This window comes from Lepidochelys kempii, chromosome 2, assembly GCF_965140285.1.
Source record: "Lepidochelys kempii isolate rLepKem1 chromosome 2, rLepKem1.hap1, whole genome shotgun sequence".
Lineage (NCBI taxonomy): Eukaryota > Metazoa > Chordata > Testudines > Cheloniidae > Lepidochelys > Lepidochelys kempii.
The window spans coordinates 124,013,355-124,301,712 of NC_136381.1; the positions used below are offsets into that span (position 1 = coordinate 124,013,355).

At 42.5% G+C, this 288,358-nt stretch overlaps 1 protein-coding gene and 1 long non-coding RNA gene across 6 annotated transcripts; one reads left to right on the forward strand and one right to left on the reverse strand.

The window, feature by feature from the left end:
• Positions 1-19,191: 19,191 nt before the first annotated feature.
• Positions 19,192-140,538, reverse strand: CDH6 (cadherin 6). Of its 5 annotated transcripts, XM_073332270.2 has the most exons (13): positions 139,593-139,862; positions 136,121-136,176; positions 93,086-93,439; positions 57,565-57,859; positions 55,005-55,124; positions 51,719-51,886; positions 50,089-50,276; positions 47,657-47,910; positions 40,742-40,878; positions 37,161-37,282; positions 36,170-36,287; positions 35,824-36,075; positions 19,192-25,676 (listed from the first exon to the last, which is right to left on the reverse strand). In XM_073332270.2, exons 3-13 carry the CDS (start codon positions 93,314-93,316, stop codon positions 25,186-25,188), a joined length of 2,376 nt encoding a protein of 791 aa, XP_073188371.1. In that variant the 5' UTR covers positions 93,317-93,439; positions 136,121-136,176; positions 139,593-139,862; the 3' UTR covers positions 19,192-25,185. The 5 variants fall into 5 exon arrangements, with proteins under 5 accessions (XP_073188371.1, XP_073188369.1, XP_073188370.1 ...); XM_073332268.2 differs by lacking the exons at positions 136,121-136,176; positions 139,593-139,862 and adding an exon at positions 140,077-140,538; XM_073332269.2 differs by lacking the exon at positions 136,121-136,176.
• On the forward strand, positions 139,963-174,197 carry LOC140907088 (uncharacterized). The gene is made up of 6 exons (XR_012157364.2): positions 139,963-140,078; positions 142,044-142,089; positions 163,644-163,774; positions 169,363-169,571; positions 173,873-173,953; positions 174,044-174,197. It is a non-coding gene; the product is annotated as an uncharacterized LOC140907088 (long non-coding RNA).
• Positions 174,198-288,358: the final 114,161 nt, after the last annotated feature.

The following is a 288,358-nucleotide window of genomic DNA, read 5'->3' on the forward strand; positions in this document are numbered from 1 at the left end:
GATAGTGATCTTTGTGTTGAATAGGTTGGCCTGTTGCAAGCTAAGATATGTGGCCTTTTGTGTCTTTAGTTGCTGGGAAGGTTGAGGATTTTTTTTGCAACATCAGGTCCTGAGAGAGAAGCTTTTGATGACCCAACTGCCCTTATAACTCATTTGCCCTTTTTGATAGGCAAAAGGTAGACAAAATAGCTTTTAACTCAATCCTTAAGATTTAGTCTTTTGTTAGATATGGCTAAACTTAAAGAAAATGTTAGTAATAAATGGTTTCTTATTGCAAAGAATATTTTAAGATTTTTAAAAGCCCCACTTTTAAAAAATGTATTAATTACTGTGCAAGCTTTGCTAAATTCTTGAGACTATTTGAGTATTTGATTAGTATTAGATTTTAAAGTCTTTTTGCCTTTTGGAAACTAAACTATTCCTGTTTTCAATAAATAAACAGTTTTTGAAAAATATTTGGATTTACTGGATATTTTTGTCTCCCATAGCTGAATTATCTCCCATAGCAAAATATTAAGTGGAAAAAATGTACACACTTCTGCCTCTGTGAGAGAAATCAGTTTGCCTGTATGAACTTATGACTCATTTTGCTAACATATAAAGTGCCCAGAAATCTTGGTTTAAAAAATACCAAGCTGTTCTGTATGGAGAAGTCCTTGAATCCACTCAGGCTTCCACACTGGCCAAGAGGCCTCCACTCTGGGATAATTTTGCAGAGGATCTAGAAAGATCTTTGTTTGGCTTTCAGATCCCAGATGATGGGCCTGATCCTGCAAACACTCATGCATGTGCTTAACTAAGCATGTGAACAGTCCCATTGACTTCCATGAAAAGTTAGGCATGTACTTAAGCATCTGCAAGATCAGGGCCATTGTCTGGGATTTAAAAGTCAAGCTGGCTTCTTTCTGGCTCACACGTCATCTTCAGTATCAAGGATTTTGCAGGCAAATGCCACCCTCAATTACACCAGTGGGCTGTGCAGATGTAATTGAGGACATAATTGGAAGACACGGGGATTGTACAGGTGCCCCTGCAAATGGAACTTAGTTAACAGTTCTGTAAAGGTGCAAGCCAGAAAAGTGTCCAATTAACTCTCCCACAGCTGTGTTGACTCTGCAAGGCTGGAAGAGTAGTAAAAAGTAGTAAAATCTTACATTTTTCCCTAAATTAAGAAGCTTCTGACTTCACACAGGGAGGGGATCCGCTGAGTAGAAAGGTGCTAATTTTACGGTTGCTTTTCACAGCAGAGTTACACTTTAAGAGCCAAAGCTGACGAGAACAAATCATTCTGTGATTCTAAGAGCATAGCCAATATAATGGAAAATAGGTTACAATGATAAATTATGCAAGTAAGATAAAATTACTTTAGCTCAGACTTATGGGCCTGATCTTCAGATGGTGCCAATTGGCATAGCTCCATTGCCCTCAATGAAGCAGTGCTGATTTACACCAGCTGAGGGTCTGGCTCTTAAGCATTAAATATCACTGACAACATGTATACCCATGTGAAAAAAACAACCACCACCTGTGGCATACATTTCATGTCTGATATCCTGGGTGACAGTTTCTGGTGTTTTTTAACTGTAATATAGTAAGGTCTTTTGGGCTGTGTGGTGCTGTTTCAAAAGCAATTGAGGTGAGATTATATCTTAGTCTTTTCAAGGTCACTGATATGGGCTCTTTTGCAGGTAGGCACAAACCTACCATCTGTCATTGACACATGCAAAATGTTAGCTAACCCAGAGATCTGGATGCTAACCCGAGAGTGGGAGACCCAGGTTCAATTCCTGCTCCCCCACACTGCTTCCTTTGTGAGTTTGGGAAACCCGCTTAGTCTCTTTGGCCCAGATCGTCAACGGTTTTTAGGCATCTAACTCCCATTGATTTTCAATGGAAGTTAGGAGCATAAATACCTCTGAGGTAAAGTGGAGATACTAGCACTTTTCTACCTCAGTGTTGTTGTGAGGATAATAAATACTTGGCAGATTGCAAGGTGCTTGGGCACCACATAAGAACCTAAAACACAGTCTGTAATGCAGTCTGTATTAGCAATTCACTGCATTGACTATATGTTAAAAGATCCAAACTGCAGAATACATAATTCTATGGCCCAGATCCTCAGTGGTATTTAGGTGCCTAACTCCCATGAGGATCTGGGCCTAAATTACTAAAACATAAACAGAAATATAGGTCCTGATTCAAAGCCCATTAAAATCATTGGTGGTCTTTCTATTAACTATAATGGGCTTTTGTCATAAAAATAAAGGGAAGGGTTACCACCTGTCTGTATACAGTACTATAAAATCTCTCCTGGCCAGAGGCACAAAAACCTCTTACCTGTAAAGGGTTAAGAAGCTCAAGTAACCTGGCTGGCTCCTGACCAAAAAGACCAATAAGGGGACAAGATACTTTCAAATTCGGTGAGGCAGGGGGATAGGCTTTGTCTGTTCCATGTGGCTTTTGCTGGAGACAGAACAAGAAAGCAAACACTCCAACTCCTTAGTAAGTATTTAGCAAGGAAATGCGTTAGATTATCTTTTGTTTTGGCTTGTGATTTTCTCTGTGCTGAGAGGAAGGTGTATTCCTGGTTTTTCTTTTTGTAACTTTAAGGTTTTGCCTAGAGGGAAATTCTCTGTGTTTTGAATCTAATTGCCCTCTGAAATTATCTCCCATTCTAATTTCACAGAGGTGCTTCTGTTACCTTTTTTCATTCTAATAAAGTTCTGGTTTTTTTAAGAATCTGGTCTGTGCTCATCTTGTTTATTCTCAAGCCTCCCCAGGAAAGGGGCTGTAGAGCTTGGGGGAATATTTTGGGGAATAGGACTCCAAGTGGTCCTTTCCCTGATTCTTTGTTAAATCACTTGGTGGTGGCAGTGTTTACCTAATCCAAGGCACAAGGGAGAATTTGTGCCTTGGGGAAGTTTTAACCTAAGCTGGTAGAAATAAACTTAGGGAGTCTTTCATGCTTGTCCCCACATCTGTACCCTAAAGTTCAGAGTGGGGAGGGAACCCTGACAGCTTTGGATCAGGCCCACAGTCATTCTCTGGACTGAAACCCTTGGATTAGAATAAACAGCACTTTTATAAGTCGATTTACAGTTCAGCAAAACATAATAGAAAATCTCCTTGATTAAAAAAAAAATCTGATGACAAAATATATATTCTATCTATGAAACCATTCTAAATTTAGTAAAACAGGGCCTTTTAAATTTTTTAGAAAACAGCTTGTGGCAGATGATTAATCTATAACAGAAAATGGCCCTTATCGTGCAGACGAAGAAACATGTGAGTAACTTTATCCAGTTTGATAATGAGGAGTATTCACTTGCAGAAGTGTTTGCAGGATTGCGTCTGAAGTGTTTCAATAATACGAAATGCTTGGACCTTTTTTTAACCTCTTAAATAACCTTGTAGTTATTCCTGACTTTTTGTCTGGGTCTCCTCCCTGAAGCAGTACTCTAGCTGCACATAATAAATGGCCAGTCCTTCTTCCTACTATTTTTTTAAAAACAAATTAACATTGCAAATATGCAAAGCAAATATATCCCAAAGTGTTATTAGTTCATTTAATAATTGTGTAGCCCAATCTAATTCCAAAACAATTACTGCAATGTAATGAAACGCACAAACAAACCTTGTCAACACAAGACAGAGGCAGGACAAACCCCATGTGGATGGACAACCACCGCCATTATACAGCTGTGAAATGCCTAGCAATGAAGGAGAGCAAGCTTTGGTGGAAAAAAAAAAGAAAAACAGTTTGTGGAGGGGTAGAGAAGAGCATATAGAGGATGGCCTCAACCCTGCAGTTCAGAGCAACTGGGCACACTGCTGCACCTTTGTAGAGCCACTTTGAAGATAAGAGTCTCTATGCAGAAGCAGCTGTGTTAGTACATACATGGTGGTTCAGGATTGGGGCCTAACATTCACTAATTTTTCTGCAAAACTTTTAGATCTTCAGAACAATGCACACTTTCTGATGTTGACATTAGTTACTTTGTAAAAAATAGTTGAGGGGATATTCTAACAAATAGATGAAAAGCCTAAAACCATAAAGAACCGATCCTTCTGAGCGTTCAAATAAAAATTGTGTATAATGTGTGTGTGGGTTGCCTGATTTTGATATACCTGATTCCAGCTCTCAGCCTACTACGATACTGCCCTATGTGGGAATTTACGAAGCCCTGGTCTACACTACAGGGTTAGGTCAAATTTAGTCGCGTTAGGTCAATTTTAAAATGACTGCGTCTACGCAACCAACCCTGTTCCGTCGACCTAAAGGGCTCTGAAAATTGACTTCTGTACTCCTCCCTGGCGAGGGGAGTAGCGCCAAAATTGACCTTGCTGGGTCGATTTTGGGGTAGTGCAGATGCAATTCGAAGGTATTGGCCTCCAGGAGCTATCCCAGAGTGCTCCAATGTGACTGCTCTGGACAGCACTTTGAACTCTGATGCACTAGCCAGGTACACAGTAAAAGTTCTGGGAAATTTTGAATTTCATTTCCTGTTTGGTCAGCGTGGCGAGCTCAGCAGCACAGGTGACCATGCAAACGAATCACAAATGAGCTCCAGCATGGACCAAAAGGGAGACACTGAATCTGATTGCTGTATGGGGAGAAGAATCTGTGCAGGCCGAACGCCAATCAAAAAGAAGAAATGCTAATATACATGCTAAAATTGCACAGGGCATGATGGAGAGAGGCAACAACAGGGACACACAGCAGTGCCACGTGAAAGTTAAGGAGCTGAGGCAAGCCTACCAAAAGACAAAGGAGGCAAACGGTCACTCTGGGTCAGAGCCCCAGACATGCCGCTTCTATGATCAGCTGCATGGCATTCTAGGGGGGACCCTACCCCTACCCCACCACTCTCCGTGGACATCTGCAAGGGGGGAGTCTCACGCAACAGGGAGGAGGATTTTGTGGATGAGGAAGTGGAGGAGGAGGAAGAGAAGGAGATTGCGCAGCAGGCAAGCAGTGAATCCATTCTCCCCAGCAGCCAGGGCGGGATCCCCGACTCTGAAGCCAGAGAAGGCAGCTCTGGTGAGTGCACATTTGTAACTACAGTACAAGGTTTAAAAGCAATAGTGTTTGATATTTGATTTGCCCTGAAGACTTGGGATGCATTCGCGGCCAGTACAGCTACTGGAAAAGTCTATTAATGTTTCTGGGGGTGGAGCTGGAATACTCCAGGGACATCTCCATGAAGCTCTCCTGGAGGTACTCTGAAAGCCTTTGCCTTATTTCGTTCTGTATGGTAGGACACTTTCCCATGCCAAGCCAGTAGCAAGTAGTCTGGAATCATTGCAGCACAAAGCATGGCAGCGAATGGTCCTGGGTTTTGGTCACACTCAAGCACATTCGGTCTTTATCTTTCTGCGTTAGCCTCTGGAGAGTGATATCATTCATGGTCACCTGGTTGAAATAGGGGAATTTTTGTAAGGGAACAGTAAAAGGACCCCGTTCATGCTGGGTTGTTTGCGCTTGGCTAAAAGGGATCATCCCAGAGAATAGCCATGTGGTGGGGTGGGGGGAGGTGTGTGCTGCACATTCACCCCAAAACCGCAGCCCCTCCTTTTAAATGTGAAACCCAACCAGCATTGCTTGCTATGGGAAAGGAGGGCGCTGCAGTTTGAAACCATTCCCACATGTTATGAAGGCGGAAGAAGCCAACCCCACATACCAAAAGGCTTACCATGGCTGCCTGGAAACCAAATTCTGTTGCCCAGCCATGTGTGATGTGTCACCATACCAGCAGGCACTCAATATAAAAGGCAAAATGCGACCTTGTACCTAAAGCACATGTGCTGTCTGCTGTGAATTGCTTGATTCACTGTGAAAGAATCTCCCTTTTGTTCTCAGCAATGTATCATCTTAAATTTTACTCTCCCTTTTTATCTTCCCCCAGGTGCAAATGTTTTTATGCTCCCCATATCATCTCTGTCCCTGAGGTTATTGCAGATTAGCAGATTAGAAGGCGGAAAAAAAAAACGCACTCGTGATGACGTTTTCCAAGTTCATGCAGTCCTCCCGCACTGATAGGGCATAGCTTAATGCATGGAGGCATTCAATGGCAGGAGGCCAGGAAAGCATTAAGTGAGTGCAAAGAGCAGAGGCAGCAGGTGATGCTGAGGCTAATCGGGGCGCAAACAGACATGATGAAGTGTCTGTTGGAGCTGCAGGAAAGCCAACAAGAGCACAGACTCCTGCTGCATCCATTGTATAGCCGCCTGCCCTCCTCCCCAAGTTCCATATCCTCCTCACCCAGACGCCCAAGAACGTAGCAGGGGAGGCTCCGGGCACCCAGCCACTCAACTCCACAGGATAGCCCAAGCAACAGAAGGCTGTCATTCAAACTGTTTTGATTTGTAGTGTGGCTACAGTAAGCAATGTGGCCTTGTCCTTCCCTCCTCCCGCACCCCACCCCACCAGGGGTACCTTGTCAGTTATCTCACTTTTTTTTTTAAATTAATAAAGAAAGAATGCATGGTTTCAGAACAATAGTTACTTTATTTCTTTTGCCAGCTGTGATCAAAGGGGGAAGGGTGGTTGGCTTACAGGGAATTAAAATCAACAAAGGGGGCAGGTTTTTAGCAAGGAGAAACACACACAGCTGTCATACTGTAACCTGGCCAGTCATGAAACTGGTTTTCAAAGCCTCTCTGATGCACACCCTTGCTGTGCTCTTTTAATTGCTCTGGTGTCTGGCTGCTCAAAATTGGCCACCAGGCAATTTGCCTTAACCTTCCACCCCTCCATAAATGTCTCACCCTTCCTCATACAGATATTATGGAGCACACAGCAAGCAGCAATAACAATGGGAATGTTGGTTGCGCTGAGGTCTAACCTAGTCAGCAAACAGCACGAGCAAGCTTTTAAACGTCCAAAAGCACATTCTACCACCATTCTGCACTTGCTCAGCCTATAGTTGAACTGCTCCTTACTACTGTCCAGGCTGCCTGTGTATGGCTTCAGGAGCCATGGGAGCAAGGATAAGTGCAGAGTCCTGCACTTAGGACGGAAGAATCCCATGCACCGCTACAGACTAGGGACCGAATGGCTAGGCAGCAGTTCTGCGGAAAAGGACCTAGGGGTGACAGTGGACGAGAAGCTGGATATGAGTCAGCAGTGTGCCCTTGTTGCCAAGAAGGCCAATGGCATTTTGGGATGTATATGTAGGGGTATTGCCAGCAGAACGAAGGACGTGATCGTTCCCCTCTATTCAACATTGGTGAGGCCTCATCTGGAGTACTGTGTCCAGTTTTTGGCCCCACACTACAAGAAGGATGTGGATAAATTGGAGAGAGTCCAGCGAAGGGCAACAAAAATGATTAGGGGTCTAGAACACATGACTTATGAGGAGAGGCTGAGGGAGCTGGGATTGTTTAGCCTGCAGAAGAGAAGAATGAGGGGGGATTTGATAGCTGCTTTCAACTACCTGAAAGGGGGTTCCAAAGAGGATGGCTCTAGACTGTTCTCAATGGTAGCAGATGACAGAACGAGGAGTAATGGTCTCAAGTTGCAGTGGGGGAGGTTTAGATTGGATATTAGGAAAAACTTTTTCACTAAGAGGGTGGTGAAACACTGGAATGCGTTACCTAGGGAGGTGGTAGAATCTCCTTCCTTAGAGGTTTTTAAGGTCAGGCTTGACAAAGCCCTGGCTGGGATGATTTAACTGGGAATTGGTCCTGCTTCGAGCAGGGGGTTGGACTAGATGACCTTTTGTGGTCCTTTCCAACCCTGATATTCTATGATTCTAAGGGGTGGGCTGAGTCCCCTAAGGATAACAACATCCCCAATGGTAATTTTCTGGTCTGGGAAGTAAGTCCCTTCTTGCAACTGCTTGAACAGACCTGAGTTCCTAAGGATGTGAGCATCATGCACCTTTCCCAGCCATCCCACGTTAATGTCGGTGAAACGTCCCTTGTGATCCACCAGTGCTTGGAGTACCATTGAGAAGTACCCCTTGCGGTTTATATACTGGTTGGCAAGGTGGTCTGGTGCCAAGATAGGGATATGTGTTCCGTCTATCACCCCACCACAGTTGGGAACCCCATTGCAGCAAAGCCATCCAGTATGATCTGCACATTTCCCAGAGTCAGTACCCTTGATAGCAGAACGTCAGTGATTGAATTGGCTACTTGCAGCACAGCAGCCCCCACAGTAGGTTTGCCCACTCCAAATTGATTCCTGACTGACTGGTAGCAGTCAGGCATTGCAAGCTTCCACAGGGCTACTGCCACTCGCTTCTCAACTGTCAGGGCAGCTCTGATCTTGGTATTCCTGTGCTTCAGGGCAGGAGAAAGCAACTCACAAAGTTCAAGGAAAGTGGCCTTATGCATGCGAAAGTTTCACAACCACTGTGAATCATCCCATACCTGTAACACTATGTGGTCCCACCAGTCTGTGCTTGTTTGCCAGGCCCAGAATCGGCATTCCACTGTATTAACCAGCCCCACTGCTGCCATGATGTCCCAATTGCCACAGCCTGTGCTTTCAGGAACATCTCTGTCCATGTACTCATCACAATCGTCCTCGTGATGGCGTCTCTTAGCCTGGTTTTGCACATACTCCAGGATAATGCATGAGGTGTTTACAATGCTCAGAACAGCAGTGGTGAGCTGAGCAGGCTCCATGCTTGCCATGGTATGGCGCCTGCATGGGTAACCCAGGAAAAAAGGCAAGAAACGATTGTCTGCCATTGCTTTCATGGCGGAAAGGAGGGAGTGAGAGAGGGAGGGAGGGGTGACTGATCACATGTACCCAAAACCACCCTCAACAATGTTTTTGCCCCATCAGGCATTGGGAGCTTAACCCAGAATTTCAATGGGCAGCGGAAACTGCGGGAACTGTGGGATAGCTACCCACAGTGCACTGCTCCGTAAGTCGATGCTAGCCACAGTATTGAGGACATGCTCCACCAACTTAATGTGCTTAGTGGGGACATATACAATCGACTGTATAAAATCGATTTCTAAAAATCAACTTCTATAAAATCGACCTAATATTGTATTGTAGACATACCCGAAGAGTGGCTCAAATCAGAGCTTGGAGACGCAGAGATCAAAATCTTTATGCAGTTCCTGGATGTGGAAGTGGTTGCTTATTTATTTAGCAATATAAATATACAAAGTACTTTTCAAAATAAATAGCTTCAGAGTCCCTGCCCTGAAGACTTTACAAAATAAGGCACTGATCCTGCAAACATTTAGGCTTAATTGCGTGCATTAGAAGTAGTCCCATTGTCTTCAATGGGCCTACCATGTGAGTAAAGTTAAGCATGTGCAAGACTGCCACCCAACCCTTCAGAAATCAGGAGTTAGACCCCTCAAAATCCTGATATTAGCCCCCAAACTATAAGATTTTAAAAACAAATTAAATAATGTTTTGGATCAGTCTTCTGATTTTTTGAAACCCCCCTGTTATGTGTGATAATTAGTGTCATAACTGTATAGGTGAAATAGGATTTTGGCTACAATATGTCTACATCAATTCATTTTGTTACCCTGTCTCCATATCAACTCTGCCTTCCTTTCTCCCTCCCCACCTCCGCCCCGACTTCCCCACTCTTTGGTTGCCCAGAGCATCTCTGCTCCTCCTCCAGCTCTGGAAGTTCTTCACTCCCCTCCACAAAAAGCATCTTTAGGGGATTCTCTTCTCTCCCTTCCCAGGGCTGCTTTTCTAGGAATGGGCGGACAAGGAAATTGATCCACTCTTCACAAGAGGGGAGTGGGAAAGGGGCCAGAGCTGCCCTGAGCATACAGTTTGTTTAGCATAAGTAGTTAATCTGTTCCATCTTGCATTTAGCAGGGATACTGGAAGTTCCTTTCCCAGACCTGAAGAAGAGCTCTGTGTGGCTTGGAAACTTGTTTCTCTCATGAAGAGAAGTTGGTCCAATAAAAGATATTACTTCTCCCACCTTGACTCTTTAAAAAAGTGATTTACAATATTCAGAGAATCATAGAAACATAGGAATAGAAGGGATCTTGATAGGTCATTTAGTCCAGTCCCCTGAACTGAGGCAGGACTAAGTATTACCTAGACCAACCCTAAAAGTGTTTGTCTAACCTCCTCTTAAAAACCTCCAATGACAGATTCCACAATCTCTCTAGGTAATTTGTGCTTATCTTTACAGTTAGAAATCTTTTCCTCTAATTCTAATTTAAATCTCCCTTGTTGTAATTTAAGTCCATTACTTCTTGTCCTGTCCTCAGTGACTACGGAGAACAGTTTATCACTCTTCTCTTTATAACAACCTTTGATGTACTTGAAGGCTGTTATCATGTGCGCACTCAGTCCTCTCATCTCCAGACTAAACAAACCCAAGCTTTCCTCATAGGTCATGTTTTCTAGATCTTTAATCATGTTTCTTGCTCTCCTCAGGACTTCCTCCAGTTTGTCCACATCTGTCCCAAAGTGTGGTGCCCAGAACTGGGCACAGTGCTCCAGCTGAGCTCTCATCAGTGCTGAGAAGAGCAGCAGAATTATTTCTCCTCTCTTCTTTACAACACTCCTGATAATACATCCCAGAATGATGTTCACATTTTTTGCAACAGTATTACATTGTTGACTCATATTTAGTTTGTGATTGACAATAACCCCCCAGATCACATGCACAGTCAACCTGTGGGACTCTGCCAGAGGATGTTGTGAAGGCCAAGATTATAACAGGGTTCAAAAAAGAACTAGATAAATTCATGGAGGATAGGTCCATCATGGCTAGGGGGTGTCTTTAGGCTCTGTTTTCCAGAAGCTGGGAATGGGCGACAGCGGATTGAACACTTGATGATTACCTGTTCTGTTCCTTCCCTCTGGGGCACCTGGCATTGGCCACTGTTGGAAGACAGGACACTGGGCTCGATGGACCTTTTCTCTGACCCAGAATGGCCATTCTTATGTTCTTATCCTTTTCTCCAGTACTCCTTCCTAGGCAGCCTTTTTCCATTTTGTATTTGTGCAACTGATTATTTCTGTTCTAAGTGGAGTACTTTGTATTTGTCCTCATTGAATTTCATCCTATTTAGTTCAGACCATTTCTCCAGTTTGTCAAGATTATTTTGAATTCTCTGACTAAGCTTTTCAAATCAGTTGTGCACCCACTTTATAGCAGATTTGTCTTGGCTATATTTCTCTAGTTTTTTATGAGAAGGTCGTGAGACCGTTTCAAAAGCCTTACTAAGATATATTTACTTACGAGCTATTCCCCCCTGTCCACAAGGGTTGTAACCCTGACAAAGAAGGATATTAGGTTGGTTTGAGGTGATTTGTTCTTGACAAATGCATGTTGACTGTTGTTTATCACCTTATTTTCTTTAAGGTGCTTAAACTGATTATTTGATTATATGCTCCATTATCTTTCTGGGTACTCAAGTTAAGCTGACTGGTCTATAATTCCCTGGGTTGTCCTTATTCCCCTTTTTATTGATAGATATGATACTTGTCTTCTTTCCAGTCCTCTGGGATCATTCCCATCCTCCTCAAGTTCTCAAAGATCTTTGCTAATGACTCAGTAATCTCTTCAGCCAGTTCAATAAGGGGTCTAGGCCAGGGGTTCTCAACCTTTTTCTTGCTGAGGCTCCCCCTGAACACTCTATAAAAACTCCAGGCCCTGGGTGTGTGTGTGTGCGGGGGGGGAGTGCACAGCCCTTTGGGCATAGACATAGTTTTACTTCTATTTTGGGGGGGTGGGGGGAGGGCTGGTGGGGCTCGATCCAACTCCACACAGCAGGGTCCAGGAAGGGAGCACCGCCTCCATACCCTGATTCACTCAGGAGGCCACCCAGCCTGTCTGGGCTGTGGGGAGACGCAACCAAAAATATAACTCAAAGTGGGGGCTCAGTTCAAAAAGTTTGAAAACCACTCAGGGTGCAGGGAGAGGGGTAGCTAGGGGCTGTGTGCAGGCAGGCGGGTAGCTCAGGATGCAGGGAGAGAGGTACTAGGGGCTGTGTACAGGGAGGGGGTAGCTCAGGATGCAGGGAGGGGGTACTAGGGGACTGTTGGTCCTGCTTTGAGCAGGGGGTTGGACTAGATGACCTCCTGAGGTCCCTTCCAACCCTGATATTCTATGATTCTATGACTGTGTGCAGGCAGGGGGGCAGCTCAGGGTGCAGGGACGGGGTGGCTAGGGGCTGTATGCAGGTGGGGGTAGCTCAGGAGCTAGCTAGGGGTTGTGCATGGGCCAGGGTTGTGGGGTCTCCCAGTGCGGATCCCAGCTTTTGGTGGGTGGGGGCACTGGGGTTCTCTGCTTCCGCCATCCGCTGTTCCTGGCTTGGAGGAGCGGGGGACACTGGCTTCAGCCCCGAGCTGCTCCCAGCTGGGGCTGGGGGGTGTCGGCTTCAGCCCTGGTTGAGAACCGCTGTTCTAGTATGTATTTAGTCAGGCACTGCTGACTGAAAGACATCTAACTTGTCTAAGTAATTCTTAACTTCTTCTTTTCCTATTTTAGCCTCACATTCTATCCCACTGGCACTGATGTTCGCTATGTCAGTCATGCAATCTCTGTTAACTTTTTTTGTGAAAACAAGAACAAAAAGGGCATTTAACATTTCAGCCATTGCTGCATTTTCTATTGTTGTCTTTCCCTCCCCATTGAGTAATGGGCCTACCCTGTCTTTGGTCTTCCTCTTGCGTCTCATGTATTGTAAAATGTTTTGGTTTTGTTACTCTTTATGTCCCTAGCTACTTTACTCTCATTTTTTTGCTTTTGCCTTTCTAATTTTGTCCCTACATGCTTGTGTTGTTTTTTTTATATTCATCCTTCATAATTTAACCAAGTTTTCACTTTTTGTATGACTGTTTGAGTTTCAGGTCATTGAAGATCTTCAGGTGAAGTAAGGGCAGTCCCTTACCATACTTCCTATCTTTTCTATGTATTGGAATCATTTGATCTTGTGCCCTTAATAATGTCTCTTTAAAAAACTGCCAACTCTTTTTCCCCTTAGACTTGCTTCCCATGGGGTCTTACCTACCAGGTCTCTGAGATTGCTAAAGTCCGCCTTCTTGAAGTACGTTTTCTTTATTCTGCTATTTTTCATCCTACCATTCCTTAGAATCACGAATTCTTATCATTTCATGATCACTTTCACCCAAACTGCCTTCCACTTCCAATATTTCCCTAGTTTGCCTATGATAAAGTCATTGTTTCATAAGCTATAAGAAATCTCATTTGCACTTACATGTAGCAAATATTTTCTCCTTTAGACGTTTTGTGTCACTTTCCTTCTTTGAGCGATGTAACACTATATACAATACATAGGTATCTCAAAGTCCTAAAAAGACTAAGCTCTGGTCTGTACCCCATCAGAGAGGTAAGCTGAAGTACAGCAGCAGGGAAAGAAATATTATATCAGCACAGTGCTTTCCCCAAGCTTGTTATATACATTTTTACAGGCTTGGGTCTCAGGCCTTTACACCATTAGACCCTGGCTACAAAATGGTTAGGGCTATTCTCAGCAGTGAGCACATCACGGAATGTCAACAGGACGGGTCCTGTGATAAGACAAGAATAACAAAACGTGCGTTAAGTACTGTGAGGTTTAAAAATGGGCAGAGTTGAGCAAAACTGTAAGAATAGTTGGTCATTTAGATGATAACAGGGACATTATATGGGCAACGTGGGGGAATGCATGAAAGAAGACACAAGATGCTGGGGCTGAATGTGGACGATAATTTTCAAAACTGAATTCTGGTCACATTGGGGTGGAGGGTGAGAGAGTGAGAAAGTATAGAGGGAATGGAGCACCAGATGATTAACTCCTAGACAAGGGATTTTGGTGGAGAGGAATTGACGGGGAACTGGCAGGATTTAGTGAACAGGCTAATGTTTACTGGTAATTTTTCTTTATGTGAGATAATTATTAGTAAATATTGGTTTGAACTGAAATCCAGAAGCCTTAGAACAGCTTTCTTATGAGGTGTGTTCCTTTTCCGGAAGATTCTTGTTTGCACATGGTCCCCTTGGTTTATTTTCTCAGTGCCCATTGGCAGCCTTCCTCTGATGTATCCAGTAAGTTCCTTTGCTGTCCACCAAGCTTCACTTTACTCAACAGAAATTCAGTGATATCCATTGTGTTTTGGAAGTCCACTGCCACTCCCTTTTGAATCAATGGTAAAATTCTCATTGATTTCAATGTGAAGAGGACTGAGCTCATGTGCTGAATATCCACCTTGGTACCAAGACATTCAAACAGTTTCTTCTGAAATAAAAGGCGAAATGCAATGTTTAAATATTAACAAAAATAACAAGCTGTTGTCTCCAGGGCATTCAAAAGCAACTTCATATCACAGCCAGATAGATGGCTGGTTTATTAAATGCTGAATTATTGGAAACATGCAACTTATTTGGGCTTTTTTAAATTTCAAAACTAACCATAAGACTATTTTAAGAATTGTGAACAATATCTGAAAGCAATAGAGTAGCAAATACTATTGTAGTTATGACTTCTGATTCTGAACTTGGCAGGAGAGCCCACATAGGTTATAGGAATCCTGCATGGCAAGTGCTGTAATCAAGTAGGATATCATAACAATCTGGGCTAAATTCCCTGCCTGGTTAATCCATATCATATCAGTATAAATGCTGGAGGAAAGTTCAGGGGAGGAGCAGGTTGTGGACACAGCCTCTCCGGGCAGGGTAGGGTGCAAAAGTTGGTGGTATTCGTTGAAATGGGGGACATGGCCAAGCAGAATATAGCATCATGTCCCCTCCTGGCAGAATTTAAAGCTGTGCCCCATCCTAGAGGAAGCTGAAGGGAGGGCAGAAGTTGAGATATAGTTTGCCCTCCGCTCAAGTCTGTAATAATGGGCGTAGCTGGCACAGGAAAGATGTGACGGCTTTGATGTGTTTGGCTGTATAACTGGAAACAGATGAGCAAGAATGAACAGGACCAGATGAAGGTAGTGGTATGGCTAACCTATCAGCGGACGGTGCAGTAAGGCAAGTGTGGCCCTCTCACATCTGGATTCCTTGTACCTTCTCTTTACGCTTCTACCTTTCATTAGAGACAGACCTGAATGATAAAGTCTGATGGGATTTGGGGATGTGTGTATGTCCCATTCTGTCCATTAGAAAGATGAGCCTAGGGTTCTGATTGTTTCAGAACCTGGGTTCCAAAGGAAGGACCCATCCCTTCAATTAATGTTTTTTTTTTAAAATATTTCTATGTAAGAAGGTTTGAGGGGTTATTTGTTCTAACAAATTGGAGTCGTAATTGGGAAATGGCTTAAGCTTGTTACCAATTAAGATAATTGACATGAAAAAAACCTGATTGTGTCCTGAGAGAGAGAGAGAGATAGATGTTCCCTAGCTGAGCTGCAGACTAGAGCTGCTTTGTTGAAGGATGTAGGTAGAAACAGATGTTTAGAACAACATGTAAAGGCAATCGCGTGGGATGTATTCATTTGTTTATTAATTAAGATGCATGCATGAGCAGACAGCCAGGAAAATTCTGAGTTAAGAAAAGAAAAGCTTCAGCAGGGGATACAGACAAAATTGTGCACAGGCTACTGTTGGTGTTTTTCATGAGAGAGAAAGGAATAAGCCATCCCAAGCCCTTAGGAAGTTCCAGATGAACATACTCCCTTGTATACACCTTTCCTCATTCTGTGCCCATCTCAGTGGGTCTCTTTCCATTTGCTGATACGTTGCAAGATGCATGGTGGGAACTTAGTGGGTTGAGAGTACATGCTAAGCAAACGCGTATCTGCAAATATTTGTGTGTTCTGTGGTTCCCTTGAGTCAGAAGTGTATAATGCATGCTGGAGCAAATCTGACATGGAGAATGAGGGATTTGAAGACTGCAGTCAAGACTGGCAGACCTGCGTAAAGCCCACCTTTGGTTTGGTGGGATATCAGAAAAAAATGGGGAGCTGAAAGGTGGCCAGACAGCTGTTGAATATCTCATTACTTGGCTTGGATCAGGTTGGGGAATGTAAAGAAGAGTAAGGGGATGGATGTGTGCTGGGCAGCTGATTGCAGTAGAAAGGAGGGGAAGAGGGGCTGGCCTAGTTAGAGTGAGAGCAATGTGAAACAGAAAACTTCAGTTGATTAAGATAGGGATCTAGGATGATTGTTTTTAGGTCTGAACCAAATGTTTTGAAGTATATTGTACCTACTGTTAGCATTAATAGCATTAAACATTTGTAACTTTTCTTCACAGATTAGCAGCAGTGAGAACAAAGAAGTTTGTGACTAGACGTGGAGGCATCGGTGTTGAATGCAACGGTTGGTGAGTAGCTTGTAACTTGAAGTCTTTAAATCATGATTTGAAGACTTCAGGAACTCAGCCAGAGGTTATGGGTCTATTACAAGAGGGAGTTCGTGAGGTTCTGTGGCCTGCAACGTGCAGGAGATCAGGTTAGATGATCACAATGCTCCCTTTTGGCATTAAGGTTTATGGGTCTATCTAGTGTTTTGGAAAATCTGCCAAAGAAATGGAGATTATGGTGATTCTCATAGAGAACCCCAAGAAGGTTTGGCTCTTGCTGAAAGAGCTGTATTTAATGTGCAAATACTGCTGCTCTATATTTGAAAGAACATAAGCATGAGATGGAAAGAGAAGGTGTCTTCGTTAATACAAATGTATGGCCAATCTAGCTCCTGAAGAGTAAGGTCAAAAGTTGGCCACTTCCATTAGTGATCTGCACCATAGTTCTTAGATAGAGATTAAAATTGTGGGAAACCTATTGCTGTTTGAATTACTATATCTCTCCAGTAATCACAGATTATAAGAGTTAATGACTTGTCTAGTTAAAGTCTAACTTGTCCCTTTGATAACCTGGATGGAGCAAGGAGGCGTGAGTTTGATTTGTTTTGGTTTCTACACAGATAAAAATGGTGATTGAATGTCTGGGAACAGTGTATTTTACTGCTGGTATGCCTTTTGTTAGGGGTTTCCTTCATGATGGGGATGCCCCCTGGTTGTTGTCACCTGTAACGGAAAGAGTTCTAGCATCCCAATACTAGATCTGCTGTGTGGAGCTCCCAGTGAATGTTGAAGATGTTGAGGATTCTAGATTAACACCTAGGCGGGGGCCAGCAGAAACTACTGGTTTCACTTCTGAGGCACAGAAAAACTGGCCACTGGTCATGCCACAGTGGCCCCCCCATGACCCTGATCCTCCTCTTCCCTTCTCAGATGCACCAGCAGCCTTACCTCCCTGGTCCATGATTCCCTACACCCACCCCACTCCCACCAGGGGCCTCAGCTCTAGAGGGAGCCCCCCGCTGCTGGGAGAGGATGGTAGAGGGCTCCCTCAAGGGTTCTGGGAAATGGGACAGACCAGAGGCTTACCAGCAGGGAGGGATGAGGAGAAGGGTGGGGGAGGCAGGGCTCCCACTGCCTTTCCTTACCCCTTCCTGCTGGTAAGCCTCATCTATCCTGCTTCCTGGAGCCCTCAAGAGAGTCCGTCCTACCATCCCCTCCCAGGAGCCCCTGCCTCCCCACCCTCTTCCTTACCCATCCATGCTAATAAGCCTCACCCTCAGGTGATGGTTTGTCCCGCTTCCTGGCTGGTTCCCAGTGCAAGAGGAGCCAGCAGGTGAGGGCCTGGCACACAGAAAGGGACCTGGGTGCTGTCCAGGCTGCGGCACATTCCCAGCCATGATGTGTACAGCCTGTAGCTAAGATTTCTATGTGCGTGGCAGCATGTGCACACAAAAAAGAAACTGACATGGTACATCTTTTGACCGGCAACTGGCCAGGCTGGTCAAAAAATGGCCAAGTGGCAGTCCTACTGAAATCATTATGGTCTCTTTAAAAAACAAACCCTCAAGCTGGCAAATTGTGACCACAGCCATTATACATAACTCTGTTCTCCTGTCACTGTTACCATCCACTTCTCCCTGCTAGTTTGTTACGCCAACTTGTTACATCTTCTGTTAATTAGATTGGAAGCTCTTTGGGGCAGAGACTATCTCTTACTCTATTTGCATAGGGCCTAGCACAATGGGGCCTCGGTGTGACTGGACTCTCCCAGTGCGACAGAAATACAAAACAAATAATAGTTATGACACACAGGTGAACTAAGGTTTATATGTGTGTATGTAATAGATAAAATCCTGTATGTACAGGGCTTACCGCAATGGAGCTCCAGCTGGGGCCTTGGTGTACTGTAATACACGTAATAAACTAATCTCCTTTATTTTTAGTTTGTATATAGACACATGTATTAGTCTAAACCGCAATCTCAGTAATGAATACTAAAATACCACCCTGTTTTGCTAAGATCACCATATAAAATGTTCACCCGTATTCTTGAGTTGCATCTAAGACAGCATTCCATATGGCCCAACCAGTCACTGGCCTATGTGAGTCACTTGATTTATCGTAATTCATAAACGACTTAGGGGAGTCAGTCATTCAGGTCAATTACTTCACCTGAGTAGGTCTAATGTATCCTTACCCATGTTATTGACGAAGCACTGCTTTGCAATGATATTTCCCTCCCTTTCCTCACAAAAGTTGTTAAATAAGATGGGGTGTTTTCCTTTATGAAGTGCTAAAATGAAGAATTTCCTCAGAGAGTAGCTCTGCTTGCATAAGAAGATATCTCAGTTGAGGTTTGTGCTCATCTTCAATATATGGTCAACCTAGCCCTGTGCCTAAATTCTCTTTGAGACCCTCTTCTAACAAAAGAGAAATAACCAATGAGTAACATGTACAAGTGTATTACATCTGACTTCTCTGCTATGATCTTCATATACTTCAAGATGGAGGACATTCCACACCCAATACTGAGGCAAAACTCCCATTGACTTCAATGAGAGCTGTTTCTAATTGAAGTCACCTATAAACATAAGTAGCTGCTCTGAACCCTATGCTTTTGTCAATATAATGGTCATTCCTATCTCCTTCTCCAAGTGAGGGTCCCTAAGGGGAAGTGACTCCTTGTCCAATTACATCATTCTTCCTTGAGGCCCCACCAATCTCAAGACCAGCCCAATTGCTCACACAGTGTGTTAGAAGCCAAGCATTTACCAATGAAATTTGATGGGCTGAGCCAACTGGCGGCAGTGTCAGGATGGTGGATGCAGAATTGCTTTAGAAGATTTATATCATTATTTTATGTTAACTTTGTAAATATAGACTGTAAACTGAGAGAATAAAAAAAGCGAGTTAGAAAAAAAAATTTATTTAGTATCATATAAATAACTTGTTACAAAAATTGATTTGCAAAAAGGCAAATTCACTCTTTCTGTGAGAAATCGCTGTTCAGATTGGTTTCTCATTAAATCTTAACCCCAAAAAAAGAAAAGAAAAGCCATTACAGTGAATAAGAAATATAAGGGGGAAAGAATGCACATTTGCCAGCTGACTGTAACAAATGGCCCAGCCACACTGAGATAAAAGTAATTGTTCCAGCATGGGTCTCTTTGTAATACAGAGAACCTTCCAGATGTAAACTTTTTAAATGATGAAAATCTTATCACCCACAAACGTTCCTCTGTGCTGAACAGTGACTACTTCCATCTGACTCTGTGCTCTCTCTGCAGAACAAGGGAATGACAACTGAGAGTAACTGCATGACTGGTGCACTCCAGCTAGTAAATCTTCCTGGGCAGTGGCATCAATTTCAATTTATGCTTGGAAGTATTTTTAATTAAAAAAAATCAATACCGAAAAACATTTATTTTAGGGGTTGAAAAAAATCACAAATCACAATAGGGTTTGCCAGATTGACTTAGCTCGGCAGCACAGTTAGGATGCACATAGCCTTTTTTTATAAGGCCTATTTTTTTTAAGTTTAATTTGCAAAGCAATGAAAGTAATCACAGAAATAAAATAGTACAGTGGTTTTGAAGAGGTGTTTTGTTTTGTTTTTGTCAAAAACTAGAGCCATGTCATGTTTGCTGTGTTGTTTCTTGTGTTCACCTGAATGTCCAATAATTCTATACATTTTTGTTTCTTTAATGAACACTAAACTAATAGATCATAGAAAACTAAGAGCTTCTAGAAAGTGTCTCCAGATGTATCTACATCAATAGTGCAGTCTTGTAGGAAAGGCTAAAAGCCCACTGGTGTGGAAATGATTTCCCTAAATGCTGGGCTTATGCCTTATTTGTCAAATCAACCCTGTTGAAGGAGACATTTAAGTTTGCAGTCGTCTTTTAAAGTAAATACTTGCAAAGAAATTGCAGTTATTGTAAAAGCTCATATGGAATGCATCTGATGAAGTGAGCTGTAGTTCACGAAAGCTTATGCTCAAATAAATGTGTTACTCTCTAAGGTGTCACAAGTACTCCTTTTCTTTTAATAATACCGTGTGTAATATGGTAGCTCTGCTGCTTTAAGTGTCACAATGGTCCTGCTTAGCATACGACTGATTACTTAGTTTTTCTCCCCGATTTTCTACTACCCTCCCTGCAACTCCCCACCCTCCATCTCGTTAAAAAACAAAACAATCCCCAAATACGAACCATAACCACCTGCTGCTGAATTCCCTGAACAGCCAGCCAATTTCCCCTTGACTTCAACCCTGCCATCTTCCCCTTCAAGGAAAGTGTTGCATATGCACAGAATGCAGGACCAGGCCATAAGCATGATATTACAAAATGGTGGGCAGGTTAAAGATTGTCTCAGCTATGTCTAAATTAAACTGAAAAGGTCCTTTGCTGTATTAATTTTTAACAAGCGAGACAGCTACTGTATTTCCCTCCTAATAGAATAAACCATGAAGCCACAGACATTAAATATGGTTTTGTTCTACCTTTTTCATAGAAAAATCCTTTTAAAAATGTCTTTTTCTAACTACTGAAGGGAAATTTAAAATGCTGCAGCTTTAACATTCATTGGAGGGGGAGGAAGTGGCTGCGCCATAATTCTTGAAGGGCTGAAAGGAAAATTGCCTTTTCAAAATTTATGAAACAGTTTGCACCAGTCAAGATAAACATAGCAACTGTTAATCTGTCAGGTCTCATAATTTGATAAAGAAATCCAGATTGCAGTGTTAATTTAAACACAATGGGCCATTGGGACTTTGGACCACCTGCTAGCATGGCAACATCCAGAGAAGCGATCATGAGATAGAGATGATGTATAAAATTAAAACATAATAAAAAAAAAAAGTAAAATGTTGTCTTACAGCAGTTTAAACTTTCCAGCTCTGGGGTCTTTTTTTAATAGAGCTCTGCACCAAAATGGCACTGATTCTGAGCTATTTTGCCTGACCAAGACAGCTAGGAGTCTGTTTTGCTCCTCACACATGCAAAACTACTATTGGAATTCTGAAAGTGTAAGATCTGGCCCCAAGGAATTGACTAAGCATTCATTACTGTCCCCAATGAAGATGAAAATATCTAATTTACAAATGTGCCCTATTTTAAAATGTTCATTATTTCTTCCTTCTCATGCATAGAAACACACACACAGATTTCCATACCTAATTCTACCTACTTGCCTATTAATACATTGCTTATTATTTGCTACAACCATGGGAGCTATAAACACCCAATTTAATTTTTTCTGCATAATTCAGTATGACAGACAGATGCCAAACCTGTGCCTCGAGATGTAGCCTGTTACTTGACAAATTAGGAGAGCTGAAAACTGCTTTTTAATTTTTTCATGTTGAACAAATATGAAACGTGTTTGTATATAATCAGGACAGACCTGGCAGTGAACCAAAAAATAAATAAGAAAAGTCTGCCCACTTTTAGGGCTTATTCAGAAAATGGTGCTATGGGCACTGCCTGATGTAGTGCCTTTTAATCTGAGGATCTCAAAGCACTTTATAAAAGGGTGTGTGATTCCTCCTGGCTTATCGCAAAGGAAACGGAAATGACCAAGATCACGAGTTTCCCATGGTCATATAGCATATTAGGCAACATCAGGTCTGGGGACTGAACTCCCATCCTGTTATGACGCCAGTGAGGATCTATTTGGGCAGTGGGATCCTTCCTGCACAGAGCTCATTGCTGGATCCAGCCTCAGATCTCCTCCTAGGGCTTGTCCACATGGGAAATTTCCTATATAGCTGTAGTGGAATAATTATTTTGCTATAGCTATTCCTGTATAATTCCCCGTGTGGACACTATTCTGGAATAAAAACGACTTTATTCTGGAATAATTACTCCAATAATTGTTCTGCTATTGCTATGCCACGTCCCTCCTTCCCCTTCACACTCATCTCTCTAGACTATTTGGTACCCTTCAGTACCTCTCTTATTATTAGGTCATCTAGTTTGCCACTATTGAGACTACAAGCTGATTGTGTAGCTTGTCTCAGTGGAATCTCCTAGCATCGTGCCAGGGGTTCTTTCCACCTGAACAAACATCCTACTGATTAAGACAAGAGTCTACTTCCTTAACACAGCCCAGAAACCCACATTGCAGGCTGTAATCTGACACATCTTTGTCTATAATGGACAATTTAAACATCCCTGTCATTGAATAAAAATAGTGTGGCACAGTGATTTCCATCCTCTGCCACTGCCGTACACAAGGTGCAGTAAAAAATATTACTCAAATATTTTATTTACCGCAATATGACAATTTAAATGGCACATTTTTTTTTAATTGCACTTTGTGGAGCTATAGACGAAGAAGACAAGACTGAATTGGACCCTTTTTGTTATGTGTGAGTGACGGTAAATGAGTCCCGTTCGTGGAAAAATCAGCACTTATAGGCTGGATGGATAAAAGAATAATTCAGACGTGAGTAATGATGCACTTGCCTCATGAGAATTTCTTCCAGGAATTCACTTGCTATTCAGTTTGTCACAATAATTTTGGTGTCAGTAGATTACACACTTTTATATATATTTACACAACAGGCTTGTGTGGTGCATTCTCTGTACACTATGTGATGTTCCTGACACGATAAAACCATTGGTCGATAAAATGCAAAATTCTAGCCTGAACGGCTACTAAGTATAATTAATTAAGAAAAAACAAAACATCTGAAACGATAAGAACATAGGAAACACACTACACAGAACAGACCAGTAACCATCTAACTTGCTCTTCTGCCTCAGACAATGGCTACTGCCAGACTATTGAAACAAAGACATAAATGGACAGATTTGTAAAGGTGTTTGGTGCTTAAAGATGCAAGTAGGTACCTAGTGGGATTTTTCAAAAGGGTCTAGTTGCTTAATTCCCAATTGTGCAGTGCTGGACAATGGGGAGGAGATGCCTTCCTGATGCCAGTTTATGCCCTGAACACACAAAGATTGATAGCCCTTTACATTGAATCCTAGTTTTTTCTAAGCATATATTATGCTTGTAAATGTCTAATCCTTTCTGGAATCTTACTAAACTCTTTGTTTTATTATCCTGTAGCAATGAGTTCCACAGATGGCATAAACCTATAGTTCGCTGCCTTTTAATGTTTGTCTTATCTTTGTATTATTGGAAAGGGTAAATTGGAGCTACTGACTGGTGTTTAAACTAATTTCTTTATGGTTTCAAGGAAAGAACACAAATACCTAGCAACTGCAACAGATCACATAAAATTATTCTACTATGTAAATTATTCTATTTATATTGAATGAATGAGACTGGTTGTATATGATGTATAAAGAGAAACTTCACTTTTTCCTGATAAGGTGTCATAAGGCTATGACCTTAGGGTTGTAAAAGCTGTAATAATCTATTTCAAAATAATCTATTTCAGATGACTGGATCTGAAACATAATCAGTGACATATTCCTCTTGTCATTCTAATACATTGCTGATTACTTTTGCCTCATGCATGTGAGTTGCAAAGAAGAGACACTGGCCCGTACTGAGTCCTATGGTACCACTGTACTGGCTTAGGCAAAAATGGCAGGTTTGGCAAGGAAATTAAGGAAACCAACTGAAAGATTCATGTTTAAAACTCCACCTCTTGGTGTAATTGAAACCTATAACAATTCTGGTTGATGCATTTGTAAAGACAGTGTTCTAACACCCTCCTGGTTCTAGGAACCAGAATGATGAACGTTTCTCATTTACTTGTGCATTCAGGGCTCAAATCCACACCAAAAAAAAAAAAAAGCCATTAGAAATGACTTACTGAGATGAGAGTTTAGCACTTTCCTCTTTCAAAGCAATTTTCAAACTCTCTCTCTAACCGTTGCAACATCCCTATGAGATAGGCATTATTTTCCCATTTTACAGATGGCAAAACTGAGACAGAGTCAGACTGTGACCCATTTTATGCACACATGCAGGGAAGTAAAGGGTGCAAGGTACTCTCTTTCTTCTTTGCATTTGCTATCCATGTCACAAGGGAGAGGGTAGCCTTCTTAAAGCTGCTACTCCCCTTCCATGTGGGTGGGCAGGCAGAAGCAGAAGAATGGGTGGAGCCTTACTCTGCCTCCCTACACACTGAGCTGGTATGCCTGGAGGAAGTGAGCTATACCAGACATAGAATACAGCACAACTACATTGTGCTCCTTGATCAAGTCTTGTTTCAAAACCACAGTATAATCCAGAGTGATTAGGTGACTTGCCCAATGTTACAAAGTGAGTCAGTGTTAGAACTGGGATAGTACTTAGCAATTCTCTGCTCAGAGCTACAGACCACACACACCTCTCTGTGAATGTTGGGTAAGAAGGATACAGGTATAGTGGTCCACAGGGAATTATATACATGTAGTAGGTATGATTTTATGCTTTGGGGGCCAATGGCAGGTTCAAGAAAAATATTTATAGTTAAATGGCAATTAGACGTCTTTAAATTCAAGAATAAAATTTACTCTCATGTTGTCTTATAGCCTTGTCAGCTGATTCTAATTTTATAATAAATTCCTCCCCCACTACTTTTTACTATAATATTTAGGTTAAACCATAATACCTCAGTACATTAGGATGTGCAATACAAAATGGACAGAGCAATCATCTGAGCTGAATAATCTGAATACAGTAAGAAGATTAAGTGAGCTGGAACAGTAATATACTCCAATTTACAATATAAGCAGAACAAGTACAAATATTGCTTCCCTCCATTCCTGTTTCCCTCCTCTACCACGGTGCCTGTAAGACTGGCTTGGTAAAGTGGATGCATTAAAAAAAAATTGCCTCTTGGAAGCTCATAAAATTATACTAGAAAAAAGTTTTCTGACATTTGATCCACACAGACTGCAGTCATTAGACAACTGGAACCGATAGAATAGAGAGCCCTATCACAGAGCCATGGATAAATAGAAAGAAATAGCTACTTCATATATCTCAATGCTGTTTCTGGAAATCAACAAAGGCAACATATTAAGAGTCTTTATCACTGTCCACGCTGCCGTACATATCCGCCAGCTTTTTAAATCGAGGCCCCCAGTCACTGAGGTAATCGTAGTCCTGATCTCCATCCGTAGTCACCGACTCTAAAGAGCTGAGGGATTCTGCCACAGAGCCATTACCTTCATACGCGTAGGTCGCTAATGAGTCATATGGGGGCGCGGTTGGATCTGTATCATTTTCCTTTAACCTTTGGTTAATGAAATCTCTGACATCGGTGTTATCTCGTACCGCTGGAGTCCGGCGCGGCATAAAAAGTGCTTCTGGCACAATGTCTCTGCGTAATTTATTGTCTTCTATGGCTTCAGGATTTCTCAGTGTGCCAATATCAAAAGCCTGGGTGTCTTCCTCTCCACCGCCTTCATCGTTGTAACTGACAATGTTGTCTCTGATGTCCTCTTTAGAAATTATCAAAGGTTCTTTCTTCCGCTGCCGTTTCAGAGCTGCAAACAGCACCACTGTAACTGGAAACAAAAATAAAATGGAGAGACGGGGGGAGGGGAGGGGGAAGAGTTAATTTGCCACCAATTAAAGCCAGAAAGAAATACTGTGCTGCTTGAACTCTAACTTTCAGAAGTTGCGCTGCAAAATTGCAAAATTTCTGTTTGTGCCTTGTCTGCCTGTGATCACTTTGGGAGCTGAGAGTGGGATAAATATGAGAAGAAAGAGGATTTCAAGCTAGTGGGAAGAGTCATATTTTGTCAGCGGGTTGCATTTTCCCTTAGTCGTGTAGCAGCTTTGCTCCTTTGAAATTGCCAGCCTAGTCTCAAGGCAAACCCCTCCCTCAAAATATTGTAATAGAGAGTGCAAATTAGACCAAACACCTAAAATGCTGCAAAACTTGCTCGAAGGACAAGGCTTGTTCCTATTGGGGTGTGATGAAAGCTTAGCAAAGCTGCATATCTAAACTATTTTTTTCAGTAGTTTTTTTCTTTTCCTGGAAAGAAGTGCAGAACATGGGGAAGATCCTTAGCTAGTGTAATGGTTGTAGCTCTGTTGACGTCATGGAGCGTTGACAATTTACACGCGCTGCAGCTCTGTCCCCAGAGAACAAGTATTTTTTTTTTATTATTTAATCACCAACCCCCCCCCCAACATTTCTCAAACAGCTTTCCCACTTTTTAATGCTTAGGCGTATAATCTTTTTTGGTTTGTACCTAAGGCCCTGATACTGCAACAATCTTTAAGTGGGCAGAGTCTGGTACCTGCATACTGTCTCACTAGCATTGTTGCAGTTCTGCAGTGGCACAGAGGTCTATTCGCACAGAACTCATTGCAGCACTGGGGCCCAAGACAAACTTTCCTATTACCTTGTGAAGCCAAATTTTAGTTACTTATCTTGACTCTACTTTTCATTTTTTAAAATGACATATGAATGTTTATCACTGAAAACATATAAACAACCACAATCTGGCACTGGTATTCTTCTTATTTGTATTCTAGGATGCTGTCACGGACCAGGGCCCCATTGTGTTAGGTGCTGTACAAACACATTACAGAAAGATGGTTCTTGCTACAGTGCTCATAGTGATCTGTTCAAATAACAGATTTTTCAGGTTGTTGGTACTTCTGAAAAACTGGGAAGTAATTGTTTGGGCTTGAACATTTTTAATTTCAGCAAATTAAAAAATTAAAAAAATTGTTTTGGGTCACATGTTTAATTCAACACCAAATAAAACTTTTTGATTTCAAGCTTTTTTTTTTAAAATGTGTTTAAATTAAAAAAACCAAACAGAATAAAAGGAAATTTGTAAACGGTCATTTTGAATTGAAAAATCAAAATGTCAGAACAAAATATTACAGTTTTTTAATTTATCTTTTAATAAATGAACAGTTCAGTGAAATCAACATATATTTGTGAAATGTTTTGGTGTCACGGAAACAGCTGAAAAAAATTTCTGTTGAAAACTTTTGCCCAGCTCTATTAAATACCACTCCGTACATTTTTTTACTTTTATATAAATATACCCTTCTGGGCCTGGCCCTGAAAACATTTATTGACTCCCAATAGTGTATGCAAGCATTTCAGGGATTCAGCCCTTATTTTATAGATCATCTCTCAGGCCAGCTGTATTCCAAGATTCTTTACATAGTGTGACAAAGTTCCTCCTCTGCCTTGGTGGGTCATGTGCTTATTGGGGGATTTTCTTGCCTCAGAGGTTCACAGCAACCCTCAGTTTGGCCACTTTCATAGCTCAAATCTGCCATTCACTCAGTTAGACTCATCACTGGCCAGCATTGGGAAAGGAAGAAGAACAATCCCCGCAGTCTCTGCTGATCCACGTAGTGGATCAGGGAACAGGCCAGAGACCTTCCCCTCTGGTGGAACCCACAGTCCAGGTCAACTCCTCCGGTATCGAGTTGGGGGGATGGAGGGATGGGGGAACACGGACTCGCCCTCTACTCCGGATTCCAGCCCAGGGCCCTGTGGATTGCAGCTGTCTACAGTGGCTTCTGTAACAGCTGCGTGATAGCTACAACTCCCTGGGCTACTTCCCCATGGCCTCCTCCCAACACCTTCTTTATTCTCACCACAGGACCTTCCTCCTGATGTCTGATAATGCTTGTACTTCTCAGTCTTCCAGTAGTACGTCTTCTCACTCCCAGCCTCTTGCACCTGTTGCTCCCAGCTCCTCGCACGCAGACCACTAACTGAAGTGAGCTCCTTTTTAAAACCTAGGTGCCCTGATTAGCCTGCCTTAATTGATTCTAGCAGCTTCTTGATTGGCTGCGGGTGTTCTAATCAACCTGTCCGCCTTAATTGTTTCCAGAAAGTTCCTGATTGTTCTGGAACCTTTCCTGTTACCTTACACCCAGGGAAAAGGGACCTACTTAACCTGGGGCTAATATATCTGCCTTCTATTACTCTCCTGTAGCCATCTGGCCCGACCCTGTCACATATCCCTCCCCTCTGCTCAACACCACGGGGTTGGGCAACTTGGGACGTCAGGCAGTGTACCCGTGATAAGCCATCTGCATTGCCATGGTGGCTTCCAGACCGGTGAATTGTATGGTGAATTGGAAAGGTTGTAGGGACAGGAACCATCTGGTCACTCTTTCATTCTTCTCTTTATTTCACTGCATCCACTGGAGGGGTGCATGGTTGGTCACAAGGGTAAACTGTCATCCCAGAAGGTAATAATGTAGTGTTTCCTTGGCCCATTTCACAGCTAGGCACTCTCTTTCAACCATGGCATACTTCTGCTCTCTTGGGAGGAGTTTCCTGCTGAGGTAGAGGATTGGGTGTTCTTCATCTCTGACCACCTGCGATAGGACAGCTCCCAATCCTATTTCAGATGCATCTGTCTGTAAAATGAATTCTTTGTTGAAGTCTGGGGCTATAAGCATGAGGTTACTGCAAAAGGCCGTCCGTAGATCCATGAATGCTTTCTCTGCGGCACCTGTCCACTTCACCATGTCCGGACCCCGGGCTTTTATCAGGTCTGTCAGGGGACTCGCTCTGGTAGCAAAATGGGGAATAAATCATTGGTAGTACCCCACCACACCCAGGAATGCCCGGACTTTCTTTTTCTGATTCGGCCGGGGCCAATTTTGGATAGCCTCTAGTTTGTTTAGTTGGGGCTTGACCATGCCCCTTCCTACAATGTAGCCAAGGTATTTAGCCTCGGTTAGCCCTGTGAGGCCAGCCCATCTTAGCGTGTCCAGAACCGCTTCCACCTTTTTCAAGTGGGTTTCCCAATTGGGGGTGTGAATAATCACATCATCCAGGTATGCCGCTGCATAACTGGTATGGGACCATAGGAGCTTGTCCATAAGATGCTGGAAGGTGGCAGATGCCCCATGCAGTCCAAAAGGAAGAACAGTATATTGAAACAGACCTTCTGGGGTAGAGAATGCCGTCTTTTCTTTTGCATCTTTGGCAAGGGGAATCTGCCAGTATCCCTTTGTTAAATCAAGGGAGGTCAAAAATCGGGCATTGCCCAGGCGGTCAACTAACTCATTGATACGGGGTATGCATCGAATTTGGATATCTCATTCAGCCGGCGAAAGTCATTACAAAACCTAGTGGTGCCATCACGTTTGGGCACCAACACAATCGGGCTTGACCACTGACTGTGGGTTTCTTCGATGACTCCCAGCTCCAACACCCTTTTTACCTCTGCCTTGATTTCCTCCCTTTTTGCCGCTGGGACCCGATAGGGGCTTAAAGTTACCTTTGCCCCAAGGTCTGTGATAATGTGGTGATATGCTTCGGTGGTCTGACCTGGTTTGGTTGAAAACACGTCTTGGTATCGGTTGATCATCTCAGATACCTCCTTCTTCTGGTTTGGTGTCAGATCAATGGATATCCTGATCTGCTCCTGCATGTTATTTCCTGATCGGGGTCTCTTGGGCCACTACACACACCTCTCGTTGGTGCCAAGGCTTTAAGAGGTTAATGTGATAAATTTGTTCTTATTTCCGGCATCCTGGCTGCCGCACCTTGTAGTTTACTTCCCCCATGGGTTCAACCACCTCATAGGGCCCCTGCCATTGGGCCAAAAGCTTGCTTTCTGCCATGGGTACCAACACCATCACCCGATCCCCTGGTTGGAAGTGTCGGACTTTTGCCTGGTGATTGTAATGGGTTCGCTGGGCCTCCTGCCCCTTTCCCAAATGTTTCCATACAATAGGGGTGACCCGGGCTACCCGTTCTTGCATCTGCAACACATGCTCAATTATATTTCTCCCCTCATTGGGTTCCTCTTCCCAGATTTCTTTTGCGATATCTAGTATGCCACAGGGGTGGCGTCCGTATAATAACTCAAAGGGGGAAAACCCAGTTAAGGCTTGAGGTACCTCCCGGATTGCGAACATAAGGTAGGGTAGTAGGGTGTCGCAATCCTTCCAGTCCCGACTTACCACTTTCCTTATCATTGCCTTCGGGGTTCGCTTAAACCTTTCTACCAGCCCATCGGTCTGCAGATGATAGACTGAAGTTCTCAGGGTATGAATATGGAGCAGCGTACAGAGGTCCTTCATTAGCTTCGACATAAATGGGGTACCTTGGTCTGTTCATATCTCCTTTGGTCGCCCCCTCTCAGGCAAAGATCCCCACAACTCTTTAGCTATTGTTTTAGAGGCCGTGTTCTGCAGTGGGACGGCTTCTGGGTAGCGAATAGCATAATTCAGAACGACAAGTGTATATTGGTGGCCCCGGGCCGTCTTCTCCAGGGGTCCCACTAGGTCCATGGCTATTTGCTCGAAGGGGACCTCTATGATGGGAAGGGGTACTAAAGGTGCCCTCAAGTTGGGACGGGGACTGTGCAGCTGGCACTCTGGGCAGGACGCACAGTACCTCCACAATTCTTCATGTACTCTGGGCCAGAAGAATCGTCGCAGGACCTGTGCCAGGGTCTTCTCTACCCCCAAATGCTCCCCCCAAAAGATGACTATGGGCAAGACTTAATACAGCATTTTCATGTTTTTGAGGTACTAGGATCTGCTGTACCTTCTGCCCCTGTACTGGTGCAACTCGATATAAGAGATTCTTCTTCATTATGAAGTAGGGTCCTGGTCCTTGGGTTTTCCCTTCCATGGAGACCCCATCTATTTCGGTCACCTCCTTCCTAATGTTGTTGTACCTTGGGTCTTCAGCCTGGTCCCGTCCAAAATTTCCTCTTCTGGGGCTATTCTGCCCGAGATCTAGGGGCCCAGTCTCTGTTGCCTCTACTGGTTCAGAGGCATTAGGGTGTGGGTCAGACTCGGGTGCTTCTCCCTCCTGGGTGGCCTCCTTTTCAGCTGCTCGGGTCCGCCTACCTACGAGAGCGACCCTCTGGCTTTGGGTCACTATTCGGGTTCCCAAGGCCTTAGCTGCCCTCCTTTCCCTTTGTGACTTTCTACCCTGTCTGGGAGTGGAGAACAAATCTGGGGATATTTCAGAGAAGACTGGGGGTTGACAGTCTACTGTGGATGCCTCACTGACTTCAGGGTTTCCCCCTTTCTCCAATTCCCCTACTGGGAGTAAGTCTCCAAACCCTGGGAAGTCCCTCTCTATGAGCACCGGGTATGGGAGTTTAGGGACTACACCTGCTGCTACCTCAGTAGTGTTCCCCTGAATCTCTATTTTTACTGGGATGGTGGGGTAATAACCAACTGTCCCAGGGACGCATGTTATCCCCATACGCTTAGCCGACAGCAGCTGACTATGCTTCACGAGCTTCCCCGAGACAAGCATGATAGCACTCCCCGAATCAACCAGTTCCGTGGTCTCTACCCCATTTAACTTCACTGGTCTGGTGTACATATGTGGGGTTAGTGAGACCCCCACAAGGTGGATTAGGGAGCATGGGTCTGCCCAGTTCCCCAGGTTACACTGCATAGGCTCCTCAGCCTTGGGACACTGTGCAGCTATGTGTCCCCACTCCCCGCAGGCGTAACATGTGTATGGAGCCCTAGGCGTTCCCCGGTCTCTTGATTTGGGCAGTCTAACATCATGATCTTCTTCCCGCTCAGTGCTCCGACTCTTTGTGGCTTCCAGTGGGCCTTCAGCCTCTCTCTTTTTCCACCTGGGTTCTCCTGGTCGCCCAGTCACCCGAGCTCTACGGCTTGGTGCTGCTGGTTTAACCCAGGGTGCTTCTTCCTTAACTGGTCGGGTCAGCTCCCTCGCCGTCCTTCGCCTCTCTACCAGTGTGACAACCTCGTCATAGGTGGAGGGTTCGTTCTGGCTTACCCAGCCGTGAAAGTCTGGCGGTAGTCCTGTCATGTACTGGTCGATGACCAGAACCTCTAGTACCGACTCCGGGACTCAGTTCGCAACCACTTTCGTGTGAGATGGATGAGGTCAAACAATTGGGACCATGGGGTTTTGTTTTCCTTGTACCTCCACTTGTGATATCGCTGGGCCCGCACTGTGGTCGTTACCAGATCTGGCCAGGATCTCTGCTTTCAGCTGGGGGTAGTCTGCCACAGCCTCTTCAGGCAAATCATAGTAGGCCTTCTGGGCCTCCCCACACAGGAATGGAGCCAGGATGCCAGACCACTGTTCTCGGGGCCAAGCCTCCCGCAGGGCTGTCCTCTCAAAGGCCAGGAGGTATGCCTCTACTCATCCTCCCGCGTCATCTTCTGCAGCCAATTGCTGGCCCGCATGATCTGCGTCCCATCATGGCCGCAGTTCAGCTCTGTAAGGGCCTTTACCTGGTTTACTGGTTCCCGCAACATAGCCCGGTCTTGAGCAGCCTGGTCCATCAGCAGGCGATTAGTCTCTTGCTGCAGCTGCACTGCCTCCTGTTGGGTGGCTGCCTGGACACGGGTAGCTTCCTGCTGGGCAGCCGTGGCTTGTATCAGTGCCCGCACTACCTCCTCCATTTGGTGGGAAAAACAGTAAACCCTCTCCTTTTTTTTTTTTTAAAATAATAACAACACCTCCTTTCTTCCTCCGCGCTGTGCACACCAAATCCCACTGCTAACACCAGTGGTGACAAAGTCCCTCCTCTGCCTTGGTGGGTCCTGCGCTTATTGGCGGATTTCTTGCCTCAGAGATTCACGGCAGCCCTCAGTTTGGTCACTTTCATGGCTCAAATCTGCCATTCACTCAGTTAGCCTCATCACTGGCCAGCATTGGGAAAGGAAGAAGAACAATCCCTGCAGTCTCTGCTGATCCATGTAGTGGATCGAGAAACAGGCCAGAGACCTTACCCTCTGGTGGAGTCCACAGTCCAGTTCAACTCCTCCAGTATCGAGATGGGGGGAACCCGGGCCCGCCCTCTGCTCCGGGTTCCAGCCCAGGGCCCTGTGGATTGCAGCTGTCTACAGTGGCTCCTGTAACAGCTGCGTGACAGCTACAACTCCCTGGATTACTTCCCTAAGACCTCCTCCCAACACCTTCTTTATCCTCACCACAGGACCTTCTTCCTGATGTCTGATAATGCTTGTACTTCTCAGTCTTCCAATAGAACGCCTTCTCACTCTCAGCTTCTTGCACCTCTTGCTCCCAGCTCCTCGCACGCGGACCACAAACTGAAGTGAGCTCCTTTTTAAAACCCAGGTTAGCCTGCCTTAATTGATTCTAGCAGCTTCTTGATTGGCTGCAGGTGTTCTAATCAGCCTGTCTGCCTTAATTGTTTTCAGAAAGTTCCTGATTGTTCTGGAACCTTCCCTGTTACCTTACCCAGGGAAAAGGGACCTATTTAACCTGGGGCTAATATATCTGCCTTCTATCACTCTCCTGTAGCCATCTGGCCCGACCTGTCACATAAGTTAAAGGACATAGTGCCAGTGTCTGCTTCTGCAGCCCCTGTGCTAAACTCCCATCAAAGTCAGTGGCAACTCTATCCACAGAACAGGTGCAAATTCCCATTTTTTTAAAAAAATCGCTGTTATGTCTTTACTGCTTGGGTAACAAAGGATAGCGTCAGCTATGATTTGAAAAGGATAGGTTAGTTGATGAAGCTGGGAGAAGTGATGGTGATGGAGGCTGGTCTAGATGGCAGGAATTGTAGGTTCTCACACACGATGATGATGAAGACAACAACTTATTATTTATAGTACGGTAGCCCCTCGAAATCCTAATCCATTCGGGGGGTCCCTCTGTATGTGCCACAGAAACACAGCATGAAGGACAGTTCCTGTCCTAAAGAGTATACAGTCTAAGAGACTATGTGGAAGGCTGATGTTTGATGAAAGAGGCAATGCAGGTCTATGAGGTAGTCTAAAGAAAATCATGAAGGACTGAAAAACAAGAAGGTCAGTTTTTTAATGGGATTCAGAAAGTCCACTGGCTCTCATTTCAGAAGAGAGGGATAATGTGTTCTTGCTTCTTTGTATTTTATGTATGTAATTACTGTTGGGGCATGGTTACTCCACAAAGGGATAGTAGAATGATAAATTCATGAACAATAACTAATACTAGGTACTTGATACTCCAAGAATTTTCTTCTATGCTGAACTTGCAAATAAAAATCTCTGGACCAGTTAGATGCAAAAACCGAAGTACAGTCAAGCTATCCAAATCAATCATATCCAAATCAATTTTCAACATGAGCTGGCAGTTTCTAGGAAGTAATCTGAGCTTTCTCAAGATGCAAATAAAATCACCAATCTGGAGGCACCTTTAGTTACTATAAACATTGAAATTGTGGTTTGGATCTGCACAGGTCATTGCATCACGTGGAGTAATGTTTGCACCTACAAGCCCTGCAGCTAGACGTAAAACAGAAAATGATATAGTCTAGTTAATTGAAAATCTGCTTATGCTGCATGGTGACATGCGCAATAATTGACATAAAGTGCTGCTGAGAGCAGGAAATCAATTATTTTCAATTGACATTAAACTGGAAATCGTTTAATGTCAGATTGATATTACTGAGAACAGTTGTACTAAATGCATGCAGAATGATTTGCAGCATAGGGCAATTTTTCCTGTTCCATTAGTTGATATTAAGTGGGTTCCACCCTTAAAAGTAATGACGTAACCCCCCCCCCCGTAATTGCAAATTATGGGCAAGGCTGTCATTTAGCAATCTGCCCTGAGTAAGGGGCAGTGCATGTCTGGAGCCACCATGTGGTCCCTGGGTTCCCTCCCATCCTCTTGCTCCAGAAGGGAGTAATTTGCTACCAGTAAACATCATTAGCAGATTATGTCCTTGGCTAAGGTGATTCAGCTGTGCTGCCCAGCATGTTTGAGGGGTGGGTCCAGCATTTGTGCCACCTACTTCCCATCCACCCCTGCCCATTTTCAGCCCACATGCATAGGAGTGGGAGTAGCAGCATTACTGTCCCCTTTCCTGCCCCTACTTCATGCCCCCCTTTACTTCCCTGGGCAGGTAGGTAGAGCATCTGACAGTGTCTCCCTAAGAGACACCAAATTTCAAAATTCCTCGTATTCCCAAAGTGGGTACCGAGTGCAGCGAAAGGCTAAGGGCTAGACTGCTCCTGGGCTTGCATGGGGTGTACAAGGTAAGGAAGGGCTATGAGGGGAGGGTTTTTTTTCTCCCAGCTCTACTGTCTTGCTGGGGGCAGCCAGAATACCAGTCCTCATCTACCCAGAATGGAAGGGAGAGGGGCTGGAGCTTGGCCTGAGGGCTGCATACCCCAAAAGAGCCCCACCCCATTTGTATCTTCTGGTGCTGGAAGGAGAGCATGTGGTGTCCTTTCAAAGGGTGTTGTAGTTGTCCCAACTCAATATGCTTCTCCAGCACCCCAACAGGTGTCTACTTCAGCTAGGGTGACCAGATGTCCTGATTTTATAGGGCCAGTCCTGATATCTGGGGCTTTGGGTTATATAGGTGCCTATAAGCCCCCATCCCTGTCCCGATTTTTCACACTTGCTGTCTGGTCACGCTAACTTCAGCATGCCTCATAATCTGCAATGTAGCACTGTAAATGCAGCATGATACATCTAGTGGCTTTGATTTTGATATATTGCCTTGCACCTTGTTTAGTCATTTGCATCTGCCCAAAGTGGGCGTAAAATGCTGCTGCCTATGTGAGTGGAGAATTGTGATCTGGGAGTATCTTCCACCCACTAGGCACTGATTTTATAGACTTCTCCTTTGTTACAGAATAATGCAGAAAAGATCTCTCCAATGTGTCTTTAATGTGTAATGCTCCCTCTTCCTTCCAGCTGCCCCCTCACTTCCCCCAGGAACGAAACTCATCTGGGTCTATTACCTAGCAATATAATGATGCAGAGAAGAATGGCAATCAAAGCCCCTGTGCTAAGGCCAGTTGGATGGATCAGGGCTTCTGCATTACAAGACTGCATCTTCCCCCGACGGTCACAGGCGCACACTCGGATTGTCACTGTTTCAGTACTGCTCTGGACTGGATAGTCACTATCCGATATCACCACAGGCAGGAGATAAGTACTCATTTCATGTCGGTTATATCTGTTTCTTCTGGTGAAGATCCCTGCTGTGTTGTCTGAAAACACAAAGCAAATGGTACAGGAGTTCTCAACTGTGTGCTGAAAAACACAAAGAATAAAAAACAAAATAAAGTCTTCCTAGGAATTCACCTCTGTTGTCCTGGATTGTAAAGTTTGAGCCGCTGGTTGCTTCTGGAGCCAAGGAGAATGAAAACTGGTGTCCACTGAAAGAATCATCCTTATCAACTGCACTTAGGGTCTGTATCAGCTGAAATGATAACAGCAACATTACCCTTCGATGACTGTGGGCCTGATTCTCATTTACATTAAGGCTATCTGCTCTAGAACGGTTAAATGGTCTTAAAATGGGGATAGATATAATTTTCTTTCGCTTTAAGGCCCTTGATGCTGCCAGAGGGGCCTTACCATGAATGAAAATTGGGCCTGTCTGTGTGTGTCACCAAGCTGTTGTACTGCAGCCCTTCAGCCCAATAACTTAATGACTTGGGCAGTGACTTGAACTCTGTGGAGTTCTGGGGACTGCATGGATTGGTGCCATCCCAAGTGGGTGGGAAATCCGCAGTGGGAACAAGCTGCAGAAACGAAGGCTGAGATAGCAAAGCCGACTAGGCTATTTAACCACACAAATCCTATTCATTTTAAACGGGAGTTGTGTGGCTGAATCCTCTGGGATATCTGCTGTTTTGAACCATCAAGCAACAGGTCTTGCAGAGCAATGTGAACTAGGAACTAGAGCAATGTGGCAGCCTGGAGCTAATTTACAAGGCAGGACTTTTGTTGAGACCTGTAACCGTTCTTCAAGAGAGATGATGGAAGCACCCGGACATACAGATGCAGAATCCCATTTTCAAGGGAAGAGAGACGGAACTGAATTGTAGATAGCATGACACACTACAAGAAGCAACCACATTTAACTATGTAAAACACACTGTCACTTCAGATACAAGAATGCTAAATATAATCAGATATGACACAGTCACTGCTTAATTTAATTTTGCACGGTGACAGCTTGTGGCAACACAAAGTACACCTCCTGATGAGGTGATGCAAGAGTAATGCCTAAACAGAATTCATTTTTAATAGTTTTTTTTTTATTATGGAGTGCAAACAATCAACACACCTGTTCTGCCTTTGCATTTTCACAGACGAAGGTCTCGTAAAACATAGCAAATTCTGGGGCATTGTCATTTACATCCAGAATCTTAATGAACACAGGGACCCGGCTACTTTGTTTTGGGTTGTCTGCAATGATAAAAATAGAAAGAAAGGCGAAAGCTGCATAGTACGCATAGGACTCAGTGCTGGGGAAGAAAAGGAGAGAACAAGGACTGAATAATTCAAGTCTTCATTTATACATGGAGATTTTATTCATGTTCATGCAATCTACTGACGTCAATGGGACTAATTGTGGAGCCACGCCTCATATCTTTATGCATTTCTCATATCTTTATTCACCTTTACATATGTGTAAATATTTGCAGGATCAGGTCCTATATGTGGATAGATTACTTGGGTGAGAAATGGGTAGTGGGAATGGGCCCAATGTTTATGAGGTGCTTTCATATAAAGTGCTATATAAACACCAACTGTTATTATGACAGATGCTTTCTGACCTTTTGTGGATTGATCTCTGTTTGCTGCTATTCCAGAGTTGACACTAAAACACATCAGCTGAGGACATAAGCCCTATGTAGTGCATTGCTTACTTCTCTCACAGGAGCTGTATAAGGCAGCAAGAGTGATATACTCTTTTTTAAAAAAAATTCTTGAGTTAAAAATATTTATGGAAATACTATTTACTTCGTAAAAAAGAAGCAATTTGGAAAATTCCAATAAATCCAAATCAACTTCAATGATATAAAAATAAAAGCAAGCAATGAATTTGGCTCTTCAAGTTTAAAAAGAACAACAACAAAACCTTTGTTTTAGTGAGAGCATCATCACAACCAAAAAAAAAAAAAAATCTGCAAATAGAGGTTGCCATTTATTTTATTGGGATTTCTCCATTTCCTGGATTGGTTTAAATTGCTCCAAAGAACCATACCCTCCATAATACTGATTGTACAGATTATTAATGAATCTTAAACAAGGGTCAAAGGCAAAAATAATATAATATAATTTTATTATAATAATTATATTTTATTATAATAAAAAAGATGAATAAAATACAGCAATTCTTGAGCCTTTTATATATCTAAAAGAATTCACTGGAGTGTTTTTGGTAAAATTTGGTTTTAATACTCACCTATTATTTTATTACTTTATAGTCACAAAATTGGAATTGCCTGCTCTGTACTTTATTAAGAACTTAGTGGTTTGGGCCAAATATTGTGCTTTAAACCTCTACAGTTGCATTGAAGTTAATATGATTGAATTGGATATAAAGCATTTTTTAATTTGGGCCATTGGACTAAATTCATCCTGTGTGTAAAATAACACTAAGGGTCTAAGAATAATACAGACCAAGCTGAAATCTACACTAAAAGGTAGATACAAATTTTGAATCTTTATAATAGGCAAAATCCCAGCTCCTAATTTTAATTTTCATGGCTATGAAGGTTTCACACCCATATGTATTTTCTAGGAATTCACTCAAATATGTGTGAGGGTTTTCCTATCATTCTTAATTATACTTATTCTACATGCTGCTTTGTACAAATAACTACACAGTTTTATTTGTTTCTAGCTGGCTCTGAGTCAAAAAAAAATTCAAAATAACAATATAGTAACTAGGAGAACTTCCATGAAAAATATATAATTCAAAGTCTCTCTCTCACTTTTTTTTTCAGAGAGATATAACAGGTATGTAGATACAATATATTTATACAATCTTCAAGCCTCACTGCTCTTTTTTCTCCTTCCAAATCCTTTTACATGAAGGCATAAGAGATGCTTAACTTCTTCTTGTTCACAAATCACTTAATTGTTATTAGACTGTCCAGCAAAGAGGGCTACTGTATGGACCAGGCAGGTTCCTCATTTTGGTGCATAATGTTAACACATCTCCTTAGTTTTGGATGTAGCTTTTGTCAATCCACAGACTGAAATCCTAAAATTTATCTGATTTTGGTTGTCGAGTATCTTCTGCAGTGCAATATCTACTGTACCTTTCCCAATGTAAGTGTAAAGATTTAAACCACCTTCAGAATTTCAGTAATGAGGCAGTATGGTACAGTGGCAGTGAATTGGAAGCATCTGATGCTCCCATTGACTTCACTTAAGAGTTGGAGGTGCTGTGCATCTGTGAACAACAGGCCCAAAGGCCCAGATCCTCAAAAGTATTTAGGTACCTAACTTCCATTGATTTCAATGGGAATAATTTGCCTAAATATCTTTGAGGATCTGGGTCAAAGTGTTTCCAGGGGATCACCCAAAAATTGAGGCACCCAAACTTACTAGATATTTTAGAAAATGTTGGCCAAAACCATTCTGTATCTCCATGTTTTTCCCCTTCTGTAAAATGAGGATAACTATACTCACCATTGTAAAGCGTTTCTCTTTCTGAGTTTACAAATGTACTGGTAATTAATGTGAAGGGAGTACCCTTCAGTGGCAATGTACTTGCTTATTCTAATTTGTCTCAATATTTCTTTAGCTTCAATTAACTTTATTGAGTTCAATTAAATGCATCTGCAATTTGATGGAACAGTCCACGACTAACTCCAATTGCCGAATGGCTTTAGTGGAGACCCGCCTAAGAAACTATAAAGCTTGCCCATCTTTGAAAGGGCTAGTCTGGCCTTGGAGCCTGGCTTGGACATAGGTCATTTTCAGCTATATATCTACTTATGTATAATATATGAGAAAGTAGAGCCTGTAGTTGTTTTTATACCAATTAAATAAAATAAAGTTAAAAATAAATACCCTGAAGCTTCCCAACAGCATCCAAATTTTTGAACATTTATACAGCCAGTGATCCATCCATTCCACCCTGCTTCAATCAAATCCAGCCCTAGCACGAGAGGATGCAACTCCACAGAAATGAATCGACTTTGCACCCACTGATGCCAGCATTTGCAGCATGCCGCAGGACAGAAAGGAGACATGTAATTAAAATATTAGTATCCAGGGGATGTTTTTATTGAGACTGCCTGTCTCACACAGAACCGGTATACCTCTCTGGCTGTCTAGCTCGCAAAACAATTAACACACGTGGTGTCACCACAGAAAGAAACTGCCTACGTCTGGGCTAAAATAATGGAATGGGTTTGTATCTATAGATGGGAATTTCAAAGGCATGCACGGGAGTTAGATGCCAAATTTTCATTGCATGTTAATGGAATTTGGGGGCCTTTGGGCTCACTTGAAAATTCCCAGGCTATGCTACAGAATTGATTTTGGCCACACTGTATGGACTATTTTCCGATTATCTTGTTTGCTGTATACAACTTTTCAGAAGTCGGCAAATCCTACTGTATTAAAGAATGGCTATGAGCATTTTTCCAGGCAGGTTGATTCAGAAACATGTAAGCACTAACTTTCCGCCCGTTCAGGTACAAGAGTTGTCTCTTCATAAGCTGTCGCCCTAGGAAAAAGAAAAGGAAGCGCAGAGCATCTTTTTCAGCCATTCCCTTGCTTGATTAGTATTGAGCGGGCCCATCCATACAGCCTGACATCTTCCCAGCAGTAGTTTACACACACTCAGCTAGAAGGCTAAATTCATTACATCAGGGAGAGTGGTGGTATTTAGGTTTGACTTACTGATCTCTGCTGCTATTACTGTAATGTTGTGCCATAGCAATGTTTCCCGGTCAAGGGGTTTTGAAGTAAATATTGAACCGTTTCCGGAATTGATGTTGAATACTCTGTCCATATCAGTGTGCCGATCTACGGAATATCTGCAAATACAGAGACCATGGTTAGAAAAAATGCCTTTACTTTAATTTCTGTTTGAAACTGTTTCCTAAGACTAGACATCAAATACCTAGTAAATGAGCTGCCTTTTTGTTTTCAGTGCAGACTTCGGCATCTTGATATATTCATACAAAGAGTCTGTTCTGAGCTGTTGGATAATGACATATTGGAGGGTTTGATTTAGAAGGTGGGGCATTGTCACTGAATAAATGAATTACTATAGAATTTACATACTTCTGAGAAGCATCAAAGGTTTGCCTTTTAGTGAGAAATGTGGAGTCTGTATCTTGAAAGATATGACATTCACTTATTTTCAGGCTGAATTGGCTTTCCCATTATAAATCCCTCTTTCCATAGTTTGCTATCTCAACTCTTTCAAATCACTTTTGATACAAAATTTGTCAGCTGGGGTGCAATTTTTGCCTTCGCTCCCTCCCAAAATTGTATTGGTTAAAAAACAACAACAGAAAGGTAAAGAGATCAGTGTAGTCGATGATTCATTCCATGGTAAATGCTATGTAAATGTAAGTTCTAGCACATTAAAGGATAATCCAACTTGTTTCCTTGGTTATATGCACAGATGGATCTGAACACCACTGAACTTTGGGGGCATTCAGAATCTGAATATGGATTTGAATTTCTTATCTGGCCTCTCTCTCTTTTTATACTGAGCTGAATCTAAACCTTGGAGATGAATGTCCCTGATGCCTGTGAGGGAGTTCTGACATCCAGATCCAAATGTTGCTGCTCAGGTCCATCTCTTGTTAAAATGAAATTGCCACAGAACAAAGAAGTGGCAGAACTAAACTATTATTCTGCTCTTGCTCTGGGCTCAGTCGTGAGCCAACCTATATGCCTGTGCACGTAAGTGAAGAGGTCTAAAGTGCTCCCTTACTCTCCTGTGTGGGCTACTTGCATCACAGGTCACCGCAATCCAAGGAGAGCAGCCACTGTGGTATCTCCTATGCAGCTGGGCGGGTAGAGGTGGGGAGTGGGCAGAGCCTAGTTGAGGCAGCATGTTGAGGGAAGTAAGGTATGCCAGGAAAATGGCTGGTGAACTTTACTTCCCCCATAGATTCAGAATTTCCATCCTACAGAAAATTTTGACCCTTTCATGCTCATTTGGAATGAAAAGAAATTACAAAAGATTGGAATTTCACACAGAATGGAAACTCCCTTTTCTTACCAGCTCAAGGAACATGGTGCTGGTTCAGCAAGATTCTTAAGCACGTGCCTAGCTTTAAGCAGTGTGCAGTGCATTTATTTCCCATCCCACGCCCCATGATTACTCATGCTTAAAGTCGGGCATGTGCTTAAATACCTTGCTCAATTGGGGCTTTAGTGTTATGGGACACTGTGATAATGGTCCTTATTCTAGCAAAACTCCCAGGATTTAGCCCTATATGTGATACAGTGTCTGGGAACAATGGAGAAACCTTTTGTGTCCAATTCTTGAGCTTTTCTGAGTTTATCACAGCCATAACACGGAGACTTCCTTCGATATATTAATATTTATTATTTCAAAATATGAGCTGTCACAAGTCCCTATGCACATTAGGTCATTTGTACAGCAGGATGTTGAACTCAATAAAGCAATAATAGAGAACAGTGTCTTGATGAAATACTAATTTTATTTCTTCATATTCAAGTGAAAATACATACAAGATCAGTGCAGTTACAAATGTATTCTAATTATACCATTAACCCTGACCTAGAAGGATGCTTTTAATAAGCTAGACTGTCATTTATGTCTGAGTTTATATAACCCTGGGTCTCTTTTGATCAAGGACTACTAATTATGTGGAATTGGTGGTGATTCTAATTTATGGCTCATAGCCTACTATGAATTAAGCAGACAACATCAAACTTGTTTTTACATTTCTTTAATGAAATTACTGGTGCATATATGTCAGATTTCAGGACTTTATACCCTTCAAACCCTGGGAATTGACAAGCTAGCAAGTTAATGAATATATGCATATTCTACTGTACCCTTAAACATAACTATGGGGGGGGGGGGCGAGGGAGGGAGCAGAGAAAAGCCAATACATGCAAGTAAGTTGTCAGTAAAATACACAAACAAAATAAAGCCTTGCATTTATTTGCAGATTATTTTCATCTAGGATACTTTTGATAGATCAGGGAGGCAGTTCCAATAAATGATGAACTACATTATGCCTCTGAGCAGTTACAAGAGCAAAAAACTCACCTAGAGATTTAAAGAAAGGTCTGATAATGCTGGAAGCAGCACAATTAATTTTTTTACATGGGAAGAATTCAGAGGTTCAGTACATTACCTCTGTTTACTCTGAATGTAAGCGTTGTGCAAACAACACGTTTTCACTAACAACTGGATGGTGGAGTGTTATTTAACACTCTAGTGATATTGGCTGTATATCAGTATTTGTATATCCATGCATACACTAATTGTACATGTTTTGTCCTTTCTTAATGTTGTTCTGCAGCTAGGAGACCTATTGGTCAGGTCTATGCTGATGAAATGTGGCTCCACTGAAATTGTGTAGATGGTGATCCATTATTTCTGGTTATGGCAGATATTTCTGCAAAGTTCACTTCTTAGTCTTCTTTTGCTTCATTGTCTTCTGATACTCAGCAGCTTGCTGTCTAATGCAACCACAAGTCAAGCAGATTTGTGGGTCAGGAAGGGATGTGTGTGTGAATTTTTCATAATGCATGTTCATACTGATATTATGAAGGATTCTGTAATGGAAGATCAAAGGGTCTTTCAGCAAACTGAGTTAGGGGTCATTTTATTTAAAAAGGAAAAATCTGCACTTAAGTGGGGAAAAATGGAAGGTTTTTACTGTAACGTCAAGTGTCTAAAGATTTTATTTCTGACCGTCAAGGGCAATTGACAAGTAAGTGACAAGTCCTACACATACAGTCTAATTGCATCCTCCCTCAAGCTCAAAGTGGAAGTCAGATTTAGCATCTATACTTTTCATGGAAAAAAATCACCCTGTCAAGAATATGGAACTGCATACTGTCCTCCCACATCTTGGGAGATTCCACAGGATATCGGCACCATAAAAGCCCCATTAGGATTATAATTTATTGGTAGGCCCACATCTCATAGGCTAGTGGTTCCTTGGTTTCCTCTTCCCTCTTACTCTTCTTCCAGTTCCCCTGTCACTTCCTTCTGGTGTCTCAATCTTTTCCTCATTTCTCTCTTTTTCCTCCTTTGGTTTTCATTTCAGACAAATCAATAAGATGTTAACTGATTTTCATTACCCTATTCTCAAATAAAATGCTGTTGCAAATTAAATGCTGTTCCATCTAAATAATATCAACCACCTTGGACTGTAAATCTAAATATTTCCCTTTGATGTTTTCAATCCATTGTGATGTTTGCACATAGTATTAGTCGGTCAGATCCACTCTGCTGGTATGAGTCAATTCCCTTTGTATGGACTCTGTCCCATCTGCTCTTTTTGGGGCAAATCATGGCCTGGTTTGCATGGCTGTACAAGGAAGTAAGAAGGTGTCTGATACCATGGTGTGAGTAATCTGCAGAAGGGGGGTGTTACAAGAATATGTTATAGATAGATAGTTATAGATAAGGTACATAGGGCTCAAAACTATACAGCATAGTTCCTGGTTTTTGTAGGGTAAATAAAACTTCTTGGTGTGTGCTGCATATGGCTTCTTGTGTGCAGCTCTTAACATACAGGAAGCAGGATCCACAGACACACTACATTCCCAGCCCCTCCTGTGCCACTGGTTGGGAGATGGTTGGAGGAGATGCGGTCCGGGTGGGGCCTTCCACGAACCATCATGTCTGTGTGCTGACATGCTGGAGAACATACACTGTGCCAGGTATAGACCCAGTGCAGTTTATTTTCTCACAGGGTTCCTCCAGGACCAGCACAAGAGCGTGTTGCCCCTTACAACAGGCAGATTGTAGAGTTACATTCTAGTCTTCTGGAAGCTTGTATATTGGAAGTTTTTGTAAAAACAAAATAAAACCTTTCTTTAAAAAAATTGGATCTGCCAACATGGCACTAGAGGCCATGGCACAACATGGCGATAGAGGACAAACAGCCTATGTGGTACCATTCTTTCACCGTGAGGTTGTGCTGAGGAGAGATTTTTTTCCTCTAGTGAATTTTTATTTTTTTCTTCTTTTACTTTGTCATTTTATTCTCCTTGGACAAAATTCAGAAAAAAAAAAAGATATATTAGAATTGTAAAAGGTACAGAGAAGGGCAACAAATATGATATGGGGTATGGAACAGCTTCCATGTGAGGAGCGATTAAGAAACTGTGACTGTTCAGCTTGGAAAAGAGAGAATGAAGGTGGGATATGATAGCGATCTATAAAATCATGACTGGTGAGGAGCAAGTGAATAAGAGAATTGTTATTTACCCTCTTGTGTAATACAAGAACCAGGGGGGGTCACCCAATTAAATTAATAGTAAGAGGGTTTAAAACAAACATAAAGTACTTCTTCACACAATGCACAGTCAATCTGTGGAACTCCTTGCCAAGGGATGTTGTGAAGGCCAAAAGTATAGAATCATAGAATATCAGGGTTGGAAGGGACCTCAGGAGGTCATCTAGTCCAACCCCCTGCTCAAAGCAGGACCAATCCCCAACTAAATCATCCCAGCCAGGGCTTTGTCAAGCCTGACCTTAAAAATATCTAAGGAAGGAGATTCTACCACCTCCCTAGGTAACACATTCCAGTGTTTCACCACCCTCCTAGTGAAAAAGTTTTTCCTAATATCCAACCTAAACCTCCCCCACTGCAACTTGAGACCAATACTCCTTGTTCTGTCATCAGCTACCACTGAGAACAGTCTAGAGCCATCCTCTTTGGAACCCCCTTTCAGGTAGTTGAAAGCAGCTATCAAATGCCCCCTCATTCTTCTCTTCCGCAGACTAAGCAATCCCAGTTCCCTCAGCCTCTCCTCATAAGTCATGTGTTCCAGTCCCCTAATCATTTTTGTTGCTCTCCGCTGGACTCTTTCCAATTTTTCCACATCCTTCTTGTAGTGTGGGGCCCAAAACTGGACACAGTACTCCAGATGAGGCCTCACCAATGTTGAATAGAGGGGAACGATCACGTCCCTCGTTCTGCTGGCAATACCCCTACATATACATCCCAAAATGCCATTGGCCTTCTTGGCAACAAGGGCACATTGTTGACTCATATCCAGCTTCTCAGCCCCTGTAACCCCTAGGTCCTTTTCTACATAAGTGGGTTCAAAAAGAATTAGGTTGATGGAGAATAGGTCCATTGATGGCTATTAGCTAAGATAGTCAGGGATGGAATTCCATGTTCTGGATGTCCCTAAGTCTCTGACTGCCAGATGCTGGGACTTGATGACAGGGCCTTGATCACTCGATAATTGTCCTGCTATGTTCACTCTCTGAAGCATCTGGCATTGGCCACTGTCTTAGGACAGGATACAGGGCTAGATGGATCACTGGTCTGACCCAGTATGGACATTCTTATGTTCTTATGTAAAATTTGTCTTATGAGAGGAAAGATTGTCTGGGTGGCTAAAACAAAAGTGTGGGAATCAGCCTCAGACACAGGATTATTATTTTACTTATTATTATTTATTTGTATTGAAAAAGCAACTAGGGACTCCAACACAAAGCAGGACCCCCTTGTGCTAGGTGCTGTACAAACACAGAACAAAAAGATCTTACAATCTTTTTTTGTCTTAGTTTCCTCAAAAGTAAAATGGAGATAATATTTACCTATCTCACAAGGTGGGTTGAAACTTATTAATGTTTTAAAAGCACTTTGAGATATGTCGATGGATGGTACTTTGTAGAAGTGCAGTGTATTACCCATAAACCTTAATTTTATGACCTTTGATTTTATCAAACTCCCTTTTCTCCTTTGTATTCCCCCTCCCCCCCAAACCGTTTTAGGAAAGTTTTGAGTTTTCCCACCCATGATGCAAGATGCGCTCAAGATGCACCTGGATTTTAAATGTTGGTGGCAATGTACCTTGCTTTGCATGTAACTACATTGCATATTTTCCATGTCCCCATCCCAACTGGTGACCTGTTATAATGCCCTAACAAGAGGGTGTCACACTGTAAGATTCTTCTCCTGTTCAATGTAAAAGAAGAATCTCATATATTTAAAAAAAAAATCACTTTTTGATCATTTTTCTCAGAAAGACCTTTATAGTCTAAACTACACCGTAGTTATGTTCTTTCTCATATCACTTGCTAGTTCATGAAAAACAGGGGCTCAACTTTAACGATTCTGAACTTCAAATTTCCTCTAAAAATTAATTGCCTAATTTATGATGTCTGTGAGGCTGATTGTAAACTTGCTTACGCCAGTGAATCACTTCACTGAAGTGAGTGGAATTGCATTGATATAAATGAGCTCACAATGTATGACCGTGTGTGTGAATCTGAGTTTGTACGCATATTGTACTGGAACTATTCAGTTTTGCCTTTCTGCAACTAGAAAACGTAATTGTGGTATTCTTTAAGATTCTCTTCTTGTTAGTTAGTGTCGCTAATGCCTAAGGAGTAGTGAGTAGTTACAAAAGCAATTGAAATGCAAATCGAGTTGTATGTAATGAGCATGCACACACACTCATGTATGTAGAATGTGTACATGTGTATATGTTTATGCCATGTACAGTACATAACATACACTTCATTATTAAAGGGAATGGTTTTTTTTGCATGCGGATGTTCAAATAGAAACAAATATAAAGCATTGAAAAAGACAGTAGAGGTGAGCTGAAATAGTCTATGCTTACTTGACAAGATTTTTCGCAACATCAGGGTCCTGGGCTGTTACCGTTCCTATAATACTGTTTATGGCCACATCTTCTTTCACTTCTAGTATGTATGCTGGTCTGCTGAACACCGGGGGCTCATCCACATCCTCCACCAGGATTCTGACTGTAGTGAAGTCCTTGAATGGCCCCAAGTAGAGGAATCGGGGATCCACATGAGTGTTGGTAGCCTCCACTTTCAGAGTATACAGTTTTTTCTTTTCAAAATCCAAAGCCTTGGAAAATAAATAAGAGACATGAAACAAAAAAAAAACAATGAGAGGTTTCTGAGGACTCACCATTTAAAGCCACTTCAGGCAGCATCTAGATGTACTGAATGAACTGATGATGAATTGAAGGGGGCTTTGAGAGCTAATGGAGCCCTCTTCTTAATAATCCATTACTAGACAATGGTATGACGTGGGTGTTTTTTTGTTTTTTTTGAACTCCCTGCTACTTCTGGAGTGTACTACAAAAACCTCATGGGCCAGAGAGGCATGCTATGCCTGAGACCCATACAAACTTATGCTGAGCCAATACAAAACCCTGGCATTGTACCAGATTGTGCCTGCTGTCAGGTATTTTCAAATCAATTCCAGGAGAGTGCCCCTGAGTCTCATCTCTGATTAATGGTCTCTCTCTGTCTCTCCTGCGCACACCCCTTTTCAAATTAAGCTCTTTGGGGCAGTGACTGTGTCGTCTTGTATGTTTCTAAGGCCCAACAGAAGGGAGCCATGATCCTGATTGGGACCTTGGAGTGCTGCCACCAGAAAATAAGTTATAACATGATAATAATACTGTACTGCATATAGTTATACCTCAATATTTTTCTATTGTGGTAGCTCCCAAAAGCCCCAGTCAGGTTGTGGCACATTGTGTTAGAAGCTGGGAGTAGACACAGTCTTGCCCTGAAGCACTTACTATCTAAGGTTCAGATTCTCAGCTGGAGTGAATAGGTGTAGTTCCATTGAAATCAACAGAAGTAATCAGCGGAAGCAACAGAATAATGCTGATTTACACTAGCTGAGAATCTAGTCCTTAATATTTGTCAGGAAGAATGCACTTAACATGCACACTTTTCCCAAATGAATTTGCCTCCCTGGACTGTTCTCGTTATGAGACATAATCATTGGAAAACAAATTCCTCATTCTGGAGCAGGCTCAACACATTTACTGTCTTTCCCCTCCTGCTCCTGCTCCCTAAGTACCACACGCTCAGGGGGAAAATCTTTGTGAGAGCCCTGTGCTAAAATATTGGCTGCCCATTATTGAAATGTAACATTATGTCACGTGGTGTCAAAAGTGATTTAGGGTGACTCATCAAATAGAGTATCATGCTATGATAGGTTATGACTATATCATATGGTTCTAATACCCTTTTAAAAAATACAAAAGAAACAACATTTGGGGGGCTGCACGCACACACGTACTTATAGCAACTTAGGCAGATAGTAGTCACTCTGGTTTTTTTTCATTTGGTTGAACAAGACTAACAGGAACAAAGTTGCTGTCAGAAGCAGACAGGAACATGAACAGAATTAGACTGATGTCGATGATCATACCCAACAAGGCGTTTCTTAAGGAACAAGTAATGACGGGTGTCATACTGATATCAACAAGCAAAGTGCATATTTTGAAAATCCACACAATGTCTGTTTCATGTTGACTAAACTTGAACTGATGGAAGTTGATATCTGTAACCTTATCACACTTGCCTGATAACTCACTATTAACAAGATTATTCAAATCCTTTCCGACCGCCAAAGTGCAATCTATTAGATGATGCACATTGTGATCTAATAAGGCACTGTGTTTTTTTTTAAAGTGAATGTACACTAAATGGTTTATTAATTACATTATATGCAAAATGTACATCAATAAATCGTGTGCTTTGATTTACTAGAGCATCTATAATTCAATACCTTCTGAGAGGTCAACGGTAATTTAAATAGGCAAAAGAGTACAGGGACACTGATTATTTCTGTTGACTAACCTAGCACTTTCCTAATAAGTAGAACAAATCTTTTTTTAAATTTTTTTACTCACATTAGGGACAAAAAGCACAGCTGAAGGGCACTTCTCCAGCCTTGGAGATGAACTTTCTGACGCAGCAGAACTTTCTCTCAGACCTGTCCCTCTTTATAGATTAAATGCTGCTCCTCCCCATTCAAAGGCTGTGCAAGCAGGTTTTGTGAAGTGGTTCTAAGAGGAAACAGGATTGGGGAGGGTGGGAAGGGGAAGGAATCCTAACTGATTTGGTAAAAGATACTTTGTACAGAGGATTTGGAGGAGACTCTTAATAAATAATGTGTAAATCACTGAACAATGTCAACTGCATGACAAATTAAACGTACATCATGTAAGGCTCTTAAAGGGACTCTAAAAGTTGGAATTAAGTTTATTAAAATGTGTACCTTTTTGACTGTTATAATTCCTTCCTGTGTGTCCTTGTCAGTGATAACCCCAAACATGTCTGATCCATCTCCTTCAGTGATGCTGTATTCGATCTCGGCGTTTTCACCCATATCGGCATCATTCGCTTTTATCCTGCCAATTGGTGATTCAGGTGGAGCAGATTCAGGTGTTTTGAACTGGTATGTGCCTACAATAAATGAGAAAGCAGTTTTGGTTAGCCAGAACCATGGTATTTTGGAGTCTGGATATAAAAGCTGTATTTGCTTGCCAGACACAGATGCACCAATATTCTGATCAGCAGATTTAAGAAGTTGTTGATCTCCAGGTCTTTAGCAAGAAGTAAAACTCACCCCATGCCTTAGTTTCATAACAATAGAAGTAAGTGATTCCCTGATAAGACCCTAGTATGACAATGAATTTTTTTTCCCTTTCTACCTGCAAGTGATGTCAGACAATATCTTGGGTCCCTTTTGGCCAGTTGAAGATGGAATAGGAAAAGAAAAAACAACCTCTAGATGTTAAAAGATGCACAAAATATAGAGAACTGCCAGTAGCCTGTGTGATATAGTGACATTAAAACCAAATCCAGGCCAGTCTTTACCGCAAATGTGCTGCACTGCAAACTGCTCCCAACATCCCTAAGAAAAGTTACTGGGGAATGTTGGCATTGTGTTGATGCATCAATGATTCAGGCAATAAGAGATGCTCATGCGCAAAGGTGTATAATATACTTTATGGGGCAGAGACTTACATTTCAATTTAAGTCCACCAATTTAAATGGGAGCTGTTGGCCCACAGCCAAGGGCAGACTTTGGACCTAAATGACAAGTTGCTTTCAATAACATTTTTGGTGACTTAACAGTCAAAGCTTTCCTATTTGTCTGATAGTATCTAGAATCTCAGACAGCTGCTACTGCTCTTGGCTCAAATGGCAAAGGTTAGATAAAGCAAAAAAATTGTGTGGGAGATTTTTAATCAGTTTACGCCCAGAATCCTTCAATAATACAAAGGACTGTTGATTCTAAGGGCTTGTCTACACAGATGAGTAATGCGCTTTATGGTGGTGTAATTTCTAAAGTGCACTATCATGTTGCACATTAATTGGTCGTGTAGACCCTGCTGGTGCACGCTAAAGGTTTCCTAGTGCATTTTCACATAGTACTATTTGAAACAGCACTATGTTGAAGCACACCAGCAGGGAAATTCCAATGATTTCAATGGAATCACTCCAGGGACAGATTTGAGTCATTTAAATTAGTATATTTCAAAACACAGACATTAGAATAAAGCAGAAATCGCTCTAAAAATAATTGCAGACACATGCTAATACAAAGAATGTGATAGGAGGTCCCCAGCAGTACTGTTTAATGAGAAGAAAAAATAAGGATGTTTTCTGTTTAGTAATGTTCATCTCAGACTAGCTCTAGCAAAGCAGTGAAAACATTACAAGAAACATTTTCCATCCACTGGAGTTAAGCACTAGTATCAAGCCACTGCTCACTCGCTGTGTGGAAGCCCGATATGCAATAGGCTCACAGTTTATGACAGAAGAAATAACTGGGGAGAAAAAATATTAATTTCTGTCTAGACTTCCTTAAAGACTTTCAAAGAAACAAAAATGGTCCGCACTCTGTGGGAATCGTGGTGGATTGTCATTGACGTCAGTCAGTGTGATGTTCACCGTGGTGGTTCCTGAGAGTCCACCCATCTGTCCACCCATGTCCTTGGCCTGGATGACCACCTGGTACTGCTCCCTGTTTTCTCGGTCCATGTTGAGCAAAGCGGTTTTGATAATACCTGGGAAGGTGGGAATTAAGGAGGGGAACATAGTTGGTAGTGTACTGACTTTGACAGAAATGCTTATTTAAAAAAAAATAGATGACAGTCTCTGTGTAATCAGTAAACTTTGCCCAGTATAAATATTTACTGTTATGAGATGGCATATTAAATTACAGACTTGTCACATTGTATGTCAGGCTGCTGCCTGCGTGACAGACACAATATTAACGACATCCCCAGAAAAATGTTAAAGCAATTTGCATGCATTGTTGTTTTATATGACTATTTATCCCCCTTTAACTCGCATGAAAGTCTCTTGTTAAACTGGAAGAAGGGTTGTCTCTCATTATAAGGTACTTCAGTTATTTTCCCCATCCCATCAACTTTTATTTTGACAGACATGGCAAAAACAAGCAAACTTCAGCAAGGCATCATTAAGAGGCAGTACAGAAACATTAAATGGCAGGGAAATTAATTAAGAAAGCAGCAAGCACCCAAGCATACAATATCTAATTCTATTTATACAGTGATTGAAATTCTTCTCCTAAATACTTTCTTATTCAAAGGCATAAATGTCAGTTAGGCACCTAACTCCCACTGAAATTCAATACTTTATATTTATAATAAAACAAAATGTTTATATTTATCTGTATGCGGACACACCAACTCAAAGCAGCACCAGATCCTGACAGAACAACAGATGCAAAACCTGCAGGCAGATCTCCACTGCTACAATGATCAATGCCCCACACAACACACCTTTCAAGATCTATGGATCCTACACATGCCTATCACAACATGTGGTGTACCTCCTCCAATGCACTAAATGCCCCAATAACGACTATGTAGGTGAGACCAGACAATCACTATGCTCTTGAATCAACTCACATAGGATAACGATGAAAGACAAAAACATCCTACCACCTGTGGGTGAACAAAGTGATCACTCTATATCTGACCTATCAGTGCTCATCCTCAAAGGAAACTTGCACAATGATTTTCAAAAGACGAAGCTGGGAGCTCAAATTCATAACTCTGCTAGACACTGAAAATCATGGACTGAGCAGACTCACTGGATTTATGAGTTATTACAAGAATCTGTAACCCACTAACTCCCTCTTTTTGTCCTATGACTGCAGAGGTGTTAATGGGCCACTCTATCTTGACTGGCCCCTATAATATGTACTAACTACTTATGCTAAACAATCTGTTCCACCTTGCATTTAGCTGGGACTAGAGGTCAGCAATGTGTCCATGATAAAAATGTTGAGGTCTGTGGTAATTTTTCAAAAAATTGAATGACATAAACCCCCATGTCTGTCACTAAGTACAGTAATTTTGTCAAGTGTCCTTCGCGCAACATGGTGGTACCAGCCCCTGGCTGGGACACTGGGAGTTCCTTTCCCAGACCTGAAGGGGAGCTCTGTGTGGCTTGAAAGTTTGTGTCTCTCATCAACAGAAGTTGGTCCAATAAAAGATATTACCTCACCCATCTTGTGTCTCTATATTTATCTGGTCTCTTAAGACCAGATCATTTGCTCTTCGTAGTCAGTAGGAATGAAATTCTGGTCCCACTGAAATCCCTAGTTTTGCAGTTGAGTTCAGTGGGAGAAGGATCAAACCTTTGCTGTATCTATTTTTCCCCATACACTCTCTGCTAAGAAACCATTGCACTACCAGCTAAAGCATATGATCCCTCACTTTTATTATCCATTTGGATAGAAGAATGTAAGATATACTCTGCCAAACTAGAACCATTGGTCCATCAAGAGAAGAATCCTACCTCCTTCAGTAGCCAGTATCTTATGTTTCAGAGAAAGGTGAACCCACAGCCTCTTATAACCACAGAAGCTATTGGACATATGATTATTCAACCCCCAACAACAACAAAATCAGCCATGTTACAGGGGTATAGACAACTTTTTAAAATTTTGAGTGTGTGTGTCTACAGTTAAAAATAATAAACAAGCTGTTGAATATCACTTTAATGAGTAATTTTGTACCATGAGTAAACTCATCAACTTTTCATAAAGTGAGATAAACGAGTTTTTGTTCCAAACTTGGTGTTTCCTTTATTTATTAATGCGATCCCTAAATGGGGGGTGGGGGTGGTGGTAAATCCTCCCCCTTTCTCCCCTAGTCCTATGTTATTTATCCCCATGCCCTATCTGACTTGATGCCCTCCTGAGGACAGAATTAGGGCTAGCCAAAAAACAAGAATTCCATTTTATGAACAATTTTGAGGTTTCAAAATCTGTTTGTGTTACACATCGGAATGATACCAAAACCTTTCAGAAAATGAGAAAGACCTTTGCTAAAATATCCAATAGCCCAGTGGTTACAGCACTCACTTGGGTCTCCCACTAACCCCTGGGCTATTGTGGATCTATGGGTGTGTCTCTCGCTCTCTCCAGAAATTCCACCTTGGACCTGAGAAACCTTCCTAACAAAAGTTTCTTTGATACAGATATGTTGCCACAAAAAGTTTCAGTTTTGACAAACCAATATTTTCTGATGAAAATCTCCCAAAAAGCCCTAGACAGAACTCAAAAAGGCTGGATCCTGAGAGATGTTATATTGAGTGGGGCAAAGCCAAATGCACCTCTTCTATCATGATTCTAAATGAAGATTTCCCCCCAGAAGATTAACATAAAAATATCTCTCTACATTACAGATGTACAGAAAAATAACTTTAATCATTTTATTGGCACAAGTTTTAAATGAACACCAAGAAGAAGAAAAGAAAACTCAGCTTAATTCAGCTGTTATGATGATCCATGAATAATCTTTCCACCCGCTTTCCCTTCTTCTTTCCTCATTGGAGCCAAACTATTGAACTGAGCAACACTTGGTTTAATTTCAGGCTCTGCAAAGTGTCCGTGCCCGTTGCTTGTTGAAAATGATTGAAAACTAGTTCACATCCAGGTCTAATTATATTTATTAGACTTTGATGTTAAGATTAAAATAATGTAGGTGTCATGTTTACAGATGTATCGCTCTACTGGGTTTGTCAGATTCTGCACTGAGTAAAATGTAATCTCTTTGAAGTTTTTGTTTAATATGTCCTAGCTTGCCTTAACATGTCATTTTAAATTACAGACACTGTCAGAGAATGACAGATATAAGGTCTCCTGACCTGACTCAGACTCCACTGAGAAATACGGTTGTCCCTGGAGAATGCTGTACACAACTTTAGCACTGTTTCCATAGGTAGGATCATCGGCATCCGTCGCAGTGACTTGCACAACAAATGTACCTGCAATGATAAATAAAAACATGTACTCTCTTGTTGGTGGACAGAGTAATTTATAGCATAGTTGCCTGTACATTTATCCATCTGGACATGCTTTAATGTTCCTGCTCTTTTCATCGTTATATTGCTACTCTGACAGGGGCCGAAAATGCTTTTAAACTATTTCAACAAACAGCAATTTGTGTGGGTGAAAAATATTCTTTCCCTGTACCTGATGTTTGCTTACTTATTTATAGAAAACATTTGGTTTGAATATAGTACAGTTACTGCAATGTAAATTCACAAACAAGAACAGTACTGTGATATTGTTCTTTGAGAAATCCGTCTCCCTGCCCACGCGAGCGCTAACAGACAGTTTCATTAATTTGTCTCTTGCATTAAGGAGATGATTTGGAGATGGGGTACTGTGCATATAAATCTTGTCTTTCCAAGTTGGACTGGAATAATCAGTAGCTCCCCCTTGTGTGAAAAGGACTTGGGAGTGGGAAGACCTTTGTGGTTAATCTTCTAAAACTATAATTCAGCCTTATTCTGTATTATTATTATTTTTCTGTCCAAGGGAAATTCCCTTCATGGGGATCCCAGGAGCAGCATGAAGCTGACGAATCCCTAGTGCTATAGTGCCAGGGAGCCATGGAGGACCCTGATGTGGACGGGTTTGTGCAAATGGCCCTGTACCTCAGGGGAAACCTGTGAGATCTACAAAGTTTAGGGACTGGATGCTATGTCCTCAATGAAAGAATTTGGGGAAACTGAATAAGGCCTTTCAAATACTCGTTTGTGGGTATTTTAATTGGGAGCCAAAAGATCAAGCCGCACTGCATTTAATCTATTAATCACGAAGCACTGAACAGCTCCTTCTCTACTGACAACACATCTGCGATCCAGAATATACTGTTTAATTTAGTCCTGGAGGAATCTCATCAAGACCAGAGTTTGGGTGTTTATTATAACTAGCTGGGTATCTTAGGTTCGGAAAACTGCTCTGGGAACTCAAGAACCAGCCTCTATTTGTGACACTTTGGCAGTTCTCCTTCGAGTCCGGGTGGGAACCTGGGAATGTGGTAACATGGAAAAAAAGGAAAGAAAAAAAGTATATTTTTAAACACAGCTGAAGTTTTTTGGATTAAAAAATAATGCAATTCTGGTTAAATTCAAGTTTTGGGCAAAGCTTAAGCTATGTTTTTATTTCATCTAAACTGCTTTGCCCATTCCTCTATTTAAAGGGCACCAGCCCAATACTGTAGGGAAAGACAAACTCCAGCTGCTGTTGGAGCCAAAAAAAGTCAATTGTTTAGACTCTACAGGGAAGTTAAATTCTGTTTCATATTTTCTATAAAATGTACAGTTGTACCAAAACCCAAAGATCTGAACACCCCCATTCTGGTCGGTATTTAAAATCTGAACCCAAGTCAAGAACTGAATTTTGCAAAGTGCCTCATCTTTGTAATCGGTCAAACCAAAACCTCGGATCTGGTATTTGAGGGCTGTATCGGAATTCGGAATCTTGAATCCCGCTCTCAGAAAAATAACCACTGTTCAGTTCTAGATGAAGTGTTTATTGTACCAAAAACAGTGCTGGTTTTGGGACTGAGGAGAGATTTTTGAACAAAGTATCCACTCCACAGATTAAATAATGCCATGTCCTAATGTAAAATGTTAAGGGGATGCTCTGACTTTGATGGGGCTAAGGTTTCATTCACATGACAAACCCCATGAATGAGCTGAGAGAAGATGCCCATTAGTCCTTTTTTGCATATTGCTTGTGGTTTATTTGAATCCTTTACTTGATGCTGTTTGTTTAATGCTTCTCTCACTGGACATTGTTTCAGATTACAAATGTGCTGTGTTGCTATTCAATCTCCCAGCTCTCTCTAAAAAGAAACAAGGGACAAAGAAATGTGAACCTGTGAAATCCTCTAAAGAGGGGCCCCCTGAATCTCCAAAGGTGAATTTTTAATCCATTCATTTTAAATCTGATTTTTATGTTCTTTTATTGATTCTGAGGGCCTTATCAAAAGCCCAGTGAAGTCAGTGGAAAGATATGGATTCACTTCAATGGGCAATGGAGAACACCCTTTGTGTTCAAGGAGAAACAAAAGATTATGGAGGGACAAAGGGAATTGAGCAATGTATCCCAAAATTAGGGAAGAGCTGAGAGGTACACTGACTTTCTCTTTTGGGAGGTGCATGCTCACTCCCCCACCTTTTTCCAGTTTGTTTCTGTCCTAAACCATAAACAAGCAGAGCTGACCAGCATTAGGACTTCTGTTCCAGGTCCAGCCCAAATACTAAGGATCTGATTTTCAGAGATGCTGAATGCTCCACAACTCCAAATGAACTAAATAGCAGGTATCTGCCCTGCACCTCTGAATAATGGACACTGATGCAAATCCCCAAAAAGAACCCAGATCAGACAGTGAATTACTGAGCTGCCACCTACCGACATCCGACATTTCTGGAACACTGGCGTTGTAAACATCCTTTGTAAACATTGGCTCATTGTCATTGATGTCATGGATCTTAATGATGAACTCAGACTCTGGTTCCACTGGTCGTCCAGTCCTCCTGTTTATAGCCTGGGCACGAAGTATATAAACAGGCTTCTCTTCCCTGTCTAGTCTCTTTGTGGCCTGTATGTCTCCAGTGTTTTCATTGATAATGAAGAGATCTCCTGCTCCATCTCCAGAAAGGATGTACTTAAGTGAGCCATCTCCTCTGTCCTGGTCTGAATGCAGCTAGTAGTGAAATGAGAATAATAAAAAAAGGAAAAATAAATAATTGAGACACTATTCTAAGGTCTATATCTGTCATCATGAGGCATGATTTACTGGTATTCATTCCAAGTGATTTTTGTATTGTATTATTCATTTATATCCTCTCTAGTCCTTTCTCTATAAAGGAATAAGCAGTGTCTCAGTTCAGCCACATTTCAGTAGGGTGATCTTTATTTTGAAGAGAATTGTCCTAAAAAGAAGGTGGCTAATGCACCTTCCAAGGAAATGCATAACTGCTGAAAAGCAGGACAACCTCACGGAAACGTCACATGGAAACAAACTAGCATATTGCTGGGCTTCGCTTTAGCTGAAGGTGAGGGATACAGATTCAGGGAGTTTTCACTGTGCAGGCTACAGCATGACCAAGCAAGCTACAGTAATGCACCATCGGTTCTTTACACTGTGCAAGGAGACTCCAGCTTCAGATGGGAATTAGGGGGCCGGATGCACTGCTGCTTTGAATTCAGCTGCATTGAATAGAATTTATAACAGCAGTTAATTTGGCCCAATTTCTTAACTATTGTTCTCTGTATATAGTGAACACTAATAAGCACCTGGGACCAAACTGTACTTTTCCAAAAGAAATACCCATGACAGGATGACAATTGGCCAAGGAACTCTGCTGTAGTTTGAAAAGATTTCTTCCAGTCTTCCCATCAAAGAATGTTGGAGGGCTGCGGAAGAGGCAAGAAATCCTCTGGGAAGGAATTTCCCCAACTTCTGGCACTCAGCCCTGCTTGTCCCCCCTTTGGTATCATGGTAACTCTGCTGCTCCTGTGATCCTTCTCACAGGAGCCATGCTGCTATTGGCCCTCCAACCCATGCCATTGCAAGATCTTCTCTTTCTGAGGGATGTTCAGTTGCAGAATCTAATTTAACGGTGTTTTTACTGTCAACATTAACTGTGGATTTCTATCCAGTCCTAGTGGAAAGAAAGAATACTCTGTGGTATTGCAGGAGGATCAGGGGAGTAGGATGATGCAACAGTGGAAGAACGATCCTACATTGCTGTCTACTTATTTCTCAGCATCTTCAGATTTGTACTGCATACAGCACTATAGGAAACTTTCTGGGGAAGCCCCAGAACTTGAAGCCACAGCTCCATCACCAAAAGGCTCCAAAACAATGGCAAGCTAAGCACAGGTCAAACTGAATTGTGTCTTTGCTGATAAGTGGACCTAGAGTCCAAACAAACAAACAAAAAACATTCACTGCAGCATCTGTTTGAAGAGGAGTAACAACGCAAACTAAGAAACTTTGAGTTCATGCCCACAGTATCCACACAGGGGTGTTATCGCACAGCACCTTGGTGTGCACTGCTATTTGCATTCCCCTAGTCCAAAGTGCAGGGCATTGTAGACAAGCCCTAAGACCACACATAACACACAGCAAACCAGTGTGCTAAATTCAATGAGGAGAAGCAACAAATAACAAGAAATCAGCACACATGGCAGTCCGAGCACCAAGGCAGCTGGGGTCATTGGAGGATGCCAACATAAGAGGTCAGCAGTGGAGATTCCAACATCTTTTCTTGCAGATAAATAAGACCTCTAGACCCTTGGAGGATCATGGGGTGATGGCAGATGGTCAGTGAACATAGCATGAGCTACTATTGCCCAAACCATCCTCTTTTCCCCCTAGAGTCTCCTCCTGCCTTTCTAGTCAGATGATGAACACCACAAACCTCCTCCCCTCCCCAGTGCTACCACGAGTTCAGCTGAATCGTTGATAGTGCTAGGAGGAGCCCTAATGCAGACGAGGATCCCTGAACCAGTCTCATTTTTATCACCATGTTAATTAAGCCTGGTTTCAGCCAATATCATGGTAAAAATAAGTCCAGTCATGGAAAACTTGTCTACCCTTGGGCTCCCACCATTCCAGTGGGAATTTTTTCATAACATTTCCTAGTATGGATATAGCCTATAATGACTGGAGAACTAGTGGAAGTAGGATATTCCCAAGAACTAGGAGAGTGAAATTAAGGAAGTAAAAAAGTTAATGGATTTTTAATCACAGTTTAAATTTTTTATTTGTGTGGGTTTTTTGTTGTTGTTAATACTTATAATGAGATGCTCATCTTGAGTATGCTATTCACCTGTTAGATATCTTTGTTTACTGTAAAGAGATCCAGATCAGATGCGGTCCCTGCTGCACAAGAGGAGATAAAGCAATAGTATTTTTTGATCTTGTCACTAGTTGTTTAGTTTTCTTAAATAAATGCCTCCTGTTTAAGAGGGACTGTGATTCCATCCATTGGAACAACAGATATTTGACTTCAATAATTAATTAACATTTTGTATGTCTTAGTTAAAGATTCAGTACCTCCACCCCTTCAGCTAAAGGATTAAAGCTCAAAATGAACATGTTCTGAAACTGCCAACAGGTTGCCCAGCAAAGGTAGGGAAGACAAGACCAGCTGTGACATTCCTGTTACTTCCAAGGTAACAAAACAAGTGTGAAAAAGAAAAATCTTAGATCATGTAAATAACAGACACTCTATTCTATTCAGGTTCTGGTGTAGTAAGCAACCTGACCAACATATGTTAAGGATGAAATATTTCAGAAATCTTGTTCTAGTTTTTTTGAAAACACACATTTATAGTTAAGACAGATTTGTAACTGCATCCAGTCTTACAGCTTTCCCAAAGACCTGAGCGAATAAATTAGTGACACCAGTTTGTTGGCAAAGCAGTATGTAAATTATTTATTTATTACATGACAGAGAAGTGCAACAGATCACAGTCCACGCAACAACACATATTCCATAGACCTGAGACTAGCTATTATCCTTATCTTGTATGCAACGACTGAAGATAGAGCTTGCTATTATGAGTAGTCTCCTTGAATCTGATTCATACAAATTCTAAAAAAGGTTCTATAGGAATCTGTTTAATTCAGTACATTGGGATATTTCCCTAAAACCTTGATAATAGGTATTTGAGGGATGTGTCTATAAAATAAGCCTTGCATCAATCTTCTCACATCTGTCAGGATCCTGGGTAAAGGAAGACAGGACTAGTGGCAGGATTTTGGGACCCAGGAACTGAAGCCTGGGGTTAGAGCCAGTATCAGGGTCAGAGCCATGCTGAGGATCAAGCCGGAATCAGAAACTGGTATCAAGCTGAGTGTTAGAGCTGGAGACAGAGTCAGGAATCAGGCTGAGGGTCAATATCAGGTATCAGTTTCTGTATTGGGCTTCCAGGTGTTGATCGGGAGTCAGAATCCAAGTCAGAGCCAAAGTCAGTACTGGGGGTTCAGAAACGGAGAAGCAGGGCAGTCATTCCAGCTAGCTAAGGATCCACATTGTTGCCTGGGTACTTTGTACTATGCCCCATGAGCTTCTATATGATCAAGGAGCCAATCAGCGATTGCTAAGACAACTGCCAATCAGATTACTCAAGGAGGAATGTCCTGTGGCGTGCACCTACTGTGGATCGTGGGTTGCATAGAGCAGCCAGGTTATGGCAGTGTGGGGCTGTTAACTGTTTGGTAGCCATGCAAACCTAGGTTCAAGATCTGATGATCCTTACAGCATCAGAACAGAATTTTAAATATGTAGTTTTGAGTTTGGTCTTTTTCTTTAATAACATACACTTGTATATATTAGAAAAAAAATCAAAAATTAATTCTCCAAAAAGAAAACTATCTCTGCGGAGGATAAATTTGTAACATTCTCCTGTGAGGAGAATGTCTGAAAACCTGTTCTGTTATTCTAGATTCTGTTATCTACATTTGTCCTTGACTATGTGTTTTTGCCTGAATAAAAACTTCTCGACCAAACAATCTGTTTCTTTTTTTTTCTTATGTGTCAAGATGTCCTAGCAGCGATCTGCTGTTTATGTGACCGATATGAGGAGGAAAATTGCCATTCTAACCACGTAGAAGAGTTGTAAAAATAAAACTTAAAAGAAAACCAAAGGATTAGGCCTGAAGATACAGTTAAAAATAAATGGACAATGTTGTATTCTATGCCTGCACAGTTCCTAGCACAATGGCTGGTATGTAGAATAAAATCAGTAAATAGTAATAATAAAATATCCCTCTCAATGTAAAGTCATTTTCCCCATACAGAAGACTCATTACAGGAGGATGTGCCCATTCATCATCATCAAACGCACATAGTCTACTGAGGACCATTGTACCAGCATTGTACTAGGGATCAGAGAGTGAAGTTTCCAGTTCTGGCTCAATCCTGAGAATCCATGTATCTCTGGGGTGGTCCCACCGATGACTCCAGGTATGGTCCAAGCATGCACCACTTCGTGTGTTGATGGAGAGTTTGAGGCATGGCATGCTGGGATGTTTTTGTCCATCCTGGCAACATGGCTAAAGCAAATGCAAACCTGCTTTTGAATGTAGTGAGTGATTGGATGAAGGTCAGATCTCTGTGATGTTGTGTCATTTTGCACAAAACTGAAACACTTTATGTTCAGAATTTGGCACTTATTGAGCATATGGAATGCCTCTAGCTGTTCCAAATCTGCCTGGAAGTGGGACCAGGCTTCTGACCCTTATAGCCGTGCATGCAATACAAAAGTTTGACAGAACCTAAACTTTGTCTCAATGCAGAAACATTTTTTTAGTTGCGGACAAGACATTGACTTCATCAGGCAGTGGTTAGACATATTCATCAGAGGGCATCTGGTTTACTGTGACTGTTTGAACTCTGCTTGCACCTATGTAGATGCAAATTGTCAAAGCTCTGCATGGTGCTCAATCCCACCAGTACTGGAAGTTCTGGTGGCCCAGCTCTGAGGTTCTTGACCTTGGTCTTCTGCCAGGAGTTGTTCAACCTCATAGTGTAGATGGGATGATGTCTTGGAAAACTTGAAGGGCGGAGCTGAAATTCTCTGGATTCTCTACAAGCAAGGCTGTGTCATCAACACAGTCTTGATTGGTGAACACCCCTAGGCAGCATAGAATGGCTGCAGGGGAGCAGCCAATCAGAGGGGCTGCTGGAGTGACCAACTGGGGGCCAGAAGGGCCCCATAAAAGGAAGCAGCAGTGGCAGAGCAGTCAGTTTCTGCCTGGAGCTTGAAGCGAGAGAAATGGGTGTCTGGCTGGCTGGAAAAGCATCAGGACCATGGACAGGCCAGTGCAGGCAGGCTGAGTCCAGAGGACTGAGCCCAGAACCTAGCCAGACTGGGTGAGGGTTCCAGGATGGGCCCTGCTGGTCTGGTTGAAGGCTGAGCCTAGGGAGGGCTGCTGAAAGGACACAAATTGAGGGGACTGAGATGGACCCCTGTTGGGCTGTTAAAGAAGATTGTATCTCCAGGAAGAAAACCTTGATGCTACAGCCCCAACCAGGGCTGTGAGAAAGAACTAGAGACTGTACATCCTGGAAGAGGGGACAGTGTGTGTGACTCGGCCGGAGGGCTGAGTCACTGAACACCCGACTAGAAAGGGGGCGCCTGCAAAAAGTGGGTGCTACCCCCATTCAAAACTGAGTGATTGCAGGCATGCATTGGCCAAAAGAGGGGTGCTTGTGAGAGGTGGGTGCTGACCCTGTTACAAGTAGTTGATGCAGGCCAATGCTCATTGGTTCCTAGGCACCCTTGAGCAGCTAAGGTGAAATATCATCAGGACCAGTAGCATATCCATTCCATAACTTTTAGATGTCCTTTTGTACTTCCTCTAGTAATGAAGGATCAGTGTCCATCCCTGGGTCTGCCGAGTCAGGTAGCTCCAGACCGTCATCAGCAGGTGGATGGTTCATCACACTTTCATAATGTGTTTTCTATCTGTTCAGGACCTCATCCATGGATGAGCAGGGAGAGAATGTTAGAAGGCTATTTATGGCTGCCAGTCAGGCACATGATCGTTCTGGAGGCAGGACCCAGATTGTTGTGCTTTAGGCTGTTGCCTGCTTCATTGACCACAGAGTTGATGTAGATCACATGATCACATTTTGCCCTGGCCCCGGAAATGCCTTTCAACTGTTTATGTTCTTGGACATCTCCCTGTTTGCATACATCTGCCTTTTTTGCTAATATATCAAAGGGTCTTCAGAAAGCCAGTGTTTCTTGTGCGACAATCGGAAACTGATTGTTTCAGTGGCCGTGTGTGATATAGCAGTATGTATACCACGCCATTCAATCTCTGTCATCAGAGTGGGTACCAAAGTTACGTACGAGATCCTCGATAGCCTGTGTGTATTTCAACAGGCTCCACAGAAAGACTTGCACATTGTACTGTTGTTGACCACCTGGCTTGTGAGGAGTTGGAAGATGCAGTGAGAACTGAGCGGCAACTAGTCTATGGTCTGAGTTTGCTTGAGCTCCTGCGCCACCGAAGACCCAGTGAGAATTTCACTATAAAGCGATTTTTGATAAAGATGTGGTCAATTTTTTTTCATGGCACATCCATTATTTGAAATCCAGGTCCAGCAATGGTCCACCTGAACCAGTCAGTGGCTCAAACAGTCAGTGGCACATAATGTCAAAAGCTGAGTCATCTGGGGAACCCAAACCAAAACGGCCAATCATGGTTTCATACCCAGTTCAATCATAGCCAGTCACTGCATTGAAATTTCTAAGCACTAGCAATGTGTCATGTGGTAGAGTTTGCTGCTAGCTGGTGGTAGAAAGATCATTACAGTACACTATAGCATTCTTGTAATAAAACAGATTCTCGGCTGGTGTAAATTGCCATAGCTCCATTCAATATGATGACTTCAATGGAGCTGGGACAATTTAGACCCACTGAGGATCTGCCCCTAGAAGAGAATGTTCATCAGAGTTGTGCACATTACAGTATGCTGGAAGAATTTTGCTTCACTATGAATTGGACTGTGTGAAGTGCTAAGTGACCCCTGGGAACCACTGTTCAGCATGTTCAATGAAGTCAGTCGGAGTTGAGATTGCTCAGCTCCTCCCAAAGCTGGGCCTTTTAAATACAATTTTACCACATCCGGGTTCATTTTAAGGGTTATGCTGTATTAGCTTACTCTAAAGTTTCCTAGGTAAGTGGAAAAGAACTCAGTACTTGTCATCACCTCACTGCATGGTTTATCTCTCCTCACTGCATGGTTAATCCTTCTCATTTCCCTTAGTTTTCTATCATCTCTTATGTCCACTGGTCCAGTTTCTAAGAGGACATGTATATCTATGTAAGCACAAATAAAATGGAAAAACGTCTTTTGGTCCCATAAAAGACATTACCTCACCCAGCTTGTCTCTCTAATATCCTGGACCCAACATTACTTCAATAACACTGAACAATATTTCTGTTGTGTTAGACAGCCATGCACATAAGGCTGCTAGGGATGTTCTAGGGTCTGTATGGTTTATACTGCTCTGTGGGATTCTATGCCTCTATGCATGTTGTGGTGGACTCTCTGGCACACTGCAGAGGGGAGGGTGTGAAAGTTAGGGGTGGGATAGCAAAGGAGTTGTGGAGTCATGAAGTCATGAAGAGCTAAGTCACATGTTGGAAGAGCATGTTCATTATTTCCCCCATACCCTTCTCAGCTATGCTGTATCTCATTATTGTTCCTTTAGTGCACAGCCATTTCAGTCCAAGCCCTTTGTAACTCCTCTTCCTCTACAGGAAGAATATACCTTTTTTACAGGAACTCAATGTTATTCAACAGTATTCACTTCTCAGGTCAAATGAACTGAATGTGACAAAGAAAACCAAGGGGAAGAAGCTCTGATAATGCTGTTGCTGTGGAAAGTGAATGCAGAAGCAATTATATCATACTTATATTATAGTAAATTAATTTGCTTAATATTCAAAATTTTATTGGAATTGTTTCTGCTAAATCATCAGTAACTGGAAAAAATTGAGGATGAACAACAAATAAAAAGATTTTAGGATACTATCAGCACACTTTTCCTAATTTCACTTTAATACCATGGTTAAATTTAACAATCTGATTCACTTTTAATGATTCACTGTCAAATAAAAACTATTCAATTGTTCCCCTTTCATCTTCCCCAGAATTGTCCAGGGCCAAAAAGTTCAAATGTGGGTGCTTAAAGTTAGGCTCTTAGATCCAGATTAAGCCACCCCAATTAGAGAATTCTATAGTTGGTTAAATATGGATTTAGGAGCCTAAGTTTAAGCACCTACACTTGACTTTTTTTTCTTGTGAGATGAATAACTATTTAAAAAGTAGTACCGTTTCAAAATTGCCTGCAATCTGAGATAACTAATAGCTTCCTCCTTAGAAATGTCATTGGCAATATTGCCCTAAAGCAAAAGTAATGACAGTAACATATGCACAGAGATACAAAGAACACAAGAAAGAAAAAGACATAAAGGAAAATTTTGGCCAAAGTATCTATACTATTTTTTTAAGCTGCATTTATATATTTACAGCTTGTCTATTTATCTTGAATAAATAATTTCACTTAATACAAAAATGCCAGCAAACTTTTACTGAGATTTTAAAAACAAAAAATTAATCCACAGAGCACAAATGGAAAATATTCCAGCAAAGTATGCAGAAAGAATTTAAATGTGCCTTTCACATACTTTCGGGAATAAGATAACACTATTCTAATATGAAAATTTGCTCTTCATGTGGCTCTGTGGAAGTGCATTTCAGTAGTGCCAACCCTAAACATTAAAAACCCATATGACAAACCCCCCAAAATCATGAGACTGGCCTGAGCTGCCAGGATCTTTCTGCTCCCTCCCCCAACTTGTGAGAATGGTGTTGGCTGCTTCCTCTTCCCCCCATCTCCTGCTTAAAAACTCTTCTGGCTCCTGCAGCAGCTCTGATTGACTGCTCTTTCTGCGGAAGCAGGGTAGTGGGGAAGGCAGCCAATCAAAGGGTGGTTACCCCCTTCATGAGAGGCTGGAGCACTTAACATCATCATCATCACACTGGCTGCAGTCCTGTCTGAAATCACATGACTCACCAGGAAATTGTGATACTTTTACTTTACTAAATTGTGACACCGATACTTTCTTTAAAATGTCATTTTGATGGGCAATGGCAATAATTTCCAAGGGAAACCTTCCCTAATTTGGAAAAAATTGTTCAATGAAAATGAGAACCCATCTAGAACCCGAGTGAATTCAAGGGGAAGATTCTCATTTATTTCAATGGGAATTAGATCAGGCTCTACACGCTTGGCATATATTTTAAAAGACTATGTAATAAAGCGCAGACTTATTTGCAGTAGGGAGCTAGGGAGTGTGTGCTTTTCATAACTTTTTGTTAAGAATTATTAGTAGTATTTGTATTATTAGGGTACCCCCTAGGAGCCCCAGAAATGGACCAAGACACTATTGTGCTAGCTGCTGTATGAACACAAAACAAAAAGATGGCCCTTGCCCCAGAGTTTAAATCCCATGTTAATGGCATATTCAGACATGGAGCAGCAAACAACTTTTACCACACTCTGTTCTGAACAGTGTAACTAATCACATTTTTTAAATGGCTTTGGATTGCACGGCAGCTTCCTGTTTAGTTGTCACTATTGCCACAGACCTCTTTACATTGCCTGAAAACTTTATGGGTAATGTTGTTTTCCACCCTAAAGTCTAAATTCCATTTCATATTACAAATAGATTCATAGATATTAAGGTCAGAAGGGACCATTATGATGATCTAGTCTGACCTCCTGCACAAATAGAACAGTCTATTCATTAAATTTCAGAGCAGTTACTGTACTTCTTGAAAGGTCAAAGTCAGTCTCTCTTATAATAATCCAGAAATATATATTGCAGATTATGTCTTATTACTTACTTGTATTTATGAGGTATAATTACCTCACAAAGGAAAACAACAGAACACCACTGGCCATCACGTACAGCCCCCAGCTAAAACCTCTCCAGCACATTATCAACGATCTACAACCTATCCTGGAAAACGATCCCTCACTCTCCCAGACCTTGGGAGACAGGCCAGTCCTCGCTTACAGACAGCCCCCCAACCTGAAGCAAATACTCACCCGCAACTACACACCACACCACAGAAACACTAATCCAAGAACCAAACCCTGTAGCAAACCTCGTTGCCTACTCTGTCCCCATATCTACTCTAGTGACACCATCAGAGGACCCAACCACATCAGCCACACCATCAGAGGCTCATTCACCTGCATGTCTACTAATGTTATATATGCCATCATGTAACAGCAATGCCCCTCTGCCATGTACATTGGCCAAACCGGACAGTCCCTACGTAAAAGAAGAAATTGACACAAATCGGACATCAGGAACGGTAACACACAAAAGCCAGTAGGAGAACACTTCAATCTTTCTGGACATTCTATAACAGATTTGAAAGTAGCTCTACTTGAACAAAAAAACTTCAGAAACAGACCTCAAAGAGAAACAGCAGAACTAAAATTCATTTGCAGATTTAACACTATTAAATTGGGCTTGAATAGGGAATGGGAGTGGCTGGCTCATTACAGAAGCAGCTTTGGCTCTCCTGGAATTGACACCTCCTCATCTCCTGTTGGGAGTGGACTACATCCACTCTGATCGAATTGGCCCTGTCAACACTGGTTCTCCACTTGTGAGCTAATTCCCTTCTCTGCATGTGTCAGTAGATTTATGTCTGCATCTGTAACTTTCACTCCATGCATCTGAAGAAGTGAGATTTTTACCCATGAAAGCTTATGCTCAAATAAATCTGTTAGTCTTTAAGGTGCCACTGGACTCCTTGTTGTTTCTGTGGATACAGGTTAAGACAGCTACCCCTGATACTAGTTACTATTGTAGTTCTGCTGTGATCATAGAATATCAGGGTTGGAAGGGACCTCAGGAGATCATCTTGTCTAACCCCCTGCTCAAAGCAGGACCAATCCCCAATTTTTGTCCCAGATCCCTAAATGGCCTCCTCAAGGATTGAACTCACAGCCCTGGGTTTAGCAGGCCAATGCTTAGGCCACTGAGCTATCCCTCCCCCCATTAATTTTTTTGTCTCTCTACTAACTTGATAGTGAAAATGTGCCCAACTGATTGAAATATTAAATAGATGATAGGCAGATGGCAGATAGAATCATTGGTTCACTCTTGGCAGGACCTGGAGTCATTTGTGCACTTCCTTTTCCAGCTAATACCTTCATTTCAAACTGGATATTTACAGACTAACAGTCTGCTGTCTAGCTGTGAACTGATTAAATCCTGTGTGTAACTTGAGGTTACGTGGCACTCAGAAAATTCCAAACACTCGAAATGAGATCTGCCAGCACTATAGAATTATACCTGCTTCTATTTAAAAACCATAAACTCTTCCCAACGTTCCCTTGGTCCATTGAGGCTTGGCACTCCAGCCAGCATTAACTCATCCCTTCCATAAATTGCCCCAGCCAGCATCAATCCTTTCCCTCCAATTGGTAGTGCCACATTTAGGGGAGAAAAAGATTCTACTAAATCCATAAAGTTCCAAATATGCTTTTGAATTGCCTGCCAAACATATGCAAAAACTTATATAAAAATCCTGCATCACCACTGCAAAAACACATACAAATATTTGATTCAAAACAATATAAGATTTTTTCCACATACTAAGGCGGGCTTGTCCCCTTTTCAGAGCATAGGACCACTGCGCTCCTGTATTCGGGGTAATCTTGACCCAACTGTTACTGGAGCCAGGAAATAAGCTCATGGTCTTTTAATCACATAGTTATTACATAAAAAGAAAAGGAGTACTTGTGGCACCTTAGAGACTAACCAATTTATTAGAGCATAAGCTTTCGTGAGCTACAGCTCACTACATAGTATCTGGAAAAAACTATGGCCAATATTTAAAAAAAGGGAGCTTACAGATTTGGGGGCTAAGAAGCTGCTGAGTATTCAGCAGTTTTTAAAATCAGGCTACATATTTAGGTGACTATATATAAACTTATATATATAAAGTTTTGAAAATGCTGGCTTAAATCTTCAGCAAAAATAGAATGGATGGCATGGATCCTGGCAAAGAATGGGAAGAAGTGGCTGCTCTGCTTCCAAATTTTCCTGGAAGCAAATGGCATTGCAGACAAGCCACAGTAGGGGAGTCCCCCATACTGCAATATGTGGCAGGTGCAGAAGCATTAGACAGCTGCAGTGCATTCCCATGGGAGCTGCAGGAACAGGGGTTTGAAGTAAACAGGACTCAAGTACTACCCATTTCCACATTATTCTTTTTTTTTGACAAGCTCAAATGAGAAACACAAAATGACCCAACCTTATAAAAGCTTGAGAAAGTAATTCTAGAGGGATGGCCATCAGAAAAAGCTCAGGTACTTCCAAACATAGAGATGGGATTATAGAGATGGGATTTCTGCATGTGATGGGTGTGACAAGGTGGCTGGCCCCTTTTAAGAAGGTGTTGGGTCCCATGCACCTGTGACTAGTCAGCTGCTTCCTAATTGGGTTTTAAGAGAGGGCATCTGGGCCATATAGTTGGGAAAGTGTGATGACAGAGTGGATCAGTCAGGAGCTAGAGATCAGAGGACTGGAAGAGGTCTTGGGGGGGAAGCTGCAGAGACAAGGAAGCTCCACAGGCCCTCTCTGGGAATAGGGAGAAATTATCAGCAAGCTAGTGGGCTTTCCTGAGCTGGAGAGCCAGTGCTGGAGGCTGAAAAGGGCTGAGTTGTTGGACTGTGTTTGGGTAGAAGAATTATGAAACTGGTCACTCTCAGTGGCTTGGAGTGGTGTCCTGGAACAAGGGCAGAAAGGAACTGGGCACCATATGCTGATGAATTCCTGGGTGATTGATGTAGAAGTGAAGTCTCTGGTGAGAGGAACAGAAAACTTCTGTATTTTAAAATGTTTTTACTGTGGAATAGAAAATCCCCTTTTATCACAGTGAATTACTGCATCTGTACATTAATAAATCATGCCTGGGTCTTTGAATTGGACAGTGAGAGAATGCCCTTTTTATAGCTGGGCCAAAGGGAAACTGAGGCATGCACACCTGTTGTATGAGAGCCTGTGGCTGGAAGGCTTTTGAGGTGGGGCTGCTCTATGACAATGGGCTTCTGTACCATCTCTTCCCTCCCCTCCTCCTCATTTTGTCATAATACTACACAGCATGATGTCAGAAAGGCTAAAGGTATTTGACAGTGCTCATGTGGGTATTGAGAAGTATAAAAACTGAGCCTAACATGTAATATTCTGGCCAGGTCTGAATGTTACTATTGAGGATAAGGGCTGTATGTGTGAATTCTATAATAATCACAATAAATGGAATGCAAAGGAAACAATGAGACCGTATAATATTCCTGTTTGCTCTTGGTGCAAGTTTGACACAGATCTGTTTGAAGTTAACAGAAAAAAATGTCTTATTTGTGAACTAGCACTCAAGTTTGTTGTGTTTAAACTGACCTGCTGCCCAGCAAATCAAGTGTTAAGTAGTATTATCAACTCACTGTAAGTCTCAGATTGTTTGTTTACCGGTGGATCCCAAGTGAATTCCATTAACCGAGAATGGCCCACCATTCAGAAGTACCTTCCTAATTCTGGCAAGTCTGAAGCACACCACATCAAACTCTGACTTTGCAGAGTCAGGTGGGTGAGCAGAAAAATCAGTGCAAAAACTAAACAGCAGGAAAATTCAGTATATAATACTGTTGAAATATTACAATAAAACTCAAAATGCTTTATTAGGATCACCACTTCAGAGAGCAATAGGCTGAGGGGAAAAAACATTAGTACCAAGAACTGAGAAGCAAAACATGACAGAACAACCTCAGTGATTGAACAGTCCAGAGCAGAAAGATAGTTTTGAGACTCTGAAGTGGCTATGTTTCAGAGTAGCAGCCATGTTAGTCTGTATCCGCGAAAAGGAGTACTTGTGGCACCTTAGAGACTAACCAATTTATTTGAACATAAGCTTTTGTGAGCAACAGCTCACTTCATCCGTGAAGTGAGCTGTTGCTCACAAAAGCTTATGTTCAAATAAATTGGTTAGTCTCTAAGGTGCCACAAGTACTCCTTTTCTTGAAGTGGCTTTGTGATCAGAAGGCAAACTGAGGATCAAAGATGGTGGCATTTGATTGTCAAAAGAAAGTGGAAGTAAAACAGGGAGTTGTAAATAGTAGCCATTTGGTGTCAGAAGTGCTCATGACTTCTGCCCTATGATAGGGATAGTAGTTCTGTCATGTGATTGGGGCCAGGAAAAAAAAGATCAGTCTCTCATTGCCCAGGTTTGTTATATCTGCTGGGCACACTGCAAAGCATATCTTCTTTGCCTCTTTGTTAAGGCAGCTGAGGAGGTTGAGGGCTGAGATAGAAAAGGGTAAGGGCAATTCTTTTGTTTACGATGTGATTTGTAGGGTTATCAACTTTCTAACTACAGAAAACCAAACACCCTTGCTCTGGCCTCTGCCCCACTCCTTCCCCAAGGCACTGCTACTACCCCGCCCCTTCTCAGAGGCCCCACCCTCCACTCACTCCATCCCCCCCCCCCATCGATCATTTTCACCAGGATGGGGCAGGGGGTTTTGGAGTGCAAGGGGGGGCGGGCTCTGGCTGGGGGTGTAGCTCTGGCCTGGGGTTGGGGATGAGTAGTTTGGGGTGCTGGAGAAATGGGGTTCAGAGAGCAGGAGGGGGGCTCAGGGGTAGAGCAGGGGGTTGGGCATGGGGGGGGGGTGAGAGGAGCAGGCTCCAGGTGGTGCTTACCTCAGGCGACTCTTGGGAAGCAGGAACACGTCCCTCTGGCTTGTAGGCGGAGGTGCGGCCAGGGGCTCCGCTCGCTGCCCCTGCCCACAGATGTCACCCCCACAGTTCCCACTGGCTACGGTTCCCGGCCAATGGGAGCTGCGGAGCCAGCGCTCGGAGTGGGGGAAACACGCAGAGCCTAGAGACTGCAGGCACTTGCTGGCTGCTTCCAGGAGCCGCGTGGAGTCAGGGCAGACAAGGAACCTACCTTAGCCCCACTGCGCTGCCAACCGGACTTTTAATGGCCTGGTCAGCAGTGCTGATCAGAACCACCAGGATCCCTTTTTGACTGGTGTTCCATTCAAAAAGTGGAGACCTGGCAATCCTCTGTGATTGACAATTTATGGCAGGGTTGGCCAACCTGAGCCAGAGAAGGAGCCAGGATTTACAAATGTGCATTGCCAAAGAGCCACAGTAATACATCAGCAGCCGCCCAGCATCTCCCACCCACCAGCAGCCCTGCTAACGAGCACCTCACCCTCCTGATCAGCTGTTTCGTAGCGTGCAGGTGGCTCTGGCAGGGAGGAGTGAGGGCACAGCAGGCTCGGGGGTGGAGTGGGGGCAGGGCCTGGGGCAGAGCCACGGGCTGAGCAGTGAGCATCCCCCAGCACATTGGAAAGTTGGTACCTGCAGCTCCAGCCCCGGAGTTGGTGCCTATACAAGGAGCTGCATGTTAACGTCTGAAGAGCTGCATGTGGCTCCAGAGCCACAGGCTGGCCACCCCTGATTTATGGGATAGGTCGATGGGCACCTATATGTCTGCTTAAAAATGTGAATCAGTAAACAAATATCAGTACTGTTGTGTGTCACACCTTTATCAGACCCATCCTTCAAAATCACAGCAATACATAGGCATACACCCTCTTCCTATCAATGGATATGTTAAATCAAACACATACATGCATTTCATTGTGGATTTTGCTATTTATTTCTAAAAATTATAAAACAAACTTACTGTGTCAAAGTCACCCCTGGTGTTAATGAGTTTAATGGAGCTAGACCCAGGATGAATTTGACCAATTTGGTTTCTCTTGCGTTTGCGTTTCCTTTTCTTTCCCATTTTCCCTTGCTTCTGCTGTATATCTTGAGGTATTGCTCCTGGCTTTTTCACTGTGTTTTTCTTCAGTTAATAATCTTTTCAAGGTAAAATAACAATACTAAGCTCTTAAATAATGCTTTATACCTTCAGCCTCAAAGTTCAGTGCAAACATTAACTAATCCTCACATCACAAAGGAGGCAGGTATTATTCAGACAAGTTTGTTTTCTCCTTAAGACCATTCTTCCTTCATGTCGTCTTTCTCTCCAAATGCATTTCTTTTACGATTCTGCCCACCCCAGCACAACCCCAGGTTCCTTATTTCCCATTATCTATCTCTCAATATTTTGTTTTTTCCTATTAGATATCACTTCCATTTTCTTCTCTTTATCACACTTCTTCCTTTGGCATTACATCTCACTCCCCTTGCACCATCTCCCTTTCCTTTTTTTGCTTTCCCTTTCTGTGCCACCCAAAATCTTTCCCTTTGTCATGTCACATCCCTTTCCATTTGTGTCTCTACTTTCATCCCATCTTCCTTCTCTCTCTACTACTCATTCCATCCCTTTCTATCTCCCCTGCTATGTTTCCTCTCTTATCATCATGTAGCCTCCTTTGTTCACCCTATGACCCTGGAATGCTAGGTCCTGATAGGTATTAAATTGAGAAGCATGATGGTCGGCGGGGGGTGGGGGTGTCAATTCCCTGCTCTGCCACAGACTTCATGGGTCACCTTGGGCAAGTCACTTAATTCCTCTGTACCTCAGGTCCCTTACCTCACAGGGTATTGTTAGGATACATACATTAAATGTTCCAATACAATGATAATGGTGGGGTAAGTACTTTAGATAGACGATTTTTCTCTTGGGGATAATGTTCTTGATTTGATGGGCAACTGTTGTTCTTTCAACCCCTCCACCCAATTAATGGTGGTTGCAGGTGTTTTCATTCCTTCTCCCATGGAGTGCTGTGCGTAGGTGAGGAGGAGCTACCTGCCTCCCAATTTTTCCTGGTTGTTTCCCATGCAGAGAATAGTTTGTGATCCACATGGTCCTGCATGCAATTCTTGTAAACCTACACCTCTGCAATGAATATGTCATGATTCCTTAGGCTGTGGCAAGCCAACCTGTCTTTTCATCATTTACTGTGCTCTTGAGCGCCTATCCCTACCCAGAAAGTTCCACAGCTAATCCACTTTACTGGGATAGGACAAGAAAGCAATTGGAAGGTGTAAGCACTCTCACTTCCTAGAGTCTAGTACCTTTTCTCTCTCTCTTGGACTTCGCAGCTGGGGTGGTTTAAGCAATGACAGCGGCCCAGGAATTTTCTGTTCTGCACAGCACAGTGCTGGTCCTGTGCTCATACGTAACCCATGACTGATGTGACTATACAGGTCTCTTATTCTTATTGGCTGCCTCTGTTGGGCCAGATCCTCACCTGTACGCAAAGGATGTATGGCACAGCTGAAGTCTGTCAGACAAAGGTACCTTTGTGCTCTTCTGATCCTAGGGCTGCTTTGTGCTGGTCCACTCCCCTGTCGCAGGCTACTGTAATCTGCTCCAGCTGCCAACGGCACTGAGGAGCTATTGCAACGGCCAGGGCTAAGTGGGTTATCCCAGCCATGCTGCGCAGGCCCCGGCATTGAGTGGCCCTATCCCATCCAGGGTTTCAAATGTTGTAAGATCAGAAGGGATTGTTGGCACAGGCCATAGAATTTCACCGAGTAATACTTATATCACAGCGAAAAACTACTGACTGAGCTATCTCATCTTTTTTTAGAAAGACTTCCAATCTTCATTTAGAGACTGCAAGTGACACTGAGTCCACCACATCCTTAGGTAAGTCGTTCCAATGGCTAATTACCATCACTTGAAATGAGGCATCATTTTTTTTATAGTCTGAATTTGTTTAGCTTCAACTTTCCAGCCACTGGCTCTTGTTATACCTTTGTTTGCTAGATTAAACAGCCCTCTACTATTATATATCTTCTTCTCTTGAAGATACCTATAGGTCATGATGAAATCGTCTCTTAACCTTCTCTTGGATAAACTGAACAGACTGAGCTTCTTCTACAGTATTACAGTAGGTCCCAAAAGACCTAGACATGGACCAGGACCCCATTGTGCTAGGCACCGTACAAGTGAATGAGGGAGGCTGACATCATGGGCTAGTCAAAGGGTGCAGTTGACCTCTTGATACTGAATGAGGAATGATAAGTAGGGAAGGGATAGGTCATGAAGGGCCCTAAAAGTGAAGACAAGCAGCTTATGTTTTATGCAACAGAGGTGGTACAGTGATGGAAACAGAGAGCGACCTGGTTGGAGCAACAGGCTAGGGAAATGATCTTTGCAGCAAAGAGTGTTTTGTTTGGGAGTCCTGCCTTCTCTGCCACAGACTTCCTTTTGTGACTTTGGACAAGTTACTTAATCCCTCTGTACCGCAGGTCCCTTATTTCACAGGGGTATGTGTAGGGCAGGATTGCATTTGTCATAGCCAGAAAGAAGAAGATGACAGCCTTGAGGAGATGTTTTGAATGGATGGAAAAGGCTATATCATGGAGATGTTATGTAGAAAGAACTGACAGGATTTAGATATAGCCTAGATGTGAGGACCTTGAAAGGGATCTGAGATGATAGGCAGGTTACAGAGCTGTGTGACAGGCAGGATAATGATGTTGCCCACAGTGATCAAGGGGTGGGGGAGAGATGTAGAGTTCTCTTTTAGCCATGTTGAGCTTGAGCTGATGGCTAGACATCCACAAGGTGATGTCAAATTGACAGGCTGAGGTTGTAATTTGGACAGCAGGAAACAGATATGGATTAGAGAGGTAGATTTTGTGCTTGTGGATGATATTACTAAGAGATAAGTTGCAGAGGGAGAAGAAGAACAAACTAAGGAGAGAACCTTGTAGAACTGCCACAGAAAGTTAGAAGGCAGATGAGGAGTATGCCCCAAGGATACACTGAACCTGAGATTGAGCAGTAGGAGGAGAACCAGGAGAGGACAGAGCCATGGAAACCAAAGGAGGACAAGATTTCAAGAAAAGCTTTGTCCATGTTGAAGGTGGCTGACAGGTCAAGAAGGGATGGTTCTGAGCTTTGGCTAGAAAGAGATGCAATTCATGTTGTTCAAATGAGCTAAGTTTACCATGTGATCTTGATTGCTCTAATGTGTAAAACTTTTGTTGTTTTATCATTATTTACTGTTCCATCAATTTTTGTGTCATCTGTAAACCACAGCAGCAATGATTTTATATTTTCTTTTAGATCATTCATAAACATTATTGAATAGAACTGGGCATAACTGAATAGCATTGAGTGGGATTTGACTTGAAACAACCCCATAGGACGATGATTCCCCATTTACAGTCACTTTTGGAGATCTAACAATTAGTCAGTTTTTAATCCCTGGATTCAGGAGGGCTCCTCCAGGACTTGGATCCACCAGGTTTAGCAATGCTTTGCATTGCTAATCAGAGTGCAGGCCAGGACTACTATATTTAAATGTTTGACATATATTTCAACACTTTATGCTCAATGGCTGTTTATTTCATGTGACTTGGCATGTCACTGTAATTTTGACTGACATCCCTTTTTCATTTTTCATACTGTTTGTATAAATAATACATATTATAGATGACTTTTAGTAAAGGCATCAGTGTTTACTTGCTAAAAATGTATAAGAGCAGAGCTATGAGGTCATCCCTGAACTCATGAAACAAAACTTGTCTATTAAGTATTCTCTCAATTTTATTTATATCTAAATCTATATCTATATATGAGGGAGAAGAAAGGGAGAGATTAAAAATGATTTTTATTACAAGTGTATACACTTCAGTGGTCAGGAAATAAAATCCAAGCCTCTGAAGACTTGAAAGCCACAAAAAAGCACACAAGTCATTTGTTATAGGAGACAGAAAGATTTTTCCCATCATACAAATTTGGCACCACAATCCAACAGTCAGATAGTGCATTCAAGTATGATTCTTCAAGGCTAACTAGGAAAATTAGTTCGAAATATCAGTGATTATTTGTCTGTTAACAACAAAAACACACAAATGGAATGAAGCACATTCATGTATGTCTCCGTGACAGAATACAAAGTATATAAGGGGAAGGATAAGCTTATAGCTAAAATACAGGACTGGTGGTGTTTGTTACTGGCTGGGGTGCTGGAACTATTTTTTATAGTGGGGGTGCTGATGGTGGAAACCATATATTTCGTGTTTCTTATTACTACTTCAAGCCAGGGGGTGCGACAGGATAATACAGGGCCAGACATAAAACCCAGTGAGGTCAGTGAGAGACATTCCATTTAATTCAGTGAGCTTTGGATCAAACCCACAGAGTACTATGCTGTAAAATGGTGTACATTTAAACCTGGTCAGTTGGTTTCTCCTTCTGTGGGATTTTAAAAATGAAGGGATATGCTATCTGTGCCTTTTATCTAGTGGGGTATCTAATGGAGAGAACAATGGAGTGCAGTTAGTATATTTATTCATTAATGTTTATGCAGCAGAGGCATATTAAATATAAATATTACCATCCAGTTAGATATTTCTTCTTGTGCATGTCAACCTGCACACTTGCCTTTTAGTTATACAGAGATGTTAATACATATGGGCTATTTGTGCTCTGATTTGGAAAAACAGAATATAAAAGCTAGGCATTCTTGCGCTGTATGCACAGTACCCATTGAAGCAGTACTGTGGATTTAAGGGAGAGATTTTCTAAGGCAGAAATGGTAGTTTGGCACCCTTTGGATTACCATTAAAAGTCTTTGGGAGTTAGGCAATTAACCTTCACTTGTGCCTTGGAAAAAACACTTCCCATTAGTGTAAAACAGGCCCCAGATACACACATGTATTAATTTATTTCTTTATAACTTTAGGCACACATTTTGGCTCCTATGCCTTGAGCACTGACTTTAGGATAATCTCCTAGCCAGTCACCGTGATGTCAAAAAAATCTCCCTGAGGGCATTCATCTGATTTAATAATGATCCATATTATCAGAGCTCAAGTCATGCTGGAACACTCCAGAATGCCATTCTGGCACTTGGTTGGGGAACTGCAGTGGCATCCCACTACTTCTAGTACTGTCAGTTACCGGAAGTACATTCCTAGCATCTCTTCTGTCCGGATGGAAGTGTTTTCCAGCACATCTCTTTGTAGGATTGAAGTACTGCATATTGTGCATGTTTCTCAAAATCCAGTAAATACAAAAATGACCAAATTACAAACTCTGGGACTGAGCCATGGAAAATCTATTAGCTCATATCTTGTCCATCCTCCAGATTGTCAGTGTAGCAAATTTTCCTGCCGTAATTTGTTCAGGCTAGTTTTAAATTATGTAAGTATTGGAGCTTTCATTCCTAAATGGCATGCAGGAGGTTTATGTAATGCAGAACCAGAGTGATATTCATCTTGTGGCTCTGCCGCAAGGTGCTTCTTTCCTGCTTTGGGCTGGCTGGCTGTAGAACAGGGAAGAAGCAGCCTTCACAGATCTTCTAATATCCCTCCTGCACAGATGGGGAATAGGCGGAGACTTGACTGCACTACTCCAATGTGCTGGCTAGCATAGCTTTGCTGATATGCCAGGAGGAATAAAATAAAAATTAAATAAATAATACTTAGCTCTTATATAATGCTTTTCATCAGTAGATCTCAAGGCACTTTACACAGGAAGTAGGTATCATTATCCCCATTTTGCAGAAGGGAAAATGGAGGCGCTGGGAGCTGAAGTGACTTGCCCACGGTCACCCAGCAGGCCAGTAGCAGAGCCAGAAATAGAGCCTGGGTCTCTTGTATCACAGTCTGTTGTTCCCTCCACTAGACCACACTGTAGCCCCTGTACTCTGTGCACGGCATAGGACTGTTAGAGGGCGTGTTTCTCTCAGAGCAGGAAGAAAACTGAGGCAGATTGTGACTCACAGGGTCACAGTCTGTTTCCTGATCTGCTCTTGAGGCAGCAAAACTACACATTGCCCCATGCATGGGGCTGTGTCAAAGCCGTAGTTCAGCCCTTGGTAGTCTGTAGTCCAGTCCTACAACCTGGTCATGCAAGTATTCTTTCCACAAATTCAAAAAATGCCCCTTCCAGCTAAGGCTTTCATAACTTAACAAACATTAATCCAGCACCTGTGTGAGTTCGGCACTACTAATTATCCTCATTTTATAGATACAGAAGTAGAGGCACTTTGACAAGTGATTTGCCCAAGGTCACGCAGGCAGTGGTGCTGGAACCAGGGGTAGCTTACGTCGACCTAATTATGTCAAAAAGACCAAAAAGACTAACCAATTTATTTGAGCATGAGCTTTCGTGAGCTACAGCTCACTTCATCGGATGCATACTGCAGTTTCCACGGTATGCATCCGATGAAGTGAGCTGTAGCTCACGAAAGCTCATGCTCAAATAAATTGGTTAGTCTCGAAGGTGCCACAAGTACTCCTTTTCTTTTTGCGAATACAGACTAACACAGCTGTTACTCTGAAACCTAATTATGTCAGTGTCTATACTACGGTCTTGCTCCTGCCTATGTAAGTGCCCTAATACAGTGACATAGTAACTCCACCTCCATGAGAGATGTAGGGCTTGTGTCAGTGTAGGTAGGGTGATGCAGTCTCTATGTAGACACTGTGTTACTTATATCAGCTGTTGGCTCTCATTCTTTTCAATTTCACGGCTCCATGCTGGAGCCCTGAGACTGACAAGAAAGGTTGGCAGGCTCTTTGCTGTGAACGCCGCGCCCAGCTCACAGCTTGGGCTGTCACCCCAGGGTGGGTGGAAGGCTCCAGCAAGAGCCTGGCTGTCCCCAGGGCTCTCAGATTGCATCTGGGCTGCTGCCCTGCCTCACCATTCGAAGCTGGGCTGGAACTCGGGTTCCACGTTGGGAGCCCTGCTGCCCCTGGGCTTGGAGCTGGGCTGCTGCCCGGGCTCCCGCTTCCTCACTATGAGCTGGGTTGCTGCCCAAGCTTCCTCCTGGGAGCCCAGCTGCCCTCAGGGCTCCCGCCTCCCCTCCAGGAGCCTGGCAGCTGTCTTGCAGGGAACTCCACACCTTAAGTCAACCTAACTCTGTAGTGTAGACCAGGCCGTAGACTGTTCTGCTGTCTCGACACACTTGCCTGGGAAACTTTTCAGTGTTTATCAGGTGTCAAAATTGTTCTTCAAATCATTCACTTTAACTTTTGCTTGATTTTTTTAATTCCAAAATAATATTAGTTTTGCTTGTGAATTCCCCATCCTCTGAAAAAGCCCCAACAATCAGTCAAGCAATGGAGAAACATAGTGCTCTAGCTTTAAATACTATTGCATCAACTATGATTTTACTTCTCTGTGGAGTAGCGTGGCTTCAGGGGGTTAGATGAAATATAGATTAATGGAGAACTGCTGTCCTCATGGGGAGACCCACTCATAAAGATGAACTATAAATATAAAGCAATCCCTTGGTCTTAAAATCCAGAAATGTTTTTACTGGGAGATGGCTGAATAAAACATTATGCTGCTTCAGCAGGTAACAGCCTCTTACTACTCCCTGATGGATGCTCTTGAAAGCAAACTCTCAGCCTTTGCTTACTGTCAAAGGTTACCCCTTGATAGTCTGAATGCTTGATGCTGACAATCATGTCCGGCTATATGTGTGTGCGCTTTATATAATATATAAACACAGAGCTGGAGCCAAACAAGTGAGGATATATATTTAGATTCAAATCCAAACTTGCCCAGTGTTGGAAGAGGGAGGGAGTGTTTAGAGCCCCAATTCTGCTTCACTCCAATCTCTAATGTCTCTAGTTACATAAACACACCTTGCACCAGATCTAGGGAAGGGGAAATCTGGGGGAGGAAATCTCTGCAAGGGTTCCCTTGTGAAAATTCCCCCATACCATCATATTCCACAATATTGTCCCCTAATGGAAAAAGCTGTGAGGCCCATTCCCAAACTGGACAGATCCCTAGGGCTCTACAGGGACCTATGGCTGTCCTCAAAGGAGGCCCTTTACTTCCACTTAAGCTCTGGTCCCCGACGCTCCCCTGCCCAGGAAAGTGGCTCCATTGGAACACTGTTAACAGAGATTCCCTTGGCCAACACTGCCCTTTGTTACATTCTCCCACCTACCGAATATTCCCGAATTACATTAGTCAGAGTGCAGGATGAGTGATATTTGGTCCTAGGCTACTGACCACTTAGGATTCAATATTTCATGAACTAGGAATGAGGGTTTACTTCCACTGAAGACCCAGGAATCTTTCCCAATCTTCCCAGTGGGACGGCAGCATTTGTGTCTAACCCTGCTGGGCTGTGCAGTATCCAGTACTGGGCTTCATTGTATTATTCTGTATAATACATTTTTGGAGGTGCCTAATGTTTATGAGCTATACTTGTTCTCTCCCTCTGAAGTCTGTATGTTGGAACAATAGAAAACCAAGCACCCAGAAAGCACCCTAAGTATTTTTTTAAGCAACGAACTAGTCTTCTGTAAAATATTTTTCAGAAGGACAATAATACATGATGGCATGAAAAGGTCTTATCAGAACTCGTTTGGAATGACATGCATAACTCACTAGGGGTTTCATTACCCAGGAGTAATGCAGCCAGGCACAAACTCATGCTAACAAACTATAGTGCAGACAACACCATCTTGTATTTACCAGAGTTCCTCTAGACAGGGAGTTTGACCCCCATCATTATGCCTCTTGAGAGTTGCTGACTCCCACCTGCAAGAAGACAAATCTGGTATGAAATCAGAAGGGTACCATGCTGTGGAAAGTAGCTATGGCTGCTCCCCACTACAATCTCTCCTGTTTCAGGCCCCTTAGATCTGTGGAAGCCCAACTCTATAGGGCTCTGGTGCAGTGGCTTCCAAGGGGTCCCAGGTAGGAGGAAATATGGCTTGGGCCACAGGTTCTAGTTGTTTTGCCCTCCCCCATCTACTGCTAGAAGAGGACGGGAGAACTTAATCTTTTATTCAGTGGCAGATTTAGAGTTAGTGGGGTCCTATGCATAGCTTCCTTTTTGCATCCCCCCTCCCTGGGACCTAGCCAAGAAAAAGAACATTCTCTCATCTCCCTCTCCCGTTTTTCATTCTTTTTTTCTTCATCCTCCTCCTATATTATAAGTAATGGGAAGTAAATGAAAATAAAGTGAGGTATTTTGATTGGGAGCAGGGGTTGGGGTGCAGGAGGGAGTGCAGGGGTTGGGCTCTGGGAGGAAGTTTGGGTACTGGGTGTGGGCTCTGGGCTGGAGCAGGGGGTTGGGGTGTGAGAGGGGGTGCAGGCTCTGGGAGGAAGTTTGCGTACGGGGTGCAGACTCTGGGCTGGGGCAGGGGGTTGGGCGGCAGGAGGGTAGTGCTTACCTTGGGTAGCGTGGCTCCCAAAGCGACCAGCACACACACCCCTCTGGCAGCAGCTCCTAGGCGGGTAGGACCGGGGGTCTCTGCGTGCTGCTGCCCTCAGGCACTGACTGGTGCTCCCTCCACCACTATCCAGCCAATGGGAGCTGCAGAGTCGGCGCTCAGGGAGGGGGCAGCGTGCAGAGACACCCCCCCAGGAGCCACTTCTGGGAGTGGTGCAGCGTGGAGGGAGGGAGGCAGAGCGGGCAGGGAGCTGCCTTAGCGTTGCTGGCACATCTCTGCACGCCCCTTGGGGAAATGGGGGCAGTGGGTCTCCGTGCACTGCCTGGGGCTGGGGCAGCGCACAGAGTCGCCTCCCCCCGACCAGGGGCACAGAGCCCTGCCAGCAGCTGGCCGCTTCCAGGAGCGGAGTGGGGCCACCAGCCATGGCATGCAGACAGCTTGCCTGCCTGAGCCCTGCTGTGCCTCCAGCCAGGACTCGGGGGCAGGTTGTCAGATGAGATTTGTCGTGAATTTTTTTTCCATGGTAAATCCGCTCCTGCTTTTTATTACTAATACATCTGCTGAATTCTATTTAGCGACACACAAAGGATATTACAAGTTACTTTGCTTGACTTCCTTTTGCCTTCCAGCATAAAGAGATAAAATGGGCCAGGCTGAAAGGACCATCCCAACAGAGACTCTGGGCCGATTATGTGAACATGAGTGAGTGCATGACTAATGGCAGCAGTAAATAGCCTCTTCCTTCCAACAGACGTCTCCTGGTGAATGACAACACCTATGGTTCAGTGAAGGGAGAGGGTGGGGCTCACATCCTACAGGGCTGAGGGCGGGGCTCACATCCTACAGGGCTGAGGGCTCTAAAAGTATCATATCGGTAGAGATCATTCTCATGTGCAGTAACCAATCCAGCAAGGCTCCTGTAGAGTACTCCTCAGTAAGACACCATCAAAAACGTTGATCCCTGTGTTTCAGAAGTCTGGGTGTGGAAGGGTTGTGGTTAACTTTTTGGATGGTGTAACTCAAGAATGCACTTGTTCTATGAACAGTGAAACCATAGCAGAGTGAGTGTTGGTTCCCGCAACCGCTGTTCCCACTCCTCTGCAAATCTGACTTACATCTTGACCCCTTAGCCCCAACTAGCAATTTATTCCTCCACAACCTTTGTTGATCTTTTTCCATGAGATTAAAAAATCAGAGCAAGGGGACTGGGGCTCCCTCCACCACTATCCAGAGGGGATTCTTCACTTTCCTTCCTCTGCCATCTCAGATTCTCCCTAGAAATGCAAGCTCCGTTGACCACTGAAACACATGTAGTGCATGCTGAGGTTTCTGTTTCACCACACAAAAGCAAAAAGGAGTTGCCAGTCGGCAAGCTGCATTGAGGTTGACAGCAGCTAGTCACATTACAGCACATTTTTCAAATTTGTTTTGAAATGTTATGCTGACTAACCAGAGCTCTCAATCTACTATTGTCCCAGTGTGAACCAAGGTCCCCAAAGGAGGAAAACAGCAACAACAAAAGTAAAGTAAGTAGCTGGAAATGCTGGGACTTTATTTTTTAAAAGAAAGTTTTCCTAAACCTCATGGTTCAATATTCCCGGAGAATAAATTACAGCCACTAACAGTGGAATAACAGTTAAACTTTGCCAATGGAGGGAACTTTGAGCCTGAAATGAGGGACTTTTTACACGTTAAACCATGCTCTCTGCGTGTACTGCATTTATGACATTATGATCATTATTAAACTTATTATTTGTATTGTGGTAATGCCTAGGAGCCCTAATCATGGAGCAAGATGCCAGTGTGCTCTGTGCTATACAAACACAGAACAAAAAGATTGCTCCTTCCCCAAAGAGATTACAAACTAAATAAGCCATGACTGTAGATGAAATCAAAGTCTTCTAGTTTTTTCATGCACTGTATGATGCTGTGTACCAGGGAAAATATTCATGCATTTTTAGCTGTCTTTAAAGGCATTTTTGTGGCTGGAATTCTAGAGGAGAGGCAGCACCATATGTAGGGCCCTACCAAATTCACAGCCATGAAAAACACATCATGGACCATGAAATCTGATCTCCACCTGTGAAATCTGGTCCTTTGTGTGCTTTTACCCTATACTATACAGATTTCATGGGGGACACCAGTGTTTCTCAAATTGGGGGTTCTGACTCAAAAGGGAGTTGCAGGAGAGTCAGGGTTATTTTTGGGGGGGTCACTGTATTGCCACCCTTACTTCTGTGCTGCTTTCAGAGCTGGGTGGCTGGAGAAGGCAGCGCCCCACCAGCAGCCGTGCAGAAATAAGGGCGGCAATACCATACCATGCCACCCTTGCTTCTGTGCTGCTGCTTTCAGAGCTGGAAAGCTGGAGAGTGGCGGCTGCTGACTGAGGACCAAGCTCTGCAGGCAGCAGTGTAGAAATAAGGGTGGCCATACCATACCGTGCCATCCTTACTTCTGCGCTGCTGCTGGTGGCAGCTCTGCCTTCAGAGCTGGGCTCCTGGCCAGCAGCCGCTGCTTTCCAGCTGCCCAGCTCTGAAGGCAGCGCTGCCGCCATCAGCAGCGCAGAAGTAAGGGTAGCAGCACCGCAACCCCCCTACAATAACCTTGTGACCCCTCCTGTAGGGTCAGGACCTCTACAATTACGACACTGTGAAATTTCAGATTTAAATAGCTGAAATTGTGCAATTTATAATTTTTAAAATCCTCTGATCATGAAATTGATCAAATGGACTGTGAATTTGATACGGCCCTAACCATATGGCAAGCCAGATCAATGCAAAACACCAGCAAGAGGGAGGCAGAACTGTACAGTGCTTAGGGGATTTAGGCACCTCCAATTCCCTGTTCTGCCACAGACCTCCTATGTGACCCTGGGCAAGTCACCCTAGGGTAAGCAGTGCTTAATGTGTGCCAGAGCTAAGCCCCAGCTCCTCTAGGCTTGGCAATTCATAGCCCTGGTACCTCTGATGCAGCAAGCACAGTTTATGAATGTAAAAAATGGCTTGAGCCCTGGCAACTTTTTATTACAAATTAAGCACTGAGGGTAAGATTCATAAAGGTATGTAAGCATCTAACTCCTATTCAAAAGAATGGGAGTTAGATGCCTAAATACCTTTGTGAATCCCAACTTAGTCTCCCTCTGCTTCCATTCCCCATCAACGTCCCTATCTAACAAGTGTGTTGAGAGTAAGAACATCAAAGAGTGTGGGATGCTACAGTAATGGGGCCACCTAACTACCTAAAAAAGCTAGATAGAAATACTCTGCAAACTACCAGTAGCCTGTGAACAACAGTTTGAAAGTCTTTGCTATATATGATTCATGGCAACACTACAGCACTTTACCAGGAAGCAGGGCCCAGAAGGAGATCTTTAGGAACCTCTTCTGATGACTAAGGTGTGGCCCTAAATGTGAGTAATGGAATGGGTGGCTCATTAGCAAGGTACAGGTAGAAATAATTTAGTTCAAAGATAAAAAGCAAGGAACTAAGTCAGTAGGCCAGAGTTAACAGAGAGAAAATATTAAATCACTCTAAATGTTTGCCTAGGCTTTTCTAGGTTGGGAAGGTGGTTGAGGAGAAAAGGGAGGTGGTGTTGGAAAATGCTGTTTGGAGTTGGAGGAGATATGGTTTGGTGAGCCCTCAATGTATTGAATTTGCTTTCATGCAATGCTGTAATGCACCTAGAATCTAGGATGGCTGCAGTACACAAATTGAAACAGATCAATAACAAGGAGGATCAGATATAGTGAAGGATCTTCATTTCCTGCCCTGTCATTTTCTGAACCATATTTCCACCTGCCCCACCCTTTGTCTCATTCACTTTCTTAGCACAACTGGGACAGTCTGAACTTTGCAAGCTGTTTCTAGATTCTCTGCCTAGGTCTCTGACCTCTCAATTGTCCCTTATTTCAAAAGTTCTTTCCACAGGAGCCGACAATGCAGAGAGCTTCCATCGACACGAGTAAATCTTTCGAAGAGGAATATACATCAAAGGCGTGTATTTGTGCAATTCAGTGTGGGATTGAAGGGTGGTTGGGAAAGTCAAATAGAACATAAAATATGAATGATGGAGAGGAAGAATAAAGGAAGTGCAGAAGTATCCATGACAGTTGTTCTACCTTTGCTAAGCCTGTTGAAGCAAAACACAGGCATGCTAGCCTGAATAAAAGCGTCAGCAGCTAGGAACTCCTAATTTCTAATCCTGGTTCTGCTGCTCATTTGCACCATGGTTGTAGGCAAGTCAGTTAACCTCTCTGTGAATCAGTTTCCCCTTCGGAAAAAGGCTGATGGTAATACTTACTTCATAAGGGCATCATACATACCACTGTAATTAACTAACGTTTCTGCTTTGAAAAGCACATGAAACCCTATGGGTGAGATCCTCACCAGGTAAAAGGTTAGAGAGGCATAAAGAGGCCTGAAAACCCCTGTGTCCAGACATGGGAGGATTCCCCCAGTGGAGGCACAGGGGTAGACAGTCATGAGGCTGCATTCCAAGGATCCACCCTCCCTTGCAAGGCCTGCCATAGGTGGTGTACAGGGGCTGATGGTGGGAGGGATGTGTCATAGGTGGAGCCACAGCACTATGGAGATTCCAGGCAGCTCTGTAGCCCATCAGGTAGTCTCAGGGGTGTTACCATAACATAGACCGGCTCCCAGTGCTGCCCAAGTTACACTGGGGGCCTTTCCACCTTCTGGAACAGCTCCCTCTTCCTGGGCTGTGAGTTCTGTGCCCTTTGTGTGTGCTCACAGTAATCATTTTTTTTCTTTTTAAATATGGCTTAAATGCCACCTGTAATGTGGCTTGGATACATCAGCTGTTGTAAACTTTGCCTCTCCTTCCAGTTAAGAAAATAAAACTTGAGCTTTTTGGAAGTGGATTCTGATCCTTCTCCAATCAGGAGTTTATGCTGGCTGCTACAAAGTCCTAGAAAATCTTACACTTCCACCATTTTTGGAAACACACAGTTCAGGCAGCCCATTTCTTTAGTGTGCATAAGGATGAAATTCCCTGCTTTTGAAATTCTAACTAGCTTTCTGTGGATTACTGCAAAACATGGTCAGCTACAAGTCTTGAGGGGACCATGCTATTCCAATTGCCTCTGAAAGAGACACAACCAAAGATAAACTCAGTATCTCTTTCTTTCCTTGCAATCCTGTCTATTTCAGCCAAAGAGGTAGAAATTGACCTAAAGAAAAAGATTCTTGTTTTGGCCAAAATAATGCAATAGATTCTTTCTGCATTGTAAAACCACATAGCAGAGGAGAGACTTTGACTTTATTTTTCTAGAAAAATAGTTGTCAGTAGAAGATGGTTTATGATGGGGTGTACAGGTAGTAACATCCGATAGCTTACAGGCAAACATGCTGCTTGAAATAGATGAACATCAATAAGACACAGCGATGATGAAAAGCAAGGCTAGAAGTTCCTTTGGGTGCCAGACTGTCAGAATGTGACAACACAGTTCTACAATTGTCCTCCATGTTATCAAAAACCCAACCAATACTGAAAGCTATTCCTTGGTGGATAAATAAGAAATAAGATTTGTTCAGATATTTCTTCAGTCAAAAAGAAGAGGCATCCTATTCCCTTATTGGATAGCAACTTTCAAGTGTGGGCTTGCTTATGCAAACCTACTTATCCTGCCAATGAATGGAAATATGCTGCAGATGTTGTTTTTTGGTGGACATCATGTAGCGTATAACACTGTCTTGTTAAAGGCATAAACCATATACAAATTGTACACAGTATCCACATGTTCTCTCCATGCTCATCCTCTACTTTAATCTTAACAAAATGTATATTTCCATGACTGCACCCACACCCCAACTTCCCCCTGGGATTTAAAGGAGCGTTTCCCCAACCCAGTTAATTCTCACTAAGGAGGTACCTGTATGGCCAGTTTCCTTTTTAAACCCAACTCAGATTTATGCTGACTTATGCGTTAGATTGTAAAGTGGCACTGGGCACATCTGTATTTTATGCTCACATACTCCTTGTATTTTATTTTGGGACTGAGTCCCTGCCAAGTGTCATAATTCTTGAACCAGAAGAAAAGACATCTTCAGGTTAAAGTGTCTCACTACTCGTCAATCACACTCCAGTAAATAGCCACAGCTTGCAGATTAGTCAGCAGCACAATGTATAATTACAGCCCAGAACTTTTCTAAAAGTTCCTTCTGTGATTATGTCTGGGACTAACTTATAGTGGAGACTGTTTTTTTTTTTTTTAAAGTCTTCATTTCTTGAATATACAGGAATGAAACACAGATGTGCAGTAACTGGATAATAACTGTGGATCTAAGCATGCAGCCACACCACATACAAGCAACACCCACTGATGTCAATGGGAATAGGGTGTACTCAGCATTTGCAAAATCATGGCCTGTATGATATGACAGCTTCTGAGGGCTCATTGTCAAGTGCTGAGCACACAGAACTGGGGCCCAACTTCGAAAAGAGCTCTGTGCTCTTTCAGGCACCTAAATACGGAACACATTTTCAAAAGTATGTAGATTGTAAGCTCTTTGGGGCAGTGACAGTATGTTTGTACAATGCCTAGCACAAGGAGGTCCTGGTACATGCCTAGGGCTCTAAAATATGAACCATAATAATACTAACCAGCACCAGGCTGCTGAAATTGTGACACTAACAGCCAGATTTTCACAAGAGCTCAGCATCCACCATCAGGGGCAGATTTTTAAAAGTGCTTTATTCCAACCTTATCACCAAAATCTGTCCCTGATGGTGGATGCTGAGCTCTTGTGAAAATCAGGACTCAAACTAGCCTATAATGTCCTTCCTGCTCCCCGAGCCCTATCATCCCCCTCTCTCACACTTGTACCTTTATCTTAAAAGTGAATTTACTGCTGCTCAATGATGGTGTATTGACAGACCCAGAGAATAAGGGGGAATCCATTCCTGACTCATTGAATTCAGTGGCAAAATCCCAGGGCAGGATTTCACCCTACGTATTTTATTGATTCATGGAATAGGCAGAGCACGGTTAGAGGTAGTGCATGCTTCCTTCCACCCCTCTCATATGTCTTAACATGTTCTCGGAAGGACCACATCTGTGTTCCTTTCACAAAGCAGCCACGGCCAGCTAACAGCAAGAGGTAAATCAGGGTCTTCCAGTTTCCCTTGACCTCTTCTCCACTGGACCCAGATGGAGCTACTTGGGATAGAGGGCTCAGTAGCAACAGTAGCTGGGAAGAGGCTTCACAGCCTCCTGGTAGAATCAATTCTGAAATTCGGGCTCTGGATATATTTTCCGCATATTTGTTGTGTTACCATTGGTTATTAGGTTTCCCTTCATCTCACCCCTCTCCTACCACCTCAGCCTTTAGCTACCCAGCCTCACTCTCAATATTCTTTCCCCTTTCTAATTCCTTCCTCTGTTTTTCTCTTTTACTTCACGACTCCCTTCCCCTCTCCCACCTCAATCCCAAGTGATCCTCCTCCTATAATGATGATCTTGTAGTGTATACAGATAAATGAAGGGGCAGAGGTGTGGAATCTTTAATGTAGACAGCTTTTCTCCTAGCTTTTTATTTGGGTGTTTGAGATAAATAGATCTTAAACATAAGAGGTTTTCAAACAATCTGAGTAAAACCATTTTTTCCTCCAAGTTAAATCAGATTTCATGTGTATGTCGTCTCTGATGTCAAAGCCCAACCAGTTCCCCAGCCATCTGTAGTCTCCCAGAAATACAGAGTAGACATGATTGAATTTTTAACATAAAATACAAGCCAAATTCTCCCATATACACACACTGTGCTGTTGTCTTTATACAGCATAAAGAAACAAAACATTTTTAAAAACCCTATTTTTTTCACCTTTGCAGGTGACTAGTTAAGGCTCACAACCTTTGAGATAAAACATGCTTAATAAAAGTAAGTTTGTTAATCTTCATTTATCCACACCAGTCAAATTTAATTGTTCACTAAAACTGCCTGGTTACCTTGTCTGTAGCCATTCAGCTATTTCTATCGTTTACCCTTACTCCAACAAACAGCTATGTCTGATAACAAATGGCTCCTCTTTCATGCCTCTTGGCTAATTGTTCAAAGACAAGGGTGTGAGCAGCTCTGGCACTCGAAGGATGTGTGAAAGGCCACTTCTGAACAGCCCAGGGACACGGAATCAATGACATTTATATATTATGTGTCATTTCCATGCTTTGCCACAGTAAGTATAGTAAAGTGTCAGTTCCAGACAGAAAAGTAACTCTAAAAATAACATTCTGGCCCTCCACATTTATTCTGGCTCAGTGACTCCACATCAGACTCACTTGGTTTATGGGTCCAAGGAGGCTTTTTTGTGACTACCACTCTGCAAACTCATCCTGCAGTCCTATTCTCTCCCCGCACAGGATAGGAGTCAATGATATTTACCTGAATTCTATACTGGGGAGAAGAGGGCTATTGGGATTTGTGTGGGCTTGATGTCAGAACTTACAGTCCAAAGGGCAATATGTAGAACCTGCCCCTACTCTATCTATCTATCTATATATATATATAATGTGTATTTATACAGATAAAGTCATAAGGTTTCTTCCACAACCTATTAACAAAAAACCTTACTTTTTCCCCATGGATTTTTCTTTTGTTCTTTTCCCCTTTTTCACAGTCTCATCTTTAGTCATTTCAGTTTTTGCTTTGTCTATGGGTAACTTCTCTTTCTCAACTAGAAAAGGAGTACTTGTGGCACCTTAGAGACTAACCAATTTATTTGAGCATAAGCTTTCGTGAGCTACAGCTCACTTCATCGGATGCATACCGTGGAAAATACAGCTCACAAAAGCTTATGCTCAAATAAATTGGTTAGTCTCTAAGGTGCCACAAGTACTCCTTTTCTTTTTGAGAATACAGACTAACATGGCTGTTACTCTAAAATCTTTCCCAACTGTAAATTTTTGCGCTATTCATTTGCTCCCCTTTCTTCATCTCTAACTTCTTTCTCATTCTCTCTCCTCTTGATTCCTTCTTCCCCCAAGCTTCCTCCTCATCCTCCGTTCTTCCTAGCTCTCCCCTCTCCTGGCTTCTTCTTTATCTTCTCCCTCCTCCTCCTCCCCCCAACCACTCACTCCATTTGGCTCACTCCTATATAGTCTTGTTGGGAGGACTTTTCATGAATGCTCATTTTCCTGGTTGGAGCAATATTGCAGCAGGTGAATAGCTCTTCCTTTACTAGAATCATGACTTTCAGTTGGTTGTGGGATGTCATATCCACTCTCGCTGAATAGCTGATCAGCAAGCATCAGGAGCAGGCACTTACTCTGATGGGAATGATCTAAGCCAGGGGTGGCCAACCTGTGGCTCCAGAGCAACATGCTGCTCTTCAGAAGTTAATATGCGGCTCCTTGCATAGGCACCAACTCCAGGGCTGGAGCTACAAGCGCCAACTTTCCAATGTGCTGCTGGGAGCTCACTGCTCAAACCCCGGGCTCTGCCCCCACTCCCCACCCTTCCCGCCCACTCCCCTGAGCCTGCAGTGCCCTTGCTCCTCCCACCAGTAGTGCCATACGTACTGCACATGCCACAGCAAGTTATTGGGATTTCAGTGGAGCTTCCCAACACCATAAGAAAATGGCGGCAGCAGCAGAGAAGCTGAAGTGGGGAATGAGTAGTGAAACAGTTACTTTTTGACAAGTGGAAAGAACTCTTGTCAAAATAAGGGCACTTCAAGCGTATAGTGCTCTCTAGTTTGAGCATTTTTATTTATAATCTTGACACAGGTGTTGGCTCACTTCAGAGACTGCACATACATTCATTATACATATAGTTAAAATATCTTGGACCAGTTACTCATTTGATGTACATTGGTATAACTCCATTAAAGTCAATGGAGAGATGGCAGATTACATCAGCTGAGAATATGGCCCAGAATTTCCTAATACAAATGCTTTGCATTCCTTATTTTAAGACAAAAAAAATAATAATCAAAAGCTTTAGAATAAACACACATGAATGGCTGAGGGACTCATTTGTGAGATCGGAGCATTTTCATTTCTCTGTATTGTTTTTAGTGTAGCTCAGCTTCACGGTGCAATCGTCTCACCTGAACTGCTCATCATAACAAAGTGATCAGAGGAAATGTACGGTGCATTATTCCTGTCCATTCACAACTACTGGCTTCCTAAAGCTTTCAAGATCAGAACATAACTTTGTATAAAAGACTCCTACCTTTCCAACATATTGATAGTCAGAGCCTGTGTATTCCTCCAAGAGAAAGAACTGATTCCACATCCAGCTCCTTTTGGAACGAGTAAGCTCCTTCCTGTTATTTCCGGACAGTTCCAAAACCTTTTCCTTTTCCGGAAATCCCCTAGTCCTTTTGGATAACGGAGATGAAAAACTTTGGTGAGGCTGACCAACCCAGAACAGCAGCCAGAAGCAATGGTAAGTTATCATCATGACAGCACAAACGGGTCTACGCAGTGATTTCTTTCTTGGCCTCAAAGCAATCTACTTTACTGCACTGAATCCAGGTTCATTCCTTATTCCTTCTTTAATGTTCTTTGCAGTCTCAAAGGATCTCTGGAAGGAAAAATGACAACATATTAAGCATTTTGCAGAGGTACTTAACATTCAAAGCTAGAGCAAATAAGCCAAAAAAAGGTAGATCACTAATTGTAATTGCTGACAAGCTCTGAGCTGCTTTCAGTTCTAAAATGCTGCAAGTGGTCCTTCAGATACACTGAATGTAATATCTGAGCGGAGTAGGAGGAAGCAGCTCTGCTACTTATTTTCCTTCTTTCTTCCATTACTTAAAAATACTAGTTTGGGTTATTATCTTGATGAGCTGAAGTGGGTTACTTCACTGTCTCTTTCGTGTCTGGATTTCAGGATTCAACTGAGTTTGGTGGTCTCGGTCAGATCACACAGCATGTGAGAGGTATTGGTCACATCACAAAATACACTTCTGGAAGGGGTACAGAAACCGTGGTGATGAATGTGGTTGAAGAACCTGATTAGAACAGAATTACTATATCAGAGGTGGAAATCCCGGTCACATTAAAGTCAATAGGAGTTTTGCCATTGACTTCAGTTGTGCCAGGATTTCACCTCAGGGCACCAGTCCAGGTGAAAGGGTTAGTGAAATAATTGGATAAGTTGCCACAGTTGTCAATCTCGCCTGAGTACTAGACACATGTGAAACTCAGTGATTTTGCTTTGCAGGACATTTGCTGAATATTTTGATTTACTAGGTATTTTATTGCCTAAGTTTCATTTTGAGTTATAGGTCCAAACTCGAGCTGGTTAAATAGTTAAATACCTATATCTGACTAGCTATCTATGAATAAAAGCATGGAGATGGTTCACTATGATTTGTGGGGTCTTTATAGTCATTATTGTGTATTATCCTTGTTATTCCTTAGTTGGCCACCCACTGAGTAGTTGTGAAAATTATCACAAACCCTAAAAATTTCATGAATTTCAGCATGAATAATTATGTTTCCCAAAAATGTGATCCACATGTGTGTTTGCCTGTTTTTTGTTTTGTTTTAAGTTTCAGGCAACCAATCCAGGAGCAGACATGATATCGTGTGACATGAGTAATGAAGAGTGAACATTTAGGAATACCGAACACAAATGAGAGAGACATTCCTACAAAATGTTTTTTGTAGTGTCTAGTTTGCCTAGTTCCAGCCCAAACAAATCCAGAACAAAATGTGGATGAAATGGCTGGTTTCACCTGGTTTTGCAAAGAACAGGGGTTCTCAGATTGGGGGTCGGGAACCCTAAGGGGGTTGCGAGGTTATTACATGGGAAGGCGTGAGCTGCCAGCCTCCACCGCAAATCCCGCTTTGCCTCCAGCATTTATAATGGTGTTAAATATATTTAAAAGTGTTTTTAATTTATAAGGGGGGGGCGGTCACGCTCAGAGGCTTGCTATGTGAAAGGGGTTGCCATTACAAAAGTCTGAGAATCACTGGCAAAGAAAATGCAACAATTTATTTTGCTCAGTCACAATACAAAACCACAAATCATTCTGAGTTTGCTTAAAATTCAGCATAGCATCTCTCAAAATGTTTGCAAAGGAAGATTTTTATGATGGTTCAATATTGCATCAAAAACAAGGAGAGAATATAGTTTTTAGTTTTTGTTGTAAACATTTCACAAAGCTGTATTCAGATAATTACATCTATTAAGGATCAGATTCTGTCCTGAATTGAATCTCTTTGCTTCCAAAGATGTAAATGAGACTGAATTTGGTCCTTGAGATGCAGTGGCTGAGTTGGATGGGAAACCATGCACTATGTCTGGTGTTAGCCACTGTTTTCAGTCTGTCACTAGTCTATAAACTTCACAAAATAACCCCAAATCTTTTACATTTTTTGACTAAATCATTCTCTATATAAAAAATACCATTTAGCTATTTTAGAGGCATACTTGGTAATGGAGCAAGCCTGCTTAAAATAATGCCCTTTTACTACTGTGCAAGGTAACATGCAATAAATAGTTAATCTGTGAAAAGTCTGTGTTGTACTAAGACATTTTTAACAGGAAGAATGAAAAGGGAATGTGTAATACTGAGACACAGTACCTAGTCCCCTCTAGATGCATAGGGGATTTTTGCACTTAACTCTTATTAACATTCGTTAGATAAACAGGAACACTTCAGCCCTGCTGTCCATGGGAGTTGTGCTCATTAGGCTAAGGCTGAATTTCTCCCATCTATCACAGATGTAGCAAATATACCCACTGAACATATGTACCCTCTCTGCAATTGCAAAGAAAGATATCCTACTGATTGGAGGAATAGATGGTGAAAAGGAGAAATAATCATGTGTCTTAAGTTCTGGAATGTGTAAGGCATTTGAACGTATAAGAAGTGCAATACTAACATAAATGCCGAGGCAGGTAGCTAGGCAGACAGACAGAGACTGAACTGGTATAACTTATACCTTCTTCCAGTCCGCACAATGTACATGTCACATCACCTTAAATGCCCTCTAGACTCACTATAGATATATCTATGCTGCAGCTGAAGGTGTGATTGCAGCTCAGATAGCTTTAATCTACCTAGAATGACTAAAAATAGCAGGGAAGACATGGCAGCACAGGCTTCAGTGCATACTAAGAATGCATACTAAGCATTCTGGGTGGGCCTATATAGCCCATGCTTAATCCTTGGCCACCACAGTGTCGCTGCTATTTTTAGGTGCACTAGCTAGATTAAAGCTGGTGTTTGTATGCCTACCTGAGCTAAATTCACCCCATCAATTGCAGCATAGATATACCCTAAGACTCCCCCTACTCACCACTGTTCCAATGTACACTCCTACTCATGCATGACCTCTGAGTTTGGTCCGTTCAAATGGGTCCGTTTGCTGGTGCGGTATAAAATAGAATATTCCATCTCCCACGGTGTTTGCAATTCTCATTTTCTGGTCAGGAATCTTCCTGGCAGCAAGCTTTAGAATGTGATTACAAATTCCACAGGTGACTTAATTAGTGCCATGGCTGTTTGCAGCTCTGGCAAACTGCCATTTGACAGCATGCTTGTCATGATATTTGCTCCAAGTGCAGATGTGAAATGACTGATGATAAGTTAGTTCTGGCTGTGTGCACATGGGTCCCCTTATTGGGGAGGAAGGGTCTGAGGTATGGAGCACAGCATATGAGTAAACCTATTATTTAGCCATTAGTGCAGTCTGGATGTGCCACTGGGGCACAGGATAGTGGAAATCATCATTTTGTCAGGCATCCCCATCATTCTTTTCATTACCCCTGTGGATAAATCCTGCAGAGGGGCATTATCTCCGTGCTCCTGTACATAACCCTTCCTCAGCAATGCTGGCAAGAGCAGAACAACATGAACAGGGCTCACACCAGCCATTTAAAGAATCAGTCCTCTGTCAATTGCCAGGAAACAATTATTCCTAAGGGGGAGTTTTCTGCACTTGAAGCCAGTTACACTTCACAGCTGTGAGGTCATGGGAGAGGTTTTATAGCAGCTCTTGTTGAAATACAGCTTGTGAGGATGATATCACAGCTGTGAAATACAGCTTCTTATTTTTCCCAGCTGAGATGTGCCAGAAATGCTGCAGTGAAGGTATGATCCTGAAAGGATCCATCCAGCTATCTGTACTTTGTATATCTCAGCCCCTATTGACTTCTGTATTGGTGGCAAGTTGTCAGCAATACCTTTAAAATCAGGTCTCAAATGTGGAATCCATTTAAGTAACTTAAATCCAGGGCCTTTTTGCCCTAGAGATGCTGTAGTTTCGGACTTGTCCATGGCTAGCGCTCTCTTATAGACCAGGTCATAGTGATGTACCTAGCTCAGTAACTGAAGTAAGAGGTGATCATTCTCTGTTCTCTATGCTGCATCTTTAAATACAGACGAGTCTCAGTGCTGGTGGTTGTGCGACAGCTGACATTTTGTCTTTCAGTTCCGATGCAGAATGTTTGTCACTGTGTTCTGACTTTCTTTCTTCCCCCATTAGATTTTAAAGCGAGACTTTCTTTTGTTCACTGTTTCTTTAATCCAAAAATCGGTCATTCAGGCAGAGGAATATTTTGCTTTGTGGGTGTAGGAAAATATAAGTCACATGATCCTTTCTCTTTACAATTTTTTCCCCTTATTTTTTTTTCAAATAATAATACAAAAACAGACAACAAAACAATAAGCAAGACATTTAAAGTGACTCTGTCTCCACCTCCAGCTGATGAAGTGTTTGGGAACTCAGTGTATTATTTAGCTATAATATCAGTGCAGAGCTATTTTACTGTTTCTCATATGTCTATGTGAAACAACTGGATTGGCTCTGTCAGACCAAATGTAAAATAGTATGTGAAGCTGGGATTTTCATAGGTGCCTTAAAGGAGCTAGGTGCCTAAACCCTGAAAATCCAGAAATCTAAAAATTAGTGGGAGCACTTTCATGGAGCACATGGAGTACAGTTTTTAGAGAGACTATTCCCACACTTAAAGTTAAGCACATGCGTAACATTCAGGGTCGAAACCTTAGACAATTACTTAATTGCTAAAAATGCCAACTTTATTCAAAATTACCTCTGCCTAGTAGTGATATTCATAAACCATCTTTTAATTTACACACACACCAATACATCAAATGTGAAACCTTACATATATAGATAATGTCTTTAAGCCACCTATGCTATAGATATATGCACATATTTACATACTTCCTGGGAAGTATTTAATTAATAGAGCCATCACCTAATGAAAGAAAGTATATGCACTTGCGTCACTCACATTCATCATGGACAGCTGACACGGGGATGGATTCCTCAGCTTAGACTGTCAGTGGCTGGTTCTTGAGATAACAAGTTCAGCTGAGGTTTCGTCTTGGCGGTATTTACAGCTGTATTGTTTTGTCATTTCCAGGAAATGTTAAAGGAGATTGAAACAGGGAGTGGAGTTCTCACCAGACCAGTCAGGAAAGAGTGGGAGCTGTGCTCTTCCCATCTCCCCTTTGCTTTAATCACAGCTCACTAAGTGGTCCCCCTTAAACAGGACTTTGGGAGGAGTAAGCTTTACGAGTTCCTTACTAATTTTCTCCACACCATTCAGAGGTCTGTAAAATCATGAATTGTCTGGAGAAAGTGAGTAAGGAAGTGTTATTTACCCCTTCACGTAACACAAGAATCAGGGTTCAGCTGATGAAATTAGTAGGTAGTAGGCTTAAAACAACCGTAAGGAAGTACTTCTTTATACAACGCACAATCTGTGGAAATGGTTGCGAGGGGCCAAAAGTATAATGGCTCAATAAAGAATTTGGTAAGTTCATGGAGGATAGAGGCATCAATGGCTATTAGGCAAGATGGTCAGGGATATAAGACCAAGCTCTGAGTCCCTAAACCAGGGGTTCTCACAACAAATTTTTTGGTGGCCTCAGAGTGAAGCCAAAGGGACTTGAACCTGAGTCACAGTCCACTACCTTAATCATAAAGCAACTGTTTCTTCCTAAGAAACAGTGGGTCATCCAAGACATAATATTTGTGTTTATTCAGTGCAATTCTACTTGACTGCATGTGCCAGGCAAGATTCTGTCTGCATACTGGAGGGAGTGTTGTAGGATCCCCAGGAGGAGTTATTGGGATGGTTGGATATGCAGACCAGAGCAGTAGCTCCACCACCTTATGGGGGATATAGTGTGCTATTAATTCTGTATACTGGTCAGTGAAGTAGAGGTGGAGGGGCACAGACTATGATACTTCCCAACCATCATCAGATCCCATTCTGCTTCCTGTTGGAGTGCTAGCTCTGCATAGCTCTAGCAGGAAGCAGGAGCTGGATTTACCGAGGGATTTTTGCCCAACCTTGTGGAGCAAAGCCAACCTCTTGTGCAATCAGTGTCACACCGTTGTGACCTTGCACCAAGAACTACCAGAATCTGCCGTACTATGTTAGCAGGGTTGTCTGGTGCAATGTTTCCTAAATGCATTATAAACTAAAAAAGGGGCTGGTATGTGACTCATATGTAGTAAAGAGGAATCCTTTAATTAACATTAGCCTGTCTCTTGATAGAGAGTAGGCTAAAAGAGTACAGGAATCAACTATGTTTAATAGAAAAACAAATTAGTAATACTTATAGAACTGGATATATCTAGTGCGTGTGTCTTTTATCTTCAATCAATACTGCTAGTCAGATAGCAGCAGATGTGGGTGAAACAAAGTCTGGCTTTCAATTTGCAAAAGGTTTGCAGCAGGATGAAAAACGAGCCTTGAAGTGATATGAATGCTGCAGAAAACAAAACATGCTGCATTTCATGAAAGTTTGCAGCTTTGTCATCACTGTGTGTTAATAGTACATCCATTTTCAGACATGCAATGAACACCCACAGTATTTACATATCTCTTTTAAAAGGTTGGCTTTTTCTCTCTCATTTCTTTGACAATATAGTGCGAAATCAGTGATTTGGCTGTTAAGAAGCAGGAGGTCCAGCCTGCCCCAGGACTTGTGGATACCTTGTGCTTCTATGTGGTCTCTGGTATCCTATGCCCCCACAGCAACAGGTCCTGGCTAAGATTTCTAAAAGTGACTAGTGATTTTGCGTGCCTCAATTTTTAGGTGATGGATTTGAGCCACCATAAAGGGACTTGATATTTGGAGAGTGCTCAGCTCCAATCTTCTGAAAATCAGGCCCCTTTAAGGTCTTTTAAATTGGGAAGCGAATGATTGAAACACCCCAAATCATGAGTCACTTTTGGAAATTTTGACCCAGAGTCTTTTGCAGATTCCCTGCTGAGCATTTCCAGCAGAACCAAGGCGATCTATAGGCAGCCAGTCTCCTCCATGTGCAAACTGGTCTTACAGTTGTTTCAACTGTTCCTTCTGAAGCAACCTCAACATGTTAATGAAAACAAAGGCTAGAACGTCAGGTACATGTCTGACCAATAGAATACCAGGACAGAAGACAAGGTTCTTATTTCCATAGGAAGAAGAGATTTTTCCTATCAAAGATGAACTACTTTGACTCCAGTAGATAGCTGATTCACCAGCATACAGACAAAAATGTAGTTAAAAGTAACTTCTTTGATAAGAATATAGCCGTTGTAGTCCTTGAATGGCCATTTTGTATTTATCATCTTATATTTGCAGTCTTCTCTTTGCCATCTGGTAAGTGCTCATTATGTTTTTATTTTCTTATTGTTAAGGGGAAATGGTACATTCTCTTAGTGATGTTTATTGAGCACAATAGTCAGAGGGAGCATAAGTCATCAAATTGGTGAAGAACAAGGATAGTCCTTCACGTTGGCTCAGTGCCTGATATGCCTTGTACTTTGTGGAGTCACATCAGTGAAAATGGATTTAGAATGCTACCAAGTCAGATTACGCCACCTACACCAGCAGTAGCATTTTGCACCCACATTACTGAGGTGTAGGTGACCAAACAATAGCACACAAGGAAAAAATAGGAAGGCCTGTTGAAAATTCAGCTCCATTGCAAATATAGTATTAAAAATAATAAGATCTATATTAGCGGTACTTCATTTATTAGTTCAAACACTCTTTCTGAGATCAGGGCCTTATTTCTCTGACACCAGCACTAACTGGCTGTACTAGAAGGCTGTGGTTTTTGGAAAAGTCTCCAAACATTGCTCTAACAATGGTATAGCTCCATGGAATGACCCCTAATGTAGACCAGTTGCTTCTGTTTTCTCTTTTTAACCACCATATCCTCCTGGCGGGTAAAAACACCTGTGGGTAATCTTCACCGGTGTGCCCACAATGGAGAGTGCAAATGAACCTGCAGCAGTGTTACAGATGGTGTGAAAGTTTCCTAATAACCTCAGGTTTCAGAGTAACAGCCGTGTTAGTCTGTATTCGCAAAAAGAAAAGGAGGACTAAATTGGTTAGTCTCTAAGGTGCCACAAGTACTCCTTTTCTTTTTGCTAATAACCTCAGCGTCAGCAGCTCTAAATAGCAAATAGGGATGAGCCACACACGTTGTTCATAGAGAATGACTACATACAGTCCTATTCAACCAAGTGTGTTCTAGGGGTCTAAACACAGCAATTAAAGCCAGGAGGTATTAAGCTCTAATGCAAGTTTACACTATAATTCTCTTTGAGACTTTGGTCAAGTTACTTAACCCTGCTGTGTCCGTGTCTAAATCAGTTGATAATGACTTACCTGCCTAATGGAAGTGTTGTGCAGAGCAACTGACTAAATGTTTCTGAAGCTCTTTAAAGGTAAGTGTGAAGTATTATTTAATGTAATACTTGTATATTTGCTTTCCAAAGTACTTAACCTTTTAAGGTGTTTGTTATTTCATATTTGTTAAAATTTGGAAATCCACAAAAGACTAAAAATATGAACAACATTACTCCTTGGCAAATAACATTTTTGAGGTGAAATAAGCAGTATTATTAAATGCTAGTACATTAGAAAGTCCTTAACAAGTCACTTAGAAATACTGAGAAAATCTAATACAGTGTGTGGTTTCTCTCTTCCTGTGTGTGGTTGGGTATGTGTAGTTATTCCTATATAGACAAAAATATAGGAAAGGTTACTTGACAACGGTAACTAATTCTATATGCTTGTATCTGTAATCAGATAGTGGTTCTCAACCAGTGGTATATGTACCCCTGGGTGTACACAGAGGTCTTCCGGGGTACATCAACTCATCTAGAAATTTGCCTAGTTTTACAACAGGCTACATAAAAAGCACTAGCGAAGTCAGTACAAACTAAAATTTCATACAGGAAAAAATGAGACAGTAAGCAATGCTTCAGTAATGATGTGCTGTGACACTTTTTGTATTTTTATGTCTGATTTTGTAAAAAACTTGGGGGATATGCAAGACAAATCCGACTCCGGAAAGGAGTACAGTAGACAGGCTGAGAACCACTGAGATAGGGCATGATCCTCTGCCTATTGAAGCCCAATGGAAAGTTCTTATTTGCTTTGGTGCAGGACCAGGCCCTCGTTAAGTTTGATTCTTCTAATATTACAGATACTGTGCTAGATTCTGATCTCAGTTTTACTGAGCTGTAATCATATTATTACTAGTTTTGTTTTCAGTAGCATCTACAATGCGTTTGGTGTGTACGCTCATTTGCAAATCTGGGGGCAGAGCAAGGAGAGAATAACTTCAGTTGAATTACTATGGATTTTTTTGTTGTGCAAATGAGAGCAGAATCCAGCCCTGCCTCTTTAAATCTAATACACCAGACTCCCTGATGAATGTTATTGATGGAAAAAATTGAGTAAAATGGCAACTTTCTTAATGCTAAATAACTATGTGCACATCATATGCGGCAAAATGGGGATTAGGCACTTCCAAGACAAGCTCTACTCTTAGTTTCAGACATCTGAAGAAGCTTATCCTAAGTCCTCAAAGTACGTGATGCAAGTGGTTGCTCTCTGCTCAGGACTTAGAGGCACATTAGTCCATGTAAACCACCAAAGACTGGGAAATTGGCCTTCTTAGCTCAAGGGAAAGATGTTTATTTTATTGAATTAATTCAGAATCAAAGACAGGGTGGCCAAGCAAAATCAAAGAAACTGCTGAAGCGGTTTGGAGGCCCAGAATAAAAGAAATTCTGTTTCTGCATAACTTCACTCCAGTAAACAGAGCTTTTAATTCTTAAAGAACAACAACATTAATCTGGATGAGGAGGACTTTCTTCTGGCTTAAGAAACTCTTTAGTGTAAAGGGTGTTCTGCTATAATGCACCAGTTTATAAAGTTGTCACTTACAAAGCAAATCCTTAATCAAAGGGGAAACTAACTCATAATGTCATTTAATCCTACAAATAATTTGCCATTAGAGTCACAGGTGTAGATAGCTCTCTAGAACAGTAACTCCATAAAGCAATATAACTTGACCTACAAAGGTGTGTTTAATGGAATTCCATGCAGCTGCTCTTTTCCCCCATAAAAGGGAAAAGGCGGGTCTGTCATTTCTTCCCCATTGTGACAGACTAACCTGAAGGTCTTATCTATCTTTAAACATTCAGAATCTCTTTAATTGCTTGCGCCAAACTAAAACTCCACGGGTATTTCTGAGTTTCTCTCGAATGCTAGTCACTCACACTAGAGTTCTAGTGAGAAATCCTGGCCCCACTGAAGTCAATAAATTTTATCATTGACTTTAATAGAGCACAGACTTCACCACTAGTATTTTTATTGGTCATTGCTGCTGCTAGCAGCTTCCATTCTTTCCCCAGCATCGGAACTTAATATTTTTTCACCCATAGCAATTGTTTCCTATATTTGTAGAGGCAGGCCAGTTAATACGAGGCGATTTCCTAGAGAAAATGTGTAAGCCTTGTCAGTTTGGTACTAATCTCTTACTGCATATTTGTGCAATAAATTGGGGTCTGGGGAGGAGTCCTAAAGGGTAAGGTCTAGTATGAAATATAACAGAACTTTTTCTACTTAAAGATAGAGAATGTAATACAATGAGGAGATTTCCCTTTGTGCTCAATGAGCAATTTATCAGGGAAATTTTTTATTAAGACTGTTTGGTGAGTGGGATGAAAATGAGACAGCTAACTGACATGTTCTCTTTCTAAAATAGTGGGATGTTGGGGGGGGGGGAACTAAAACAATAAACAGACTGAAAATTCAAGTTAAGAAATTTGGAAGATGTTCTTTGAGAGACTGTGACTAGATTAATTTCTTTTCTGCCTCTTTCTATGCAAAGCTGTGAGTTAAATTCTGTTTTTGTTGGTTTGTTTTTGTAATCTGATGTAACTGCTCTGCAGCAGCAAAACCTGAAGGACAGGTGGTCAACATATATATTTTTTTTAATTGCCAAAATTTCAGTGAAATATTTTCATGAGGCGGGAAATAATGTAGACAGCTTTTGTGTGTGTGTGTGGAGGAGGGGGGGGGGGGAAATTGTGCTTTCTTTCCACATAACACTGCCCAGTAGGAATTATGGCTGAGTTAGCTAGAATTCCTCCTGGAGCTGTGAGTGCATGTTGCAGAAACAGCTCCATCACTGATTATCATGGGTGCAGCATAAACTCCTCAGACCTGATCAGCTTGCCAGCTGGGACACAGCCACGTCCTGCTCCTCGTCCCTTCCTAGTGGGTAGCCTTGGCAGCAGTGCTAGTAAGGAGCAGAGCCTGTGTCCCAGTATCTAACCAGTGGGGTGGTGAGACTCCTGGTGCCCCCTTCCTACTGCCTTATGCAGATGTACAGAGTCAGGCATAAATTGGACCACTGTGTTTATGGTGATGTTCCCCCGGATGACTTAAAGGTGCACTTGCAGCTACTGTATCAGATTTTTGTTTCACTCTCCCAGGGAAGAACAAATCTTATGGGGGTAGGATAAATATTTTCAGATTTATTTATTTTTAATGAAAAAAAGCTCTCTAACTGCTATCTGTAAATCTTACGCTTGCCGTAAACCTTTTATTTATAGGATTGATCTCCCCTTCCCACCCCCCCCCCCACCAAACTGCATTAAACCTTAATGAGAAAATCTTTTAGAATAAGATTGTAACTAATAAATTGTTGCAGGCACATTACTCTTTGCTATTGTTTCCCTTTCTTTGTTGGTGACTTTCTAACTGAGGATTGATTGGATCAGAGTTATCTGGCTTTGTGGTCACATAATTAGACACAGGCTATATGCGGATTTCTCTAATTCAACAATACAAGGTGGCATAAAAGAAACATTCAGATTCAATGACTGCTATAGATGTGCTCAATAAAGGAAGAGATGTAACTACACAAATAACCTTTGCTAAGCTGCAGAGTGCTGGAGCTGAAATGTTTGCTTCACTGCCAAAGCTTTCATTCTCTCTGCTGATTGTGAATGAACACAAATTAAGGAGAAGATCCTGCTTCAAGATTATAGACCTCTACTGTACAAATATCTTAAAAGTGTAGGATTAGTCTTAGGAGTAAAGGACTGCTGCCTCTTTAAAAGTGTGTGTCTGATGAGAATCACAATAAAATGGCACAAGTTAGTGATGTTGGATTTCTTTTAAAGCCCCAGATCCTGGAGACAAGTGATTATATGAAAATGTCAGCTTTCGTTTAAGAAAGCAACTTTCTAGCTCATTGATTGCAGGGAAAAGCTTGAAAGTGTGACCTGAGTACATTCTAAAGTCTCAAAAAACCAGAAGGCAATTAAAGAATTCAAGGTGTCTTTAAAAAAATCCTCATGACTTTTCAAGCAAGTCTAATGATTTTGGGGGCCTGATGCTTTTGGGGGTGGTCAACACTAAGTTTATGTGTGGGACCTCAGAGCAATTGATAAAAATGGAAGGGCAGAAGGAAGGAGCTGTGTGATGGATCATAATATGGGTGAGAGCGGAAAATTCAGCTGACTTCTAGAAGAACAATAGAAAATAATATTTGCTTAATATGTACCCAAAAGGAGCAAAGGCAACTATAGGGGAACACATGACAGATAGAGAAGAGTTACTATCATTCTTTCTGAGTTTGGTTTGCTTAACACTTAGGATTCAAGAGTTCACTTTATTGTCACTCTGAAAGTGCTCAGATGAAAAGGTTAAAGTGAATTACTGGTACTGCAGTTGTGGTTTTGTTCTGTTTTGGTGGGGGTTTTTCATAATTTACGACAACTTTCCATGGCTCATTTACACACAAGCTCCCCGGTCCACCAGACACCTTCAGCCCAATGCTGGCTCCCGTAATATTTTTCCTTTGCCCCTGTGATTACCACAGGTTTTGTTCCATCTGACCTTCTCCTTTCTGCTGCTCTACCCTCAGTCCTGTTCTCACTCACACAAACTGCCCTCAATCATAGGCTGTCTTCCAGACGTCTACACCTGGCTGACATTCCACCCACTCCTCTCACCAACCATCTCCTCGACTCTGTGCTATTTAAGGAGTCCCTCCTCCTCCTTATCCTACACCCAAGAAAAAAAGTGGTTGTGGTTCAAATACTTAGTAGCTGGGCAGAATTTGAGGATCCATTCCAGACCTCTGTACCTGTTTCTCTGAAAATGACAATTTTATGGAGGTCCCTGCATGCCACAGAGCTCTGGCAAATGAGGCCACTGCAAGGAGTTTACATCCTTTAGATAAGTACTCTGGTGAAGTTTTGACATCCTTTGAAAAATCACCTTGGCAAGATCAGTTTTAAATTGTTGCAAAAAGAAATGGACTTTCCACTACAGGTTTGGCACTTGTTTTAATGTGCCTTTTAAGTAACAGTATTTTACCATACTGAGAACAAATGGAACAGAATCTCTCTTGCCATATTAAACATTACACACTGGATTAAGGATAATTAAACAGTTTGTTTTTAAAGGGACATTCATGTCAAGAGCTTTTTCTACAGCTTTTGTGTTTGTCACACCATATAATTTTAGTAATAGCCTCTCAGAGGCTTAAATATACAACAAAATATTTTGCAATTTTGGCCCTGATCCTGAAATCAAATGGATTTTTCAACATTGACTTTGTCAGGAGCGTGATTTGGCTTTTGAACAATTTCCACTTAACAAATATCTTTTTTTCCCCCTTCCTACTGCTCCCTCCCACCTGTTATTTCTTATGGTGCACACACCAGCTTGCACACTGGGTTGCAAAAAATTCTCACTACTAGCTGAAATGGATGCAGCTTCATTTAAATCAATGGATTTGCATCTGCTGACATGATTTAGGTAAATCTAGCCCCTCCCAAGCATAATTGATAATACAATTTGGCAGAGGTCTGGGAACAAGTTTTAGTAGTTAGTTTTCAACTCATCCTATCAAGAGAGAATACAGCAGGAAAAAACTGTATTGCATGTCTTAATATACTGATGACTGAGGGTAATAATACCTAGCTCTTATATAGCACTTTTCATCAGTAGGAAGTCAGTACAATTTCCCCGATTTTACAAGTGGGAAAACTGAGGCATGTGGAAGGAAATGACGACTGGCCCAAGGTGACGCAGGATAGCAGCAGGGAAGAGGGGGGTAGAACTGAAAAGTGATGCTTAAAAACTTGTATTAGCTGGTGCAACAATTCTTGAGGGCAAGTTCAGGGCCTCTGAACTTGCTGACTTTAAACTGTTGCCACCACAGGCCACACTGAACTCACCAAATAGCATTGACATCTACTACGGGAAGTTCCTGCACACTTTTACTCCATGCGAAGTATGTGTGTGTGTGAGAAACTAACATTTTCTGCACCTCTGCTCCGTTTTGCTCTTCTGCATCTCTTTGAGAGAGAGAGAGAGAGTGTGTGTGTGTGTGTGTGTGTGGAGAACCCCTGCTTCCCAGACTATCTTTGCTTCCTCCTAGGGGTGATGTTCCTCATCTTTCCCTGCTATAGCCACTAGATTATACTTCCTCTCAGGGAACGTCAGTGACTAAGATATTCTCTTTTGTTCACTGTTGTTGTTATTTATTATTTGTATTGCAGTAGCCCCAGTCATGAAATAGGACCCCGTTGTGCTTGGAGGTGTACAAAGGGGCCTCATTGCATCTTGCATTGCTACGTATCAAGTTAACATTTGCATTTCTAATATTTACTTCTTCTCTAATTTGCTTTGCTTATCCAGTGGATTAATTCCGTTTAAGCCTACAGCTATACCGCACGCCTTTTGTAGCGGCATGTAGGGTATGTGTAGCTACGTTCAGCAATGCAAAGCAAAGCCTTTCCTGCTGCAGGGAGAGGCTCCTGCTGCAGGGTGTTGCCAGCCAGAAGAAGGGTGGCTCCTGGAGTCCTTTTCCTGCCATGGATCCAGGCTGCTACTCCCCCGCCTCCACCAACCTGTGAGGGGGATGGGGGGGATGGAGTTTTGGTTCCCTGCCACTAGTGTCCTAGCCAGCAAAACTGAACCAGTAGAGAGAGGGAAGTAAGTGGTACTAGGAAAAGAGCTGGTGCATCTTACATCCCACATGCAGCATGTGGATCCAACTATCTGAGAATCTCTGTTCCTGTTCATGATTACCAGGTGTGGCTTGTACAGTGCCAATCTAGCCTTTAATGTCTAATAATAAAATATAAAGTCCAATTACTGCTAGATGATGGGTCCTATTAGAGGTTAATGGAACAATCTGATAAACAAGATGCAGCATTCCATATTCCCACTGACAAATGAACACGTTATCAAACAAGTACGTTTCCCAGTTTTTGTCTAATCTTTTATCTGTAGTGTGTTGATTTGTACATGTATTCTGCTGTTTCTTTGAAGACAGCAAATACGAAGTAAGCAAAGAATGAGCCCTGTTGGTTGAACAAAAAGACCTCCTGTTGTCTTACCCCGAAACCATGTCTCTTGCTTCAGTCACACAGAAACCAATGAAATAGGGACTGAGGTAATCACAATGCCAAAGATGTGTGGAGCCCAGGGGATTCCACACCCTCTCAGTATATAACATGTACACTAGGGAGACTTGAAAATAAATATCTGATGGCACAGCGCTCTGTCTGATAGTCATTAAAATGTCATGGTTACCTTCTACGTGAATATATCCCCTATACCTGATGAGTTAAGAGCACTGAGTGAGGCCTTTCAGCTAGGTATTCTCCCCATTTAAAGATGGGGAAATCGTGGTACAGAGGGTCAGATTTACAAGGTATAAGTACCTAAAGATGCCTGAGAGGTAGGTAGAAAAGGAGTACTTGTGGCACCTTAGAGACTAACCAATTTATTTGAGCATAAGCTTTCGTGAGCTACAGCTCACTTCATCGGATGCATACTGTGGAAAATACAGAAGATGTTTTTTATACACACAAACCATGAAAAAATGGGTGTTTATCACTACAGAAGGTTTTCTCTCCCCCCCCCTACTCTCCTGCTGGTAATAGAGAGAAAACCTTCTGTAGTGATAAACACCCATTTTTTCATGGTTTGTGTGTATAAAAAACATCTTCTGTATTTTCCACAGTATGCATCCGATGAAGTGAGCTGTAGCTCACGAAAGCTTATGCTCAAATAAATTGGTTAGTCTCTAAGGTGCCACAAGTACTCCTTTTCTTTTTGCGAATACAGACTAACACAGCTGTTACTCTGAAACCTGAGAGGTAGGTGTTTCCTTAATTTACAAGGAAAGAAGCTTGTTAAATATTGCCTTGTTTTTAATCTTCTGAACCTGCAAATCCTCCAAACTACATCCAAATGGATTGCCTGCAATCCATAGCTGTACACAGCAAGAGCAAGGGAACAAAACAGAGGCAATAGGGAGGAAAGTGATGCTGGCTTGTTACTTGAATGCACACTCTTCTACTAGTATTTTCAGAGGTGTCTAAGGTGTTGTTTTAGCAAAGCACTCAAGCACCTACTTAACCTGAAATATAAGAGTAGTCCTGTTGGCATCAATGGGTATGCCTAAATTTAAGCACATGCTTCAGCACATTGATGAACTGAGGTCTCCATTGGTATAAATCTCTTTTCTCTGAAAAGCATAACAGAGGAGAATCTACTCCTTGTCCAACGAGTGAAAAGATGACATGACATTAGTGGAAAGGTTTCCCCCACCAATGCACACACAAGCAATGGGGTGGTTTTGTACATACAAGCAATGGGGATTACAAGCGATTGGCAATCTTATATCTGACTCCTTGAAACGAATGGCTACGTTTTAAAAATTAGTTTTTTATTTATAGCCAAATACCTATTCTGGATTTTATTCAGATACTGAAGAATGTGAATGAGGATTGCTGATTATCCTGAAAATTGCAGGATGGCCTTCATTTTTGGTTCAGGTGCCCCCAGATAAATCACCCCAGTAAATGATTTTACAGTAAAAATATCAGTTGCTCAGATTTATCTCCGATCATCTAAACTTCCGATGTTTGGGAGGGAATATGTAGGCAGCAAATCCTAGTCCCTCTTGAAAGGAAAAAAAAAAAACATAAATCCAATTGTCCTGCAGTCTGGCTTCAAAAAAGAAGCAGCCCCATCACAACTAGTGGTGTGAAATTTGGCCGGATTGTTTCACAGGATTTTGTGGAAATTTTCCCTTCCGTTATGTGGGCTCTGCCTTGACCTTCTGGTTTGAACTAAGTCAAAAACTTTGAAACAATGCAGTTTAAGCGAACTGTCTATCAGACAACCAAAGTTATAACTGTTCATAAACGTATGCAGATAAACTATTTCAGAACTGAGGACACTGAAAGTACAGATTTGACAGGGTGTTGTTTTTAACCAAAAAAAGGAAAACGTTTACAACATTGTTTACAACACTGATTCCATACTAACTCCAGGTTTTTAGAAACCACCTGGAGCAAGGCAAAGGCAGTTACGGAGGGTGGTGTTGCTAGACTGTAATGTGAGTTACATCAGGACCTCTTCCTAGATGCAGGAGTTGGGCAGCAAATGTGAAATAAAATCCCACTGGGATGTTCTTTTTCTTATTCCGTGGAAACAAATGGAATGGCAGCTCACAGCTGACTCCCTCTCCAGTTGTGGTCTATGCCAGTAATCTTGGAAACAGGTCTGTGAGCAGAACTCTCCTGTTCCTGTACTGAAGGGCTCTAGCAGATTAAAAACAGTGGGCTGGAGAGGGACCGGTTGCTGAGTATTTAATGGCCCTAGAACTGGGAGATTGCATGTTGTGATGAACATTGCCACAGTTCGTGACCTTGCCTGGCACATGCAGTGCTGATTATACCAAAGAATCAAGCAGATGTGAAGGACAATTGAGCTTAATCTCCTCCCAGCTATCACAACTCCTTTTTGGTAAGTGGAGGATTATGATACTTTAGGGGAATAATGTACATATCTGTGTGTGACTGCAGTAATGATGGATTTTTTTTTCTTCAGCTGAAGAAACCATGATTGATGCAGCTGGCTGCAACCTCTAAAGAACACTGAGGTTAATTGGAGCCAAAGGCACAGCAGTCATTGAGTAGTATTATTCTGTGGCACACTCATGTTCTGTCATTAATTTTCCTATTTGTTTGATTTGCAAAAACATAAACCAGCTAGAAGAGAAAAAGCAAAGGGGTCAGTTATGCCTCTTAGGAGACAGAGCTGCACTGCAGATGGGCGGGGGGAGGGCGGGCGGGGGGGAGCTGCACTGCCTCACAGCTTAGGGGCACTATGCTTTTTAAAGGCAAGACTCCTCCAGGAGAACTAGAGGGAACATGCTGTGCAAAGGCATTTGCTGCATGGGGGCTTGCTGCAGTGAGCTGTCCCTGTGCTGCCCTCCTCTGTTCTCACCGGTGTGTGGGAGACTCAGCCACAGTCCCATGCTGACACACTCGGGCCATTACTGCTTATTTCTGTTACAGCAGTGAGCCGTCTGAGTCAGGGTTTGGGCCTCATTGTGCTGGGCACTGTACATAAATAACATGGGCGTAGGATTACAAGGACCACAGGCTCACCTGGTCCAATTTGTGACCGTGGCTAGCACCAAATGGTTTAGAACAGTGGCTCTCAAACTTATTTGAGCAGGTGCCCCTTTTGTGTGTCTGTAGTTGTTTACAGCCCTTTCCCCCAACAAGTACATACCCCTACCCAGCTCCGAAGGCAGAGTGGACAGCAGCAGCTCCTGGCCAGGGCCCAGCTCCGAAGGCAGCACAGAATTCAGGAAGGCAATGTGAAAAGTGACAGATGTCACTATCCTGGGCTGTCCCAGTGAGGGATTTGGGGGTGGTGTGGGTAAGCCTGGTTGGCAGTGCTCAGACTGTCCCTTTTTATCCCTGCCTCCCGCGTGTGCACAGTCCTTATGCACGAGCCCCAGCCACCTGGGGCTGACAGCCAGAGTTCTTAACATTTAATTAAAAAAAAAAAAGAGAGAGACAGAGAGAGAAGAAAAGGCACCCAGTTCACACCTCCCTTGCTACATTCCCAGGCCTCCCTTGGGAGGCCTGTCCCATAATGTGAGAACTGCTGATTTAGAAGAAGAGGCAAGAAACCCCTCTCCTCTATCCCCAGGTAGGTTTCATCCTAACCATAACAGAAATTGGTTTGAAGCATGAGGTTTGATAACCCTTCCAATGCTAATATTTCTAATATTCCCTATGACATCTGATTACATTTGCTATCCATGTACATGTCCAATCCCTCTTTGAATTTTGCTAAGTTCTTGGTCTCAGCAACATCCTGCAGCAATGGGTTCCACAGTCTAATTACAGATTGTATGGAAAAACTACACTCTCTTTATCAGTTCCGATAAACTTTGCAAGCTGCATTATCCAGTTCTGTGTTGCGGGAGCAATGCAAAGCTGCCATAACACAGGGCATTGTAGGTACATCAACAACAATGAAATTGAATAAGGCTGAGTATTGACAGATCATATATATCTGGAAGAGGGTTTTGTACATGCTTTTTCATTCAGTTAAAAGGAATAACATTTTATATTGATTCATTAGGTGTGGATAAGAAAACCAAGTTTTCATGTAGCTGATGAATCTCCAAGGACATAAACTAAATGTGGATAACGAGGTGTTGGATGAGAGAGGGTTTGACTATCTATTTATCCTGTCTTTACAAGATTATCATTTAACTTGTCCCATCTCCTTGTCTACCCATTTGATGATGATGGGTGCGGGGGCGGGCGGGCGAAGCAGGGAAAGGAAGTGAAGGAGAAATATTTTTCTCACTCATTAAAAATTATTATGCACACCAGGAGAAATGGCAAATAAAATGTTACAGGGCTGCATTAGTGTGTGTGTGTGCTGCACATCAGAGTTCTTACATTAGCTTTCTTGAAGATTTCTCTAAACCCTTGTGATCATTTTATTCTGTACATAAAGAGATACATCAAAATCGTTCTCAGGTGTTATAACTGCCACAAACAGCCATCCATGCCTTTGATTTGTTTTTGTTTTTTTTGGCATATTTATACTGAAATATGTATTTCACAGCACCAATAAGTCTGTCTTTCAGCTCTATCTACAGATAGAATCTATAAATATAATGGAAAATGAGTGATTTAAAAACTTTTCCAGCAACTTTGAAAACAATGAATTGTGTATCTTTTTGGGTTCATTTCTTCAAAAGGGAAGGATCCAATCACTCATCCACTCAGAAAACTTGACACCCAGCCCACTATCTGCATGGGAGATTAACAGGGTGATCAATAACTTGTCACTGTCATTCCAGATAAGTAGGAAAAGATGGAGAGGGGTAAATAAAATTCTGAGTAGTTTTGAATGTACTTCATTCACAGTTTTACATATTCATTAAAAGACATTGCAGTGACTGACAGAAATGCAACATTTCCCCCATGGGCCTGGAAAGCCAATCAATATATTAAATTACTGAAGGGTGACTTTTAGTGAAAGTATAATAGAAGAATAGAAATAACAGGGACCATTTTGAAACATGGTTTTTTTAGATCCTTATTTTTATGCAATAAAAGATGCCATTTATCTATCCATCATTTGGAGTAGTGGAGTCAATATACAACATAGTATATACCCCCTGTGTGTGGGGGATCTAATCTTATTTTAATTGCCATTGAAATCCTTGAGCATTTTATACAATCTTCTTTTAAGAAGGTAAGCATGCTCTCGTGAAATAAACACAATGGATGCTGTTACATTCAGAACAGTGGCTGAAGAGCAGGGGACACAGCCTGGGGAGGAAGGATAGGGTGCAAAAGTGGCTGAGCCATTTTAATGGACCCCGGTTCATGGATCTGTCTCTGACAGCCAGATCAAAACTTAGAGTAGCCTCACGGCAGCTGTGGTACATAACGATAAAAGGACACTTACACCATGCCTTCATTTCCCTGCATTGACTACAGCAAAGGACGGTCGTGTAAGAACTGCTATGATGGCTCTACACCACCTGACAATTTAATGACAGGGGCAACTGCCTAAAAGCTTGGTACTGGGGGTGGGGGGGCAAGGAGGGAAAGAAGGGGCATTGAAATGGTGCCATACTAACTTAACACAGTGCAGGACTTGTCCCTGTAAGCAGAATAACAATAACAAAATTAGTTTAATAAGGCTGAGGTGTGATAGATAACCCGTATCTAACTGGTGGTTTGGTACATGCTTTTTCACGTATTTTAAATTATCTGTTTATTCCGGACCAATTATGGTTACCTTAGCAATAAAACGATATGGCCCAAATGGCTTATTCTGTTGTGTACCAAGCCAGTGAATGAAAAGGTGTAAAGTGAACTGCTTGGTAGAAAAAGATAGGCAAAATAGCAGCCACTGTTACCTGGCCCTTGGGCAGAACAGTCCAGGGTCTCAGCTGCATTCTGGCCATGTGCAGCAGTGAGAAAGCAGGAAGGGTCAGAGGAAAAGGTGTGCCTAGAGGAAAACTAGCTATGCTCTGTGCTTCAATGCAGGTTTCAGAGCAGAGTGCTTTGTAATTAGGCTAACAGAGCATTAACTGAAGCAGCCAGAGGCAACTTGAGAGACAGCACCACTTTGTTGCATGTGTTTGAAAGAGGGATGCTGGAATGCTTGGAGCAAGAGGAGGTGCTATCAGCATTTGCCCTTGTGACTCCCGGTGCTTGCTGCCTGCATGAAGCTTTCTGTTCGCCAGGGAGTCCTTATATGTTAGTCTTTTCCTGTGTCCTTTACATGGTACTGACATGTGGGCTGTGGTCAGGGGCCTTCATGACCTCAGCCAGGGTGATAAGGCATCTGATACATGTGTGAAGCTGGTTCTGTGTCACCACAGCTGCTGTTGTGTACTCACAGAAGAGATGTTTAATGTTGAGTGCCCCATGCCCTATCCTGGGTGCTGTTGTGGTGTTTTTCATGCCCCTACCTCTACAGTGTGCTATCAGTTGAGCACACCAGAATCTTCTCTTACACGACTTACCATATCCTGTGGCTGTACGTCACTTAGCAGGACCCCACAGTCACCCATGGGATTTTTATGTTCTTTACTCTGTTTCCTGGGCTGTTCCTGGTTGGGAATGCCCTACGCTTTGCCACCTACACTGCATTCATACTTCTCCCTGCCAGGTTTTGCTCTGTAGGCTGGATATGGCTACATATGGCTGGGAACTCAGGGGTCTGAATCTCAGTGCTTCCACAGGATGAGTAACACCAACTAAATAGCCTAGGGGAGTTATTAATATCCTGTTGGGAGAAATTCAGGAGTGGACATTCTTCCTTTCTCATGCTGGTTATTAGGTTGAACCATGCTGCAGTTTTCAGTGTCTGGACTGACAACCCTACAGCCTTTAATACCCTGAGTGTATATTGCCTACTGTGGATGCACTGCTAGAACCTGTATTTCTCTAAACCCCCCTCTCTTCTCTCTTGTACTTCTTCATCCAAATATACAGAGCATGCATGTTTGGGTGGGGGGAGAATATACTAAATACAGAAATAAACTAGCAAAGAAACCAATTTGTTTTTATTAGGAACAGTAAAGAAGTAAAAGTAAAAGGAAACCCTCCCCCCCACGCACCCCTTTTATAATGATGAAAAGTACCATGACAGCATCTCTTTAGTTTGTGTGTAAGTGCAAAAGAAGAATCCCTCTCAAAGTTAAATTTTCTTGTGCAAAGCTTTAGGCATGTAGCTAGAAGCATTTTCTCACTGAATAAAAGGACAGATAGAGGTTCCATTCATTAAGTCACAAATCACCAACATTTGTCCACTTGAGGGAGCTCTAGGCTTTCCAAACAGCTATGCTCGAAGGACAAGCCTTCTAGTCAGAGCCTGTCCAGTGGCATTTCAAGAATCAGAGCTTTAACAGGATACACACTTACACAAATAATTTGATTATGGATGTGAAATGACTGTCAATCTTAAATAAAGAATTGGATTCCTCACTGAGATATAATATACACACTTAAATGTGAGAGCACATTTCATTTTTTTTAGTTATGTATTTAATTGTGAACAAAAAAGCTTTTTGAGCACTTCAAACAACTCAGCTGGAAGCACAGAAATTAGCATAAAGTGAAATATTTATGGGAGCTTAGTACTGCTTAAGACTCATTATTTTCCTGGCCGTAAGACACCCAGGCCAATTAACTACTTCCAATTAAGTAACCTAAAACAAAAGTAAGCAACCAGAAATAACTGATAAATGGCACTGAATGGACTCTGAAAAAGCAGAAAAATTGATCTTTGGTGTCCAAGGTCAATAATTTTAAGAGGCCAGAACACAAGTTACTAGATGATATAGCACAAGAAAATTAAGAGGATAAATTACATTTGCAAAAACTAACTTTCATAGAATATCAGGGTTGGAAGGAACCTCAGGAAGTCACCTAGTCCAACCCCCTGCTCAAAGCAGGACCAATCCCCAATTTTTGCCCCAGATCCCTAAATGGCCCCTCAAGGATTGAACTCACAACAAGCCTGGGTTTAGCAAGCCAGTGCTCAAACCACTGAGCTATTGGTAGCATGACATAAGGTACTTTTCTATTCCTGTTTGTCTAGTTACATGTGTATCTTGTATATTTCTGCTACACGTTCTTTCTTTCTTGTTTAATGCATATGAAATGCACACCTTCCTCTTTACATGGCATGTTCAAAAGTTCTGCCATTTTTGACTTATCTGTCAAAGGAAAAAAAACTTCAGTAAGTTTAACCTTGGGAAAAGAAATGTGTTTCCTGTTAGCCTTTCATGATGCAAAAAAATCACATCTGCACCATGGCTGTTGGATAGTCAAGTTTTGCACTTCCTGACTTTTTTTAAAATTAAGTTGTTCAACCTTAACACTGACTGACCGACCGACCTAGTTCTCTGCATTTGTGTTTTCATTGTTCTTAAAGGAGACACATGGTTACTATTGTGAGTATTTATCTGATCAAAATTAGGCTCAGAAGTTCACTCTCACTGTGACAAATGGTTTGATAGAGGCATTTAGTTTCACTAAAATGAATGAGTCATGGAGTGGACTAATTCATACTGTTTGTTGTTTGGCTGGACACACTCTGCAAGGTTGGGTTAATGGCATGACTACCATGATGACCAAAGTGCTGGAAATCGAGAGATATAGGACAGGGCCATAGCACCTCTTTGTATATGTGGTGACTGCACTTTGAGAAACTTAAAATTGTTTTTAACAAGTATTGCATAATATAACAAACTATGGAAAGAGCATACAATCCAAAATAGCTGCATTTTTCTATGCTTATCAGGAAAAGGAAAAAATCAATTACCTTATGTCAACTGTCCCATCAGTAACAAATAAGGTAGTGATAATGGACAACAGAAGTTGCACTGTGATCTCACATAGAGAGTGGAAAGGGAGGGAAAGATCAGCTGTTGAGATCAGCTAAAAATCTTAACACATGCCTACAAAGCAAGCCCAGAAGTGACTTTCAGTTGCTTATAAATGTATTACTAACTAGCAAATTCTTCTCAGGTTTTTATTATGGACATACACCTCAATGTTTAACAGTAATGTTCAAAGTTCAGCCATTCTTGAATTATCTACAGGCAAAGAAAAGTGTGTGGGGGTGGTGGTGGTGTGGTTTTTGTTTTTTCTTTTCTTTTCGTTTAAGCCTTCCATAATTCAAAAATGTCTGAACAGAGTCTCCTCAAACCTTTTCATAGTAATTCACCTTTTTAGATCCAAATCCTACAAATACTTATGCATATAAGTAGTTGCATTGGGACCATTCCTGCAGAAATATCCTTGGATGCAGGTGTACTTGCAAGATCAGGGCCAGTCACGGACAATTTTAGACCAGACTCGTTTTGAAAGTTATTTTAAAAAGTTAAATCATAATGGTTTTGCAGCTATAACTGTTTGCTATCAAATGAATAGAACATATTTGTCCATGCTATTATGCAGTAATATGATTTGTTTGTAACTGTAATTCAATCTTAAATGATTTCCAAAATTTAGAGGTATGAAAGATTTTTGCTTTGCTTTGCATATTTCATGGCAAGCTAGAGATGTACTCCTCTCTCACTTCTGGTCTGACTCCTATTCAAACTAATAGCAAAACATCCACTGGCTTGAACGTATAGGCTTGAGTTCTGTCTGTCTAGTGTTTCTAAGCCCTAAGACACCTACCACCTTGGTATCTTTATCAATAGTGCCACTAGTAAACATTCCCTGGAAGAGACATGAGCAATTAAATGTATTACACCATTCAAAGGAAGCTGGAAGTACAGGAAAAAAATAAAATACTTCTCATAATGGGAGAAAATTTGTAACAGGTTCTCTCTGTGTTAAACAAGATGGCTTTAAACATCTTGCCTAAGCGGACATATTCTTTAATTCTAATAGTCACACTGCTGAATGTACCTTCACACTGGCAAATGCCCCACTGTTAAAGAACACACAGATTCAATCTGCTTCTTATTTCATGGCGATCTTTCCATTCATAATTATTTTTGTTTGCTGCACACATTTCTTTTTAAATGTGAATTTTTCCTCCCCATACTGTTGTTCCATTTGAAAACATTAGGATTAGCATACACATTTTTTTTTTAAATCATAGATTTTATTTTAAATCATCCCCATTTTGCTCAGCATATTTGTTTTCTTTTAGCTTCTCTTTTGGGTTTTCTTTCTTGATAAATGTATTACCCATGTCTCCTGGATGTAAACACCTCCTGTTTACCATAGTTTTCTTAAGATTGTGTTTTAGAAAGTTAACTATTTCTTCCAATTAGCATAATACAGATCTTCTCTATCCACTTGCCTATCTACGTATTGTGTGGTGTATATTTATATGAGTTTTCATGGTTTTAGGACTGAAAAGCATAAACATTTCAGTTTAAAAAGCTTATTGTTTCAGAAAGCCCTGAGTAAAAACAGAAGGTTAGCACAGCAGTAGGTTTGCAGTCTAAACTGCATTATCCACTACTATGCAATATATGCTCTGGTAAACTTCACCAAATACAAATGAGAATTCTACAAGTGATACGTTACAGCATTGAGGGGACTCTGAATGTCAACATTAGAGCTGGTTGAAAGTATTCCCATTTCTCGATGGTAGAAGAGGACAAATAAAAGAACTTAATCCCATTTTTCAATCTGTTCCAGTCCGCATTCCAGCTACATCATCACATAAAAGTCCAAACTCATAAGGGTCTGAGCACCCTTCATTCTTATGGATGCTTATGGAGCAAAGGAGGCTCAGTATCTTGCAGGATTGGGCCCTATGTAACTCAACGTCAAATGCCCTTTAAACAATGGCTAGCTGAACGGATGGTCAACTACATTGCAACCTCAAAATCAGCAAGGTTTTTCTCTGTTGTCTGAATTATAAATAAAGAGGATCAGAAGCTCCTTCTCTTATGATTATTAATTTTGTTTTACTGCAGATTAGAACTGTAGTTTTGCTTTAACAAGAAATGATTTAGAGGGAGGGGGTTGTTCTATACCACTGAGTACTACCAGTAACTTGGGTTTCCACGTCTAACACTTCTTTAAAAATAACAACTTAATAATCAGCCACACTGGAAGTATAGACTAGGGGGTGAGGGCTCACCTGGGTGCAATCCCCACCATGAAAAATGTCAAGTTTACGTTCGCTCCAGCCAAATACATCTTAGTCATGTAGGGTTTGCAAGCACCGAAGTACTGTAGATTTTAGGTCTTGGAGCTGGCCTATTCATCAGTGTTTCCAAAGTCTGTTTAATAACTAGGAGCTCAGTGGCTAATTACCTTTTTCCCTTGTGGTCCATGATGTCACACTTTGTTCCCACTTGTGGCCCTATTTTGCATAGGGGCTTGAGTGACCTATACTGTTTTCTCTTTGATAAGCTCTCTGTTCTGGCCTAACTAAGCCTGAAGAAAGGACAGGTCAGCACAAATTGATCAACAGCAGTCAGGTCAAGTGAAGCTTCTAAAGGGGACAAGGGGCTCATGCTCCCAACTCCTCCATGTGCATTAATGCATGCATCTTTTTCAGGACACAGAGGGCATGGGGGTTGTGTAGCTGCATGTTGGATGCAGTGGTTAGTCATAGCCTCTTTGTTTTTAGTCCTCTACCACTAGTGGGGGAGACCATTACAAAGTGATAAGTACTTAAGCCCGTCTGCTATTCCAGCCGATAGACCACAATATAAAAAGCACTGCATAGGCTGTAATCTGAATCAAATACCACACCATTTTATTGTAGGATTTTAAAATGTTTATATTTTACCAAAGAAGCCTAAACTGAAATGGCGGCAATCAGCTAATTTTTATTTTTTTTTTAAAATGGACACTGAAATGTGGACCATCACTGTAAAGTAAATCTACAAATCCACTGCAAAGGAGTACTAATTTTTCAAGTTTCCCCCGCACGATCCTTAAAAATCCTAATGACACATGGAAAACATTCAGTGAATAATGAAGTTTTTAAGACAAGATTACCTGCCTTCCCCCCCCTCCAAATTCAAGGAGCGCAGAAAATAATCTTCTACCAGAAACTTGTAATCAGGCTCATTTTATGAAGCTGCTTCCCCCCCCATCCTAATTTGTATTAATTGGTAAACGCACTAATTTTTGTGATGTCACATTCTTCAAGGAGAAAATACAAGATGACTCCACTAAAGCAATATGAGCAGAGCAGCAGAGACAGGAATTTTAGCTTTGTATCCTGAAATGTGCAAGAGAAAATTCCACAACTACCAGTCAACTTTTTTCAAACACAGGTCCGTTTCAAAGGGTTCTCTGGCTCCCATCCCGTCTTTGCTTACCAGCATGTAAAAGAGGAAGGACACGATTTGCTGTTGCTCTACAGATCTTCTCACATCAGCTAAACTGGAGCAAGGGGGCCAAAGGGTAGGTACAAAGCCAGGGCCCAGGAGAATAACACTATGTGGGAGAGGGAGAAGGAGGGGAGGTCTGTGGGCCTGTATGTATATCACTTCCAGAGGAGTCATGGATACAGGGAGCATTTTGTGTCTAGCGAAGTTACTCCTGTTGGAATCCTGCAACTAAGTGTAGTGCAGGGGAATGTCAGGAGCAGCAGGAGGTGTGGTCAAGGTAGGCTTGTGCTCCAGTGATTCTGTGCCCCTGCATCAGTCCACTGAAGTGAGGACACAACATTCGTCAACCAGAGCAGGGATAAATCTGGACTGAAGATCACCATGGTGGTAGTGCTGTCGTGTGTATAAGAGCTTGTCTACACGGTGGGTTAATCCACACTACCAGGGCCTGATTTCTGAAGCACATCAATATGTTGCACATTAATCATGTTGACCATGCTGGTGCATTCTAATCATTCCCTAATGCAATTTAACATGCAGTAGGCAAAACTTGGTGCACATGAGCAGGTTCTACATTGACCAACTGATGTGCAACATGTTAGCACACATTATCCCACAGTGTAGACAAGTCCTTAGAGGAGAAGAGTCTTTCAAGCAACACCAAAAACCTCCTGAAACAGGCTGTATTTTGTGGTTCTACAGGGAGAAGAGCCTAAACAGCATATAATTGACAACTGGAGTCAATATTTTACAAGGTGAATCAGATTTGATTTTTAACTCTCCACTTGTAGCTGTATTCTACAAATAAGTGGGCCACTTATTTGTAGAAGCTGCTAGAAGCAGCGGCCAGTACGTCTCTCGGCCTGCGCCGTTTCCAGCAGCTCCCATTGGCCTGGAGCCGCAAACCGCAGCCACTGGGAGCTGCAATTGGCCCAACCTGCGGACGCGGCAGGTAAACAAACTGACCCGGCCCGCCAGGGGCTTTCCCCGCACAAGCAGCGGAACAAGTTTGGGAACCACTGATCTAGACATATAAACCAAAGACTTTATTTTTCTTACAAAAGAGTGGATTTAGGATTATTTATTTGTGAAATGTGCCACTTTTTCCAAATATGAACATATCATGTTGGACCTTTTTTTTTTTAACAAGTCCCTAAGAACTTCTCTATAAAAAAAACAACTTATCACTGTTACAGTACATTAAAAATGTCTCTAGTCACCTTTAACATTCTGTCCTCCTAATCAACTATCACCCTTTAGACACTGAACATATCATTTTTTACATATCATAATTAGCTACTGTTTGAAAAGCACTTGGACTGCACGGAGCAATGTAAATACTAAGTGTTATCGTTATTAGCATTAATCTTTCTTTACTGCACTTTCCTCCTTGTTAACAACTTGTGACCATGAAATCCAGGTGCCTGGAACACGAGTGTAAATTTACATGCACAAGACTGTGAGGCAATCAAAATGGAGATTGCAAGGTTACAAATTCTTGTATGTAACTGGTCAGTTGAAAGGAAACCTTGCTGTTATGCTAAATATGACTTAGGTAGGAATTCATCAATAATCAAAACAAATAATTAGGACTGTCAACCCATGTGCTAAAAAAAAAAATCAAAAAAAAATCAGGAGTTAGGTCCTAAAAACCAACAAATCAAAGCGAACAAAACAAACCAGCCACCCCTCTATCAAGAAATTGTTTGTTTGTAAATAATAAAGTTTGGATTCTTTTTTATTTTCTATCTTGTAAGGTGCACATTTTCAAGCTTTTCTTCAATCATGAGGGCTAGACACTTATTTTAAATAAAAGCTAAAATCACATCACTCCAGGAGCTGGCGCTTTAAGAAAAACAAACGTTGTGAGACTTGGAATAAAACTGTGAGAGCTGGCAATACTGAATGAAATATGTGTAATGGACTGTAAATGAATAATAAAAACAAAATCCATGCTTTTGGAAAGTAAAAAAAATCTAAGTAAATATCCCCTCCCACCAGTGTTAATAATAAGCAATACCTACCTCTTACACAGTTGATCAGTTGATCTTAAAGCATGTATAAAGGAGACTATCATCACTATCCCCATTTTACTCAAGTCAATGGGTGAAATCCTGGCCCTGTTGGAAGTCCATGGGAATTTTGCCATACTTCAGTTGGGCCAGGATTTTACTCAATGGAGTTACAACAGTGTAAAACTAGTGTTGAGTTCAGAATCCAGGCCCAGTGACTTCACCAGAAACTATACATCCCTGACTAGGGGTCAGATCATAGCTTCATGGTCTTCATTGGATCTTTGCTGTTACACCAGAAGAGTAAGGACCTGCATGATTGAGTGCTACATTATTAGGTCACGCTTTCAAAACTGACCTCTAAGTCTGTGCTTACAAAATCATGACCTACTGTGCCTCCCCCCCAGGAAATCTTGCAAGCAATGTTTAAAGGGCACACTTGAAAATGTGCTCCAGTATCCTAGGGTATACTTAGTGTAGGTCTTTCACCTGCATGGCTGGAGAATAGGAAAAGTAAATTTGCTCCTGTGATCGACTTTTCTTCTGAGAAGTAATTAATAAATGGCCCCTTTAAATAACTCCACGTTCCAAACAGAATCCCAGATATTCAGGAATCTTTCCCACTCCTGTATCCTTGTAAATCAGAATCTGATCTGGCATCAGCATTTGTTTTAATTTTTTTTCCCTGTACTGATGTAATGATTGTGCACTGTAGCAGACTCACAACGCTGCGGATTGAAGACCTCTATTTAGGTTTCCTCACATTATCTTGCATAGGTGCCACAACCCTGTTCTGCAGGAGCGTGTCTGGGGCAAGATGGTAGCCCAGGCTTTTCAGTTATCCTCAGAGACTGCCCCCAAAAGATGCTAATAAAGGCATTTGTGATATGGACACTTCTGCATTAAGAAATAGATTGAAACCACTAATTGCTTTTACATAATCCCCTGAACAGACATCAGCTGGTAGTGGCTTTTGGTCATCTGCATCTGAACTGCGCTGCATGTGAGCAGGGGACTTGGTGGTAAAATGCCTTGTGTAGCCTATTCCTACTCCCCATGTTGATATCTGTATACTGAATAATGCAAAATGCCAGCCAGCAAGTCAGGTGCTGCCATGTCACCACTGAGGCTGGCAGAATACAGCCTATTAAAAGACTGGCAGGTGAAAGCAGTCTGTGCGGTAAGGATGAGAAACTGCTCCTGAAATGGCTTTTAAACAATGCAGCTGTAAATTTTAACAATGTCATTTAAGAGCCATTTAAGAGTGTGGTGTCCTCTGCTTCCCCCGCCCAGTGGGATCTGCCAACTGACAGCACTATGGGGAAGAAGAAACTGCTCTCTAAAAGTCTTTTAAAAAAGACTGTTAAAAAGAAATATCACATTCCCCATAAACCTGTTTAAACAGCAGTTTACTCCTTAGTCCACCTCTACATGCATTCCCCTGACAGTCTCTTGTCTTTTTCCCTTCTGCACTGGCAGACTGAATGGTGACGCAGTGGTATGAGACAGATTGATGTCATATACGACTTGCGCTGTGTGGAAGTCAGGACAAAGAGCCCAGCTCCCGTCTCCAGTGGAACTGGTGATGCTGTTTTAACTTTTTTTAGCTTTTTCAAAGGCAAAAAACGCAAGTATCCAAAGTCACACTTCTAGCGTGAGGTTTTCTTCCTCCCTCTTCCTCTTCCCCTCCCCCCGCATTTAGTTATGACACAGCTATATATCCAGATAGACTGAGGGCCACAGTGGCTAGCCACACGTTTGACTTTGGGGCAGAGAAAACCTAAACAACCTGAGCAAAGCTGCGCACTTGCACCTTTAAGTACTTGGATTGCACCCCATTTGGGTAGTGCAGAGGGCTCTGAATTCCAGCTGTAAACTTTGTTAATCCAAACTGAGCACACACAAGGAAGTCTGCCACTCTGAAAAATGTGTTCTAGAACTTTCTGGGCATTTTTGGTCAGGAAGAAACAATGGGGTGGGGGCAAATTTTCCAAACCATCTTCTAACTTTAGAATTGTAGGGCCAGATCCTCACTGTAGATTCTTCCAATTATGTCATAGATCTATACACTGAGTTACACCAGCTAAGGATTTTTTTTCATGTAATTATCTGCACACTCATAATGTGCACAGGTCAACCACTTTTGTAATGGGCAATGGCTGCTTGACTGTGCTAATTTGGGAGTTTATGCCTATGCATGCTAAACTGCAGGCATAAATTTTAAAGCTGGATTGGGATGAATTTTTAGTTTGAGACTCTCTTCTTGTATTTTGATTTCAAATCTCCCTCCCCTCCTGAAAAGTCTGGGGTTGTTTGGATCTAGGGTTTCCTTTCTGCCCATTATAAAGATGTGATGGGCTATCTGCATACTTTAGACACAGGTTCAGATTTTGGTTTTTGAAGTTAGGGTTTTGATTCAAGCCCATCTCTAGCTGAGACGGAACTGGAAATCAGGCACATAATATCCCATGTATTCCTTTGAAAATGTGGCCTATATGGGACATTGAAGTGCACTGGTGTATGGTAGAAGTAAGTTTACAACCAGTATCCAAAGCTTGGGCTTGGGTCTGTGGAAAGCCAATGTTCCCAGAATTTTTTATCTAGTAGTTGTTCTGCTGGGAGGGAAGAGGTTGTGCCTGTGACTGCAAAGTAACAGGTTATCAGAGTCTGCTGTAAATGAAGTCAAAATTGGCCACAGGATTCGGTTCTCCTTGATGCAGAAATCAACCAGAGAAAGCTATAAAATATCTAGGGACGTGGGTTTGAGAAGCCTATTGTCTGATGTGGAATGTGTATCAGTAAAACAGGAATGCAGCCTGGTTTCGAACACTCTGGAGTTTGAGGATTAACAAAATATGGGACATTTTCTAACCTCCGTTCTACCCATGAAGACAATGGTGTGTGTAACTGAGGGCAGAATTTAGCCTGAAGAGCTCTACAGGCACATTTCTTGACCTTCACACTGTTTCCCAAAGGCTCTTTTTATGCGCTTCTTGTTTCTCTCTCTCTCTCATTTTATAGTACACTTCTTGCAATTTTGTGTTCTGCTTTCATCCTGTTTCAGCATGATGCCCTTACACTGGGATTGATCCTGCAGCCCTCCACATCAGGCATTCTTACATACTGCTACAAGCGTGTTATGTACTTTGGGTCATGCCTTATTAAAAGGGAACCTACAATCCCCCTGTGTGTGAAAATCCCATTGACATCTGTTGGGAGTTTCACAGTGCAGAGATTTTCTGGATCAGGCCCAATAAGAAGGAATTAACTAAAGTACAGAATGTATTTGTAAAAATAAATGCATTTCAAAATTGACCAAGGCATGTACAACATATGTTGCTTACAAGCTACAATTAAACAACAGTCAGTTTAGCTAGTCTTTTTCTAATAACATTTTCTGGTCAGCTAATAATCCCTGAACCAAACTCTATTTCTGTAAACATATTTGCCACCTCTTTGGGCTAGAGATTATTTTCCTAGTCCACTGCCATGCACAATCATGACTGGGGCATGTGGGTACTAATGTAATATAAATAATAATTATCTGCAGAATAGTTTGGATGAATAATTCATCCTCCAGGTTGATCGTAAACTGTTGGCTGTGGCTGTTTGTTCATATTGTGTGATTGGTCAATGAAGTCCACATCGTATTGCTTCTGCTCAACTACGGAGAATTTTTAAACTGGAGAAGGCAGATCAAAAATAAACCATTGACTAACTTTTTCAAAAAGGACAAAACACTTAACACACTAATAGCAACTAAAATGAAAATGCTATGAATACGGAGCTGTTGCGTTATTGTAAATGGAAGGGGAGCTTCTCCCCAGAATCATGAATGGGAGGTAAACTGGTCTGAGCCATCACAAATGGGAGGGGAGCTGCCTATGATCTCTATTAAGATCTGGTCCACATTATGAAAATGGTTGGGAACTTCAGCTTCTATATACACATTTCCTATTGCTGATTTACTTTATGGGCCAGATTCTGAGCTGGTGTAAATCAGCATAGCTCCCTTGAGGTCAATTGAACTATACTGATTTACACCAGCTGAGGATCTGCCTCTATAATTTGATAAAAAATTATTCAGAAGCAGAAGAGGAACAAACTCTTGAGCTCTGCTAAATTCTGAATCTAAAGGACTTACTCCTCACAGATATGCTTAAAGTTCCTGATTGCAAAACACTTAAGTACTTAGTTTAAGACCCAATGAAGTCAGTGGGACATAACAGCATTTAAGCATGTGCTTAAATGAAGTCCAACGAGGAGAATATTCTGATTGCCATGCATGGAGATAATCACATGACAACTCTGAAAGGAGAATATAGACCAAAGAAGACAACAAAAATAGAAAGTTAATTGATCACTTTCTGGAAAGCCAGAAGTAATATGAGAAATGTCCCTTATAATGGGCTTAATATTAATTTCTTCTTTGAAGAAGAACTAGCCACTTCCAGACCATGGATCTAGTGTTTAGAACTTAAAGCCCTTGAGCTCAAGACAAAACTAAGCTGTTGATTAAAAGAGAAGCTGCAGAGTCAAAGCTAAGAGTTCAATCAGGGCCATGGAAAACATCAGTGATGCTTAAACAGTATCTCCTGTGAATCTTTTAGTATTTCACTGACTAGTGAGACTCAAGTGACCAAACTGTTTTTCTTACTGCAAGCCAGTTGAGCTACCAACCTCTAGTAAACACTCTCTTTTCCTTTAGCACTGCAGGGTATGACCACTATGTCTAACCCCTAAAATAACCATGAGCATTAAGTCCATTGAAGAATAGATAAGTGGAAATAATTTTTTCTGAGCAGGACCTGAATTTGAGGGGGTCTGGGACATGGGGATGTTAAGATCATTTTAAAATAAAGATCTGCAGAACTGGAAATTTAGCATTTTTCTATTTTTAGAAATATATATAAAAATAGCCTTGACACAAATGGGCCATATTCTGCTGTTACACAGCTGCAAATGAGGAGCACCTCCTTTACAACGTATATAGAATTATTTTGGTTTTCTACTGGTGCAAATGAGCACAATTTCGCCTAGTATCGGTTCTGGAGTTTATTCCTACTCCCGTTCCATCTCCACCCAGCAGCTGCAGGTCCAGCTCAGTTCCTCCCCACTCCTTCTTGGTAGTGGAAGCAGTATTCCCCCAATCGGAGTCTAGTCTGGTACCAGGCCAGTCACTGACACAGATTAACTAGTTGCACAGTATAAATTATGACCAAAGGAGAAGAGAATTGGTCTGTGGGATTCTCTGCCAAGTAAATTTTAGTCATGTCTGTCTAGATTCCATTCTTTAGAATAACATTTGCTGGATGCAGTCAGTTCTTAGGCATGCAAAACTGGGGCCCAATCCTGGTAGATGCTGAGCACTCCAAATTCCTATTAATTTCAGCAGGGGTGTTTGGCACCTAGCAGGAGGCAATTCTCATTTTGAGCAATGTGGCCCATCACATGATGGCAGGGGCCAATTCTTCTCCCACCCAAGTCCATAGAAGAGCTCTCATTTACTTCAAAATGGGACTGGGATCAGATCCTGAAACAGCAGTAAAACAAAGTGTGCTTGAAATGCGCAGATGAGTATTTGTTTCGGATGCAGCAGAAAATAAATAATAAATGAAACTGTAAACCTGCATAAGGTCCATCTTTTTCCTAGATGCAAATTAAGATTTAAATATCAAAATGATAGGCTTCTGCTAATCCTTCTTAGGCAGTCATAAATTGTTAATCAGACTCTAGGCAGTGTTGTTTAATACCAACTTTAATAAAATAGCTGCCTGCAGCAGAAAGACAGTTGGGATTCTGACTCTATAAAAGTTTGGTAGCCGCGTCCACATTTTTATAGCCTGAGGCTCTCAGACTAACATTGATACCAACCTCTTTGAAATATGCTCATTTTTTAGACTTCTAAATTATTAAACACCTTATTAGTGGAAAGATTAGATGGGGGGAGGGGAGTCATTTCTGTATGAAGGAAAATGGATTAGAAAAGGAAGAAAAGTTGAGGGAATATTTACATTAAAAAAATCCAGCTCTGTCGTTGATATACAGAGGTAATTTATAATTCATTTAAGAAATGAACCCATCAAATTATATCACAATGCATGACAAATTGCTATTGTCGAGCTATCCTGCAATAAATTACAAAGAATCATTCCTGTCATAGTGAAACTTCTTTGTGACTTAACCTTGTAGTGACATTGGTTTTTTTTTATTATCCCCCTATTTTCCATAGGGCTTGACTTATGAAAAATCTCTCTATACCATCATACATTAATGGGGTGGAAAGTTTCACCATGTGACATAATCATGATGCCTATCAAAAAGAAGCTGTTCTGAATATTTAAAAAATGTCTTCCCTTTATTTACTTGTCAGGTGAACAGATTTTGGATTTAAAAAAAATCCTTAAGTACAATGCATTTTTTGCTCTATGTCCAGAGCTGCTTGTTAGCATGCTAATTGTTTGGCTTAATATGCAACACAAAGCACACTCATTGCTTTGAAGTGCTTATTCATGATGCCACAGATATTAGAGTGTATTTCTTAATTACAAAACAGGACAATCCCTCCCCCTCGCCCACATTCTGTGGCTCTGACTGGTTTCCATAACCAGCAGGATAATCATTTTGCCACAAAGAAACAGATAAGAAAAAAAATGTAAACAATTTAAAAAGCCATTTTAATTTAACAACAAATTGGGATCTGTACTTTGTGCTAAATTAGCACTGTGAGCCTCATATCCATGCATAGCAAGGCTCCTTGTTCATTACTGCTTAATTAATCAGTCATGTTTCCATCTAAATGAAAGTTTTCTCGCTCTCCCTATCATCTCTAATATCTCATTGCAGACAGCACATCAAGTTAATCTTGCTTGCATTAGAAAGTTACTTCTGATGGCCCAACTCTGCTATTTACAATAACTCATTTTAGAGCCCTGGGCGAATACAAATTTGTATCTGCCTCCAATCTTCAAAAATGGTCCCCGGACATCTGTGGATTTGCAGGGCTCTACTCATCTTTTGCTAGTTTGTGGCTGAATCCTGTTTGTTCTGCTCTTGTGAGTCACCCTACTTGAGTCAATGGGCCAGGAGCATGAGAGAGGCAAGCAAGTATATGGCCCTTGATGCTTCATGTAAGGACAAGCAGTCTCATTCTCAACAAGCAGATGTCTAATGAATTTTCAGAATTCAAACAGCTCTCCACTACAGTGTATCATCCCTTTTGCTTTTTGGTGGCAGAACTGTTACCAAATATAAGGCTCGTCATTTTTTTAAAAAAGAAAAGAATCAAACAATAGATAAGCACATAGAGGTTTAGGGAAAGAACAGCAACCAGTAAGTATATGAGAAAAGATGAAGGGGGACAGTGACTGAAAACATGCACCCTAAATCCACTTCATTCCTTCTTTATTTCTTTGGGAAAAAAGATTTATTGTGTTCCCTTCATAGAAGTCAGAGATGGAAAAGACCTGTTAGGTCATCTAGTCTTTTTGGACCATACTGACCTGGCTCCAGTCAAACACAGTGTTATGCTACCCTTTCTGAACCTGCGGTCTCTGACAACAATCTACAGTACGTGCTGAACATTCATGGACTCAAATTCTAGGAAGTGGTTTCAGATTGTCTTGAGCTGCTGCAAGCCCTGAATGCGTTCTGAAGCCAGTTACTGAAGTCTTCCTCCTAGATGATACCACAGATTAACTAACCGTCTTGTGTTCTGACCATCAGGGACTGTCCCAGGCCTTTGTAAGATAGCAGACAGATAGTAGGGTGGTGAGGGCAGGAAACAAATCTACAGCTGAAATGCTGATCTCGGATAGAAAGCTATTTTTAATGTCTGTCTTGTTAAATTTGAATACATCAGTAATCACACACAATATACTTGCCTATTTAATATTAAATGAGCAGTCATAACCAGCTATAAGCAAATCCTGAGAAATCCTGCTGTGTAAAGTTGCTCTGTTAGGGTTCAGTGTAATATTTCCCCTGAAAATGAGGATGTGTGCTGTATTTTAACCTAGATTTGTGACAATCAGCTTCTTACCTCACATTTACCAGCCTGGTTGAAATTACAACCTGTTGCTAAGGAAAATTATGATACCTTAAAGTGAATGAGATATCTGGCAGCTTGAAGCATATCTAACAAATGGATTACAGTAAATTAATGAGGCACCATTTTAAGAAATCCTGCAAAAGACATCCTACAAGTGTTAAAATATGATATTTCATTTCACAGCAGAATAAATTATGTGTGGAGACAAGTGGAAGCCTGGATTTTTTTTTATTTTTTTTTTTAGAAAGGGAAAAAAAGCCCTTTCTAGAAATCAAAGGGCACCCTTTTATTTCTGACAGGGAAGCACTGCCTTTAAAGCAGTAAACATATTCAAATCACAAGATGGCTTTAAAATAGTGCCATTGCATGTAAATATTAATAAATAAGATACATTGGGCCCAATTTTGCCCTTGGATGTGTTACTCTTGGGGGAATTCTGCACCACTGTGCAATGCAGAATTTTGCAAAAATTAATGTGTGCACAGAATTTCCTTTCACCCACAGAAACGGGCTGCAATGCTCTTGGTCACCAACAGGGGTTGGACTAGAGGACCCCCTGAGGTCCCTTCCAACCCTGATGTCCTATGATGGGGGGGCGGGGAGCAGGTGTCTGGGCTCTGGAGGAGGGGAGCGGGTGTCTGGGCAAGGGGGCCCCTGTGACTGGGCTCTGGGGGGAGGTAGAGACACAGGAACTGGGCTGTCATAGGGGTTTCTTTCCCTCTCTACTCCTGAGGGAATGTGTGTGTATGTTACAGACATATTTGCTGACAGGTATTTTGAAATAAATTACCAAAATAATTGAAATTGGTGTGATTATGTAGTGTTATTTTGAAAAATAAAATTTGCAGAATTTTAAAATACTGTGTGTATAATTTTTAATTTTTTGGTGCAGAATGCCACCAAAATAACATGTGCACAAAGCTTCCATTAAAGTCTAAATGGAGACATGGGCATCTGAAGACAAAATCTGGCCCACTCTGAAGGCTTCATACATATGTCCAAACCTCTAGCTCCTGAATATGGCTATATTCTAGAATGGAACCCCTGCTACAGTCAGGCAAACCCTTATAGTATATTATTCTACCCCCACCCAAATATTCTGTATGTCTTCTATATTTCACTTCCTTGACCCATCACTGCTAATTAACAAGGGCCACCTCATCCTTGCAAATCTGTGGTGAGGAATCTCACCCCATGCCGTGCAAGTTGTTCTATGGGTTCATTGTGGGTATCACATTTAGCAAAGTTTTCAGTGAATTGTTCTCATTTCTAATTAATTTCCTCCTCCTTCCTGAGTTATTATTTAGTGATACCACGCCTAGTGTTTTGGAGGTCACAATATGGTCACCATAGAAGCAACTGTGGTGATGTCACACATTGCATTGCAAACTCACGAGAACCCTCCAGTGAAACAGTGAAGCAAATGAGTAGCCCTGTCAACTTCAGTAGGACTACTGATGTGCTTAAAGTTAAGCATGTGCTTAGTGTTGTTCCAGATCTGGGCCTGGCTGAAGGAGGCCAGGAAGTCCAGCAGCATGAGGAAAAAATTCCTATGTTTACAAAGAAAAAGCTTAATAACCAGCAATGATGGGAAAGGAAATACAGTAACAGTTACTTACACTTAAAAGGAGTTTTGACAAAATATACAATTTTGAAAAATTATTTGGCATGGCTTGATTGTCTAAAAGAGCAAGGTTAGTGGACTCAAACCTTTCTTCTGAATCTTTTCCCTTGCAGCAATGACAGCTAAAGTGAGCTCTCATTTCACAAAAGGAAATTGTCATTTCATGAAAGGGATTCCAAATGTGTGTATTCCTCCTCTGTGATCTTGCCGAATGCTGTCTCTAGCTCTTATTACTGAAGATCTGTTTGTCTAGTAGGTTGAGCGCACAGTTGAGACAGGTGCTTTTTAGGACTAATTCAGCCCTACCACTATCCCATTTAATCTGTCTGCATTTACACTACCTTCAGTACCTGCGTGCTAATGACACACTGGCCCTGGACAAGTAACCTCCCTGTGGCTTAGTTTACCTACCTGTGCAATGGAAAAAATGCATGTGTGTTGTTGTAGCCATTTCAGTCCCAGGATATTAGACAGACAAGGTGGGTGGACCAACTTCTGTGTCATACATCTGGTGAGACCTTTGGGGAGGAGATTTGTTTCTTGCATTTGCTCAGGAAGTAGATGTTGCTACTAAGGTTTTTGCTTCTTGTTTCTTCAAGTTGTGGCATTTCCATTTCAGATAACTAAATTTTATATCCTCCACTGTTGTGTGCAGTGAAGTTGTAGCCGTGTTAGTCTCTCTAATATCTTGGGACCAAGTGAGTAAGGTCATAGCTTTTATTAGACCAACTTCTGAACAATTACCTCACCCACCTTGTTTCTCCCATAGAACCAATAATGCAGACCTACGTTACAGGGACGTTAAAGTGTGATTGTCTTGATGTGCAGGGGAGAAAGGGTCATAATGTGACTCCTTGGTCTGCTGCACTCAGCCTGCACTGCATGCCCATAATGTAGCCTGGGGAGAAAAAGAGCAGCCTTTCTGGGTCTAATACTTCCTCAACCCTCCCCCCCCTCCCCCCCCCCACACAAAGTGGGCAAAGGCTTGGCTCCACAACCCAACCTGCTGGCCAGTGCAGCTGAGCCAGCGCAGATGGAGAAGTGATCAGTGCCATTAGATAATGGGCTCTACCCCCAAAAAGTAAAGGGGGAGTAGACTGTGACTCAGTCAAGCTCCTGGTCTACTCTAAAGCTGGTCAAAAAACAGGGAACACTTTCTTGGATACATCTTTCACAAAGCTTTCATACGTTTCAGCTAGTATTGGAGCTAGTCCGAAAAGAGGCAAGGTATTTGTTTTTTTGTGGAAAAAAAAAATTAGCCAACCCCCCACACTTAATTTTTTTTTTAAATTTTGAAATTTTTTGACCAGCTCCAGTTTGCTCCAGGAGCAGCATAAATGAGCAGAACAGAGAAGATGATGAATTGGATAGGGTGCTACCATGAGATTCTGCTGACCTAGATTCAAACCCAAGCTCTGCCCCTGACTTCCTCTTTGACCTTAGGCAAGCCCTTAGCTTTTCTATGCTTAAGCACTGCCCATCTCACAGGGATGTTATGAGGATAAACATATTGAAAGATTGTAGGGTGACCAGATAGAACTTGGCTTTGTCCTGCGTCAGGGACAATACATAAGCTGACTCCTTAGTATCCATAGAGCACTGTGAAAATACAAAGCAATCTATTTGCTCGAGGATAGTTCTAATTCTCTTTTCTTATATTTATAAAGAAATTACTCATTTTTAATCATTAATGCCAGCAAGATGGTACTTATCAGAAATCCTACAATAACAAACCACTAGGCACACAAAAAGAAAAAAATTCAGGAAGAAAACAGATTTCACTTGCAATCTTCCAGAAGAAGTTAAAGTTAGCAATGTGCTTTTTAAAAATATGATGGAAAAATACCTGGATCCCTTTCAAGGTGTAAGAAAGAACATTCCCCCTTAGGCTATAACTTTTGTGTTTGTAGCTGGGCTCAACCAAGTTTAGTCTTTAAAATCCTGATTCAAATCCTCTTGATCACAGCAGAGTATAGGCAGCCTAACCAACTTTAATGCAGAACAGATTTTTGTTCCCATCTCCTTATGGAATACAAAGTGGAGGCTCCTTCATAGACAGATATTTGCATCCCAATTTTCTTTTTCTTCATGTTAGGTTTTACGCTTCACACTAAAGCTGAGCTCCATGCTAATGATCATGTTGATTGAACAGCATTTGTTGTTTCAGGAGCTATTAACTGCTGGATGAAGTGCATAGGAGTGGATAGGAGTCTCTATCTTCCGCACAAATAAACACACACCTGCAATACCTGTGGAAGCTTGACTAGTGTTTAATTTCTGTGCTAATTTTCAATCTCCACTGACCCTTATCTGAGGTCCTCCTGCTCTGGTTCCATCATTAGGTGCAAAAGCGGAAATGCTGGAAAGACACACTACCTATTACTGCAAAACTATGTTATGGTGTGTTACTAGGGAAGGATTGGGAGGAGACGGTGGACATTTATATTGCAGTTAAATGTAAATCACATGGCTACAATTAAACACTTTCTGTGTGTGTATATATAACCTAGCAAAACAACCTCATTAATCCATAAAATATCTGCCCACCATGCCAAAACAAAGCCACTATTACACAGGCTACTTAACACAACAAGGTGAGCACAGTTCCTGAATGGGAGTAGATGGAAATGTATATGCTATGCTTCTGGCAGAGTGGGGTAGGGGGGGATGTCTGGCTTGTGTCTTTCAGGCTGGGTGTGGGACGAGGGAATGCAATATCTGCATAATCCTGGATTGCTCACCTGAATGCTGTCAAGTGGTCTGGCTCCATCACAGTTAAGTCATCACTTCTTTGTTAAAACACCTTTTTTGGGATGTTTTTTGAGAGAGCAGTGGCCTCGCAATAACTCAGAAAGGAGACCTAAGTTTAGACTCTCCACGCTGGGAAGCCTACCCTGCCAGCTAGAAGACCCATGAAAAGGAAAAACAATTTCACATCTCTCAGCATTACCTAGGGTGACCAGATGTCCCGATTTTATAGTGGTCTTTTTCTTATATAGGCTCCTATTACACCCCCGCCCCCCCCCGTCCCAATTTTTCACATTTGCTGTCTGGTCACCCTAGCATGATCCCTTGCAGCGGATTTAGAGAGGTTGTGGGTTCCTAAAAGGTAGACCTGCCTGCTCACTCCTCTGAAACACAAGATGACTGCTAAGATGTAGGCTCCTGAGGGAGAAAAAATGACCGGTGGTGTGGGAAGATCCTTGCGGTTGTAAGAGGACTCCAGTAAAATGCATTAGGTTTTGGAGAGTTTTAATGAACAATCCGTATAATCTGAGATATTCTCATCATGGGACACCCTCTGCAACAAAGTCATATTTCTGTTTATAAACAACCTTCAACACCCAGTGCTGGACAAGATTTACAAAGGAACCAGTGCTATACCAATCAGCTGAAGAAAAGACAATACTGACAATTGGCAGCACCCAGAATAGAGACCATGGCTCAATTCTGCTGCCAATTAATCCAGTGTAAATTTAAATTAATGGAGCAATGCTGATAAAGGCGTGATCAGAATTAGGCTGAATATTGGGTTAATAGGAGAAGGACAAACAGGAGGAATATAAATGCACTAGAGAAGCTTGTTCTTACGCCCACTGAAGACAAGGGGAGTGCTGCCATAGCCTTTAACAAATGTAGGATGGGCCCTAGGAAAGGAGAAGAGAGAAGATTTTTAAAATGAGATTTATAATGAAAGTAAAACAGGATGGGGGAGGAACCCCAAAACACAACTTTTTGTATTGTTTTCAGGCAGTGGTTTCTAATCAAGTTCTAATGCAACGTCGCAAACAATACAATTGACAGATAACTATTTCTTCTGCAGTTCCCTTGTTAGCATAATGCTCCTGATGCTTTGCATTTATTATGCATTATTCAACGTGGGTTTTTTTTATTATTTAATTGAAATAGGGACTGATGATCTGCTTCTGTGCCTTTTTTGTTAGGCAAATAAGGCAGATAGCAGCTGAGTTGAAACACTATTAAAAAAAGAAAACCCTACATTTCAAACTGAGTCACTTCTCTATCCTTATTAACCAGGGATCCTGATTTCTCCAGAGCCTCAAAATGGGCTGCCATGACTAAGCGAACCAGCTTCTGCCAGATTTTATCTTGCCTGGAACACATTTCAAACTTCTGAACCAATATTTAAACTGCAAGTCGAATCCTGCACAGAGGCAGCAGAAGAGATTGATTCACCAGCATGCAGAGCTTTTAATTTATTCTAATTCATAATTTCAGAGACTCATCCTAAATATTGTAAGGCATACAGCAAAGGAACAATGCATGGCACTGCACAGCAGGGAAGATTAATCACAGCTGAGGCTAACTGGCTAGTTTTTGACAGTTGTGTGGCTAAGTGATTACAAAAACTAAAAGCCCTTGAGCAAAGCCACACAGCTATGCTAGCTGTCCTAGTCTTCAGGGGGTTAATTTAAGAAATCTGTCAAGCACAATAGCTTCAGTTGTGTAGTTCCTCCATGCTCCCTCTCAAGTATAATAATGGTAATCAAAAGCCACCTTAAACCATTTTATTTTTTATTTTTTGCATCATTGCAGCAGACTCATTGAAGAAATTACCATCATTATGCAACATGCTGTGTACCATCACAGCAGGCTGCTCCCAAAGTATTTTATCAACTTTGTTTTTATAGATTTTAGTTGCTTTTTACCTTTGTAGTTAGTCATTTCTGGTGAGATTCATAAGCAATTTTTGAGCATCTTGAGCCTTGGCACTGGGAAATTCCAGTAGAAACCAAATGTCAATGCAGACAGCACACCAATAAGTCAGGCAAGAGCTGGACAACACTGTCATTTAAACACGAACAGAATACCAATGCTCTCCTACACATGGATTATTAAAGCAGCCCTGCTACTATTGTGGAGGCAGGCATGGATTAAGTGACCCAACAGAGATCCCATCCAAATCTAACCATTCCTCAAGTCTATAACTAGGAGAAAATCAACATGTTGACATCATCTCTCGCAAGATGAAAATAAATTTAATGAACTGAGTGGAAGGAGGATTGGGGAGGCTCAGGACTTGAGGGATTCATCATATCCTTGAGTTGCACATTAACTTCATTGCTTGTAAGGGCTGCCGTCTGCGTATGTTCTGCTAACCATTCAGAAGTTCTATAAATTGAAACATTTTCAGCAGAGAAAAATATTTTTCTTTAATGGGGGTGTTTCCTTTCAAGGAAGTCTCTCAATTAAATATATTCTGAGCAGCAGAGTACAAAATGCAAACTTTACTTTTCAAAAGGAAAAACTATCTTTAGCACCAGATTACTACTTGCAGGGGGGAGTTGTGCAGATGGAGACGAGGCAGAAGACAGATGCATATTTCTAACAGTGAACGACCTGGTAGAAAAGGATGACTGTGCCTATAACTGTAACCTTTGGAGTGCTAGCACTGAACTATATGAGAACCATGAACTGGTGTGAAAGCTAAAATACCTAGAGCAGCATTCCTCCAAGACTACGCTGTGGACCAGCACTGGTCCCTGAGATCTCCATGACATAGTTCAGGAAGGCAGAAATCTGTTCCCTGGTATCAAAAAGGTTGAGAAACATTAAGCTTGAGAGACTAATAAATCCCCTACAGGGACCCCAGGTTGCCAGATCCTGAAATGACTGCAAAAATAATTGCAAGGAATTACAGCTAGATTAAATCAGTGCCATTTTCCTTGAAAATGTATTGCAACTTCTGATAGTTTGCTTCCCCCCATCTCCAAAGTCAATCACAAGCCAGCAGAAATATGTCCAGAAAAATTGCAATGCAGTGTAAAGTCACAAGCATATGTGATTATATTTTTACAGTTGCCCTGGAACATAACATTGGAGAGGAGAGAGGGGGAAGAGATTTCCTGAAATATTTATTAGCACATTTGGGCTGTTTAAGGAAACTATCCAATTAGTTCTCTGCTGCCAGGCCTTTTAAAAAAAAAGTGTGTTTATATCCATGAAGAAGGAATCTACTTAAATTTAGATCTCCAGCCCTCCACTCTCTTCACATATGCAAATGTATTGCCTCAATTGCCTTTAAAAGGATTTTTTAAAAAAAATAGGGATGCACCAGTACCATCACATTATACTGCTCATGAGCAGCTGTTAATCATATTTATGGATTACTTAAACTAACATGCAAGCACCTGCACATGGAACTGACTGCACAACCGATATTTCACTATAGAAAATGCATGAAATAAGCCTTTATCTTGATGGAGAGAGTTATGTTTATTTTGATTAAAACTAGGAACTCCTACCCAAATTCCATCCTGAATTACAATAGTTCCAAGGTGCTATTAAATATGGTCCCATGAAAGGATGAACAGAAACAATGCTAGATATGTATTTATATACACGCACAATACACGGGTATGTGTGTTGTCATTAACTATTCTGAATTGGCATCCTTTCCCTTCCAGTTTTGTTTCAATAACTGTAAATTAAACAAAGAGCTGACTTTACACTCAGTAAGCAAGTTGGCTACCTGATACCCTTTAAGGTTTTGCTATCACTCTAAATCCTAGGTGTCAATAAAAAAGGTGCCTCATTGTCTCTTTTTGGAGAAAAGTAGCAGATCTGGTGTCAAGCCGGGAGCAATTTTGGTCATTAAACTTCTTGATCCTTGAATGTCAGCGGGAGTCACGTAGGTGACCATCCACTTGCACTGACAGAGTACTGCATTTAACTCTCCATAAAATATGGATTTTATTGCAGCAGTGACAGGAATGCTTTCCACAGCCCCTGACCGCCATAGGGACTGCTTAGTGCCGGATACAACTCTTTGCACAAGCAGCATATAAAACAGGGTGAGATTTATTTATCGATAAAATATAATTTCACTCTGTAACAGGTAGCGACAGGGCGACACCAGTGCCTTAGCCTCATTCACTGCGAGGTATGAATTCAGTGTCTCTCTGTGGTCACGCACCCCCGGTCAAATGCCCCCCCCCCCACACCCCATCATCCCCTCAAGAATTGCACGAGTGTCGGTTTCTAGACGGCTCCAGCACCACCCACCCCCCGGCCCGACTTCTCCTTCGAGGACGCCCCTCACCTCAAGCGCGCGCCACGCTCAGCTCCGCGGCGCCTCCGCCCGGCCGGGCGACCCGAGCGCTCCCGCCCCGCGCTCCTTGCGCTCCCTCGCTCGCTCGCTCGCCACCTGCTCTCGGCTCCCGAGCCCAGGTATCGTTGCAGGTACTTCCTGAACAAGCTGCTGCTGCTGCTGCCCCCCTCCCCCTTCCTTTGGCTAAAGGGTCTTGCTAGTGCCCCTGAATTTGCAGCAAGACGCCGCGTCGCTTTGCCCTCCTTAAAATGACACCAAATGCACGTGAATTGCCAGCGGCGCCCGGCCCAACCTGCGCCGGCCTCCGCCGCGCACACCCAGCGGCCGGGGCGCGCAGTGCCCCCCAGCACCGAGCTGGCAACTTTGCCAAAGTAGCGGCTTTTTCAGGAGCATTCGCGCCCGACCAAACGAAAGGGAAGGCGGCTGCTCCTCCGTTAAACTTGCCCTGCACCAGTCCAAAGCTTGATCTCCTTACCGGTAAGAGAAGAGGACGAGTGCTCAGCCTCAGGCAGGAATACAGCGGCCGGCGCGGACACCGTGCTGCGCCTCCGCCTGCTGCCCGCCACGCTGCCGGCTACCTCCACGCCTGGACCTACTCGCGTCTAAGTGGGGCTCGCTTTCTCCCAGCGTCACTTTTAACTCTGGCATGCAGGGAGCCGAAGCCGAGGGGGGCTCTCTGTCTGATTGGTTTCCATTCAGTGCTCCTGATTATTAATAATAAAAAAAAAAATAAAAAAAAAAGGAAACCACCCTCCCTCCCTCCCTCGCGCGCGCACACACACACACACACACACACACACGGACAGAGTGCTCTGCTTCTGCAGCAGCACTCGGTATGGGAAGGTTAAGGGCTGGGGAAAGCAGGCACTTCCAGACACACAGTGATTTGCAAGTGAATGCGGTGGGAGGGTACGGGAGGAGGGCTTTGTTAAAGGACCCCCCCTCTCCCCCCCCCGGAGACTGACTCTGTTTGAAGCCTAAAGCAGTCAGCTCTGTCTAATCTGCTGGTAGTGATAGTAAAAGCAGAAAATGGAAAAGAAGTTAAGACATCCTCATAACTTATATTTGTGTGCGTCTGTTTGGGGGGAGGGGCAAGGGGTGTTTAAGCCTGAAATGAAATTTCTGCCCCTTTTTGTCATCAAAAATGACTGCATTATTTTTTTCCCCTTGCTAACTTCCTGGACCTTCAAATCAGGAATTCCCAGTGAAATACTACCTTGCATGACAGTACGTAGATGTGGTGGCATGTGAGTACATGCATGCAGCTTCTGTCTAGGTTAAGTGGACAGCTCATAGAATCATAAAAACGGTTTGCCCACACCTAGCACAATGTGGCCCTGAAAGGAAGCTTTGGGTAATAAATATAAACATGATGACAGAAATTAATGGTCAGTTACATTTTGCCTATCAGGAGTAGTGTATCCCCTTTATATGTATATCATTGTTCACTATAATAGTGTTTTTCTCATGCTTTGAACAGTTTCATTGTTAATGTTGCAAGCTTTGCAGCTTCTAACACTTGCCTTGGAAAGGATTCCATAGCCCAGTGCGGGATATTATGAATCTTTTCCCTGATTATTCAGCCTATAATTTTGGCCTTCTCAATTTTTCTCTATTATTCCCAGTTACACCCTGCAGTACAAACCCAAGTTATTTTCCCCCCCATTCTAAGGGAAAATTGTGTGCTGAGTTTCTTGGAGGAGGCCCTCGCAGCCCAGGGGAGTTTGGCTTGAAGTGGATTTAAGTCACCTTTGTGCCCTTTTCCAGGGACTCTGGAATAATTTAGACAGTGCTGGGGGTCTGAGTTTCAGCAGTTTCTTCAGGCCTGCCATATAGGTCACACGACACCCTGGAATCTCTGCAGTGCTTGGGCCCTGCCCCCAGCATGCCCTTCCTCCCTCCACTCCCAACCCTCCTATGCCAGGCATTGTGAAGGGATCCTTGAAGGCAGCCTTAAGGTGTCCTCCCTCAGCCAGACACAGGGATTTTAGAGCCCCTTTAGTTTGGTAAAAAGATGAGAACAGCATAAAGTGGCCAGAGTGAGGTTGAGACACCCTTAGAGTCCACCTTTCAAATATTTACAGACCATATTTATGTAAAGGAGCGGTAGCAGTAACCGCTTAGCCAAGCTGTACCTGTTTAAGCATTTTAAATTTCCTCACAGATCATTCCTCTAGGTATATGGATCCTTTTGGTCATTCTTCTTTGAACTTCCTCCAGTTTCCCAATATCTTTTTGTTAAAAGCCCAGGACTAAATGCAATATTCCAGGTTCAGAACTTTCTATGTAGACAATTCTCCCTCCCCGCTTTTTGACAGAATGGATATGCAGTCTCTGTCTTATGCTGCCGTGTCACATTGTAAATGTAAGATCTCTTTTTGGTATTAGTCTTTCCCTCATGCTGAATGGATGTAATTGCATTGTTTTTCCCATTTTCCTCAGACCACTTTTCATTTTTCCAAGATGGATTTCTGCACTGTGCTGAAAAGTGAGTGATTTCTCCTTTTTGTACTCAATGTGTACTCAAACGAATCTGCATACAGATTGGGTAGATAGGAATAGCAACTAACAATTGCACTTTCATGGATATGTGAAGAGGTTTTTTTCTTTTTGTTTTCAAGGTGACCTTGTCAAGGTCATGTTCTACCTCCTCGCCATTCATCGTTTAAATACCATAATGGTATTAGAATTCCCATACTGGATCAGGTCATTAGTCCATGAAGTGTCCTGTACCTGACACCTGAGCTGACTGAAATGTTCAGCTAGCCTTATAAAAATTACTCCTAAGTCAGCATTGTCTGAAATTGACAGCACTGTTGCTGAGGCCAAGAATTTAGCAAGATTCAAAGAAGGATTCGATGTTTATGTGGCTAACAAGAGTAGCCAGAGTTGTTATAGTTAATGCTCACTAAAAGAGTAGTGGATGGGAAATAAAAAGCTCATTTTTCACATTTTAAAGTAATCTCCAGCTATTAAGGATTAGGATGAGACCATTAGGAGAGGGCAGGTTATCCCATATCTACCTACTGTAGGGTTCTTACATCTTCCTCTAAAGCATCTTGTGTGGGCCACTGTCAGAGACAGGATACTGGAATAGATGGACAATGGTTCTGATCCAGCGTGATAGTTCTTATGTTCCTATGTCTTGAATTTGAATTGTCTGTGAAACTGTCATTATCTCTCAAATTTGTTAAACATAGCAAATGTTTTAGCTGTCCTGTGAACTTTTCTCCACCCAGCTTCTTCCATAGTCAGTGTACCTGCCAAGCCCTAAGAAATCCTGGCACCCCACTCCAAAAGGAATCTAAGATAAAAAGGTGGGATCTAATGCTGATTTGGGGTGAAGTAGTGTCTCGGGGTCGGCAGAGGCCAGCTATGGTTCTCTGTATGTTCCTGGCCCTGTAAACCAATCTGCAGATCTTTATTTGCAGATCCTTATTTGAACTGAATGCTGCAGAGTTCTCATTGTTCTACTTGATGAGCAGTTTAATATCTAATACGGGGTTCTCAAACTGTGGGTCAGGATCCCCAAAAGTGGCCCAGGCTGGTGTTGGCCCTGGGCCTTAGCAAGTCGGAAGCCCAAGCCCCACTGCCTGGGGCTGAAGCCGAAGCCCAAGCTCCATTGCCCAGGGTTAAGGTTACACACCCCCTGTCCAGGGCAGAAGCCCTTGGGCTTCAGCTTTACTTTTACCCCTCCCCGCCCAGGGTGGTAGGGCTTGGGCGGGCTTGGTCTTCAGTCCCCCCTCCTGGGGTCGTGTAGTAATTTTTGTTGTCAGAATGGGGTCACGGTGCAAGGAAGTTTGAGAACTGCTGATCTAATACATCCACTATCCTGTGACTGCATTTTTAAGGGGATGGTGTGGATGATCTAATATGCGTTTCCCATCACTATTTTCTGTGATCCTCCAGAGGAAGTCAGAAACCTTCCATAATGCACCGCTCCAGGTTCCTTCAGTGCTGCACAAGAAGGGAAAGAGATTTCTGGCTTAACACTGCAAGCAATCAGCTGATGTTAGCAAAGATGAGGCTAGAATAATATTATCTTTTCGTAGCATAATTACCAATGTTATTGATGGTCACAGTTATCCATATCTTTAAAAATCCAGACACGCTGTGTTTGACCCACTGACCTTCTGGTGTAATGAGTTCCACAGGTGGGCTATCCACTGCATAAATATTTCCATTTGGTTTGCTTTACATTTATCGCCCCTTAATTTCAAAGAGTGTCTCCTTATTCTTGTGTTGTGGGAGCAAGTGAAAGGAAGCACCTGGCCAGTTTTCACTATATCTTTCATCATCCTCGGTATCTTAATCAAGTTCGTAGTTTTTTCTCCTTCCCAAACTGATTAACCCCAGTCTTTCAAATCTTTAAACCCAATTCTGTGAACAATTATTCATATGCATATAGCTACTCTCCTCTGAAGTGCCGTTGGACAGTATATGGGAATAACAACTTGCACAACTGAACTCAGTATTTTGCATGTGAAACCCACTCAGCATTTTTGTTACCCTTTTCTGGACATTTCCCCTTTCTGTTATCTTTCTTGAACAGCTGCAACCAAAGTTGGGCACCAAAACTAGTCCAATGAATTATAATGCATTATTCTGTTTTGATATCTTTGGCATTGTCGTCCTTTTAGAAGATAAATCTTTAATGTAACACTAAATCGTGGCTTACCTACCATGCATCCTATCAAAGCTTCACAAGCCCTTTCTAGGGGTGCCTACATCATTCTGATTGTAGGTATGACTATGTGGTAGATTGGTCAGAAATTTGCTGATGGAACAGTTTTTTATATGGGAAACTCAATGGAGTTGAAATGTTCTACAAGATCATGTTAATTCCATCAAAACTTCTGATGGAAATCTGCCTGGATCTTCACCCGCCTCAGCACTCTGAGTCCCCAAGATCCATGGCTTTCAGGCTCTCCATCTCCATGGCAGCTGGCAAGTCTCCACGCAGCCAGATCCCCAAGGAATCAGGCAGCATGGAAGCAAGTCAAAAAATTCCATTTTGGTTCTCCCAAAATGAATTTAGCTCCTGCAAACTTCAGATTTTTGGCTTTTCATCCTGATTTCAGATTAAATCAAAAATTTTCATGGAAGCAAAATTCTGTTTTTTATGGTTATCTCCAGCACTGACGAGAGGGTGAGTTAGGAGGACAATTGTACCAGAGCCCAAAGCTCAGGACAATCCCCAAAACATCTGTAATGGCTGTGTATAAATAACATGAAATAAGAGGGGCTGGAATGCAAGTCTGATGTGTCAGAGCCACAAGTTTTACTTGATGGGCCTAGTCACCTCTGTTATGACTCCCACTGTATATTTCTGTGCTGTTTTGTGTACATCTGAAATGTGCCAAGACATCATGAAATGTATTTATTCATTCATTTATTACATGATTACCACTTAAAAATTGAACATCCCCCCCCCGCCCTCAAATTCTTCCTCTGCCTTTTCATGATGACATTTGTGTAGGGATGGGAAAAGCAACCACAGCCTTTTCATGAAATTCATACTGACTTGGGTATTTTCCAAAAAATGTCACACACCTCTGGAATTGAGATAAACAGGAAATTCACTAGTACTGAAATATCACAAATAAAGTTGTTCTTTTGGTATTTATCATTCCACTACTACAGGATATCTCATGAGAGTACTAGCTAAAGAGAGTCTGCTAAGCTTCACATAAACACACACATTTTGGATTGTTTATCTGAACTAGCATTTGAGGTTCATTCTTAACCAATTTTAAATTTATGTTTATAAGATTTACCTCCATATTCTTACATCTGATTCATTGCTCCTGGCAGACCCAGGAGAGTGTGGACATCACAAATACAATAGAGTGGAAGACATTGGGTGTTTTAGTGCCAAGGCAGGTCAATGAAGTTATAATGGCTCTCATCAGCAATCCAACAGCCTGTTGGCATTTCCACTTTCAGTAGAATGGCTCTTAGAATGCAAACAATTTTCTTGCCTCAAAAAATACCATGAAATCAAATAAATCCTTTCAAGTTTGATCTTTAAAACCAAAAGCACCAACTGATCAGGATAAGCAAGGAGCAGATACATCTACACTAATGGGATAGTAGCTGGTTGAATGTCAGATTAAATTCTTCTAGGTAAATAATTATTACAATCAGTTTATGACCAAATTCCACCATAAGTCCTTAGAATCTTGGTGGTTTCCCTGTCACTGGTAACACGTTTATCAGTGATCCTCTAAGTCTGATGTTATAGTAGCAGTTAGTCATGGGCATAAGGACTGAGAGGATGAGCTGGAGATGTCATCCCTTCCTCAAGTAAAACTTTGTTTTCTCCTTGCGAACTTATTTCAGTGACATTAAAGTACAGTGAAATTTTGCTAGCTTTGTCAAACGTCGAGAGTTTGGGAACATTTTATGAAATTTTCATTTATTTTCATGAAGTGATTCATCTTCCAGAATGGTCATTTATTGTAAAATACTCAAAATAATACTGCAGAGCTGTTTTGTTGGCTATGGGGGAGGAAGTGACCCTCTTATTCCCTGAATCCCTGAAGCTAGCAAAAAGCCAAAACATAACTGCTTTGCTTTTGCAGTGCATTTTATTGTGATCATTATTTATTTGTGTTACAATAGTGTCTAGAGGTCGCAACTGAGACCAGAGCCCCATTATGCTAGTTACTCTACAAGCACATTGAGGGAGAGAGAGTCACTGCCCCAAAAAGCTAGCACTCTAAATAGACAAGACAGAAAGCAGTTGGGAGGGGAACCAGAGAAGTGAAGTGTACCCATGCTCACACATCAGGTGACTGCCTGCAGTGTCTATCTAGGAGAGGTCATTGCCTCCCTGCTTTAGTCCTTCCCAAAGTTCTGGGGTATGTGTTTGTTTTGACAAAGTCTTCTACCTCTTAAATGATACAGCTGAAAAATCAGAATCTCTAATGGATCCCTCTCCACCAATTAGATCCTTCTATATCAAGACTATTACATACTCCAAACTTCTATGGAAAACACTACTAACCTTTGTGTGTACATGAGAGAGCGAGAGCAAGATTAGTGTGTATAGACAAGATATTTTAGATCATTCTGAGTGTTTTCTAACATATATTTCTTCCATGAGAGATGGACTCTGGGTTATGAATCCAAATCCAAGAAGGAAAAAAAAAAGGTGTAACTCCACTGAATTCTATTGAATTTATCCCATGACCACTAAGGAAAGCTGCCTGTGGTGATGGAGAGGCAGGTAAAATAGAACCCATTCAAATTTTAGAAAGTCTCTTCATATATTTCTGAAAGATTTTTTTCTGTAAAATATGTAGCTATATACAAATCACATGAAGGTGAAGTAGATTTTTATTGGCACTCACTTGAGATGATCTACAAAATTCACCCATGCCTGGGCCACTTGCAAGGAGTACAGACTTTGAAAATTCATGTCAACATAATCTTTATACCACATCATCAGGTATTCTGTATATGCAGGGGTGTGTGTGTAATTTGATTTATTTTTAGTTATGCTGCATATATATTATAATATAAATATATCTGGATTTGTGTGCTCCTTCTTTGTGTAACTTTTTGAGGAAAATTCTACTTTTTGGTGAAGGAGAAGAGTCAGATTGTGTTGTAATAAAACTAGCGACTATGTGAAGCTGTTCAGAGATTTGCAGTGTTGAAATGGTCAAAGTTGCATGGTAAAGGCAACATATAAGCTGGTTCTACAATTTGTCACCTGAATATCTCCGGCACTTATGTGGTATGTTTATATGCAGAGTCTGATCACATCATCTAATAGATGGGCATACCCGGTGCATGTATTTTGAATGTGTATCTATCTGTGAATGGAATACAGTCTGGAAAATCCAGAGTAGTTCATGGGTTAATTTGGAATACATTACTGTAGGGAGCCAGGGTGGCTCCCCTCCGAAGCAGAGGGTAAAGAGCCACCCTCTCAGCCTGAGTGGGCGGGGCCAGACCAAGCTTCCGCCAATCCCCGGAAGGGGAAGGGTGGGACAGGAAGTACAAAGGGCAGAGCCCTCTGCCCAGTGAAGGGAGCACTAGGGAGGGAGACAGACGCAGGCTGCTCCCTCGCGATCCTACTGCTGACCCAGGCGAAGCCCTGGGCAAGGAGGAGCCTGACCGGGAGGAAGGCCTGTGGCAACCAGGACTGCCAGCCACTGAATACCCAGAGGACCTGGAGGGACCTGACTGCAGCCCGGGCCAGCGTGACTCCGATACCAAGGGGGAGTGGGAGTGGCCCGCAGCGGAATACTCGGACGAGATGGAGGGACCGGAGCTGCCCGCCTGAGAGACAGGGTAGGAGGTAGCCCAGGGGCTGAACTGCACCGTGGGGTGGGTGTGTTTGGTCAGCGGGCGTGGACGGCCCTGCTGACCCAGCGGCGGGACTTTCGTCTCCCACCACTGTCAGGGCCCTGGGCTGGAACGCAGTGGAGTTGGGTGGGCCTGCGTTCCCCTACCTCGGCCAACCTGCCTGAGGGGCGCGCTACTGACTCGTGCCGGCGCGCCCCTGCCTGAGGGGCGCGCTACTGACTCCGGCCGGCACACCTTCCCCGCTAATTCCCCAACGCCCGGAAGGTGTGGCTGAGGTCTGCCAGTGAGACCATAGCTCTCCATCGCCCCTAGGGGCTCGGAGGACCGACCAAAACCTGTCACAAGTGGTGGAGAATGCAGGCAGGCGATCCCAACCCTGCAGAAAGGGGTTAGTGCGAGGGGGCCTCTGAAGCTTCCCTACTGGAAAGATGGAGATGGAAAGGCTTATCAAGTTCCTGGCTGAGAGCCAGCAACAGCAGCAGCACCAGCTCGTGCAGCAGCTGGGCGCCCACCAGCAGCAGTTGCTTCAAACCCTGGGGTCCCAGCACCAGGAACAACAAACCCAGTGCTTCCAGCAGCTTTCAACCCTTCGGCCAGGCCATGGTGGTGCTCAACCGGAGCGGGCAGCCATCCCGACCCCTCCTGCCCCACCGATCCGTCTGGCCAAGATGGGGCCTGAGGATGACCCGGAAGCCTACCTAGTGACCTTCCAGCGGGTTGCCTCAGTGGCTGGTTGGGCGCCTGACCAATGGGCAACACTCCTCACCCCATATCTGACGGGGCTAGCCCAGAAGGCTTACCGTGAGCTCCCAGATGATGAGGCCCGCCTTTATGCTCGAGTGAAAGCAGCTATCTTGGATGTCTTCGACATTACCCCGGAAACTTTTCGGCGACGGTTTCGGGAAAAGGTCTACCCACCGGGCGCCAGACCCCGGGCGGTGGCCCAGGAACTGAAGGACGCGATGGCTCCAACCCGAGCGTCGAATCGCAGCTGAGGTGACGGAACAGGTCATCCTCGAACAATTCGTGCACATCCTCCCACCCCAGGGGAGGGCTTGGGGGTTACGGCACCGGCCACAAAGTCTGAGCACGGCCGTCGTGCTTATGGAGGACTTTCTTGAGGCTGAAGCCCCGATAGGACCGGCCGCCCGCCCCCCAAACCCTGGACCCAATGCACAGAACCTTGAACGGAGGGGGCCCACCTCCCACACCAACGCACTCCACCATACCCGACGACCAGAAGGCGGCAGGACCAAGTTTTCCCTACGGCCCGAGTCAACACCACTCTCCGGCCCTGGACGCTTAACCCGACCACCAGGCCCCAGCCCACTCTGTGGCCCCACTGGTGCCCCCACGCAGCCGGCGCACCCAGAGGTAGGACCTTGTTTCCGATGTGGCGAGTATGGGCATCTGCAATGGGGCTGTCCTGCAATGGACTGCAACTTTGGCCTGGTGTGCCCCGGGGAGCGACGGGCACGTCTGCCCTCCGTGGCCAAACTGACAGCTCCCATGGAAGTCGCTGGGTGGTGTCTAGTCGATTCGGGCTGTGGGCAGACCCTTGTCCGCCAGGCGCTCTTCTCGGACACCAAGCGGACCGTTGGGGAAGTACGGATCCAGTGCATCCACGGAGACGTAAAATCATACCCCACGGTGCGGGTCCCCATCACGTTGCACGGAGTAACTCAATTAATGAATGTGGCGGTGGCGTCATCCCTCGCCTATCCAGTGATCCTGGGCTGTGACTGGCCAGACTTCGTCGAGGTGCTCCAATCCCTACCCACCAAAGAGGCATTCGAGGGAGCCCCGCCTGAAAAGAAGACAGGACCTGACTCGAGCTCCAACCCTGGAGCTGACCCAGGCCCCACCCGCGGGCAGGATGGCCTGGAAATGGCGGGTCCCCCTCCTGACCTGGTGGACTTTAGCCGAGATCAAGGGGAGGATCCTACGCTCTGGTTTGCCTATGAGCAGCTGGACCGGGTGGATGGTGAGGTCGTGGAGGCGCAGCGTACCACCCAATGGCCCAGGTTTGAACTCAACCACGAGCGGCTCTACCGCCTTGACCGAGACCCCCAGACCCAAGAGGTCCGGACCCAACTCGTGGTCCCCCGCATCCATCGTCTGGCTGTCCTGAAGCTTGCACATGACATCCCGGCTGCCGGGCATTTAGGACAGGAAAAAACTGTGGCCAGGGTCCTGGCCAGGTTCTTCTGGCCCGGCGTCCACCATGAGGTGAAGGAGTATTGTGCATCGTGCCCAGACTGCCAACATGCAGCCCCGGCCTGGGTACGGAAGGCCTCCCGGTCCCGTTACCAGTCGTAGGTGTGCCATTTGAGTGGATAGCAATGGACCTGGTCGGGCCTTTCCCAAAAAGCAAGGCGGGTCATCAATACATCCTCGTCCTGATGGACTACGCCACCCGCTCCCCTTAAGAAGTATCACCGCCTGCACTATCGCTGCGGAGCTCGTGAAGATCTTCACAAGGGTGGGCCTCCCACGGGAGATACGCACTGATCAAGGGACCAACTTCACATCTAAGCTGTTCCGCCAGGTATGTGCCCTATTGGGGATTAAGAAATTGCAGACCTCGGTCTACCATCCCTAGGCTGACGGATTGGTCGAGCGGTTTAACCGGACCCTGAAGGGAATGTTGCGGCATTTCCCCACCCAGGACTTCCGCCAGTGGGACCAGCTGCTCCCTCCTTTACTACTGGCGATTCGAGAAGTCCCACAGGCGTCCACGAAGTTCTCCCCGTTCGAGCTCCTCTATGGGCGACGACCCCACGGGGTGTTGGACCTCTTGAGGGAGACTTGGGAACACAACCCGTCCACAACACAGGGCCTCTTGCAATGTGTCTTACCACTACAGGGGCGGCTCGCGTGGGTGGGCGAGCTCATGAGGGAGAACTTAAACACCGCCCAAAGAGCCCAGGAGCAGCACTACAATCGGGGCGCCCAGGCTCAATCATTCAGGTACTGCTCCTGCTCCCCTCGGAGGAATCAAAGCTTTTTGCCCGCTGGCATGGTCCATATGAGGTCCTCCGCCAGGTAGGGCCGGTAACCTATTTGGCAACCTGGTCGCCGTAAGGAAAAGCAGATTTATCATGTAAACCTCTTAAAACCTTGGCAGGACCGGGAAGGGCTCTTAGTGGCCCCATATCCCCCCGAACTGGAACTGGGGCCCCGAGGAGTCGGATAATGGTGAACCCCAGCTAGCAGAGACACTCACCGTCAAGCAGTGAGAACAGGCACTCTGCTTAGTGAGGGCATTCCCCAAGACGTTCACCACGAAACCCGGGCGGACTACGCTCACCTACCATGTGATCCAGACGGAACCCAGGGTGGTGGTCCGAGAGACAACCCGGCCATTGCCTAGGCGAATGCGGGAGGCCATAGAGGAGGAAGTCCAGGCGATGTTGGAGCTGGGTGTTATTGAGCCCTCCCAGAGCGAGTGGCGGAGCCCCGTCGTCCTCGTACCGAAGCCCGATGGGAGCTGGCAGTTTTGCATTGACTTCTGGAGGGTAAACGCCATCTCAAAATTTGACGCCTATCCGATGCCCCGCGTCGATGAGCTCCTCGACTGGCTCGGGGAGGCCTGTTATATCACCACTTTAGATCTCACCAAAGGGTACTGGCAGATCCCCTTGGATCCCAGGTCCAAGGAGAAGACCGCATTTGCCACCCCTTCAGGGTTATACCATTTCACCCAGATGCCTTTCAGCCTACATGGGGCCCTGGCAACCTTCCAGCATTTGATGGACCGGGTGTTGCAACCACACACGAAATACGCGGCGGCCTACCTGGACAATGTGGTCATCTATGGCAATAACTGGGAGGAACATCTTAACCAAGTAGTGGCAGTCCTCCGGGACCTCCGCGCAGCTGGGCTTATGGCCAACCCGAAAAAAAATGCCGAATCAGGCGGGAGGAAACCACTTACCTGGGGTACGCCGGGGACAGGTCCGCCCCCTCATCGGGAAGGTCCAAGCACTCCAGAAATGTCCGGTGCCGACCATGAAGAGGCAAGTACGTCAATTTTTGGGCTTAGCTGGTTATTACTGGTGGTTTGTACCCCACTTCGCAAGCATTACGGCCCCGCTAACAGAGCTCTTGACCAAGGACAGTCCCCGCCAGGTGCATTGGTCCAACAAGTGCGAGACGGCCTTTCGAACGATCAAAGAATGGCTGTGCAGCGATCCAATACTCTTCAGCCCTGACTTTCATCTTGACTTTATTGTCCAGACGGATGCCTCAGGCGTTGGGCTTGGGGCGGTCCTCTCGCAGGAGGTGGATGGGGAGGAACACCCAATTGTTTACCTCAGTCGGAAGCTGTTCCCCAGAGAACGGAACTACTCCGTCGTGGAGAAAGAGGCCCTAGCCGTTAAGTGGGCGGTTGATGCTCTCCGCTACTACCTCCTCGGGGCCCCCTTTATACTGGTTACGGACCACACACCCCTGAAGTGGCTTAATAAGATGAAGGACAATAATACCATCGCATCAGCCTGGCATCTCGCTCTGCAGCCCTATGCCTTCGCGATTCACCATCGGACGGGACGAGACAACGCCAATGCGGATTTCCTATCCCCCCTCGGAGAAGGTGAGGACGCCAGCTCCAAAGATCGGGAGCTGGATTTGAGGGGTGGGGTATATAGGGAGCCAGGGTGGCTCCCCTCCGAACCAGAGGGTAAAGAGCCACCCTCTCAGCCTGAGTGGGCGGGGCCAGACCAAGCTTCCGCCAATCCCCGGAAGGGGAAGGGTGGGACAGGAAGTACAAAGGGCGGGGCCCTCTGCCCAGTGAAGGGAGCACCAGGGAGAGAGACAGACACAGGCTGCTCCCTCGCAATCCTGCTGCTGACCCAGGCAAAGCCCTGGGCAAGGAGGAGCCTGACCGGGAGGAAGGCCTGTGGCAACCAGGACTGCCAGCCACTGAATACCCAGAGGACCTGGAGGGACCTGACTGCAGCCCGGGCCAGCGTGACTCCGATACAGAGGGGGAGCGGGAGTGGCCCGCAGCGGAATACTCGGACGAGATGGAGGGACCGGAGCTGCCCGCCTGAGAGACCGGGTAGGAGGTAGCCCAGGGGGCTGAACTGCACCGTGGGGTGGGTGTGTTTGGTCAGTGGGCACAGACGGCCCCGCTGACCCAGCGGCGGGACTTTCGCCTGCCACCGCTGTCAGGGCCCTGGGCTGGAACACAGTGGAGTTGGGTGGGCCTGCGTTCCCCTACCCCGGCCAACCTGCCTGAGGGGCGCGCTACTGACTCTGGCTGGCACACCTTCCCCGCTAATTCCCCAACACCCGGAAGGTGTGGCTGAGGCCTGCCAGTGAGACCATAGCTCTCCATCGCCCCTAGGGGCTCGGAGGACCGACCGAAACCTGTCACAATTACAAAAAATGAAAACGGAAGACTTGATCACATGGCACTACATATGCTGGACATGCTGTTTTTTTTTTTGTTTGTTTGTTTTTTTGTATTCGGCTCCAGCACAAGGACTGGAAAATTCTCCCTTAACATAAAGATGAGAGTTTATGTGAGGCATTTTATTTATTCCAGAGTTACCTTTCCTCCTTCCTCACCAGCTGACTTTTCTTCTTGGATCCTTTTCGCTACCTTATCGATGGCATCCTCCCCTAGCAGCACTGAGATCACAATTAACTTTGCCTAAAATTCAGGGCTGGCTTAAAACATAGTCACTATGGGCTCGTGCATAGGACCCCAGGTCCAGGAGTCACATGATGAAATCAGAATCTCAGTTTTACTTTAATTAAAAAAAAATCCTAGCTTTCATGAATGCAAAGACCAAATTTCAATGAGAAAGATGTGCTGATTTAAACTGGTTTAGCTAAATGGGTGCGAAACCATTGAGTGGGCTCTCTTATTTAGCTTTAAAAATATCTTATTATTGACTTAAGCTAAATCAAGATAGGGCAAATTCAATCAATATGAGGCACTCTTAAAATGAAGTGTCTGTTCAAGGGGGTTGTACCCATTTAACTGGTTTCTAAGATGACTTAGTTAATAGGTACAACTTTTTTCTGTATTGAAGGCCAAAAGAAAAAGGCTGAAAATGTGAGCATGTACCTAATGCTAGTCTGAGTCTGTAGGCAGCCTGAAACGACAGCTCCAAGAAGTATGCACTAGGGCTGGCCAGAAAACAAGAATTCTGTTTTGCAAAACAGTGAGGATTCAGCATTTGTTTTTGTTCCACATCAGCATGAAACCAAGACCTTTTGAATTTTTTTGTGAAAAGAGAGAGACACCCCCTTCCTCAAGAGGGCGCTCTCTTGGGATGTGGGGAAAAAACAAAAACAGAAAAACCCAATCCCCACACTTACTTTCCTTTTAGTGAGAACGGCCTATGATAGAAAACATGTTGTCAGGACCCCATTTATTTACTTTAACAATTAGTAACAAACTGTGATAGTTTTCTTGAAAATTACTAACACCCTGTTTTCTGCCATTTCATTGTCTCCTCTCCCTATACTTATTTTAAGAACTGCAACTTTGTGAAATGTACCTAGTTCCCATTAGAAGATGCTGTCTTGATATTGAAGCACAAAAACATTCTCAGTCTCCCTTATTCAGTGAGCCTACTTTGCAGAATAAGCTGTATTGTGAGTAGAGTGGTAAACTCAGGCCTTACAAGAAAAGGACCATCTTGAATTTGGCTGGCAATATCTAAAATGGCAAAGTACCCGCCAAAAAGAAACACCAGACTGAAGCTCAAACAGTGAGCTTTTTAGCTTATCGCAAGGGTCAGTTGTTCGCAATTTCGACAGTGAGGCTTCAAGTCCTCCTAGGCATAGGTGCCAACACCGTGTGCTCCGGGGCTGCAGCACCCATGGAAAAAAATAGTTGGTGCTTAGCACCTACCGCCCACAGCTGTTTGGTGGTGCTCCAGATCAACTTCTTGGGGACGCTGAGAAACAGCTGATAGGCAGCTCAGGCAGGGGCTTGCGGCAGGGCGGAGACGAGTGAGCATCAGGCAGGTGGGGCCTTGGGGATGGTGTGGAGAGGGCTCAGGAAGGGTGGACCTCAGAGGAGGGGGGTGGGGTGAGGTCAGGAAGAGGTGGAGCAAGGACGGGGCCTTGGGGGAAGGGGCAGAGTTGGGGCAGTGCCTCTGGGCAGTTCAGGGTGGAGCATCCCTGGGGAAAAGTAAAAGTCAGCGCCTATGCCCCTAGGGTAATATAAGGTTAAGGTCAAGATTTTTAAACATGGGTGCCTCGTGCAGATTCCTACACTGATATTTAGTGACTTAAATATGTGATGTGATTTTCTTTTTCCCCAAAAGCGCTGAACACTCATCAGCTCCCACTGAAATCTTGGTCAAAGTACTTAAGCCACAGTTTAGCAAGTTACTTAAGCACATGCTGGACTTTAAGCACATGAGTAGGTCCGAGTGAAATCAATGGGACTGCTCACATGCTTAAAATTAACTATGTGCTCTATGTACCTTGCTGAATCAGGGCTTTAGATTTTATGGCAAGGGGTGCTATAGTAAATCCAAGATAGGTAAAGAGTTAGAAATTCATTTGCAAGTTCTCCCTTTAAGTAGGTGAAGAAATCGTTTCTGGATACACAGGTTTTATATTTGCAATATTAATTGTCTTGTTTGAATAGTACTGTTTTTTCATATCTCAACTCTTTTTAAGAAACTATTAATTCCTACTATTAATGGAAAGGTGCAGGGGATTCAGTTTGGATATAGTTTGCTATAGATTTTTAGGTTTCTACGTGAATCATCTATTTATTTACATAAAGGCATTCAGATACAGTTGATAATTTATTACTTAGGTGTGCAAATCAAATATTCCTTTTGGCCCAGATCTTCAGCTGATGTAAAACACTGAAATGCCATTAAGTCCAGCTGAGCCTCTGACTCTCTATATTTATAGATACAAAAGAAGTTGGTTGGTATGCCTTTGGTTCTTTGTTACCGTAAATGTTCCCCATTCTGTGTATTCTGCTGCTTGTTCTGTCTTAGATAACATACCAGAGAAAATATTTAGAGACAGCACACAGCAAAATTGAATTTTGCTCCAAGGTGGGGGCTGTGGAGAGAGCAGAAGCTTCTCCCTTCCCATATTTTATAATTGACCACTCTTTATGAAGCAAGAGAGAGATTCTGAGTTCAAAGAGGACTTCAGAATGTGAACCTGTCAGAGCTGTTGCATTATATTTGCTTTGGATGGTGCATTAGCATCTCGAACACCGCATATGTTATTTTGACCGATAGAGGTCCTACCTTGTAGGACTGGGGAAGAAAAAAACTAAAGTTTTGTATTAGTAAGCATGTGATTCAAAAAAGCAATTATCTCATTCTTTAAGGGCTGCAAAGTATAGTTGTAGCTTCTGACAAGAGTAAACTGAATTTGCACAGCTTAAAGGCAAACTGAGGACTTACAGATGAAAAGTTCAAACCTCTCTTCATTCCCCCTCCCTTCTTTACTGCCCTTATGATCTCCCAGCAATAGTTTGAGAAAAAATCTGGGGCACTTGTTTCTCTTATTTCTTCTGGGTTCCTGTTTTATCTTCATTTTTGGTAGAGCAGTAATGATATCCAGTGGCTGCTTAGATGAATCACTGATGGATATTCCTTAGGGATATCCCAGAAAAATGCATCCCAGCCAAGACTTATTTCCTCAGTTCACAGTGTGAATTTGAAACATATATGCTGCCAACAGTGATCAACTCCTGTTACTGGTCAAGTTTCTATTATTGTTTCCTTCTGATCCACTTTTTCAACCCTTCTATTTCCTTGACCCCCACTAGCAATTAATCATTGCAATGAATCTTTACTTGCTCTTGGGGGGAAAAACACACAAGAATTCTTTTCAACCTTTGCATTTTATGTGCAGAATGTTCCAATTCCTTTACTTCTTATATGGCTGCTGGCTTATGCTGTTGAATTTTTTTTTTTTTGAGCATTTGTAGGATTTTTTTCTTTCTTTCTTGGGTACTTTGCAAGAGAAAAAGAGGCCATATATTTCACTCTTGAAAATCTGGGAGGAATGGAGGCATAAACCAATGAAAAATACAGTATGAGGAAGATTTGTAGGGGAGGCCTTCACGGATTCCAAAATTTTCACATTGAAAAATATGTAACAAAGGGCCTAACCTGTCAATAGGGTGGGTACTGTTGTATCTGTTTCCCCCCCACTTTAAAATGTGCAAAGTAGTGTCTCTAAATATTGGAGGTAGCGATTGATCTATTCACTCTTTTCACTTCTAGGGTAGTGTTTTCAATCTGGTGCATCCTGATCATGGCCAAAACTTGTTTCCGTGTATGATCTAGAGGTGATAGAAAAAAATCCCAAAGAAGTTCTTCCCCAAAAAGCATCTTTCTGTAATACCTACTTCTTCTCCCCACTGCAGAGTTGCCCTCTTATAGGAAGTTCTTTTTTTTTTTTGCCCAGCAGGCCTTTCTCAGGCTGTCCTTTTAACACTGTCAGAGCAAAGCAGCTGTATCCCAAAGGAAGGCATCACTGGCATTTCCTGGCATTGCATCTTTGTGGCTTCTAGCAGATAAGTATGTAGAACGTTTTCCCTCTCTTATTGTAGAGATGGCACATTCTCACCCTATATGGTAACCATTCAGCTGCCTGTTAGAAGTAGTTTCCAGTCTCAGTTAATCATATCGTGGACAACTGATTATATCACCAAACCAGCACTACAGCTGGCTTCGCAATGTGGCACAACCACCCATATAGCCCCACCAGTGTATTTGTGTAGCAGGTTACTAGTGTTTCTAGTACCATGTCCTCAAGAACTGCCCCAAGCAGGGTTAGATTACACAGTAGTTAAAATTCTACTGAACAAGACCCACTGCTGCTACCTCTGTCTGAGTTGCACCAGTGGTTACACCTGAAGAAAACAATGCTGTATTTACACTAGTGCTTCTCACTGTTATTAGCAGTCTCAGTAAAGAGGGAGAGGATCAAGTAGTCAGGTAGATGGAAACAACATCTCAGTGCTCAGACCACAATCCCTTCAGGTCCAGAGCTGAGGAGTATTGGTGAGGAAGCTTATAATGCTGCTGCCTATGCTGTACCTGTGCTGTAGATAAAGTGAGAACTTTATTCTTCAGGGGTACTAATCTAGCCCATTCTCACCTGTACAAAATTCACTTTGAAATAAATCAACAGAACTGGCTAATAACAATATTTCTTTAAAAAAAACAAGCAAATACCCTTGTCTTTGGGTATTTAATTGGTGACTCAAGTTCATTTTGTAAAGGGAAATCATGCCTCACCAATCTATTAGAATTCTTTGAGAGGAGTCAACAAGTGGACAAGAGTGATCCAGTGTATATAGTGTATTTGGACTTTCAGAAAGCCTTTGACAAGGTTCCTCACGCAAGGCTCTTAAGCAAAGTAAGCTGTCATGGTATAAGAGAGAAGGTCCTCTCATAGATCAATAATTTGCTCAAAGATAGGAAACAAAAGGAAGGAATAAATGGACAATTCTCAAAGTGGAGAGAGGTATATATAGCAGGGTCCCCCAAGAATCTGTACTGGAACCTGTGCTGCTGAGCATATTCATAAATGATCTGGAAAAGGGGGTAAATTGTGAAGTAGCAAAGTTTGCAGGTGACACAAAATTAATCAAGATAGTTAAATCTAAAGTTGACTGTGAAGAGTTACAAAGGGATCTCATAAAACTGGATGACTGGGCAAGAAAGTGGCAAATGTCATTCAGTGTTGATAAATGCAAATTAGTGCACACTGGAAAACATAGTCCCAACTATAAATACAAAATGATAGGTTCTAAATGAAGTTACCACTCAAAAAAGAAATCTTGCAGTCATCGTGTGGTGTTCTCTGAAAACATCCACTCAATGTTCAGTGGCAGTCAAAAAAGCTAACAGAATGATAGGAATCATTAGGAAAGGGATAGATAATAAGACAGAAAATATCATAATACCACTATATAAATCCATAGTACGCCCTGTCATAAATATAAAGGGAAGGGTAAACACCTTTAAATCCCTCCTGGCCAGAGGAAAAACCCTTTCACCTGTAAAGGGTTAAGAAGCTAGGATAACCTCGCTGGCACCTGAACAAAATGACCAATGAGGAGACAAGACACTTTCAAAGCTGGGGGGGGGGCGGGGAGAGAAGAAACAAAGGTTCTCTCTGTCTGTGTGATGCTTTTGCCGGGAACAGAAAAGGAATGGAGTCTTAGAATTTAGTAAGTAATCTAGCTAGATATGCGTTAGATTCTGTTTTGTTTAAATGGCTGATAAAATAAGCTGTGCTGAATGGAATGTATATTCCTGGTTTTGTGTCTTTTTGTAGCAAGGTTTTGCCTAGAGGGATTCTCTGTGTTTTGAATCTGATGGTATTTACCATCCTGATTTTACAGAGGTGATTCTTTTACTTTTTTTCTTCAATTAAAATTCTTCTTTTAAGAACCTGATTGCTCTTCAATTGTTCTTAAGATCCAAGGGTTTGGGTCTGTGTTCACCTATGCAAATTGGTGATGATTTTTATCAAGCCTTTTCCAGGAAAGGGGGTGTAGGGTTTGGGAGGATTTTTGGGGGAAAGACGTTTCTAAGCAGGCTCTTTCCCGGTTATATATTTGTTAGACGCTTGGTGGTGGCAGCAATAAAGTCCAAGGGCAAAAGGTAAAATAGTTTGTACCTTGGGGAAGTTTTGACCTAAGCTGGTAAAAATAAGCTTAGGAGGTTTTCATGCGGGTCCCCACATTTGTACCCTAGAGTTGAGAGTGGGGAAGGAACCTTGACACGCCCATACTTTGAATACTATGTACAGTTCTGGTCACAGTGTCTCAAAAAGATATATTAAAATTGGAAAAGGCACAGAGAAGGGCAACAAAAATTATTAGGAGTATGGAGCAGCTTCCATATTAGTAGAGATTAAAAAGATTGGGACTGTTCATCTTAGAAAAGAGACGACTAAGGGGGGATTATGACAGAGAGCTATAAAATGGTGACTGATATGCAGAAAATGAATAAGGAAGTTGTGACAGGGTCCCTGGGGTGAAACCTAGACTTAGGGAGTACTGAGCCTTCTGTCCCACCAACTAGGGGTATCCTTCTCATACTGTGATGCTGTGTCAAGCCACAAACCTCTGGCAGGTACTGCACTTATACAAACATACACAGGCAGGAACACACCCAACTGAGTAATATGATCTCCCAGCCATGCAGAAACCATCAATAGGGATGTTCCAGCCAATACCCCTCCCCACATCAGTTCCCCAGCCACACACCCCAGAATTGTTCCATCTTGCACTGGTCAGAAGCCTGGCCAATGTAAGTTCATTACCCAGTCTGCACTTCCTTCGAAGTGGAGAGGACATCACACTAGCCTTTGTAAACTGAGCTGAGATTTCCTAAGCACTTCAACCAAAACATACTGTTTTGGTAAAATATAAAACAGATTTACTAACTACAGAAAGATAGATTTTAAGTGGTGATAAGTAGCAAGCATGGAGATCAAAATTGGTTACTTAAGAAATAAAAATAAATTCACAGTCTGAGTTCTACAAACTAAACAGGATTTGAATCAAACAGTGGTACAAAAGGGTCACAGATCTCAATACACAGGCTGAGACTCTTTTCCAGCCTGAAGCCACTCTCCTCTAGTTCAAAGTCTTTGTCCTCCACATGTGTTTCTAGGTGTTGAGTTGTGGTGGGAATGAGGCCAACTGATGATATCACTTCCTCCTTTATAGTTTCTTCCAGCTTGCTGGAAAGATCTTTTGCTATGATGTGGGGAACAGGCTGTTTCCATTGGTCAAACAGTCTCCATTATATATGTGCTCCCTCTAAGAAGACACTTCTGTATACAGTTTCTGGGATAGTGGATTCTTTCTTTGATGAGTATTGATGAGCCATTTCCGGCTACTCCATTGTTGTACCTGAAAGGCTGGTTGTGGGTGTTCCTAACCTCAAACATATTTCAGTAACACACACATAGCAAAGCTTCATAACTTCACATACAGTGATAGCACATACAATCAAACAGAATATTAACGTTCAACAGCTCAAGACTTTTAAAATTATACCTCACAAGATATACTTTGTACAAAATGCATCATAATTATATGATACTGGTGAATATGGGGGTTCCAGGGTGCCACTCTGAGGTATAGAGTGTCACAGAAGTGTTATTTGCCCCTTCACATAACCGACAAACTAGGGGTCACCCAATGAAATTAACAGGCAGCAGATTTAAAACAAACACAAGGAAGCACTTCTTGACACGATATACAGTTAACCTGTGAAACTCATTGCCAGGGGTTGTTCTGAAGGCCAAAAGTGTAACTGGGCTAAAAAAAAAATTAGATAAGTTCATAGAGGATAGGTCCATCGATGGCTATTAGCCAATATGGCCAGGGATGCAATCCCATGCTCTAGGTGTCCCCAAACCTCTGACTACCAGAAACTAGAACTGGACGACAGGAGATGAATCACTCAATAATTGCCCTGTTCTGTTCACTCCTTCTGAAGCATCTAGCGCTTGCCCCTATTGGAAGACAGGATACTAGATGATTCATCTGACCCAGTATGGTAATTCTTATGTCTTTATGGGACTTTGTCTGTTTGCCTGTAATAAGTAAAATGCTAAGTAGATGTAAATGAATATAAACACTTAGATCTAGTTGGCAGATGGATTTAATTGTAGATGGGCGCCTAATTGCTCTCTGTGCTTTGAAAAACTCTTTCTTGATTCAGTGTTTGTGTTTTGAGAAGTGCACAGTTTTTGTACTGGAGGGATACAGCAAATATGCTATGTGAGTCTTTTCTAAAAACAAACAAAATTGAGCTCCAGCTTATTGCTATTGTGTAGATGTCCCCAAAGCAAAAATATGCCATGTAAGAATCAAAGTCAATTTTGTCACCTTATCCTTGTCCCTGTGCACCATGTTTGTCTTGTGATTTGAAAGATTACAACCAGCTTTAATTAGACAGAAACCCAGAATAGCCCAGTTTCTCAGAAATTTTGTGATCCTTTCCTTTGAGAATCTCATGGGAAATTACCCCCCCCCACCCCGGCACTGCTACACATGAAGAGAGACAGTATCTTACATCAACATCATTTCCTAATGTTTGTGGTTTGCATTTGTTACTCTGCTAGAGTAGCCTTGAAGAATCATGTTTCTGTTCTTTCACAAGACACTAACAATAGGCTGGTCTAATTTGTAGTGTGCTGCCAATTTGCACTGAACTAAAGATCTTCAAGAATAGTGAGTGAAAAAGAACCAAAGGAATACTTTTGTCTTCTCTTTCAATAGCAACCTTTTGTTTCACTTCTCGGTCAACATTTTATGCATGAAACAGACCCAGGACATGCCTACTATGCAATTAAGCTTCAGTTCTTAATGAATCTTTGGATTTCCTGGCTGAATGGTCCTTTATATATATATATATATATATATACACACACACACACTTTTTTCCATTTAATGTATTGTTTTACAAAATAAAGCAGAATATACATATGTTCTGTTTTATTTTTTAAAACAATACATTTCATGGAAAAATTGTGACGATACTGAATCTCTAAAAGTGACTTAGTTCTAAAGCTCTTGAGTGAAATAAAAAGAGTGAGTTTCGCAGTGATCAGATTAAGGGAATGTGACCACAATATGCAAAAAAAAAAAAAAAAGAAGTCAGTCTTATCTATCCACTGAATTACTTATGTGGCACACATCACTGGAGTATCTGAGCACCTTATATGTTGTGGGCTTTTTCTATTCATAACCACTTTCTAAGCAGCAGAAGAAATGTGTTGTGTGCTGCAGAGGGAGCAATATCTAGCACACTAGCGGGGGGTCAGTTGTGCTCCCATTGAAGTCTATGCAAATTTTGCCATCTATGGGAGTTGGCTGTTGCCCCAGAATTTTGAATTTAACTAGCCTGCAGCCAGATTTTTTGGGGGAGGAGGAATAGAGGTTGGGGTGAGGTTGGTTAACAGGAAGAAAAAATCCCCTAACACCAATGATATTTTAAATTTTCTTTCACAACATGCAAGCATGCCTCTGTTGGATCTATTCCTGTCATTCCACCCCATTACACAAATCTGAATAGTTCTCAGATCACAATGCTTTTCTCTGGGAGGTGTTTTTTGGGTTCAGAAAAGTATTAACACTAAATATAGCCACCTCTCAGGAAGCATGAGCAACATCATGCTACTATAGTTAATTGTTGGTTGATGTTTTAGTATTCGGGGAGCATGGATTGTATTAACTGCCCTCCCCCGCCCTTTTTTTTTTATTATGCCTGTAACTAGAATGAACTTTGCTTTGAACTAAAAAGCCTATGACAGTAGTATGGAGAAAACGTACAGTTAAGCACAGAATGCAGAAAAAGGACTATTGAGAAAAACTGCCTAGATAAGGATGTGTTTGTGAATTTGACGTGAAGAGATTTTTCACCTGATGATCATGGTGGCATGCAAGCTACAGGTAGCTGGCATGCAAGTTTCATAGTGATTCATAGTACGACCTTCAGCCGAGATAAAGCCTCCTTCCAGTAGAAAGCTTATTGATCAACTTGGGGAGCAGAGATAAGGGAGATATTAGACATTAGGTACAAGGATGCTATGCAAACAAATTTCAGTACACCAGCAACTCACCATTTTCCCCCTTCTTTCCCTCACTAATTACATGAAGTTTCTTTGATTTATCCGGGCCTTTGAGGTCTGGTCTGGAAATGTCTGTCTGTCTTGTGAGATTTCTGATATTTTCTCTTCCAGCCAAGCATAAGAACAGCTTCTCTCTTTGTATTTTGGCATCTCCACTTCTAGTCCCAGCTGGAACTAGGAAATCGGCTATCAAATGAAAATGAACAATAATGAGGACAAGGAAGAATTTTAAAAAAAAAAAAGTAAGCAGACTTGGAGAAGGTTCATGGTTTGTGTTGTCTCTGTCTTCTTCTTCTGAGCTGGGTCCTGATATTGCCAACAACACCCCTGTGAGTAATTCCACTGATTTCAGAGTTACTCGCATGCATAGGTGACCAGAGGGTATGGCCCATAGTTTGCAGTTCCTGTTTAAAAGGAAATACAGTAATGAATTTATCTTGTTCTGAATGCAGCTGGGTTGGGGAAGGTGAGTAGGTAAGGTGGATACCTCACTCTTTTATTGTGAAAAGAACAAGTGACCTGCAAGCCTTGTGATTTTTAGACACTGTTTTATTGGGGTAGGTTTTCATCAGGCTGGTGAGTTTGGAACTGCTTGTTGTCTAGGAATTCAAGTCCCCATGGGGAAAAACTCAGAGCAGCTTTAAATCGTTCAAATGTTTAAGTGGTATTATTCATGGTATAATACACTACTTTGGTGTGTGCTTCATAGCTCTGCCACTGTATCTTCTGTCGAACAATTTCCAAAAGTCCTGCATCTGCAAATTTATATTCAAGGAAACCACTGTAACAGAGTGAAATTAAGTAATAATTGAAGTAGATAATAGCAGCTTCAGCACAAAGGGTCTTATTTGGGTATATTTTTAGCAGTTGGTATACCATGTTAATACAATAATACTAAATCACTGAAGGGGGCAGGGGGAGGCAGTGTTGCAGAGGATGTGAGAAGGGAGAAGAACAAAGGGGACTTTTCTCCAATCAAATGCAAATGAAAATGACCCTAAAGATTCTGGGCACACACAGTCTTTCTCCTGACAATGAACATCTTCATGCAGTGAAATCCATTTTTTGAGACTCATTAGCAAGTGCTGTGATCTTGCTTATTTTCTATAGCAGGGTCTGGTTATTTCAAATTGATTAGGAAGCCTCTGATGTGTGAGAGCGAATCACTTGGGTTACTCTAGGTATTTCTGTAATTGGTTACCATGCTTAATTACAAATGTTTCAGCACAACAAATACATCCTGAGCTAGATTTTCACTGCCTTTCAATTGTTGCTTTTAGTATATGGTGGTGTAAAAAAAAGACAGTGAAGAGAAATTAAACATCTAGAAAGTGTGCTTTTGTTCTAAAAGAGGTGGAGATATACCAGTTGATGGATTAATTTAAGATGTAATATCAATAATGATTTTAAAACAGAAGAACTAGACTATTGATCACCTATTTCAAGATAATTGACTACCAATGTTACCAGTCCATTCTGGGTGTAATTAGGGCCCCTTCCACACAGCATCTTTTTATTGTTCCACTAATTGGGAAGGGCTATGCTTAACTAAAAAAACAAGGCCTGATTCTCTCTCATTTAGATTGAAATGCCATTTCTGTCCTGGTGTGCGTGTCAAACAGTGTAATCCAGACACTGGACATTGGCAGCAATCTGCAACGTCAGTGGGATCTCCATGATGGAAAACGGCCACTGTGACTTGTGAGGCAGGTGATTGTGTGGTTTGAGTAGGAAACATCATAATCTTCAGTGGAAGAGGAAGCACTCTAAAGCATGGTCTTGGTTTGGGCAGCTGCTTCTGCTGAGGGACTGTGGGACAACTTCCGGGAGGCACTGCTAAAAATATAATTAGGCAAAGAGCTGGGACACAGTTGTGGATGCAAACTGACCTGTCTAACTTGTTTAAGCTGATTGTGCCCTTCACTGATTACAAAATCACACTTCCAGCTGTAGTGTAGATGGGTGCCTAACTAGAACAGGGAGCTAATTGTTCCAAGTTCTCATCTATATCACCTGACTCTGAGGCCGGCAGACCTTGGTGTACTGAAACAGCTCTTATCTGGGCTCACCAAACATAATCAGGAGAAGAAAATACAGTGTGTTTTGTAAACAGTGCTTTTCATACTTAAGGTGTATCTCAAAGTGCTTTGCAATATTGCAAAATATTGTAGTGAGGAGGCAAATTGAGCTTCCATTACACTCTCAGCTCAGCTATGCTCATTCATAGTTTTGGACATTAACATCTGTTTAATTAAGGGGGTACGGTTGTGCCATGAGATTTTTTGTTTTGTTTTTTACCTCCATAGTTACACCTGGTAGGCAGAATAGTCCTCTTTAATACCTCAGCCAAGGGACAAAAGTTAAAGTGACTTTGGCCCAGTATACCTCTCTGACACTACCACCCCTTCCCCCCCCCCCCGAGATTCACATGCTTGGATGTCTTTTCATTAGATAAGCAACCTGACTAGAGCTGTGTGAAGCATGCAGGGTGTGGTTTGCAACTGGTTTCAAAATGAGCTCTGCCATTTTGTTCTCCCATTGGGAGAGAACCAATTCCTCCAGGTTCACTTTGCAGTTGGACTTCAGTGACCTCCAAATTCTAAAAAAGGGGGGAGGGGCTGAGGAGGGGAACATCACCTTCCTCTGCAAAGTCCCTTTTTTATTTCCTCCCAACAAGCTCCAGGACCTTACAGTAGATATCTTGTTTTGAGAGGGTGTGCATTTGTCCTATCTTTGACCTTCCTCTAAGATCTATCATCACTATCTCTCAGTCTTTGAGCTGGGAGTGTCACATGAGGTGTGTTAACTTTTAGCAAACGGTGATCATACTCTCTCTTGCCTGGTGACTGTGTCAGACCTTTAACTTAGGCTAAGTCAGAATGGATTGTGACTGTTCTTCCACAGTTCTACATTTGATAGATGACATCATGTAGTTAAGGAGATATTGGACCCATTTATTAAAGAAATCTGCATTGGCCCATGCAGATATCTTTCTTTTGGCATGAATGTGACGAAGAGAGAAGAAATCTTTACATGTAGCCTTTGATATCAATTGTAAATTGTGATCACACCAGTGATGCTAGCTCACAGACTAGAAAGAACCATAAACCTTAAAAATATTCAAAACTTTAAATCAGAGGCTTATGAAAACTTTCATGCAGGCTTTTAAAAAATAAAAACAAGCCCAGAAAGCTTTTTTTCTCTCTAGCAGTGATTTCAGTTCTTGTTGTCCAAGGTATTCTCAACAGCACTTCAATTAAGCCTCTTTGCCGGTGTCTACGCTAACATTTTCTTCAGATTGCCTACCATTGCACCAGCACTGATTCCACTCCCTTTTATGGCAGCAGTAGTGAAAGGACTAATATAGGCCAGCTGCAATCATTTTAACCACCATATCACCTAACTTTGGTGATGTCACAGTGAGCATTCTACTGGTGACTAATCTATGCTCATGCTACGATTGGTAGAGCTGCACCATTAAAGTAGTAAATTTTCAGGAAAATGCTAAATGACTCAAGGTCTGTCAATCATACAATCATTTGGCAGATAAAATTAGCTACAAAAAGCACATGTTCAAGGAAACATGCTGACCTTGGAGAGATGCTCTATTGAGCCAATGGAGTGGTACCCACTTACTCCAGCAAAGGTTTTGTCACCCAGTCCTTAGTTACACTCATAAACTCATGAATTCTTAGAGTTGCAGATGGGTGTACACAGAGAGAATCTGGTCCTTTAGATGTACTGGAGAATAAAGAAATTACTTGTAACCCTTCTCATTCAAGAAGCATTGCTTCCATGGAGGAAGAACTTGATCTAAAACTTTCATATTGGATAGTGGTGCTTCAGAAATACTTCTGAAGTCTAAACTAAAGCACACAATATGACAAGGATAGATTGGCTGGATTCTGTTCTTCTCTCTCTAAATGTACATACACCCCATAAATATCAAAGTGAGCTATTCACATGTAAGAAGAGGACAACAGACCCCAACATATGACTCCCATTCATGTTAATGGGAGGGGAGGATAGACTCCCTAAGAGTCAGCCTTAGGTTTGGCAGGGGGCCTGTACAAATAAAGTGAGATGTCTTGGTGGGGAGGTCATTGGGTTGTGTAGATGCCTGCTAAGAAGGATGTTGACAGAGTGAACCTGCTTCCAGCACAGGATCCCACGCAGCCTCACACTTCGCACATGTCTAAGGCTGGCCCTACATGCCAGCATGCTCAGCCCTTGCTGGAAGTTAATAGGAGTCAAGGGTTTGGATCCAGGGGGAGAAAAGATCCTTTTGTCTTTGGGTGAAAAGCACTCCAGCACTGGATTTGCAGGATATACACTACTAAAGACAACCATGATTCTTATTAAGAGGGAATATTGTCTCGTGGCTAAAGCATGGGACTGCAAGTCAGGAGACCTAGACTATATCCCCAGCTGTGCAAATGATCTGCTCTGTGACCTTGGGCAAGTTGCATCATTGAATACTTTCAAAAGAAGCCATATATTTTGTGTTCCTCAGGAGCCCAACTTACGGTAACTTTGGGCTTAATTTTCTGGGGAGCTGAGCACTCGCAGCTCCCACTAACTTCAATTGGAGTTGAGTGCTGAGCTCTCCTGAAAATTGGGCCCCAGGTATTTCATGTTAGACACCCAGGAGTGTAGTCACCCAAAATCAGAGGCCTCACCTTTTTGTATCTTTGTTCCCACAATAAAATAGGATGATATTACCTATCTAACTGGGGTATCCTGACCCTAAGATAATTTACATGAGATCCTGGAATGGTAGGTGCCATATAAATAGGGCCCTACCAAATTCACAGTCCATTTTGGTCAATTTCATGTTCATAAGATTAAAAAAATTGTAAAACTCATGATTTCAGCTATTTAAATCTTAAAATTCACAGTGTTGTAACTGTAGGAGTCCTGACCCAAAAAGTAGTTGTGAGGGGGTCACAAAGTTATTGTAGGGGGGGTTACAGTACTGCTGCCCTTACTTTTGTGCTGCTGCTGGCGGCAGCACTGCCTTCAAAGATGGGCGGCTGGAGAGTGGCAGCTGCTGGCCAGGAGCCCAGCTCTGAAGGCAGAGAGGCCACCAGCAGGAGTGCAGAAGTAAGAATGGCATGGGATGGTATGGTCACCCTTACTTCTGTGCTGCTGCCTGCAGAGCAGGGCCCTCAGTCAGCAGCTGCCATTCTCCAGCCGCCCAGCTTTCAAGGCAGCAGTGCAAAAGTAAGAATGGCATGGTATAGTATTACCACCCTTACTTCTGCGCTTCTGCTGGCAGGGTGCCACCTTCAGAGCTGGGTGTCCGGCCAACAGCCACCATTCTCTGGCCACTCAGCTCTGAAGGCAATGCAGAAGTAAGGGTGGCAATACTATGACTCTCCTGAAATAACCTTGTGACTCCCCCTGCAACTCCTTTTTGGGTCAGGACCCCCATTTGAGAAACGCTGGTCTCCCCCTGTGAAATGTGTATAGTATAGGGTAAAAGCACACAGAATAGCAGATTTCACGGGGGGGGAGGGGGCAGGGGGAAACCAGATTTCACAGTGCATGACACATTGTTCATGGCTGTGAATTTGGAGGGCCCTACATATAAGTTCAAAGTATTATATATTTTACAATATTTGTTTGATTTATTTAATTTCATTAGACATATAACCTACACAAATAAAATTGCTTTTGCAGATTTGTCTTGACAATGACCTGTTGGTGATATTAATAAGACCACAAATGGCAGCAAGAGAGAAAATATTGGAAGCCAAATGTCATTAATAATAACTGCAATATTCTTAGTGTTAACAAATTATCATCTGCATACATTTTTAATTAATAGGAGTATGAACAGCAGTTTGGCTGTCAACGGGCATCAGTATTGATGTGTGCAAGTGAAATACTGCAAGACAGAGGAGATCAAAGGGGGGAGAATAACTGAAAAGCAACAAGCAGCTGTGGATGATGAGTCATCGTTTTCTAACCAAACTTCTGAGAGCATCATGTCTTTGGATCTAGACTGCTGAAATGAGAAGAAGTATTTGAATCCAGGTGAAGTTAAGAGAACCTTTTATATAGCAGGGAAATAAACTTTGTATTGGATAGTGGGTTTTTTCTGATGCTGGAATTTAGCTGGTCATTAATTGCCCCACAAGAAAAGATATAATAGAAATACACATGAGTAAGGGGATAAAGGAGGAAAAGAACAGTAAATAAATTGGGTATCTCAGAACAGAGAAAGCTGGTGGATCTGCTTACTGAGCCCAGAAGGAGGAATTGTCACAAAGCAGCCCCACTTGGAGTGCCCCTGTGCAGCACTTTCCCTCCTTCAGAGTCACCAGAAACTGTCCAAACAGTCTTTCTTAGGGTATGTCTATACTACCAGCAGCGATCAATCCAGCGGGGGTCGATTTATCACGTCTAGTCTAGACACGACAAAAATGACCCCTGAGCGTTCTCCCATCAACTCCTGTACTCCACCAGCGCGAGAGGCGCAGGCGGAGTTGATGGGGGAGCGGCAGCAGTCGACTCACCGCGGTGAGTAGATCTAAGTACGTAGACTTAGTTCCATAACTTAGATCGATTCCCCTCCCCCCCCACCAGGGTAGACCAGGCCTTAGTGTAAATGTCCTTAGTGGGTGTTACATTAGCAACGAATGAAGCTGAACGTAGGTTTAAGTTGTCTCAGTGGAACTTTATCAAACCCTGTGCACTGCTCTGCTCCTGTGACTATGCTGTTTCCAGCTCAACTCCTCTGATTGTATTTTTCTAGTATCCCCTCAATATCAGTCCCTCCAGGAAACTTGGGGCCCTCTAACTCCATTTCCACTGATCCTGATATATCTTCCCTGTTTCACAAATATTTTTAATATGAACATTAAAAACAAATAATTGATGCCCAGACCATATGTCCCTTCAGCAAGAGGTTGCTAGCACATAGCCAAGTTGGAATCTTGTTGTCATGCTGTTGGATCACTTGTCCCTTCTTGCGTAACTCCCTTGTATGACCTGGGTGCCACTGCACCCCTCATGACTACCTTATTCTGCTCCTTCTGGTGTCTCTCTAACAGCTGGATCTTCGGAGGAGTGCCTGGATCCAGGGCTGGTAGGTCATTTGCTGACCTCTTAAGTGACCTGCTTGTCTGCCTTCTCCTCTTGGCGGTGTCTCCATCTTTCTGCCTAACAAAAGGGTTTTGGTACTTCACAGCACCTGCACCAGAAGTTTTGTCATCCTGTGATGGGGTATTCCTGTGTACCAAAAATGCTAACAAGGGGGCTGAACCACAAGAAATAGCCTTGTAACAGTCTCTTAGCTGTTTCCATAGCTGATTCCACTGTACCATTGCTCTGAAGGTATGTTGGGGAGGAGGTATGATGGTCAAACTTCCATTTGCTCACAAATTCCTTGAATGCTTCCAAGGCACATTGGGATCTGTTGTGGGTGAATGTGGGGTTTGGAATGCAATTTCTTGCAAAGTGGTCTTTCAGTTTGCTAATCACTGACTTGCTTCTTGTATCAGGCAGGGCATCAATTTGTATCAGGCTCCCAACAATTTGAATAGTAGTTCGCTAATCTAGTACTGCTTTTCCTTGGAGGTAAATAAGTCCACTCCCACCTTTTTTCCATGGTTGGGGGCAGGGGGAGGGGCACAGCTCATGTGGTAAGAGTCTCTGCTGGCAATTTTATCACACAACTGGCAAGTCTTGCATCCTGCTATCAAAAAGCACAGTTGTGAATTCATTCCCTGGCCAATAAACACACTCTTCAGCCCGTTTAAGACACCCATCAATGTTCAGTTGTGAGGCATGTATTTTTTGCGTGACATGCTTATGTAATGAGGCAGGGACAATAACCCTCTGTCCTTGAAATCTGATTCCAGTCTGCATATCCAGTTCATCTTTAATTTGAATATTTCATTCTGCTCCTATCTGTACTTGGATTTTGTCTTCTGGTAACCCTGCTAGTATCACTTCCTTGACTGCTTATAGTCGATGTCCTTTTCCATAGCCTCTTTGATTTACACCAGCTTCACTCTTGGAACTGGGAGATAGTGCACATGTTAACGAATTCAGTGTTCTGATCCCCTTCCTCCAGCTTGCTGATGTTGGGTATATGTGCCCTGCTAAGGGTGTCAGTAATCGCCCTGGACAATATCTGATCTCCACATGGACTTGCTGGAGTCGTATCGCCATGCACTGCAATCTCTTTGGAGAACTAAGAAGGGATTTTGCCATGATTGTCTCTCAGGAGTTGTGGTCTGATTGCACTATTATTGGGGGCCACAAGTGTACTGATGGAATTATTCCACTCCAAATACCACAGACAGAAGCTCCTTTTTCTATTTGGGTGTGCCCCTGTTTGGTCTCTGTTAAGGTTATGCTGGCATAAGTGACAGCTGCTTCTGCAAAAGAGCTACACCCAGTCCTTCCTCAAGTTCTTCACGCTAGCATGTCAGTGGCTCTCCTGGCTGGTAGTACTTCAGGAGCAAGCAGCCATTATCTTATTTCAGTATGTCAAATGCTTGCTGTTGGGAACCCACCCAGTCCCACTCAACATCCTGGCTTCTGAGCTGACATATGCATTCTGCTATAGCCACCAAGTGTGGACAGAACTTGGACAGAAAATGTATCACTTCTATGACATGCTATATCCCTTTCACATCCAATGTAGCTGGTATGTCTCTGACTGTCTTGCTCTTGTTTGAATTTGCTTTCAGTCTCTCTACTGTGAGCGGATGTCCAATATATGATACGTCACACTGTTTGGGTTGCATTTTTTCTGGGTTAAATTTTATGTTCTTGTTCCTGCATTGATGTAGAGAAGCTTGTAGTTTGCTATCATGGTCTTGTTCAGCTTCTGTATCATAACTTTCTTCTCATACAATGAGGATATCATCTGCAATTATTTTCATCTCAGAAAGTCCATACAGCACTTGGCTGAGTCTCCTCTGAAATACTTCCGGTGCTGGCCTTATGCCCATTAGCATATACAGCAATCTGTTGCAACCAAATGGCATTACAAAGTGTGTTGGACTTTTTATCCAGGCTTACGTGCCAAAACCCATTCATTACGTCCAAGACTGTAAAGATTCTGGTTTTGGAGAGTTCTGGCAAGATGTCATGAATTGTGGGCAGTGCATAGTGGCATCTTTTCAAAGTCTTTTCAGGAGGTTTTGGTCTATGCAGATGTGTATTTTGCCTGGTGGCTTCTTTATCATCACCATGTTGCTCACGCAGGCTGTACTGACCTCTATGATTCTATGATACCCCCCTCCTACAGATTTTCACAATCCTTACATACACGAATATGTAATGCCACTGAATTTTCCTTCATGCTAAGCACACAGGTTCCACTGTTGTGTCTACCTCTAATCACAGCTTTCCTTCAAGGCACCCATCACCTTTGAAAACATCCTTTTATGCTTTTAAAATTGTTTCCTGTGTCCCTGGGACTCCCCATTTTTCTTCTTGCCTTGCAGCTATAAAATTCTGATGTTGCGCCATGATCAGATCCATGGCTCATATGGTTGTGTTCCCTAAAGAGGGGTCTGTGGTGCTTACCATCCAGCATCACAAACTTCAGTTGGTACGTTTATTTTTCAAGTTAGTTACTACAAAATCACATTTCCCCACAGGCTACATTATGCTGTCATTGTACTTTATTAGATTGCAACTGCTTTTTGTAATGGGCGTGTTTGACTTCTACTCACTCCGAAGAATCACATTGCAGGAGAGTTTCCCACTGAAATTGCATGTTGTGTTTCCCTATTAACATTTTTACATGCATGGAGGTTGGTATTACCCCTAGTTACTTTCCTGTCCCAACAGCCTGAACCTGATATGCTCACAGACTCACAGATAGAGTCATGATCATCACCACTCTCTGATGTGCTATCTTTCTGAGAGCTTCTTCTGCTCTTGCACACACTGTTAAAATCAATCAGCTTGCTACATTCTTTGCACTGCCATCCTAGTGTGTGGGTCATCCTGTCTCTCACAGTAAATGCATCTCACTTTGGGTAGGGAACCCTGGCCACCAGCTCTCCTTTGCTGTTGTCTCACTGCATGTACTTCTGGGAGCGGGGCGCCTCCGAGGGCTTTCATCATTTCTCTTGAGGCTTCCTCTGCACGCCCCACATTTAAGCATCTATCTAATGTGATATCTTGATCCCAAGTGCCACAGACTATCCTGTATCATACCAGGAAGTCTGTCAAGTTCCCAATATTGCATGTAGTAGCCAGTGTGCATAAGGAAATATAAGGTCTATGCCCTCCCTTTCAGATTGGTCTTTTGTGAAAAACATGTGTCACTCCACAATTTCATTCTGCTTTTGTGAACAATCGGTTTCCAGGGTTCCTAGGATTGCTGTGAGGCTTGAGGCAGTGGGAAGCTTCAGAATGGTGCAGATTTCTCTACCTTGTTCCCAAATAAGGTAAAATAACAGTTTTATTCTCCTGCTGTTGTCGTCATCATCCTCTGCACAGCCAGATCTGTGTATACCTCAAACTTTTCTTTCCACCAGGTTCATTGCTGGACTATGCTTTTGTCTTGAAAATCCAGGGACCCGGGGGTCTTCAGACCAAGTTCTACAGCTCATGCTGCCAGCTGCTGTGCTGCAGAGAACTCACAACTCCATTTGCTGCCACCATGTTTCATTCACAAAGAGAGATGCTGAATGCAGGTTATGTTAACCATGTGGAACTTTATTAAATCCTGTGCACTGCTCTGCCATGTAGTTGAGTTGCTTCCAACTCCTCACGTTCCGTCTTTTCCTAGTGTCACATCAATAACAATCCTCCAGAGAATGTGGGCTTTCTGACTTTAGTTCCACTGATCATGATATAATGGGGTTAATTTATTACAGAAGAAAACCCAGTGCACATAACAAATCCTAACACTATTAATTCAGGCAATGCATCAAGAGCATCCCTAGCCTCCTTTACTGTGCCCCGGCTCTCCTATGCAACCACAGCATCCCTTGTGGTTCTCTGGCTCTGAGAGCCAGCAAGCATACCCTTCTGCTACTCTTAGCCTTCATCCCCTTCCATCCTTTTCTGTCCTTGGCTCTCTGGCTCAGGAAGGACAGCTGGAAAGCACCTCCACTGACTTCCTAGCCACAGTGGCTAAACAGCAGGTAACAGAGGTAGTTAGACACAAAAAGAGATCCTTTAAAACTGGAAGTCAAATCCAACTGAGGAAAATAGAACGCAACATAGACTCTGGTAAGTCAAATGTAAAAGCATAATTAGGCAGGCCAGAAAAGAATTTGACAAGAACTAGCAAAAGACACACAAAAAAATTGCTCTTGGTTTTTAAGTACGTCAGAAGCAGAAAGCCTGCCAAACACTCAGTGGAGCCACTAGATGAACAAGGTGCTAAAGAGCACTCAGGGAAGACAACGCTGTTGCAGAGAAGCTAGATGAATTCTTTGCATCAGTCTTCACTGTAAAGGATGTGAGGGAGAGTCCCACATGCAGGAGTGGTGGGTGAAATTCTGTGGCCTGCGTTCTGCAGGAGGTCAGACTAGATTATCATAATGGTCCCTTCTGACCTAAATATCTATGAATCGATGAATCTGAGTCATTATTTTTACCTGACAAATCTGAGCAACTGTCCCATATTGAGGTGTCAGGAGAGGAGTTTTGGAATAGATTGATAAATTGAACAGAAATAAGTCACCAGGACCAGATGGTATTTCTCCAAGAGTTCTGAAGGAACTCAAATATGAAATTGAAGAACTGCTAACAGTGATTTGTAATCTATTGCTTAAATCAGCCTCTGAATGGAGGATAACTATGGCTGATTTTTGCAAAAGTCTCCAGAGGCAATCGTGGCGATTACAGGCGGGCAAGAGTAACTTCCATACTAGGCAAACTGGTCTAAACTATAGTAAAGAACAGAATTATCAGGCACATCGATGAACATGATAAGTTGGGGAGGAGTCAACATGGCTTTTGAAAAGGGAAATCGTGCCTCACCAATCTATTAGAATTCTTTGAGGGGGTCAAGACACACGTGGACAAGGGAGATCCAGTGGATATATGTACTTGGACTTTCAAAAACCTTTAATAAGGTCGCTCACCAAAGACTCTTTAAAAAAGTAAGCAGTCATGGGCTAAGCGGGAAAGTCCTCTAATGGATCAGTAACCGGTTAAAAGACAGGAAACAAAGGTTAGGAATAAATGGTTTTCATAATGGAAAGAGGTAAGTACAATCTGTACTGGGACCTGTGCTGTTCAACGAATTGATAAGTGACCTGAAAATGGGGGTAATCAGGGAGGTGGCAAAGTTTGCAGACAATACAAAATTACTCAGTTTAGTTAAGTCCAAAGCTGACTGCAAAGAGGTACAAAGAGGTCTCAGAAAATTGGGTAGCTGGTCAAGAAAATGGCAGATGAAATTCAATGCTGATAAGTGCAAAGTAATGTGCATTGGAAAACCTAATCCCAACTATACATACAAAATATGGGATCTAATTAGCTGTTACCACTCAAGAAAGAGATTTTGGAGTCATTGTGGATAGTTGTCTGAAAATATCCGCTCACTGTGCCGTGGCAGTCAAAAAAGCTAACAGAATGTTAGGTACCATTGGGAAAGGGATAAAAATAAGACAGAAAATATCATATCGACACTATATAAATCCATGATACACCCATACCTTGAACACTGTGTGAAGTTCTGCTCGCCCCATCTCAAAAAAAGATATATTAAAATTGGAAAAGGCACAGAGAAGGGCGACAACAATGATTGGGGCATGGAATAGCTTCCATATGAGGAGAGATTAATAAGGCTGAGACTCTTCATCTTAGAAAAGAGACAGCTATGGGGGGGATATGATTGAAATCTATAAAATCATGATTGGTGTGGTGAAAGTGAATAAGGAAGTGTTATTTACCCCTTCATATAACACAGGAACCAGAGGTCATCTAATGAAATTAATAGACAGCATGTTTAAAACAAATATAAGGAAGTATTTCTTTACACAACGCACAGTCAATCTGTGGAATGCATTGCCAGGGTTTGTTGTGAAGGTCAAAGTATAATTGGATTTAAAAAAGAATTAGATAAATTCATGGAGGATAGGTCCAGCAATGGCTAGGGATGAAAGCCCATGCTCTGGGTGTTCCTAAAGCTCTGACTTTCCAGAGCTGGGACTGGATGATGAGGATGAATCGTTCAATAAATTGCCTTCTTCCGTTCACTCGTGCTGAAGCATCGGGCACTGGTTGCTGTCAGAAGACAGGATACTGGGCTAGATGGACCATAGTCTGACCCACTATGGCCATTCTTATGTTCTTATAATTGACCAAACTGGCACAGGAGAGATGTACCTACTTCATTTACTGGGGCCGAACCACCCAGTGATAGGAATAGTTTAGAATTTGACTATCCTTTCTAGGCAGGACATCCTTGCACCAATGTCTGGTGGCTTTAGGGTGACCAGACAGCAAGTGTGAAAAATCGGGACTGGGGCTGGGGGTGTTTCTAGGAGCTTATATAAGAAAAAGACCCAAAAATCGGGACTGTCCCTATAAAATCGGGACATCTGGCCACCCCAGGTGGCTTAGACAAGGGCACTATACTGGCCTCTAGACAGCATACAGAGGAGTGCTGCCTCAATTACACCACCTTGGGGCCGTCTGTTTGTGACAGCAGGTGGAGTAAGGATTGTAATGCATGGCTAGTAGTGCCTGCTAATGCCACAAAAGCTAAGGAGCTGGTATTAAAATAACCTCCAGTTTTTACAAGTTGCTAATGAGCTGTTAACAAAAAAAAGTCTCTCTTGTTTAAAGCTTGGCACAGGGCTTCAGTGCCAAAAGAAAAACTAGTTTAACACATTTAGTTTAAATCAGGTCAGGGTATTTTTAAATGGCAAATGTTCCAATAACAGCTACAAAAAAAGAGAATGGGCATTTTCAAAGTTTATTTTGTGCTTCTATAACTTTCAAAGTGGCTTTGATTTAAAGACTTAGAATGGTTATCCTAGTTTTGGTGTTCAGTACTTTTTTGACTTTTTTTATGTCATTACTCCACAGCAACAACTTTTGCCTTTAGGAATCCTGTGGTGGAATTTGTTTTCCTTCCAGTGTGTATGCATGTCTCCTGTTAATGGTAATACGGGTGCATCTAGGAAAAACTAGCCCATTTGCTGTGTAAGCAGAGTAAAATGCACTCGTTGTAGATTCTAAACCAACCAAACAATACTTACAGTAGCTCCCACTGGCATGGGAGATTGTAATAGTGTCTCTATATAGTGTCATTAATAATCTAAAAGATTAAGGATTTTATTTTTGTATTTATATAGCATCTTTCATCTGAGGAGATCAAAATGCTTTATGAACATTAGCTAATTCTCCTCCTACCCTTGTGATGTAGGTAAACATTATGATAATCCTTTCACAGGTGAATAAACTGAGTCACAGAAAGACTATAAGTGACTTGTTCAAGGTTACAGATGTAATCAGTGGCAGAGGTGGAATTAGAACTTGGGGGTCTTGGATCCTACCTGCCCTGTTCTAACCTCCAGGAAATACTAGGATTTTTTTCCTACTAATCATAAATGGTGAAATAACTATTATCATCTATTATGTTTATTATACTAATAATGATTTTATTTATTTAGTGCCTCCCTAGCAAAGCAATCAGAATGCTCCAAAGACAATTAAAATGAAATTACTAAAATAAATAAACAACAATAATTAAAAAATTCATAAAAGAAACAATGTAAAACAACAAACCAAAATACTACAAAGGTCAGGAAAAGTGGTGTCATCAATAATAGATCTAAGTGAATAATATGAAACTAATAATTTATCTAATGAGTTTAGTCTCCATTCCTTGCTTGAAATTGTTAGATACCTTTTTGCAGCAATTTTAAATTTAGGATTTGATCAAGAATGCTTCTCTCTGAATATTTGATATTTTATTTGCTGTTTCAGCTGAGGAATCTAGTTCTGATTGGTCAGTTAAATCACAAGGTGCTGTTTCTTTTTCCTGCCTGGATGAACTGTGCATAAATACCTGCACTTACACTTTTAAAATCTTATGCATGCCCTTTTCAAATTCACATTTGTCAAACAATCAGGCCAATACATGTAATCACACAAATGTCCATGGAAAATTAACCCAAGTATTATAGTAGCTTACATGGGAGACCTTGCCTCTAAACTTCCTTATGTTCAAATCCAGAGGATCAAATTCTGATCTCATTTATACAGCTGACTTCAGTAAAGCAAAGCACAATGAGGCCACTTACATTATTATTTTTAAAGGGATCCTTCAAATTTCACTCCCCCTTTCCCCCCCTCAACCAGCACTCAGAAGGGCCTTATACAAAGCCCATTTAAATCAGGGTTTTTTTTTTCCCATTGACTTCAACAGACTTTGGCTCACACCCCAAGACTCATATTACAAGATCTTTAGTGAGTGTGTATTATAGATGGTAGCACCTCCTATTATTATGATTGTCTGACATTTTCAATTATAACGTCCTGTTCTCAGCTGCTTATAACTTTTGCCAAATTCTAACACTTAGGTTGAAATTCTATATGCCAGATGTCTGACTCAGGGTGAATATTTTTGGAAACATTCAGTCAAAATGGGTCAACCATTTCCAAGAACAAGGCCAGGGAAAAATACATTGATTTTCCATGTTAATAACATTTGTGCAACCTTTTTTTTGTAGTGCCCCCAGGGTTTGGAGCAGGGACTTAAAGTTTGGCAGTGGGTGGCGTTGTGCCTTTTTCCTTAGTTTGCATGTGCTCAGTAGAAATGTCTTAAATTTTAACAGCTAAATTCCTCATAAAATTTGTCTACACTGAGCATATTCCAGCCTAAGGCTGAGATGGACTTTCTCTGCACTTGCAGCTGGGCTGCTGCAGGATATTCTGTACGCAGGTACAGGCACTGGAAATGAGAGCAGAGAGATGGGGGTGAGGGGGTTCTGCACTCTCTGTGACTCCTCTGCTGGGCCCATGCAACATCGAGGAGGAAGTTCCCAGAACTGAATGCGGAGGAGGGGATAGAATAGAAGCCAGATCTGAGGGACAGAGGAGGGATAGATTCAGACAGGGAGCCTTGTGATGGTGGTGGAGAAATTAGGACTGAAGGCTGCTGGCGGGAGAGAGAGAAATTGTAACCGGGAGTTAGGGTGGGGAGGGGAGAGTGGGATTGACTGGGCAGGAAGTCTGAGACTATGAGCCAAGGGAGAGGGGAGGAGCAGACTAGGAGCCAGTAGATTGGGGGGTAACTAAAATCAGATGAGGAGGGGGAATACTAGGATTGATAATGAGTGGGGTTGAAGATGGGAGACAGATCTGATGAGGAGCTAGGGTGCAAGGGGAGAACTGGTACTGGGTGTCCAAAAAGACTAAGACAAGGAACTGGGGGATGAAGAAGTGGGGAGGGGAGCACTGAGTTTGGTTGAGGATTCTGGAAATGGAGGTAAGGATTGGGAGCCACTGGGGATGGGGAACATGGACACAGGGCATGGGGGACAACTAGAGGCCAGGGTGGGGAAGAGAGAGAGATCAGCTGATGAGTTGGGGAGGGTGGATCTAGGACTGGCTAAGCAAAGGAGAGGGGAAAAGAGTTTGGGGGAACAGGGAATGGCTACGTTAAGAGACTAGGGTTGGGAGTGGAGGGGAAACTAGGACAGAGAGTCCAGAAGGGGTGAGGTTAGGACTTGCTGGGCAAGGAGACTGGGACTGTGATGAGAATCCTGAGAAATGGGACTGAGTAGGAGTGGAGAACGGGACTGGGATGAGCAGCAAGAGGTAGGGAAGAGACAGGACTGGGGCAAGGACAGGTTGGAGAGGACAGAGTAGATGAAGTCCTACTGAGGGTCGGGGGAAGAGGAGTCTGTGGGCTTGATCTAAGAGTTCCAGTTATGTTGATGACCCTTGTGGGTGTAAATGTGAAGCCACAGGATGAAATTACTGTATTTTCAGTTTGCTTTTTTAAAAATCTAGGAAATTGCACACACAAAACTATGATAAAAGAACATTATTAAGGCTGGTTTCAGAGTAGCAGCCCTGTTAGTCTGTATTTGCAAAAAGAAAAGGAGTACTTGTGGCACCTTAGAGACTAACCAATTTATTTGAGCATAAGCTTTCGTGAGCTACAGCTCACTTCATCGGAAGCTGTAACTTCAAGCACTCACAAGTTAGGAACTATCAGCCCTGCCTACAGTACTCGCAGAGCAAAAGTGAGTTCCCCAAGTCACCTAGGAAGTAAGTGGCAGGGCAGAGAAATGAACCCAGATTTCCTGAGCCCTCATCCTGTTCACTAACCAAAGGGGGGCTAAAACAGTTCTTTGAAAGCAGAGGCAAACTGGTAAAAGTGCTATGCTAAAAGATTAGATTCAAACCCTCATCTCTTCCATCCTATCCTCCAATGGGCTTTATCTCTCTGACATAGAGCCTCTGCTTTTTGCTTGGTAGGGCACTGTAAAAGATTGTACTGAGCCAGGTGAAAGTAAAGGCCATTTACCAGACAAGAAGCTTTCAAGGATGCATCCCAAGAATCTTAAACCCTTTTGCCATTTCCCCAGTCCACCCATGAAACTTGTTCAGGAGTCCCAAGGGAATCACTGGAGCATGCCAGGAGAGAGGTGTGAAGCTTAGCGCTGTGCCTTTGTATTGTGTACTAGAGGGTGAGTGATCCAAACTCTGAATCCCAATGTATTGGTACCAGCTTCTTCTTGAGTGTTCCCTTAATCTAACTTACTTTTGTATTTAATCAAAATGTAAGGGTCTCAGATTTTTTTATTTCCTTTCAAGAAGCAACAGAGAAAAACTCTTCTATTTGATCCTGCTGATGTTCGCTTTCCAACACCTGCCACCAGCACTGCTTGGACACATCCCTTTTATTTCCTATTCCCTTTTAAGTGCCTAGGTGGCTTTGATATATTTCTGTCTCTCTGTCTGTAATGGCGACAGGGTAGGTGGTGTTCTCAAGCCGGGCTTGGTAGGATGTGCCTTTATTTCATTAAAATCTTGTTGCTCTGCAAACACCAGCCTGAATCAGGGTTATTCTACTTGGACCAGGTCTGTTTTAATCATGGTGATGATATAAAGGACAAGCAGCTATAGGCACAACTTGAATTGCATGCAAAATTCATATATGATCAACCAAATGGAGGGTAGGGAGGGGAGGATTGAACGCTGGATGATTTACTGCCCACCTGTAACATTTCAAACTAAGGAATTTAAGCAATGGAATTCCAGCACATATATTTCATAATGGGATTTTTCTTTGTGTAAATATATATCTATTTAATACATACATTTCTCTTCATTTTAAAAACTCCTAATTCAACAGCATCTGCCAGCATTACATATGTCTTTCTGGAGGCAGCAGTGAAATTGTGCTGATAAGTTGAGCCCTGGGAAGTAGCCTGCTCCCTAGTGAATATCACCACAGTCACACTACTTTGCTATTGTATTAACTATCTGCTACAGTACAAGGAAAGCAGCTCTCTTTAGATTCTAATATCATTTCTCTAGGAACACACCTTACTCTCAAACACCCCCCAGAAAAATGGCTACAAAGCAGGGGTGGCTCATGTGGGGCACACAAACCAGATCCTGCAGTGTCTGTTTGCAGAGACTGACTCTGGACAACTCCTGAAATCTTACTTGAAACGTGCAAAACACTCTTTAACACCCCCCTCCTATCCCACCATCATAATCAGTCCTCCCCAACCCAAAAAACTAGGATTGTTCTAATTTATTGCAGGAGTCTTTGGAGTTTGAGGCTGACTTCTGTGCTAGCAGTAGTGGCTTTGGAGGTGTGGGGGTTCATGAGTTCTGTTGCCTCCACAGAAATCATCAACCCCCTCTAAAGCTGCAGACTGAGTGGCACTGCAACCTCACAACACCACTCTCTGAAATTTGGCCTGAGTGCCCCTCTGTCATAATGGATGCAATGCCTGCAGTGGGTAGCTGGGCCCACCCCCATTGGACAGGAGCTGCTGCAGGGTGTGTCCAGAGCAGGCCTGTTCTGCACCCTCTCTCCCACCCACCCAGGGTTTGCCCTCCAAACTGGGCCAGGTGCCAGGGCAGAGGGTGCTATTCTGGGTGGTCGGTGACCCCCTTGACCACAACAAAAAGAGTTTAGTCAAGTGCATCCATTACATTGGGTGGCTGCATCCAGCCTTGAAGAATGTGCCACTGGCCAACCGGCACCCTCTTTAGACTCAAGGGTAGTAGAGGGGGCCACCAGGCTCAGAAGGTCAGCATAAGGGCATAGGGGAGGATAGCATTGTTTCTCCCTTATCAAGCCCAGAGATGAGCTCAAATCAGACCCTGTAGCCGGATGTCTCTTAACACTAGGAAGGTTAAGACCTGTATCCAGATTAAAATTTTGCACCTCAGACCCATCTGCTGTAATAATCTCTTTGGTAATGGTGAGGGGAATCCCAGAGCCTGGAGGGTGATGAGTAGGGTCTGCACAACCGTACTCATCACCCTCCCGCCGGGCATCCTCCCATTTGCCAGATCCCCACTGCTGTCCCACCAATAGGAAGTGAACTGGTAAAATAATATTTGTGACTGATTTTTTTGATTGGATTTGTTTCCCCCACCAAATGATAAATTAGCCGAGAATATTTTGTTTGTTGTTCACACAGCTCTAGTGAGGAATGAATAATGCCAGTTTATTCTTGACTTTTTTCCCCACCAGTCATTCAGTTAAATTATTCTCCATTTTTTGCCCCCTATCATTCGTTCACTTTTATTTGGGAACCTTTTCTATAAATGTGGTCTGAGGTTTGCTTAAGTAATCGAACCTTTGGAAGGACTTGAATTGGTGGGTCCCCATTCAATTCAAGCATCGTAGAACTACCGCCCCCACCTGATTCAGGGTGTTTATGGGTTCTGTGGAAACCCTAACAAAGACCCCTTATTTCTTGGAGAGTTCCCACCTGTGTAATCCCCTCTCTCTCTCTCTCATTACACAGACACACTGCATGTTGATCCCCCACCCCACCCCAATGCTGACACACACCACACAGTGATTTCCCTTTCATCTTTAATTTTTTTTTACTCATACTGGTTAAGAACTAAGTGGTGGCTGTATGGCTTTTCTCCAGTTGGAGAAAGATGTAGCATATGGTCAGCTCACAAAGCGCTGGAAACGTCTCCTTGGCATGCAGTCACTACGATCTGTGAAAATGGTTCCCTCTGCTCCGGAGATTAAGGACCAGATGCTGCTTCGGGAATAAAAGTAAATAAGTAATGATTTAACTGAAAACACTGGCTGATCTGTGCTGCTATAAGTGCGGTAGAACTTGTAGCCTGCTCTGCCTTTTGACTAATATACAACTCAGTGTGGGGATTATACTGTGGCAAGGCAGAGGATTGTGGAGAAGTTGTACGCAGAGCTGCTTTGCCTATGTTCAAATAATATTTGGGGCTGCATTTACGGGTCTCTCTCTCATGGCCTTGGTATTACTTAGAACTTGCCTCTTGGTAATTGTCTTACCTGGCACTGCACTGAGAAAGGCTGACATTTTCAAACTCGGATGCCTACATTTAGCAATTTAATCCATTTTGAGGGTAAGGACTTCTAAGTATGTGGCCTGAGTTTTCAACCCTCAGAGTCCTGGCTGTGAGGAGAAGTGGCTTGTATACCTATCATATTCACCCTTTTTCTGCCTCACTTTCTCCATCCATACACTAGAGAGAGTTGCCCAGCCCTCTCTCGCAGGACACCTTGGATGGAAGGTGATATAGATGTGTCATGCATTATCATTAATACATTACTACCAGAAGAGGAGACAGGCTGGATCAAAAGCTTGTTCATTTCACTTTCCTTGAAAAATGTCACTCAAGGAGCTACACAGAACTTGGCAGCTGTGCCAAAGGATAACTGGAAAGATTGTTCCACAAAGGGATATCCTACACAGTGCTCGCTACACATGTCACACAGTGAAAATATGGGCCAAGCATATGTAATGGGCACAGTGTTGTGTGCCTGAGGCTATAAAAGGCTTTTAAAGACTTAGAGAGAGAGACTACCTCTGTGCCTCCTATATACTACAGCAGGACCTTATAAAGGGCTGGAACAGCCCCAGAGCCAGCTATGGTAGAATTCCTATAGACTGCTTATGACCTCTCCCCTCTCACCACAAGCCCTAGCATAGGGGCTGGAGGGAGTGGGCCTGTGGCAATAATATTGTAGGTCTGCCACCCCCATATCAAGCTCCCAAAATTATTCCGGGGGGCCATGGTTTCTACTGGAGCAATCTGGAATCAGGAGGGAGCAAAGGGAGGTTACAATCACCTTTCCCTTATTATCCCTGGGCTGGGAGTTCTGACCTGCAGCTTCCAGAAGCAGCACACAGAATCTCCGCCTTCGCCCACACAGCAGCCTTGTGCCCCATTCTTGCTTTCTGCATCAGATTATTGGGACATCTCCAAACACTGAATTATATATATCCCAGCAATACAATATGCCTGACCTTTTGCAGTGCCGTACTATGCAATAGCGGTTACGGCTCTCTGCTGCAAGCTGCAGCATGTCCATGAGAGGAATTATCTGCTTTTCAGCTAAGGTAAGTCATTTACTGTACAATGACACTGCTGGCATAGCTGTGAAGTGCCCCATAGGAAACATAGGGGGTGGAGCTAAGTAGGTTTGATTGTGCCAACCAATGAATGATTCCAATGTGCAAAATGGTAAATTGGTAAGAGTGGTTCAGTGCACTTCATCACCCAAGCAAAAACTTTGAAATAGGCCTATGTAAAATCAACTTATTTTGTTTCCCAACAACTCCCAGCGCACATTACAATTTTCTCCTTGTTACTGTGCCCTGGAGGCAATACACACACACACTGTGCTCATGTATCCAGATTTCTCCCTCCATTGCATTGTTGTTATGTATACTGTTTTAGGGAAAGCATTCCCACCCATAATACCTGGCTGTTGGTGAAGGCAGGCACATTGAGGGAATAGGGATTTGTTAATCGGATGAGATGCTGCTTCAGTATCCAGCTATGTCCACCGGGGGGTTTCTCCTGAGTGAGCTCAGAGCTGCACAGTGCCTATTACTCCAACTTCTTGACTGGACTTTCATGTTTAGCACCTCTTACACTGGGGCAGATCCTCAGCCAATGTCAATTTGCACCAGCTGAGGATCTGCTGCATTGTGCACATCAACTGCTGGATAGTAGTGAACAGGGAAGAAGGAGGCCAGGATAGGGACATAGAATCATAGAATATCAGGGTTGGAAGGGACCTCAGGAGGTCATCTAGTCCAACCCCCTGTTCAAAGCAGGACCAATCCCCAATTAAATCATCCCAGCCAGGGCTTTGTCAAGCCTGACCTTAAAAACTTCTAAGGAAGGAGATTCCACCACCTCCCTATGTAACGCATTCCAGTGTTTCACCACCCTCCTAGTGAAAAAGTTTTTCCTAATATCCAACCTAAATCTCCCCCACTGCAACTTGAGACCATTACTCCTCGTTCTGTCATCTGCTACCACTGAGAACAGTCTAGAGCCATCCTCTTTGGAACCCCCTTTCAGGTAGTTGAAAGCAGCTATCAAATCCCCCCTCATTCTTCTCTTCTGAAGACTAAACATCCCCAGTTCCCTCAGCCTCTCCTCATAAGTCATGTGTTCCAGTCCCCTAATCATTTTTGTTGCCCTCCGCTGGACTCTTTCCAATTTTTCCACATCCTTCTTGTGGTGTGGGGCCCAAAACTGGACACAATACTCCAGATGAGGCCTCACCAGTGTCGAATAGAGGGGAACGATCACATCCCTCGATCTGCTGGCAATGCCCCTACTTATACAGCCCAAAATACCATTGGCCTTCTTGGCAACAAGGGCACACTGTTGACTCATATCCAACTTCTTGTCCACTGTAACCCCTAGGTCCTTTTCTGCAGAACTGCTGCCTAGCCATTCGGTCCCTAGTCTGTAGCGGTGCATTGGATTCTTCCGTCCTAAGTGCAGGACTCTTCACTTGTCCTTGTTGAACCTCATCAGATTTCTTTTGGCCCAATCCTCCAATTTGTCTAGGTCCCTCTGTATCCTATCCCTACCTTCCAGCGTATCTACCTCTCCTCCCAGTTTAGTGCTATCTGCAAACTTGCTGAGGGTGCAATCCACACCATCCTCCAGGTCATTTATGAAGATATTGAACAAAACCGGCCCCAGAACCGACCCCTGTGGCACTCAAAGACATGAGTCTTTTCAAGAGACATGCTAACTCTTGGTCCAAGACCAAACCTTTGTTCCTTGCTTTTCAGCTGAGAACAAGTCCTCCTCCTTAGGGGATGCAGAGGTGTCTGCATCACTGCATGGAGTAAAGCATGTTTACTGTAAAACACCTTGCTGTAAAAACATGCCCATAGGTGTGTGCAACATAGAGTTTTTTCAGGAGGCCCATAGCACTTCCTGCCACTGCTGTATAGGACTATTGTCTTTAGGTCTTGATCCAAAGCCCATAGAAGTCAGTGGAAAGATTCCCATCAATTTTACTGTGCTTTGAATTAGTGCTTAATGCAAGTGGTGATGTTGGCTTTTTATTTACTTTTGTTGTATTTGATACCATTTGAATGGCTGGTAAATGACACATTTCTAAACTGAAAAATACAAGTTATTTAACGTTTAATTGCCACTAAGCTCTCAAGTCTATTACTTGCTACTGGGACCGCGAGCAGGTTTTAAAAACTGCTGTTAATCTCAAAGCCATGGTTGATTTTGTTCTAAATTCCATTTTTTCTAAAGAGCAAAAACAATTGCTCCATCACTCACACAAGCTTATGTTAAACTTCAGAACCAAGAGGTTATAGATCTTGATTGCTTTTCAGAACTAAAGAAATGTGTAAAATGTAGCTTTATTTTTCCTCCCCCATCCTAATTAATTATGCAAATAATGAAAACAAAAGGGGTGTGTGTGTGCTGTTTTGTGTATGTGTGTGTGTGTGTGTGTGTGTAAATGTTGCATCTTGCTGTGCGTTTCTCTTCCTGATTCCAGAACAGTCTCCAGTTAGTCTGTGGATATTTCTTATCTTTCCAGCATCATTTTTTTATGTTTAGTTCTTTTAAAATTAACTTTCTCCTGCATTATTGTGATTTATTAAAATGAGAAACTTTATATTTCTCTCTGAGTGTCTAGGAGTGGATCATTGTGGGGGAAGGGGAATGTGTATGTGTGTTATATAGGTGGAGGGGTAACATTTTATCCTTTTGTAAGATTAGTGCCTGCTTCTACTTTTGTTTTATTTGTGGGAGTGTAACAGGATGTTGATACTGCACAGGAGTGCAAGTTAGAACAAATGTGTTTGTACAATAGGTTTTGAAGGACGGTAGTTGAGAGACAAGTTTCAATTTTAGCATTAGCTACAGTAGCAACCCTATAAATGGAAGGTCTCTTGCAGGAAAACAGTGAAGGTTTGCATTCAATCACCCACATTTTAAAGAATTTAATGGAATGTTATTAATAGCCTGGTAAGAAATATTCCTTGTGTTGTAAACTGTTTCACCGAAAAGTGAGAACGGACCTACTTCCCTTTAATCCATCTAACTCCTCCTAGTCCTAACTGTAATGCTCATCAAAGCAAGCACAAGGGAAAATGATAGTGCATCTTGGAGCTAACTCTTCCCATTGCAAACCTAGGCACATTTATAACAAAGCTGTTCCTTAAATTATAACATCGTGTATTTTTTCAAAGTTTATTACTGTCTTTGAATCTGTGTTTGTAGCCTCAGGGCTGTGTGACTTTGTTTGCAAGACACATTCCCTGTGTGTTTATTAACATACTGTTAAGCTATATTCCCAGCATGAGCAGGCATCCTTTCAATCCATTGACTAGAGGATCGGGTCTGAGCATGCTCATTCACCAGAAATAATCACTAGAACCAAAGTGACCTCTCACAGAGAATGTGGCTCCACTCACAGCAAGACAGCAAATAGGAAATGACTTGGGGCTAGTCTTACTAAGCTGGGAAAATGAATTAGACACACTCCTAACAGAATCTGAAAACATTACATTCAGTGAAGAAGGAGAAAAGTTTAGAGCAAGAGGTTGCTTAGCATTCCCACTTGGGGACTGAAACACATTGATGGTTGTATTATACCTTCTTATGATTTGTCTTTCAATTGTGTCACCCTGAAAGAAATCTATCCATTGAACAAATATTTCCATTTCTGCAGGTTGCGATGGAGGCATATCTCAACATCTTTCTGTGAAACAAAGGTTTTTCACTTAAAAAAAATTTTGAAAGTAAAATTGTGTAAATTGCTCTGACCTTTGAGATGAAAAAATCCTTTACAATATGCAGTCAAAGAATTGGGCAACTCAGGCTTATATCACATTTACAGGAACATAAATTGCCACAATTGAGCAGCAAGTTTTATGGTCTTAAATCACATCATTATTTTTCGGGATATTGGTAGGGAAGCTAGAAACAGCAGATTGCATCCATCTCAGGAAATAACAACAGTCTTACTGATTACCTTCAGTATTTTGCTACACTGTATTAGGTCATTTTTAACCCTCTCATTTGAAGGAAAATGTCATATTTGCTACTCCGGGTAAATCACAGCATGGAGTATTTATTTGCCTGATAAGGCAAACCTACTATGTTTGTTTATTTTTTGTCTGTTAACCTACTGAGAGACAGGTCTCTGTATAAACTGGTGAAATCAATAGACTTGTGTTGATTTATACCAGGTGTTGAACTGTCCCAAAAAGTTTAGTGTTCAGCAAGTCTTTGGGAAAATTGGGAGGTTTAAATAAGGCAAACAGCTAAAGGAAGACAAAGATGTGGGAAAACAAAGGAAATAAGCCCTTCTTGGGAAAAAGACACTCCCATGAAAACAGTTTACTCATCTTAACACAATTACAAGGTTAAAAATTAACAAATAAAAATGAGTTGCACATACAGGAGCATCCCCCTCCCTTCAAAGTCATGATATTACAGATGGAAATTTGGATTTGTGAAAGTAGGAGAAATAAGCTTAATTGCAGGCAAATGTATTTTTCTTCAGATTATATTTTCTAGATACCTAGGGAGAATCATATAAATGCATTCCGCTAGAAATTCTCCCAATGCAGAGGCCTAGCCTGAGGCCTAAACCCCACTGAATTCAGGGTTTACATGGGATTTAATTGGTACATGCTGGACCTTTTGCACAGGGATGAATTTCACTCTCATTGCAGAACTGAAAATTTCCATTGATATGAGTGAGTGTTTTGGGAGCACAAAGAATGCAAACGATTCACCCTGATACTTTAGGTACACAAGGAATGCAGATTTAGATCCAAACTCAGGGCCCGGTGCTGCCAACCCTATTCATGTTGAGTACTCCCTTACTCCCTAACATGTCCTCATTAATTTACAGATGAAAGTCCTAGGGTGAGGGAAGCTCAAGACCCAGGTAAATAACATGTCATAATAAAGCTAGAAAATGATAATGCAAAATATATAGAGAAGGGGAAAATATATTCCCTGGAGGAGAAGTTATGGAAGGATCTAAGGGTAAGGGGCTACATCTTAAATTCTTATAAAGCAGCTTTATGCTACTCTGGCAGTGCAGAGCAGCCTTAAACCCATCTTAAATAGCCAGTGGAGAATTCCCTTTGTGGAAGTAAATTCTCTGGTGTCAAAGGACCAATGTAGGGGTTGTGACAAGGGAAAAAGAAGCATGGCCAAGGTCACCCCATTTGCTGGTGAACCCTGAGCGTGGTTTCAAGTTACCTTTGCCCCACCTTCCTCTTGAGCTGTAGCAACCAAAGCTTGGATACAGACAAGGATACAGACCTGAGTGGTTTTTTTTGTGTGTGTGTGTGTGACATTTACTTATTTTAGGAGAAAATATCACCAGTTTTCTCCTCTATAAATAAATGCCTGACTACACTAGTCACTTACTTTTAGAAGACAAAAATAAAAAAAGCCATGCTACGAAGAAGGCTGATTGCTGATGTGAATTCTGATTTGTTACAAATATTTTTAAAACAGCCAAATGTAAATAATTTCTGAAGTTTTCATGACCGTTAACGAAGATGTATCTTAAAGTGCTGGTCAAAATATGCCTGAGTCAGCTTGTACCCAAGAACAGCTAGACTTTTCTACCAGGTAAAATCTTTAAGGGACAAAATTCCCCCCAGTACAGAATGCTACTAGCTACAATATTTATGTCCCCCCCCGCAGTGTAGTATCTTAGCAGCTCACAATTTGAAATGTGTTTACTCCCATAACATCCCTGTGAGGCAGAGAAGTGTTGTTATCCCTGTTTTACACATGGGAACTGAGGCACAGGGAGCCTAAAGTCTAGACCCGCAAAGAGGACTTAGGTTCAGCATTGCAGCTCTAAACTTTAGGCACCCTGTCACACAGTGGAATTCACAAGGCATACATTTTTTAACAGTGAGAGTAATTAATCATTGGAACAATTTACCAAGGGTCGCAGTGGATTCTCCATGTCTTTCCAAAAGATCAACTCTAGCAATTATTTTGGGGAAGTTTTATGGCAGTAATGGGCAACCTGTGGCTCATGGACCATATGTGGCCCGAGAGGGTAATCCGCTTGCAGGCTGCCAGACAGTGTGTTTACATTTGCACAGCTGCCTGCAGCTCCCAGTGGCCGCGGTTTGCCATTCCCGGCCAATGGGAGCTGCGGGAAGTGGTGCCCAGTGTCTGGGATTGGTGAACCACGGCCACTGGGAGCTGTGGGCAGATGTGTAAATGTAAACACACTGTCTGGCATCCTGCCAGCAGATTACCCTGACGGGCTGTGTGCGGCAGGTTGCTCACCACTGTTCTATGGCCTGTGTTGTACAGGAGGTCAGACTAGATGACCACCATCACCATCTCTGGGCCTTGGATTCCAGGAACCCAAGTCTCCCACTGCTCAGCTGAGTGCCCTAACTATGCGGCTATACAGTAGCTTCGGGGGTGTCTCTCTTATTGAAATGATTTTACTTTATATAAAATACTTAAATGGTCATTTGGCCAGACAGAGTGAAAATTTCTCTGTAGTCCAGTAATTAGGGAATTCACCTGGGAGATGGGAGTCTCAGGTGCGAGTCTCCTTACTCTAGTGAATGAAGGGGGACTCTAAATGCATCTGCAGGCTTGGGTTCTGCAGATGAGCTAGGTGGGGAAATGTCTATTTTTTGTATCCTGCTAGGGCTTTGGAATTAACCCCAATGACTTAGGTAGTGGGGGTGCACACAAACAGAGGCACTTAGGGGACTTTTTCAACAGAATTGGAGGCATCTACAGAGTTGGCAGGTTGGTATCCTAACCACTTCAACTCCACAAACCTAGCATACAGCTCTATATGCTAAGCTCTATATGGCCTTCTGCCTAAATTGCATAAACATTGGTTCCTTAAAACACAGCAGGTCTGAATTCCTATTACAACTTTCAACCACAGAACAAGTTTCTACACACCGATAAAGCCTCCCAAACAAAGGTATATAGATTCTCGAAGATTAAACTGGTTAGTATCAAAATGGGCCCTTCAAGATTGTGAAAAGACAAAACTAAAAGCTATATGCTTCAGTTATCTTTCCCATTAGATGTCTTTAAAAAATAGATCAAGTTGGATTAACAATATATTTGTCATCTACCTTTGTCCAGCAACCAAAGTTTACCAAGTAGACACACATTACTAAATTACATGTTGCCTTAAAGAACTTCAAGAACAGGAACAAACTAGAATATCTTCAAGCTTGAATACACTATTTCTTTGTATGTCTCATTCTTATTAACAGTAGTCATCCTGGCTGAAAGGTTATACAATATAATAATACTTCTGGAAGTTATCTTTCTATAGAGTGGATAAGTTTGAGGGGGGGAAATGTCAAGTAATATTTTATAATATTATTTATTTTCTGTTGTTTCCATGCTGACAGAAACTCAAAAAATTATAATAATAAGGAAGAAAAATACTTTTCATTTCTATTTTTTTTCCATTTGCAAATACTGGTGGTTTTTTTCTATGTTTTGAAATGAACAATGTTCGGTGTGCTTGTTTAACAAGTGCCATATCTTCAGTTTATTGTCTTGTCTTTTTCCTGTCCATTGGTACTGTGCTAACAGGTTCTGCAGAGTTGGCACAAAACTTTGATTTATTTTGGGAATCATTTATTTGTTTTTGTTTGTTTAGTTTCTCTGTGATTGAAGTGCTGCTTCACTCTTAAAAAGTAACTGTAGACACTCATCATGCGGTTCTATGTTTGTCGTTTGACAATAATTTACACATCAAATATTCTTACTGTTCAAGCAAAAATGATGCTGTGTTTTGCCAGCCCTGTAAACTTATCCTGTGATCTGAGAGTCAAGCTAGGTTTTTTCTTCTTAGGCATCAGCAGCACTAATAAAGATTCTGCATTCTATGCCTTCAGAGACACCTGTGCAAACCAGTTATCTGCAGGTATAATTGACTGACTGACATTTGGCACACAAGTTATGTTGATACACAGGATTAAATATAATCCATCTCATTCTTACTCAGCTATGTTGGCTCTGCAGGGCTAGTGGGAGTAAAAAATAGTGAAATTTATTTATGGCATTAGATTTGGCAGATATGATTCAGAATCCACCTTCCACTGTAAGTGTAAGGTGCATTTCTTTGACCTTGCCTTCTTTAACACACTCACTCACTCACACTGCTGTCTGTATGTATATGTATATAATATAAAATTCCAAAACTGCATATGCTTCTCCCTGTAGGGAGATTATGATAGAACAAGCATATAATATATATTAGTAACATTGCTTAATCCACTACCAGAAAGGGCTCACCTACTATGGTGATGAGCATGTTCTAAGAACCTATATAGAGTAAAATGGAATCTACACAGGGAGCAGAAGTGTTCAACAAGAAAATAATGTTTACGTAGTCCTTGTTGATAGTAGAACAACTCTTTAAATAAAACTACATATTTGTTTCCAAAATCAAGGGTGATATTTAATGGTGTAACTCATTCTAACTTGTACTCACTTTGAAAATTACTCGAAAATGCCTATGTGACTAAGGGACTAAGTCCCATTTACAAGAGAGAGCTAGGTCCAGGTTTTTAAAGATATTTAGGTGCCTAAATATGCAGATAGGTGCCCCATGGGACTTTCAAAATGGCCTGGTCCCTAACTTCCATTGATTCAATGGGAGTTTGGAAATCTCCTAAGATACCTGTCTTCATCCTTAGGTGTCTAAATACTCTTTAAAAAATCTGGCCATTAGAGGCAACCACATTGGAAAATCTGTGAGACATAAGCCATTTTTGAAAATGTGACTTAGAAGCCAAAGTCACTTCAGCATTTTTGAACATTTCATCAGTTAGACTCTTTACAACTTAGTTGAATTCCGAGACTCACTCTATGAATTAGGCCTCTGGAATAAACAACATTTGCTCCATCCAGTTATTATGACTTTAGTTAGGTCAAATTTTGGCCTACACTAATGTCTCTTTGGTATGATCTCAAGATTATTTATAAATGTTTAGAATTTATTTAATATTAGGTTGTGATGATCTTTGGTCTCTATCTGAACATCCAGTCACACAGTACAATTTGGTGGATCTGCTAAAAGATAGAAAATAACTGAGGCTTTTGCTGTTGCCAAATAAACTCTTATTTTAAGTGATTAAGGTTAGTTGGGAATAAGGTTGTCTCCCCAGATCCCTCTTGAGCTATTGAGTAACATGATTCAGAGATAGTCATCGACTATATTTTTCCCAGGAATTGAAAATAGACGGGGTGTTCAAATTTACAGGGGGAGTTGGAAAACAACTAAGTTGGCAACACTGGAACTAGTTGACCAGTGGGAGAAGGAGGGAAATTGGAGGGGTGTGTGTGACTCATCTAAGACCTGTCTCTCACATTTTTTATAATACTGATCATAATTTATATCAAATAAAACAGCTTCCATCAGTTAAGGGAAAATGTCTACAAAAAGTTATTTAGAGTCTAACACTGATAAAAGGCTGCATACCAAAATCAGAAATGAAGAATCAATTCATTTTGGAGAGAATATTTTAATAAATCACTAAAAGAATCAACAGTGAAGAACAGGAATACCAAACTGAAACAATGTTAAATTATACATGATTGGAACACAGTTATCTAACTTCATAAAATGAGTTTCACAATTTCTCTCTTGAGAATTGGTAGCCTTGGTGTCAAACTCAAAATTGAATCTGCCAATTACTGCCTGGGAGGAATGACTGAGTCTTAAAGTAGTCAAATCTTTATTTCACTCCACAGATGAGCCTGGGACTTTGCTTCTGCTTGACTAAAAGGGTTTACTCAGACTTCCCAACTTTTTTCCAAACATCACCCATACTCCAGAAAATCTTACAGAATCAGCCTTTTATGCATTCCATGGATAACTGATATGGCAAATTATACCATGTCATCTGCCCTTTACACTATTAATATGCCAAGTTTCTATTTTGAAAAACAGAATACATTATTTTCTGTCTGGTTACTTTGCTATTACTTTTAAAACAGTGGAAAGCTCTATGGGGAAACATATATGTTCATATATAGCTGAATGGTTATATATTTTACAAGTGTAATACAAAAAGTAAAGTGTGACACAAATATGAATTGGATTATGACCTATATATTTAACTGTTTAATTTTATTATTGTGGCACATAGAAGCCCTAGTTATGGACCAGGATCCCATTGTGCTAGGCATTGTACAAACACAGAACAAAGAGATGACTCCCGCTCCTACAATCTAAGTATAAGACAAGAGACAACAGATGGATACAGACTGATGGTGGAATACAAGAAAACAATTATATGATTTTGGTCAGCATGAGATGCACTGGTCTCCGCACACCAGTGGCCTAACCATTGACAAGTCTGTTACATCACAGCAAATCTGAGGCAAATTCTGCTTACCTTGCTCAAGACTCCCATTGATTTAAGTAAGGAATGCAGATTTGGTGCGATATGTCAGTGTTTGCTGGATCAGGGGACATGAGCAGAGAAGCCATGGAGATGGGGTTCATTAACTCTGGATGTGCTGGTGTGAAGGAGTTGTGCTGAAGTCTGCCTCTGGGCTGGAGACAGGGATTCAAATTTTTCACCTCCATAAAGGCCCTAATCCTCTGAGGTTCTGAGCAAATGTTGGCAGCTACTGAACACTCTCAACTCGCAATGAAGTCCCAGCAACTGAGGGCACTCAGTACCTCTCAGAAAGCTCTGCAGTCTTGTAGGATCAGGCGCTTAGTAGTATCAGGCACCCATAAAATGCTCACCTATTTAAACTCTGAGCAAGAGGTAGGTAGCTTGTGAGATTCACTCATAGTGAAATTCCATTATAGTAAAGTAGAATGGAAATCCCTTATTGTTTATAGAGATGAGAACTTGCAAACTGCAATTCTGGTTTTTGTGAACTTAAGCATTATGAACTTATCCTATGAACTGGTATTTGGCCTTCAAGGGCCCATTTCTGTAGTCCCCTCACAGGCAAAACTACCATATATAAATCTGAGCTCATGAAAAAGTGCTTCTGCTGTATCTGTGAATGCACATTTGTTTTCATGTAGCCTTTCCACTTCAAACCGAAAATGTCTGAAACCTGAGAATGACTTTCATGATTGAAAGACAAAGACATCAGGAAACACCATGTCAGTGATCTAATGCCTCTAAACCAAAGTAATTGCAAGGTGTTTCTCTGCCCTGGAACTCCTCTGATAGCTCAGCTCTTCTATTTTATTTTTGAACTGAGATAAAAATATAATCTCTCTGAACTCGATTGCAAAGACTTATTACCACCAAAGGAAGAAAGAGATCAGACAAGCAAATGGTTTTTCTTGGGCATTAAAAACATGGTCCTTCTCTCCCTTCTGCAATATTATGACAGTCCTTTTCTCTTCAACTGAATTGCTGTTGATGCGTTAACAATGCAACAGAGTTTGATGGGCACCAGCTACCTCTAATCACCATAGAAATGAGCTGGCCCAAGCAACATTCCACCAGAGGCATTTGTTCAAGCAAACGTAACCCTACTGACAGATGCGGAGCGTTAGGAGGACAGTGGTATCTTAATGTAATGAATTGCTGCCACAAGTTATTTTTTGGAGGGTGAATCAAAGGAATTTTCTGTTTGGAAATTAGCATAGCACATATTGAATTCTTTGTCTTCCCATGGTGCTTTTCAGAAATGGGCAAGGACACTTTGGCCCCCTCACAGAATTAAGCCAGGAAAGGTTCTTCCCCAACCTATTTATTGGAAGGTTTTCCTCACCAATCCCTAGTTTAAAATAATGAATGCATTTAATATAGATACATACCAAAGTAAGGTTCACATCTCTATTCACACTTTCACTGTTTCAAAGGTAGCTATAGTCTCTGTAATTTTATTTTGAAAATATCTGACATAGTTTTCCATCTGTCATCTTATCCCAGCCTCTAGATGGCACCTGAGTATATCAGGCAGCAGAGACTCTTAGAGAGTGTGATCCCTCTTCCCCCTCATGGCTAGAGAGCCCCTGGTGTGGAGGGTTAAGGGAGGGGATGAGGCCTCTCCTTGGCATCCATTTTAGGAGAAACATAAAAAAATATAGGGTCCTTGATTTGAAAAGGGCAAACTTAAAAAAATTCAGGGAATTAGTTAGGGAACTGGACTGGACGGAAGAACTCAAAGATCTGAATTAGGGTTGCCAACTTTCTACTCGCACAAAACCGAACAACCTTGCCCTGTCCCCTGCCCCACTCCACCTCTGGGGCCCCGCCCCTGCCCCTGCCCCACCCTTTCTCTGAGGCCCCGCCCCCACTCACTCCATCTCCCCCTCCCTCTGTCGCTTGCTCTACCCACTCTCAATCACTCGCTCATTTTCACCAGGCTGACTCATGGTGTTGGAGCATGGGAGGGAGTGAGGGTTCTGGCTGGGGGTGCGGGCTCTGGGGTGGGTCCAGAAATGGGGAGTTCAGGGTGCAGGAAGGGACTCCGGGCTGGGGAAGGGTGTGTGGGATGTGTGTGTGGGCTCTGGCTGGGGGTGCAGACTCTGGGGTGGGGCTGAAGATGAGGGGTTTGGGGTACAGGAGGGTCTCTGGGCTGGGAATGAGGGGTTTGGAGGGTGGGAGGGGGATCAGGGATGGGGCAAAGGGTTGGGGCATGGGAGGATATCAGGGGTGTGGGCTTCAGGTGGCGTTTACCTCAAGCAGCTCCTGGAAGCAGTGGCATGTCCCCCCTCTGGCTTCTATGTGGAGGCGCACCCAGGCGGCTCTGTGCGCTGCCTCATCATTGGTTCCCGGCCAATAGGAGCTTCAGATCTGGCGCTTGGGGTGGGGGCAGTGTGTGGAGCCCCTTGGCTATCCTTACATGTAGGAGCCAGGTGGAGAGCATGCCACGGCTTCTGGGAGCCACTGCAGGCAAGGACCCTGCTTTAGCCTCACTGCGCAGCCGACCAGACTTTTAACGGCCCAGTCAGTAGTGCTGACCGGAGCACCAGGGTCCCTTTTCAACAGGGCATTCTGATTGAAAACTGGACACCTGGCAACCCTAATATGAATGTGGAGGAGACTTGGAAATACTTTAGGTCAAAGTTGCAGAAACCATCTGAACCCTGCATCCCAAGCAAGGGGAAAAATTCATAGGGAAGGATTGCAGATGAAACTTAATCTCAAACAAATTATTAAGAAAAAGCAAAAAGCCTACAAGGAATGGAAGAAGGGATGGACCAGCAAGGAAAGCTACCTTGTGGAGGTCAGAAAGTATAGGGGAAAAAGTGAGAACTGACAAAAGCCAAGCAGAATTGGACCTTGCAGAGGAAATTAAAACCAATAGTAAAAGATTCTTTAGTCATATAAATAAAAAGAAAACACAGAAAAAGGAAATGAGACCACTAAGCACTGAGGATGGGGATAAAGAATAAAGATAATCTAGGAATGGCCCATCACCTAAATGAATATTAGACCTCATTTTTTAATAAGGATAATGATGAGCTTGGGAGCAGTGGCAGAATGGCTAATGGGAACAAGGATATGGAAGTAGAAATTACCATATCTCAGATGGAAGCCAAATTCAAACATTTAATAGGACCAAATCAGGGGGCCCAGACAATCTAAATACAAGAATGTTAAAGCAACTGACACATGAAATTGCAAACCCAATAGCAGGGCTTTTTAATGAATCTGTAAACTCAGGGGTCATACCCTGTGACTGGAGAATTGCTTATATAATACTTATATTAATAAAGGAAAAAAAGTGATCTGGGAAACTACAGGCCCAAGGTCATTACTTTGACTTTAATTGTATGCAATGTCTTAGAACAACTTTTGAAAGATAGAGTAGTTAAAAACATAGAGGTAAACAGTAATTGGGATAAAATGCCACACCGTTTTACAAAAGGTAGATTGTGCCAGATCAACTTGCTCTCTTTCTTTGAGAGGATAACTGATTTTCTAGACAAAGGAAATGCAGTAGTTCTAGTCTATGTGAATTTCAGTAAAACAACGTGGGGGAGGTAATATTTTTTATTGGACTGGAGACAAGCTTTCAATCTGCACAGAGCTCTTCCTCAGGTCTGATAAAGGTTCTCAGGGGATATGCCTAGATACCTTGCTGTGTCCTAGAGCCCGGGCTCCAGCCCAAGCTGTGAAGTCTGCACAGCAATGAAATAGCCCCACAGCCCGAGCCCCATGAGCCTGAGTCAGCTGGCACAGGCCAGCTGCAGGTGTCTAGTTGCTGTGTAGACATACCCAGAGTGTCACAGCTAAATACAAGATTGAACAGATAGTTTAGCATAAGTATTTAGCACATATTCTAAGGGACTATTTTAAGGTGAAGTGGCCTATTGACACCTCTGTATTCTTAGGACAAAAAGGGGTGTTAGTGGGTAACAGATTGTCGTAATAAGCCATAAATCCAGTGTCTATATTAAGATCATGTTTTTTAGTGTCTAGCAAAGTTCTGAAGTTCAGTGTCCAGGCTCGTCTTTTGGAAGTGCTGTGCAGATTTCCTTTGAGAATGAGGAGCAATAGGTCAGATATAGAGTGATAGCTTTGAGAAAAGTGTTCACCCACAGGTGACGCAGTTTTTTTGCCTTTTATCATTTTCCTGTGTGAGTTCATTGAAGAGCATAATTATTGTTTGGTTTCACTCACATAGTTGTTATTGGAGCATTTAGTGCATTGGATGAGGTACACCACATGTTGTGATAGGTATGTGTAGGACCGATGGATCTTGAAAGGTGTGTTGTGGGGGCTGTTGATCATTGCAGCAGTGGAGATATGTCTGCAGATTTTGCATGTGTTGTTCTGGCAGGGTCTGGTGATGCTTTGAGTTTGTGTGTCCTGGTCTGTGGTCCTACTACATCCCATCTCAGGAAGTAGCATCAGAGATGGGTCTTCCAGGCCTACCTAAGATGCTGCCACAGAAGTTAGCCAATCAGAAACTAACAGGTTCAGTTCAAAGGAGCTGCAGGACCTGAGCAGGTCAGGTCCTGACTTGGACCAGAGGAGCAAGGAAGGGTGCTCTTTGCTGGTCACAGAAAGAGAGAACCAGAAGATGAGTTTTGATGGCATGTGCATTCAGTGAGGAGGAAGAGGATCTGAGAACTTCAGCCCTGAGGTAAGGGTGAAGAGAAAGGGGCTGTGTGGGAAAAAGGCCCAGGGAACAGAAGCAGTGAACTGGAGGTAATGGTATATGACTGGTATTTACAGGGTCTCTGGGTTGGGACTCAGAGTGGTTGGCAGGTCTGGGTTCCTCCACTGTCACAGTGGAAATGGCCTAGGCCCCAAGAAGGGAACAAGGACCTATTGGGAAGCCTGAGTGAAGAGCAGGTTTAAAGGATCCAAAGACGGGACTAAAGACCCTGGTGAGGGCCGACAGCTTGTTGAACTGTTTGCTACCCCAGAAAGGGTTCATCCATTTGTCTGTGTGAATTGGCTGGCAGGCCGCACCTCTAAAGACCTGCCTAGCAAGGCAACATAGAGGGAATGCCAGGAGCAAGGAAAAGATTGCAGCACCATGCCCAGCTGATAGGCAGCACTCAAGAAGTGAGTGCCCTGTCACAGTGGGTAAAAAACTAGTTAAAGAGGAGACTACAGTGGTAAATGCTGAAAGGTGAATCTCAAGCTGGAAGAAGGGTACTAGTGGAGTTCCTCAAGGACTGGTCTTGGGAGTAGTCTTCTTAAATATTTTCATTCATCACCTTGGCACAAAAAGTGGGAATGTGTTAATATTTGTGGATGACTTAAAATTGGGAGATATTGCCAATATGGATGAGGACCAGGATATCATACAAGAAGATTTGGACAACCTTGAAAACTGGAGTAATAGAAATGGGATGAAATTGAATATTGCGAAGTGCAAGGTTATACACTTAGGGACTAACAACAATAATTTTTGCTGTAAACTAGGGACGTATAGGGATGACTAGTTGGAAGTCAAAAAGGAGGGGAAAGACCTGAGTGTATGGTTGATCCCAGGATGATTATTAGCAACCAATCTGATGTGGCCAAAAAAAAAAAAAAAGGCTAATGTTATCCTAGGATGCATCAGGCAAAGTATTTCCAGTAGAGATAAGGAAGTATTATTACCATTATACAAGGCACTGGTGAGACCTCATCTGGAATACTGGGTGCAGTTCTGGTCTCCCATGTTTAAGAAAGATGAATTCAAACTGAAACAGGTGCAGAGAAGGTCTATTAGGATGATTGGAGGAATGGAGAACTTGCCTTACGAGAGAAGACTTAAAGAGCTTGGCTTGTTTAGCTTGACAAACATGAAGGCTGAGGGGTGGTATGATAGCTCTCTATAAATAGAGATAATCAGAGGAATAAACACCAGGGAAAGAGAGGAGTTATTTAAGTTAAGGGCCAATGTTGGCATAAGAACAAATGAGTTTAAACTGGCCATCAATAAGTTTAGGCTTGACATCAGACAAAGATTTCTAACCATCAGAGGAGACTCTGGAACTACCTTCCAAGGGGAGAAGTGGACGCAAAACAGTTACTTGTTTTAAGGATCAGTTTGATAAGTTTATGGAGGGAGTGGTAGGATGACACTGCCAACAATGGCATATGGCACAGCCACGACCTATTAGCAAATATCTCCAATGGCTGGAGTTGGGAGACTAGGTGGCAAGGGCTCTGAGTTACTACAGAGAATTCTGTCTTATGTGTCTGGCTGGTAGGTCTCACCCACATGTTCAGGGTCTAACTGATCACCATACTTGTGGTAAGGAAGGAATTTTCCCCCTGGTCAGATTGGCAGAGACAAAAGAGTGGACTGTTTGTCTTCCTCTGCAGCACAGGGCATGGGTTCCTTGCTGTTTTGATCTAGAGTAAATGGTGGATTCTTTGTAACTTGAAGTATGTAAATGACTATTTGAGGACCTCAGTAACTCAGCCAGAGGTTATAGGTCTATTACAGGAATGGATGGGTTAGGTTCCATGGCCTGTGATGGGCAAGAGGTCAGACTAGATGATCATGATGGTCCCTTCTGGCCTTAAAGTCTATGAGTTTGTAGGATACTGATAAAAGGGAAACTGGGTAGAGTGCTTGCACTAGCATGACTAGGTCTCACTCATCCCTGCTTGGCTGTTGATGCCTCCCACATGTTGGCTGTCTAGCCAAGAGGTGTGGGTCATTAGTAGGACTGGCCAGGAAATGAAAGTTCATTTTTTCATGAAAATTTTCAAGGTTTTTGTGTGTGTGTGTGTGTGTGCGCGTGCGCGCATATATCTACATTGCAATTAGATACCTGCAGCTGGCCAATGCCAGCTGACTTGGGCTCAGGGCTGTTTAATTGTGGTGTAGATGTTTGGGTTTGAGCTATAGCCCAAGCTCTATGACCCTCCCACTTCACAGGGTCGTAGAGCTCAGACTGCAGCCTGAACTGGAATGTCTATACCACAATTAAGCAGCCCTTTAGCCTGAACCCCATAAATCTGAGTCTGCTGTCATGGGCCAGCTGTGGATTTTTAATGGCAGTGTAGTCATACCCAGAGAGAAAGAGAGATCCCAGTTCCCTCTGATGTCTAGTAGAGAGTGCCATATATCACATTCTTGGAGGCAGGTACTGTAGTTGTTCTAAGCACTGGATGAAATAGGTTCTAACCCTTGGTGGGTCCCCATAAATAATCATATACTATTGAAATGCAGGATTATTTTACTAGGGCTTCCAGAAATTAAGGGTGTAAATACCTTAGGCACAATAAAGTTTATAAATCCTGCACCTTAGGTTATCTGCTACCCAGTCTTCCCTCCAAAGCCAATTTGCAGGCTGTTGCTTCTGCTTCCATGCAGCTTATGGCTCCCTCCCGAGCCTTCTGCCCTCTGACTTCAAGTTATTATATCCTTTTCCTGTTCACTTGTCATTATGGGGCCACATACAGGCAAGATGTTGAAATGTGTAACAGTGTGCTCCACTGCCTTAGTCCTTTCCCTCCAGTTCAGCCAGGGTGGATTGAAAGTACCCGTTAACGAGCCAACAGGTTACACTAGGTTGCATATTTCTTGATAGGTATTTCTAAAGGGCTCATCACCGTAACCACTGATGTTTAGTGATTGTTGGGGCTGATGAGGTAAGAGACCCCTTGTTTGTGGCTGTTAGTTCAGGCAGAGTACTATACAATGATATGGGAGCTGAATAGCTATGGTGTTTTTAGAAGACAAGTTAAGATGAGAGTTTCACTGCTGATGTGTGTTTTAATCTCTGGGCAGGGGAAGTGCCAGAGCTGCCATGTAAATTGGCAGATGAGTGCACTGGAAACACATCACAGAAGAACAGGGATGACTGAAAGGGGGAGGGAGGAAACTGAACAACAGTGAAGAGACCATGTAAGGGTGAAAAAAATATGAGGTAAAAGGATTACTAGAATAATAAGGCCCATTGCTCCATAAATTCTAGTTATTGAATGTAACAGGCTAACAGGAAATATTGTACAATGCAGCACTGTGCATGAGGGACCTGTGAGGTGGAGTGGAACATTTTCAGCAGCAAACCTGATGTTCTGTTTCATGAATAGTCATTGTTCTAGTTCTCAATGTAAGTCTGAGCCAAGGGCACAACTGGAAGTCTGTGCAATTTCTTACAGATACAGGGCACTTTGCTTAATCAGGATATAGTTAATGGGGAAATGTTACTTAACTGGGTCACTTCCCAGGGAGCCAAATAATGTTCAGCGCTCTAAAGTGGTAAAATCTGATGTTTAATCAAAGCTCTATGGTAGTTCAACTTCATTGTGTCTCCAGCTAAAGAATTTTTAGGCACGCTGGTGAATTCAAATTTTTAAATTCAAAAGTTTGAACATCCGGGATGAAATCCTGGCCCCATTGAAGTCAATGGCAAAACATCTGTTGAAATTCAAGGGAAGATGAGTACCTAGCTCATTTAGCGTCCTTTGAAAATCTCATTCGTAAGTACTCCAGCTGCTATTCTTAGTTCTGTAATGTGCATGGTGCATTAAATCAACTTCACGGGCAAATCTGATTAAGAATGTAGACACTGAATTAGTGAGGGACTGATTCGGATTTTCCATTGCTTAAAAAAAAAAAGTGGGGGGGAAGGGGGACACTTTACCTAAATTTAAGGAACAGTTCCTGAGCTGATGTGAATCAGCATACCTCAATGGAACTATGCTGATTTACACTAGCTGAGGATCTGTCCCATAAAATCTCCAAACCACTACAAACACCAAGCAAAAGAAACAGGGGGAGTCATCTCCTGGCAATCAGGGAAGATGATTAAGGCTGATCCTGGATCACTGAATTGAAAGGGAATTTTGTCATTGACTTCAATCAGAGTGGGATTAAGAGCCCTGACTCTTAGCGTGAAACTAAAAGGGTGTCCCAAAAAAGTAATTTCCATGGTATTACTGAACCAGTTTGTATGTTAGGAAAAAGGAGAATTCTGTTGCAGTTGTACATGTTGATATAAATAATTTAACAGAAAGGAGATCAGAGGTATTCGAAGGGAAGCTTGCCCAGAAAATGAGAAAAAGGGAATTCTACATGTATATTTTCTAGCATTGTATGGTCTCAGTGGTTGGTAGAAGTTATTATTTCAGAAGCAGGAGTCTGGGGGTGAATATGCATTTATGTATCTATATTTTATTTCAGCAGCACCCACAGGGCCCCATTAGGATTAGGGTCCATTGTAATGGGCATTGTACATACACATACCAAAACACAGTCCCAGTCCTGAACAGCTGTAAGCAATCTAAAACAAGTGAGGTAGGAGAAGAAAGAAACAGTCAATTTTTATATACAGACATTTTCAATTCTTTAAATTATTGAGACTAGATAAAGTAAGTACTACTATCCTCATTTATGAGAACACTTGGTAATGGTCAGAGGGTAAGGATTGTTTAACAACTGTAATCCATTTGGAAGGGGAGTGTGGTGTAGCAAAGACTGACTGCTAAAACAGACTTTCATTCTATCCTGGATGTTTGAACAAAATTCCCATTGACTTCAATAGATGTTCACATAGCATGAGAAGAGAATAGGGTCCAATAGACAAAAGTTCCTTTGCCTTTATTTAAATTACTAGTTAAGCAATTAAATCCTTAGTTAACATTAACTTTCTAGTATTCCTAGCCAGTGGTTATCAAAAAGAGAGCTCAGAAAGAAAACCTGAAAATCTGCACTTAATGGGTACTAGGTAAGTCAAAGGGGTCACAATTAGAGCTGGGAAAATAACTGATTTTTTGTTTTGGTGGCAATTCTGAAAAAAAAAATTGGGAAAAAAATTTGAGTCAAGCTGAACTGAATCTGAAAATGTTTTGGAATTTGTTGAATTGAAGAGTCCATTTTGGGTCAGACAAAACATTTAGTTAAAAGGGTTAGGTAAGAAGAGGTAGTATAAGGTCTTATAACTTTTAGCCCACTGGATTAGGGCACCTACATGGTATGTGGAAGACTCAAGTTCAAAGTCTGGCTCTGGAACAGGAACTTGAGCCCCGGTCTCCCACCCTGAAGGTTAGTAGTGCTCTAACCACCTGGCTATAGGGTATTTTAGAGTGGCATCTTTCCTGCTGAAGTGGTTCCGCTTTGTGTAAGATACTTGAATAATCAATGGGCCAGAGAAAGAGAGAGACACTCCTCCTTTGTGAATGGTGCCCAAATCCCTATGAATCTAGCTGCTCCCCCCCACAAATTGGCCAAAACTATTTGGTAAATTTGTGTCAAATTTATTACTAGTCTTGACAGCCGTAAAACTATGTTTTTTCAATGAATAAAGTATTCATCTAAAAACTTTGTAAAAAAAAGTTACAGTGGTGCTCCTGAAAGAAGTATATAGCCCAAAGAATTGGAGCAGGATTGGGGCCTAAAATTGCTGACTGTGAGCTACATTGTTTCAAAGAGAAGGTTTGTATTATTGAAATAACAGAGACATGACTGAATTGGGAAAATGACTGGGGACTTAATACCACAATACTGCATTTAGTGAAGAGTAAGCAGAATCAAACAGGGATGTGATGATATTGGTAGGTGATGTTATTAAGTCTGTGGAGAGAAATTTTAGAAATATATTAGCTGACACAGCCAAGGACAGTAAAAATAGAATAGGTGATTCTTGGATGTTGCTACAGAAATCAGGGCAGAGAAAGGAGATCAGGAAATGCTTTTCTAATTTAGAGAGTCCTGTAGGAAGGCTGGAAAATTGATCATGGGGGATTTTAATTACTTAGATATTGATTAGGATAATAACTGCACAAAATTAACAAGGGGGGGCATGCTTTAGAGGTTTCGGGCAAGATTGCATTTTTATGCTGTTTGCTAGCTTGCATTGGCACAAGCTATTTTGGACCTAGTCCTGGGAAACTGAGCCAAGTATGATAATTCAGGCTAAGCATAGAGAGAAGCTAGTATCTAGGGATCACCCTAATACTCGAAAAGAAAGATGTTGGTAAAAGACAGTGAATACTTGAGGAGAAAACACAGGTATTTGAGGGTTAGTAAAGCTGATGTTGAGGAACAATGCCTTGAGGAATTTTGATGAGGATTCTTTCGGAGTATAAAAAAAAAAACACTACTGTAGTACAAGTGAGAGTTACCTAAAACCTGTCAGACAGACTACAATGAAAATGCAGCCTGGTTAAATCTACATAGGTTAAAGGCCAGTGGGGGAAGAGTCAGAACAAAATTGGCACAAAGTATTAAACAGGTGCTTTATTAAACTACAGTATAATCAACTGACCAAGGAGGAGGACAAGGTGATATAGAGAAATAAGAAGAGGTAAGTTAAAAGGTGGCTTTACCTTTGTATTCCAAAGAATACATTTTCAACTATTCTTTTATTTTATTGTGGATTATACCCATAGGGCTCGAGTATGCCCATGTTTTACTCAGCTAAACAAGGACCTTTCCCCTTGCTTATCCTACACAGGATGGAAGTCCAGATCGTGTATGTAGGATAGCTCTTGCTTTATGGACACTCCTTTCCAGTAAAGCAATGGCTAGAGAGAGAGATTACAATGGATTGGGAAGCAAGTAGAGACTTAGCTTTGCCCCTTCTGGACAGACTAGCTAGCCAGGAGCAAGGGGAAGGTAAGCTGCACCTTTTCAAGAGAAGCAGTAACTTACTTCCCTTTAAAAAGAAAAGGAGTACTTGGGGCACCTTAGAGACTAACCAATTTAATTATTATTAATTTAATTATTATTGATTAGTTTCTAAGGTGCCACAAGTACTCCTTTTCTTTTTGCGAATACAGACTAACACAGCTGTTACTCTGAAACCTGTCATTACTTCCCTTTGAGCAAGAGGGAAACAGGAGAGAAATACTTGGCTGATCCTGGGGTACAATAATTATGTGCCATCCTTTATTGTGGACGGAGTGTAAAGGCTCTATTGAACCTTTACAATTTTCTTAGGGTTCCAACAGCCAGAGATAAGCATCCTGTTAGATGTGCAAGATAATTAAAAAATAATGATTCACTGAATATATTCACAGTAGATAGAAGGGACAAGAGAGATGTGGTCCAATAAGAACGATAGTGGGGAACAGAAACAGGGATAGGGCAGATTTGTTCAACAATGATTTTGATTCTGCCTTTTTGGAAGGGAATGAATGGATATTAGGAAAAACTTTTTCATTGGATATTAGGAAAAATTTTCACTAGGAGGGTGGTGAAACACTGGAATGTGTTGCCTAGGGAGGTGGTGGAATCTCCTTCCTTAGAAGTTTTTAAGGTCAGGCTTGACAAAGCCCTGGCTGGGATGATTTATTTGGGGATGGGTCCTGCTTTTGAGCAGGGGGTTGGACTAGATGACCTCCTGAGGTCCCTTCCAACCCTGATATTCTATGATTCCATGATTCTATGAGAGCAGGTTTAGTCAACCACCCTGTCCTTCAGTAAAGTAATCAGAGGAGTTAGCTCGTTTGTAGATAAGAATGGGAAAGCCTGCCCTCTTTAAGATAAACTACCTGCTACTGCATGCAGCTTCTGGTTTTAAAAGAAAGAAAGAACTTTTGATGTTTTAACAGTTATGACTCCTTCCCTCCCATTATTTTAAAGCTCTTTATACATGGATCAAGTTTCTGAGCAGAGGAGCATGACAACTTAGAACCATAGTTCAGAAACAAGCCCTATGATAAAAAAGTAAACAACTTATCTTGTGGTATAGCTTAATGTTAATTGTGGGGAGAAAAAAAATGAAAAGGATCCTTAAAGCTTTCAAAATAGTATTCATAAAGATGTACCAAAATCATAATCCTGGATCCTATCAACCTTGAACAAGTTCTAATCTAGATGTAAATATCATTGCTGGCACCTATTGTGAGACCGTGGAGACATTTGTCTCTGAACTCTTCATCTTAGATGTCAGTTTGTTGATGATAGCAACTCTGCTGCTCTGACAAACAATGAAGAACAATGCAATTAGATTCAAAGATTTGAATGTTTGCTGAAGAACCAGTAAATCAAGATTTAGCTTAATCAGGTGTAAAATATAAATGATGGGGGCAACAAACTGCAATAGCAAAATCACTTTATGCAAAATAAAACTATATGCTCTGGAAAGGAATGTTAGAGCCAAATTCTGCTCTGTGATGCATACAGATCATTCTGTGGGATGCAGTTGCAATTTATTGACACCAGTGGAGAAGCAGACAAAATACCTGAGAGCATTATTTGGCCCCTTGGAGTTTGTGATGAAAGATCTTGGAAGCTATCAACCATGGAATAGCTGTAAGATTTTTGAAAAAAGATATAAGTGGAGGATTTTAAGAGGAGTATGAGATATTGTTGCTATAGAATATATATAATATTATTGCCTTAGGTATGTTGTAGTATGAAATAATTATGGTGATATTTGATTTTAAGGAACTCGTATCAAGAAAAGCTTAGATTGAGGTTAACCCCTTATTTTCCTTACGCTGAGGTGACTGAATCAAAACTATTCATTCATTCCAAAAAAGGTTGAGTGGAGTAGCATGAGATATTCTGCTCACAACAAGGGGCACAAAACTGTGAAGGGAAACAGCATATTCTGAAAATGAGGAAAGGGCAGACTATTTTCTGGATTATAAACACATGTGAGACCTGTTGTGAACTTCGGGATAGATTGTGCATGTAATATGTATTAGTGCAGAATGCTGCCAGGAGCGACATCGTGTGCTGGGGAAGCACAATCTGCTGTGCCGCTTTAAGAACTGCGGCATACCCCCATTCCATGTGGCCAGCCAGCTCTAATGGCTGGTGCAGAGGGACAGAATCATAGTTCCACCCACCCCCGTTTCCTTCCAATGAGATGCTCCCATGGGAGGGGTGTTACAGAATGCTGGGAATCAATGGCTGAGTCAGCATTCTGATCACATAACCACCAATTAATTCCCCTGGGGGAGGAGCTGACTGCCTAATTAGCAGATTAGAATGGTCTGGGAAAGAGCTAATTAGCCCATTAGCACAGAATGTAGAAGGCGGCACAGGAAGGAAGTGCTAAAGGGAGAGACAGGCTTGTGAAGCCAGAACTAAGGAGGTATCTCTTCCCTCTCCTCTTCTTTGTTGAAGTCTGAGGAGGAACACATTGTAAATGCTGTGGTGTATGGATCAGTAAAGATGGTGGGAAGAGAAATGTAAATAAACTACATGGTGGCCTTTAACAACTGAAGGTCTCCAAACAGTCTGTGTAGACAGAGCAGAAGACAGGAGCAGGACTTCATCCGGTCACTGAGGTCATTTTGGTAGCGGTACCTGCATTGCAATTGTTACATTTCATGCAAGTGGCACAAGTGAGATTGGCTCCTTATTCCATTCTAGCTTCTTCTTCATCAGTCATCATCACAAATCACAAAGGGATATGGCCTCCTTGCAAATTAAGCATCAAAACACCACCTGGATCAGTCTCTGGCTAGATGCTTAAGTTCTATATTCCGTTTGTCCCCGTCTCTGGAAATCTTGTCATGCCACCAAAACTTTTCACCCTCACGTGATCACCAGCTATGAAGTGGCATTGCTTGATACAGATGCTTTGGAATATGTTGGCCTTCCATTCTAATAATGTATCCATACCAAGAAAGCCACTGAAACAGAACCAGTGCTGATGGAGGCAGTTGCTGGGTTCAGCTTTGAATATTCTCATTTCTGAACTTGGTATAACTGTGGTTCTATAGATCTGCAGCTTCGAAGAAAGTTTGATGTGAGGACATCCCTACAGAGGATGCTGAAAGGCCTGAAACATGACAGCAGTTGTTGCTGTATGAGTGTCCACATCTTTCAAGCTACCTCCAGTACCATCTATGACATTGCCCAAGTATTTGACAGGTGCCACCTGTTCAGTGTCCCACCTGGACAGACTAAGACAGTTGTTTGTAATTATAGCTGTTTGTTTTATCTTGATTAATAATCCCTGGCCATTACCATCAAGCAGCCTGCACTCCAGATTACAACCAGACCAATGTGTGCAGCTTCTTTCCTGACCAGATTGGCCATCAGATGTAGCAATTCACCAAACTGAGCCAACAAGACAATGTCAGCAGCGGATTCACTGTGTCAAAGCAGAATGATGTTCAGCTCAATGCCACTGACAGCTGTCTCCTCAAGCTTATCAAACAATAGTGACAGAACACAGCCTTACTGAACTCCTGTGGAGACAGGAAGTCATGTCCTGTATCTGCCACTGACAGGCTAGAGAATCCTGGGAAAGTACTTTCTGGAAGTTTGGGATGGGGCAAAAAGAACAAGAATGGGCAGTGACTGCTGGAATTTGCAGCTCCCAATGACATGGTGGTGATCACTGATTCGCTCTTCTGTCACCCAAAGATTCACAAGCAGACCTTGTATAGCCCAGATGGTTTCACCATGACTGTTATTGATCATGTCCTCATTAACAATGGTTGGTAGTCAGTAGTCTCTGATGTAGGAGTTTGCAAAGGGGCTGAACTTGACAGTGATCATCAGCATCTGCTGACAAAAATGCACCTCCGACTTAGACAGCCAGTTAATGGGCTGAAATTAGTCCGTTCCAAACAAAAGCTCCTATTAAAAAATGAGGTATTCAACCGCTTTCTGTTCTGAACTACTTAAGGCCATTAAAGCATTACAGACTGAAGTCTTCTCACTTCCTCGGATGAAGGAATAGTGCTGTTTCAAATCATCAGTGCTGACTACTGTCAGCTCAGTGCTGGGTCCTCAGTCCTTCAAACATCAACCATGGATCAGTGAAGAGATGCTTCAGCAGTTGGAGCTAAGTAAAAGGCAATTTTAGTAGTCAAAGATACATTTGTTGAGAGCATAAGCAAAGGCTGAATAGGTTCAACCTTGGAACTTTATCAAGTCATTGTGTAAGAAAGATAAGGAATCCTGGTGATCTTTTAAACTTGGTAGAGATGCACAGAAGCAGCAGGGTTCAAAGCGATAAAACCTTTCTAATAACCAGCAGCCATGTAATTTTTTTCCTATTAAAGGCATCATTTGCCTAATTTCTGTGTCAATAGTCAGAGCCTGGCGGTCATTCTAATCCAATAACAACACTGATGGCAAACAAGGGATTAAAAAATATTCCGTATTGAAATTAAAACCGTAGGGCCAGGTTACCAGCAAATTCTATAGCTACAGAATCCTTTCTGCCAGCTCTTTTGTGCTTTAATCCAGAGCTCAGGGTTCTCTATAAAACTAAAAAGTACTTCTCTAATCCTTTCCTCACATGCTGTAATGCAAAACTGGATGCTGAATAATCCACCGAGGTTTGCATGTTTGTTAGATCTTTGCTTCAAATTTTACTGGCAGCAGAAAGTGGTGGCAAAACGTCAACAGCAGCTTTGCTAAGACAGCGATTGCTCATTTCTAAAGATGATGAATGTGATCTCTATTAATGCCTGCTTACTATGTTACATGCATTTTTTAAAACTGAAGAAGGGAAAGGGGAAGGAACACTCCCCTTTCACATCACACTCCTCCGGTCCTCCCACCACCAGAGGCAGACTTTCAAAGCGCAACAACATATATCTCAATCAACATATGATCGAGCCAAGAAACCTGCAGGTTCAGCTTGCAAGTGCATCAAGCCTAAAATGCATCACAGGCCATTAGGGTTTTTGTTCTTGGTTTGCAAAGTGCAAGTGACAGTATATGGCCTTTGAACTTTCATCAGTATTGTGCCATCTGATACCACAAGCACATGCCAAAAGAAACAGGACTCCAAAATAAAACCAAGGGTTCAAAGTTGTGGATGTTTTTCTAATGACTGATATAAAGCACATTTCTCAAGCCATCTGAGTGTCTAATCTGCAGACACTAATCCCTGGAATTTGATGCTGTCCCTGCTTGCTAATCAGTGTGATACTGGAGGCACAGAGTGCTGGAACTTCATTGGGATTGGGAGGAAGGGCACTATTGTTCAGTGCAACATACCATCATTAGAAGTATCAGGGCTTCTGCTTGATTTACTTAGCATCAGCCCTGGTGGGTCTTGGCAGAATTCCAACACTGGAGGTAGATCTTGCTAATTTCTGATTCGTAGCTTTTGTTATTTTCTCTACCATGTTCAGTGAAATATCCAAGTTGACTTAGGGCCATATCCTGCCATCCTTGCTCAATCCTTCACCAGCCTAGACTCCTAATGACATCAATAAAATTTGGTCCTTTAAGGCAGACTTCTTTGAAAAAGAACGCAACCCCCCAAACAAACTACATGCTGTGAAACACAGAGAAACTTAATTAAGGAATCCGTTAAAACCAATATGAGATGTACTACCCCATACTGTGACATGACTTGTCTCTGTCTCCATAACTTCTAAGGGAAGTCTAATTTTTAACCAGGCTTGAGATGTATCAGGGACAAGGATTTAGTCATGCTTTAGTCACGCTTTGCTTAGTTCTCAGGAATCTCTTGTTTAAATTAATGAGTTTGTGAAGTTTGAAGAAACTGAGTTGAGTTTGTGAAGAAGCAGAACACATACCTGAATGGTACAAAAGGATTCTCAACAGAAACCTGAAACCAGCTTTACATTTTATAGTTTCTGACCTTACAGAAATACTGAGGAGAAGTCATGCCAGCCAAAGTTGATCTCTTTCTTGGATGGAATTACAGAATTAGTGAGTGAAGGGAATGCAGTGGGTGCAAAATATATGATCTTTTGTGAAAGATTTATAAATATCCCACAGCATCTTACTTGAAAAGTAATTCCAGTTGAAGTTAACACCATTGCATCGCGTGAGAAATGGCTGAGTGACCCACAGTTCACAAAGGCCAATGTATAAAAATAAATTACTATATACTGAGTTGGGGAAGTATGTAGAGAGATGCTGTAGGAATTGATGCCAGGTGCGCGGATATCTAAAATGAGTTAGGATAATCAAGTACATAAGGGTGTAAACACCAAGGAGGGTGAGGAATTATTTAGTATAATAAAGAAGCTGTGACTAGTAGTACTGGAATAAAATTAAACAAAGGAACTTTTAGGCTGAATATCAAGAAAACAATTAAACAGATCTATTAGGCTGTAGAATAGCTTCCAAAGAGACATTGTAGAAATCCATTACCTGGGTTGTTTAAAATTGTGCGTGTGTTTGTGTATTCTAGGTTATATACACAATATGGAACAATCCTGCATAGGCTGAAGGATGGAGTACAAGACATAATTTTTCTTTTGATCTCCAATTTCCATGATTTTTTTTTTTAAATAGAAAAAAAATGCATTGCAACCAAGGTCTCAAACTGCATTGTTATGGGTCTTCTGCTAAAAATACTTAATGCATTTGCTACAGACTAACTTTTACTGTCTGCTTTCACGAATATTTTTATGAAGTGCTGGACTTCATAAGAAAGCCCTAGACATTTGAAGGAGTTACTAGAATATGTATAAATTACATTGAGTTAGCCTGGGACATTTTCAATGAGTTAACCAGCTCATGGGATGTGCAGAGTCAGTGTGTGTGCTGAAAATAATCTTACTGTTTGTAGCTTTAAGGGTGTGGGGTTCTGACTGCTTGCCTTAACCAATCTAATGCAAACTCAAATATCTTCCTAATAGGACCAATCCAGCATATTCCCTCTGGACAGCCCTTGTGAAAGATGGAAAGATTTCTCAGTGGTAATGGCATTGCCTCTCCAGAGTTTTAGATTATCCATGTGTGTCCTCAGATTTCTGCTTCCCAAGAGGGCTGGAAATCCCACGTGAAGCCAAGGTTTTCCTGTGTGATATTTTCCCTTTTTCATGTTCAAGAAAAAGACGAGACCCAAAGAGATAACAAATCAATACACTTTATACTCATAAAAAGAAATTTCTTACATAACACAGAATTAATCCGCTGCTAGGTACCTTGTTGTTGGTGTCTTTCCAGCAGTACTCCCCCCACCTGCTAAATATGTTTTAAACATAAAAGAAGGTGCAGTCCCCACACCAAAAAGCTTGCAGTGTAAAAGAGCTTACAACACAGGCAATGAGCTGAGTAGCATTGAAAAAGGGATCTGACCTTACATGTGACTAATAAAAAAATACCTGCAGTTCCCCTAGCTAGAGTAAAGATTCATAAGGGAAATCAGCCCTCATGCTTCAAGGACATAAGTCAGTCATTTACTGCCTGGGGTTTAGAAGACGTGTCCCGCAGTGGGATGTCAGTGCATAATTGTCTGCTACAGGATTTTTTACACCTTCTTCTGAAGCATCGGGCACTGGCTGCTATCTGAGATGAGATTCTTGCCTGTGTAGCCCATTGCCATTCAGGATCAGACCAATCCTATGCGGGCTGTCATTGACATTAAAATGATGCCACTATTTTCACACAGTATCAACTCAAATACAAGTTTTTGTGTAGGAGTTTAGTTCAGACAATTTAACCCATCCCAATTCAAATGATGGGACCTGATCCCAGGCCCACTGAAGTTAGTGGAAAGATTTCCATTAATTTCAATGGACTTTGGATCAAGCCCCAGTGCAAAAAACTGTCAGTACTGAGCAGGTTGAGCTCACTGTAATCATGGAAGAGAAATTCAGGCCTGGTGACTCTTGAGGAATTCAGAACCAGCTTTAATGGACAGCTTTTAAAACTTATCAGCAAAAATCCTGATTCAATGCTCTCTCACTATGGGCTAGCAGTAGCAATGCAATCCATCCTGAGTAAGGGCAAGTGCTCAGCTGTGGTGTCCCAGTAGACCAGAGAGGAAATTGTGAATTGGAGGCACAGTTCCTTCCTTGGTCTTTCCCTGTTGCTCGTGTGTAGGGAGGTAATCAGTTATTGGTCCAAACCAGTAGCAAATTACCTCCCCATCCATGTTGGCTCCATTCTGCTGTCGGGCACATTAAATGGTGATGCATAGGGTCAAGGCTTTGCCTATTCCTTACTCCTGCACTCCCACTGCCAGTGCGCCTGTGCATTCTCATGCAAACTGCTCTTCTCTCTGTGCTGTTCCCATGATGCCAGTAGCACTTTACCTCCCTTGGTCCCTCTATGCAGGGAAATAGAGTAAATGATGGTCTTGCCCTATAATAGAATTCCCCTTTAAAAGGCTAAAGCCATCATCCTCCAGCCTGGTACTGGTTATACACCCAGATAAAGGTCATGGGCCTGATTCTCTACTGCCTTACACTGAAGGGACCCTGAAATGCACATCAGTGTAAGTAGGCTTTGAAGGATTAAATGTTTGTCTGTAAACACTGATATCACCACTCACACACAAACTGATGAAAATATATTTCCATTGATCATAATTAAAATTTACAGACAAGTAAAAAAAATGCTGCTTGAGAACTTGATTTTAGGATATTTACTCTGTATGTTTTGAAATGCGATGTTGACAGTGTGTTTTAACACTAACATTTTGAATCTCAACATCTATGGTCATTAAATTATTGTCCAACCCCCTCCCCCATTGTCAGATCCTCCCCATGATTTCCTGCAGCTATGAAAATTTAAATAGATACCAATCAAAACAAATGCTTAAAACCCGTAATTTTGCACAACTGTGAAAATTTAAATAGATACAAATTTTTTTTAAAAAAATATCAATTATAAAACTAATTCTTTCAAGCCTAACACACAATGAAATGCAGCAAAACAAACAAAAAACTACTAAGTCAGTACAAGTGGACAATCACTGTTTCATTTTAAAATATACCGACACCTTAGTGACCAGTATTTGCTAACCTGTGGTTGTTGGGGTTTGTTTTTTTTTGTAACAGGCTTTTGAATCCTAGTGGAGGCAATTTCACATTGTGTTCCTGTTTGACATGGATTGGGGCCAATTGTTCTCACTGAAATCCTATGCCTTCCCAGTAAATCCTTCGCTATTGTGAAGTGATGCAGTAGAGTTTAGCTTAGAAGGCAAGGAAAAAGATATTCTTCTGTGCAGTTCTTTGTGAAGAGAACTGCTAGAGCAAAGCCATTTTGACCTTTCTCCCCACTCTTGTACAGATTAGGAGATTGTATTGAGAATGCTGATGGTGGGTTGTTTCATTTGTGGTGGTGCAGGGGAGTTGGGTCTGAAACTAAAGGCTCACTAACATTGCAAGCTGAAGTCCTCTATTTATTCATAAAAGCAGCAAAGAGTCCTGTGGCACCTTATAGACTAACAGATGTATTGGAGCATAAGCTTTTGTGGGTGAATATCCATTTCGTCAGATGCATCCACGAAACCTTATGCTCCAATACGTCTGTTAGTCTATAAGGTGCCACAGGACTCTTTGCTGCTTTTACAGATCCAGACTAAAACCGCTACCCCTCTGATACTATTTATTCATAATAAGTTGCAAATAATGCAGACAGCAGCAACATGTAAACTCTCACCATGGAGCACTACACAACTATGACAGCAAATGGAAACATTTATTATAGACACAGGAAGAAATTCTCCCCTCGCAGACATCCATGCCACTGCATCAGTTTCCAGTGTAGCTGAGGGTGGAATTTGGGCCCCAGATTTTATGGTAGATAGTAGCTCCACCCATGTTATCTGCTGAAGAGTGATTTTTAACATGACCCTCAATAATTTGTTGTTGTTGGGCCTGATTCTTCTCTCATCCCAGTTTTGAATGACGTAACTCCATTGACTTCAAGGTAGTTACTCCTGATTTACATCAGCACAAGTGAGAGTTAGGCATATTTGTATTTATTATAATTTTGATAATTTCATATTGATGCCCATTTGCAAGTATAATACCTTTCTGTTTACCAGGACCAGATGGTATTCACCCAAGAGTTCTGAAGGAACTCAAATGTGAAATTGCAGGCCTACTAACTATGGTTTGTAACCTATCATTTAAATCAGCTTCTGTACCAAGTGACTGGAGGATAGTTAATGTGATGCCAATCTTTAAAAAGGGTTCCAGAGGTGACCCCAGCAATTACAGGCCAGTAAGCCTGACTTCAGTGCCGGGCAAACTGGTTGAAACTATAGTAAAGAATAAAATTGTCAGACACATAATTAACATAATTTGTTGGGAAATAGTCAACATGGTTTTTGTAAAAGGAAATCATGCTTCACCAATCTCTTAGAATTCTCTGAGGGGGTCAACAAGCATGTGGAAAAGGGGATCCAGTGGATATAGGGTATTTAGATTTTCAGAAAGCCTTTGACAAGGTCCTTCACCAAAGATTCTTAAGCAAAGTAAGCAGTCATGGGATAAAAGGGAAGGTTCTCGCATGGATTGGTAATGGGTTAAAAGATAGAAAACAAATTGTAGCAATAAATGGTCAGTTTTCAGAATGGAGAGAGAAATAGTGATGTCCCCCAGAGGTCTGTACTGGGGCCAGTCCTATTTAACATATTCATAAAATTATCTGGAAAAAGGGGTCAACAATGAGTGGCAAAATCTGAAGAGGATACAAAACTACTCAAGATAGTTAAGACCCAGGCCGATTATAAAGAGCTACAAAAAGATCACACAAAACTGGGTGACTGGGCAACAAAATGGCAGATGAAATTCAATGTTGATAAATGCAAAGTAATGCATATTGGAAAACCTAATCCCAAATATAAAATGACGAGGTATAAATTAGCTGTTACCACTCAAGGAAGAGCTCTTGGAGTCATTGTGGATCGTTCTCTGAAAACTTCCACTCAATGTGCAGTGGCACTCAAAAAAGAAAATAGAATGTTGGGAATCATTAAGAAAGGGATAGATAATGAGACAGAAAATATTGCCTGTATATAAATCCATGGTATGCCCACATCTTGAATACTGCGTGCAGATGTGGTCGCCCCATCTCAAAAAGAGATATTGGCATTGGAAAAGGTTCAGAAAAGGGCAACAAAAATTATTAGGGGTATGGAACGGCTGCTGTATGAGGAGATTAATAAGACTGGGACTTTTCATCTTTGAGAAGAGACAACTCAGGGGAGATATGATTGAGGTCTATAAAATCATGACTGGTGTGGAGAAAGTAAATAAGGAAGTGTTATTTACTCCTTCTCATAACACAAGAACTAGGGGCCACCAAATGAAATTAATAGACAGCAGGTTTAAAAACAAACAAAAGGAAGTATTTTTTCCACACAATGCACAGTCAACCTGTGGAACTCCTTGCCAGAGATGTTGTGAAGGCCAAGACTGTAACAGGGTTCAAAAAAGAACTAGAGAAATTCGTGGAGGATAGGTCCGTCACTGGCTCTTAGCTAGGATGGGCAGGATGGTGTCTCTAGCCTCTGTTTGCCAGAAGCTGGGAATGGGTGACACGGGATGGATCACTTGTTGATTACCTGTTCTCTTCATTCCCTCTGGGGCACCTGGCATTAGCCACTGTTGGAAGACAGGATACTGGGCTAGATAGACCTTTGGTCTGACCCAGTAGCATAAGAACATAAAAATGGCCATACTAGCTACAAACCTGAGTTTTAACTATTCATTTAGTTGGGGAAAAAAAAATATGGGTTCCATTTCTGATCTCACATACACTGGGGTAAAAGAAGTCAATATAGTTACACAGGTATAAACCATTGTAAAGCTTTGATCCAGCAAAGAACTTAAGCATGTTCTTAACTTTAAACCAGTCTGAAATCCATTGAACTACTTGTGTTCAAATTAAGTGTGCACTCAAGTGTTCTGCTGGATCAAGGCCTAAGTGAGGTCAGAAGCAGGCATTTTATAATTACATTCTTTGAAAGACTAATATTTTATCCCTGACTCATTAACAAATGGTAAAAACACAGTAATCAGTGTAGTAGTCTATTTGACTGCACAATCAGTCCAGCCCTAGATTCTCCTTACTGGGTCAGAGGGATAATGAAGGAAGAAGAAGTCAACGTTAAAATGTAGCATTGAACTCAACATCTTTTTCCAGTTTTCATTCAACTTCTACCATGTTTTTCTGCAAAAAAGTATATATTTAAAAAAAGTCCTTTCCAAGCTTCTTAAATGCTGCTACTCCTTATTCTGTGCTACAAAGAGCAGCAGACATGCCAGCTCTCATTTCAACTTCAAACTGTGTTCCTCTGTTGGTCCAGCCCAGCAAGGGTGCTTTGAACACCGGGAGATAATAGAGTTCTCTTTCTAGAACCTTGAGAAGGACTTTTGAAAAGGTCAGCAATTAGCATTTCCCTTTGACCCAAACTATCTTTTCCTACCTTTTTTGTATAAAATATACCTTTCCCAGTGGTCTGTCAGAAGTACATTTCATTCACACTTCCCTGGATCTTTAGGAGGCCATTCTTTGGATATTTGAACAGCCACCCTGGTAATCATAAAACTACACATACTACTGACTCTGGGTGGGGTCAAGTGAGTTGATTTTGGGTTCCCCTGAGGGGTGTCTATCTTGTAGTGAATGAAAAATATTGTGCATGAATGAATGGCAAAGAAGGAAGGAGACATTTCATTTTGATGTTGCTTGGTTGATGTTCCCCTACACTTGATGACCTTAGTTCTTGATGGCTAGTCACTACTTCACCAATGCAAACCCCTAGCAGACAAGGCAAGTTGTGACTTCAAGCACGAGTAAGCTCCCTTTCTACATTTAGGCTTTGCACCAGGACAGTCAGTGGCTGGGTAACAATTGCTGGTGTCCAGGCAAATTCCTAATTTAGACAAAATCTAAGAGATTGTAGGTGATGGAGGGGAGACCAGCAGAAGTGTGCTACAGCCCTGCCTCTGACTGTAATTAACAACATCTTAGTAATGTGTCATTTTCTAAGTCAAATATGAACAAATTTCACTGAGTGCCTTTGCAATTTTCCTTTTCTCTTTCCATGGCATGTTTTTCAGAGAAGCCTTATCACATCTGGTCTGTTTGGCTCAGTGGCACCTACTGAGAGCAGCAACGACATCCTTGTTTTACCTGCATTTGTTGGAAAGTTAAAGTCATGCTACAGGTATTGAATTTCTTCCCAGAGTCACAATGGTTGGGGTTTGAATAGCTGATGGTTTCTCCCATCGCAAATATTTCTTCTTTCATTGCCCTATAACACAGAGTTCCCACTTATATTCATTAACCTCCCCATAGATACCAACAATGAGAGTGGTTTTGGCCAAGCCTTTAAGCCTCAGCGTGAGTCAATGCTGTTTGTACAGCTCACTCACTACCTCCTGCCACAGACATCCTATAAGCAATCCCTAGCAACTGAATGTGAATCATATTCTCCTTAGCGTTCTAGTAGCTGGGAGTCAGGAAAGAGGGGTCTTCTCTCTCTTGTTGCTTCTGTGGAGAAGGACAGACTTCTTTCTGTCTCCACTGAAGTCTATGAAAGACCATAGGAGAGGAGGGAAATTGGGATGGTCCAAAAGGCCCTTGGAAGTGGTTCCCTATGTTGCAAGAAAGATAGTAGGGCTAGGGGCAGACAGAAGATTGCAGAAACGAGAACTGGGGCTTGAGAACTATCAGGGGTAGCCCACAGGTCTGCAAGATTCACTTTGAACTAGATGCTGCAGGGTGATTATTTATAAAATATAGAAAACATGCTCTGGTAATCAAGATAGTCCCAGTTTTGGGAACTTACAATTTAGAAGACAAGACAAAGAAAAAAAATGCCCTGTGAGACCCAGTCATCACCATGTGTGGTTTCCTTCTGCTCAGAAGAATCTGACTCTGACTACTGATTTGGAGAAAATTCCAAAGAAGATAGAACAAAGGTAATTCCTCCAATCCTATGTTCCTGTGTCGTAGACAGAGAAGAAAAGCCACTGCAGAACAAACTACAAAGAGCTAAAGTCAGCTACACTTACTCATCTTCCACTGAGGTCAACAAGACTATTCATGAAATAAGGAGCCACTCTGTGTGTGCGGGTGTCAGAATCTGGCCCACAGAAGGGAGGCTGAAACAACCTCTATAATGCAAATGGTAAAATGCCTGTAGAAAATAAAGGGAATCAAAAATGATCCCAGCAATTGGTGGCATATAAAGGGGGGAAAGTCAAAGAAATAGACAATTGTCAGCTAAATTATACCTCTATTTTCCTTGAAACTGCACCTTTTCATCATGGCTGGTCTTGGGATTTCCCACTCCATAAACACCATTGTGTTTACAACACACTGTTTCAAGGCAGTAACTTGCACAAATATCCTGCAGTAACAGGAAACACTTCAAGCGTAATGGATGTGTTTATGGAAAATTGGTTCAATAAACCTTTTGTTCCCCTTTCTCAGAAGCCCAGGAAGAACTGAGTGGATTCTTATAGCATCCCTGAAGTAAAGTGGATTTTCAGCGGTTGATAAATACAAGCGGGTTAACAGCTAACATCAAAGGTTTACCAGATTAAAGTCAAAGGAAGGTGAGGTTTTCAAGAGCTTGGATAAACAAAAAGGTTGAGATCCTCACTTGTCTTTAATATAAGCCTCAATAGGCTTAAATGAGCAGAGGAATAAACACATCCTTACTATGTGCTATCCACAACACTACTGGGTTCCTTGCCGTTGCTGAATTAAAGGGTTTCATAAGGAATGAGAGAAGAAATAGATTTGCTTAAAGAATTAAATAATTAAGAAAAGGTGACTGTTATATTTGAGGTGAAGGAAAAACTACCTATAGTCCAAGTGGCATAGTAGATTGAGACATGTTGCTATATAGGGCTGTTATTATTTTGATTCCAAAAGGATACTGGATGCAGAGGGTTGAGCAGAAAAGGGCACAGGCAGGCAAGAGGAAGCTATTAAGCATGTTGTGCTCCTGTAACTGCTTTTTTATCTGCCTGAAAGACTTAGGATGGATCCTGGAAACCAGAGGATGATGAAATTTTGAAGGTATGGCAGGAAAGATAAAATTTAAATGGGTTATCAGGATACAGATATTTAGCCAAATCTTAATTTGATATTGTTGCTAGACTGACCACCTGCTTATACTGGATTATATTAGGGATACAAGGTGGGTGAGGTAATATCTTTTATTGGACTAACTTTGGTGAAAGAGTCAAGATTTTGAGCAACATCGAGCTATTCTTCAGGTCTTCTTCTGAAGAGTTTGATATAGCTCAAAAGTTTATCTTTTTTCGCCAACAGAAGTTGGTCTAATAAAAGATATTACCTCATCCACCTTGTCTCTTAATATCGTGGGACTCACATGGCTGTAACAGCCCTGTGTACCAGATTATGGCACTTTAAATATGAAAGCAGTGTGTCAAAGGCATTTACAAAGTGAATCATTTCATAAGTTTCATATCGATCTATCATCATGCGGTGTATGAGCTTTGTAGAAGGTGACAAAAATAAGTCATAAAAGTCAGGATGTTTTATATTTTTGTCTCTTTAAAAAAAGATCACGCACTCCTTGTGAAACTGTAAATAAGAAATTACTTGTGAACAAACAAACAGGATGATGAAAACTATCCGCATTTTAACATGAATTTTTAAATGTATGCATCAGTCCTATAAAGCACTGATCAAAAAGGAGTGCTTTTGCAATTTGTTACATTGGTGAACATAGAATTTAGTGTCAAGGATGCATGAGTTAATACATAAACAAAAAATGCCCTTGGGTAGTATTAACGAGATGAGTGGATTTTGGGGGGTTTGTTTAGGGTTTGCACTTATACTGATCTAAATTTAAAAAAAAAATAGTGACAGTGCCAATCTCTGAACTACCACATGCCACTCACGGTTTGTCTAAACCTGCAGATTGTACTGTTTTAACTACAATGGTGTTATTATAGTGGTAGAATCCCCCTTGCGCATGTGTATGAGGGCAGTAAGGGGAATAAGCTATACCAGTATAAGGCACCTTTGTATCAATAGAACTGTGTGCACATTGTTGGATTTTACCATTATAACTATTTTGATTTAAAAAAAAAACAAAAAACCCACACCCCCTAACTAAAGTATTTATCCCAGATTAAAACCTGTGGGGGTAAACCAGGCCTGCTGTCAGTGTCACTCCCCACCGTTACTCAGAGGAGATGAGAGGTCAAACTCTGCCTCCAGTTCCATTTGCACAACCCATCAACAAGACATGGACTTCAGTGGCATGGGTGTATGTGAGGTTATTGGAATTTATCACTGGTTATAGGGAAAGATTCTGGACTCTATGAGATGGGTAAAAGCCAGCACCAAGCAAAATTCTCTAGTTATGACATTACCAGGACATTCCGGTTAACAGTGGAAGAAACATTTCCCCCCTTCTATAATCTTCAGTCCTTTTCATATCTTTCCCCCTTCATCTGTCTTCTTATCTGGAGTTTTGTACTGGTGCTCATGGCTATGATAGGATAGATAAATATGATTCAGATTAATTAGATGAACATGGTGATGGCTCTTTTGAATCATACATTTATGATCGACTTTGCTCTGGTCATGAATTATACAATTGTGATTGACAAAGATTAAAATTTACTGGCCTGGCCAAAACAAGTCAATTTGTAGGATGCTCTCCAGTTTGTACGATATACATAGCACCATCTTAAAGATATTTGCTCCCATTTTTTTACTGACTCCTTTGAAAAAGCATTGTGCCTATAAAGATTCTACACATGGCTATTTTCTCCTGATAATTACCCTGTTTGGTTATAAATCTGGAGTGAGGAGGAGTGGCCTCCCTCCAAGTCTGGCCCGGAGGAACCACTCCCCACCCTCAGGTAGATGGAGGCAGGCCAGTGCTGGAAGCAGAGGGGTGGGACAGGAAGTATAATAGGCGGGGCCTCCTGCTCCATTGGGCGAATGCAAGGGAAGGAGGCAGATGCCCTGGCCTTGCTGCCAGACTGGGGACCGAGTGATACAGTGCTAGATCTACAACAGAGACCGACATCAGGGAAGAGCTGCTGTGACTGCCATCCACCAAATACCCAGAGGAGCTTCTGGGACTGCTGTTGGCCGAGTACCCCAAGGAGACAGAGGCCCCATGAACCATGGAGCTCTATGACCAGACTGGGGTAGGAAGTGGCACAGGGAAACCAGACATTAGTCTGGTTGCATAACTGGGAGTTGAGTCAGTATGTTGTGGTGGGATCTCCACTGACCCAGCGATAGGATCACTCACCGCTGTTAGGGCCCTGGGCTGGGACACAGTGGAGTAGGGTGGGCCTGGGTCCCCCTGCTTTCTGCTGCTGACCCCACCCCTGAGGGGAAGCCTACCCACCTGAGCCCGAAGGCCTGTGTTTGTTTACGGTCTGCCCAAGCCAGGAAGCTGGGCTAAAGACTGCTCTGTCCTGCCCAGAGGGCTAGAATTGGACTGTGTCCCCAAGCAAGGGAGCTTGTGTGACAGATTGCTGGTTACCCACCCCTCCCCCAGGGGGCCAGGGCCCCAGATCATTAACTGATATTATACCTTGATAATCCCCTGCCAATTGACTATTGATAGCTAGGTGGCATAGTGAGGCCTAGTGGCCTCCCTCTGAGGCTGGCCAGGAGGAACCACTTGAAGCCACTACAGAAGCATGAAACATATTTTGAGTCTAATGAAAAATGCATTGGGAGTGAAGGAGTACTGGATATTCAGGGTGAAATCCTGGCCCTGTTTATTGATAATGGTAAAATTTCCATTAGAGCCAGAATGTCACCCTGAATTCAAGGGCATATTGTTTTAATGGGGAATTCTGCTTAAAAATAAACAATGGTACCATGTCACTCAAACTCAAAGCTCCATAATTATCCCCCATTGGTGGAATCAACAACATTAATAACTGGCTCTTATGTAGCCCTTTTCATTGGTAGGCCTCAAAGCACTTTACAAAGGAGATCAGTATTATTACCCCATTTTAAAGATAGAGAAATTGAGGCACGGGGCATTGAAGTGACTTGCCCAGGTCAACCAGGAGGTCACTAGCAGAGCCAGGAGTAGAACCCAGGTGTCCTGAGCAACCAGTCTGGTGATCTATCCACTAGGAAATATGAAGCAAAAAATGTACATAATGTAACTTATATAGCACACAGTTGGAAAAGTAATTTCCTTTTTCCTACGCCACCAATAAATAGTAAGTTATGTAGCATTTGAGTATTAAATTGTGTTTTCCCTTGCTGTTTGCTTCCATAAGCCAATCCCTATTTTTGATTTGTGCTATCTTCTGCAGGTGGTATCACAGTGTGTTCTTTTAGAAGTGACTCACTATGAGGTATGCTAAGTAGAAGGTTTTACTTGATCTTTTGAAGCAAGTTTTATAGTAAATCATTTAATTCCCTAGCCTCAGATATACAGAGTCTTCTGGGAATATAGGGTCTGTAGTTAATGGCCATCATTAAGTGCACAGCCCATTTCTGAAGGAATTCTCCATTACTATACTTGGTCTCACCCTGCAGGAAAGAGTAGTGCACAAGAGACATATAGGAATGACCTCTATACATTTCAGTAATGACTACTGATTATTGCTACGTAGGTTATATTCTCTCCTTGATCTTTGTGCTGATCTCGCATTGGAGTGAATTTAAAATATAAACCATTGTTTGCCCCTAATATCCTAATTGCCCTGGTCCCCAATGCACAATCTGTCTTAGAAGGTTGTTCTGCACTCCTGTGCCATTATTTCATTGTTGCCATGGGAAAGCAGCGAAATGTTGGCTATTAATTTGATGCTGAATAAGGCATATTCTTATCTCAAGCCTTGGGGATTTACCCACCTCACTCCCATTAATGTTACAGTATTGACTCTTGTTTCCCACACTGAAAGCTTTTCAATTTCTAGCTGTCTTTGAAGCAGGTGTAGAGAGATCCTAGGTCATTGTCATGCCAGCCAAAAGTAAAACATTTTTTTTAACTTAATGATGAGAAATAATTCCAAGATCTGCCCACTTGGAAGGGGAGTGAAAAAGTCTCTTTTTCCACAGTCATTAGGCTCCATTCAAATTACTAATGAGAAACTAAAATGATGAAAAAAAGCAGGTAAATCAAACAGTAATTTGGTTTGTGTATCAAGCATCTACCTCAGCATTTCAATTTCAGAACAAATAAAATGAGTTAAAAACACCACTAGCTTTTAAGCTTCACTCAGATCTTGCTCAGACAAACTCACATTGAAATCAATACAAAACAAATTAGCAAATTTGAGGCTAAGATCACCCCGCCCCCCCCCCCCAAACAATTGGGAAGAGGAGTCTCACACCTGGATCTCCCCATTTCTGTGGGGAAGGAGAGCTCACTTGCCTAGGCAGAACGGTCTTCCACCCATCCCCTGCCTACTGTGACAAAGTTCCTCCTCTGCCTCAGTGGGTCCTGTACTTATTGGCGGATTTGCTTGCCTCAGAGATTCACGGCAGCCCTCAGTTTGGCCACTCTTGCTAGTGGCTCAAACCTGCTGTCCACTCAGCTAACCTCATCACTGGCCAGCATGGGGGAAATGGAGAACAATCTCCACAGTTTGTGTCCCCCACCTAGTGGGTCGGGGACAGGGCAGATCCCTTTCCAATTTAGACCTTCCCTTCTGGTATTTCTCAGAGACCAGGTCAACTCGTCCTGTGTTGAATCAGGAGTTGGGGGGCATCAAAGGAACCCAGCCCCACCCTCTACACTGGGTTCCCACTGTCCACAATATTCCCTGTATCAGCTGCATGACAGTTACAACTCCCTGGACTACTTCCCCATTGCCTTCCCCCCAGCACCTTCTTTATCCTCACTGCAGGATCGTCATCCTGAAGCCTAATCATGCTTGAACTCTTCACTCCTCCACCAGCACATCCCCCTACTAACTGATGGGAGGTCCTTTTTAAACCAGGTGTCCTGATTAGCCTGCCTGCCATAATTGAATCTAGAAAGTTCTTAAGTGGCTCCAGGTCTCTTGATTAGCTTGCCTGTCTTAATTGGTTCTAGTAGGTTCCTGATTGCTCTAGGGTAGCCTCTGCTCTGGTCACTCAGGAAACAGAAACCTGTTCATCCAGTGGCCAGTAGATCTGCTTTTGACTGCTCTGCTGAACCCAAGTGGTCTGGAGAAAGGAGGGAGATTGCTGCTGCTAGGCCGTGGGCTCTTGCCACTGCTGTCGCTGCCCCAGCTACTCCTCTGGCTGCGCTAGACACCCCCCACCCCCCTTCTCTGCTACCTGGTTGCTGACTAGCTGCTGGACTCCCACATCCTTGGGTGCTGCTGCTGCTCCAACTACAGCCCCTTGGGGGGGGGCTGCTGGCCCACTCCCCAGAGCGGGGAAGTGAGGGGCCCCAGCCATTGCTACTGCTGCTGTGGACACCACCACCACCATCTGTGAGGGGTCCTCTCGGCCTGCCTGGCCACCGGGCTGCTGCCGCCTTTGCTGCCTGGGAGCTGCTGAACTCCAAAGGAGGAGGGGATGAGGCCATCTGCTGCTGGGGGAGCGCACAGGGACTCTGCATACCACTGTGGAGAGGGCCTGAAGGCTGAGCAACTTTTGAACCGTGCTCTTGTGGTGGGGGTTTTGACTGTGTGTGTGTGGGGATGCAGGGGGTGGGGCATGGAGCCTGCCCCCCACTCCATCTGTGTGTGTCCCCCCAACCCCCGCCACCACCACCGTCGTCGCTGCCCCCTCCACCACACCCAGTAGACACTTACCATGTACCTCAAGCTCCTGCCTCTGGGACTCCACTGCTTGCTTGGCTTGCCGCCCCCTTTCACCACCTTCTGGGCCTAAAGCAGCAGCCAGCCTGCACTGACTCTTTGCAAGTGCATGTGGGTGCACATGCCCCCCACATCCTGGACTGGCCCCCTTCAGCAAGCCCCCAGCTTTGTCCCTTGCAGCCTTTTTGCCCTCCCCTTTACCCCAGCACCTCGCTAGCTTCTGCTTGTTTGCCCCGCCCCTGCCTCTGAAGCTAGCCCCTGGGTTCCCTGTCCTGCCTCCAGCCTGGTTCTCCTCCCTCCCCATGTGGTACCCCTGCCCTGATTGGCCCCTTACTCAGTGCGCCCATGCCCTCTCCCATGCTCTTGTGCCCTTCCCCTGTTTGGGTTTGCCCCCATCTCACTGCACTCCCCTAACCTTATGACCTCCCTCCCCTAGTGCAGCTAGAGGAGACCGATTCTTATCCTGAGTCGGTGACTGTCCCCCACAAGCCCTTGATAGCCCTTCTGTCCAGCCCACCCCTTTTGGCGCCCTCCTCCCCTGCCTGCAGCCTAGCGGGGAGGTGTGGTTGACCTGCTTCCCTTTTCCCCTCCTCTCTCTGGTGGTTTCCCCTCCCTCCCCACTCATTATGGCGGGGGACACGGCCGTTTGGGCCCCTCCAACAGCCCCAGATACCCCTCCCCCACCTGCCCCTCTGTCATCCCCCAAGCCTCTACCTCAACCGCTGCTGCCAAACCACCTGCCACCGCCCCCACTGGGGCGCCGGCAGCGGCGGGCACCGGGGTGACTTTCGCTGCTGCCATGTCCCTCGCTCTCTCTGATTCTGGGGGAGCCCCCCAAGCCGGCAGGAAGGGCCAGGGTAAGAAGAAGGGGAAAGGCCCCGCCAAAAAGACCAGGCCCTCCATGGCAGGGACCACCCCCACTGCCGCGGCCCCGCCACCGGCCGCGGCGTCCCTCCCTGCTGCTCCCTCCACCAGCTCTGCGAGTGTCCCTCCCCTGGCCCCCAGGGCATATGCCCAGGTGGCGGCAGCCCCCCCACCTGCCGCTATGTCATCTCTCCCGCCCACCGCCTCCGCTACCAACTATAGCGGCCGGGCCCTCTTTCCCACCATGACCAGGAAGCATGGCATCCGTTGCCTCCTGGTGCCCGCCTTGCCCCACATGGAGACATATGTGCAGGTGTTGGCGAGTGCGGTGGGGCCCACAGCCATTGTGGCAGCCTCCAAAATGTATGGGAAGGTGGTCTTCTTCCTGGCATCGGAGGCCGCCGCTCAGGAGGCGGTGGAGAAGGGCCTGGCGGTGGGGGGCATGTTCATCCCCCTGGACGACCTGGGCGTCCGCCTGGTCCTGACCTCCGTCCCTCCCTTCCTTCCCAATGTCGCCCTAGTACCTGCCCTTTCGACCCTGGGGAAGCCCATCTCTGTTTTGAGCCCTCTCTCACTGGGCTGCAAGGACCCCGCCCTCCGTCACGTCCTCTCATTCCGCTGGCAAGTGCAGCTGCAACTGCTGCCGGCGGCGTGGGATGGAGAGGTGCTTGAGGGGTCATTTTTGATCCCCTACCAGGGGGCCCATTACTAGATGCACTATTCCACGGGGGAGGCCCGGTGTTACCTCTGTCGGGCTATGGGGCACGTCCGGAGGGACTGCCCCTTGGCCCGGCACGGAGAGGTATCTGGGACCCCCGAAACCCAGCGGGGCACCAGCCTCGTCATCACCAGTGCCCCTGGCTGCCCGAAGCCACCCCTCCTCCTACTCAGTCTACCACTGCTCCCGCTTGGGCCCAAGGGGTGCTCCCCCCAGCACGCCCAGACGAGCGGGAGAGCCCCGCCTTTGATGCCTGCAATCCAGCGGGGCCCCTAGAGGAGGGTGCGGCAGGGACACTGCCGAGCATGGGAGAGGGCCCGCCCCAGGGGGAATCTTCCCTTTCTCATGCTGCCCCATTGCTGCCTCCCACGGTCCCTGAGCCATCGTCCCCAACCCCTGTTAGCTGGCCCCCCGATGATGCCATGGAGGGCTGGGCCCTAGTCCGGGGAAGCGGGGCAAGCGGAAGGCTCGGGCTCTGCTCCTTTCCACCAATGTGTAAGCCCCCCGGAAGACCAGAAAGGGGTCACCAATGCTGAGCCCTCTGCCTTGTCGGCGGGCGCATACCATCCCCCAGTACCAGCTGGGGAAAATGTGGCAGCATGGGAGGGCAGTACCATCCCTCCATTGGAGTCCCTTCCCTCCATGGCCCCCGACGGAGCCCCTCCTGTCCTGTTACCATCCGAAGCCCCTGTGAGCCCCGGGGCAAGCATCGCTTTGGTCACTGGCGGGGAGACCTCCAGGGTGGTGGAAGGAGAACTCCCCTCCATCTAAGAGAAGATCTTGGCCCTGGGTCTGACCCCGGTCACCCAGGGGGAGAACGACCCTCTGCAAGGCCTCAATCTGAACGACCTCACCCCGGCCCTGCCTTCTCCATTCTCCCTCCCCCTAACCGCTGCTTCTGCTCCTGCCTCTGAGGGTTCCCTGGGCTCCTCCATCTACCCGGCCGCGGGTGGCACCCTGCTGTTGGCCGCCGAGCCCACTGAGGTGACCGCCGGTACCATGCGGCTGGGACCCAAGCCCCACGGGCTGTCCCTCGTGGGCATGGGGCGACCGACCTCCTTCCCGGGCAGGGACCCCACTGAAGATGCCATGGCTACTACACCGGCCATGGTGCCGGAGCCCAGCATCACGGAGGGCCCCCTTCCCCGCCCCCAGCTCCCTGAGCTCGATCACGAGGGGCCATTTCCCAGCAGCCTGGCTACTGGGGCCCAGGATCCCGCCTTTGCCCCTCTCCCTGACTCTGCAGCCGACCCTGCCCTGCTCCTACTCTGGATCCCTGCCCTACCCCTGATGTCAACCCCGTCCCTGCCCCTTTCACCTCCGGTGATATCATTGCCGCCCCTGGGGCCGTCATCTCCTCGCTCCTAGAGGACAGCCCCCAGGGAGCGGCCTCTGTATTTCCCAGCCCCGACTCACTAGGGGTTTCTATCTTCTCTCCGCTGCCCGCAATTGAGCCGGGGTTTGAGGGGGGCTGCGTGGCGCCAGCCCATCAGGCGCCACGTCGGGGGTCCGCCCCTTGCCTGCCCGTTTCGGTGGGCCACGGGGCTGTGTCACTGGTCTCTCTGGAGGAAAGCCGAGGGCTAGTGACCCCGGGCCCCCATACGCTGCGAGAGGAGCTGCGGGAGTTCCTTGAGGATGTCCGGGGCTCCTGTAACAAGGTGCAGCTCGCTCTCCAGCAATGGGGGGACTTCCATCAAATCCTCCGGGCCGCGAGGGCCCTCATGGGGGAGGGTAAAAGGACTGGGAAGCAGGCCGCCGCGGCCTACCAGCGGGTCTGCCTCTTCCGTGACTCCTTACTCATCTACGGGGTAGGTCACGGATTGTTGCGCGGCCCATTGGGAACCGTGAGCGTCCCTGCTGGCAAGGATCCCCCCCAGCCCTCCCTATGGCACCTCTCACTATCACAACGTTGAACACCCGGGCCTGTAGGATGGGTCTCCGCAGGTGCCAGGTGCTCCCCTTCCTTCGGGAGGGGGGGTACTCTGTGGTTTTCCTGCAGGACATCCATATGGATCCGACCGCCAAAGATAGCTCGCGGCTGGAATGGGTGGACAGAGTCTACTTTAGCCATCTCACAGTTCGTATGGCTGGAGTGGTGACCCTGTTCTCCCCGACCTATGACCCGAGGTGCTGGGGGTCGCCGAGGCTGTGCCGGGCCGCCTGCTGCACCTCCGGGTCCATATGGAGGGGCTCGTGGTCAATCTTGTCAACTTCTATGCCCCGACATCGGGCCTGGAGCGGCTGCATTTCTTTCAGCAGGCATCCACCTCCCTTGGCACCTTGGATCCTCGTGAGTGCCTGGTCCTGGGCGGGGACTTTAATACTACCCTTGGGGAGTGGGACCGCTTGGGGACCGAGCAGTGCCCGGCCGCCGCGTACGTCCTCCTTGGTGGACGTTTGGTGCGACCACCACCCGGACGACGTCTCGACGTTCACCTTTGTCCGGGTGGAGGCCCATGGGTTGCGCCACTCCTGGTTGGACCGCATCTACTTAACACGTTTCCACCTTTCACTGGCCCACTCCTCCAGCATCCGGCCGGCCCCATTCTCCGATCATCATTTAGCCACCGTGACAGTCTTTCTCTGCGCAGAGAGGCTGGGGCCAGCCTATTGGCATTTTAACAACAGCTTGTTGGAGGATGTGGGCTTCATGGCATCCTTCTGGGAGTTCTGGCTGGCCTGGTGAGGGCAGCGGCGTGCCTTTCCCTCAGTGCGGTGGTGGTGGGACCTGGGAAAGGTGCACGTGTCCGGCTCTTCTGCCGTGACTACACCTGGGGCGCCAGCCGACGGAGGAATGCGGCGATAGGGCAGTTGGAACGGGAGGTCTTAGAGCTGGAGAGGCATCTGGCTGCCAGCCCCGAGGATCCATCCCTCTGCGGGGCGTGCCGGGAGAAGCAGGAGGAGCTCCAGGCCCTCGAGGACCATTGGGCCCGGGGTGCCTTTGTTCGATCCCGTATCCGCCTCCTTCGAGAGATGGATTGTGGCTCCTGCTTCTTCTACACCCTGGAGAAAAAGAGGGGGGCCAAGAAGCATGTCACCTGCCTCCTCGCAGATGATGGCACCCCCCTCACGGATCCAGCGGAGAAGTGCGGGAGGGCCAGGGCCTTCTACGCAGGTCTTTTTTCCCTGGATCTGACCGATCCGAACACTTGCAGGGACGAACTTCTGACGGTCAGCGTGGGCAACTGAGACCGGCTAGGGCTACCTCTCACTCAGGCTGAGTTCTTGGAAGTCCTCCACCGCATGCCCACCAATAAATGTCCAGGCATGGATGGGCTGACCGTGGAGTTCTACTGCATGTTCTGGGACGTCCTCGGCCCAGACCTAGTCACTGTCTGGGCTGAGTCTTTGCAGAGTGGGGTCCTCCCTCTTTCGTGCAGGCGAGCCATGCTCGCCTTATTGCCGAAGAAGGGGGACCTCTGCGATTTACGAAATTGTCATCCCGTCTCGCTCCTCAGCATGGATTACAAGGTCATAGCAAAAGCCATCTCCCTGTGGCTAGGATCTGTGCTGGCGGACGTGATCCACCCAGACCAGACCTATGCCATCCCGGGCCGTACCATCTTCGACAACCTGTATCTGGTCCGGGACCTCTTGGAACTCAGGTGTAGGGACGGTCTGTCGTTCGCCCTCCTGTCCGTGGATCAGGAGAAGGCGTTCGATTGGGTGGATCACGGGTATCTCCTGAGCACTCTGCAAGCGTTTGGCTTTGGACCCCAGTTTGTGGGTTTACTCCAGGTGCTGTACGCCTCTGCAGAGTGTCTGGTCAGGCTCAACGGGACCCAGACCGAACCGGTCAGCTTCGGGCGAGGAGTATGGCAGGGGTCCCCCTCTTGGGCCAGCTGTACGCTCTGGCGATCGAGCCTTTCCTCTGTCTCCTCCACAGGAGGTTGACGGGGTTGGCGCTGTGGGAGCCGGAGCTGCAGCTGGTCCTGTCGGCATACGCCAGCGATGTGCTCCTCGTGGTCCAGGACCTGGGCGACTTGGCACGGGTGGAGGCTTGCCAGGCTGTTTACTCGGCAGCCTCCTCTGCCTGGGTCAACTGGGTCAAGAGCTCTGGCTTGGTGGTAGGGGACTGGCGGCAGGCGAGCTCCCTCCCACCCGCGCTTCAGGCCATCTGGTGGAGCGCGGGTCCACTGCTCTATCTCGGCATTTACCTTTCTGCCACGCATCCGTCTCTGCTAGAGAACTGGCATGGTTTAGAGGGCAGAGTGATAGAGCGCCTCCGGAGATGGACAGGACTACTCCGGTGTCTCTCCCTTGAAGGGAGGGCACTGGTGCTTAATCAACTAGTCCTGTCCATGCTCTGGCACTGGCTCAGCACTCTGGTCCCAGCCCCAGATTTCCTGGCCAACCTCCGGACGTTGATTCTGGAGTTCTTCTGGTCAGGACTGCACTGGGTCTCTGCAGGGGTTCTCCATCTACCCCGGAGGAGGGAGGGCAGGGCCTGAAGTGTCTCCGCACTCAGGTCCATGTCTTCCGCCTCCAGGCCCTGCAGAGGCTCCTTTATGGTGCAGGTAGTCTGGCATGGAGCATACTGGCGCACGCCTTCCTGCGCCGCTTCTGAGGGCTCCGATATGACCGGCAGCTCCTTTATCTCCATCCGAGAGGTCTTCCGTGACCTCTCTGGGCTGCCGGTCTTCTACCAGGACCTCCTCCGGACCTGGAAACTGTTCACAGCGAGCAGGTCCATGGCGGCCTCCATGGGGGAAGATCTCCTCGCGGAGCCCCTGCTACACAACACCCAGCTCCGTGTGCAGGTGGCGGAGTCCCCCTCGGTGCACCAGAGGTTGGTCCTGGCAGAAGTTACCAGAGTTGGAGACCTCCTGGACTACGACTGGGGAAACTGGCTGGATCCCCTGACGCTCGCTCAGCGCATGGGGCTCTCCAGACCTCATACTCCCTTGCGCGTACTTCAGGAGGTGAGGCCCGCTTTGCCGCCCGCTGTTCGGGTCTACCTCGACCGGGTCCTAAGGGAGGGCATGCTCCGCCCACCCTCCACCCCAGGCCCTCTGGACCTGTTCATCGGCCCCTGCCCTGTGGGCCCAACCGACCCCCCCCCCCGCCCCTTCACCGTGAGCCAGCTACATGAGCTGCAGCCAGTCCGTTTCCAGACCACGCCAAGGAAACATCTATACATGCTCGTGTTCCACACCCTTCACGTCCTCACCCTCGTGTCCCACCCTGACACAAAGTGGCGGGACCTCCTGCCACCTCTAGAGGATGAGGAGGACCGGTGGGCCGGCCTATATTCCACCTTGGTCCCGAGGCCCGCCGGGGATATCAGTTGGCGGCTCCTTCACGGGGCCGTGAGCACGGGCATGTACTTGGCGCAGTTCACCCCAATCCCAGACACCTGCCCCTTTTGTACAGCCAGTCTGCCAATCAGACAGATATCAGCCCTTCAAAAAAAAAAAGAGAAAAAACCTCAGGTATGTCTGTTTTATAACTGAAGAGCACAGCAGTTTCTAGGACCTTGCTTATTGCAATGACAAACATTCAAGCTAGTTGAAAATGAATCCTATTCAGGAGCCAGCAATAGTGCTTTATTATTTTTCCTCTGGTTCTAAAAGGTTACTAGATCATAACCACTCATTAGACTCCATAGAAGTTAGGAGTAGAAAATAGATTTTTTTTTTTTGCCTTCTTCCAAAACTATCCAAGGCATGTTGTCTTTAAACTCCTTAGTAATTCAGAATGTAGCTTGTGAATGTAGCTGCAAAGTTAAGAGGAATAAAGCAAAATATTTTCCACTTCAGACATCTTTGGGAATGTGGAGATTACCTTTTTCCCAATTCTCTGTGTGACATCTCATTCCTCTTGGCTGCACTTGGCCAAAACTTGGCAGCATTTGTAGTAACCCAGCTGAAATGGGAGCCAGGGTGGCCCTAAAAACTCAGGTGGTTCAAGCTACACTTTGCTCTAATAGAATGTGTTGCATAGTGGAACTTTCCACATTAGAACCATCTGTCTTTCAAGGACCAATAGGCTGAAAACAATTTTTTTGCATCATAAAACAAGGAAATACTTTTCCCCACTCTGTTTCCACGTTTACTTACCCATAATATTGTCAGGTAGATGGCTTTTATCATTATGCATAGCTTCATGAATAACACTTTAGTGCTGCAGCCTGCCTAATAAGGAATCCGTGCAAGACGTTATCTTGCTAATATATATGGACCAGAAATATGCTTTTGTACTGGTGTAAGAATATGTTTTATTTCTGAGTCCCTCTCTACCTCAGGAAGCTGGGTTGCATGATGGATGAGATAGTACGGAAGCATAAAATGATGAGGCAAATCATTTTTTTCATATAAAGTTAAATCTTTAGCAAGTTCTAATTAACAGCAGTTTTTCCTCCCCTTGAACATATATAGCTTGTATTCATGAAGATGAATTTGAATTTCCACAGCAGTGGGGAAGCTGTATTGCTTCACCTGCTGTCTGACCAGAGGGGATAATAATACTGATTTTGAGGCAATGCAGTTACTCAACTGTGGTCCACGGAGAATAGCAAATAGAGGCCTTGTTTACATCAGGGAGCCTTGTCTAAATTTAGCACCAGGCACCAAAAAGCTAAACGTCTCATTGTACTAGCATACTTTCCATTATATTAGTGGTGCCAATGCCCATACTGTAAAGCCCAAAGGCATTGGGGCCAGAACTTTGACTTCTTGCATGTCTCTAGATGTCCAGCAGAAAGACCAAACTTGCAAATCTCCATGGTACCAAATCAGTGGAGTTGCCAGATAAAAAAAGACTCATTAGAAAGACACAGCCCTAGCACACTGAGTAGTGTCACTCCATTCTGGTAGAAGGGGTCCGACTTCTTTTTTTCCCACAAGTCAAAGACAATCTCTGCATAAGTGGACAAGAGCAATGCATACATAGTTGCATTAAACTGCAGGCTGTAGATAGGAAGATGCATTTATTTTTGAGCCTTAAAGAACAAATGTAATGGGATGATACTTTATTATAGGTATACAATCATAGAATATCAGGGTTGGAAGGGACCTCAGGAGGTCATCTAGTCCAACCCCCTACTCAAAGCAGGATCAACTAAATCATCCCAGCCAGGGCTTTCTCAAGCCAGGCCTTAAAAACAGGTAACCCATTCCAGTGCTTCACTACCCTCCTAGTGAAAAAGTTTTTCCTTATATCCAACCTAACCCTCCCCCACTGCAACTTGAGACCATTACTCCTTGTTCTGTCATCTGCTACCATTGAGAACAGTCTAGATCCATCCTCTTAGCTGCTTTCAACTACCTGAATGGAGGTAACAATCAAATCCCCCCTCATTCTTCTCTTCTGCAGATTTAATAATCCCAGTTCCCTCAGCCTCTCCTCATAAATCATGTGATCCAGCCCCCTAATCATTTTTGTTGCCCTCTACTAGACTCTTTCTAATTTTTCCACAACCTTCTTGCAGTGTGGGGCCCAAAACTGGGCACAGTACTCCAGATGAGTCCCCTCTATTTGGCACTGGTGAGGCATGATCACGTCCCTCCATCTACTGGCAATGCTCCTACTGATACAGCCCAAAATGCCATTAGCCTTCTTGGCAACAATGGCACAATGTTGACTCATATCCAGCTTCTCATCCACTGGAACCCCTAGGTCCATTTCTGCAGAACTGCTGCCTAGCCACTCGGTCCCTAGTCTGTAGCAGTGCATGGGATTATTCCATCCTAAATGCAGGATTCTGCACTTGTCCTTGCTGAACCTCATCAGATTTCTTTTGGCCCAATCCTCCAATTTGTCTAGGTCCCTCTGTATCCTATCCCTACCCTCCAGCGTATCTATCACTCCTCCCAGTTTAGTGTCATCTGCAAATTTGCTGAAGGTGCAATCCACGCTATCCTCCAGATCATTAATGAAGATATTGAACAAAACCAGCCCCAGGACTGACCCTTGAGGCAGTCCGCTTGATACCGGCTGCCAACTAGACATGGAGCCATTGATCACTACCCGTTGAGCCCAACGATCTAGTCAGCTTTCTATCCACCTTATAGTCCATTCATCCAGCCCATACTTCTTTAACTTGCTGGCAAGAATACTGTGGGAGACTGTAAGTCAAGGAATAACACATCCACTGCTTTCTCCTCATCCACAGAGCCAGTTATCTCATCACAGAAGGCAATTAGGTTAGTCAGGCACAACTTGCCCTTGGTGAATCCATGCTGACTGTTTCTGATCACTTTCCTCTCCTCAAAGTGCTTCAAAATGGATTTCTTGAGGACCTGCTCCATGATTTTTCCAGGGACTGAGGTGAGGCTGACAGGCCTGTAGTTTCCAGATCCTCCTTCTTCCCTTTTTTAAAGATGGGCACTACATTAGCCTTTTTCCAGTCATCCGGGACTTTCCCCGATCACCATGAGTTTTCAAAGATAATGGCTTTGCAATCACATGAGCCAACTCCTTTAGCACCCTTGGATGCAGTGCATCCGGCCCCATGGACTTGTGGTCATCCAGCTTTTCGAAATATTCCTGAACCACTTCTTTCTCCACAGAGGGCTGATCACCTCCTCCCCATACTGTGCTGCCCAGTGCAGTAGTCTGGGAGCTGACCTTGTTTATGAAGACAGAGGCAAAAAAAGCATTGAGTACATTAGCTTTTTCCACATCCTCTGTCACTAGGTTGCCTCCCCCATTCAGAAGGGGCCCACACTTTCCCTGACCTTCTTGTTGTTGCCAACATACCTGTAGAAACCCTTCTTGTTACCCTTAACATTCCTTGCTAGCTGCAACTCCGATTGCGATTTGGCCTTCCTGATTTCACTCCTGCATGCCTGAGCAATATTTTTATATTCCTCCCTGGTCATTTGTCCAAGCTTCCACTTCTTGTAAACTTCTTTTTTGTGTTTAAGATCAGCAAGGATTTCACTGTTAAGCCAAGCTGGTCGCCTGCCATATGTACTATTCTTTCTACACATCGGCATGGTTTGTTCTGCAGCCTCAATAAGGATTCTTTAAAATACAGCCAGCTCTCCTGGACTCCTTTCCCCCCCATGTTATTCTCCCAGGGGATCCTTCCTATCAGTTCCCTGAGGGAGTCAGTCTGCTATTCTGAAGTCCAGGGTCCATATTCTGCTGCTCTCCTTTCTTCCTTTTGTCAGGATCCTGAACTCGACCATCTCATGGTCATTGCCTCCGAGGTTCCCATCCACTTTTGCTTCCGCTACTAATTCTTCCCTGTTTGTGAGCAGCAGGTCAAGAAGAGCTCTGCCCCTAGCTGGTTCCTCCAGCACTTGCACCAGGAAATTGTCCCCTACACATTCCAAAAACTTCCTGGATTGTCTATGCACTGTTGTATGGCTCTCCCAGCAGATATCGGTGTGATTAAAGTCCCCCAGGAGAACCAGGGCCTGTGATCTAGTACTTTCTGTTAGTTGCCTGAAGAAAGCCTCGTCCACCTCATCCCCCTGGTCTGGTGGTCTATAGCAGACTCCCACCACGACATCACCCTTGTTGCTCACACTTCTAAACTTAATCTAGAGACTCTGTTTTTTCTGCAGTTTCATACCGGAGCTCTGAGCAGTCATACTGCTCTCTTACATACATACTCTCCCCCTCCCCCCTTTCTGCCCTGACTGTCCTTCCTGAACAGTTTATATCCATCCATGACAGTACTTCAGTCATGTGAGTTATCCCACCAAGTCTCTGTTAGTCCAATCACATCATAATTCCTTGTCTGTTCCAGGACTTCCAGTTCTCCCTGCTTGTTTCCAAGGCTTCTTGCATTTGTGTATAGGCACTTAAGATAACTCGCTGATTGTCCTGCTTTCTCAGTATGAGGCATGAGTCCTCCCCTCTTGCGCTCTCCTGCTTGTGCTTCCTACTGGGATCCCACTTACCTCAGGGCTTTGGTAATAGACTAGCCATGTTTGCCTCTGGCACTCTGCCTTGTTCAATGGATTCTGGTGACTCTGGGGTGCAGCTGCCTCATTACCAATGCAGAGGAAGTGGGAGTATGCCTCTGGCAGAGGGAACTAGGGTTTGGGAAAGACAGGTCCTGAAAGAAGAAATCATAGGAGCAGCCAACACTAAAGAGAAGTCTTTAGGCTTGTGTTTCATATAGTTATTCCAAAAGTGCCTTTCTATCAGTAACTTAGTCCCCAAGAAAGGTATCTTTTGGAATGTCTGGGTGTTTTTCTTTAGAGTGGGATAAGGACTCCACCCATTTACAGCAACATGTGTTTATATCTCCATGTTCCCGACTCTAAGCATTCAAAAAGAATGAGTCAGGCCTCAAAAAATCATGAAACTGACTTAAAAATTTATTTTGGATTATTTTTGTCTTTGGGTTTCTGAGCCTTCAGGGTGCTTTTAAGGAAGCACATTTTCAAGCTTTTCTCCACAACCATGGGGGCTAGAAACTTTTGTTTAGAAAGAAAGAATGGAAAGAAGAGGAAAAAAAAGAAAAAGCTGAGATTCTCCCACAATCACTTGATTCTGGGAACTGGGGCTTTAAGAAACACCACTTACTATGAGACTAGCACTAAAATTGTGAGAGTTGGCAACACTGAATTATCCATAGGCTCTAACATTAAAAAACAGGGAGAGTAGCTAAGGAATCTGTTCTTATTTTTCTACTTTATTTTTTGCATGTACCTTTGTGGACCTCCTCTAAAAGGATAGGTTTTTTTTTTTCAACATATAGTAGCAGCTACAACTCTTGGAGGATTTTTGCCAAAAGGACAGATTTAAAGATAGGAAGTTGGGTAAACTAAATATGCAGTGTTGACACTGACTGAGGATTGGAATTTACCATTCAGTAGGGGTATCTGCCTTATCCACTAGCAGATATGCCTCTCATGAGTGATGTTTACCTCACAGTTATCTCATGATAAATTTCAATATGTTCAGTACTGTTACAGTACATATACTATATAGCAAAAACACACTCAGAATACCCTTTGCCTAGTAGTATATAGACATGTTTTTACATTGTTAGTGAACAGAGCAAACCACCTACCAGTGGCTAACAAAACTGCATATGTCTGATGCAATATTCTGGAATAACACTCTGAGAGGTGTGTACCTCGTTACCAGAAAACCATTGACAAACTGGGGGAGGTTCAAAAAATTCCCCCAAATGATCAGGGACTGGAGGAATTGACCTAAGAAGAAAGAGTAAAAGAGTTAAATATGTACAATACAACATAGCAAATATGTACAAAGTGATAAGGTAAATATATATGACTAAGCAATGGATAAGATGGGCCATAAATCTACAAATGTTGGAAGGCTCTATTCGCAAATGAGGCAGTGGACTTATTAATCATAGTAAAGAGAGTATAATTCAGAGTAATGTCCAGCCAAAAACGTAACATGTGGCAGGATACTTTCAAGAAGTATTAATAATGATCAGGACTCTTAATTCTTTCCTTCACATTTGCTACACACTGTGGAAAAGGTTGGGGCTTAAAGTAATCTCTAAACTGTGCAACATGACTTACAAGTTAAAGTATTAAGAAAAGGGATAAAGTTTTTTTTAAAAAAGGAAAATTTAAGATGAAGATGTCTTAGGTTATGGAATCATTTCTGAAGTGGTGGCCATCCTAGCGATTATTGAGAGGAACTCTGAATTCTGCTCTCGGACCACTTGGAGAGAGAGGTGATCTTGAAAGGTTAAAAGATCAGAGACAGTACAGTTCTAATCTTTTATTTTGTACACCTACTGTGTTATGTTCACAGCACACACAGAGAGAATTTAGATAAAAACAAAGTCATCTAGAGGGAAGGTTGCAATTTATTTTCTTAGACTTCAGAATGACAACACACAAACCTGCCCAAAACAAAGAGACACAATCAGGTTGCTCCCTGAAGCTGAGAGGCACAATTCACCCACCTTGTTCTAGGCTCTCTCTTTTTGGGCTGACTCTTCCCTACAGCAACCTGCAAGCAGAACTCGGAATCCCTCCTGCCAATGTCTACATTGAGCTGGGAAATGTACTTCCCAGATCATGAAGACATTAGACTCTGGATGAGCTAGGACCTAAAAATAGCAGTTGGCCTGTGCTGGCACATGTGGTGATTGGGCTAGCCACCCAAACACGTAGCCAGGGAGTCAGGCAGGATTGTACTCAAGGTGGCTAGCCCAAGCAGCTGCCTGTGCCTGCTGTGGACCCACTAGTATTTGTAGGGGCTAGCTCAAGCACAGCTAGCCTAGGTACATCTGTGAGAATTGGGAATCACACCTCTCAGTTCAAATGTAGACATACCCTTAAAATGATAGCTTGCGATACCCAAACAGTACTCGATTCACCATATAGTGCAACACAAAAATCTCAGACTCTTCTTGACAGATGACCCTCCAATCCCACCAGAACAACTCCAGCAAAAGACTTTGCAAAGCAAAAGGTTGTTTAATTTGTAAATTGCACTACACAGTTTTGAGATTACCTTAAACTCCAGCCTTTGCCACACATTGCAACGACAGGGAATGAAAGGAGCTGAAAGTCCTTATCTTCTGAAAGTATTCTGTTTCCTGTTAAATTTTCAGCCAAACAGGGACCTTTGCTGAAGTCCATGCAGATTATTTTGGAAGGACGTTGTCTGAAGGCTTTGTTTATTTGGAAATATAAAGGCAAGTTTCACATCTGCTAATTTGGAAGTGTTATTAATGTTTCTAGCAAATAATTATCAGATATAATCTCATTTGGTTAAATAAAATCCAGCAACAAGGAAAAAAAACTTGCTGATTGCAAATTGTTAACATACTGAGGCTAGTGTGAGACGATTGTGTATCAAAGCTCTCAAAAATACTTTCCATAGGGACAGTTTATCATCATTATTCATGCTAAATAGTATCTTTTCTGCAAACACGCCCACTGAATTCAGTGGGACTACTCAATATGAGTAAGATACTACAGAAATGTGAGCATGGGGTCAGAATCTGCCTCCTTGTAGTTATAGGAATAAGGGCACATACAAATGGTTATTTTGAATACTGTGATATTATCAGGAAATTAGGTGTGAAATCCTGGTGTCATTGACATTTGTAGGAGTTTTGCTATTGACTTCAATGGAACCAGAATTTCACCCAATAAGGAAAATGGTATATGTCATTTTTGCTATATATATATTTTAATAAAGCTTGTTTCCCCCTAAATAGTCACTGATAATTGTTTAAAAATGTATAATTTGATCCTTTCCCAAGTGTGTGTTTTGTTTTGTTTTACAGGAGGACGAGTGTTAGAGTGTTAATTTCAAAACCTAGCACAGTAAGGTCCTGGTCAGTGATTGTTCTGGCTCCAGGTGCTATGGTACTGCAAAAACAAAGCAAAACAAACAAACAAACAAAAAACCCTGTAGCTCAGAATGCAAAGTTGGGGAGGGAGGTAGAGTGTGGATAGCCATCCTGGTCAGGTGGCTAGTGATTATTCACCCACAAATTTCTTGCAGGCTGATCCAATTTCCACTGAAGTTAATGGAAAACCTCCCACTGACTTCAACAGAAGATAGATCAGGTCCATATTGTCTATCCTCTGATAACATTGATAAGCTCAATGATTCTCCAGTAAAATTACCTGGCTCTTGAATTTTCATCCAGTGTTACCAACTGACCTCCACTATAATGTGCCAATGTAACTCCTAGAAGCAAAGGGCCTAAGAGCAAAATGCAACCCTGATGTAAGTAGGTTCAACACTTCTGAAGCCAATGGAGTTGCATTCGCTTCTGCCAGGGCTGAATTTGGTCCTAAGACGCTGGGATCAAAGTCAAAGCAAATGTCCAATATGAATGTTTTATAGTCCAGCTGTGCAAGATTGATATTAAGGTTTCTGAAAAGCTTGCTAAGGCCATTCATAAACTGGACTGGAAATGTAATTTGCTTTATTATAGCCTGAATTTTTTCCTACTATTTTCTTTTTAAAATCTGTGAATCTTTGGAACTGTAAAAAAAAAAAAATCCCTCAGTTCGAACATCATACAGGAAATCCCGGACTGAAAGATTTGAGCTTGTTGGAGTTCATTAATGCCATTATTGTAACGACAAAGAATCCCCATTTCCCACGGAATTATCCGAGTGAATCATGTCTGTGAGTGATAAAAATCCAAGATGGTGAAATAGCCATCCATGTCCCTGTGAAGTGACACAAGTCTGTTGGTCCCATAGTGTGAGTGGTTCCATTTCTGTCACCAGATGGCAATGATAATGGGCTACTCTGGGAAATAAACACTTATTTCCTCATTTTCTGACGTGCTGAGCACTCATAGGCTCTCATTGTCTTCAAATGGAGCTTTTGATTATCAGCACCTCTGCAAATCAAGCTTCTATTGTATATTACATTTTGTAAGGGAGGAAAAGCATTTTCACTGACTGGCTCACACTACTCCATCACCTGTAAAGAAAGCAAACATGGTCTGTGGGAGAAAGCTGTGTTGTTCAGTCAAATAATTAAGTAGCCATGTCTCCGAGGGGTTTTCTTTTTAAAGTCTGATGTTGAGTCCTTTATCTTTGCTCAGGAGAACAGAAAGTATATCTTTAAATATGATATCGATGTGGCCTGACCCAGATGAAAGCTGCTTAAGTCAGTTTTCCTCAATCCTGTTACTGCATATTAACTGTGAACAGGATTATCCTCCAGTCTTCCAGTCAAGCTGTTCAGAGAAAGCAATAAATAAATGAATGAATGAATGAAAAAGAGAGAAAAGCTTCTCCTTTTGTCTGCCTGCAATGGGACCAGTAGGACAAAGATTTGTCCTGACCTCCCTTCCTGTGCCATTAAGAATAACACCCACTGCTGTTGTATGTTGCAGAGCAATTGGTTAAAATTCAAAGCAACACATTTCTGCCATTTCTCTGTGTGTTTGTGTCTGTGTGTGAGAGAGAGAACTTAATGCTGTTGAAAAGTACTGGATCAATAGCCCTAGAAAGTGAAGTCCTCTTTTCCACACAGTACACCTAGCACAGAGAGTATCAGGGAAACTTGTAACACTGCCCAGCCATTGTGCCTCAAACTTGAGCTGGAGGGATCGTTCCTGGGTCAGGAGATGGGTAAGATTATAGTTCAGTCTCCATTGCCCTTGGCCTGTCTCCTGAGACAGAAAACAGTGGTGTGAATTAGTGCCAGTTGTGGTTGTGGCTTTTTGCATTAGTGATAATAGTATTATTAATGATAATAGTATGACTCTATGTCTTATCACTACTGCCCTGTGTTGGGATGGTGAGAGCTGTACTTAGAGTTCAAGCAGACATGGTGCCTTCTTGAGGCACATTGGCTCTATAGCTTCTGCTGGCTAAGAAGTACAGGGAAGTGTAGTTGTTTTGCCATCTCTTAAATAGGGGCAGTCAATGTGGTAAAGAAAAGGCTATAGCCTCATCTTGTCTGCAACTTCCTGCAGGGTGCCTAGTGGTTCTAGCCCTTGCACAGATATCTAAAAGGGATGCTATTCAGCCAGCCCCCTAAATGAATGACAAACTTGGGGAGCTTTTTATGCTAGTACCCACCCACCCTTGCATATGTAACCCTTCTGCCCGTCAGAGTTGGCAGCAACAAGGGCCGGGTTCAATATCTAGGGGATCTATTCCAATAACACAATGCAAACCGGCTCGAGCCCCCACCCAGTGACCTGGGACAAATATATACCACCCCCTCTGGGCTCCTCCAAGAGGCAATACTTCCCCTCTTGCAAGCACCTAGTCTGAGTGTAGCAAAAAGCCTTTTAATAACAGAGAGAAACATTGTGGCATTATGTTGGGGAAACACCACCAACAGAATTCATAACACAACCCATGAGCAAAAAACCCACCCCAAGCAAATTGAGGCATGCCCTTTTCCCTTTGGTTCTTGAGTCCAGCAACCCCAAATCACCCAAAGTCCCAAAAGTCCAATGACCCAAAAGTCTGTCCCTGGTCAGGGCAGCCCCAGAGTTCAAAAGTTTATCTGCAGAGCTTTACCTCCCAACCTGGGTGGAGATGGGGGCGGGGGTAAAAGGCACCTTACATGATCTGAAGCTGACCGCTCCATAGGCCTTCACTGCGCTCCACTCCACCAGCTGCCCCACGAACTGCTTTGCTCAGCTCCACTCCGCTCTGCAGCCCACAAGCAGCGTCCGCCGTCCCACAAACTGCTCCACTAGCCAGTCCACGAACTGCTCCGCGTCCCACCAGCAGCTCCCGCCATCCTATGAACTGCTCCACCAGCTTGTCCACAAGGCACTCCAGCCGTCCCGCAAACTTCTCCACAATGTATCTTCAGGCTCCCCCACTACTTAACACAACGCTCAGCGATTTCAGCTCTTAGTCAGTTCAGCTTTTTGGTGAATTCAGCTTGTAGTAGGGGAGCCTCAGTGCTGGTGCACCATTAGCCCAAAGTGAGCTCAGCAGCCTGTAACTATACTCCTAATGAAATCAAAATTAGCTCTGATATTCCACAGTGGAGAGAGGAGGAAGTGCAATTAGTATGTAAGGCCCTCACCAAGGGGCCCATGCCACCAAGTATTAATACTTGTCCCCAACCTCTCTCAATTCACAGAGTTTTGGAACCCATGACCCTTTCCTAGCGAGGGCTACTTAGCTGATGGTGAGTCCCTCCATCATAACAAAAGGCCAAGTACAGTTCCAAGCACAGTTCCCATAATCAGGGTAATAACAATTTATTCTTCCTGCCCCAATAACAGAGACACTGGGGATCCCACAGCAGCCAAAGTGACCATTTGGGCAGCTATGGCCTCATTCTAGGCGGGGTGGGTGTGCCTATGCAAATGAGCTCGGCCCCAAAGTTCTTTTCCACAACTTGCCACACCTCACCACCAGATATCAGGGTGGAGCTCTTCCTGACACTGCTTACACATACAATCCAGCCCATGATAAAAAACAAACAAACCACACGCTAATATGGAATGTTCACATTTGCACACTGGGAAATGGACAGAGACCTGCCCAACTCCTTTCACATAGGCCACTGAATAGCCACCATCATTGCCAACCACTTGTTAAAAGCTAAAGGTAATGCAAGTAACAATAAATATAATGTGACTCAGATAGCCTGGATTAATCTGGAAAATTTTCACTGTTTCTGAACTCAGTATGTTTTTTCCTCTAAAACTGTTTTAATGGAAACATCAAAGCAGTTTCTGCTTAAGATGATATCACACTCTATATGTGTTTGGGTTAGGAATGGTTAGTAACAATCTTTAGCATAGCTGACTTGCAGTTGTCTATGAACGGCACTGTTTGTCTTAAGAGTCTTGCTCTGCAGATGCTGAGTGAGGAGGCTGCATGACTCAGCAGTGGCGGAGCCTGACTGAGATGTAAGTCTTTCAAGTTCTGTGAAATCAGATGCTGCCAAATCACCTCTCTGCCAACTGCATGGAGGCTCATGTTATGGCTCTCTCGAAGACCATGTATAAAGACATATTTTGACATTAGTAGACTCTGCTGATAATCCTCCAGGAGTTGCTTGGAGCTGGTGGCAGGGAGACTGAAACTCTTTTCTCTTTGATAGGACATGTAGGGATTCAAAAGTATGTGTGTTGAGGTGGGGAAGGTGAGGCTAAGGTTTTAACACTGATAGCTCAGTGGTTTGAGCATTGGCCTGCTAAACCCAGGGTTGTGAGTTCAATCCTTGAGGGGGGCCATTTAGGGATCTGGGTCAAAAATTGGGGATTGGTCCTGCTTTGAGCAGGGGGTTGGACTAGATGACCTACTGAGGTCCCTTCCAACCCTGATATTCTATGATTCTATGAAATATTCTGAGATGAAATAAACATCAGTAATGTCCTGGTATCTTTAAAGCCCTGACAAATAAGTTTAGAGCACTGACACCATACTACATATATCAAACCCTCTAAAAATCCTCATTTCTCTTATCTGTGAATTTCTCAAATTCCATTTTCTCTGTCAGCTGTTACTTCTCATTTGCCACTGTCTTTTCTGGGGTCTTCTGTTGTTTTCAGCCTTTCCTAATAGTGTTGACATACCTTCTAATGTTTATTTTCTTTTGGTTTTTTTGTTTCTTCCATGGCTGTTGAAATGAAATATTTTCCTTCATCATTTGTAATCATACTTATTTGAAGATCAGATTAAACAGTGTGTGTTTTAAGCTATTTATGTTAAAAATATTTTTTGCAGTGTTCTTGGTCCCCAGATATTTGAGAGACAAGCTGAGTGAAGTAATATCTTCATTGGACCAACTTCTGTTAGTAAAAGAGAGAAGCTTTTGAGCTACACAAAGCCATTAATTCACTTTTTCCAGAAAATAAATTAGATGCTAGTGAAAACGATCAAATCCATATCTTGGGAAACTAAAGTCAATTTATTTCTAGACCAGGCACAGAATGGACTGAGGTAGTGTGAGCTTCCCCAAACATTGCACTGTCAACACGCTTCAAAAGTGATCATCAGGTTTGCCTCTAGAGGTGAGTGCAGACTTCAAGTCACCATCTAAATTCAGTTCTTGTTCTCTCTGCTGAGATTGTGACTAGATGCGTAAACTCATGCCAAATAGCATGAGGAGTTTTGTGTGTGATGTGGATACTTGTGCCCTATGAACTGAGAGCTCTGTGTAGCTTGAAAGCTTGTCTCTCTCACCAACAGAAGTGAGTCCAATAAAACATATTATCTCCTCACCTTGTCTCTCTTAAAAATATTTTAACATATACAATTATTGCACATGGAAGAGGAAAATAATGGTGCACAAAATCATTGGAATATGGACGCAGAAATGAATTTCTATGGGCACATTGATTTACATCAGCTGAAGATCTGGCTTATAATGTATTCTAAATACAAAATATAGGCCATATGGGATGATTTAAAGGACACTGGGCCAAATATATTCCTACTGTAACTCTTGCATTCAATACAGGGAGGCTTTGGAGCGGTAGAGCTGCTTTACTGCCTGCCTTAGGGTTATGGACATTGTCACAGAGAGAGAGGGCTTTCTGAGATTGATGGATAGAAATACTGAAGAAAAATGAACCTATAGATATGTACAGAGAATTAATAAGGTGAACTCAGTCCAGTTCATAGGGCACAAGTGTCCACATCGCACACAGAACTCCCCAGGATATTTGGCATGAGTTTACTCTTCTAATCCCAATCTCAAAAGAAGATCCTAAGGACTGAATTTAGCTGGTGACTTGAAATCTTCACTCAAGTCTAGAGACAACTTTGAAGCCTATTGGCAGTACAGTGTTTGGGGAGCTTGCACTGCCTCACCATATTGTATCTGGTCTAGAAATAAATTGACTTTAGTTTCCCAATATATGGATTTGATAGTTTTCACTAGCATTGAATTCATTTTCTGAAAAGGTGAATTAAAGGCTAGAGTTGTTATTCAGGAGCTGAAGATCCATATCACCCACTGGCCAGGAGATCACAGTAACTTCAGGTTTTTTAAATGTACAATGGACTTTAGCCCAAAAGGGTTGTTGAGGGCACTTGAATGGTGATCTTAAGCTTCTGTGGCAGTTATTGCAGCCTGTAGCTCTATAGGGAAAAAATCCCTCCAGGGTGGGATAGGACCCAATTGTGTCCCTTCTGAATGAGACCGGCAGAGCTGAACATAGATTCAGAGACTTACATGCAGGCCTGAGATGATGAGTTCTGATCAAAGAATGAGATGGCATTGCTAGCTGAATTTCAAATAAGAATGGCACATAAAATCAGCAATTTCCTCAGCCTCTGTACAATTACCTGTTTGAACTGATCCTGTTCACGTTGATGAAAATGGGAGTTTTGCCAATGACTTCAGTGGGAGCAGAATCAGATCTAGTATGAAGAACAGAATGTTTTCTAATCTTTGTCATTTTTTGCTCCTTTTATATGAATGGTGGTTGATGAATCACACCATGCTTCCACTACAACTACAATATTAAATATGGAATTGTATCTTTAAAAACACCCCTAAATAACTGTTGGTGGTATGTGGCTGTGTGTTGTGGGAGGAGCAGATCATATCTGCATATGGATATTCCTGTGCACATGCTTTGGTAACATCTATTTCGAATAAGGACACATCATCCCTTTTTCTGTATATTGAACTTTTGACATAAAATATTTACGATCACTACCTTGTGTTTGCCATGCAGTAAGTTGAGAATATATGTCATGGTTTATACGGAAGTTCTACAACGTGAGTCAATTATGAAAATGTAAACTTGCATTTTCATGATGAAAGGTTCTTTTTCAGAAGTGATTTTGCATATCTGATGGTGTAATTTATCACTGAATAACAAGAACAGAGCATTACATTTTCTCAGAAGATTGCTGAATTTCCCTACCTAATTCTTTTCCACTAAGAGAGTTAGCTTATTCCTTTTCTATTTCCAGCACTGACCACTGTCACAAACCAGCCTATTATACTTCCCAGTGTGTACTGCTTAAGTTATAAAGATCTCCCACACCCTTCTTATGGAACATGATCTGCCCAACCACTGTGTGGATTTGCAGAAGAGGGCATGGCACAAGGATCCCACTTGGGTTCTCCATGAGGAGCTAGACATAACTGTGGTCCTTCCTTGCACTTCTCTGAGTACAAAAGCTGTTCCTGGTTGGTGCTGCTAGCCACTCAGTAAAGAAGCTGGAAATACGTGGAGCCACGACCTGACCTCCCCCTGTATCAGCCAGCCATCTCTTTTAGTTGTGCAAAGAAATGTCCTCTTTTGGTAGGCCCGGTGACCTCCACTACCACCCACCAGGAAAACAGGTGTTAAGGAACTCCAGTGGTCAAATCAGCCCTGTGAGCCTTTTCAGGCCTGAGCTCTGTGCAAGGAGGAACTCAGTGCAATAAGGGTGGTACTTGGAGGAAGCAGAGCTATGGCCCAGAGCTCTCAGACTGGTGGCACTAACTGAGTGGTCTGTGAATGTCACTAGCCTGAGCCCTCTGGGGAAGAAAACAAGCTGATCTGTTGAAAGCCCCAGCACAAGGAAGAGGGCCTGGCCTTTTGAGGGCCATGGAAGAATTTCCGTTTTGTTTGAACTGCTTTATATCCCTCGTAAGGGAGTGGACACACCAAGAGGCACAGCTGGAGGGCTGTACCCCATCACCCAGAACCAAACTGCGGGGTTGTTGCTGCCCAACGAATGACGTATGAGGTAACTGTGGCATCCGTCCTCACACCAACAGGGCAACCTTGCGGCATGACCTTTGACAACCTGCATCCCCTTAAGATGTATAGCAATGGATCTACTCTTACTGTACACTTGAGAGACTCTGGTTGCATTGTGCTTCTTTGAGGTGCAATGACTGCTGGAATGCTAGCTGCACTGGGGTTGTTCCCTGGTGCACCAGCCCTGGCCTTACGGACACAATAGGCCCTAAATATGGGATAGTATGAATGCTTCTAATACAGTGGGAGTCACCCAGCAAAGCACAGTCATTGGAGAGAATGATGTTTTCACAGTTTTAATTTCACAGCCAGAAATAGTAATATTGGTCTATTTTTCCCCTCTATGAAGAGAAGTTACTTTTATTTTGTATTGGGGTATCTTACATTCTAGTGACAGTACCAGGAAAAAATCACTCTTTGCTTGAAGCCAGAGCTCTTTATTTGTTCAGATTGTAAAATTCATATTTGCAGCTAAAGGCAGATGCCAAAAATCTCAGGATGCCCATTGCTTCCTATGCAGATGTTCTTGAAATTCTTTCCAGGCATCCTATCATGAGTGCTTAAAAATGCACATTACCAGCATTCTCAATAGCCATAGAGTAGATCATTGTGGGAAGCTGTTGTCTTGTGAACATTTCTAAGATATTGAAAAATTTTCCCTTTCTGAACTGGGATGAAAAATCAACATCTTGGGAAAAAAAAATTGTGAATTGAAAATACAAAAGAAAAAAATCAGTTCAGGTCAACCAAAATGTTTCATTTTGATAATTTTGAAATGTTTTGATTTCTACTATTTTGTATTTTAATTTTTAAACTATAATTATCTTACAGTTCAGAATGAAAAGTCATTTTGCACCAGAAAACAGGAATTTTTCATTTAAAAAATGTTGGAACATAACAATTTGACAATTAAAAAAAATTTACATTTTTCCAAGTTGAAAAATTCATCAGAAAAGTTTTAGTTTTGACAAATTGGCATTTTCTGATGAAAAAACATTTTGTTAAAAAATTCCCAACCAGCTCTGATAATGGCACTTCTAAGAAGCTGATTTTGGCATCATATATTCTTGCAACACGGATATCATTCTATTTTGTACAGCCAATTGCACTCGATGCATTGGTTCACAATAGGTAAGTAGTATGATACTATGTATGGTGATTCAGAAGCTCCCACTGTAGCATGGTGGGGTCGGAAACGCCATCCATTTCTGTTACTAGATTTTCTTTTGTCCATCTGATCACTTTCTAGTCATTCTGGGGTAAATTTTCAAAGCATTGCCTGATAATTTACTTATTTAGCCCCGCTAAAGGCAGTAGAAGTCTCTCAGCTGATTTCCTTTGCAACAATTTGAAAACTTTTCCATTTTAGGTCAGGAGAATCTTGTCCCACGGCTTCAGATCCAGTTAATAAAATGCAAATGATTTCTTACCTTTTCTTGTGTAGGAAGGGGTAAGATACATATTAGTGAGAAATATTTTTGGAGCAATAATTATAAGATTCCAGAGGTGAGTCTGAAAAATACCAAAATAGGACCAGATTCTGATATCCTAATTCATGCTGAATACATTGAGGAGAAGCTAAATTTAAGAGACATGGGGACTTGATTTTCAGAGGCACTGAGCACCTGCAGTTCTGCTGTCTACCTGCTGGAATTATGCTTCGCATCTCTGAAAGTCTGGCTCAAGTGGTCCAGCACCTAGAAAACGAGATGTCCAAGAACAGTTTGCAAAATATTGGCCCAAGTGACTTGTTCAGTGTCTCAAAAGAAATTTGTGGTGGAGCTCTTTCTCCTGATTCCCAGTCCTGCTGACAATCAGTAAGTCGCACAATGAAACACAGCTAGAAGCATTTCCTGTTCAGAAAACAAAACAAACAAAAACTCTTCTTGGCTGAGGTGTACTTTAAAGCATGCCACTGATCCTAGCAGCTTCCAAAAGCTGGAACTATAACTCCTTCCTGGGTGTCAATGTCACATGCATCACAATGTGGGGTTAGCTGGTGGTAGATGAGCTGCCATTCTTCTATTATTAAAATGTTGATCAATGGTGTAAGCAGCTAAACTAGGTTGTTTTTTTTTTACCCAACAAGTTATTCGACTCATTGGAATGCAGGATAGTTGTCAATGAGATCAAGGATAACATTTTCCCCAAATTACAAAATGATGGAAAATAGGCCAAGTCTGTTGAAAGCTGGAGAAGTTTCAGAATGCATAAGATGTTCAAAATGTTTACATTCATGTCACATTTCTTTTAAATGATGGGTACACACAGATCCCACTTTAGACACAACAAGAATACGTTAGGAATAAAATTTCCTTGCTTTTTTGCATTTGTGTTCGGGTTTTAACTTTATTATATAAAGTCATTATAATTTATCATGCCGATAGGTATATAGGGAGTATTATCCACAGACCATTGACACAATAAACCATGCATTCACAGTAAGTGTGTGCACTAAAAAGGTCTATAAAAAAGCACTGAGTACATGTGCCGTGCTTGCTTCTTAAACCTCTGTATCTCTGCCTCTTCAATTTATGTACCCACAGGAACACGTACACATTTGTAAGCTGAGTAAATTTGTGTTACATTAGAATGGTGCTGGAATTAGAGAAGCAGAGAAAGCATTTGAAAACTGTGAGAACAAAAGTAGTTTCCTCTCAAATAACTTCTAAAGACCAGAATGATGAAAACAGAATTGGACTAGACAATCTGCGCCTGATCCAAAATGTTGTATTCAAAGCTCTATTCCAGTGGGGTAGTTCAGTCAGTTTGAAGATTGAGGCTCATTAGAATAATGTTAACAGAACTGGAGGCTGGTATGAACATAACAAAGCTCTCAGGCTAGGTTGCAAGCCAGGCCGTTAGTCTCCAGCCACAAAAAGTCTGTCTGGTGGAAGGAGGGGTTATGATGGCACAGGCTTCCTGCAAGCCCTGCTCTGCTGGAGGCCAGGCACATTCCCACGTAAGAAGATGGGATGAGAGATGTGTTGATTCAGTGACTCTCCCAGCACTCTTGTGAAACTGCCTTAGGTTCCCTGCTGTAACCTCCCCTTATTGTAAAGTCTCGTAAAATGTAATAGGGCTGAAACCAATAGAGGCTGTATAAATTATTCTTAAAAAACCTATAGAATTTATTGAAGAATGAAACCCTTTCTAATGATAGCAACATGGGAATTGCCATACCGGATCAGACTAGTGGTACATCTAGCCCAGTGTTACATCTTTAACTGTGGTCTGTGCCAGATGCTGTAGAGGAATGCACTGCAGACAATAATAGCATAGCTTGCTGACAGGTAAAGTTTCTTCTGAACCCTTATGAGTTAGGGGTGGGTTTATATCTCTTCCTAAGCTCATGGAGCCAGATTCTCATCTGGTGTAAATTGGCATAGCTCCACCAAAGTCAGCTGGGGAAAAATAATAGAGCTCCACTGCGCTTGAGCTTGCTTTTTGTTTTGTTTTTTAAATTTCGTATAGAATTCTGTATATAAAATATAATGCTTTATTATTTTTATACGATGGTTTAAAAAACCTGCAGGGAAATTATCATTTTCTATTAAATGATATCGAACTTTACTGTAATAATTGGGGGAGTCTGAGTGCAGTAATAACTCTTGCCCTGTCTCGGGAGGCTCATCCTCTCACTGTGTGAGACTTAAGAAACTCTATTTAGCGTATCAAAGAGAAGGTTAAAAGGTGATGTGGTTCTGGTCTAGAAATACCTACAGGGGGGAAATTTCTGGTAAAAAAGAGCTCCTTAATCTAGAAGACAAAGCATAACGTGATCCAATGCTGAAGCTAGATACATTCAGACTAGAAATAAAGTGCACATTTTCATAGCTGGGGTAATAAATCATTGGAGAACCTGCCTAAGAAATGTAGTGGATTCTCCATCATTGGAAGTCTTTAAGTCAAGTTTGGATGTTTGTCTTGAAAGATATACTCTATTTCATCCAGAAGATATGGCCTGATACAGGAATTCCTGAATTAAGTTCTATGGTCTGTGTTATGTAAGAGATTGAACTAGATTATCAAAATTATCCCTTAAAATCCATTTAAGATTCACATTTACACCACAAATTACCTACTTATGTTAGGATCCTGAAAGATGTGAGCACCTCTGAGTAATAATGATCAGGAGATTGAATCCAGGAGCTAAATAATTAGAGACAGGTGAACCACAAAAGATGTCAAGAGTAAATTTAGCATGAATAAACTTCCAGCAAGGCAGCAGGATCTCTGGGTAGAGGTTTGGTAACCATTTGCACCTTCCTCCAGTGGTAATCTTCAGAGTGACACTGGGTAGACCTCTCCCCATTTCTACCTTAGGAATTGGCCGGTTTATTCTACTCCTCAGCTGGGGTGGCAACTTCAGGAAAAAGCAGGTCTGTTAGTCTACTTTCTGGGTCCTAGTGAATGGAAACTTTGCCCTCCAAAAAGCCGGTGAGATTTCATTTCCACAGAAGTTGTGCTAGTATAGAGGGGCTGCCACATGTGATGGGATCTGCAGTGAGTCAAAATGCTGTTTTCTTTTTTCTTCAGTTTTAGGGTCACTGGCAGTAGGTGAGGTTTGTGGGGCTTATTAGAGTGTTTCAGAAATGGCAGGTCTGCCTGTTTGCTATGTTGTGACTTTCCTTCTAAAGTAAAGGTAGAAAAAGAGGGTTGGGGTGGGGGTTACTTAACCAAGATCTTCTGATTCTACAAAAGTTTCAAAACTCATCTCAGGTTCATCCGTTGATCTGAGTCTGTTCTTAGTATGACCCAATTGGGTTTGTCCATGCCTAATAATAATGGGGCAAATCTTTAAATTGATTCTTAGGCAGACAAAACTATTCTTGAAATAAATGGTTTAGACTAAGGAGTGCATAAAAACAGATTAGGCCTGCTAATAGTATAATTAATAATAAATATAGGGCATGCTGAATAGTACCTTACTATGGGCCAGATTCTGCTAACATTTCTCATGTGATTACAATAATGAAATCAGTGGAACGATATATGTAATAAGAACTACTCAGCTTGACTAAGGAAGACCGAATCTGGCCTTCTTCAAGTAGTTCTACTGAAATTAATGGTATTACTTGCAGAATAAGGCCTTCTCAATGTGAGTAAAATGGTAATAGCTGTATATTCTCATTAACTTTGAAACTATTGTTATTTTATTGTATTAAAAAAAAGCAAATACTATACTTCAGTGCTTGGAGTATCAGTTTAATATCTCAAAGCAGAAACAAAAATTGCAAGGGAGCAAATAAACTGTATTTTTTCTCATATGGCTGCTAACGACTTGTGTCTGTCATTGCTATTCCCTGTTTATCTGACCTATTAATGGAGGGCAAAATTCCAAAGAAATGTTTAATTAACATTTGTAATTAGTATTACAAAAGACCCTGCTTTAAAGAACAGGCAGCCCAGAGTGGAGGTCCAGGAAAAGACAAGCTCTTCACCCTGTAATTATTGCAGCTCTTGGTAGTGCTCTCCTTCATCTCATTAACATCACAGTGGGATGGTGCCACTGTAGGCAACTGGCAGGTGCCTAACTGCTTTACTCCTGGGGAGACTTTTACAAAAGAGGTCTTTTTCTGCAAGTAAGTTTGAAAGCTTGCCAGCAGTGCATCTCATTCAAACTTTGCACAGTCTCATGCTTCCCAAATACCCTAAAGTCTTTTGATTTGAAAAGATAATATGCTTTGTGGACATGTTTTTTTTTGTTTTTTGTTTTGTTTTTTTTTAATAGAGAGAGTAAGAGAGCTCTAGGGTTGTATCTATCACAATCACGTACTACTTAATTAGCTTGTTTAATAGAAAAAAATATGAGGGGAGAGATTGTGGGTGGCTTGGAAACAAAGAAACTGGAATCCTATTTAAGGCACCAGTATCTTCATTGAAACAAATTAAAAAAATCTGTAAAACACTTTGTGTGTCAATGTTTTGTGTGCGTCGAAAAACTTTTGCTTCTAATTGATTCCAGGACACGTTTTTCTTTGAATTAAACTGTAACAGCTCTCTCAAAACTAGTCTCAAAACAAACAGTCTAATGCACTGATGGGTAATGGATCTTTTATGGAAACAAGTTAGTTTGATATTGCTCATGGTATCAGCCTTGCAAAAAAGCAGTGTTGTCAACTGTTGTGATTTTATTGCTCTCTTGTGATATTTGATGATTTTCTTCAATCCTTAGATTCTGGAGACAAGTAGTTTTCATGAGAATCTTAGCTTTAAGTTTTAAATAAAAAGTTTGGAGAAAAGCATGAAAACATGACCTGAGTGTATGTGGAAAGCTCAGATACCGGAAGACAAGAGAAAAGAACCACAAATTTATTATTTTTATAGTATCTTATTATTTTAATTCAGTGTCATCTTTTTTGAGGCCTGACTCATGATTTTTGAAGGTGGGGAGGTTGGCAATAGTGAAAATTCTCACTACAGCTCTGAATAAATCAGACAACAGACTTTAGCAATAGGTAGAGAGGACTACGCCTGCAAATCTTTACTCACTTGACTCGTGCTGCATATTAACTTCATTGGGACTACTCACCTAAGTAAAGAGTTTGAAGGATCATGCCTATGATTTACAATACTTAGTACAATACAATACTTAGTAATTTGATTAATATCCATAGCAAAAAACCAACAATCGTAGCTCGTGTAAAAAAAACTTCTGTTGATCATAAGTATAAGTGCGTCTGAGACAGCACTTACAGCCGCAGTATGGGAATCAAGGCTCCTTCATTCTAATCTTGGAATTGCCACTACTTGCTGGGTTACCTTGTGCAAGTGACCAAAACCAGAGGACCTATGATTTTTAAGATCACGTAATTCAATTTATTTAAAGAGAATGACAAATGCACTTATTAAATCTATCAATTATTTGAATTGAGATGGTGCCCAGTATCCCTAGCCATGGACCCAGTTGTGCTAGGGTCCGTACAAACACAGACAAAAAAGACAACCCTCTGCCTCAAAGAGCTTACAATTTATGTGTAAGACAAGAGACAGCAAATGGATACAGGCTGATGGGAGAGTACAAGGAAATGATGAGACCACATTGGTCAGCATAATTGGAATTGGTCTCAGCACACTAGCAGCCTAGCTATCGTCAAACAAAGGAGAGCTTTAGATTTGAAGGTGGATAGTGTGCTGGTTTTGTGTATTTTAAGTGGAGCTCCTCCCAAACATGAAGGGCAGCATGGAAGAGAACACAAAGGTGCTTGGTTGAGAATTTAACAAGTGGGCAATGGAGGCTAGCGTCGTGGGCTGATCAGAGGCATTTCAATAATGATTAAAACGTAGGTAGGCTGTGAGAGGCTGTGGTACTTCAACACAAACTCAAGATGACCACAAAATGGCACCCGGGTGTCAGGTTACTCATCCAAATCTTTAAGAGCTAACAGATGAAGACTAAAGAGTCCCTCGGGTCAAAAGTTGAAACTTCCATTTGTCTATGTAAAGGGGCATAACTCCAGTAATGGGTGTTTTTAAAATAGATATACACATGAAACAACACTAAGGCCACAATCCTGCAAATACTTAATACACGTGTTTATCTTGCAAGGCATTTGCTGAAAAGGTAGTCCCTAAACTTGTATTCTGATCTATGCCCTTTTGTAGAACTCCATTGACTTCAGGAGAACTCTGTATAGGTGTAAGAATTTGCCTGCTTGAATCACATTGTTGGATCAGTGCAGTAGTGTTTTACTGGTATGCCTCCTTCATACAGAAGGATGGGGATTCACATTTTTTTATGTGATGGAAACTTTGGCCCTCATCTAACAGCCCTTAAAAAATCTGGTGAATTACCCATGTGTATGAAAAAGGTGGGCAGTATTTCCCTAAATATAAACCTCTCTGTGCCATTCCATTACTCTTCTGTAAAATGGGGGTAATAGTGCTTACTTACCTTCTAAGGCCTTTGTGAAGCTTAATTAATATGTTTTCAAGTGCTTTCAGATTTCTCTTAAGAAAGGGGCTAAGAGTAGACTAATATGATAATGATAGTAATAATCTTACAATATAATGAATGAAATGATAAATCACAATCCCCTTCTCAAATGACTTAACTCATTATGCTTTTCCTCCAACACCCCAAAACAAAAACTGAGACCCTCTGACTACACAGAAGTTGATTGTCTTCTTTTCCTCTCCACCTTTTACAGTCCACATGAATGATGCAGGTTCTATGCTTTTGCTGCTGGGGCTGAGCAGGAAAAAAAACACAGCTCCAGCTTGAAATACCTGGGCAAAGGACGGCAGAACCTAGGTTTCAGGTGTTGACATTTGTAAGAAAAGATTTGTGTAAGTATATGTGAGAAGGAAATTTGAGAAGGAGAAGTTAAGGGAGAGGGAGCAGATTGTGTTACCATATCTGTTCCTTATCAGACTTTTGATAATTTAGCAATTTTTATTTCTCTGTCCTCTCTCTCTCTCTGTGTGTGTGTGTGTGTGTGTATTAGTTGCTCCTTCAGTACATACATTACTCAAACTGTTCCTCTTGTTTTTACTTTCTCATCAGGTGTGTGCTCTTTCTGCAGGTCACCAGGGACACAGAGAAGCACTAGACCCAGCATTGTAAAGGCAAACCTTGTAACTGAGATAATGGAATGAAAAGCACAGAAGTTCAGAGACAACACGTCTAGTCTTGGCAATGCCCAGGAGGTGAAAGCTGACCTGGAATAAAGCAATGCGTGTGGTACAGATGTAACAGCTTTACTGCAGATTATAGCTAGCAATCATTTATTCACAAGGAGAGTGAACAGAGATATAGTCAGGTGAAAGGCAGGATGGCGGGGATATCATAAAACAAGACCTTACAAAGCCGGATGATAGTGGGATATAGACCAGATTTGAACTGCTTTTCTGAGCATTTTTAATTATTCTCCATTGATTTATAGGGGGAAAATATATTTCCCTTTTAGCTACTGTTTTAGGATGTATCAATAATGTAATTAGTCTTAACTCCCCTGCCAGTACAAAGCTAGCTGAAAAAAATAGCAGGATAGGGTACCCAGGATGAGAAAACCACAGGACTGGTGTTTTAGCTGTTCATCTCTGAAGGCTTGAGTCCATATTGTGTCTTATGCCCCAGTACAAATGAACTTGGTGATCTATTGCACATCACAGAATTACTGTTATCTTAAAAGCTTTCAGAGTAGCAACCGTGTTAGCCTGTATCCGCAAAAAGAAAAGGAGGACTTGTGGCACCTTAGAGACTAACAAATTTATCTGAGCATAAGCTTTCGTGAGCTACAGCTCATGCATCGGATGAAGTGAACTATAGCTCACGAAAGCTTATGCTCAGATAAATTTGTTAGTCTCTAAGGTGCCACAAGTCCTCCTTTTTCTCTTTGTTTTCTTAAAAGTTCTTCCAAGCTGACAGCTACAGTGGGGAAACATTTTTGCATTATGCTTTACAATATGGTAATGCATAGAAACATTCAATAGGTGTTTTCTATATGTTTATGAACCATCTTGTGGAATTTAACAGAACATTGTATCTCTGCTATAATGTTCTATAAGATGGTTCGATTAAAAAAATGTGCATTAAATGATAGATGCTTCCATAAGTATATCTGAACTATTTTGGAAAGTTTGTAGAGTACCTGCACAAGCTATTTCTGGTTTAAACCAGTCCTATTAGCTGATCATTTTCAGAACCCCTCTCTCATTATGGCTAACATTTTCAAAAGGGATTAGTGATTTTTGTATGTCTCTATTTTTTACAGTCCAACTTGAGACTCCCTAAAAGGGTACGATTTTCAGAAAATGCTGAACATGGGCCCTCATAAGGGTGTCTTAAATTGACAACCCAAAAACCGAGGCCCTCAAAATTACTAGTCATTCTTTAAAATGTTGACCTAAAAAGCTGGCTTTTTTAGTTCTTAAGCGTGTTCAATAGTCTTAAAATTCTAAGAAACCATATTTTAGAAGAAAAAAATGCTTTGGGAACAGAACTTTGCTTTCTATCAAGGCTAGGGCAAACCTTTGTAGTTTTTTATTAAACAAACTGCAATGAAACTAAGAGTCACAAAATTGCCGTTATTAGATCAGATGTTGCTTGTTATGATTAATTTAGTTTGAATACCAAAAAAAACCCCAAAACCTTTTAATAGTAAAAAATGTGTAAACTATTAAATCTGCCAGAAAAGGTTTTTGCTAGTTTCTCCCAGTTATATAAAGAAAACAGATGAAAATACATATCTCAGTGCAGAGTATTCAATAATTAGGCAAGGAAGAAATAAGCATTCCAAAGCAAAAGCAACTTCTGGATTTCCTGAGCAGACACTTCCTCCCAAAAGTGGAAACAGGTGTTAGTCAACTTAGTCATTACAGACAGTATTAACCATTACCAACCACTGATGAAATGGTAAAGAAAACCTTGGCCATTTGCCTTTGACTGAGAACAGTATACCTGCACTTGTAAGCTGATGGCAATGAGGGCCTAATCCTATCTTCCAGGGAGTCAATGAGGTACTCATTTTCTTCTTACATTAATGTAAATCAGGAGTAACTTCAATTCTATCACTAGAGTTAGAATGTTATGGAATTGCTGTGATGTGAATGAGGGAGAATCGGGTCCCCTTATTGTCAATGAGAGCAGGCTTAGGCCCCAACTCCACCTATTATAATCCCACTCAACCATTCTACTCCATGAAAGATGTCCCTCCTCCTTACAGACATAAACTTGCCTTTCTCACACAAGTCTTACACTAGTTACATTACTAACGTTGGATCATAGCACCGAGGTGATAGAAAATTATGTTGACACTAAGTACATAAGTCAGATGCTGTGTCTGCTAACTGATTTAGACAAAAGAGTAGATTTAACAAGTCCATTTAAAATCCATCATCTGGTAGCTGGATTCTGATCTCCCCGACATGGGTGTAGAACCCAGTTAACTCCATAGATTTGGATAGAGTTGCTCTAATCTATTCTTGTGTGAAATCCGAATCTTGTTCACTGTGTACATCACCACAGACACAGATGTGATGAAGGGGTTATCTATCATTCATGGCATGTTTCTCAGCTTGCGTAGACAGACTTATGCTAGTTCTCATCACACTAGTGCACTAATCGTGTAGCCATGGTAGCGCAGGCAGTGGCAGCGTTGGCTCCTTGCTCTGCATTTGAAAACACCTGGACCCAATGGGCACTTACTCTGGGTGATAGCCAGGGCTGTTGATGCCGCTGCCCGTGTTACTGTGGCTACACTGTTATTTTTAGTGCACTAGCTCAGATGAGAGCTAGCACGAGTATGTATGCTTGAGCTGGGAATCACACGCCTCGTTCCAAGTGCAGATGTAGCCTAAGTGAGATGCAAACCAGCAGCCTTGTACTCCATAAGCAGTTAATCAAAAGGAAGCCAAACAATGACCAGTTCAGTAGGAACTCTGCTAAGCTTCTCTGAGCTAGAAGTCACTCTGGTGACAAAGGAGTTACAGCAGGAGTTAATTTGGTTTTCTTGACATCTCACATTATATTATATACCTCATCTGATGTCCTTGAATCAAATTCACATAGTATGTAAATGGATATAAACCCTGTCGACTTACATTGGCCCTCTGTTCCGCACAGTGTTCTACATCTGAGCTTTGGCGGGTTGGAAGTTATGAGATGCACTCCCATATGGGCAAGCAGTAAGAAAAGAGGATGATGTCTTTGTGCTCTTCTTGTCCCTCTTATGATGGTATGACAATGGCTGTCAGAGAATCCCCCTTCATTTTATCATGTGATCTCATTAGAGAAAAGCCCAAGAGTAGTTTGGCTATTTAGTTATTGGAAATGTATCTGAATCAGTGTAATGATTTCCAGCTAACGAAGAAAAGCAAAAAAGGAAACCACATTGTTACCCCAACTCCACACATGGCTTTAAGGGTAGGCAGTACACAACTGATAGTCTGGCTATTATGACAAAATATATTTTCACTGTGTGTATCTCTGTATATCTATTTTGATGTATAACATGTGCCTGTCCCAGGGTCTAGGTGCATGCATATTTCAATCTTGAAAACATACACATAATATTAAAAATTTAGTCACTCCAAACACAGTAAGATTAAAAACATTCCACCTCACTCATTCTGATCAACCCATTTTTTTGTGAAAAGGTACTGACCTTGCAGTATGCTATGAAGGTCAACCAACTTTGTTTTACCAGCCTATGTGTGGGGTATGTTTCACAACCAAGTAAATGGTAATGATAGTTGATATCGTCCATTGTTTGAACAGATGTGGCTATTAAGGCAGTGCTTCAGGCACATTCCCTCCCCAGTGGCAATTTTTGCATCTAAACATTGATAAATAGAATTGGTGACCTCAGAAATTATATTTAAGGTCTCGTACTCTCTCATACATAAGCTGCAAGGGCAATAGAAATCTAATTGAAATAGATGATCTTTGGGTGATCTCTGATAGAAAGGTCAGATTTCAAATTTGGGAATTTTTTTTCCTGTACTCAGTGTCTCTGAATGCATGAGTCATCATATTACAAGATTGTAGCTTGACAGCAGGAATATAGAAATGAATTGTCAATTAGTCTCCTGATACAAACACCTGTAACAGACAGATACTGTAATTTAAAAGGGGAAATTTAATCATCTTTTTTATTTTGGATCAGATTTTTATTTATTTAATCTGAGTTCACACTGAGTTGTAATATACTTTCCATTTCCATTTTAAATACCTTGATGTATGCAGATAATCACATTTCTCACTGGTGTCACTCCTATTGCCTAGTGCTGCAGAGTCAGAGCCAGTTACTGCATCAGTGATTTGCCTCTGAGGGTTCTGATGGAAAAAGTCTCCACTGAGATAGGTATTTGCTGGAGAGGAGAATGGCTGTATCCTCATAGGATAGATCCCAGGGGACATACTCAAGCATAATCTCAAGCAAAGTACCCTTATGACTGCCACAGCTAGAATGAGAGATGAAGTTGCTGCAGTTGTGTTTAGGTTGTGGCTCTGGTTTAAAGTTAATTGAACGTACTGCCTTTTCTACCTCTTTCAGTAACACAGAGAAAGTTACTTTGGAGTCCTTGTTCTCAGCCTGGGCATGCTCCCTCCCCATCAATGAGTTTTGAGATGGAGCCTGTGACCCTGCGTGCTTCTGCTTCAACCACTCCAGTAAAGCCAAAGCCATACTTAACCCTGCTGTCTTCTGAGTTGCTGCTTGCAGTTCATTGACTGAAAGACTGGGAGTGAAAAACAAAACAAAAGCCAACCAGTTCTGGTTTGTTATGGCCACTGATTAGAGCAGGGTTTTTGGTAGAAAATTGAAAATTTTTCTGTTCCCAAGGTGTTTGAAAATCTTTGACATTTATGATTTTTTTTCTTTTTTCACAATTTTTGCCCAAAATTTTATGCCCCCCCCAATAAGTTTACTGGGTGTCTATTGGTTAAAATCCCTCCAAACTGAAGGACCTTTTCCAATTGCCAATGACAAAACAGAGGTCAACTTCACTGAGAGTTGTAGCAGTGAGTAGCCCAGTCCTGCTCTCACTGAATTTTATGACAAACTTGATTGATTCACAAAAAGAAAAGGAGGACTTGTGGCACCTTAGAAATTAACCAATTTATTTGAGCATAAGCTTTCGTGAGCTACAGCTCACTTCATCGGATGTTCCTCAGACGTTCTTGTTAACTCCTGGAAATGTGCTGGAAACGGCCCACCTTGATTATCACTTCAAAAGGTTTTCTCTCCCCCCCCACCCCACTCTCCTGCTGGTAATAGCTCATCTTAAGTGATCACTCTCCTTACAATGTATATTTTTTCATGGTCTGTGTGTATATATAAAATCTCCTCACTGTACTTTCCACTTTATGCATCTGATGAAGTGAGCTGTAGCTCACGAAAGCTTATGCTCAAATAAATTGGTTAGTCTCTAAGGTGCCACAAGTCCTCCTTTTCTTTTTGTGAATACAGACTAACACGGCTGCTACTCTGAAACTTGATTGATTGGTTTCATTGGGTGCCGGACTGGATTCCAAGATTTGAAGTCATACCACTGATTGTTAAAAGAAAAGAGAAGAACATTTCACCTAGCTTTAATGCAATGACACTATTACAGACTGTGATATTTGGGGCCACTATTGTAGAGTTCTATAATATTTCCCAAAGAATACATCTTATTACTGTTACTTTGGTGATTCCTTCTAATGGGTATCAAAGTAATTATCAAGTAGAAGATTCATGTAGTGACGTATTTACCATGTAGTTAACTGATAGCTGTCAGCTATGGGGCAAATCCTTTAAGTCTTTACTCAGAGCTAGATCATCCCTTCCTGCAAGAAGATCTATCAGAGAGGAAGTCTGGGAGTTTCCCCTTGCAGAATTCCACCCAAATTGTTCTATAGGGAGACAAGGGGTGGGAACATGCTATCAGGCCCTCTGCTGGATGCAGCTACCCTGTGATACACGCTGAAGGGGATTACTCAGTGCCAAAAGGCCCCGCAAAAAAAAAAAATAAATAAATAAAAAGGACTTCATCTTGCGATTATCTGACCTTTTTTCAGAGCCAGGCTTGGTGGGCCTGAAAAGGTAGGGAATGATGGAAATCATTGCAAAGATTCCCTATCAGGTCATTACACCCCAAGCTCTCTGAACATTTTGGTCCCAACCTTGTCCTCCAGAAAAAATGAAGCTGTGCTCACAGTCTATTTAATTATTTGTTGTTCTCCTGACCTTCTATACAGGCTCTCCCCAGCCATTTCCCTGGTATTCTTGGTTGCTTTAAAACATATGCATGCTGTCTCCACAGCTCTAACTATATAGCTAGATTTTTCTGTTGCTCCATCTGAGCACCAAAGATGCTTCTGCAGATGATGGGGCCCTCCTCCCTCTACATTAGCCTCTCTGATCTGGGATGCTTCTCCTTATATGGGGCAGGGAGGCTGCTGGAGTCTTGGGAGTTCTCCCACTCTTGAATGCTTTCTAGGGGCAGGGTTTTGTACCTCCAAATGTCAGGGACAAGAGGTCCGAAAATCCACTGCTCAGCTATGGATCATATGCTCTGATGTTCCTGCAGTTCATCATCACCATCATCATCATCAATCATGTTCCTATTATGCCTCTGGCTTTTAGGGCAGTGACAAAGCTCCTCCATGCGTGTCTGTTTCTGGCAAGTCTTTCAGTGGTTCCCGAGCTGTGCCCCAGGTTTTTTAGCTCAGCTTCCACAACTCTTCGCCATGTCATTTTCAGATGGCCTCATTTTCACTTGCCTTCAGGTGTCCATCTTATTGCTACTCTGGTGATGGAATCAGTTTCCATCTGAAGCACATGACTGATCCATCTCCAATGCTTCCTGGCAATGATGATGCTCAGATCCTCTTAGCTGCACTGTGTCAATAGATCTTGGTTTGAGATTGTTCTGGGCCAAAAGATAACGGAGGATTTTTCTGAGGGAGGTTGTATGGATTGAAGACAGTTTGGACATGTCAGACTTACTCATTCCCTAGAATTCTGCACTATAAAATAGTATTGAAAGTACGCAGTTCTGATAAGTTTGGTTTTGCTGTTGTATTTGGATGATTTCCAGACTGTATTTAAGCTTCTGAAGGTGTTCCCAACTTTATTGATTTTGTTCCGGATGTCCTGGCTTGTTGCACTGTCCTGGCTGATGGTGCTGCCCAAGTATGTTTCTACATTGGTGAGAACATAATCTTCTATCCATACTGGTGATGGTGAAGCAATAATAAATGCATGGTATTTGTCTTATTGTGTTTGATTTTCAGTCCAATTTGCTGGCTGAATGTGTTGATTCGAGTTGTTTTTTCTTGTATATGGTGTTGGGTATGTGATAGGAGAGTAACATCATCTTCAAAGTCCAGGTCTTCAAGGGATGAAAAGGGTGTCCATTTAATGCCTCTTGGCATGTCTTCTGTTGTACGCTGCATTACCCAGTCCATGGCAATGTTGAACAATTCTGCATTCAAGTTATCCTTGCTAGAAGCTTTCCCATTTTATAAGATGTCATGGCTTGAATGATCTCTTCCTTAGTTGGGGTGTCTGTGTTGATATCAATATCTTCTTCTGCCTCCTGAATGTTTGCTTTCTCTTTAGGTGACTCTCTGTTCAGCAATTCTTTGAAATGCTCTGTCCAGCACATTTCTTGTTCTTTTTTGGTTGTTAGTAGGTGGCCTTGTTTGTTCCTGATGATATCCTTGTTTGTTGGTATCGGCCGTTTACCACTGATAAGCCAAGTCATTTTTTAGACAGTTCCTCATTCACCACGAGCAGCTGCATCCTCTGCTTGTGTTGCCAGATTATCAATATAATGCCATTTGTCCGCTCTCACAAGGCGTTTGACATCCCAGTGTGCCTTGCTATAGTGCTCGTGGTATTTGTCCTTTAGCTTCTGGGATTTTGTGTCTAAAACTTTTTTCTTCAGAGCTCATCTGGTTTCTATGGCATTTCATGTGCTGGGTGTAATCCACTCCTTCCTTCTCTGCTGCCTGTAGCCTAGACAGGCTTCACTGCTCTGTTTATAAATTGCTGTTACTTTGTCCCACTTCTTGTTGATCTCCTCATCTGCAGTCCCCTCCTCTTCATCAAGGCCTGCAAGTGCTTGAAACCTGTTCTTTAACTGAAGAACAAAGGCTTTTTGTATTTCAAGGGACTTTAGCTTGTCAATGTCATAATATCTATGTCCCTTGTTTAGTGGACTCGCACTTCTCAGTTTTAGCTTGATGGAGGCTATCACAAGGTGTTGGTCACTGCCAACATCTGCACCCCTTCTCACTTTCACATCTGTCAGTGAGCCATTTGCCATCGATCATGATATGGTCAATCTGGTTCTTAGCTCTGCCATTTAGAGAACATCATGTCAGCTTGTGAATTTCACAATGTTCAAATAGGGTTCCGCCGATGACTAGGTCATTCATATTACAGAAAGCAACAAGCCTTTCTCTGTTTTCATTCATGGTGCCACACCCATGTCCTCCTATTGCTCTGTCGTTTGTGTTGTCCTTACCGACCTTGGCATTCAGGGCTCCCAGGATGATAGTTAGGTTGTGACGTGGTACTCTCTTTAACTCTGCCTGTAATGTAAGGTAGAATTTGTCCTTTACTTCTTCATCACGGTCATTTGTCGGAGTGTAGCACCGAATTAGGGTGATATTATTGTTTCCCTTTCAGTCTGGCTCTCATAAGTCTGATGCTCATGAATTTCCATTCAAGCAGGGAATGCTCCATTTCCTTCTTCAAAAGAATGGTAACACCCTCATGGTGTTGTCCATCATCCTGTCCAGAATACAGCAAAGTTTCTCCTGAGGCTGTTGTTAAACTTCCTGATCCTGTCCACCTGCTCTTCCTGACACCCAGGATGTATAAGCTGTAGTGTCTCATCTCTGCTCTGACCGGAGCTAGCTTCCCTGTTTCGTACATTGTTAGTAAGTTCCAAAAACCAAGTTTGGTTTTCGTCTTGGTGTTGAGCACTTCCGTCTTCATGCCAGTGGCTTCCTTTTGGCTTTCATTACTGGCATTCATACGGGTCATTGACTCCTGAAGGCCACCACACACAGTAATGGTCAATTTCTCCATCACTGTTTCTGTAATATATTTTATTTTTTTATGGGACAGGGTTGTTAGCCCTGTGTGTAACCCCCAATCTGGAGGACCAGGGTGTCTGTTTTGTCTGACTCCTCCCGCACAGACCAATCCAGCATGGTTGAAACTACCAGGAGCAATAAGCCCCCACCAACAAAGACTCTGGGGATCATTAGAACATGCAAGCTGTCCCACCATGACAAGGTACAAGTTCCTGAAGTTAGGGGCTGTGAAAGTAACATTGGAACCTAGTCATTACCTTGTTTCTATTCATACTTGATTGCTGCAGCCTAGGATCTCTCTGTGATGCTGACAGACCAGGTGCCAGCTCATGCCAAAGCACCTAGGTCTCAACTGGACACTGACAGATCCATTGCTAGAACCAGTCTGGCTCACTGTGTGTGTGTTAGCATGGTTACAATAGGTATTAGAGTTATACAAATGTGTTTAGACTTTATTAATAGCTTGTATATTGCTGCATGCATTAATCTGATGTATCATATCTGTATCCCATGTTATAAGGTAATGTTTAAGTATTTGTATTGTAATCCTCTGCAACTGTGTACATTTCTAGACAGGAGAAAGACATTAACTTGAAATGGTGGCTTCCAGCAGAAGGTTTTACATCCTGCCTAATAAAGAAGGCCCATCAATGCCAGACAAACGATTGTGGAACCTTAAAGAGGAAAAAAGACTTCACTGATTTGCTCTTTCCTCTCTCCTGAGATGAATCTTGCAAGTGAATTCCTCCCATCAGGTGAGAAGCACAAAGGGGGAATGAGATAAACACCCCAAAAGGAAGAAACTGTATCTCTATGCAGCTTGGGTTCTTGAGGGCAAGGTTTTCTAGGCATAAGCAAGAGAGCACCAGTGTTTAGCTTGGGTTATTCCTAAGGGACATATAGAGCTTGCTTATTATATTATACATTTTATTATACTATATTATTTGTGTGTATTTGTATTTGCTTTAGCCTTGTAAATAACACTTATTTCCTTTTCCTAGTTAAATCTTTAAATAGTTTATTATAGGATTGCCTACCAGCATTGTCTTTGGTGTGAGATTTAAGGTGCAATTGTCCTGGGGTAAGTGACCAGTCCTTTGGGACTGGGAGTAACCTGAATATTTCTGTGATTTTTTTGTGTGTGTGTTCAGGGACCATCTATCACAAAGGCAAGCTTCTCTAGGTGACAAGATAAATTGGAGCTCCAAGGTTACTGTCAGTGATTCCATGGTTAGGCTGTTAGAGTGCCTGAGGAGTTTACACTTGATACTTGGTTGGTGAAATCTAAGTGTAGAACTCACAAGAAATTTGGGGTTTGTGCCTTGCCTCTTAACAGTCTGCCCTGAGGCTGGTACTCATGCTTTTAAGCCACTACAGGACAGATTGACAGTCACATCTTCAGAAAGATGCAAGACCAAAAAAGAGGAGCAAGTGGTCTTTGGTTTTATAAATTCTCTGCACAGCTTTTCTCAGCCTTCAGATCCAGGAGTTTTCTCTTCAGTCTTTGAGCCTTGAACTGTTCTGCAGTGCTTGTGACATTTAAGGATTGATGCCTGAGATTAGAAAATATACTCCTTCCACTGTATTTTATATTAATAATAAATAAAAATACTATATTAATGATGGTAATTGTGAGGCAACCTGACTTAAAATTTGATTGCCTTCACTTTTCACTATGATCAGTAAGACTGGAAGTTAATTTAAATAGTATGTATTATTCAAAGCATGTCTTTTAAACATCTGACGGTATCATTAATATACATGTACAGGGCAATTTCAGAGACACATGTTTGATGTGGAAGGATTCTGAATGTGTATTGAGTAATGATTCTTTCTTTTGTGAAGTTGTAATTAACTTATTAAAAATCCATCCTTCAACATATAAAAATACTTACGCATGGATACATTTTAAATATGCTGCATTTTTTTTAATTTCATAAACATACCATGACCTCCTTATGGATCCTGTCAGGCATGGTGCTATTTAATATGGTGAACAAGAGACCCTGATGTCAAGAACTCATCAAACTTATTTAGAGCCGAATACCATCATCTAGGATTACTTAGACATTGCTCTGATTCTATTGGAATTGTGTCATGACTCGCAGTGGCTGAGCTCAAGCAATTCATAAAGTAGCCCACATCACTCTAATCTGTGGCTGGAGCTGTAGCCTTGGAATACCTGGTCTTTGTACCTGCCTCACTGGAGAGCTGAAATGTTGCCTAGCAGTGACTAGTTAAGACACAACAACCCCGATCAATCAATGGGGAGAAAAAATCTGAAAGCTGTTGGTGACTAGTGTGCAGTGATGTAAGATATGGTGCTTCTTCAGGCAGTGCAAAGGGGCCTTAAATATTTTCAGGACATATGGGAAAGAGAGGACGAGGGTAAATAATTGAAACAGACATAAATTATAGCTTCTTTAGTCAACACTTGTGGTTTGCATTTGTGCAGCTACATATGTGGCTGGCTATTGATTGCTGGAAATGGGGCAAATTCCCAATATAGCCGCTACTTCTGTAGCTTCATTTCACAGGGGTGTATGTGAATATTTTTGTTTCCTTTGGCATATATGGGGTTCACATTCCCCAAGTTTTGCTTTGAAGTCTGGGCATGAAGTCAATTCAAGATTTTCAGTGTGAAACTCAGCTGAAACTGCCAAATTTCATGTGGCTTTGTGTGGAAAATGACAATATTCTGATATTTTGTCTTGGACCAGTGAAAGGGTTAAGGTCTGATAAATCCCTAGGGGTAGAAACAGCAGCTTTATACTGCTAGGAAGGCTCAAAGACCACCTTTTCCTTGCTTTTGAACCAGACCCTCCAAGGTATTTAGGCACTTAACTCCCATTGAAATGAATGGGATGTAGGGGCTAGATTCACAAAGAAACTTAGAACTTACACTTCTTTTAAGTGAGCATATTGAAATTGAAATTTATAAATAAAATATTAAATGCACATTCACAATTCACTGTTTCAGTGAATATTACTGTCAGGAAATTCATTTGCCAGAATATTTGCATTAAGCAAACATGAAAAATGGTATGATCCCAGCTGAAATAAATTAGTTTAAAATTTCAAATGAAGTTTTGTTGAAAAAAAATTAGTATTTTCCCAGGTCAATTTCCCCTAGATTAATTTCTATCAGTACTATTTCTAACATGACCACAGTTCTTCGAACAGTTTTAATGAACTGTCATTAAAAAAAAATCTCCAGTCACAACCTCTTTTCTTTCATTCCCCCAAATACGGAAATTCTCACCAAAATTGGGCCTAAGTCTTAAAACTGGATCAGACTTAATGCCCAATAACTTATGAAGCATTGGGGCTAGACTAGTTTCTTTATAAGTGGAGATTCCTAGATTTCCAATAACCACTTTTAGTTTTAGTAGGTTTTAGCCTCTTAGATTGTAAGGGTGGAATTGTCAACAATACTCATCTTTGCCTAGCGCTAGGATTTTCAACCATCTTTGCCTAAGTCTGCTTCTGCTGAAGTCAGTTATTACTATAAAAATAGTATTTTAAAGTGTTTATCGAGATTTCTAATATTTATTAGTTATAGTTTTCTTATCCCTTGGCAATTGAAAACATAGCTCTAAGGGAGGATGGCTTTAAAGTTGGAGGGCCGTACAACTAATGTATAAGTGACACAACGTATAGGCAATATCCAAAACACTATAATGTATTGCTTCAGTAGCATGCTGTACTACATGTGGCACATACATAATGGATGTTAGGTGATGTGCTATAGAAGTGTTATTGGAATTCATTTGAGACGGTCTATGTACAATGCCCTTGTGAGTAATGCAGCCATTTTAAATTCCTACTGATAAAACCTTCATGCCACATGGCCACTTATTCTTTCTCTGTGGGTAGATATACATGTTTCATCAGAGGCAGCCTGATTAATCCTCAAGGGCCAGATTCTGATTGAGTAGTACTGTCTATAGTTCTATTGAGGTCATTGGGACTCTTTGTGTAGTAAGGCGCTATACAACATTGAGTAAGAGTATCAGAATCTGGCTCCCAGCAAGGAATACATTTAGGACCTGAATGCATGTTTCTTACACACCCAAAATGCTTACTGACTTCAAAAGGTGACTTAGCTGTTCAAGGACCACAAGACTGGAGCTTTCTTTGGTAGCATGCTACATGAAGTGGTATAGGAACACATTATTAAGGATCTTTCAGTGAAGTCTCCAGTTAAATATCCTGGAAACTGTTCCATGACCCAGTATGCAAATCAGCTTTGGGAAGAGAGAGAGGACTGCTGGGGGTTCTGATCCATAGATTTAGACTGTTTTAACCAAGTTTATTTATTAAACATTATCAACACTGATTTTTCATCATTTGGGAAATTCTGGAGGGTATTTTGTTACCGTTAGGGAAACAGCTAAGAAGTAGGTCGGGCATCATAACTGTAAAGAGGCCACTCAAGGGAAGGTAAAGGTAAAGTTCAATTATAATAATTTAGAAAAGGGCCAGAAGCTGGTGTCTTTTGTGCAAATAGAATCTCTTTCAAGTGATTGTTATAAATTAAACTCTTTAATATGTTTAAGTTGTTGTTCTCTGAATATTTTAAAGGTTAACAGAAAAAGTACATTGTGTTACATGATTCAAGGGAGTTAATTGAAAGAGTATTACAGAAATTTGATTTTATATTATGTCGAGAGATCCAAAAAACTTCCATTGTATTTATATTCACAAAGCAACAGGATTTGAATGAAAACAATGTTTTCAATGTATGTATGATGTAAGTATGGAAGGTACTAGTTGGTAAGAGATTCGTAGAGTCTAAGCCAAAAGAGAACATTAGATCAGCTAATCTGACCTGCTGTTTATCCCAGGGCATTAATTTTCATCTAGAAATACGTATATTAAACTCAAAGACTAGTTAGACAATGCATTTCAGTCCTCAGAAGACTAAGTTATGTGCCACAGGCAAAGAATGAGAGGGAGATCAAGGTGCCACCAATGCCTGAGGCCCCTGCAATGGCAGTGAATTGATTAGGTGAGATATGCCCAGATGATCCTAGCAGGTGAACTGTACCTCTGCTGCAGAGGAAAGGAACCTTCCCTTGCCCCCCGGATCCCAACCAATCTGATGTGAGGTAAAATTCCTTTCTAGCCCCAAATCTGGCAGTCAGTCTGACCCCCCAAGCCTGTGAGCAAGGCACACCAGCGAGGCTTCCAGAAAGAGGATTCTCTGTACCACCTCAGAGCATTAGTCTATCCCATCCCATGTTCCATCTCCAGCTGTGGCCAATCTTTGATGTGTCAGAGGAAGGAGAGGGGAAAAAAACCTTCAAAACAGAATACATCTAGCCAATTTTTCATCAGTGAAAAAATTCCTTCCTGACCCGGGCAGATGAACAGATGAAGTCCTGACACATGAGATTTGATTATAGTAATTATCTTAATGCAGAGCTGCTAATGTTTATGAGCATGTTGAGAGCAGTGTACAGAATCCCATTCTCCCCGTGGCCCATGAAGGAAGGGAATGAATAGGAGGACTCATAGATTCATAGTCCCACACATCCCAAAGCCAGAAGGCCCACCATGTCTCATGTAAAGTATTAAGCATGGTTGCGCACTGAATGTAATAAATAGCGAATAAAAAGTATTGGGCCAAATTGTGCCCTGATTTATACCATGTGAAATTTCCTTTAATGTGGGTGATAAGTTAAAATAGACTTTGACCTACAGCATAAACACAAATGGAAAAGGGACATTCTGGAATAAGTTTTCCAAGGTGGAATCTTGTATACACAAGGACATGTTGAATGGTATACAAATAAATGTAAGTTTGGTGGTAAAAATGAGCAGAGGTTTTGAGGCAGAGCTCCCCGTTTATTTTCCCATGTTCCTAGTATTTATGAGCACAGTCATGCTCCCATGGAATTTAATGGCAGAACTCCTATTGACTTGAATGGGAGTGGGACCTGGCCCATATGTGTAAGCTAATGATAGCTGGAATATAAAATGTTCTGGAATATCTGGAATATAAAATGTTCCATTAACCACATACTTCCAAAGCTACACAGCCAGGTGACACACAGCATGGTGAATCGCACCGTTTTCAGTCAACGGGACCTCACGTTGGAGTCAGTATGCAAGGGTGAGGAGCGTGTGAAGAGTCTCACCTGTGCCATGCCCCGACACAGCAGCTGGGCACTCCTGCAGTCCTGGTGCTCCTTAACTCACAAGGGGCTGGCCCCTCTCTTCATCTACTGAGTTGCAAAGCAACCCAACGGAGGTAGGGATGCAGTAGGTGAGGTCATGGCCAGCAGCACTAGTTGGACACAGGGGAGGAATATGTTTGATGGAATTTAGCTATTGGCATTCTCTTTCCATCCCCCCTGCCCCGCCGCTGCATGCTGGAGAGTTCCAGGAGATATTCTGGGTCAATGCAGCCACATTATATAAGCAGAAAATTAGGCCCTCTGTTTCCTTGAGACAGAATGCCTCTTGGAGCTTTCTCTGAGGCTGCATAGCTCATCACTGACCTGAGTACAGAGAGTGAAGAGTAAGCCTGCAATCAGGGGCAACTGAGATCAAAATAATAGGCTTGTGGTGCCCAGTTATGCACCAGGAGTGTGGCCAATTCTTGGACTTGTATTGAGAGTCTCACAGGATTTGGTGTTTTCCTTAAATCACAAGCTCTTGGAGTCATGTGACTATGTATAAAGCTCAGCTTTTAATTTAAAAAAAAAGTTTCTAGCCCTTTTAGTTGCAGAGATAAGCTTGGAAAAGTGACCTAGAAAGGCTCACAAACTAGAAGGCAAATAAGAGCTATATTTACATATACTTAAATCTCATTATTTTAAAGCCAATCTCATGATTTAGCGGTGTGTGTGTGTGTCCTGACTCATGATTTTAGAGTGTTTGGACTTGGCAATACTGTACTAAACACAATGCCAATGGATGAATTATTGAACATCCCCCATATTGAGGAAGAAGTTTTGGACTTGCACAATACAACCTTGCCTATTAATGTGCCGCCTCTTGTTGGAATCCTCCTTTTCAGTGTGTAAACAACTTCCGAGAGATTCATTTTCCTCCTTGTTCAAACAAAGAATTGCCTTTGTAACCAAGAAGAAAATAAGGACCATGTGAATATTTATTTTAAATGATTGATTATTTAACTTAAGATATCAATATTTGTTTTTTTGCTAATCCCTATAATTCCTCACAAATATTAATGATCATTGGGGAAACTTAAGAATTCTGATATGTTTGCTGCTCTGATAATTCAAAAATGAACCCTCTGTCTACATTCTTTGTTATTACCAGGGTAGAAATGCCTTTTCACATGACATATGCACCTTAACTATTGAGCCATGCTCAGTGCCTCCATAATATATGATGACTGTTAAGATTTATATAGCTAGGTATGACAAACCTTTCATATTCATCTGTATTAAGGCCAGAAGGGACCATTATGACCATCTAGTCTGAACTCCTGTATAGCAGAGGGCATAGAACCTCACCCAGTAATTTCTGCATCAAAACCATAAATTCTGTTTGAGCTATGGCATCTCTTTTTAGAAAGACATCCGGTATATTAACTAGCATGGAGTTATATATTAATTTGGGCCTTTTTATCCAACATTTATTTATGTTCTGCAGACACAATTGTGTTCTGCCCTTATCACACCGTGCGGCAGCATCGCAACACTTGTCTCCGCACACAGAGAAGAGCAACTCCCGTGGGCCTGCTATTCTTAGTCATCCAGGTGAGCAGATAGCATGTGGTCAAAGGCAGGAAATGAGTGGAAGTCTACCCCCAAAAAAAATCACTAGCCAGCAAACTGAGCCAGCACAGAGGGTGGAACTAATTTGCTACTGGTTTAGAGGAATAACAGAGAACTTTTTTTCCTGGAAAAAGAGGGAACCAGGTTGTTGTGGGGTGGGGGTGGGGGTGGGGGAAGGAAAAGGGAGGGAATTTGGACTATGAGACCCTCACTCAGGACAGATTGAAAAGTTAGAATCTAGACCATATGGATAAGGGACTTCTATAAAGAATGCTTTGGGGCCAGATTCAGACACCTTTACTCATCATGAGTAGCACTTTCTGCAGCTAATCTGGTTGATTTCAGTGGCACTGCTTGTGGAGTAAGTCAGTATGAATAAGGCTGTCTAAATCTGGCTCATGTGCACTGTTCCATTTTGTGTTATATCGAGTTTCATTTGTATGGCTGCCTTTCCTACTGCCTATCCCTTTCTGGTCTGTCCTTTTTTACAACTAGTTGTCAGTTTTTGTAGGTTACTTTTTAGCTGTAACATCTGAATGCAAAAGACACCTTAAAAACAAAAATACATCCCTCAGTAGTTTGGCTTCCGGGAAATAGAGTGTAAACATTACAAACAAGATGCTTTTTAATTATTCATAATTCCTTATGGGCCTTATTTATGTTGAGTAGTATCTTATTTGGTTTAGCAGTCCAGACTGACTTTACTGAGAGCATACCTTGTCTACAAGACTATCCAGCATGAGTCATGGGGTCAGAATCTGATCTTCTGAGGGGAAATACATAGTTTGGTTCTGGAGTAAGATTTATGCTTCTAACTATGCTGTTAAGTCCCTGCTTTCCATAACCCTCACCACCACTGTTATCACTCCAAAGCAATACCCACTTTTTCTCTGCCATTTGGGAAAGTACTAGGTCTGTGTTCTGAAAAATTACCTATTGAAAATATTCAGTGTCCTAGTTATCTCAGATAGACATACATTGTTTGGTACAACTTAAAAAAATGATTTCTTAATGTAATATGTTGCCATTTATTTGACCATGTTGGACCAAGTTACGGATTACTTTCATTGAGTAGTACTTTACTGGGGTACGCCTATGGAAATTGATGAGGATGTTTTGAGAGGTAAGGTACTGTTCAAGGTGACTAAGGGTATCAGCATCTGGCTCAGAGAAGAGAAATAAAATGAAGATTGAAAAATGCACCCCAGCCTTACCAAGTTTAATATGGAAAAAAATTAGATTTCTCTTCACGTTGCTGATGTTGGAATCTCTTTTCACCAGTTTGCTACTTGCTGTTGGGATGCACAGTGTCTATTATTCTAGTCAGGACAGAGTAAAACCCATTTGAAAAATCCAGTGGAGAGGTAGAAATGCTGACACTTTTAATGTGCAGTTCAGAAAATCTGATGTCCCTGCTATTTTTCATTCCCACAACTCTTGAATACATTAAGCATGTTTCCTTTAAGGGCCGCTTGTGACATTGAAAGCCATGTTCTTGATGTCTAGCTGCACTGTGTCTGTGTCTGTGGGGGTGGGAGGGGCGTTTTAATCATTAACACTACACCTGACCGAGCATTCATAGCTTCCCTGTCATTTCTCAGAGATGTTTTTTTTTATTTGCCACTGTGAAAATGTTGTAAATGGTGTCTACTGTGACCATATTTGCTCTTGAATAAACACCGAGGAGCTGGTGGAAAAAATAATTCAGGCAATATATTTTAATTTTTTCAGTCAAGCTCAACATATTAGACTAGATGTTTATCCTGAAGAGAAGGTATGCTGCTGATTGGATTATTATATTCCATTGTTAGCCAGGAGGGAGAAAATACTGTCTAAGAAATAAAGAACTAAATTAATTTGAGTGCTACAAAGTACAATAGATTTGAATTCTAAATGGAACTTATGTCACTTACCCTGTACATGATCTGTATTTGCATCTGGTACCATTGCCTATAACTGAGTTCCTGGGACAGTATCAATACTAAAGCAATGTGGGGCTCCTTCCTGGTTATCTTTCTGAGTCTTTATCAACCCTTTTCTTTTTCTCCTTTTTTTAGGAACAGCAGCAGGCCTGAATCTTCCCCTCTCTTTGCTGGCTGATCTTTCACTTTTCAGAATAGTACTATCCTTTAATATCGTATTCTCTGGACCTACCAAGGTTTGAAGCAAATGTGTGTCCCATTAGGAAGCTTAGATCTCCCCTTTCCAGTGCTACCAAACTGCCATTTCTTCCCTCCTGGACCAGGCGATACCATCCTTCTGCTTGTCACAGTGGATATTTTCTCTCTTGATCCCTGTGCTAATTTAGAGGAATGTTCCACATTTAGAATAAAAACAAGAAATATTTCTCTAGAAGGTTGGGGTTACAAAAAGGGCTAGTAACTGTTCAAAGCTTTTCAGAATTTAAGAATGTTCGATGCAGTCTGACTAAACTTGGATAAGTGGGCAGAGTGCACGTGGGGTGCATGATAAATGCAATTTATATGGCTTTGCAGTGTGTCATATAGATATCATCATTATATAGTATATGTTCTGAGTATGCAAGGCAAGATATGAATCTCCTGAATCTGCCACAATGCAACGAAGTACATTACACCAAATAAACCCTTGCTAGCATAAAATGTGACATATGAAATGTCTTTAATAAGGCCTTTATTCCAGAATACATGCAAGCATTGTTTAGATACTTATTTCAGATGGGCAAGATGTGTAAGAGCTTGCAAAATGCTTGTAAGAAAATGTAAGTAACTTCTAAATGGGTGAAATGTTGCCCAATTTCAGTTTTATTTTGATCATAAAACTTTTTTCTCACAGCTCTAAAACTAATGCATTTACTGGAAACCTTTAAGCAGCAGGGCTGTCACATGCAAAAGATTATACAGCAAGGGACTGTATGTATGGTCGTGAAATATTAAGGAAGATGAATATTCAACAAGAGTAAAGGGGAGAGCTTTTTTTTGGTCTACACTGTGTACTGGGTGCCCGCCTTTTTGGGTTTCTTGATGTTAATCATAGGGGACAAAATGGACTGATGAGGATGACAGGAAATAAAGGGCTAGACACTCAGCTGGGGGTAAATTGAAGTCAATGGAGCAATACAATTTACTCCAGCGGAGGATATAGTGTGCCTAAACGAATTCAGCTGCACGCAAAGTCTTCACAATATAGATCTGAATAATTTTCAAAGGCAGTGCTAGCCAGAAGTTCTTTTGGTACTTAAAGTTGGTTTCCCGTTCAAACAGTCCTGAATTCAAGAACTAGTCAACTCAGTTCTTCCTTTTGCAATGAGACATCAATGGCTGAGATGTGATGTGTGTAGCGGCAGATAGTAGGGGTACTCAAGAAGGCCCAGAGGGCTCTCCACAAACTGAATTTTGATTGCTACTTCTGAGCTGTGTTTCTTCCCCCAACCCCCATCAAAAGAATGCACTATAGGAGTAGCAGACACAGAGTAACTGATTTAATACACTGCTTTCTCCAAGTTGTACTTGTGAAAGAGGTTAGCATTCTTGGTGCCTCTTGCCCACATTAGAATAGTTCTGGTATAGATGGTAGAGAAACAAATTATGTTGAAGCTGCTGCAGTAAACAATGTGCAATAGTCTTGGATACAAAGTTGGTATTGTTTTTCTAGCACTTGCATTCAATTTAGTGGAAATTTAGTACATCTCCTATCCCATTTCATAGTAACAAAACTTAATACCAGAAGAGCACCCAAATCCAGAACTACTTGTTTTTGTCTTAAAATTCCCCTCCACACCTTTTCCCTCTTAAGTGATACCTAAGACAATCTCCAGACACATAACTAAACCAGCCTGTTACATTCTGATATGTCCCAGCACATGTCATTTTGGATGTTAATGAACTTAAACATAATACTTTAAAGTTATCACTAGAGATAACAGGAAAAAAAAACAAGCAAATCCCAAGGCTAGAAAGGAATGTTTGATCCTAGACTCACAAACTCATTTAAATTCAGTCCTGTAAGTCCATCACTTTCAACTATTGATCCATGATAAGACATTTTTATTATTTTTTCCTTAGAAAAATTCAGTTGCATTAGGGGAGATGCAGCATTACAGGGGGTACAGCTTCTTAATTTGGCTGATTAGGCCAATTTACTCAGCCTTTCCCAAAAAGAAACAGCTGTACTGTAAATCTTGTCTCTAAAATGTTTATTCAGTCTATGGCATTTAATCCATATTGTACTTCTGAGACTGACAGGGTTCAAGCAATATTCTTTACGAGGACTGGTCATATCGCGACATTTTTGTTTTCTCATCTAAACAAAATGAATACAATGGCTGCCTTACTCCTCTGCACCTGCTAATCATACTGTGAGCTGCTATGTCTCCCTCATGCATGTGGGTGGGAATAGGTGCATCCTTGACTCCTCCTCTGTTATCCCCAGTGTGCTAGCCAGTGCACATATAGTGCCCCAGGTATAGGGCAGGTACATGTGTTCCAGAGCACTAACAATGCACGGGACAGATTGTCTCTATGAGACATGATCTGGGTCCTGGCCTGCTCCTAAGGCCACATGGCAGTGCACTTCCCATACAGAGGGCTTGTGGCATCAGCAAAGGAAGCACGTGCTTGGGGTGGCACATTTCCAGGGGCAACGTTCCGGCCATCCTTCCGCCCCCCCCGGCCCTGCTCAGTCAACCAATGAGCTCCTACATGGGGTGGGGCGGCGGGCTCAGCGGGCTCAGCAGGGGGGTCCCGGCCCAGGGGCGGTCTCTGCCGGGGGAGTGGGGCGATGTGGTTCCTCCCTGCCCTGCCCTCCCCTGCCGCACGTGTCACAAGCGGTGGAAGAGCTGGAGCTGAGCAGAGGGGAGCCCAGGATCAGGGCAGGACCTGCGGCCGGTAAGGACCCGCTGCCCCAGGCAGCTTGGCGCTGGGCGGGTGCCCCTGGTCTGCTCTCCTCCCTGCGGCTGACCCACCCCCAAACCACTCTGTCAGTTACTGTTCCCCCTGTGGGGGTGGGGCCGGGTTTGAGATCGGGCGGGATGTACAGCCCTGAGCACCTCACTCCAAACACTGCTATAGCATTATGTATTCTTTTCATATTACCAGTATCAGTGGCTTCTGGTGAGCGCAGTTTCTCAAAACTGAAATTACTAAAAAATTATTTGAGGTCCACCATGTCTCAAAATCATTTGTCAGGACTCACATTAATTTCAGTTGAAAGTACCATTGCAAAAAATTTAGATTTCACTGAATTATTAAAAGACTATGCAAGAATAAAAACCAGAAAAATTCAGTTCATATAAATTCTTTTAATTTATGAGAAATGGAGCGCACCAGAAGACACGAACGTTTTTCATTACAGTGTATAGTTGAACCCAAATTGTTTGTAATTGTGATTTTGTTAAAATTAAATGAGTACACTAGTAGGAAATTGTTTTATTTCACTCACTACAAATTCTCTGTTTTCATTTTTAAAAAATTTTAAACAGTCAAAAAACCCCAATCCAAACCAAAAACATGCAAAGTGCAAACATGTGTAAAAGCCAAAAAGAAAGGGTGGGAGGGCAACATTTTTTTTGCTTGGGGCAGCAAAAATCCTAGAGCTGGCCCTGGACAAAGCCACAATTTAGCCCTACATTTTGCTTTACTGACAACTCTGTAAGATGTAGGGTATTATTTTTGCATCATTACTCAGGCAAAACTCCTCTAGACCGCGAAAGGACTTTTGCCTGATTAGTGGCTGCACATCAGTAGAATTAAGATTGTCTGGTCCTATCAGTATGCAAGCATAGAGTAGTACTTCAGCTTCTCCCACTCTTCTCTTTGTCAAGATCCAACCCAGAACTGCACAAAACACAGTAGTTTCAATTAGTAGCATTTCACCCAAATCTTGTTTCCAGTTTTAGTGCATGTTGGATTCATACCTTTTCAATCTGGGGAGTCAAACAAACCCCGGGACTTGAAGCAAACTCACCTGAAACTGCTGAGATTTGCTGAGTATTGGATGGAACATATGATCTGTGAAAATTACCTTATCCAATATATATAATCCTTTAGGTTGTTCTCACTGTCCATTCTTGCAGATGGTCAGCAACATTGTCTTCTCTGTGGAGTGCCTTTGCCTTTGTGAACTATGTCCACCAAAGCCAAAGCTTAGAAAGTTTCAGGGAACAATGTAAGACAGACATCACTGGTTTGCTCATCTCTGTCAACATTCTTTTATTTTAGTTCAATAAAAAGGATCAGGGTAGCTTGTTGGGAGCTGAGGATTCAGTTGTTGGGCCTTTTGTAACTTAAAAGATTTGCATAGTGCTTTTGTTTATTGATGGCTTACAATGGGCACTGATATATGCATTTCCAAACAAAGAGATGGGCCTGAATCAAAATCCTAGATTTGAACACTCTCCCACTGAATTTTAGGAAAGTTTGATCCCAGATCTGAACTGTGTGTTCAGGGTCACCATCATAAGTGTGGAGCATTCAGACAAGGCCTGTACACCCTATAGGTTTAAGTGGGACTTATGCCAACAATTCACTGTGTGACCTTGGTCAGATCATGCTAACTCCTGTGTCTCAGTGCCCCATCTGTGAGATAACAGGATAATAACAATTCTTTTCCCTACATGGGTATTGTGAGTAGAACTGGGAAAACAATTTAAAAAGTTAGTTGGCAAATATTTCATTCAAAATAAAATTGCAAAATGTGTCAAATAGACCAGGCATTAGACATGTTCAGAAATCACTTGCCCAGTGGCGTAAACTGTGGGGGAAATAGTAAGAATTTAAAATATTAAGTTGTCATTAAAAAAGGTAAAGCTTGCTAATAAAATATTCAATGATATTATCTGGCCAGCTGTATCTGACCAGCTGTAACTGTGAGGCTTAATTTAATTAATGTATGCAAACTCTTTCATCTTCAGAAGAAGGTGGCTATGTAAATTCACTGTACCCCTACATGTCTATGATTCTTCACTAAAATGGTTAATGGTGACCAGATACTCAACACAATCAATATTAACAGCAGGGGAAAGGAATGCAATCCAAAATGGGGAAAGAACTGGTTAAAGAATATTTAGATAAATTATATGTATTCAAGTCAGCAGGGTCTCATGAAATTCATCCTAGAGTACATAAGGAACGAGCTGAAGAAATCCTGAAATCATTAACAACTATCTTCAAGCACTCATGGAAGACAGGTGAGGGACCAGAGAACTAGGGAAGGAAAAATCAAATTCACAACTACAAAATGGGGAATAACTGGTTAGGTGGTAGTACTGCTGTAAAAGATCTGGGGGTTACAGTGGATCTCAAATTGAAAATGACTCAACAATGGGATGAAGTTGTGAAGAAGGCTAATCGTACAAGGGCTATTAATATGAGTGTTATATATAAGCAGGAGGTAACTGTCCTGCTTTATTCAATGCTGATGAGGCCTCAGCTGGAGTACCATGTCCGATTCTGGGCACCACACGTTAGGAAAGATGTGGACAAACTGGAGAAAGTCCTGAGGAGAACAACAAAAATGAAAAAAACATTAGAAAACCTTACCTATGAGGAAAGGTTGAAAAAAACTAGGCATGTTTAGTCTTGAGAAAAGGAGACTATGTTAACAGTTTTCAAATATATTAAGGATATATAATATCCTTATATTATAAGAGGATTGTGATAAATTGTTCACCATGTCCATTGAATATAGGCCAAGAAGCAATGGGCTTAATTTGCAGGAAGGGAGATTTAGGTTAGATATCAGGAAAAACTTTCTAACTATATGGGTAGTTAGGCTCTGCAATAGGTTTCCAAAGGAGGTTGTGGAATCCCCATCACTGGAATTTTTTAAGAACAGATTGGGCAAACACCTGTCAGAGATGGTCTAGGTTTACTTGGTCCTGCCTGAGCACAGGGAGCTGGAATTGATGGCTTCTTGAGATCCCTTTGGGTGCTACATGTCTATGATTCTGGCCATTCATTGGTGTCCTTCCTGGTGATCTCAGTGAAAAGCCAAAGATTGAACTGGCACAGTTATTGACGTATCTTTTTTACTCCTTCAGATCCAGTAGTCTCACCAGGTCAGAGCTGGCATATATGGCAACTCTAGTATTACAAACACCGCACATAATTCACCTCCATGGCACGCCTGAGGACTTCAATCATTAGAGCAACTGTTCTTGTAGCACTTTTTATAAGCAATATAGAAATTTAAAAATAAACTAATTTTTTATGGATTGGATTGACTGACAGAGGTGTTTCTCCCCCACCCCCATTTGAAAATGTGTCACTTACTTCTGAAGCTGCATATATCTGCTATGCAAAAGTACTCTGACAATCAGAGATTTTAATTAACAGAAGAATAAGCAGGTGCATAAAAACTGTGAAACATCCTCATCCATTAGCAGCTATTGTTCTGATCACATCAATAACTTATGTCCCTTTTGAAAGTCTTGAACATTTTTAAAAGTTACTTTTTTTTTTTTACATTCATTATGCAAACCCAATGCATCAGCGGCAGAGGAATGATTACCTTGTTTTTGGGATGATTTTGTGAATTGTGTACCTGAGGGAACAGAGAGGTTGTGCTATCAGTTACCCAGAAGACTTCTTTATGTAGAATCATTACTCTTTCTAAATAAGTTAATATTTATGTTGAAATTGTTGCCAATTAATTAGGAATATATATACATCAGCTGTCAATTTGGTTTAGCTGCGAAGAGCTTTCCTCTTGGTTCAGTAAAGAACAAGGACTTCATTTTATTTTTCTGAACATAAGGTGTAATAACTTTGTCACTATACCTAGGCACAGACCCCCTTTGCACTGTATTTTATGTGTATACCTACCTGAATGAGTTGGGTGCAAGTACCTCAGTAGATTAAGTAGCATTCTCTCTCCTTAGCAAAACTGGAAGAATGGTACACGGACAGCAAAAGAGACATGATCTTTAATTTTTTATCAGATCTGCTTTTTAATTACTAAAAGACAGTGGAAAGTCTATGGTGGTGCAGATTTTGGCTGTCAGCCACCATTTCTAGCAAATGCACCCTTGCACTGAAGTCGGGCTGCTGAGAGAAGGGCACTGTACCAGCGTGCAGAGAGTGAGCATATAGAAGTGCAATCACACAACCTTGGGACCGTCTATTTCCTTTAACAGCAGAATAACCAGGCAATAGCTGCTGCAACGCAATAGAAAGGAAAATAATAGCAGCTTTATGCAGAGTGCTTAAAAGCAATCCAATAACAAAGAAAACACAGAAACAAACATATGGATTAATCTCATTAAGGAGAAAACAGAGTGCTTGAAACCTGTTTCTCCCCCTTGTTTCTTCCTCTCTAATGTGCATTTATTTTTCCTTCTCCTTTTGGCTCATTTCCTTGAGCTTTCTTCTGCTTTAGGGAGCGAGTTTTCAAAGACTGTTGGCAGTACAGAGCTTCTTTTGCTTAGAAGTCATGTGCAACTATATCCGTAATAATCTATGACAGATGAAGTGATAATGTGCAATATGTCTTTAGGCCGGGCAAAATGGGAGCTGTGAAAAATGTGAAAACTTAACATGATATAATGCTCAAATAAATTTGTTAGTCTCTAAGGTGCCACAAGTACTCCTTTTCTTTTTACAAAATAACTGGTTCATTCTTAATTTAAAACCTGGTGTCCGGCATATAAAAATTTAAAGTATTTTAAACCCATTTGTTTTTAGCTGGAGGAAGATTGTGTTATCTTAGTAGAAAATAATATTCAAGCCATTCCAAGATTTTGGTTATCTAGGGTAAAGTTTATTTCTAAGGAGAAATTTATTTTAATTGTCATATCTTATCTACCCCATTGAGCAATAATAGCAATTCTTTCTCTATGGGAAGTCACTTATTGTGCAGATATATTGTCATATTCATTTTTTGGGGGTGCAGGAATGGGGTGGTTAATGGTATTAAATCCTGATTTACTCTTCCAGAATTTCTCTCACAGAAACCCCTAGTTTCTTCCACTTATCTCTTATTAAAAATGAAATAATAATACTTAAAACTTAGAAGACCTGATCCCATTGACTTCTATAGGCTTTTGGTCAGGCACACGTGGCATAATGTATTTTCAAAGAATTCTATAAACATTAATTCTCAAAAACACTTCTCTGATATAGGTGAGTACGAATTATTATCAACAGTGCTTAGTTCAAACTTGTCTGAACTGCTTAGGGCTATCTTTTCCTGAGTCCATGTTAGCAGAGCACCGACTGTCATCCAGAGGTGTTTATTTGTCTTTGCATTTTTCAGATCCTCTATTTTCTTGTCTCTTCAGCATTGAACTGGAAGTTGGGTGACAGCAAAGCACATTCTTCTTGCTAATTTAATCATTATCCAATAGGCCAAGGCTTCTAAATGATACCAGTATTGATGGAGGTTTTGTGATGTGGCCCCCTGTGCCTTGGGAATTGGACCAAGACCGCCATTAATTTCACATAGACCACCAACCAGCCATTAGAGGATTAAGTCTTTCTAGCTCTAGTTCAGGGAATAATTTCCGAATATACTTAAATGCATACCTGTGAAGCCAATAGGACTTCAGCATGTGCTTAAGTTAATCATGGGCTTTAAGTGTTATGCTGAATAGGGATGGACTCATGAGTTGGGGCCTCGGTAACTATTGAACTTTACAGGATTCAAACCAGTGAGCCAGAGGTAAGTCTTCATAATCCAGTTACAACCCCCTTGAAACCTGCAGTCCCCATGTTGACTCTGTGACACTAAGCTCCCTCTGCATTCACACCCCATACAATAGTGTCATATTCTTTGTACAAAATATGCCTTGTGAGGTACCATTTGAAAACTAATAACTAACTGATCATTGATATTCTTGCATGAAGTATACACAGGGTGTGTACACAAAGTTATGAATATATGCTGGAATTATGACTAAAGTGTGTTTAAACTAGGCATGTCATAGAATCATAGACTAGAATAATTGAATATCAGAGTTGGAAGGGACCTCAGGAGGTCATCGAGTCCAACCCTCTGCTAAAAGCAGGACCAATCCCCAACTAAATCATCCCAGTCAGGGCTTTGTCAAGCCTGACCTTGAAAACCTCCAAGGAAGGAGATTCCACCACCTCACTAGATAACCTATTCCAGTGCTTTACTACCCTCCTAGTAAAAAAGTTTTTCCTAACATCCAACCTAAACCTTCTCCACTGCAGCTTGAGACCATTACTCCTTGTTCTGTCATCTGCTACCACTGAGAACAGTCTAGATCCATCCCCTTTCAGGTAGTTGAAAGCAGCTATCAAATCCCCCCTCTTCCTTCTCTTCTGCAGACTAAACAATCCCAGTTTCCTCAGCCTCTCTTCATAAGTCATGTGCTCCAGCCCTCTAATTTTTCAACACCCTTCTTGTAGTGTGGGGCCCAAAACTAGACACAGTACTCCAGATGAGGCCTCACCAATGTCAAATAGTGGGGAATGACCATGTCCCTCGATCTGCTGGCAATGCCCCTACTTATACAGCCCAAAATGCCGTTAGCTTTCTTGTCCAATGTAACCCCTATGTCCTTTTCTGCAGAACTGCTGCCTAGCCACTCGGTCCCTAGTCTGTAGCCACTCGGTCCCTAGTCTGTAGCAATGCATGGGATTCTTCCATCCTAAGTGCAGGACTCTGTACTTGTCCTTGTTGAACCTCATCAGATTTCTTTTGGCCCAATCCTCTAATTTGTCTAGGTCCCTCTGTATCCTATCCCTACCCTCCAGCATATCTACCACTCCTCCCAGTTTAGTGTCATCTGCAAAGTTGCTGAGGGTGCAATCCACGCCATCCTCCAGATCATTAATGAAGATATTGAACAAAACCAGCCCGAGAACCGACCCTTGGGGCACTCCACTTGATACCGGCTGCCAATTAGACATGGAGCCATTGATCACTACCTGTTGAGCTTGATGATCTAGCCAGCTTTCTATCCACCTTTAGTCCATTTATCTTTAACTTCCTGGCAAGAATACTGTGGGAGACCATATCAAAAGCTTTGCTAAAGTCAAGGAATAACACATCCACTGCTTTCCCCTCATCCACTGAGCGAGTAATGTTATTACAGAAGGCAATTAGGTTAGTCAGGTAAGACTTGCCCTTGGTGAATCCATGCTGATTGTTCCCAATCACTTTCCTCTCCTCTAAGTGCCTCAGAATTGATTCCTTGAGGACCTGCTCCATGATTTTTCCAGGGACTGAGGTGAGGCAAACAGGTCTGGCTTAGACAAACAAATCTGTAGTGATTCTTTGACCCTCCCAGTCTTCATGCAAAGACAATTAAGTTCTATTTTTACTTATTAAATAAACAAAGCTCTTAAGCCAAAAAGTTGGGGAAGAAAGAGTGTGGAGCTTCCTTCACTGCCATACTCCATGTTATCTTCCTCACAGCTTGAATAAATGTTTCTTTGAGGGATAAGACTGAGAAAAATCCATTTCAAAGGCTGACTGGCCTATGAAAGCAAGGGGTCTGAACCTCAAGTGAGAAACAATTGAATCAACTATTTATACAATATTATGTATTACAAAAGTGTATAGATTGAAGTCTTTTATGAAAGCCTATGGTGCACCGGTGAATCCTGGTGTACTAACACTATATAAGGAATTAGGAATGCTCATTGATATTAGGCTTTCCAGTCTGTGACCAAACAAAGGGAGAAACAAGCTTTCCCCGAGACAGGAGAGA

Coding starts and splice junctions, on each gene's coding strand:
- CDH6 (XM_073332268.2), bottom strand. CDS start 93,316: ATGATGATAACTTACCATTGCTTCTGGCTGCTGTTCTGGGTTGGTCAG. Junction 36,288..37,160: donor AAAATGCAAAGGCAGAACAG/GTGTGTTGATTG, acceptor TTATCATTTCAG/CTGATACAGACCCTAAGTGC. Junction 25,677..35,823: donor CTGCATCATTATATTGCTAG/GTAATAGACCCA, acceptor TTTTGTTTCCAG/TTACAGTGGTGCTGTTTGCA.